Source organism: Chlamydotis macqueenii, chromosome Z, assembly GCF_036417535.1.
Source record: "Chlamydotis macqueenii isolate bChlMac1 chromosome Z, bChlMac1.mat, whole genome shotgun sequence".
Classification (NCBI taxonomy): Eukaryota; Metazoa; Chordata; class Aves; order Otidiformes; family Otididae; genus Chlamydotis; species Chlamydotis macqueenii.
In genome coordinates this window covers 17799341-18025434 of record NC_141593.1, presented here as the reverse complement: position 1 = coordinate 18025434, position 226094 = coordinate 17799341, and the positions used below count along the sequence as shown (strand labels likewise).

Here is a 226094-nt window from a genome sequence, read left to right as displayed (position 1 = left end):
TAAGGTTTTCCTCATAACGGTACCAGGTTCTTTGTTTGGCACCGTGCCTACCTCATTGCACTCTGAGAATCTAGCCCTCCATGTTATGTGGTAACTCTGTGATGCAAACTGAAGTTTCCATTGCATGAGGCTCAAGCAGCTGTAATCATCTGTGCTGATATCATCAAGCTGAAATAAAGATCTTAGGATACATAAGGCGTTAACCCAGCATAGCCTCTAGACATTGCCAAAGCATCAGTAGCCAGGGAAATTCCCAAGAAGGTCCAAGAGCAGTTGTGGACATGCCTGTGTGGTGAAGCTGTGGATGTGTCTGTGGGTGAATACACACAGTCTGAGCAGCGAGACCAAGTAATTACTTTTTCAGTGGGAGCTTTGTGATGAAGAGAAGAAGTTGTACTTCCTAAGGCCAAGGAGAGATGATAGGACTTTTATGTCTGCCTTCTGCCATGATGAGAGAAAGAATTGCCTTCTCCAGATCCGTGCTTGTACTAACCTGATTGCCTTCTCTGTAATAGCCTAGCATCATCTGTTCCAGTTTTTAAATGTTATTGTGGCCCAGATTCTTCCTTTCAGCTTCCAGCAGGCTTCAGAATCTGTCCTGTACTTGTTACCTCTCTGTTTCCTCTTGCTCTTCCAGTCACTCACAGTGGCATCTGTTCCTACAAATCAATTTTTCCTCTTATATCTGGATTAATAATATAATCTTAATGTATTAAATCCTGTAGCTGGAATGATCTGCACAGCAAAAATGAGCATTTGGGATTCAAATGTTGCATCAGGTAAATGGAGCAGCTCAGGGAAGACTTTTTATGTAACATTTCCTTTTTTCTTAAAAGTTCAGCCTTTTGAACTCCACGTACAAAAAAATATGTAAAGACAATGGCATTTGGTTGCAATGCTGAACACTTTGTCACATTGACAGTTTGCCCTCCCAACCTCCAGACTGCCCCCTCCTCCGCTAGGATTCCGCACAACAGTTGGCTTTGGATTACATGATCACGTAACTGTTTTTTTACCATAGAGTGTCAGCTTGAGAGTGCGAAGGTTGCAAGAGCAATTGGTTCCTTGTCATTGCTCAGATGTGGCATCTGTCTCCTAGCTTCAAGCGCTGGACTTTGGGCAAATGATAGTTAACCTGCAAGAATGTGCAGTTAGCCCTAAAGTTGCCTAAAATTCCTTTGTGGCCCATGTCCAACCGTGTCCCTCCTGCATGGCATAATAGCAGAAAGCTGAGAGACAGCAAAAATATAACTGAATGCTGGAGCTGCTGTGGGAAAAAGGAGAGACTTCCCGAAGCAACTGAGACAGTCAAATCTTCAATACGCAGTCTGCATTCTGGGAAGCCAAGAGGCGCCTATGTACAGCCAGACTGATGCTGCAAGGGCCATGTTCTTCAGCAAAATCATAGTAAGGGAGGTGAGAGATATGATGGCCTTTGAAAAAGCATATTTTTGCCTTTCAGGATGTTTTACTCCAGATGACAATTGCACTAAACATCTGTCACAACTATCATGTATGTAAAGGCACTTAAAGAAAAATAATAATGGAAAAAGGATTAGTGCTTGGTAATAGCTGGTACCAGCTGTATCAGCCAAACAGAGTCCCTCCTACCTTCAGTTGTAAGCAGAAATTAATTTCCATGGGTAGATCATGGAATTTGTGGGCTATTCTTCAGTAATGAAAATGGTATTTTAGCAGACCTCTCGGTAACTTCCCAATAGGAAGTGACATATTAATGATATGCAAAGCACTGATATGTTTGGTTTAGCTCGTTGTACCGTGCTTGAGTACAGTGTAAGCTTTTCCCTCTGAGTTGGTATTCTGTGAGGCTGGAGTCACGATCAGCATATTTCATTTCTTCTGCAATTGAGAGCACCATTAACTTTTCTTGGAAAGGAACAGGACTCAACTTGCCAGATCCTCTCTACTTCTTATTCCTGTAATTTCAAATGGTGGAACCAGTGCTACGTAACTTGCTCTGTGGTTTGTATTTCCAAACACTAACTGATCTTAGCAGGGCAGGAGGAGTCTCTTTCTTTTCTTGTAATGTACCTACTTGTGGCTTTTCCCATATACCTCTTTTTTGTAATCTTGAAGTAGATTGAGCTGTCCAGATTAAAATTGTGGCTTTATATAAAACATTTTTGATCCCTTCTTAGTATATTTGTAATGCAGCTTGGCTAAAGTTCATTGAATTATTTCCAGTAGCCCAAAGACTATTTAAAAACTGCTGTCCATGTGTTTCTTTTCATCGTTGTTTGAATGGTCTTTTTTCAATTCCATGGACCTTGTTCACTTCTGACATTTCATTAAACTGTTAGAGGAAGTTGCGATTAGTCAGGTCATTTCAAATCAACACAGCAAAGTCATTCAGCTGCAATTTGGGGGGAGGAGAAATGCCTACACATTGAGTTCCAGGCGAGATACTAAATGCCACACCAAACAGAGACATTGTCCCTGCTGCTCAGCTGGCTTCATCTCTTAGAGCAAAAGGAGACTGTATTAGGAAATTACCACGGGACATTCAAATTACAGGCTGGTTATGAGAGGAGAGGGGAGGCTGTTTTGCATTGAAGCTGTTTGGTTTTTTTTTTTCTTTAATTATTTATTTATCTCCTCAGTTACTACCTATATTTTTTTGCGTATAAGTGTGTAGTAAAAGCCCAGGTCAGGATACTGAGTTAGCGTAAGCAAACTCAGGGACATCCCTTCACCTTCCAGTGTAACAGTTCAAGGGGTCTGGGCTAGTACAGGGTGGGAGAGGCAGTGAAGAAGATTCCTGCTGATTCCTTGGGCTGGCTTTGTGGGTTTGGAATTAGGCAGAGCTTGGCATCTCTTCTGTACGAGCGCAACACTCTACTCAGGGAGGGCTGAATCTCACCTGTCCTGTCTGCAGTCTTTCGGCTTGAGAGGGAGGATTTGCATAACTAAAGCCCTCTGTTATGGAAATCTAGCTGCTGTTTAGGGTGCAGACGGATTGACAGCAATGGGTGAAAGATCATATCCTGCCTCTCTGAAAGTTACCGTGAGCAGTTTACTCTTGCCCGGGAAACTGCTGTCTTCTTCCCGAGAATAGATTTATTCTGCCGTTGAAATCACTTCACATTTCTTTATGGTGCTGCCAACTCCGTAACTATTTTTACAGTGGTGGTTCAGGTTTAAGTGTTACCTTGTCTCTCCTCTTGCTATGTCATACACCAGAGGAGTGAGAAGTTAGGAGTAACCTCTGATAGCCAGACTCCAGCTAGTTGTGAATAATCAGTTGGGATATCGAAGGTGTAAAAAGATTTGCTCTTCTTAATGCTGGGAGGGAGGTTGGATTTTTTTAAACTAACTGAAGCCTGGCCTAAAACAATATTGGTCTATGAAAACAGTGAGTTGTGACTGCATATACTGTTCCTGCTCCTACTGCAACAGCAGAGAACAAGTTTAGTTAAAGAAAAACAGAATATGACAGTCTTTGCCCTCAGAGTGCACTTGTTTGTACCACAGACAGCACTTATTTTCTGCAGGCAGCCAGTTACCCCATCACAGCAACTGCAAACAATGACGGGCTAGAGCTACTCCAGAAATAAACTCTTACCTAAAGGTGCACGGTTTTTAATTTCTTTCCTGTCTGTTTTTATAGATAACTGGGATGCCCCAATAAGCCCTTTTCAGACAGGTTTATTCACCTGATTTGCACCTTGGTAATAAATTGCCATTTAGTGGCATCAAAGGAATATGTACATGACCACAGGCTCCCACGCCTTCCCTGAGAGCTTAGGAGACTGTCCCAGTTCTTTCCACAGTGAAATCTGCCCTCAGTCCCCATCTGCACTGGAATGTCTATACTTATCTTTGAGGCCAAACGGCAAGTAAACTTCAGCCATTGGGTAAACTTGTTAAAAACCTGGCTTCTATGGTTTTATTGTGAGGGCACCGCACAGTTTTCTTTAGCACATGACTGAGTCTTTTACCTTCATCCCATGTGTTTATAGAGGGAAAGTCAGGCCATTGGATGGCAGAATGTTTTAACATTGCATATGCTTCCCAGTGAACCCTGCTAAAGCTGGTCTCTTAAAAATTAATCTGATAAAATGATCTTCTGTGTTGAATCAGGGATAGAAACACAGCAACCCTGCTTTATGCAGTATGTGAAGTGTCTGGGAAAAAAAACCACTGAAAAGTAAGATTCACAAGAAAGACAATTACGAAAAGAGAAGCTTTAAAAGTCATCAGAATGCACATAAACAAAATTTTCTGGCAAGGGCAGCCTAGACCTCTGGCTTACTTGGGCTGGCTGCCATCAATAGGAATCTTTCCCTTTGCTTTCAATGGGCACTGATTCAGGCCTTAGAGAAATTGCTCTTGAAAAGATTTTGGCAGTTGGGGGAAGATTCCATCAGGAACGGCGGGCCTTGGCTTTCCACGCAAGAAGCTGAGTATACTTCAGCAGCTGTTATTCAGGTGTAGTTGGATCTGCATCACAGTTGACCTGCCATATTAGTGAGTCTGATATAACAGATTTACTGTTAAAAACAGTCACTGAAAAGGTAAATACTGAAGTAAACCAGTGAATTATAACTGGGAAGCACAATCTACTTTTTTTTTTTTGTGTAGTGATAACTCATACAAGAGAAAACAGAATACTTCTGAAGTACCCTTAGCTGGCTATTTCATCCCAGGGTGGATCTTGCTTCTCTTTGACTCCTTGAGCAAAAATTTACAACCACTCTGGGAATTGTGTGTAGTTGCCTTGTTGCTCTCCTATGTACTTGTTCTTTGTCTGTTAGTTATTTGTCAGCAGTGTTTCTCTGTGGAGTATTTTATAGCACTCGAACCACACGGAAAGTATGCACCAAGCTGAACCCGCTAAATTTGGTGAATAATCCGTTGTGTGTAGATGCTGTCATGTATTTCTGGGGAAGAAAAAAAACACTAAGGGCACTCTGTCCTCTTCAAAAACACTTGTAAGGAATAGTCCAGGAGCTTTAAAAGATCCTCCCTTTTCTAAGCGCTGTGTGAATTTTCATGCAGTTCACTACCTTCATTACTGACTAGAGCCACAAACCTCAAGCCAGCAGACAGCTGGAGAGGAGCTGTGAAGTTTTTTGACCACATTTATTTTAAAATGTTAAGCCAAAGTATATATAAAGTTATGGAAGACTTGGAACTCAGTTTCCTGCCACGTGCTTCTCCATCAGCCCCACCAGTTGTCCATTGTATCACACTGCTTTTTAGAGTAACTAATCCAGTTTTGCTTAACCTAACTACCAACAGTCCCTGTTCTGGCACCCTCGATGACAGTTCTTCTTCAGCAGATGAATAAATAGTTGCGTAGTCCATTGGGTATCTCTGTGTCAAGTTCTCCTCTGGTGACCAGGCTGTAGAGGAGCCACTGATCTGTGCAGCTCCAGTAGATTAAGTCTCTTTTGGGGACCTGGAGGCCTAAGCACTCACATTCTGATGCTGACCTGTTTAGAGAGGGCACCACTGCATATTGCAAATCATGTGTATTTGTCTGCTGCTGCTTGAATCCCTAAAGTATGTATTGCACCCTTTTGTCATGAAGTTTGCCTGTGCTGGGCTGTGATCAGTTGCATCATGCAGCCACCCTGATATCCAGTCCACCAAGAGGATGTGTGTGTGACAGCAGCCAACTTGACAGCCTGGATCTCAGGAACAACAAAACGTCGTGGCTCTAGCTCTGCGGATTTCATAGAATCATAGAATCATATAATGGTTAGGGTTGGAAGGGACCTTCAAAGGTCATCTAGTCCAACACCCCTGCAAGGAGCAGGGACATCCCTGACTAGGTCAGGTTGCTCAGAGCCTCATCCAGCCTGGCCTTGAACGTTTCCAGGGATGGGGCCTCCACCACCTTTCTGGGCAACCTGTTCCAGTGTTCTATAACCCGCATCGTAAAAACTTTTTTCCTAATTTCTAATCTAAATCTACCCCCCTCTATTTTAAAACCATTACCTCTCGTCCTATTGCAACAGGCCCTACTAAACAGCCTTTCCCCATCTTTCTTGTAAGCCCCCTTGAGGTACTGGAAGACCGCTATCAGGTCTCCCCGGAGCCTCCTCTTCTGCAGGCTGAACAGCCCCAACTCTCTCAGCCTGTCCTCATAAGAGAGGTGCTCCAGCCCTTTTATCATCTTCGTGGCCCTCCTCTGGACCTTCTCCAACTGGTCCATGTCCTTCTTGTGCTGGGGGCTCCAGAACTGGACACAATACTCCAGGTGGGGTCTCACCAGGGCAGAGTAGAGGGGGAGAATCACCTCCCTCGACCTGCTGGCCACGCTTCTCTTGATGCAGCCCAGGATGCGGTTGGCCTTCTGGGCTGCAAGGGCGCATTGCCTGCTCATGTTAAGCTTCTCATCAACCAGCACTCCCAAGTCCTTCTCCTCAGGGCTGCTCTCGATCCTTTCCCCGCCCAGCCTGTATTTGTGCCTGGGATTGCCGTGACCCAGGTGCAGGACCTTGCACTTGGCCTGGTTGAACTTCATGAGGTTGGCATGGGCCCACCTCTCCAGCCTGTCAAGGTCCCTCTGGATGGCATCCCTTCCTTCCAGCGTGTCGACGGCACCACACAACTTGGTGTCGTCGGCGAACTTGCTGAGGGTGCACTCTATCCCACTGTCCATGTCACCGACAAAGATGTTGAACAGGGCCGGGCCCAGCACGGACCCCTGAGGGACGCCACTCGTGACCGGTCTCCACATGGACATTGAGCCGTTGACCACCACTCTCTGAGTGCGGCCATCCAGCCAACTCCTTATCCACCGAGTGGTCCGTCCATCAAATCCATATCTCTCTAGTTTAGAGAGAAGGATGTCGTGCGGGACAGTGTCAAAAGCTTTGCACAAGTCCAGGTAGATGATGTCAATTGCTCGTCCCTTGTCCACCGATGCCGTCACCCCATCATAGAAGGCCACCAAATTGGTCAGGCACGATCTGCCCTTGGTGAAGCCATGTTGGCTGTCACCAACCACCTCCTTGCTCTCCATGTGCCTTAGCATGGTTTCCAGGAGAATCTGCTCCATGACCTTGCCAGGCACAGAGGTGAGGCTGACTGGCCTGTAGTTTTCTGGGTCTTCCTTATTCCCCTTTTTAAAAATTGGGGTTATATTCCCCCTCTTCCAGTCATCGGGGACCTCACCAGACCGCCACGACTTCTCAAATATGATGGCCAGTGGCTTGGCAACTTCATCCGCCAGTTCCCTCAGGACCCGAGGATGGATCTCATCAGGACCCATGGACTTGTGCACCTTCAGGTTCCTTAGATGATCCCGAACCTGCTCTTCGAGTACAATGGGCAGTTCTTCATTTTGTTCTTCATTTTGATCTCTTGTTATGTATTAGCCATGATGGCATGAGTGAGTTCCAGAGGTGTGTTTCCCACTGGCAGTAAAGGGGAGGGAGCAATCGCAGCTGGTACACGCGGCTGCAGCTGCAACAGGCTATATCCAGTTTCCAGCCATTCACACCTGAGGGGGGTGCCCTCCAGCTGCAAATACAACATTGCTGCTAAACTTGGTATAATTCTGCAGACTGCTTTGTTGTTCTTACTTCGGGAACTTTCAAAGGGGATAAAATGACGCCTGACTGAGCACACAAAAGTTGTAGAAGAAGTCACAGGAAGTGAAGAGAGAAATGGCATGTAATGGCAAAAGCTAACTCAGGACATGTGCTGTTCCACCCAGAAACCTAGAGATGCAGAGACTGAGGAAAGCATTGTGTCATTGTTTCCATCTTACCACTTACAAGAGTATTAGTAAGAGACTCCCAAGCTTCACCAAGCTCTCACTTCAGCCAGATATCCCAAAGCACTATGTGCTCCTGTGGAGCCAGGTTAGAGCTATAAAGCTGTAAATGAATTACCTCAGCACAGGAGAGCTGAATTCCTTCAAAAACCTGTGCAAGTGGGGCAGTCAAACATGCAAATCTATCACACTTGTGCTTGTGTAGCTGGTGCAAAAGCCTATGTGGTCTTTTAACATTCCATATTAGACTATAAACCTTATGAGAAAAATGGAGTATGTTACTTATAAAGCTGTAGGCAGTAGGATATGAAAAGTAGGTCTCCTTAATAAATAATATCTATGCTTTTAAAGGTTTGGGTTCTTTACAAGATATATTTTTGTTTGCTAATATTTAATGAATCCCTCTTGGAGGAGATAGATTCTGCTGTCTGGTCCTCCTCAAAACTCTTAAGGCCAACATAGCATTAAATGAACTTAAACAATTTGAACTTTGTGGACTTTTTCTGCTGTAAAACAACTATTATAGAAATGGCAGTTAAGAGTGTGTCTTTTTTTGCCTTGAGGAGTTTTGGAGTAGTCCTCCTTTTTCAGTTTCAAGATGACCAAATAGTTCCAGTAATTTCTGATCTCCCTGCCAGTTTATTATTAGTGTAACTGGCCACAAACCAGCTGACTGATGTCAGTCTCATACTAAAGAATGACAAAGCTAGACAAGGGTCCCATGAGAAACTGAAGAAGGAGGATCAAATACAATTGTAAATCTGTGCAAAAGACTACATGATCTCTGGCAAAAGTTTACTGCTTTTTATAGCACTACTTATTCAACAGGTTTTCTTTCTTTTCTCTTCCTTTCCTGGATGTGTTACATTGCATTGTTCTCTGTTTTGTTGTTTGTTTGTTTGGGGATTTTTAATATATCATGTAGTAGAATACATGAATATTCTTCTTTAATGTGAGTGCATAAATCTTTATTTTACACGACTCAGGAATATATCCCACAAGGTAGAGCATCTCTAATTATTTGCAATGTTGCCAACTGCAGTCTTAGGTTTGCATCTCGCAGTTATATAAATGAATTGTAATTGTGAAGAAAAGCTATGTTTTCCAAGGCTGCAACAGCAATTTTTTCCAGCTATTGTGTACACAGGAATGTGGCTGCACACACCCAGGGATCTCCAGGCATAGTAAAACTTACGGATCCTCTCAGCTGCAGAACCAGAAACTAAGTGTTAGTAAAAAAGCCACCCATGTCCTTCCGTTATCTTTCAGTAGCTCTGTTCTTTCTTGTCTCAGCCTTGTCTGATTTTGCAACTAAATTTTTAAGAGCGGTGCTGTAGAAAAGTCAATGCAAAAAAAACCTGACAATTGCAAGAATTCTATCTGGGTTACTTCAGACAGGACTAAACTAGATTATAATTTGGTTCTCCTGGACTTCTTAGCACTAGGTTAAAAAACATACCAGATTTAGGTTGCTTTTCATTACTGTGTCTAATTTTTACTGCCCTGCCATTCAGGATAGGTTCTTGGAGGGAGAGTTAGATCACCAAGAGTAAGATTTTAGAAACCATCATTGCTAAAAAATGAATTGTGATCTAGTCAGCAAGAATGCTGTAGAGAAGGAAATGCTGTAGGAAATGCTGTAGGGAGTTATTCACCTCAGTCTGAGCTGCAGGGACATGGCATATCACTCTTCTTATTATAGCCAAATAAAGCTGTTGCATTTTCTGTATTTACATCTAAAGTCCATTCAGGGATCAAGCTGCGCTTATCTGAGCTGTCTCTGGGATCCAGTACAATATACTCTGTAAATCAGTACATCTCCATAAAAGACATCTGGACTTCTGCATTAAAAAAAAAAAAAAAAAAAAAAAAAAAGTGTTCTGAAGAAAATTTGAGTCTCAACAACTGTTTTAATCTCATTTTCCATTGCCTGAACTGTATCTTTACTGTCATCTGTGCTACTCTGCTGGTGATAAAAAGTTTCCAACCTTCAGGCGATATGAATATGTAAAGCATTCCAGCAGATTCAAATACCATCTTGCCTCAGTGCAAATCTACAAAGGTGGTTTTCCAGCACACATTAGGCAACACCTAACCTTTGAAAAATTCACTCTTATTTCAGCAGACAGTAATGTGCTCTGGGAAAAATTCAAACTTGACTCCTTCAAGCCAGACTATCAATTCAATTAAATTGCCTTTAGGATACAGTTTCTTATTTCCAGATTTCCACATGGTATGAAACAGCCACATTTACAGAGGGCAAAAGTTTTACTAGGAAGGCACACAAAGCCTCGTGATGCCTTTTGTTCAAGGAAACCACTACTACATTAAAAGGAAAGGAAAACAAAGAAAAGATGCTTTTTGCTATTCTTTCTTCATAATTGTGATGGTATCTAATGATTAGAGAAGGCTCCAAATTTTTTATTGCAGTCTGGTTTCTTAGTTTTTGCAGTTTCAACATTTGGACATGATCATTCCAGTCCAAGCTCAATGCTGCTAATTCTTTATTATTGCCCTTTCCTCTAGTTCATTTACAAACTGCAGTGAAGGTCTCATAGAAAGGTCAAGATTTCCCAAAGGCTGAGATGCCTCTCTTTAGTAGTAAGACCCAGGATAGCAAAAAGAGGGGAACTAAGAGAAACCACCGTGGAGGATTACTCCAGGGATTGTGGAGTAGGCAATTTATCTTGCTCCCTAGCATCAGTGAATCCCTTCACATCTGTGTGGGTAAGGCCAGTACTTGTCGTACTTTCCAGAGCACCTTCCTCCTCACCTTCCCCTGTGGTTTCCTGTGTCCCTGAGAGCTTGTCAAACACACAGCACAAGGAGGATCTACAGGAAAGTTTGTGTAGTGTTAAGACGTATTATCATTGCATTGGGTACCAAAAGAAAGAGAAAACATGTACAGAGTAATTCTCTCTTCCAGCTTCCTATTCTCTTTCCTTAACTTAGGGTCCAGCTCCCCAGAGCTGAATGTTAATCCAACTGAAAACTGTTGTAACCAGCTGGAAGGGCACAGAACTGTAGACAGTAAGGGCCCATCTTTATATATGGTCATCAGGTCAGATATTAATTAGACTCTACCAATCTGTAAGAGGATACTGATGACTACAAGGAATCAGGACATTTGTTTTACATCTGTTTGTAACAACAGAAGCTCCAGCAGCACAGTGGTCGCCTAACTCTGAATTGGGGCAGTGGTTCAATACTGACTCACAGGGAAGTGTGCCAGCAGCACCACTGAATGTGCATTACATATAATACAGCAGGAAATTTGGACAGCAACTTGTTATAACACTGTTTTGGAAATGCATGAGTCACTCTGTTTTTGGAATCTGAACTTTTCTCAGCATGTTTTTGTGCTAGATACCCTGTCATGTCTTTTGAGAAAGCATGAAGGACCAATGCTGAGTTAGTTTATCCAGGGGTTTCATACTGGAATACTCTAATCCATCTCTGTCATTTTTCTTCCTGTTTAAAAAGAAAAAAAAATAAAAAACAAACCCCCCCCCCAAAAAAAAAACCAGAATGCAATCCATTCTTTTCTTCCATTGTGAAATATTATTTAAACCACTTCTGTAATTTAAACTAATCTCCTCCTTTATCAGAGCAACCCACTGAGCCTTTCGCCTCAGCTCTTGCACTCACTGACTTCTCTGATGCTTTCAGATGAGGCTCCCCCACTTCTTACTCCTTCACACCGCTGTGCATGCAGTACTCCTTTGGGGTTCTATTTCGAAATGCTTCTTACAAGACCAAACACTAACAACACTGATAAAATCATGTATGCGCTCTGCTTTAACTAAACGTGCCAGGGGATGCCTCTGCATTTCCCACTGGCAGTTGTCTCTGCCTCCAGAGCTGCACCCCTTTCTCTGCAGGCTTAGGACCCAGGTACCCTGTGAACTGCACTGCTGGCAGAAGGTCCCTCCTTTTTACAAATGTAATTTGTCTGCTACACCTTGGCTTTTTTTTCCTACTTCTTACACTAAAGTATAGTGCTGAACTGAATTGCAATTAAAATAGATTAATTTAATCTGATAAATACAGGTATGCACATGTGCGTGTGTGCACACACACACTTTTAAAGGAGATATTTAACTACAAGTGTATTGCAAATGATCAAAGTGCAAGAAAAATCAATTACATGGTTGTGCCAGAAGCAAGCTGCAGAGAAAATGGAAGTTTCCCATCTTGCAAACAATTACATGTGTTGGATTGAGCATTTGAGCAAACAAGTCTCAGCAAAGATGAGTAAGATTAAAGAAATGCACTTAGGAAGGGTCAGGGCTGAAGACTGACAGTTCTGTGATAGTGTCCTTACTGAGTCAGATTCACAAAGTCTTAGATGTCGAAGAGACTTTTTATCGGCACATAGGCATATTCACAATGTCTGTGACCCAGCCCTGCAGGCATCTACAGTCATCCGTGCAGTCACAAAAGTGCTCAGAGCCTACCTCACAGGTGAGAGAGAGTGAGATGCAAAAACCTGGGGTTCTCCAGTCTTTGTCACCTGCTGATTCTGGTTGAGCAGCAATAGCCAGAGCACACCTAACTGTCCCTTGAAAGACAGCCAGGAAGCAGACAGGTTATGTCCTGCCCATGTCCGGCAGTAAAAGCACTCAGCTGGAAGATGAGAGATTTGGGAAGCTGAGTTACCCCTTCTTTTCCATAACATGTGCGGAGCAGACTTAGAACAAAAGCTACAGCCTCTCAGAGATCTCCTCGTTACCAGCCCTACAGAACCATTTCTCGCAGCTGTCTTTAAATGGGATAAAGTCAAGGGGGTTCTTTACTATATAGAGTTGATGTCTGATTTTTAAACGAGTCTGTGTTTTTTCATTTTATAAAACTAGTTGATTTTTTTTTAAACAAGGATAGTATAAACGACAGAAAATAAATCATGTTGTGCACAGACTTAGCAGATGTAATATTAGAACTGGACTCTATCACACACACGTAACTTTTTAACGGGGTCTAACATGTTCTGTAGACCTGCCTTTATCTGTCTCTACTATGTCCCCTTCCAGTTCTGCTTATAGTTTTCCTCTTAGCATTTATTCTAGAGGCACAGAAGTACAGTGGTGAAACACCACTCAGAATTTATCTGTCACCTATATTGGTTACAACATTTTTTTAATACTACAGGTAACTGGGCAATAAAAAGCATACTCGGTCCTGGGTACCTCTGCCAACCTGCCATGGCTGGTCCAATCTAAGTTAATTTATCACACGCTTCACGGGCTCTTAAGCAAAACAAAGATCAGGGTCATGATGAATGACTGCTGCACATACCCTCTGCCAGCTGCTGAGCCTGGGATGGGATACTCCCCACTTGCCTATTTTTAGGAACTACATGGCCTTTTTATGCCTCTTAATTGCTTTCATCATATAAAGTATGTACACAGTGAGCAGATTTTGCCCTATTGATTTGTGCAAGGGTTCTATGATGACGCTGCTATGCTCTGGTATTTGTTTCCAGAAAATCTATACTGCACAAGATAGCTGTCACACTGGCTTTTTATACTTGCATGGATCTGCATCACTTGTGTGTGGTCTGTAAGATGCTGTGTATAGGAGGAACTATCCCAGCTGTTTATTGCTGATGTTGCTGCACTGGTACCTTAACGGATATACCTAAAGTAGCTTGGGTTTGCATTTGAAAGCTAGCAGCTGTGCTTATCCTAAGTATGACTGAATGAAAACTCCTGTCTAAGACTCAAAATGGGTTATTATTTGTGAATTTTATAATAATAGCACTAGAGAAAGGAACAAACTAGATCTGTGCCCTGAATCTATACCAAGTCTCTTGTCATTTCTGTGATGTTTATCTTCACAGTATCTACCTGCAGTACAGCAGTGCTGTCTTCCCCTCCTGGCAGAAGGGAACAAACAGGGCACACGGTACAGGTTAGCTCATGGCTTGCATTCCCATTCCAGCCCAGGCTCCTTGAAAGCCCACACCACCTGTTTGTTGACTCACACTCTGACGCAAGCTGGTGTGTGCACCAGGAAGGGAAACTTAAAAACACTGCAATGTCTTTTGTGCCTGAAAACAAACCCCTCCTTCCCAGACACCACCACTTAACCCTGTGGCATTGCACATTCAAGTCCTCACTCCTCTGACATGGCTAAAAAAATATGGACCTGGCTGGATGGACATAAGCAATTCGGTGAGGGCTCCCTGGAAGTCTGGGGGAGTGCTCATACCTTCACAACTACACTCTTCCTCGCTTCTGGCTAATACAAAGTACAGCAAAGATCAGTATTATGTTATTCCCTGTTCTTGTATTGGGAGGGTGATGATTTGGGGGCATCATCCCAAGTTTTCTTCTTTTTCTCACAACATCTGGAGGTATGAATTCCTTCAGTATATTTGTGTTCCTTTCTGAACGCTTTCAAAGACTGAAAAGTTAAAATAACATAGAGTGGTTTTAGTGCAGTGCACCACACATTGTTTCTATCATGTGAGAATTGCTTAACTGCAGTACACTTCAGCAGCAGAATTTATTACAAACCTTGGAAGTCATTTCAGGAGCCCAAGGACCTCATGGACCTTGGACCAAGTCTCAGCAAATTGCTCAGATGTGCAGTCACTAGGCAGATGCCTGGAAATGTGTTCTTGCACATTTATCTGCTAATGCAAATGTCCCAGTGCAAGCATTAGCACTCAAAAGCATTATATGGATTTGAAACAATCTCTGGAAGAGCTGGGTCCCATAAAAATTATTCTGACAGATATAATCCTTCTCCTCTCCTTTGCCAAGTGCTTGTTCTGACTACAGGAGCCAGAGCACATCAAGCAAGACTCCGGCCTGCTTCCACTGCTTCTGCTGCTCCAGACACTACAACATCCCTGCCCAGTGCTGACTTCACTCTTATTTTTATTCTTATTATTCTAGTTGGGAAAGAAGCAGCAATGTTGAAGGGAAAGATAAAACAGGAGATAAGAGTATATTCTTATGTTTTTGTCTGCACAGATGACTCATATGGGACAGGTTTATTCCTCGTCTCTCTTGGGATTAATACCTCAAGGAGAACAATGGCAAAATTAAGGCTCTTTTTGCTGCTGTGGAAAATAATACCTTTTTTCTTTCACCCTAGTCTGTGAGGTCTTTGAGTCAATGGCTGTGAGTGTCTACAGCACACAGCACAATTGGCTTCAATCTTACTGGAGCCTCTCAGTATTACTGTAGTAAAAGTAAATGCCAAGGGTCAGGGCTTAATTATAATCTGGACATTCTGTGCTCTGGCGATAGATTACAGGAGCCACTGACTTGTACCTTAAGGCACTGAACCTACTGTTGGCACAAGGGTGAATCCATGTAAAGGGACAGGACAGCAAAGTGATATCCCATGTGTCCTGCTCAGTGTGTAGGACGCAAACAAAGAGGAAGTGATTTCAGTAACTGAACACTCTGTATGTTGGAGCAGCTCCAGCTGTGGCTTTTTGTGTTCAGCTCTGATGACTATTTCAAGGAGTCAAGTACTATTTTGTAGAAGATGGAGAGGCAAAAGCTTTCATTAGACAATGATTGTATTAAGACCCAAATCCTCACATAATTATTTGAAGAGGAATTCTAAATAATTAATGTTGCAATTATCTGCTGATTTATTCTCCTCCACCCTTAATTTTGTTTTGAGCAGGACTTGACCCTGATCGTGCTCTGTGAAGAGTAATTCAGAGATGAAAGAAATAAACATGCTCCACAATCAATACTGAAGTGGGTTTCTTTTTGCCTTCTTTGATTCTGCTAGCCTGAAGGTTTTGGTGACATTTTGCCTATTGTTATTTCTCTTTCAAAGCCCCCTCATCATTTATTTTTGTTGTTGCAATTATTTATGTGCTAGGCTGTTGTAACTGCATTATATCAATGCAATGAAATGTGTCGAAGGTTGAATTTTATCCAATATATTTATAATGTCTTAAGAAAACAACAACAACAAAATGCTATGAATTTGTGAATAAATTCCTTTGGATCTGTGGCACTGAAAAAAAAAACCAACACACATTTGTGGAGCTCAAAGGCAACACTGACAACAGTAACAGCATAATACTGTTACTAAAAATGTTGCAAAAGGCCCCTACAGACATATTTGCGTAGCCATTCTGGTTATATTAGCTTGGCATTAGCTTTGGAGTGGTTTTGGATGAATATGACTTATGAGTATTACAGTAACATCTGGAGGCTCAACTCACTGTGTTAGAAAATGCACATGGTAAGGTACTGTTGGATGTTCTGAAGACTTTTAAACATAAATTAGCAGGACATGTGGAACTGAGGGGGCAGCAGTCAGATGGTTCATCTACCTAGCAGGAGCATAACGGTAAGGCCAGGAAAAAAACCTCAGATCTACCTTCTCGCCAGAACTCTGCCTCTGTCTGCTCCCATGCTGTACTTCTACTGGTACTTCTACCAGTATCCAAGCCATCCTGAAGTGGTACAGGACTGGGAGCTACCTTGCAATGGTTTCCATGTGGATTCCTGCATGTTTAAAGCATAGAGGTCATGGGTGGGACTGTTGCCGCCAAGCAGGGACAAGCAGCAGGAGCTTGTCCTTAGCTGCCACACTCTGGATGCACAGCTTTGATCAGCCAGGGAAGCACATGGAGATGTACCTGAAAGAGGTGCAATGACACACATTTTCCTTCAAGCTTATCTTCTATCTGTTGAAGGGGATATGTGGATATCCAAACATACACAGAACCAGGCACAGGAGGCTGAGTTACTGCTTTAGGTGTGTGATGGGTCAAAACTGGGTGCCCTTGATACATCATTGGCAAATTCTTCACTGCGCAACTGGTTTACCCTGTTGAAGTTAATCTCTTGAGATTCCCACAGCTGCCAGAGCTACCTCTTTTTTGCTAGCTGGTTTGACTGGAAAGCATGACCAAGAAGGGAAGATGAGAGAGGGGAAATAAGAAGCCAGAGGACGCAAATACTGCAGCCCCTAAATCACTCCAACTTGCAATAATTGTAAGACTTTTTTAATAAAAGTTTCACTCAGCCATGAACATTTTGTGAGTGCCCCTGAGACATTCTTTCTTTCAGAATCTATTATTCTTCAGAGTCGTATCTGTAATTGAAACAAATAATAAAATCCAATAAAGACCAAACAGGGTCAGTTTCTTAGCCTTAAGGCCAACTGCTAGAGCATAGCTGATGGCCACACAGCTGCATTTTCTTCCTGTCAAGATAGCATGGCTGCATGCAAAACTGCCATGGGGAATGCTCTCTGGCCTGTGCTAGGTAGTGCTGAACACCACCATTTGTGAGCTCACAGATAAATAGTACAGACAATCATGTGCCAGTACCTGTTTCATGTGTGCTAGCCCCACTTAATTAACTTGTGTAGATGTAGCCTGAAGTGTGTTTTCTAGAAGATACTGTATAATCTTCTGAGGCTGCATGATACATACTATTAAATATATATAAACAAAGCTGTATACTTGGGGTTTAGTGCATCTTCATTAATTATATGGGTATGAATATTAAATTTATGTTAGTTACGCTGTCTCATGATTTCTGCTTGATTCTTTATTTCTGTGGCTAATCTTTAGAAATAACCTGTCTTTTCTACTGGAACAGGTCTCATGGCTGTTGCAGAAATGCTCTTGTAACTTTGACCTAAAACCAAGTTAGCAGAACCCTTCATGGACTCGAACTTGCCCAGGAGCAAAGGAGTGGAGCGTCATAGGTGACAATCTCAAGTCAGCCTGACAGCAGGAGCTTTTTGGTGAATAGGCAGCACAGTTCAATGGAGATGTGGGGGTGAAGTACCCGAACAAGTATCAACTGGATTTAAAGGGAAAAGACTTAAAGGAGAGAAGACAGGAAACTCCTCATGCTTTGTTTATTAGAAATATAAATGTTCTTTATTGCTCACTGCTCCCTTATTAAAAAACCAAACAAACATGAGGTATAGGAGCAAAAGAAAGAAAAAAACTAAATGCCCAGACCAAACAAAAGAAGTGATATGAGGCTAAGATATTTTGGTGGTATCTAAATTCTACAAGGAATTCTGCAGTCAACTGACTTCAGAGGTCCAGATCTCAACACTTACCTGTAGAGGCATGGGTAATTTTGCAGGGCGCAAATCCTATGCCCTGGACAAATGTTATAAGAGAAATTAAAGAAGGCCACCGTGGCAGACTTTCCTCCTTGGTCCTCTTCTGTAGGTCTTACTGCATGAGGGGTTTTGGCAGATAAATTCTAAATAACCACACAAAAGTATTGCAGAGTCTGAATCTGGCAGAACATTACAAACAAGTCTGAACTATTTAATCTCTGCTAATTATTACTAATGTATATTGTGGTGTTACACTATGGCCATTGACTAGCTTTGAACATACGAAGACCTGATTCAGATCAAGTCCATCCAGCCCAATGCTGTGCAGCAGTGCCCAGCAGCAGATGTTTAGGGGGAGTTTAAGAAACAGGCCCTGCGGAATAACCCTTCCCCAGTAGACATTTCTAAATGTGGGCAATCAGAAGTTCTGATTTTTGTTAAACTACTGAGATCCACAGTTTAACAGTGGACCTATCGTCTATGAATTTACCTAGTGTCTTTTGGCTTCTTTCCAATTTTGCGTCCCACAGCCACCCGAGGTGATGAATTCCACAATATTCTCAGGTAAAGGACTCCTGTTGTCTGACACTTTATATAGATTCTCCCTAGTTCTTAACTGATACAAAGTACTTGTTACACATTTAACCTCCACACATTTCATCATTTTATAGATCAGTACTTTATAAAGCCTTTTCCTCTCCCATCATTCCCTTTCCATGTTGAAAAATTCCATTCAACTTCTGTTTCTCTTGCATTTCAGCTGTTGTATACAAGTTCTAATAATCCTTTTTGCCTTCCTTTGAGCTTTTCCTGCCTCTACTTATCCATTTTGATGTGGGATTGCCGGCATTCAGGAATGTGTCATAATGATATTTGACAGATCGCTGTCCATGTCTTTCCTAACAGCCTTCCCAGCGCTCTGGTCGGTGGTGATCTCTCCACTGAGCACCCGGAGGACGGCTTCCCAGAACTGTCTACCCTGTCCCCCTCATTCCTTTCCTGACGGGTAACAGCTCATCCAGAGCCATTGACTCCCACCCCAGATCAAGCTACAGAGAAACAACCCTGGGAAAGTCCCATCATTTACTAAAGCTGCTGATCTATATGAATGTTAATTGCAGTTACGAGTCCTGTTGGGTCAGTACTAATTAATTATCATACAAGTATCACTACAGACTAATAGTAAACTTCCTGCGACTTCAATCCTAGTAGACACAAAACTTTCAAGGAGGATGAGCAAAACAGTTAAGATCACTATCTCTAGAAGAACCAGAAGAAAAGAAGGACATGAACAGGCCTTTAACTTCATCTTGGTGTTCTTTGCTGCTCACTGCCCTCAACTAAACAAACAAAAAGATACAATTTAGGAAAAAAAAAAAAAGGAAAGAAAACAACAAAATAACCATACTCAGCAAGAGAATAGGTGAGAGGGGAAGATATTTAGGACAGTCTAAATTCTAGATAATAGTATTAGACTATTTTAAAATGTAAATTTAATGAAGGGATGAAACATAACTTACAAGCTTTGTCTTTTGCCTTCATTTTACTCAGGTCCCAGTTAAAAAATGTTCTTTAGCACAGACCCTGCTAAGCATATGACTGGATATGACTTGACATCACCAGGTCACTATGGTGGTTCAGAATGGTGGACATCTAAGCGCCTTGCTGCAAGGGACAGATACCAAGCAAAGCCTAGATAGGAAAAATGCCACAAAGTCAGAAGATACTACAAAACTCTAACAATAGCAGGAGAACAATTATTTTTAGAAGCTCTGATATTTGTATTGTATACTTAAAAAACCCCCAAACCTCCAACTGATGCTGAATGTGATTTCTATTTGTGTTTATAATAAAAAATCCTCCATCCCCTCAGGAACGTGCTTCTCCAGATGTCTCTGATCAAGCACCATCAGTTTGCCATTTCTGCTACCTTGGGCATTGTTGCTGCCGCAGATTTTATTATTTGTTAAAGGTGCTTAGGCACGCAGGGTTTTTTTTTTTCTTTTTCTCTTTTCAGTTTTACATCAAAACATCATTTTGTGTGTAAAATAACAACGTATCTGAAGATGCAGTACTTGTACTAACACAGCCCTGAAGTAATGTAGGGTTTTGCTAATCTGAGTGGTAATTCAGGCTGAAAAGTGCTTGGGTTGGCATGCTTCCGTGGTTAATACTTGTTCGCATATGAAGGCCCAGAAAAGCCTGCAGAAAGCCTAGAACAATGCAGTGCTAACCTAATCCCTCAAACGGTGCTCAGCTGGGGGTTTCCAAGACACAGCAAGCAGAGTGGTGGGAACAGGGTTGCAACAGCGAGCCTCACATCCCTTGTGCAATGGAAAGTTTGGAGAGGAACCGGGTGACTGCTTTCTTTCCTGAATTCTGGCAGAAGATTGCAAAGATGCCTCTTCCCTCAGGCAAGCTAGGTCTCAAGGGTGAAACAGAGATGTAGAAACTGCAAGACAATAAAGTGTGATTAATTTCTCTTGTTGGTGACTGCTGTGATGCTGCAGCCCAATTTCCAGGTGTTTTTAAATGTAATCACTATCTTGCTTACATTCTTCTGGGAAGAGATCCATTTAAATTAGCGCAATCTCTTCGGTCTCTAATTTACTGCACAGGGGTGTGGATTAGGGGAGCTATTTGCTGTTTAGCCTGAACAAGATTAACGTGACACTTCTGGGTTGAAGCAAGCAATTACGGCAATTGTGCATGGAATGTTTGCATTGCTTGACTCCTGGTGTTTCTAACCATCTTGCAATTTTGAGGATGTTATCTACTCCTGATTCAAGACCTTGTGAACAATCCCCGCTTTGTGAGGAGCACAGCAGATTGCACATTTTTCTTTCAGCGGCAGTTCTTACAAAGATAAGCCCAGTTTTTCTCATTGCCAGGTTGTGATCCAATCTGTTCCATTACTTTCTGTGCTTCAAGACAATGCTGGAACTTCTACCTCCACGAGACCATCTTAAAATACTTGCACAGGAAGATGCACTGTGTAAATGATACTACAGCGACAGAAATCAAGGGTAGTTCTAATCTCTAGAACTGCCCAGTTTGATTTATAGCTGGGATGCTTCTCAGGCGTTCAGGTGAAATCAGGAACTCCTGTATAGGCTGCTACGTAGAGCTTCTCTATATATTCTATATGTCACTGCTTTATGTACCTTTTTAAGCAGCATGGTTGAAGATATTGCATGTTCAGCCAGGCATTTCCACCTCAAGAACTTGTTTCCCTTGTTGATCTGCCAAACCTGTTGTTCAGCCTTTAGGATATAATGCAAAGTGAAGCTGTTTACAGAATTAGAGGGTGGAATACATGAGAAATAGGCAGAAAAGTTAATGCCTGATGCCTCGAGTGTGGGAAGCTCCACTCATCCCAGCTGCAATTACGTAGGACAAAACACAGATGCACTCCGTGGAGTGAGTGATAACTTTGTGCCCAAGAGCACCAACAGCACTTGTGAATAAAGCTGTCTGCTTTGTGGTAAACGCCGTTAAAAACGCGGTTATGCAGAAAACATTTTATTCGTGTTGGTCACGATTTTCTTTCCAAATAAAAGCTTTTCACACGGAAAAAGATTGGTTTGGCTTGGGCTGAAACTCAGCTTCTCAGCTCTTTTGCAATTTTCCAACACTCTTCCAGAGGTGGGAGCAGCTTTTTTTCTTGTCAAAAAGAAAAAAAAAAAATTAGAAGCGAGTCCCCGCGTTTGCAGCAGAGGCTCCTGGCCAGCCCTGCCCCGGCCGGGGTCGAGCACCTCCGCCGCCCCTCCCGCCCGTGCCTGTCAGCCCCGCAGCCGCGCGGGGGGCCCGGCAGGCCACGCTCCGCCGCCGCGGCCCGCATCGCCTCCGGACAGGGCCGGGCGGGCAGGCGGAGGCACAGCACGGGCGGCCGCCCCGGCAACTCCCTCCCTGCGGGCCCCGCCGTGGGGCCGGGGGGAAGCCGCGCTGAGGGCCGGGTGAGCGGGCGGCGAGGATCAGCCATCGCCCGCGGCGGGCAGGCGGACAGCGGGGCGCGGCCTGAGCGGCGAGGGGCTCCCCTGATGGCGCGGGGCGGGTGCCGCGCCGCGATTGGCCGGCCCGGTCCTGCCGTTGGAGCGCGGCCGCCGGGTGGGGCGTCACGGCGGCGGGCAGAGGCGGGCGGAGCCGCCGCCGCCAGCCCGCCCGCCCCCACCCTCTCGCCCGCCTTAAAGCCCCGGTGGGCGCCGCAGTGGTAGCAGTAGCGCAGTGCGGGTGGCGGAGAGAGAGGAGAAGGAGGTGGCCGCGGCGGTGCGGGATCGCGGGGGGCAGGGGGGCGCCATTGGCTCGGGGCGCAGCGCCTCGTCTCGCCGCGGCTGAGCCCCTCCCTCCCTCCCTCCCTGCCTGCCTGCCGCCTCCCTTCCCGCCCCTCGGGCCGAGGCTGTCACCGCGCCGCGCTGAGGAGGCGCCGCCGCGCCTGACGCCGGGCGCCCGGCGCTGCCAGGATGTTTGACAGGAGGCGGCTGCCCTTCGTGGCGCTGGACGTGGTCTGCGTGGTGCTGGGTAGGTCGGCGGGACGAGGGAAGCCGTCCCCGGCGCGCTCCGCTCCCTGCCCGCACGGCACCGCGCTCATCGCATGCTCCCCCCCTTCTCCCTCCCGCGGCGCCAGGCACCGCCCCGCAGCGGGTCTCCTTCCAGCCTGCGCCTTCGCTCTGCCTGCCGCTTCCACCGCTGCCTGCCGTCCCTTCAGCCCCTCTCCCTCCTCCTGTCCCCTTCCCTTCGCCGCCGGCTCCGCGCTCTCCCGCCTCTCTCCCGGGGGAATCTGGTCACTGCCGGCCCGCCGGGGCTGGGAAGGGAAGAGTCCTGATTTGGTGGTGGGGGGAGTAGCTGCCGCTTACCCACTGACATCGGGGCCTCCCTCTTCTCTCTGGTGTCTTTACTCTTCTTTCCCTAACCTCTTCTGTCGGCTCTACAACCGGTTGTGGCGAAAGCCTGTGCTGGGAGGGCCAGTGTTCTCAGCCTGGGGTGCGCTTGTCGCCCTCGGTGGCCAGGAAGCCGCCCGGACAGGGGTGACAGCCTCGGGGGAAACACGTTGGCCCCGGCGAGCGGCAGAGGTGGTGCGGGAGGCGTTGTGCAGGGAGGAGAGGTGCGCTCCGAGATTTGGGTTATCTGCGCTCTAGGTGCAGCCGGCGCTTGAGGTTGAGGGCTGAGAGTGAGGCGGGGTGTTCGTTAGGACACGCGTGGGCTGCCCCGTCTGTGCACGGAGCGGCGGGGGGCAGGAGCGGTGCCTCGGTGCGGGGGGAGGAACCGTGACCGGCACAGCGCTGCCGCTGCTGCTCTTGGCTGGGCCCGGTAGTGGCACCTTCTTCCTCTGTCTGTCTGTCTTCTGCTTCAGTCTGCACCTCTCTTGAACCTACATCACGGCCTGTCGGTTTGCACTGACTTTCTCCTTTTGTGTAAGGGCGCGGTGTCAAGAGCAAAGGTGTTAGCTATCGATCAGCAGAGGGGAAGTTGTACTCAGCAAGGAGCTGTGGCACCCCTGGGTGTGAAGAGCACGGGAAGTGTCTTCAGTATCTGAAGATGTACTTCTTGGTCAGCCTAGCCAGTGCTCATTTTGAATGTTTGCTTCTTAATCAAATGAGAGCAGTACTTCAGTAATAAATCTAAGCACTTTCTTGTCATGTACAGTGGTGTTCATAGAATCAAAGAATGGTTTGGGTTGGAAGGGACCTTCAAAGGTCGTCTAGTCCAACCCCCCCTACAAGGAATAGGGACATCTCCAACCAGATCAGGTTGCCCAGAGCCCCGTCCAACCTGGCCTTGAATGTTTCCAGGGATGGGGCATCCACCACCTCTCTGGGCAACCTGTTCCAGTGTTCCACCACCCTCAGTGTAAAAAAAAAAAAAACAACAAAAAACAACTTCCTCCTGATGTCTAGTCGAAATCTACCTCCCTCTGTTTTAAAACCATTACCCCTCGTCCTTTCATAATAGGCAGGTCTGGCTCATGAAGCCCCTCTTGGCTGAAGATGTCTCTAGCATCAGTATGAACACAATGAGCAAAATCTTCTCACTAGATGCTGCGAATAGCAATAGTACCTGTAGCTAAATGGCATTAAGGAACAAAATTGCAGTGAATGATGCATTGGTCTGAGTAAGTGTTATATGAGAGAGCTTTTGGAGAATGATAGTGGATCCATGTAGTCCAGTAGGAGCAATCTTTATTCAGATCAGATGTTTATGAAGCTATGCTGTAGCAAGGCTTGAACTTCCATGGTATCTTTATGGCTAGTAAAGCAGTTTTGTCTATCCTGATAACTGTAATTACAAAATCTTTATAATCAGGCAAAAGTTTCCACTATGCATGTAGTTGGGTCAGTTTGAAGCATATTTGCATATGCTAAGTAATCTTGAGTAATCAAGGAAAACAAAACAAAATATGTTAAAACTAAGGGCACAGGAGACGTATGACTGGGAGCTTATCCAGCTGAAAGAATGAGTTTCACCCTGCTCCAAGCTGCTACCTGGAGGGTACATTCTTGACCTTGCCCTGCAGTGTAATATCAATTTACACACTTTCCCCTGCCCCCATGTGGCATTTGGATCACAGATGCCCTAATCTGATGCCTCTGTCTGCTGGAGGGCTGACAGGCTTTTTGTTTTCCCTTGGGCTTGTTTACTTCCTACTAGTAGGGAGAAAAATGCAGGCTGTGCATAACATGAACTGTCTTGACACCTGCAGCTTTAAATGCATTGAGTTACAGGTTTCAGTAAAACTCTATCTGAAATAAAAATATCTAAGTGTAGAAATGGGAAAGGTACTGAATACAGGACCAAATTTTCTTTGTCTTCCCCTTGGCTCCCATATGATTGAGACAGGTCTTTAGAAGAACATCGTTCTTAAGCCTATGTGTCTGAAGGGGGGAATCTGTTTAAATTTTTTTTTTTTCTTTAGTGTAAGAAGAATAGATTGTGGATTTTTATTCTAACTCACTTTTTTCCTGCCCTTCCTCCCCTACAAGCACTTTGATATCTGCTCAAATGACCAAGGTAACTGCCTAGATAAAGTGACATGCAGGTATTGATAACCCGATACCCAGTATCTCCGCTAAAGAGATCATGAAGCCTCTAAGAGAAAACTTCTTTAACTGTGTCATGCTGAAAGTTTAAAGCTATGTAGACCAGCTTCAGTTGAGGACTGAACTCTCAGTCTTGGTGTGGTGGCCTGTTCTACCACAAAAAGAGCTACCAGTAGCATACTCGCAATACCCAAGGTAACTCTTATTGTCACTTGATGCAGAGCTTGCCTTCTTTCTTCTCCCTCTCCTGCCTGCACCTTCCTCATAATAAGTGAAGATGGGGAAGAAAAGTTAATTTTGCTGTCTCAGCAGTGTTGTACAGAAATAACTGCAAGGATATAACATGAAGTTACGGTAACCTGACTTATCCATAAGCTCGCAATGGAAGCAGATGACTCTGGCTGTGTATGTCTGTGACTTACTTGCTCCTATTTTAGTCAAACCATTCTTTGTGAAGGTTCAACTCTCCCAACACAAGTTTTCCAAAATGGAAGGAAGGGAAAAAGAAGTTTACTCTGATTTTTGGTGATTTACATGCGTTTATTTAAAGGTCTGACAAGTGCCCAAGATGGAGCAGAGGTAAGAGACTAAGAAAGAGATGAGGAGACAGCAACATTTCCCCCTTTACGTGGCATTAAGTCTTGAATTCAAGCATTATGTGCTTGAAATGTAAGTCTAATGTTGCTCTTAATTGGCCTTAAGGGAAAAGGAAACTCCTTCCCTCGTCCACCTTTCTGCCCAGTAAGGGAGAGAGGATTCAGAGAAAGCAGCGTTTGGTGCCCTGGGAAAAGAAATGAAAGCTCTTTCTCTCTTATCGGGATGATAATTCTTACCTTCTGAGTGATCCTAGTGTTTCACCGTTAAACTAGTTTCATATTCTGTAATCTAAAAAAAGAACAAGGTGCAGATTTCTGCAGTATCTGTCCTTAAATAGTGCACTGAGGCTGTATCTGCATTCTGTGAGCGTTGCTGATGCTGATCTGCAGTGCTGGGTGTGGGTGTGTGCTGCATGTCTGTATGCAGTTCTGCAGTGCTGCAGGCAGCAGCTCCCTTACTCCCTGTGGGGTCCAGTAGTCCACCACTGGAAAGCATGAATGGCCTGGACTGCAGAGTTCCCTTCTCCTGCGTACTTTTGTTACTTGTCCCTCCTTGGTTTTCTGATGGAGAGACATTTTGTATAGCATAGCACAGATGGTAAATGGAATGGCATTTCTAGACAGTAGTAAAACAATTTTTCACTGATACTGTCACTTGGTTCTTATGGTTTATTACAGTTTAAATTTGTCATGCAAAAAATAATAGCTTATTAAAATAATTTTATTAGTTAGCTTGTGGCTTATGTCTTCATTAGGCACTATATGTGTACACTCTGTGCCACTCTTATAGGTCTGTTGTTTAACAGCAAATCAGGCTCCTTCTTCATTAGGGCAGGTAAACAACACTTGCAGAACAAAGTTGGGAAACCCATGGTAATATTTCTGTAATCAGTGGAAGAACTACTAAATGTATTTACCTTTAGACCAAACTCTCACTGAGACCAAGTCAGATTAAAGTAAGTTCTGCAGAGGTGACTGGAGTGATACGGAAAACATTCTCTGTGATGCTAGACTCTAGGACAGCTTGCATCTGGTCTGTACTTGTTGCAGTTCTTGCCTAACGTTAGTGCAGGGATGCTGTACAACAGAACTGTTTCTTCACTCCCTTGCCTGGCTATACAATCACTGACAAGATATTGTAGGTAATTAAGGAATGTAGTTGTGTATGTGATTGCTGTTGTAATGCAAGAATATGTACAACCCAAGATTAGAAAAACTGCTGTCTTTTAATGATTTTGTCCCTTCACTGTTCTGATCCACTCTTCTGCAGCATATTGGAAATAATAATGAATTACTTGGTTAAATGTAAAACTGCTGTAGAGTCTAGTTTTGTGTGGTGTATGTGTAGGGATTTTTTTTGCTTTTTTTCCCCTCTCCTCTCCATGTTGTACCCTATGCTCATTCAAGGAGCCAAGTGAGAACTTCCCTACTGCCCACCTGTTCTCTAGCAGTGGGGCTGTCTGCCACTTGGGTGTCGAGGCACCCTCAGCTGCCAGCAGTACTCGTGCAGAAAAAGATGGTTGGTAGGTGGCGGGCGGTGGGTAAGGTGAGACTCTGGCAGTCCTGAGTAAAGGAAGGAGAAGTTTCAGTCTTCCAAACAGAAGAACATGTGAACTAAACTCAGGAATACTAAATACTTGTATCAGTCTTTTAAGCTTACTATATAAACACTACAGGAATGGTGTGTGATACAGGGCACTATGCTAAACAGCAGATACCTATGTATAGGACAGATGAACTTGCTTTTGCAGTATGTGAGGTGGCTGGGGCCACTGCACACCTTGTAAAATGTTTTTGCTTTAGGTGCTGTTCTTCCCTTCTGGGAGTGTTGATTCTTGCAGTCACTGAAGGCAGCTGTCTCCCTGACGATTAAAGTATTGCTGTTCGGTCAAGGAAGACCTACTCCTATGTGGGTTAGCACTTCCTGATTGCTCTAGTTCAAGTAAAACCTCCTCCCCTATTACTTGTGACTCAGTGACATATGTGTCACCATCCTAATTTTTCCATGTCATGTGGATGCTAAATCTTTTTTCTAGTGCATGAATGCTCTAAAGCTGTAACAGGTCCATATGAAAGAGCAGCTCGTCTTTAAATGGCACTGTCTACCAGGTACCACAACGTGATACTTGTGAAGTTGACTCTCAGTTCACTAGAAACATGGTTGTCACCTAAAACAGGGAAAGTCTTCCCTTTCTGCTTTCTCAGACACGAGTCTGAGTACTCTGGTTGTGACGTTGTTGCTGTTGTTGGCAAGAGTCACTTTATTTTCCTCCACATAAAGAAATATGCTCTACTCAAAGACTGTCTTGCTAGGAAGCCTACAGAAAAGCTTCAGTCCTAATTCACCTTCTGGTACCTTCCTAAGAGCCACATCTTGAACTCAGCACTGTACTCTTGCCTTTTGGCATAATAGAGGAAGATACTTGTCAGCAGTGGGATTCCTTACCAGCTGCTTGAGTCCTGATGGCTCTTTAACCTTAAACTGACAGAAGGACTCTTGCAGCATGCTTATGTGAAGGTGGTGATCTTGGCTAAAGGGAATGGGAGGGAAGGGGCTTCTGACATTTTATTTAGAAAATGAAGTACCACACTAAAGCTAAATGGTAGAATAGCTCATCCGTCATAGTTGAAGAGGTTCTACCTCACCTTTGTGGCTGCCTAGGTGCTTATTTGAGCCTTCGTTGAGCTGATTCAATGCACTGACCTGATTTTAAAGAGCTGGATAATATGAACTCATATTGACTAAAAGCAGCTTCGTTTGGAACCTGTTGAATCACAGCTCTTGTATGAGAGAGGGTAGAGTTGACTGCTGGTTGCCTGTTACTGCTTAGTTTTATGTAGGAGCACTGTTGGACTGACCCAGATGCTAATGACAGGATGAAGCTGTGATAGTCCTCCATTTGTGACATGTTTGGAGCCAGAGGAGCAGGTAGCACAAAGAGGTGATCGAACTCTGAAGGTACCTGTTGATAAGAGATAGCTCAAGCCTTGTATGTACCCTTCCAAGTGGTTTGGATTTATCCCAGACTGCTGATAGTGTTCTTTCTGGAATCAGTCCAGGAGCATTAGCACAAACTCAACTTGGATGATGGGAAGGGAAAAAAAAGTGCTGAACAGAATTATGTAGAACCTTATTGGCAAAATAATGTTCTCACAGCAAAATAAGGTACTCACAGCAGTGTGGCTTTAGAAGACAGTCTGATTCATTGGTGTGGGCTTGACTATTGCTCAAAGGGGTGGTCATGGTGCTAGGGTTTGGGTCTTCTCTCTATCTCTTGTTCCACAAAGGAAGGTCCTTCTTGGGGTCTAATCAAGTAAAACAGCTGACTGAAGACAACTGAAAAATCCATAAACACTAAAAATTCAGATGATTAGTGAGTAGAAAGTGACTAGTTTTAGCCCAGTTATATGCCAGAAATCAAAGCCATTTAAAGCTATCCTGAAGAAGCAATATTTCCTTAAGATACTTGCTTAGACTGGTTAGTTGCAACAATAGAGTTGCCACTACTTCAGGAAACAAAAATCAGTTGAGCTGTAGCCATCGACCTCTTGGTTCCCACCTGTGAGTAGACCCACAAGCAGTCTTCCAGCCAGAGTGGAAGTAGTTCTGCAGTTTAAAAACTGGAAAAAAACTGTGCCGCTGATATTCGTCATCTTCTGCTCATCTCTTCATGTTTAACGATCAACTGCTAAGGAGTTGACCCACTTTCTGAGAGGAATTTTCCTTTCCAAGTTAGGAGACTGATCTCAGAAGCACAAAACTGAAAACTCTGATCATCAGTCAGGTCCAGCTTTTAAAATCAAGACTGCATGTTCATAGAGAAGGCAAAAATAGACCCAAGTAAGCTTCTTTAGCAAAATATGATACAGAAAAATAATGTTTAAACTCTCTGGTGCACCTATGAAATGCTGTTATCACATCAAGTTTCAGGATTTGAAACAACCACTACAAGAAGCATTAACAGGCTGGTCTTGCTCTGTTACAGACTTTGCTGATTCATCTTTAAAAAGCTGTAACCAAGAAGCAGTCTGACTCAGAAGTATGTTAAGATACTTTGGTTTTATTTATATGGTACTTCAACATAGTTTTGACATCTCCTGTTCATGTGGCATCTTGATCTCTGTCAACAGGAAAATAAAGCTTTTTAAATTAAAAAAGGCAAGTACTCAGGTCAGGGCTCCCAGCTTGGAATGGCTGTAAACCCTGATTCTACTAAACAGAGCCAAATGTATGCAGAAGCTATATCAATACAGCCTTACTTCTGTGATGCTGCTGGTGAAACAATGGATCTTGCTAGGCTTAGCCTAGATTTTAGCATCTCCTCCCCTTCAGCAGCCCAGCTTTTGGTGGGGCCACATGGGGGCTGCTTGATCTTTTAAGGTGGCTTCAAGATGTTAGCTAGCCATCCCTGGTATAGAAGGATTGCAGGTTTTTATGTGATCCCTTTCCTAGGGAGCTGTACCAAGCGGGAGTTTTGATCAGTTTTTGCCTTAAGTGTAGAAGGGATTATGTATCAAACGTCATCATCTTGAGTAGCTTCCACCTCTCTTAAAATGAGGTGGGATTTTTCACTCAAATTAATCTTGGTGCATTTTTGTCCCTTTAACTTTGTTCTGTTGTTGCAGATCTGCAGATTACTGTAAGCCTGTTCTGACTGTGTCTTAGATGACTGAGTCGCTGCAATGTAAGAGTGGGTGCAATATGCTCTGAAATTGGAGTACATCATCCCAGGGTGACAAGCAGCACACGTGTATCTAAGCTGACCTACATTATTTTAAGGTATCCAAAGGGCTATGGCCTGTGCTCACCTTAGGTTGAAGGGGCTGGTTTGGAAGCTAGTGGTAGAGAGGCCTGAGAGAATAGACTTATAACCAGGGAGCTTTCTGATGTACAGCAAGCTAACGAGGACCCCTTAAGGGGTCAAGAGGACATCTAATGCTGAGATATGGAAGGGAGGAAGTGAGATCACACCCTGTCAATTCAGTTCCTCCAGTCAGGAACTGTTGCTCATTACATTCCAAAAATTATCATCTTAGTCAGTGTCTCCTTTTCGTAGTGTTTCTTGAGTGACTTCTGTAGCTTTTGTTAACTTAGGGAAATTAAGGCTGTTTTTCCTTAGGTAAGCCCACACTGCAGTACTAGTGCTCAGTTAAAATACTCCAAACCAGTATGGTGGCTGGGGCAAATGGTAATGGAGATCCTGGGAATGGAAGTAAGGTCACTGTTTCTGCTTGCAGACTCAAGTATCTTGTCATTCTTCCTAGCTCTTACTGAATCTTAAGACCCTAGTCATCAACACTAGAAAATCAAGTATCTAATCATTAATATAGATAAACTAAGATCACAAATCTAATACTGATAATTTCTCCTGAAACTGGAAAGTGACACCTGCTCTACTGTTTGAGTACTGGAAGACTTTCTATGCTGTGTCATTATTCATTATACTCAAGTATCAAGAGCAATGTTGTATAATTATTTTTTACAAATTCTGGTTAAATTAACTTCTCAAGAAGTCTTCTGAATCAGTACAAAACAATTCATAGAATCATATAGTTTGGGTTGGAAGGGACCTTTAAAGGCCATCTAGTCCAACCGCCTGCAAGGAGCAGGGACATCTCCAACCAGACCAGGTTGCTCAGAGCCCCATCCAACCTAGCCCTGAATGTTTCCAGGGATGGGGCATCCACCACCTCTCTGGGCAAGCTGTGCCAGTGTTCCACCACCCTCATTCTAAAAATTTTTTCCTGATGTCTAATCTAAATCTGCCTCCCTCTATTTTGAAACCATTACCCCTTGTCCTATCACAACAGGTCCTACGGAAGAGTTTTTTTCCCTATCTTTCCTGTAGGTCCCCTTTAGGTACTGGAAGGCCACTATAAGGTCTCTCCAGAGCCTCGCCTTCTCCAGGCTGAACAGCCTTAACCAATTGCTCTGATGACCTCTGTATTACACTAGATCTAAATAGAATTTTAAAGGGAAAAATGGGGGAAAGTAAGGGAATACCCTTATATTTCAGAGTTATGTTCTCAAAATGTACTATTAAACACTACAAACTTCAATGTACCATGAAAAAAATATTGTTCTGATCACTAAAAATACTCCTCTTAAACATGGTGGCTTGCAGCAGTGTGTACAGTATAAATTGACATTCTGGTAGTTTATACTGTAGACAATTGTACGGAAATTCTGAGTCACTCTGTAGCACTGCCATTGTAAGGCCTGACTTTGTTAAAGACTGTTTAAATAAAATATTGTTATACTCATAAGACTCATTGGAAAAAGAACATTTACACTCTTAACAACTAACTGCTGGTTGTATTTCTAGAGACTTGAATGGCATTTCAGGTTAGGGTGCATGGATACATGTGAAATACTCTGAAAGCTTTTTGCTGTGCACTCCCACAAAACAAAGATTAAAATGGAAAAGTAGTTATAACTTCTGGAGTTTAAAAGAGCCGTGGTCTTACATGACATTCAGAGTTGGTGTTACCTGCATTTAAAAAAAAAAAAAAAAATCCCTCCCTGCCTTGCCAACAGCTGACGTTGACGGTTGGGGTTTTTGGCTGGCTTGTTCTGCACGCGCGCCCCCCCCCCCCCCCCCCCCCCCCCCCCCGCCCCGTAAGCCCAGTGGATTGTTTGCAGGAGATCTTGATCTTTGGGGCCGTGTACATGGTTTTGTATCTGCAGGCTTTTTAATTCTTTAGACAATACAGTCAAAGCCTTTAACAGCGAACGTAATACTGAGCACATAATGCAAGCAGTGGTTAAATATTTAATTTCCCCTGAACAGGAAGGGTTACAGTGGGAGAAGTCGCTCTTGCTGGCGCTGGCTGCAGCCTGTTGGACCCTTCCCTACCCCATGAGCAGCACAAGGAGCTGCTGACCTCTCCCTTTCCATCCTCCCCCCTGCCTCTACTGTCGCATATGTTTTGCTGTTTGTCTGAGGGTCTTACATATCTCTGTCAGTAATCGGGGTGCTCTGCCTCTGCCCCGCTGGGTGAGCTGCTAATGAGTTCCAGGTGGCTGTGGATGGGCTGGTCTGGCTGCAGCCTCCGCTGCCCCCCCGAGCAGAGCAGAGCCCAGGGCTCAGCCATCGCTTGTGACCAGCAACTGGCTGGCCTGAGCCTTCTGTTTCTCCAGGCTAGGATATACCACTGTCTCGTCTCTCTGCATTTTTTAGTTCTGTATTTGTACCTCTGTAAATGCTCACAGGAGAGACAACTGCATGGGTTTTTAGACTAACAGGTACTTAGTGCTTCTAAAAGTAAATTTTTTTGATTGAAATGTAGGTATAAGGGAGAATACACTAGTCTAAGTGAATATTCTTAAACACAAGTGTTGTGACTTGTTCTGGCGGGTTGGTAATGTGGATTACTGAACGACTGCTCCCATGTAGTCCTAAACTGTTGAATGCAGAGAAGCTGGAGTATGATGTAGTTTTCTGTTAGTAAATGACTGGACTAGAAACTGCACTCCTCTGTGATGAGGCTGGTCCAGCTGAGAGGAAGGGTTCCTTTGCTTCCGGCCTCCACCACCCTTGCTCTGGCTCAACCAAAAGCATAAGGCATGGTGAGGGAGTCATTTAGTTAAACTGTCGTCAGCTGGCTCAGGTTGCTGGTCTGGTTTCTCTGCTACCCAAATCATAGATCAGAAAACAAAGATATAAGTAGTGTATAGTTGCAAGTAGAATAGTAGCAGAGATTAGAACTTAGTTCAGGCTTTTAAATATGCATCTCCAGTTTACTGAAGCCTAGCACAGCTTCTGGCGTTATCAGAACAATCAGTGTGCTGGTAGTAGAAATATTTTGCATTCCTTGGGGTAGGAAAGTGAGATAAAGTCCTTTAAAGTGGCTAGGAGGTGAGTTGTGGGCTAGCCACTCGTCTCAGCTATTGAGAACAAATGATGTATTGATTTTTCTCTTGTACATCCCTCAGCTTTAGGTGTCAAAAGTATAAATGCTTTCTTATTTTTTTTTTAATATCTTCTTCCTCTTAGTAGTTTTCTATATTCCCAGAACCTTCTATCTAAGAGGTGTTGATTCTATCGCAACTTCTTTCTCTTGACTGCTCATGGAAAAAAATTTCACCACATCTGCTTTTCTGCAAAGAGCAGTCTCTTTTACAGATGCTCAGAAACTCTCCAGCAGCATGAGGTTGACCTGTCTCAGTTTCTTTTTAAATCTCTTGCAGAGATTTAAAACTTCCTTAGCCCAGACTGTGTATTGCAAAATGAGCAGAAAGGCTGTTGTCCTGTCTGAAAATAAAAGCAAAAATACATGTGTAAGTGTGGGTGAACTTAAATTCTCTCTTGCTCTCACTAGTGATTACCAGCATATAGATTCAGCTCTGAATGATGGGATTTATCTGTCTGTAGGGTTATTTAACAGCCTCGTTTCTCTAGTAAGAATGTAAACTTTGAAAAATACCTTTTCCTTAAATGACCAGTGTTTAGATGAATAACTGTTCTGTTTGAGGCTGTAATTTGCTGTATTTTACAGAGATTATTTCTCTGATACAGCCAGAATTCCTGTTTGACAACTTCCAACTTAATTATAAATTATAGATTTCTTTATAAAAGGTGAAGCTGAGTTTCTGTCAGCACATCAACCGCAGAATGTACTGATCCTATTTTTCAGAGTAAGTATAGAGAAACATAAAAACTCTTCTCAGTCTTGTGTTAGTCTAGTGCAATTTCTCTTAATTAGCATTTGAGAGCTTAGTACCGCATGAGGAAAAAACCTTGGTTAATAGTCAAGCTAGAATATTTTCATTTGCCGTAGCCTCCCTTAAGGGTAACTGCCTTTCTCTCAGTTTCTAGATATTTATTTGTTTACATGAGAAGAACTTCCTGATTGAGGACCAGGTGGGAGTCCTATGTGTCTTGGAGAACTTGAAACACCAATTCAGCACATGTTTTTAGGATGATACAGAGTCTCAAGTGAAGATTTGGTTGCTTCCACAGATAAGGAGGTCAATTGGGTTAATTAAAGGTTGTTTACCTTGCATTCCTTTGAACTACTTAAAACTGTGGAGGAGAAAGCACCGCTGATCAGGGAACAATTTGAGGTGTTTGAACTGACACTGTGGCCAGTCTGTCCTTGTTCTCCCTTCTTCCACACTCTTGCCTACATATTCCTGTTCTGTCCTTCTTACCAGCTCTAGCAGTCACGGACTCGGCCAGGTGAGCAGGTGCTCCTGAAAAAGCTGAATTGTGCGGGCATGCGCTTTTTCTTTCTTTGAACAGGCTGACAGGAAAAGCTAGTGCCGTGGCAAGGAAGGAGATAGCAGTGAATGGTCAGAGGTTGCAGAAGGACAAGACAGTCTAGGTTGTCTTCTTGCTCTTGAAAGTGTTGTGAGGTTTTGTGAGCACCACACTTCATTCTGAACTGAATGATACACTGTAACTGAAATGGTTAGATACTTCAAGTTTCTTTCCTTTTAGGTATAAAACTTTAAACAGTGTTAAAATGGAAGACCTGTCTAAAACTGTAATAGAATCATAGAATAGTTTGGGTTGGAAGGGACCTCTAAAGGTCATCTAGTCCAATCCCCCTGCAAGGAGCAGGGACATCTTCAGCTAGTCCATAGACTTAATTAGGAAAATGTTCCGAAATTTTAAGTAGAACTCAGTATTTTCAGACCGTGGGGCTACCTTCCGTTAAACAATATTCTCTGCTGGTCTTAAGTATTTACGGTTGTAAAAGAGGCTAATACAGCTATAAATAATACTTTCTTTTTTTCCACTGTTTAGGGAAAAATATCCCATGCAGCTTGCTGACAAAGGCAAATACCTGATACCTGAGTATCAAACTCCAACTCCTGATGCCTCTAAACTTAAGCCTCTAACTCTAAAGTTACAGATGTGATAAATGCCACAAATTGGAATAATATTGCTGTGTTGCACACATTGTAAAAAGATCATAGTTTGGTATGCAGCACTTCCGTTTGTAGGAAAAGTTGTGGAACTTAAATTACTTCTTTATTTTAATCTTTAAAAAATATTTAAAATGTAACAAATTGACATTTTTTCATTAAGCAGGGTTTTTTGTGTGTGTGGTTTTGGTTTTTTTTTTTTTTTTTTCCCCCCTCCTGAAGACTTTACCTCCCCTTTCCCCTGGGTATTGTTTTCTCTTGACATTCTCTTTCTGTGGGTGGAGAACTGTTCTCACAGTCTCCCATCTTCCTCCCTAGTCTCCCACCCTGGACCTTCCCTTCCTTCCTTCCTTTCAGGCTTTTGTGTCATAGGCTGTGTTGTCCAGCCAGATGTGGTTAAAAACAAGTTCCCTAAAGGCTATTGATATTACTCTGAATTATCCATAGATTTTTCAATGGAAACTACAGTAGAACTGGCTTGAACCTACAAATCAGAGTTGTCAGTTCCTTGTGAATTCACCATAGTCCCATGTAACTACTTCAGCTAGCTTAGCGTCACTCTGTACAAATGCACGTTCTTTTAGTTCTGGCAGAAAACTTAAGGCTATTTCTTCCCTGCAACTCCCACTCAGTAATTCAAGTGTCAGTCTTGCCTTTCTTCTCCCTTTCCATTCTGTGTGCTTTTATTCTTCTCTATGTGTACAAAACTTGTTTGTATTTCTTTCATAGGTGAAGGCTTCAAATCTCTGCAGTCCCTTTTCCTCTTCAGCTTTTATACTACAGCTGTTCAGGGTCAGCCAGAGGCTCTCTGTGTGAGCATTACAGGAGAAAAGAAGTGCCTCCCAGTGTTTTATAAAGTCTTGGATGGATGGGCCAGTTCCAGAGCACTTCAGTGATCAGATTGTTTTCCCTGTATAATTAAAGGGAACAGAAACCAGATGAGGGGACTGCCGGCTGTTTCTTGCTATTACCTAGCAAAACAGCCCAAAACCTGCTGGTCACTAGTCCTTGACAAGATCAGCTAAAGAAATTTTAACAGAAAATGGAAACTCCAATTCTGAGTCTGAAGCATGGGGGACTTCAAGGAACAGTCTTTTTTTTACTGCCGAAGGTCATGCTTTAGGGGATATGAAAACGACTGAGCCATGATGATCCCTCAAATTATAAAGTTACATAGGTCAGAAGAGCATCCTCAGAGTTTACTCCTGATACTCGCTAGGTAAAAGGAAGAGGAGGTACCTTGTGAAGAGAACAAGGCATGAGAGCTGATCTACAAGATTGCCTTTTAGCCTTGTAATCTTTCACTAGATCTTGGTCACCCTTTCCTCCAGTTTGTACAAGCTAATGAAACTGAGCATACACACATTCTTCAGTAGTTCAGTGTACAGTCAGCCTGCTTAAAGGTCACAGAGATGCTTGGCACCTCTGTCAATACTGGCCTGTTATGTATATTAGTGGTGTTTTTTATCTTCTAGCAAAAACTTCAGGACCACTTGCTTACATGTAGTAAGTGTTATATTCTCTCCCTGTAATATGAGCAACTGTAAAAAACACTGCTGCTTGTTTGGGGTAGGCTAATAGTCAACTAAACACCGTTTCACAAAGTCTTCTACTCTGCTACTGGAAAGCGATACATCATTTAGATTGCAGTAGGAATTCTAACAGTAATGTAAAAAATGGAAATGGGCAGTTAGTGTAAGATGTGTAACCAACTTCCAGTTTATTGTATTCTTTTACTATGGACTATACAAAAGAATTTTGCAGTAATTTTGAAGCTGTCCTCATCCAACCTCTTTATTTACTGCTTTTCCTTTTCCCCACTTCCTGGAATCTCATAGTTGAAAGTTGCTTAATTCCAATTCTAGATTACATACTTTTTAAAGTACTTTCTAAGTACTGCATAATGTAGTCAAATCGATCTGATTTAACAAAAGGGGTGTCCTTTTCTTTCCGTGAAATACATGTGTAAAGGAACAAATACACAAAGAACTATTTAAATGTATAAGCACCAGAAAAAATTAGGTAACTGCTGGTTGTGTAGAAGTTCTTACAAACTAGTTTTTTAAAACAAATTTCACATAAAGAAGACTAATGGGGAGAAAAGAGCCTAAATTTAATCTTGAGTTCCTTTCCTCTTTGTTTAATGAAAACTGAGTGCATAGCACTTACTGGCAGGAATTCTCCCTAATTAAAAAAATAAAGCCCTCAAGCTTCTGTCTTAACTAGGTTACAGAGTGAGTAATTCTCTCCTGCTGCAGTTACACAACAACAAAAAAAAAACCCCTTCATATTCAAACAGATTGTTTGTTTTGCTCATAGGCTTAAAACATTGTTTGTCAAACTTGAGGTACTTTTTGAATGTACAGTCATATATTGCCTTTTCCAGTTCCTAAAAAAATCTTCTTTGAAAAAAATGCTTATAAACCTGTGTACTTTGGTGGCAAGACATTTTCAATTTTTGAGTTAAGAACTCTGTCGTGTTTGCAAGGCAACTGCTGGAGTGTCTTCTACTTCCTGACTTGGAGCACTTAGGGAACATATTTCAGCAGCTGGTAAAAATGAAATAGCCCATCCTAATGAAGTTAAACCCAGAAGTAAAACCAAAGCAAAGCACCTCAATCTTATTGTGAAAACTGAGCAATATTGGCTAAAAATGGTTGAGCTATAAGGCTGAAAATGTAGTTGGACAAAACAGAAAAATTCTTGCTGTTGAGTTGTAGCAGCTTGTATTGGAAAAAAGAGGTATTTGTCTTGAGTAGTCAACTTCTGCAAAACACAAACTACTGCTTAAATTAACCATGAGGATGTGATATTTCCACATGTGAAAATCTGGTGACCTGTTTGAGAAGATAGGATTGTATCAAATAGGTAATGGCTTTGCCACTCCATCATCCTGACGCTGGGTATGCAATAGGAGAGATAAAGACAGGAAACATGGGCTATGACTTATGTTAGTGGAATCTTGCCATGGCCTTGAGTGCAGCTGAAAATTGGCTCCAGACATGCAAACATACAGCCATATCCTTTCATACAAGAGAACTTTGAGTTGTTCAGTGTGGCTGGCCCCTTTCGTATTGGAAGGGCTGCTATTCTGTTTCGGCTACTTCTGCCATCTGCATTCTGTCAAGCTCTAGCTCTTTTATCTGTCATTAAAGCAGAGGAAGGAACGAGACCTTTGAGATACAGTTGATTCAAAGGTATGTCATCCTACTTAATGAAAAACTTTGTGCTTAAAGTTGAACAAGCATAGTGACATCTGCATTTTTGTTCAGTTTTGCTATATGGATGGTAAGCATCTGCTGGAGTGCTTTGCTACATAAGCATGTCCAGTTGTTAAGGCTAAGTGTGGACCATCCTTAGGATTTCAGATGCTTTGTGGAAAAAAATTCCTCTCTGCTCCGTAGGAGGCTTTAGATTCCTGCAAAACTGCTTCCTGTGACCATAGCAGTTTTCTTAGCAGAGGAGTTGGGAGCTGGGATATTACCAAGCATATACATAACACAGTTTCAGTCCGCACTTCGAGTTTTTGCACTGTGTCTTAGCAGCCCACAGAAGGGCCCAGCATTTATCATTCTGTTCCTATTGTTTCACTCTTAATGTCTTTTCTTCTAATGAAGTATATAGGAATAAGCTTATTTAAACCCCATTTAAGTGAATTATCTGATAGTCACCTTAACAAGCATCACCAGAAATCAAAGCAATCTCTCATCACATGAACTTCTTTGAAACATTTTTTTGTTTTCAGTACAGCAGTTTGTTTATAGAGTAGTCTTTTCTGCTTCCACATAGGGTGTCTGTATGCAGAATTGCATATTACATGGATGTTGCGGAAAATACAAAGTTTCGTTTGCCATTTATTTACCTTGTTTTAAACCAGAAGGTACTTTTTTGTTGTTGTTTGGGAATTTTGCAATTCTTATATCATTGCCTAGTTTGTCCACTGTTGATCTATTACTTGCTCAGGGGACCAAAGGAAAAGGGAGGATGAGAAAGTAGAGTGGAACGACAAACTTGGGTTTCCTGAGGTCATTGCTCCTCAAATATCTATTCCCTAGCTGATTCTTGTCAGAAATAAGTTACAGACCTGAAATTAGTTGTCAGAGGTCTTGATGGCTTCTTCGGCATGACTGCCAGTACAGTGGAAGTGAACTTGTAAGAAAGGGAATAGGTAATATGTCATACAGTGCAAGTGCAGAGAGCTGTGACTTATACTGGAGTCCCAGTTTCTATGTTAATGGATTAGCTGTTTACAGGCAGAAATCTTCTCAAGCGTACAAAAGCTGTGCAAATGCAACTCTTAAAGTGTAAATCTTACTACTTTGAGATGCAGTCCATTCAGGGCGTCTATTTCCTTTTGGTGTCTCTGCAGTTCTCGTGTTCCCCTTTCCTGCATGAAAACTACTTGCATGAAGTCTTTAACTCCCTAACTACAACAAAATCTGTATGTATTTTTTTGTCTTGTTCTCTGTAAACACTGACCAGATTATAATGTATAGAACAAGGCTGGTAGTTCAGATACAAGCCAGTGTTGTGGGGTGGTGGCAAAGGAGGGGGCATAAAAGGCAGCCTGCCCTCAATAACTATTCTGTCATGTGAGTGGCAAATGCTTTTCTCAAGCATAATCTTGGTTCGGTGTGTAGCAAGTTGCCTTACTTATGAAAGGGCTTTGAACTCTGTACTTTCTTAACTTCTATATCTGGTGGGCAACCTCAGAGTCCTTCTGAAGTAGACTTCTAGAGAAGATAAATTTATATAAAAAGGATTTGGTAAGTGTGTGCATTGCATGATACTTAGAAAGTTTGAGTTTTGCATGTTTGGTAGTTTCCTCCATGCATGCTTAAAAATGATTTTTTTTTTTTTAATTTAACCACATGTATTTCTTGTTTTTGTTTTTTGTTTTCCTTCCCCCAACAGCTGGCTTACCTCTTGGTGTTCTAAACTTGGCCAAAATAAAACCGTATCAGAGAGGCTTTTTCTGTAATGATGACAGCATCAAGTATCCGTTCCATGACAGTACCATCACATCCACTGTCCTCTACACAGTGGGGTTCACCCTGCCCATTTTCTCTGTAAGTAGCTAATATATAGGGAGCTTTGGTGATGGGACTAAAATGTGTGCCTTCCAGTTCAGCACTGTGATTATGAGTTAAAGAACAGTCTATATAGGCAAAATCCCCTATATGTATATGCATGTGAAAGGTGCCATTGCTATTTTCTGTTTGCACAGAAAATCTGGAACTAATGTCTAACTGGTAGTATCTCTAATCTCATTTGTTTTAGGAGCAGAAAAATGGAGATAAGGACTTAAACTGTGTTAGTTAGTCTAGGCTTTTGTCATTGGAGAGAAAAACACTACAGGCTTACAAAAATGCTGTGGAATAAATACATCTGTTGCTCAGAATGGGTTAGTGTGGTAACTTAAACTTGTGATGTTAAATCTTGCAGTATAGTGGAGTGCACAAACCTGTAACTAATGACTGTTGCTTCCATATACTTGCTATAGAAATAAGTCTAATTGTGACTCGGTGGGTTTTCTTAGGACTAAAAAAAAAAAGTGATGACTCTTCAAACCTTTCAAAATGGGATACAGAGGCTGAGAAACGTAGTTGCTTGTAGAAAACAGGCTCAGTGTTTTCAGGACCGCATGACTTTAACAAAGTACAATTTAACTCTTCAGTAAGGTTTTCTAGTGTTATTTTAAGCCCAATTGTATCCAAGTTTTTAGTAAGGTTTGAGCTGGTTTAGACAACCAAAATGCAACTATTCAGTACAGTCTTGAAACTGAAATTAGAGCTTGTTTCTGCCTGCAGTGATTGATCAAAACATATTCGAAATGGTCGTAATCTGTAGTCTTCTGATAAACGTATATGCTAAATTAATCGATAAGAAGTATATATTAAACTGGTCTAAGGATGGAAGCAGTCATTTAAAACAAGTAAACAAATCTGTGGAACTTCTACATGTGTTACTCTAGTTTTCACTTAAATGCTTATTTATTAAAGCTTGCATTAGTCCTATGCGGTAAATAGAAGGTAGATACAACAGGTTTTGTTATTAGTATACTTTAACTTTTGAGGAATATAGCCTGAAGTTTGTAATTTTGATATGTATCTCAAGCACAGCTTCAGAAAAACTTATTTTCCAGTGGGGTTCAGGTGTACCTTAATTGATACGTGCACAAGTGATCTAGCAATTGCAGCTCTGTGCAATTTTGGATTTCTGAAGAGGCATTTCAGTTGCAGTCAGATAATTGCTGAATTGATTTTTTTATTTTTAATCTTCCATTTTTAGATTTGAATAAGTCGTTCCTGTAATAGCAAGTCAATTGAGAGTGCAATTTTTTTTTTCTGGCTTTAAAGCAGTGGAGAAATATCTGACTTACTAATTTACTTTAAAGTGTAAAAGTGTAAGGAGTGGTATGGACAGCTGTTGTAACTTTAACCACCAAGGTATCTAAAATTATAACTTAGAATTAGATTTGTCAGTGATTAGTCTATTCTGATATTTTTCTTCTAGGATACTTTTGTAGGATTCTTACCATGAATTTTTATTGCCTGGCTTTGTGCAGAGGATTGGAATATATAATTGGAACAATCACTGCTGGCCTCCACGCTGAGAGAGGTTTAAAAAAAAATTCTAAAGCACTTATAGCTCTGTAACAACAATACAGGCTATCCAGATGAGTTTTCTTCAGTCTGAACATTTTACAAACCTTAAAGTAATGCAGGTTTTCTGGAATCTAGTGAGAAAGTAATCACTGCAGTGTGTATATTACTGCTCTGTGTAGTTAAGATGTTAACCTAACTGGCTTTCTTAGTCTCAGTTTTAGATTTAGGGAGTTCTTTAGCCTCATGCAAGAAGTGAAAAATCATTTATGGCTACTGAGTTAGGATAAGCTGTAGAGCCAGGGAGTATAAGATCTGGGTTATCACAACTTAACTGAGTTGACAGAGGGTTCCAGTTGAATGATTTCTAGCTTCAAGCTTGCCTTTATTCAAAATTGGTGGGGAAAGTTGATTAGTCTGTGAACAGGAGAATCTGCCGTTCAGACTAGTTCTTGTTTTGGACTGACTCAGTGGAGGCTTGAAGCGTTTTCCAATGCAGCTTAAGTTTTTGGAATTAGCATGTTCCAGAGTCAACATCCTCAGCAGGGACACAGCTGGCTCATTAAAACTTATTGGGCAGTAATGCTGATTATCCTACATCTAGTAAAAAATCTTACCCTGACATTAGACTTTCTCCTGAAAGGAACAGGCTTCTACATTTAAGGAATTGATGGTAAAAATTCGGTCTACTACTATGCAAATAAGAGTTGATAAATTGCACTTTTGTGAAAACTTTTCTTCCCTAATCAAAGACTACAATGAACAGGGTAAACTACCTTGATGGAGCGAGTCCAGACGAGGCCATGAAGATGATCAGAGGGCTGAAGCACCTCTCCTGTGAGGACAGGCTGTGAGAGAGTTGGGGCTGTTCAGCCTGGAGAAGAGAAGGCTCCAGGGAGATGTTTCAACATTTGAACAGGGCTTATAAGAAAGACAGGGACAAACTTTTTGCCAGGGCCTGTTCTGATAGGTTATGGGGTAATGGTTTTAAACTAAAAAAAGGGTAGATTTAGATTAGACATAAGGAAGAAATTTTTTACAATGAGGGTGGTGGAACACTGGAACAGGTTCCCCAGAGTGGTGGTAGACGCCCCATCCCTGGAAGCATTCAAGGCCAGGTTGGACGGGGCTCTGAGCCCCTGGTCTGGAGATGTCCCTACTTCCTGCAAGTGGCTGGATTAGATGACCTTTAAAGGTCCCTTCCAATCCAAACCATTCTATGATTCTATTCTATGCTTCTATGATACTTGTTCCTAAGTAGGACTTGTACCTTAGCTTTGTTGCATTGTAGAACAGAAAGAAGAACTTGTAATAGGAAGGTGAGGAAAGCAAAAGGAATCACATGTGCAATGTAAAGAGAGAAATTAATGGTTAATTGAGTAGTAGAGCGGTTATAGCCCTTCCCCTTAGCACGCAACAATGTGAAGGTATTGCTGATTCAGTTACTTAGTCCTTAGTCCCTAAAGCCTTACGAAATGTGAGCAGAAATGCTCAAGTTACTGTTACGCATATGCCCCTTGCTGCACTAACGGTGTGCTTGTCTTCAGAGTGCAGTAAAAAATGGCCTGAACATCTTGCTGTACAATAATGAAAGAACTTGTGTGGTTCAGTTGTTGGGGTAGGCCCATAGTGGAATGAAAAACAACTTCAAAGAAGAAAAAAACCCAACAAAACAAACAACCTACAGTAATGAGTAAGCCCTAGATAGCGATCTCATTGTTAAGAAGTCTTTCTGTGCGTAAAAGAAATTAGGCTGCCTGAATGTTGATTTGCTTTCAGAACATTTTAGGAAGATTTAAAAGTCAGATGTGAAGAGTGTTAGAAACTCTGAGGGATCTTATTTAAAAACCAGAATATTAAAAGAATGCTCTTAGAATTCACAGTTCCATTTATAGTTATAAACCATTCCCATCTTTTATCAGGAAATAAGTATCTGGAGAAGAAACTTATGTTTATTATTTTCCAAGTACTATTTCATAGTATGATACTTCTTGATCCCACCCCCCCAATTATTTTCTGTGTCTGGATGGGAAGCACAATTTTTGTATTGGAATTTTTGGAGACTTGGGGTCAAATAAGCCTTGGTAGTGCTCTGGAAAAAACAAATCTCTTTACATGTCTAGGCCAGTGTCTGAGGCAGCACATATCCACGATGATTGACATTTGAAGAACCCCAGAAGATCTTTCTGATACTTCTATCTTCCTGAATCTTTCTAGATATGTTTAGAAAGTAATTTAGAATAGTCTAAAAGCCATGAGTAGTTAGCAGGTAGTGTCTACGTATTGTAATTCTAGGAATAGTTTGAAATTAATGTCTAAGAAGTTGTACTTGGTCTGGTGTTTTTGATCTGCATAAGAAGGGTTCTTCCAAGTATAAATGACAAATTAATGTCAGTATCTTTCACTTACAGCAAGGTCCAACCATGCCTATTTGCGTGTGTCCTATGCAGTTGGTCTTTTTTGGTGACTTCACCGCCAAATCAATTTTCTCTTCTTCCAGTCATCTTGCTTCTTACAACCACTGCCTTCAGTGTCACTCATACAGCTTCTCTTGGATCTAGGGGTAGGTGCAGTTGGGGGAAAGAGAAGCACAGAGCAAAGGAGGTCTCTCGGAAGCATCCTTCTCACCAAGGCAGCAGAACGGAGAAACTCAAGAGTTGCTGAGTTTCATCTGCTCCCCGTTCTAGGTTATGAGTAGAGTCTCTGTAGTTCCCTGACAAAGCTTTGCCTGGCTGCTCCATGCAGGAGCTGAAGGGAAACAACCCACTGGTGAGTTTCATGAGAGGATAAGAGTCAAGTTCTGACTCAGCCAAAATGCTGCACTGAGTTTTTCAGAGTAATTTGCCACAACTGTTGCTACTAAAACAGGTAATGCAAGTGCTGATGTTCCTGACAAGGGAAGTGTTCAGTAGTAAACAGTTTGAATAAGTCACTTCTCTGGGATGAGGTCTGCTGTTTGGGACTACTTTGGGAGAATAGAATATTATGGGCCTGTAGGACTTAATTTCTCCATCTTGAATACATCCAAAAGATATTTAGGTAGTCAGGTCATGTTGGTTTCTACTTCAAAAAAACAAAACCAAGACATTCTCAGTTTAGTTTGGCAAAGGCCAGTATCTCCAGTATCATGGTGCCTTCCCAAGTGGGACCAACATAGCTTTGTTCCTGTGCGAGCTTTCGCCTGTTAGGTGTTAGGCTTAATGTTTTCAGAAATGTCTCCTTCTACCATGTGTATCAGTATTCTGACTATAACTTTTCCTTCTTCCAGGTTAGCACAGTGATACTTTGGAGGCAATCTACTGATTTCTTTTCTGACAAAAGAAACTAATCTTCTTTTAGGCTCTGTTTTGGAAAGGGATACATTTTTCAGCGAAACTTTTAGTGAAGGCACCTGTTTCATTAACAACATAAGCACTTCCTGGGTGTATGTTTCAAATGTAATTTGTATGTTTTTTGAGTGACAAACGTAGCTACTGCTGTGAAGGAGACTGATAAAGCAGAGGACTGTTGTGAAACCTATTAAAGACTGTTAGATTGATAGTTGTGCACTTCATTTTTTACAGCAGTGTCAAAGCTTTATGGCCTACTGCTGATAGTTTTGCAACTAATTGAAATTAAACTTGGTATTTGGTACTGGAATGGACCTCTGCATCCTTTAATCTTCAGGTTTCTGGTTGTGTATTAATAGTTCGCTGCTATGAAAAAGACTTTGCCTCTTACTTGGTAAATGTTTTGAAAAGGAGAGTAATGTTTTATCTTTGGTTTTTTGACACACTTATGGCACTAGAAACCTTTTTGGGCAATGCTGTTGAACTTCATAATCTAGCATGAGTTGTACTTGATAATAACTGCTTATCTTGTACTACTATAGATTAATATAATCTCTGAATTTAGGATTATTCTGAGGATTAAGCTGCTGATTTGTTTGTTCAAACTCTCTTTAAAGCCAACATAATAATAACAACCCATGTTTATACTAGTGAAGGGTTGATGTGCAGGGTGATGCATGTTAGTTGAACTGATGAGTAATCCCTGGGTGAGGTCAGTGCTGTGGGGGACAGAGGCTGAGAAATGGCAGCTGCTGCACCAAGCTTTGGCCCCACTTCTGCCCCTTTCATGGCAAGGGTGTTCTGGTGGGCTCTGTTTGAAATCAAGTGAGGAAAGACCTGAGGAATACCACTTCCAGTTTGGCATTTGTGCAAATCACTCTTACCAAATGCAGTTCACTTTAAATAAATTGCAGCAACTTGCTTATTAAGACTGTGGGCTTGATGTTGTACTCTTCTCAATCCTTCAAGTATATTTGTTAATATAGTAATGAAGAATGCATACAGTGTATGAAATAGTAGCTGAGTAAAACAGTTACCAGCCTGACAGTGGAAGTAGCTCGAGACAAGTGCTTTTAAAATGCTGACTGAAATGCTGGTCATAACTATCAGAAGACCAAGCAGTCACAGTGGTTTGGAGTTGTTTTTGAAGGTGTTATTTATCAGAGTATATGAAAGGGTGAAATGGAAAAGGGAGAAATGTAGGGAGAGGAGGTTGCAACTTTAAATATTTAAAGTCTTACTATTTAAGAAAAAAACCTCCCCAATCTGTGGCATAGATTTTTCTTTGTCTCAAGTCTCATACCTAGTTACTAATAACTTGCTGTGGACATCCAGCGCTTAGACCAGGGACTCAAGGGAGTGGGGAAAAAGGAAAGAGACTGCATCAGAAACCAGAGATGGGCAATGGGGAAAGTAAGTAAAAGTGAGAAAAAGTTCGCTTTTTGTGCTGCTTCTTCAGTTTCCCTTCCTCTGCCTCACCTCATGGTACCTCTTTCTGTTCTGCCTTGAGCAGTAAAATGCACATGTAGAGTAGAGAGATGGTTTTTGCCATCTTTTCTGGAGAAAGCTGGATGACAAAATGCAGCAGTTGATCTTGGTGAGCTGTGGAGCAGTGGTTTAAGCATATTTCCTCCTAAGTGCCCTCCTGAACTCTAAAGCTCCTTTTAAGAAATGGAAAGTAGCGTTGTTCTGGTACTGACAAGAAGCCAAAGTCTTTAAGTTAATCTGCAGAGAGCTGTGTGGTACCATAGCCAACCCCCAGAGAATGTGAGCAGTTATACGGGGTAATACTCAACTTAAAAGTTTTAACCAAGCTTTCACAAAATATGTGTTTTTCCAGGCAGGATTTCTAGTGTTGTACAAATGAATATTATGAATGTGTTTGCTGATGCAGTTAGTAATGAAATCTCTATGTTGTAATCAGGGGGAATGTTAATTGTGTTTTCTATCCTCATTTTTTTATGTAAGGAGACTTAAAACCTCAAAATACTACTTAGGGTTTTTTTTTTTTTAGTAAGAAGTCTAGGTGTCTCTTCTGGTTTAAAGCTACACTAATGAATTTGGCATTAGATAATAGCATGAAAGTGGTGGTGGCTTTTCTTGAAGTTCTGGGAGAAAAGACAGCAAAATATTTTAAATTGGTTTTGTTTCTGAACTGTGGAGAAAAACTATTGCTCCCACTGCTTAAGCACAGATGTTTAAATAAACCTCATTATTTAGATCCGTACGTTCAAATGATTACTTCACCAAAATCTTAAGAAACTAAGTAGTCATGGGATTAGGTGAAGAGTCCTTAAAGGTATAAGTAATTCATTAAAATGTGAGAAGTGGACAGTAGGATTAAGTGCTCCCTGGCTTCTAGAAGGAAGGAAGATACCAAGTAGAGCTCTCCAGGAGGTTGCCCTGTTCAGTACAGTCATAAGTGCTCTGGAGGAGAGTTTGTGCAGTGAGGCAGCAAAATAGGGTACTCTGAGCAGTAAATACAAAAGATGGCCACTAAGAATTGGAGAGAACTTGATGAGGATGCAGCAGGGCAATAAAGTGGCTGTGAAATATAGCATGGATGAATATAAAGTGATCTCCTTCCTGAGGAGAGTGGGAAGGACAACTTGAGGGTGGCATATAATGTAATATTCTCTCTCCTCACCGGATTGGTAACTATCAGCTTTTAGTTCCTTGGAGGAGATCAACTTTATACTCAGTAACAACTAGGAAACCTAATCAAGATTAGAAACTTGGAAAGAAATAGACCTGTATTATACAGGATATTTATGGAAAAAAACCCAACATAATCAGTCAGAAATGACCTCAGCTCGTGAGGAAATGTAATCCATTAGACTATGAGTTGGATATTGGACAAGCATACTGTAACTGTTGAAAATATTTAGTCTTATCAGTTAAGCTACTTGCGTTTCTACCTCTTGTATTCTAACTGAGAGGCTGTTTCAGAGGCCTGTATGTGTCTGTCACTGTGAATATCTTTAATTGCTAACTGTACTTGTGGCTATTTAATTCTTGATTGTTGTTGGATTAGTATAGCTCTTTATTCTGATACCTACTGCCTATGCAATTAGCTGATTTGCGGCTCTTATGTTCTGCTAAACTACAAAACCCAACTTTTTTAGTTTTGAGATAATGAGGAATGTATCATAGCAGTCCTTCTCTGTCTGCGTTTAAGACAGATGAATTAAAACCAAACATGTTTGTAAATTCTGATTGAGTGCTGTTTCAGGGGAAATTCTTATCGGGTGGCCAAAAGTGTTAATGTCTTTGGAAAGACTTGTCTAATGGCCACGCTGGTATATTGATGTGTAACAACCACAATAAGCAGACATTATTTTCCCTCATATTTTTAACTGACAAGCTCCCAGCTCAAGGTTGTTTAACCTCCAAGTGCATGAGTCTGAACTCATTACTGCACAAATCTCCATCTGTTCTCTTGCTTCAGTCTTTAAGAGTTTTGCAGGCAGAACTGGCTGGCCTTGATCTTCCACTGTATCACAGAATTGCCAGCTCTGTCAGCAGCACATCTACTAGTTATTCATTAATGATGCTGGCAAGTGCACTGCATAACACTAGCTTGTTGGCTTTATTCTTGAGATTACCCTACTGGTAACCTCTTCGCAACTTTATAATTCTTCTTAACATACCTGATGTCATCTTCCCTTTAGGCAATTTCTTCACAGTGTTACCATTGACTTGGGAAATGAAGTATACATCAAGGATGCTTTTTGGTATTGTCGTATGCGAAGTATTCAGTAGAGAGCCTTTAATGACAGTCTGCCATCTGCTTCCTTAAAAACTCCTTAGTTTCTTCTACTTTCATGTAAAACTGAGCCCAACTAATTTTTACTAATTCTCCTTTTTAATGTGACTAGCTCTGCCCTTAGAAACTGTAGCTTGTTTAAGGGGAAAATTGGTATAAAAATTGGTAGAAAAAAAAGAGCCTTTCTTTTAATTTACTGTAGTGACACATGACTATGGCAGATGAGTAAGACTTCTTTTCCTAGTGATCAGCTGTTGAATCTTTGCTACTTTTCCTTGAGAAACTACTGTAGACTTTTATGTGGATAAATCTTCTGGCAAGGAAGTACACCACCTCCTATACTACTATTAAAATCTGTTCTTTGGTTGTATCTGGGAAGTTAAAGATCTCGACACTAATGATCATTGTACCATCATGAAGACAAATACAATTTGGTGTGTTAAGTCATATCCACTCCTCTGTGCTAGGAGGTTTCATACTCAGGGGATTGCTGTTGTGATGCAAAAACTTACTTCTGTCTTCTGGAATTAAGGTATCTTTCAGAGTGAAAAAGGAACAGGTCTATCACAATTGTAGGGAAGACTCTGCTGTTGTACTTGCTATAGTAAGAGCCTTTGCCTCTTTTATCACTTATGTCAGTTCTTCTGCTTGTTTATCCTGCTTGACTAGTGAAAAAGCCAAACTGTAATTTTCCCTATCTTTGTGTTGTCTTCAAGGGAGAGAGACTTGCACTGCAGAGAGTACTTTAGCTGTCTACTTAAAATAACTTTGATTTTTAGAAATAAATGAAACCAAGTTCTGCTGATTAATTTAAAACTGGACAAAACCCCTAAGTATTTTGAGAAATTTTTCTTAGTGGCTTCACATGTCAGAAACAGTAGAAGTGTGTATTTAAAAGAAGTAAATTAAACCTGCTGTATGGAGTGTGTTCTGAGGGAGTAGATATTACTTTAACCAGAAGGACATCAAAAGCCAGCACTGGCATAGTTTTTCAGGCTAATAACTGAGCAAAAGGTAAACTGCAAATGTTGTAGTTCTGTGACTTCAGTTTAACAGTGTTAAGTCAATCTGATCAATCTTACTGTAATCTGGTTTTTAGAAATTAAAACTTATCTCCAGCTTCATGGAGCACGTCTCCTTTCATCACTGATACATACTGAGGACACCAATAAGACAAGAAATGACTAGTGGAATTACTTTTAAAATCTGTTACACAGGTGAGGGAAACTGAAAAAACACTTTTAGTTTAATGTATAAAGTTTTTTAGCAGTATTATATTTCAATGCATAGCTCTTTCAATGCATAGTTGTTACTTCAAATCAAGTGGATACCTAGAACTTTAAAATCTCCTGTATCTTACCTAAATTTTACTGGTTATAGCTTCAGATACTGTTTATAAAGTTTGTTTTCTTAAATAGCAGAGTAGGATTAGTTTCAGATGGAGTAAAGAGGTGGAAATAAATTATGAAAGAGAAGGCATTTTAGTAACTTATTTTAGCTGGTTCTTACTTGCTTAAAAAGCAAAACAAAAATGAACTTTGAGTTGTTTGGTATTTTGCTTGCATCATCTTGATATAGGAAGGTCCTACAAGCAATTACAGACTAATTACATCATAATCTCATAATGCCGAAGAGTGAGCACACACCTCAAGCAGCTTTTCTTTGCCTGAAAAAGCACACCTCGTCATTGCATGAGGGACATCATTCCCATGATCCACGTACTATAGCTTTCCACTTCTAGTTTAGGAGCAGATAGTTTTATTCTTAAAAAGCGCTGCAAAAACACCTGAATAACCCCACCACTCTCAAAATTTCATCTCCCACCTTGAGAAGCTGAAATGTTCAGGTGTGGGTAGGAAGAAATTAAGAGTAACTGACCATGACACCATTATTCATAGAGCAGGTCTTTAAAAAGGACGATGCAGAGCTGGTGATATGATGTAAGTGACAGCACCTAACTATGATCACAAGTATTTGTGGCTGTATGCTGAAGCTGTGATAAGGTTTTTCTAGACTGAACTTAGTTTTGTGAGCAACTGCTTTACCATGATGATTAAAACTCTACCTGCTCTAAAAGAAGTAAACCTGTAGATAATCAATAGACTCTTATTTGTGTATGCCTCATTCTTGGATTCTACACTTTTCTCAAGTGTAGTCTTGAATCTTGGTGTTAGTATGTGTGCAGGCCAAGGGATGAAGTTGTCATTCCATATGTATGTTGTAGAATAAACAGTGTTGGAAACACCATGGCATTCTGTTGACAAGTCCCCTTCCCTCACCATGGTTGCACAGTGCCGCTGCTTCTCCCTTACACAAGTTAACTAAATACTAAACGACTGATGACATATCGTGACATGCTGTCACAATACCAACATGAGGGGAGGGCAGAAATTAGGTCTGGGCTGCAGCATGTTTCAAAACCCTGCTATTCTTGGTATTAGGAGAAAGGGAGAGGGATTTTTTTTCCTGGCAGGAAAGATTATGTTTTTGCACTGTACTGCAGAGTCCAGCTCCAGGGCTCTGTGCTGGCTGGTGTCTGAATGGCTCAGTGTTTTGGCGAGGCTCTGGCTTGGCTCTTAGCCCATCCTGCTGTCCTTCTGCTTTGTTGGTGTGCTTGGACAGCTTCCAGAGCTCCCTCAGTTGTAGTCCTGCTGGTGTGGAACTGGAAACAACCCCTCCTCACAATGACAGTGGGTTTTTTCTGCTACTTTCAGAGGGGAGGTTTTGCATGCTATTGATCTCATGACTGTGTACCAGTCATGATTTTTTTTTTTTGGTGACTGGCTTAGCTGGAGTACACAGGCACTATGGTAAGCCCATAATTTGGTCATGGAACAAAGCTGTATGTCATTCATCAGAGGTCACTTCAAGGAAATTTTTACCTTATGAGCCATTAGTTTGTTCTTCTGTGACTGTTCTCAAGATGAAGCATTTTTAAAAGCAGTTACTTCATAGTGCAAAGAACAAAATCAAGAGCAGATCTTTGGTGAAGCCACAGTATGTCTCATTTGTGATAGGCCCAGGAGTCATGCTCGGTTTGGAGGACTTCATGGGTGGAGGTTAAAGGAGGAAGAGGGTTGAAAAGGATCCTAGGTATTTTTCTTTAAACCCTGACTGTTTAATTTAGTGTTTCTCTTCTCTTCCCTAACAGTTCGCTTACTGCTTGGTTGGTATGCTTTTATCCTTTTGTTTTCTCCTCTTCTTTCCATGTTTACTTTAGTTTGTACACACTGATTTCGGCGTGGCTATGCCTTGACACAGAGGTCCTGAGGAGAGAACTGAGACTACAGTAACGTCCTTCCCTGGCAGGAAGGAAGGAAGGAGGCTATTCTTCATCTTTCTGATCCCTTACTGGCAGATTAGGAGTGTTTCCTCCCAGAAAATTTTTGTTGTCTAACTCTAAATTGGTATGAATTTATGTGCAATACTGCTGAATTTTGAGTACAAAATCAAGAGCTTTTCAAGCACTTTTATGCTGTACTGGGCTGTACATCCCTAGCTTAAATAAGATTATTGTTTTGTTGAACATTCTTGGTAGTTCCCTACTTCTTTTTTCCATACAGCTATTTCTTTCTGAGGGTATTCATCCCTATACACAAACAGGTTGTATAGATACTGTATATATGTTAAGGAGGGAGGATCAGGGTTTAAAAATGTGGTTGTGTTAGTTTGTAGTAATTGGTATCCTATTTTGAGGTCTTTAAAAAAAGTGTTGCTGTTCAAATGACTCGTGTTGGTTAGTGTTGCAGGTTCCTTGAGGTGCAGTAGCATAAAGCATTGTGCACCGTACTCTTGTGTTCAATTGAGCGTCTAGAATGAGCCAAAGGCTTCCTCTTTTGTGGAAGAGAGGGGGATAAAATCTCCATGCCCGGAGTTGTAGGGCTTGTGCAGTGACCACATTGTTCCAGGGAACTGTCCTGTGTGTGTGGAAGTGAGGGGATCGCATGCATGTGCAATTTTTCCTCTTTTCCGTCTCTCTTCCTGAAAACTTGCTCTGCACTTGCACTCCCTGAGGAGCACCCCTTTTCTGCTTTCATGAAATGCAATTTATACTCTTATGACTTGTAAAACTGTCCAGAGAAGGTATAAAGGGGCAACTGTTGCTCACTGGTCTATAAGGAATAGTCAATAATTGTGACCATAGCAGCAGATTGAGCAACTCGGTGGTTGTCACTGAACTGTTTACTCATTCATGCTTTTAGCATGCTTCCATACTTGATATGCCACAAGGTGAGAGAAATCCTATCCTGCTCTCCTTCGCTCAGTAGTCCTTCCTGGGAGCTGCGAAGACCAAGCAGTAGTCATTGTCCAAAGGAAGTGCATAACCTTCTGACTTGCTGCATGTCTGTTCCTCTTTATGCACTTCTCCTTGGAAATGCGGGGGTATAACCATCACCAGAGTTTGTGTTGCTTTTGTAATGTATTTTTTTATTCCTTTTTGCTAGCTGGCTTGCCTTTTGCAATTCTCAATTCAAGACGTATCCCCTTCCAGAGAGGAGTTTTCTGTAGTGATGAATCCATCCGGTATCCATACAAAGAGGACACCATTTCTTATAAGTTGTTAGCAGGAATAATTATTCCTTTCAGTATAATTGTTGTAAGTTAAACTTTTCTTCATTGCATTTGACTTCAATGGGGGTGGGGAAGAGGGGGAGGAGGGGCAATCTGTTAATACAGATTTCTAAAACTGTATTCTGTAAGACATCTTAACTTTAAAATATGTCCTTAGACCAGATGCTAAAGCAGTAGAAGTGGTGTTTTGGCAGGAACAACTAAAAGGTTTTCTTTAATTGAGATCAAACAACTAGAATTGTAAAACAGTAAAGAGAATACCTTAAAAGTGTGGTGGCATATTTTGTTTTATAGGTGACTTATTTCTGTAGTCTGAGAGATTAAAAACTTTCTCCCTTACCATATCAGTTAAGAATATCACTAATGTATTTTAAATGACTGTCTCCAGCTTTTCTATTTTGGGAGCTACCACTTTCAGAATATGGGTTTGCATGACCTGTTAAGTCAGCATTTTTGTCTGACACAGAGTCATTGGAAATATTTTTATGTGTGGAAGTATAAGAACATATACGAAGTTCTTTAAGAGAAAAATATTAGTTTCCAATTAGAACTTAACCAAAACCATAACTTTAGAATGAAAAGAATAAGTAGCCAGAGGGTCTTTCCCTGGGTATTTCTCCTGAAGCTCAGGGCAGAACACAGGGCCCAGTTGTGTTTGGGTTAATGCTAAGGCTCACTGTCATGCTGCACCTAACCTGGATGAAAATGGGGTACTGTTCTCCTCCCCTCCTCTTCACACCAGATCAGTGAGCTAGAGAGATTGCCTCTAACTGCCAGTTCGGGATCACCCTCTTTGACCACAGCTTCCAGCTCAGTCGAACTGGTTTGAGCATATATTGACTCTGTATCCTTAAGATTTATTTACATGGTCTCAGCTGAGCTAACCTCATAGCTTACTATGGAGAAAAGGTGAGGTGCCACTATTGCCCTGTCTTCACCACCTCTGGTGGCTTATCTGAACGAGGATAAGCTAGTAAAATTCCTTAACCTAGCAGAAAATAGCTATGTTCTTTGTGCTGGGTTGAGTGAAAATGGCTCCTGGAAGAGTACAGTGCCAGTGTTAGGGTAAAAGGTGGTAGGAGAGTGAGTGTATCCTAAGTCTCGTGGGACTGCACTTCAGTTCCAACAATGGCCCTTCCACAGGAGTTTCAAGATCCCTGTCCAGACGTGCTAATAGTCTTCAGACTCCACTCCTGGCTCTCTGGGCAACATCCAAGGTCATCAGAGCTACATTTTGAGGAGATTTAATACCTTTTTATGCCAAATAAGGTTTTTAGGTATATAAATATTTATCCAAGTATAGTTTTAGGAATCAAAGCTGGAATATTTAAAAGCTAAATGTGAACCTCAGTATTGGCCAGCTATTTCTTTGGGTTAAAATCAGGAGGGATATGGCAATCTAATTCTTTCTTGCATAAGGACTACATGTATTTTTATCTAGGTTCCAACATGAAGATCAACTTATAGCTTATGTTTGCTCTTGGATGGAATTTTTTTTCATCACTGTAGAAATGTGGAGTTGGGAAGTAAAACTGTAACTTAGTTCTCCTTTTCTTGGAAAAGCAGTTTCAAAAACTTACAGAAATATTTCTGGAGCAAATAAAACTTTTTTTTTTTTTAATCTGTTCAATTAACTAGCAAGTGCTTTATGTTAAAAGATCTTGCCTTTTAAGATAAGACACTTTTTCACCCTGTACTAATATTGGTAGTCTATATTGTCTGAGAGCAGCTGTACTTGGTCACAGCTGAGGTCTGTGTAGCTTGTTACCTCATTTCTAGGATTGGTTAAAACATGAATTAGGAAGAACAAAGAATAGAGCAAAGACTGATGTTTTGCCCTTAGTACTTTGCTACCAGCTGTTTGCAGCTCAGGGACTTCCTGAGTCAGAAAAGGCTTCAGTGAGTATATTAATTTTAAATTGATTTATTTCCTTTGAATTTATCCAATCTCCATATGAGCCTGTATGAACATTTAGCTAATAGTTACCTTTGTAACATCAGGGACCATCTTTTAGTTGTGAAATCAGGCTTTTCTGCCAAGATTGCTTTAAAGTCATATAGTAAAAGCAAACGTTGGTGTCCTTTACTCAATGCTCAGTCAGATTATTGAGGATAGCTGAGTCCAGTGAAGTAGCTGCATTGATGTCACCCAATTTTTTTTTTGTCACCTCAACTAAGACAGGTGACCTTCTTGCAGGTTTTGCAGCAGTGTTCTTTAAAAGGGATTAATTATTTACTAGGCAATATATTGTCATGGCTGTGATATTTCTGCTCAACTGTCTTTTTTTATTAAGAAGTTACTTCTATACAGAATCTACCTATCCCAGAACCTACCAATATCTACTTTACTGAAAACTTTCTCAGCTTTAATCCATGTTGTGGTGTTTCTCTGCTTCAGTCCATGTTCCGGTATAGTGCGGAGTGTAAAACTTCGGTGTCACGCATCTGATGGGATTCTGTTTGCCTTAATGTGCAAAGCTGCTGACAGCTACTTTGTCTGCCCCAATGTAAGAGTGTCTAACAGCTTCATTCACCAAAGCTCTGCTTGCTGGGATCCTGGATGTGTCCCACTCTTAAATGATAGACAGAGCCATCACTTAAATCTTACAGGATTTTTAAAGATCACTTTACAGATATGCATACAGTTCCCCACTCATATAATCACCTGTATGAGGGAAGCCTTTCTGTACGAAATGGGCTGCCTGCTTCAATATCCAGACTGTCTGAGGTGATGTTTTGTACTTGTTTTAAGAAAAAACTCACTTTCTGCAAAAAAATAGAAGCTACAGGAAAAAAAAACAACTAAATCTGCTTTCCTGTCAACATTTAATGTGTACTTGATGCATACACTGTGGGCATGCAAGGTAAAAAAAATCCTTGGAAAGCCCTGAATAATGCCTGTCTCTCCCTACTCTAATTTTTTTTTTTTTCTCCCCATAAGGTTTAATTTTTCTCAGGAATAGGAAATTTCTTTATTTAAAATAACTAGCCTTTCGCATCTGGAAATGAAGTCTTGACGCTCCAGAGTAGTCTCTGGCTTCACAGAGAAATCAACAACTTTATGATTAAATAGAAAATTTTTGCTCAGCAGAAGTTTAGCAGAAGACGATTCAATGTAGAATAAAGTGTACCATTGGAGAAAATGTTTCTAATTAGGGGCGTGTCAAATAATGGATAAATGTTATTTGGAGAAGACTTTGTTTTCAATATTTTGAAAATCAGTAATATGAAGTTCAGCCTGAAGCATGGTAAGGTGAAGGATCTTTTTTCTTTTATATAAAAAAATATTTTTCAAGTTTTGGGAATGGTTACTGTGAACTCTTGGAAAATTTAAATTTGCAGCTTGATATTTTAAAATGTTTGAAACTGTGAGTATTAAAAAACAGTAATTTTTCTGTTCAAGTGATTAACTATTGCCCTTCTTTCTCTTTCAGATAATCCTAGGAGAGACTCTCTCTGTCTTGTATAATCATTTGCACTCAAATTCGTTTGTCAGAAATAACTTCATAGCCACTATTTACAAAGCCATTGGGACCTTCATTTTTGGAGCAGCTGCTAGCCAGTCGTTGACAGACATTGCCAAGTACTCCATAGGTAGACTGCGACCTCACTTTCTCGCTGTGTGCCAGCCCGACTGGGCACGAATCAACTGCAGTCTAGGTTACATTGAGAACTTCTCTTGTCAAGGAGACAAAGCAAAAATCAACGAGGGAAGGTGAGTCCAACTAACCTTGTATACCTGGTGTAAGATGTGTTTCTTAACTTGGGACAATTAGTTTGATATTGCTGCTGCATTTTTTTTTTGTTGTGCTCAAATTGTGCTCAACAAATTTCTTGTAATGGATTTTAAACTGTGAGCCCTGTCTAGACACTAGAATGTTTTTCTAATTTGTGGAGACTTGTTTATTAAGGTACAGAAGAATGCATAAATTACTATGTATTCATTTCTGCTTTTTTACAAAATGTGGGTGACGTTCAGTTTTAATTGGCTTCTCTTTATGTTTCTAAAATGTCTGCGCATCCGAATGAAGATAATAATTAAAAATATCCCTTCAAAATTGCATGTAGAATAGCAAGGAAAACAGCTCAGATTTAGAATGAAAGCAAATAAGACCTGGATGTAATCATATAAAAATATGGAGGACTGTTAAGAATCACTCTACTCAGTTTTCTCATTATTAGATATTTCATTACCTTAAATACTTACCTGCTAGTTCAGTTGCAGAAAGATGACAGGGAAATAAAAATTAAGCATCTCGTATATTGGAGTTTTGCCACTGTTATATGCAACAATGTTTGAATGCTATTGGAAATGTTAAAGTATATTCAGAATAATTTCTGGTATTAGACTGACTTGAGCTCCCTGGAAGCTCAGCTTTAGAGAAACTCCTTGCCATTCTTTTTCCGGAAGACCTATATACTGTCTTAGACCTTTTATCTGTGTGTGTGGCTTTTAAATACATGTGTATAGGTTTTCCTTGCGATCCCCTGTACTCTTCTAGCATGTGTCCCCTATGGATCTTCCAGTAGCATGCATGGTATTCTTTGTCAGCCACAGGACAATGTTGCATATTGGTTTGGTGGGGAACCAAAGCTCCAAGTGATGCACTGCAGCTGTTCAAAGGCACCCAGAACAGTTTGTATTTTGAGTGGCTGTTGGTAGTACAGGATCAAGTGCATACAGCAGTATAGCTGTTGTTGTATATTACATTGTGGCAGGGGTAAAATATTTTGACTTTTTTGCTTCAACTCACTAAAAGTGGCATTACTTTTTTATTCTACTACTATGTGAAAAGATACTTGTCTAAGTTGCAAATGGAATGAGTCTTTAAACAAAATTGCGCATCCTCAGGTGCTTTGTGAAACAGAGTTGCATGGCTTTCAGCATGAAACTAGGAGGTCAAAATTCAACTTGGGCATAGCTTTGAGTCTTCAACTGAACTTCTGCCTGAGTCTAAAAATGCTTCTTAAATGTAAAGAGGGAAAATAAGAAAATTTGAGTTGATTGTAATAACTAAATGGTCCTGAAATAAAATTTTTTGGGGAGTGCTGAAAAATTGAGGTAGCTTATCCTGAAACAGGGAAACAGATTGAGGTGGGGTTTTTTGTTATTGTTGTTTTGTTTTCTTTTCTTCTTGCATGAGAATAACATGGAAGAAGAATGGCAGTGATCACTTGGCTTTTGTTCTTCCCTGTGAAACTCATGCTTTGAAATCTCAGACTTCCATATAGGAAGCAACATTCGTCTGTCATCTCTTAACTGATAAGCTGTTGGGTTTGTATTCCCAGCTACTACTATATTCCCTTTTTCTGTTGTCCCTGTTGCTCTGTAGAAAATTATGTAAGGGGGCTCTCCTATTTGGTCAAAGCTTGCCTTGAAGTGATGACTTCAGTGTGAATTCACCCACTGTCAGCTGAGGCTTTTCTAAGCACGGGAAGCTGTAAACAAAAAGTAAGTTAGTGAGTGGTCAGAGGAGGGTAGACTAAGTGGGACATTCACCTGTACAAGTAAATTTAGTGGATGCAGTGACCCGGTAAATCATTCTGAGTTTCTTATGGAAATTGAGCCCTACATCTGAACAAGTGGTTTCAATGGTCTTTAGTCATACCTCACAGTTAGTAAGCCACTAAGAGAAGGGAATTTGATTGCAGTGAGTTTTACAGCAAGTTGGAGGAGGTCACTAGGCTCTGGAACTGTAACCCGCAAGAGAATTCCGCAAGAGAATTTCTGGATCAGTTGGGTAAAACTGTTAGAGGCAAACTTATTACCATCTACTCTCATTTCTGCAAAATAAATACACAGGTAGAAATACCAGGAAAGAATGAAGACAGGACAATTGTAATGTTGCACGTAAGATCATATGTTCTAAATGGAATCTGTTACTCCTGTGTAGTAATACAATATGAGGTTACTCTTAAATATTTTTAGAGATTCATGCTCAGTTACACAGTCAAAAAGACAGATCTAGTATTTACTATTTCTTAATTCACAGCAGGAGAACAATGCTCCCAATGTAAAAATCCATTGTGTGCTTCCACTATGCATATTGCACTCCTCTGTTTTTTCTCTCCTCCCTTCTCATCCCTAAACCCTATGTATAAAATACTTCTGGTATGCAGCATCCCTGAGTAGATGAGAGATCTTGGCCTGAAATAGAGTAAGTGGGTGTCTCTTGAAGACAGGAGGTAAGATGGAAGCCTCTAAAGGATACTTTAGAAGTGGTATGGAAGTTAGGTAGTGAACAGTTGTTCCCATTTTCTCCTAACAGTGGAACGGGAAGGTCAGACATTTGAAGTAATTTCTTATTGTTTCCCACATGACGATTAAGAAGATAAAGTAAGCTGTGGAACTCTTTGCAATGTGGGGATATGTCAGTTTGTAGGTGAAAAAACTTCTAGAAGAATAAAACCAAGAAAGCACCTATGTTTCTTGAAGCCTATAGGTGCTGGGGCTTCTCATTTGGCTTGCTAGTGCTTACCTTTGCCTGGCTTTGAGTTGGTTGGCCAGACACCCAAGTTCCTCAAAGAGGAGTAGGCAGAGAGGACACAGAAAGGTCAGATGATGACTTCTCCATTCCTTATTGGTAGCTAAGGCATACTTCAGAAACCTGTCTGCTTCAGCCAGTTCATGGTAGGTTGTTTGTGCATCCAGTTTGTTAGCTTTCTTGCATCTGAAGGAGTTAATAGAAACCACAGATGTTCAGCAGCAGGACCTGTGAATGAATATTTTACTGTTCCTCTGGTGAGTGTGCTTTGTTGTAGTTGCTGGCTGTCTGTCTGAAATGAATTTGTAAACAGTAAAGCTTGAATGTCTAGTAGAGTAACAAAGTAGAACATCAGAGCTTCTATTTTCCTCTAGTGTAATTGTGGATTGAGTCTTCAATGCCATCAAAAAAGCCTTTGTTGTTAATGTATCTTAACACTTGACTGGTCTGGAAAACTTTTTTGAGGCTTCTGGTAGAGGGGGGGAAAATAAACTTTAAAAGCAATTTGTTTAGTTACACTTAACTGTATTGTACTGCAGGACTTCAAGATGGTGATGGGGAGTGGCTTCTAACTGTTGTTAGACTGTACTAAGATATTGTGTGGTGATGTTAACTGGTTGCTCCTTGACTCATTTTGGCAGGCAGGAGTTGCCAATTCCACCTTGATGTCCACACAGTCTTGGAGGCTGTGGAGACATTGCTATAATACCTAGCAAGAGTGGCTTAAATACTTCTGGTATGTGGCTGGATGCTTAGGAAGCCTTTGTGTTTATACAAGAGGGAACCTCTTGAGGTCATCTAATCCAACCTCCAGTTTAAAGCGGGGTAACTAGAGTTTTGACAAGCCATATGCATTCTTATTTGTTCAAGGGCTCTGGAGGTGGACATTCCACAGCCTGATGGGAAAATCTGTTCCTTCAGTCCTTCTTGCCCTTTTTCCTAATAATTGGGGGGAAACCTCTACCTCTAAAGAGCCTCACATTGACATGATTTACCTTCTTCAGCACCACTGGATGCAAGCCATCCAGTCTCATGGACTTGCAATTCCAACTTTCATTGTCCTTTACTAGATAGTTCCTCTCTCCTCTAAACTTTAGTACTAGGCATGAAGACCTGGCAGGCTGAAAAGATTTTGTTGGAAAAGACCTCAAAACCTGAGGCAAAGTCTGCATTAAGACCTTTACCTTTTCTATGCTCTTTGTCACAGCATAGCTCTCACCCTGTGGAGTCCTGGGCCAGTGTTACCTTTGTCTTTGTTTTGCCACTGTGTTTGAACACCTACACACTGCCCTTTATATCCCTCACTAGCTCCAGCCTTGGTCTTCCTAATTCCTTCTCTGCATGCTTGGAGGATACTTCAGTATTTGTCCTTGCAGGCGCTCTTTTTCTGCCTCTCATGACTTTTTGTTTCAGAGCTCAGTCAGATGTTGCTCACTGAATCAAGATGCTCTTGTTATTTCTGCATGTTTTCTTCCACAGGGGAAAGGAATAGCCTTGTACTCTAGGGATATTGTCCCCGAAATCCTACCATCTCATGGTTACTGCAGCCAAGACTGCTGCTGACATGTCCAACTAGTTCATCTTTGTTCCTGAGTAACAGATTGCCAGACAGCACTTTGCTGTTAGGTGTATCCCACAGCAGTGTCAAAAAAGAAACCTGTTGAATTGCGTGCACCCTGCCGTGTTGCCCTCTTGGCAGATTCTGAGGCAGTTGAACTTCGCTAGGAGAAACCTTTCTGGATATGAGATGCCTGAGTTCCTGTGCCTACAGCCTCTAGAGATTTTAATCTGTACTTCAGTGTTAGAGATGCCCAGTCTAAATAGTGGGTTCTAACATATCTTGGGGTTGTCCTCTGACTCCTTTTTGTGTACAACATTCTTCAGCCTTGGACAAGATTTAAACCCTGGCCTCCAGACATCAAAGTGAGCTTCCTCCTGGCTGAGCTTCTCTAATGACTCTGCATTTCCTTTTTTTGGCCTTTCCAGCTGTACCTTATGGTGAGTTAAAAGGAGAAGGGTCAACATAAGGTTTAATTTATTGAACTCTTCAATTAACAGACTTTTACTGTAAAGCTTATTTATTGAGCTCTCATTTAAGGTGCATATTTGGAGGTGTTCCAGTCTTCTTGTCTCTTAAAACATCTACCATTAAGGTATTATTAGCTTCTTTCTGTTGTTATATTGAGATACTGTCCTGGTTCTGGCCAGGATAGAGTTAATATTTACCTGAGCTGGGCTCAGTAGGGCTTTTTGAGGGCTTTTTGTCTTGTTTATATACAAGATCTGCTTCAGACTGGATTTTATAATTGTCAAATGTGTCTCTTTGTGATGGATTTTCATTGTCCTCTCAGACTGCAACTGAAAAACCTGGATTGAATTTCAAATCTGGGTAATTTCTGACTCCAGCTTTTGGGTTTTGTGTTTTTTTTTTTTTTTTAAATATTTATAAGTCTTCCTAGATGCAGTTTGAAACTTTCTTTCACATATTTGAAACAAGTATTGCCACTAGTTCGTAACAAAGTGGTTTCAGTGTTGTATAAGGGGACAGGTCAGGTTTCTACGCATGAAAATTGAGTGGGCAGCATTTAACATTGCAGCAAAAAAAAAAAAGCCTATAGCAAACACCTCACCCTCCACTTTTTCCATGTTATTTAAAATTGAGCAAGCAGAGGTATCACACCTGTAGCAATGTTCTATAATCTTCAAGTAAATCAAGCAGCTTTTTTCATTACATGGAGGTAAAGTGCTTAATTATCATGCTGCTGGTATGAGACACGATACAGTTGCTTCCATTTTGCAGATCAGAAGGCGTAAGCATAGCATGTTCTTCCTTGATTAACGTACTGCAAAGCTGGGAGTTTAAAATAGGGATTCAGATCTTTTCAACAGAAGGCCATGAGAATGTAATTCTAAGCAGTCTTCTGTTTAAGGAAACAATTCCCTTTAAGGAAACAATTTTAGCTGTGATAGTGGGTTTCTAACTAACCAGTTAAGAGTGTATGTTTATTATGCATGTGCACACTTACAATGTCTTGCATAACCTCTGTCTCTAAGCAGAAAGAAGGTGGTGCAGGTGAACTGCAAATGAGTACTGACAGTGGATGTACTTAAAGTGGTAGTTGCCTTAATTCTCTTCTATAATATATATTAAAAGGAATTAGCTGTTAAAACTTCTTGTAGCTGAAGCTTAAGTCTCATAAATCTGTTCTGAAGGTGTGCTTTAATTTTTCAGATATTTAGAATAAAATTAGAACAAAATCATTTTTTTTATTATTTTTTTTTCCCAAAAATCCATGTTCCTCTTTAACAGGACAGTTGAATAATTCAAGAGAAAGAACAGAGCAGTGGTATGAGTATTCAGCAGATGAACTGGATACCAGAAGGTTCATTTAAGCTGCTAACGCCCTCCTCTTGTAGTCATGCTAAATCTGGTTGCAGTATGCAGTACAGTTTGCTGATTTATCATATTGTTTAAACTAATTCCTATCAGCACACATTCTCGTACGATGTGAAGTATTATTTTTTTCCCATATGTCCTGGATGTATGCTGGCTCTTAATCTACCTGCTCGGGCTTCCTGAGTTTACTACAGTTTTTTTCTTGAATGCAGTATTTATTGCGTTTTAGCTCATCAGTGCAGGTTTGTAACAATAGTGTAATCGTGGACTTGTAAATATTTTTGTTAGATAGTGTTTTTTAACTTTTTTTTACTGAGTATGGATGTTGGAGCAGGACCTGAAAGTTCAGAGTCCTGGGTTTGGAGGAACACTGAAAACCTGGCTAGGGAGATCCAGGAAGCTATCCTTTCTGTTTTATTCATCAGCTCTCTAAGCACATACGGAAGAGTGAAACCTTTCAACCTGAAGTGGTAAATATTAAGCTGTGTTGTACAAGTCTAGCTACTTCAGAGGCACTCTGTGCAGCCTGAGCTCTGTTAAGCTCCAAAGCAGACTTCTGCAGCTGGCAGGAATGTCTGTATGTGTGCGAAGCACTTTCTCTGAAGTTGAGTTTAACTTTGGATAGTTGAAGGTCTCTAATTTCAGTCTGTCACTTACTTCTGTTTGTGTTAAGAAATAAAACAGTTGTCAAGCTTCATAATTAAAATTTTATTACTAATGTACAGGTTTATATCACAACTCAGATGTCTAAAGGGAAAACCAGTTCCCTGCTTCAGCTGATGTGTTGATCCCATGCTGTCTGCACTTAAAACATGCTGTGTGTAGCCTGCCATTGCGAATTCAAAATGCACTCTTCAATTAAGTCTTTAGGAAATTGGCGCTGACTGTTTGACCTTGATAATTTATTTCAACACAATTGCCAAGGTGGTGCCCTTTAGCAATCATTTGCTGGGAATTTTATGCCAGCATTGTTTAGAGCTCTTTCGTAGGCTGTGCTCATGCATGTCGGTGAGTGCAGTTAAATCACCCAGAGCAGTTCCCAGTAGCTAGGCACCTGGTATGGGGCTAGCCTGTGTAACTTCGTTTTGAAGTTCAGCCAAACTTTTGAAACTTATGTACACCTTCAAAACTGTAACTGTGTTAAAATAAAAAGCCCAACTTCATACATCACTCCACTTGCATTTTACTGAACATTTTTATTTTCCTCTCTTTCACAATTGATTTGCTTTGGCATTTTTAAAGCTAAGCCAAGAGACGGGACATTTGCTTCAAGTTAATCCATCTTTTTTTAAGCAATCATTCCAGTCTCTCCCTCTCCTTCCCCCTCTCCCTGTCTTTCTGTCAGTCCTGGCAGTATTTCTATGATGAAGCATTATTTTGCATTAAAACAACATAGCTTGTATGAAACGTTCCAATAATTTGTTTTGAAACTTCTTAAAGCTTTGTCAAAAGTTTAACTGCACTTAATCATTCAAGCACAAGTAAATGGATTACTTGTCTAATCTGTCAGTTTCTAATAGCATCATGAATCGGAAATGTCTCTAAAGCTGCTACAGAGTTGTTAACTACGTGTTTTCTAGGGGCATACTGGTATGTTGTGTGTAGCATTCTGATTATTTCTCTTAAGGAGCTTTTAACCTGTGAAGTGCTCTACAGTACTGAAACTCCTATATTCAGGAGTTTTCGTCAGAGGCTAAACTACTTGTGTTCACTTACAAAAAGATATAGGCCAAAAAATTCCAAAGGAGCTTGAAAACCAAGGCAATTGAAGGGAATGAACAGAAGGTTGCATATGTGTACTATTATTCAGATGTTGCAACTTTATCCTTAAACACAACTTCTCACCCTTCTGTCTTCACTGTTATTCAAGATGTAACCTAGCTAATTTGGGAACACTTCCGGTCCTAATGAAATTATTCACCATGTCTGAGAGCTGGAGCTTAGTCAGGGCAGCTACACTTAAGTTTATATGGAAGGAAAAAGCTGAAATATGGCAGTGAGTAAGAGTCTTTAAATGTTTAAGCTCTAGAAGCTTCTCGTCTACAGTAGATGATGAAATGAGGCTGTACTTGACCTAGAAGTCTAAAGAGCTGCCTTTGTAATAGAAATTAACTGGCAGTAGGGAGAATCAAATCTGAAAGGTGAACATGCTATAACCAACTGCAGTTCTGCAATCTGGGTCCTGTTTCTGATCTTCTATTTCCTTTGCCTTATGTGAATTGGCCCTTCTCAGTGGTGATGGATAGCAATCGGTGGTCATGGATAGCATTCATTTTGATAACTGAAAATAAAACTCCTTGCCATTTAACAGTTTCCAGAAAAAGCTGCACTTGCAGTTTGTCTGCTATTTCACTAGCTTATCATACTGAAGTTCATTAGAAACCAAAATTTGTAACTTGTGTTCAGTACACCCTGAAAATTATTTGGAAGCTAACTATGGCTAGTCAAGCAGGTAGATGCATCTTATTTGCAAAGTTTATCCAAGTCAATAAAGGGAAAAGTCTCTTAAGGTAAAACTTCAGACGCGTATGACTCAAACAGTACTGTAGGAATGGAAATCCTCTTAATGCTGATGGTTCTCCTGCTGCCTCCCTTGCTTTTTTCTGCTTTGAAGATTACAAAAGTCTTTTGGGTGAAGGATCTCATTCCCTTTTGAGTAAAATGATAATATTGCTGTAAGTCTGAACAGTACTATGTGCATAACTTGTGGAGGCATGGTTAATGGAAGAGAAGCCTGTAATCTGATGCATGGGAGAGCAAACTATCAGTCTTTAGAAAGGTTGGTTTGAGTCACCCTTGCAGCTATTCTGACTTTTACTCTTTTCTGAGAGGGAAGGAGAAGTAAATAAAGTCTTGATTTCCTCCCCTCCCTGGAGGAAACTAACTAGAAGTGTAATGGAAAGTTAAACTTTCCATGTGTTGAGTTAAGTGGAGTGACAAAGTCAAAACTGACAAAGGAGAACTTGCTTTGTGGTGGCTTTGCCATGTGCATGTAGAACGCCACTGCAGCATGCCAGTTGGCTGAACTTTAATATCAGGAGCTCAGAACATAAAAGTTTGTGAGGTATGAATGCCAGGAGTTGGCAACTTCTTGCTCCCTAGAAAAAAACTTCTGGATATTTGGAAGTTCAAGATGCAAGTTGACTGCTGCTCATTTGAAAAGGAAAAAAATAGTAGGGGGATGAGATTTTTTTTCCTTACTGGTTATCTTACAGTAAAGTTTATTCCTCTAGTAGCTGCTACTACAAACTGCTGCAAACAGGTGCAGGATAGCTAGCTAATCAGTCATTGCCCAGTTAGACCATTCCATCAGTGTGTAATACTTAGCTTAAATAAATAAAACTTACATGATGTCTGCCTACTTGTATGTATTGGGAGATATTTCTTCAATTCTCAGAGAGGGAGGGGAAAACTCCAACAAATTATGCCAGCAGAAGTTTTTAAAAACTTCAAAATCTGGTCAGCCTAGCAGTGAAGACAATCCTCGGAGAGCTCATAACTGAGTCAAACCACTTCATGTTGATCCTAAGTTCGGGAAAAAAAGTTATTTTATACCCCTTTCTTGCACTGTCTGCAAGGCTTGTGTCAAGGGTGGTGGTGGGGAATGTGGGTAGAAATTAGAAAAAGACTGCCTATTTCTTCCTAGAACCTGCTAGATCTGTTTTATGTCAGGAGGATAAGCAGGGAGCTTTCACTTGTGTAAGATAAGCATATGGTAAGATAGCCTGTAAAAGCAAAAACATGTAATTAGCTGCCTACAAAAAGCCTCATGTACATGAAGTGTCAGCATCGGCAAAGTTTTCTCACTGTCTCCCACTGCTTAAAGTATAGCTGAGTGGATCTACCCTTCACCCTAAATACGACTAGGGAATGGTGCAAGACACTTACTAATTATTGAATCTCATGTTGAAACACCTTTGTCAATAAAATTGTCAACATGAGGATTACTGACTTGGAAAGAGTCTGGCAGCTTTTTCCGCTCTAAGTGTAAGACTTTGTACTTAAGTATGGATTTAAACTACTGGAAGAGCAGGAAGAAAGTGGTGGAATTCGGTATACTGTCTTTTGAAAATGGGTTTCTGAGTAGTTGCTGATATTGTTAAATATATGAACTGCTTACACATTTACTTAAACTTTTTTTTTTCAGTAATCACAGAAGTGCTTACTTTCAGAGTCCTCAAATGTTTGAACGCCCACTGATCTTGAAAGTTGTACTTGTGCAACTGTAGCACTTGCGAAGAGAGCGGGTTCTGTGAAAACATGTTGATTGCTGAATGCAGAGAAAATGGACTTTAAAGAACATGGTGCTTCAGCTTAGGCACAGGACTAATGCTTTATTAAACCATGCCCTCCTGGCACTGAAATTGTAATAGTATTTCCCTGAGATGCATGTAGAGCTCTCTAGCTTACTCAATACAGACTGTTGAGCTGCAGCTCCATCTGGCACTTATTCCCCTCCAGATCAGTGGAACGGGTAACACAAGTGTCAGTGGAAGCTTTGACTCAGGCTTGGAGAATCCAGAGAACTTGAGGACAGAGACAACTTGCTAGCTAATCCAGTGGGTGGTTTTATTTGCTTTGATGTGGGAGCATGCATAATATTTTGCTGGGCCTCCTGTTTTTCTCTAAGGGATCATTCCATAATTTAATGGTTATATTGGAAAGATTGTCTTATCATTCAGTCTCTGCTGGGTTTATTGTGGCACCACAAGATATGCTTTCTTCTGGTTTATCCCTTTCTGTCACTTCTAACACTTTAATTTATCACCATTTAATGCTCCACTGTGCTGTATGTAGTTAGCTATTTCCTAATCTTGTGTTTCACTAAGGCCACTTGTTTCCCTGTCACACTCCTGTACTTTGCTTAAATGTTTCTGCATGTTCAGGTGTCCTTACAAATGTATTATATGGAGACATGATGTCAAGCTTGTTTACTGGGCTTCAGTGCTCAGTAATTCACTTAAAAAGTAATGCACTTTACAAAATAGTGCCAAGTATAATGTAACTGCTTAAAACATGCTCTTTCTTTCAAGTGACAGGGTAAGACAAATGATTTTTTTTTTTTTTCCTTCCCTGTGTGTTATGTTTCATTTTTCTACTAATTGAAGAAACAGTACCTTTTCTCAGGTGGGCTCTGCTCCTCAGGCTAAGTTGCCTTTGTGCATGGAAAGGAATAGAACAGAATGAAACGGTTGTCACTGTCAAGTCCTTCAAGGCAGTCTGTCTTGGACTTGCTTATCTGGGATTAGAAATCCTGGCTAAAAGTACTGAGTGGTTCAGTTCAATTCTTTCTTGTAGGAATTGTTTATACTTTGATTATTTTTCCGAGTAATCTTTAAAAATACAGACTCATAATAAATAGCAAACTACAGTAATTAATTGTAATTTCTTTACTTTTAAAGAAAGTACAGCATCTTTACTGTTGCCTTTACCATAAATCATGTGACATTTGGGGCAAAACTAAGTTTTAAGAAAGTTAAACAGTCCTCAAATTACCTTAAGACCTTTTTGAGATGTCCAGCTGTACTGTACACATGGGAAACTGAGAGTATACTATAAACCACAGCTGAGACATGAAACTGGTTTCATGTTACTGCTTAAGATATTCTTCTAACTTGGTAGTAATATATTGCCCAAGTGGGAATAATTAAAGCATATGCTTTTTCCTGTTAAAATGAAGCCTTGTTCCTCACATCGTAAGGTATCTGTGAGGTAGGTATTGACAGACTAGAAGGCATGTATCTCTGCAAAGCTGTTCTTTTGATGTCAGACTCTACTGTTTTGGAAAGAATCAAAGCAAAACCTTGCACTTACCAACTCTATTTCATGACATTACAGTTTCACTGAATACTGTTCTATTACTCATTTGAAAAAGATATCCTGAAATCTGATGTGCAAATTCCTACTGGGATAATTTAGCCTTTCCTTCATTAGGAAGGGGTTTTGCAAGTTGTCTGTACCATTTTATTTATGAATGTATTTTCTTCTAATACTTCTGCATTCTTGGCACTAGTAAATAATGGTTGGGTTTTTTTTTTTAATTAAAAATGTTGTGGTTTGTTTTTTTTTTTTTTTTTTTAAACGCTAGCTTGTGGCGAGCCAGCACTTACAGTATTGCTTCTCACAAAGAAGCCTGGGCTGTGCAGCCACTTGGCTGGTTTAATAGACAGGATGTTCTCCTGGCTTTGGGAAGACGTTTTTTTTTTCGCATGCTGAGGAATCATTGGGAAGTATTTCCATTGTCAAACCTAATGTCTGAAAGGAATTTAAGATTTTTTTTTTAATATGCCTGTTTTTTAGAGAAGTCTGGAGACAGCAGTATTGCCAAAGAAATTTCACTGGGTTTGTGCAGTGTACAAGTTGGATCAGTACTTTGTCCCAGTTGTATTTCTGGCAATACTTCATGTGCTAAGCACAACATTTTCAATCATGTATAGCATACTTATCTACCCCTGGTGAGAATGTGTTCAAATTTTATTATCTTCAACATGGAACATGTCATTCTTAATGTTACATTGGGCAAATACATTCCTAAAACCAAGAAGGGCGGTAGTCAACAATGTCTTTAAAATGGTATAGGAATTCCAAAATAAAGAGTTGTATTTATTCCTTCTCTCACTTGTTAGCCTTCTGAATTTGTTCAGTTGGTGATAGGTTGCCTTCAGGAATATTAGGAAATGTCATCGTACGGACAACAGGAATAGCCGCAAAGTTGGTGGATAAAATACTGGCATAAGAGCCAAGAATGTCTCATTCTGTATCTTCTGCTCTGTAGAACAGCATGCTTTGCTTTTGTGGCTGAGATGACATGTTTGTCTGAAAGACAGAGCTCTTCAAAATGCTTATTGTCTTGGCTTTCACAGTGGACTCTTCCCCAGCAATTTTAACAGATGAAGAGTTAGAGTACTCAAGTGGAGAAAGGATGTCTAGCTAAAATGAAATCTTGAAGTTTTTGATTTTTAAACATCTGAAGATAGCACATTGTCAATAGAGTTTTTCTATTTAAGTACCAAATTGAAAAATCTCTGTGGGGGTGTGTGAATAGAATATATATATTAACAAACACAAAAGTATTCTTACTCTTTTCAAGATTGCTTATTTAGTGCCTCTGAAGCTGAAAGCTATTGGCAGTACTTTGAATCAACTAAGACCTGTGGAAGAAATGTGTGTGGTTATTTTCCTGGTGCAGTTTCATAACATTGTACATGCAAGTTAATGCAGGAAGTTTTGCAGTTTCATTTGTGCACAAGCTTGTGTTAATGTTTTCTTTGTGGTATTTGAGTAGTCAATGTTTAACCCCATTATCTCGCTGCACATCAGAGCTGCTTTCATTTCTGCTCTTTGGAGGAGAGTAATGTCTCCTTGACCAGGATTTTCCCTGGTCTCGGGCTCTCTGCCTGACTGAGACACCAAAACGGGGACCTGCTGGATATGGTGGAGAGCAATCTGGAGAACTGTGAAACTTTTCGTTGGCCTTGCTTGTATGCACTAAACTCATAAGTGAGGAGTGCTGTCTTGTGTAGCTAAATGGGACAGAAGCCTGGCTGAGACCTGACTGAAAGCCTGTGAAGCAGTGCTGTTACAAGGCTCTGTGCATAAAACAGGAAAAATAGTTTAAGTACAGTTTACTCTATCTCTCAGCTTGATACTGACTTAGAAATGTCTTTCCATTTTGCCCTCACTTCTTGACAAAGAGGTGGGTGGGAGTTGTTTTACAGCTGTGATACTCCACTCCTTGCAGAAACCGCCTGTGCAGGGGAGGACCTTGCCAAAGGCACCCTGGACTGTCAGCATCAACTGTTGGGTCCCTTCAGTGTGGACCTGCTAGAAGCCTTTAGGAGTTGAAGGCAATGTTGACGCTCTTTAAATGAGATAGCCAAATATGAAGCTATTTCTACAAATGTTAGGTGAGGTGTTGTCTTTTGCAGTTGGTTGGATAATAAACTGCCTTCCTGCCTTTCCCTCTGCCCTTCAATGATAGATGATTGTGTTCTGTACAAATCAGTACACTTAATAAAGGTGTACAAATGTGTATGTGGTATAAACATCTAGATATGAGTTGTTAACTACTGCCTCTTGATGGTGACCACAACTAATTGGTTTGGGGTGACTAATGTGTCATTTGTTTTCATACATATACCGTGACTATCAGATAAGTAATTTCAAAAGTTGATAATATTTACAGTTTTCCAGTATTTATCAAGAAGATGAAACAAATATACTTCTCTAAAGGACACTCAACTTCTGGCTTTGAGGATGTCTTCATTTGCTGTTGAAACTTCAGTCGAAGGGCTCATAGCTACTGCCTGATGATCAACTTAATGCTGGGATAGGATAGCTGCTGAGTAGTGAAGTCTGTGCTGTTTGTCAAAAGCTGTTGTCAGACATGGATGATGACAACCTCCTTGAAGAAAAAGCATGGAGATGTTTGCATTGGCTTCAAGTTGCAGCAGGGGAGGTTTAGTTTGGATATTAGGAAATGCTTCTTTACTGAAAGAGTGATCAGACACTGGAACGGGCTACAGAAGGAAGTGGCGGGGTCACCATCCCTGGAGGTGTTCAAAGAACGTATTGACCACTTTGGGATATGGTTTAGTAGGCATGGTGGTGTTAGGTTGACAGTTGGACTTCATGATCTTGGAGGTCTTCTCCAACCTTAAAGATTCTATTCTATTTAACACTTAACTTGTGTAAGATAAATTAATATCACTGTAGATTGAGTATTGCAAAAGAAAAATAATGAGACGTCTGTTCTTTTATCTTCCAGACTATCATTTTACTCTGGCCATTCTTCATTCTCCATGTACTGCATGCTCTTCCTAGCAGTAAGTATGATCTTTCCATGTAAATAGCAACAAAAAGTCTGTTAGTTATCTAGTACAAAATTTGTAATACTTACTCGGCTGCTTTGCAGAAGGGAGATTGCTTTTATAGGATGCTTGTCTGAGACAGTTGAAGATTTCTCAGTAGAGTTGTAAGAGAATGCCACTGATACTGGGGCAGAAAGTAGAGTTATGTTCAGTATGCTGAAAAATACTTAGTATGGTAGTTGGCTTTTGTGTCTTGTCGAAAGTGAACCTGGTGACAAAGGGGTTGGGAAAATATGCTGCTACTTTAGTTATATTAAAAGTGTTGCAAGTCATGTAAAACATATGCTATGTCAGACTTATGAAACTTACAAAGGCTGTTTAAAGAAAAAAACAAAAAACCTAAACTTAAACCCTGATCAGATGTTACTGGGCCTATAAGGACAAAACAACAGATCAACTTGAGTTTTAAAATTCCTTTTAATTTTGTCATAACTTTTAGGGGCGGGGGGGAGAGTGAGGGAAGCAAGGGGACAGATCTGTCTGTGAAAGTAAATACTAATCATAAGAATAATTCATTAATGCTTCAGTTGGGAGCCTAATAAATTTCAGTTTAAACTGCCCCAAGTCAGCTAGGCAAATTATCTTCTCTCCTAGGGTAAGCCTGATAACACTGAAAGACTGGTTTGGTTCTTTTTCTCCTGCTAATTTGTGACACAGAAGGTATTAGACAACTTTGTGCAGTTTTGTGGTTAATGTAGTGGTAAGATTAAGCTCTAGTCCTGGATATAAATCACTAACATAATACAAACATACCATGATCCTCACAGAGCTCAGATTCAATTTGCCTTCTTATCTTGATTGAGTTTTAAATTTTTTTTCTTTGCTGTCTGTTGGCAATAGTGTAACGTCCACAGCGAGTGACTCTACAACCCCATAAAGAAAAGGGGTGGCTCGTCAGTGTGACATAGGTCTTTTTAAAGTTTGTGTTAAAATAAAGCTTTTTCAGAAGCTAAGTGTTCAATTTGGATCTATTACTGCAGTTTGCTTATGGATAAACCTGTTTTGTTCCTCTCCCCTCTCTTACCTGTCTTTATCTAATGTAAATATAAAGAGTTCATGGAAGTATTATGTCTTGGGCTTGACTAGAATACAGTGCAACTTCCTATCTGTCACATGTTTATTTTTTTAAAAAATGTTTTTACTTGCTCATTATGACTGACAGCCTCCAAAATTATATAGGTCCACTTGTGATACCATTCCAAACCCACTATTTCCATAGTAGAGGAGCGATTACTGCTATGTGTGAACCCGGTACTGATTTGCTCCACTGGGTTCAGCCATACCCTTCTGATCCAACTTCTCCATGCATGTTTTTTTCAAACCTTGCATTTGTTAATTAAAATCTGTCTGTGGCTCAGTTCCTGGCTCCCTGTCCCCCCGCTCTCCATTCTCCCAGCTTGCTGTAATACTGAAGCCATCTTTAGTTGAATGCAGTACAACAGAAAATGTGCTGAACAACTTGGAGTTCAAACCTTGTTTGTGTAACCTACTAGGATTTGAAAAAATGCAGCCTTTGGCAAGAAAGTAAAGAATTCTTTGAAGATAATAACTTCATGTGGCTCGAATAATGCTTTCTGTAGCATGTTTTTTTTGAAGCCATGCAAAGGAGCTTGTGTCAAGACTTCGAAACCTTACCTCTCTTGGGGCTTTATGTGTGTGTGAGCTTCTCTAAGCAACCTTCTGCATCGGGAAGAGATGGGACAATGGAAGTCAAATCCATCCACTCTACGCGTTGAAACACTAAATCCAGAGCTTGTGTCAGTCATGGTTCAACAATAAAATAAAACTTGCTGTGGCTCTGCATGCTGCTACAGAAATGGTCCTTTTGTTCTTTCTATTCTGTAGTAACTGCAAGACAACATGGCTTTACATGACTCCCTCAGACTAGAAGGATACTAATGTCTTTAACAAATGTCATGTTAAGGGAGTTAAACAGGAAGCTTTTTATTGGAGATCACCTTGTTATTCAGTGAAGTTTTCAATAAGCAGACAGAACCCTAGCTGAGGAGAAGTTATTCTTCATCTATTCCTGCACCTCAGTTTCTTGTCTTGTCTCTGACTGAGCTATTGCCCAGTACAAATAAGAGGCTTTGTGGAGATTAGACTTCTACTTTCTTCTGTCCTGTAATAAGATTATTCATCCAGAAACTGTTGGGAGGCCTTCGTAGGGACATCTGCAGAAGGATAATGACTCCTATGCAGGATATTTTTACCTTGCTGATTAACACAGCATTATTACATACCGACTTTTGCATTGAATGTCGTATTTTTATTAAAAAAAAAAAGTTAAAATAAAAAGATGTCTTCAAGCAGACAGCTAGTGCGGGAAGGTGAGGAAAACAGATTTCTCATCCTCCTCCTTGCCCACATGGCAAGCAGAGTCCTGCCACTGGCTCTAAACCAAGCCTGTAGCACTTGATAACCTGTTCATTTGCTGAACTCTGGTGCTGGGTTCATCAGCTCTTTGCACACTTACTCCAGCAGCGGACTGACTCATGAGCAGGACAGAATCTTTAGCACATGGCATTGCGCACAGGCAGCATTAATCATAACCAGACCAAGTTTCTGGAGAGACTGGAGGAGTCTGCTGTGTATGCATACTGCAGAAAGCATACTTCTGAGAATTACTTGCTGAACACATGTACTGTGTCAGGTTGTGCATTTCAAAAATGAGGAGACATTTTGGAAGAATCAAAGGGGAAGTTATCTCTGCCACAGAACAGCACAAACACTGCAACTGTGGAATGAGAGATGCTTGAAGTGGCTTCCAAGCCACCTTGGAAACTGCTAGGCAAAGCAGTGAAATACTTCTGCAGCTTTAGTTACTTAAAGCAGAATTGCTGAATTATGAAGAAGTTAAACTGTAGCTTTTTTCTGTTCTGTGCACTTGCACATGATGAATTAAAAACAAATATGAGGTGGTTCATCAGCATCTTCAAATGTTTTAGATGCTTTAAACCTTTGACATGAGAAATTCTATGCGTCTCAGTGGGAACTGTGAGTTCTGACTGCATGGCTTCAGTGGTACTGGGAGAAAAAAACCCGCAATTTTTAATGTAATCCTGTGCTGCGTGTCCCACCTCATAGTGAGGGCAGTACATGGAAACACCTGACAGCTCAAGCTTTATGTATGTTCAATGTGGAGGAAGCTGTTGACAAAAACTGTAAGCTGTAGCTACTGCTGAGTGGATTTTTTTTTTTTTTTTTTTTAAAGTTCACCTCTTAGGGATGTTGTGACTCAAGGTCTTCATATTCTGGGGGCTTCATAACCCTGGAAGGAGGGATTTTGTCTAGATGGTCTCTCACTTTCTTGCTCCAGGAACATAGAGAAGAAAATGTGTTATGTAGTTCAGAAGAAAGGATAGAAGCTGAAAAGCTGAGAATTCTAAATGGAAAACACGTAACTTGAATTTTTAAAGAGCTAAAGAAACATGGAAGAATATCATGCCACATGAAGTGTTAAAAATGAATAGTCTAAGCAAGCACATATCTGGGAATTTGAAGTATTTCTCCTTAGTTTTGTCTTTTGGTTTGTGGGACAGCATTGGAGAGCAGAACTTAACTTTTAACTTGAGGAATGGAATTACTTACTTGGTATGTAACTTGGGCTCATGTCTTTCTGGGAGGACACAAATAACCATTGTTCCTCAATATTGTTACTTAAAATTGTGTTTCTTTGGTTCCTTTCAGGAGCAGTGTTCATCTTCCATGTATGTGGCAGTCAAGCTTTTTAAGGTTGTCTAAACAAAAGAATGAGCCTGTGATACCGTATCACCGTAGATACTTCCGTAATTGATAGAAGCTCCAGTAAGCTAGTCCCTGCTTAAAGCCTTTTGTTGCAAACTATAATGAATCTACATTTTGTTACCATGTTTGAATTGTCGGTGTGCTCATGTGCAAAATCTGCACGGAACCGGGTCTCCTGTAGCTTGTGGTGTGTGACTGTCTGGCATTAAAACAGAAGGAAGGACTGTGCCTGCTGCCAGTCACTGTGGCACCTGCCATTGAGAAAGGAGGTTTGCTCGCCTGCAGAGTGAGGAGAAGAGTGTATTAGTTCTGTTTCATAACAAGTTCTAAAGGAATTACAATAGGATAGAAATGTGTGGGGATTTTAATAACTTTAGTGAATGTTAAATAGTTTATATCATCTACTATTTAAATAAGCAGGTAGTGCATATCACTCCTCATTCTTACAGCACAGAGATCACTGCCATGTTCTTAGCTGGATGTTATGTTGCCATCTACCTGTAAAAACACTGTGTTTAGCTGGACCCGTTTAAAGCCTGTGTTTTCAGCCTACTTCCAGGTTAGACTTAGTTTCTTCTAGTTTCTAACTCATTGGTATACGGAATGAGTGAAACCATGGGAAAAAAAAAGTGCTTGCAGGCTGTCAGGCCAGGAAATAGTGGTGAAGAATGTATTTTGAGATTCATTTGGCAGAGCTAGGTGAGTCAGTGTGGGTCCAGACGGCAGGAGCCATTATCTCTGGGATGCTTTTGCCAACAACAGCTTCATGTGGAAACTAGGGGTAGTTCGAGTCGCAACAGCATGTGGGAACTCAGTGACCTAATTACATGCTGGATCCCAAATTGTCTCCATCATCCCCTCCCGTTTTATCTTGGCTTGGGGAATGGGAGGGCGAGTGTAGTTGAACACCTCTTCTAGCAGTGTCCATGTGACCAAACCAGCACCCTTTCCCCTCTAGAGTGGGAGAGCTGCAGTTAATCATCAGTTTTTGCTGCTTCAACTTTTTTTAAAAACCCCATATATTTGAGAGCTTTTGTAAATTAAAATGCTAAAGGCTGTCTTCAGCTTGCTATCCTCAGTAGCAAGAATGACCCCACTGCAACTGTTGCTGTTGGCAGAAATTAGTGTGGCCCTGAGGATCAGGTTGCCGTAGCGGAGTCGATCTTGGTTGTAGCTGGCCTGGGCATTTCCCTGCCTGCACATAACCTGGGATGAAGGACAGGGCTGAAGAAACCCAGCCAAGCTGCTGTGCTATTCTGGGGACAGCAACATATTTGTGTTGCTTAGACCTGGGACGAAAGAGGATGATGAACCTGTGCACGATGTAACTTGAGTGGCTCTGAAGCTCTTCTATAGTTCATTGGGAAAGAACATCTTGTGTGTTCAAGGTCACAGGGAATTGGAGATGAGAATGGGAGGGAGACTGCTATTTCAGTGAGCTGGGCTGACAGCCTTCTTTTGCAGAGAGATTGTAGGCTAAACACAAGTGACAGCAGGGTTTAGGCTGCTTTTTGCACTTATGGTCCTAAATGTGCCAGTCAAGCATTGCGCTTGAAATCTCTTACTTTGTTTATGTTAGGATTGGAGGTTGAGTGAAACAGAACCCAAATAAGAGCCTGGGAGCCTTTAACACACAGTATTTTAGGTATGTCCATTTGCATGGCAGTATGTCTTTACTTTCCCTATGTTACCGACCAGAACTACAGAACAGTCCCTAATATGTTCCTGCCCATGTGAAAGTTGAGGACTACCTAGTCTTCAAAAACTAATGAAAAGACATTTATTACTGTTTGGCTGTATCTGTGGATAGTACCAAGCATCTTACTTGAAGCAGAGATGAAAAAATAATGGTTAACTGGCCATGCTGTGAAGCTCAAGTATGGACATGCTTGAGCTTCTGCTTGTATGCACTCCTAGTATTCTTTCAATATTGGTATTTAGACTTTTTAATAGTAAGCAAACAAAGAAAAATGACTTATCTGTAGCTGATTTGGGAGTTATGGCTGTCAGTAGTGATGAGATTGTTGTGAATTGGCTCCTGTAGCACTGGGCTGAAAGCAATACCTTGCAGTGCTTATGTTCTTCTAGCAAAGGTTTCTGTAGCTTGGTAGACACAGAGAAATACTTACCTCAAGTAAAAGGAACACATTTAGATTTTCTTTTTATCAGAAAAGAGTCAACTGTTAGTATTTGCAAGGGAATAAATTGTTATTGTTTATCTTGCTTTATGGTAAAATGATGTCAGTAAACAATTATTTCTGCAATGTAGACCAAGTTGAGGTTGGAAGATTGAAAACCCAAAAAAACATTACGTGTTCAGTGGGAAATGTCTGTACAGAATAGATTGATTGTACTTTTGATATTGAATTGAGAGCTGGGCTATGACTAGTCACAGACAGGATTTTCCCATGGCATAGGAGGCAGCTCTTGCACATTGCCTTTTGACAGTAGCATGCAGCTATCTTAGAGGCCAGATTAGTACATATTCTGCCTTTTCTCCTTAGTCCAGTTTTCCCCCCACATCCCCCCTTAATTCAGCTGTCCAGTGGATGAGTTCCCTTACCAGCTCACTGTAGGGCTATTCAAATGTCAGAGCTGGTGGAGGGGAGTCAGCAGGAATACATGGTTAGAGTAAAAGGGGTAGCCCAGCCCTTTGAACAGCAGCCCAGATACACCTCCACCTTGAAGTAGCTGCAGACCTATATTCTTTTCCATTACTGGAAGAGGAAGAATTAATTCTGAAATGTTGCTTCCTTTTTCTGCCCAATCAAAATAAAACTAAAAAAAGGATAACGTTGCCCATATACCAGGGATAATAAATATGTATTTGTTAAGAAAGGGAGGAGATTCCATTAAAAATGCAAAATAAACTTCAGAGTTTAAATTGGGGTTTTTTGTTTTGTTTTGTTTTTTTAAGAACCCCAGCTCCTGAGTGACTCATAAATTCTTCTGCACCTCTGTCGTGCTTTTATAATAGTTTTCTGTTTGGATGTGAGCCTGTTGTGTTTAAAATTACATGGGATTGGCATTACCCATATGAACGTGAAACAAACTGCACATTGATTTCTGGCTTGCAGGCAGTGTCTTGCTGGCTGATGCCTAGAGCTCTGTGTTTATTCATAGATACAGTGCTTAGATACAGATATAAAACTAGCTGTTGCACTTGCATGCAATACTTGTATAAACGCAAAATTGTATATGACAGGTCATCTCTCAGCAATTTTTAAACTGCAATTTTTAAACTGTTTCTTGGATTTCTTACACTTCCTTGAATTCTAGAGTATGTGCTAGCTGAAATATGAATAACAGCCTTTATACAAAGCTATTTGAATAATGGCTTTTACACAAACAAGCTTTTATACAAAGGAATCTCTAAAGTTTCCTGTAACATGCAAAAAGGGAAGAAACCTTTTTTTTTTTGTAAACCTTCACAGAAGAAGTAGGAAGCTTGGAAGATCTCTGACAGGGGCTTTTTTCTCCCCTGTTCGCTAGTCTGAGCAGGGCAGAAGTATCTTGGTCTGTGCTGCTGGATTGCTGAGTAGGACTGGTACAGGGAGATGGCAGATCATTCATCTGTCTAAATGTTCATTTTCCTGGTGCTTTTTAGCATTATGGAAGAATCCAGGGTGAATGTCTCAGCTCTTCCTTTCTCTTGGAGGATCTTGTTTGAATAACTGCCTGTATCAAAGGTACTCAGGTGCAAGCTGTCTTGTAGAAGTGCGTAGTACTGTGGTTACTGGAGTCCCCTCTCCTCACGGAAAGGCAATGATGCTTATTTACTGTTGGACAGTGGATACTTACTTTGGTGCTCTGTGCATCTACCTACTCAGCTTCCAAATGGAAGACTTCACAGTTTTAGGAGGAGAGGAGGATTGTGTCTTGTAGGGATGTCCTTGAGATATCCATAGAAATGGAATTTTCCTATCCTACAAATGTGCCTGGATTCTCAGCCTTTTTTTCCTAACCCCAGGTCTCGCAGAGGATTTTGCCCCATCTTCTGTTGTATTAATTACTCTGCAGCTGGTTCCTCTGAAGACTTTCAAACACTGCTGCCTCCTGCGCTTTCCCTTCTTCCTTCCACCAATGCCTCATTAACAAAACCACCAAACACAGTACCTCCATATCTCCTCCCTTTACCCCCCAAAATCCCAAAGCCAACCACATACGTGCGTACACACACTTGAGGTGGCTTATGCATTACTGTTTGAGACCTTCTTGTTTTGAGAAGAATCCTCATGGTGGATTTCCACAGCACTGATTACTGTTAGTGGTTCTTCACACTTTTTGGGTCAACAGACTTGCTTTGAAGTATGAACTTTTGTAACTGTAGTCAATAATGCATTGAAATACTAGTTATAACTGCAGTGGGATCTTGTCCCCGTTAAGAGCAGAACAGTAGTGCCATAGGTCTTTTTCTTAATGATCACACAGATCATTAAGAAAATAATCATGAAACCAGTTAAACATGACTAATGGTAAATGCTAAGCTAAGTAAAGTAAATGCCATTTACTTGCTATCTCCCAAAACTTGTATCAACTACTACGATCTCTCAAAGTAGGGCTTATTCCATAAGAAAACTGACTTTCTGCACTTTTGTTTCTCCTCCAGACTCTTACTACTTGTACTCAGACAAAGTGAGCAGTGTTCTCATTTCCCTTTGTCACAGTTTTCTCTCTAGGAAAAGCATACTCTCTCTCTGTTTTGCTGTTTAGTTCATGATGCTGTGAGTATATTACAATTGAGGAGACAAAAACAAGAGGGATAATAGGTACACCCCCAAAGGGTAAGAATCCTAAAATCCTATTGAGGAAAATACTTTTTTTTTTTTTTTTTTTTTTAAATGACAAGGCAAATCAATTGGTACAAGTAAAACTCCTGGGTAAGGCAAAAACCTCCCAAAAACCTCCCAAAATTTCTTCCTTCTGACTCCATTCTTGAAGGAGGACTGAGAGGGCAGGAGAATTTCCCATACCTTAATAGGCAAAACATTTTACAGTACAGAATTTTTGTGTAATGGGATTTTGGAAAAAAGCTGAGAAGATATTGAATGAAAAATGACGAAGGAGTTTTAAGTATTGAAACCAAACATCTGAAATATTGCCTTGGTTAGTGGAGTGAGCAGGTTTTAGTAGATTTAAAAGAAATGTATGCCCTTAGGGTGGAGATGTGGTATGTTAGCTGTTAGGAAATTTTCTTGTGAAGCCACATGGTTACACCTCCGAAAGTCCATCTAGGAAATAAAAGTCACTGTGCTTTAAAATAAGGTAGGCAGGCGTGTGTGTGTGTATATTAATACTGCTTTGATGGAAGAGCAAATACTTGAAAGCTATGCTAGAAACATCAACAGTAGCAAATAATTCTCCAGTTGCAGAGACCCTTCCATTCATGTCTGTGGCTTCTTGCAAGAAGCCACAAAGTGGCTGTGAGTTTCTCTTCATTCCTGTGTGTATTTTTAGAAATGAAGTACTAGACCATAGATTAAGAAGAAACTTGTGCTCAGGATGCATGTGGTGCAGAGAACATACTTTCATTATAGAGTAAGCATTAGCTAGTAGGGGAAAAAAGTTGGAGATGATTTAATTCCATTACAAGAAAGTCTCTATGAAATCTTATTTATGCACTTTAGAAAGAATGAACAAACCAAACATGAGAAACAGCAGGATGGAGGAGTGAAGAGAAGTAGATCCTAGCTGAATGATATTACTGAATGATCAGATGGATGCTCAGAAACAGGATAGCAGGGAAGCCAGCACAGTCAAATAGCTGTCACTGATAGGAGCGCATTGCTACCAAAAGCTCTGGATGCTCCTACTGTGTTCTTAGGCTCATACATTTATTTCTCGGCAATAAGTGAGATGCTGGTAAGGTGCCTTAACAGTGACATTAACAATATGATGTTTCCTAAAGTTCCTGCTGCTCCCCTAGATTACCAGTTTTACTCGTAAACCTTATTCTTTTCTAGCAAAGAGACTTGGGTGGGGAGACAGGCAGATATTTGCTTCTGTTTCTCTTCTTTAAGCCTGTGCTGTAAATGACTTCAAAGAGGAGCAAAAGAACCTGAGGCATGCTGTGCCTGTTGGGAGGGGTTCTGTAAACAGTCTGAAGTAATTGCCCTCTGTTAGTCAACAAGGTCAAAATAGTAGTAAGTGTTAATGCAGTGTAACACCAGGACATCTGTTGTGCATATAGTGCTATATAAGGACTTACACTATATAAAGGACCTTGGCCATACTTCTGGTATCAACCTTGGTTTATATTTAATGGAAATATAAGGCAAAAACTCCTTCCTCCCTTTGGCTGCTTTGTTTTCCTGTGTGATCCTGCTGGCCTGTTTCAGTCCAGACACGTTGCTGTTGTCTTTGTACGAGTGAGTCACAGCGCCATGAAGAATCTTTGTGGCAGAGAACGACTGCCTGACGCTATTAAAAGCAGTGTCAGTTTGAAGTTACCTGCTTAAAAATAACACAGAATTTCCCATTGCAGCAGCTGGTTAATAAACAATTACTCCCAACTGAACACACACACACACACACACACACACACAAAAACAAAACAGAAAAAAACCAATTGTAACCAGAATAACAGCTGCTACTTCTGAAATTACACACAGCAGTCATCAGTCACACTGACACTTATCTGTGGTGTGATTTCCCACCCTTCTCATACCTAGTTTTAGAATAATGGATTTACAAAAAAGGGCTTTGGGCATTTGCTGTACGGCTACTGGAGTTGGAGATGTGAAGAAGCACCTATAATTGATGAAGCCTGTAGCCAACCGCATGTGTTCTGCAGGTGACAAAGCAGCTCGAGATCTTCTCTGTGACTGGAGATTACTCTTAGTATGGAAATTAAGTCTTCACATAGATGTTTGATGCTTTGTAAAGCAGAAACAAAATCTGAATACATGCTGTGTAAGGGAGACTCAATTATTGGTCATTCAGTATTGTGGGCTGGCATCTTTCCAAGTTTGCTTTTTGAGTGGCTTGCCTCATTTTCTTCCTCTGTTCAGAAGTAAACCTGGTTTTTATGCAGTTGCATAACTCTTTTTTTTTTTTTTTTTTTTTTTTTTTTTTTTTCTTTCTAATACAACTATGCATCTTTGCCAACCACCAGAAATGCTTACACGGAAAAAACTTCTATTACAGCAAGGTATTTTTAGCTGTCTTAAGCAGAATTTAATGGGAATAGGGCAAGAAGAAAGAACAGCTGGTATCAAATCATTAGCCAGCTCTTTTTAGGTAGTGTTCTGGTCTACTGTTGGTAAATCCAGAAGTAGTATTAATATAAGACCATTAAAACACCTTTTGTTAAAATAAGTGTGTGAGAGAGAATTTTTGAAGTGGCTAAACAGTATCTTCTGTAGTGGTTAAATTAAGGTCCCCAGAAATACGCAGTGCTCACCACTTGACGGCGAAAAAAATATTTTCCAGTTCAGACTTAGCTGTAGCTTCTTCAGAGTTTGATTTCACTCTGACTGTGCTATTAAAGAAAACCAGTTATGGATAGGGTTGATCTTTTTGGTGTTCCATTTATAGCTGAAAAAGTCAGCATGCCAAAATTATGATGTAAGTTACTCAGAGAAACTAACCAACCATTCCCCAAATGTTTAACTTTGGAAAGTTGCACCTTTGCATCTACAGTGCATGCTCTGTGCCTGTATTTACATTGTAAATGTAATGCTTCTAAAAGGTAGCCATGGCTTTTGAAGTTGGCAGTGGAGGGATTTACCAGAAGTTGAGTGTGCTGTCTTAGTGCCTCAAGCCTGTATTTTAGTTAGCTCCTCTGATTTTGCAAGACTGTCAATTACAGTTCTGTACTCAACCTGACGCTCCTAGATAGTACAGAAAAGATATACTTGAAATGTTAAATATAACTTCCAACTGTATTGTTCTTCTCTGTAAATAAGGTAACTGGTGCCTTTTCTTGGTGACAGGATCAAGTTCCAGAATAAATTCAATGATGTTTACAGGGTGGATTTATAGAAGCTCCTCTTATAGCTGAAATGAGAGGTGTCTGTCCTAGACACACCGGAGAAAGGGGCAAAAGCAGGGTCTTAAACTGGAAAGTTACAGAGTTAAATACTGTGAGTTTGAGACAACACATCAAAAGCATGGATATACACAACATAAATAGAGCTGAGGGGGAGAGTATGGTTAATACACAGCTAAAAAGGACTAGGAACAGATGGAGCTCGGTGAAATACACCAGAGACAAGTGAGGAATGTGACCCTAGATGTTATCAATCATTATATCAAGTTAGTTCTGATGCTTAACTACAGCTGGAATATTATGCTAAAAGTTGGTAATGCTGAAGGTGACTGGAATTGAGAACAAAGTTAAAAACTTGTCAGCTCTATGTATAGTAGTATCGTATATGTAGACTTTACTAAAGATGTAAACTGTTTTCCTGCTCACGGCAACATGGGGCTCCCTATCTTTGGAGGACTGTAAATTTGGATGGTTGGCAACTTTTTTTTTTTAAATAAGGCTTACTTGCAGTTACTGCAGGAGGAGAATAATGGTTTGACTTCCACTGGATTCTTTCTAAGCCTTACGTGGCTCTGGTATTACCAGTACCTTTATCCTTCAAATAGCACTTGGAACATCTGTGGACAGTATCATGTTTCTGAACACAAATTTCAACTCAGCTCTTTGAACAGACCTAACACAATTTCATGTGATCACTGCTTCTCTATTTACTGCATTTTCTAATGATTTTTCTTTTCTTTTCAGCTTTATCTTCAGGCCAGAATGAAAGGAGACTGGGCAAGACTTGTACGTCCTACTCTACAATTTGGTCTTATTGCTGCATCTATCTATGTGGGTCTCTCACGTGTTTCTGACTACAAGCATCACTGGAGTGATGTTTTAACAGGACTCATTCAGGGAGCAGTGGTAGCTGTGCTCATTGTAAGTAATTCCTGCGGTGGGGGGGTGTGTGTGTCTCTCTCTCTCTCTCAACACTTCTATAAACAGCACCTTAGAATTGCAGGCTGTGTTCGGAGGAAAGCAGACCTGTCTTCCTAATGCTCTGAGAATTCCTGGAGAGGGGAAACAACTCCTTGAACTGAGTGTAGCTGTAGTACTTCAGGATGAGGCAGACTCTGGGCCAATGATGAGATAAGCGGCTGTTTTAGCTGTTAGACAACACAAAATTTCCCCTCCCCAAGGGCTTTTCAAATAACCAAGATGGGAAGTGGTCAACTACCAAACTGTGTGGGCCTCTGTATAACCGTACTTTTTGCTTCTAGCCAAACTCTAAATCTAAGTACGGTAGCAGAGAACTGTCTGTAAGGCAAGTAGGGCAAAAAAGGGCCTTTAAGGATAAGAACAGCATGAAAGCATCTGCCTCTGCCAGCTTATACGGCCTGTTTCTTCAGTCTGATAGGAAACTATGACACTCCACCATTTCTTGCATGGATTTTGAGTGCTAAAAGGGTGTTCACAACAGCCAGCCTGTGAGGCGTAGCTGTACTGATGAGTGAAAAGCTATCTCAAGGAACAGACAATCAGATGAACTTTGGGAGCTGCAGGCCTGGTTGACTCAGTGGCAGCAGTGGTGCTGGCTGTCACCAAAGTGCCATGGTTGATTCACCCACGGGCAGGGAAGAGACCAGAGAGACTTCTGGTTCAGAGACATGTGCTAATTGTGGTCACACTGAAGATTCATTTACGAAGAACTGAGGCTCACCTCCAAAATAAACACTTTCTCAGCTGAAAGTCAGAAGGGTATGGTTCATGTCAAGACAAAGCTTTGTTTACTTGTGCAGTCAATCATCAAAACAAATCTCAGAGCAGCTCTGGAAAATGCTACATTAGCTGTTACTAAATGGCTGCATATTGACTAAAACATAATCCTACTCCTCATTTTTGTACAATCTCATTTTCTGAGAAAAGGAGTGTAGGGAATGAGAAACATCCATTGCCTTGTTTTCCTAATAAAAGTGCCTTCAGCACCCTAGTGAAGGGTGTTGGATAATTGAGAGGATATTTTGAGGTGCTTGGTAATACAAGTAGAAGGTGGCATTCCAGTGAACAAGAGCAGCAAGGCAAGGAAACTTTTTTTTTTTTTTTTTTTAAAATAAAACCCCTTAAACCCCTTACCTGAAAGAACTGAGGAGTTCATCTCCAGAAACAGGAGGCTGAAGTAAGAGCATGCTGGGGCAGCAATTGCAAATGGAGCACCAAACTGAGTTGAGTGAATTCAGCATTAAGTGGAAGCTGAAACTCATCTGGTATGCAGCTGAAGCAGCTGCCCTAAACTGTGTTCTGCAGTTCTCAGGTTGGCAGTGGGAAGGGAAGAGGTGATGTAGGAAGGGAAAGAAAGGAATCACGAGAGAAGGCTTCTCATTTATTGCAGTTTTTGCAGCACTGTATCCAGCACATTGTCTAGTGTGACTTGAAGTGGGCAGTGGGAAGACAGCAAGCTGCAGAACTGGATCAGGGCACCTGTCTCATAGTTGGTAGCTGTGAAGGAAGGTGATATGTTCAAAGAAATCCAAGGAAGAATAATGTAGGTAGAGTTGGCCCTACAGCTGCTGGAGCTGTGGCTGAGATACATGTATTGAGAATGGAGCTGCTGTGAATGCTGGCAAGGAGGGGGGGAATCCAAGCTTGGTTTAACCTACTTTTAAAGAAATGCAAGTGAGCGTGACATTCTGGAGCAATATTTATTAACTACTGAACCCTCTTCCTCAGCTAAAGCACAAGCTCTCCTGTCCTGTTCTAAATAAATTTTAGAATAAATTTAACTGTACAGGCAGTGTAGGCCCTCAGCAAGCATATTTTGCTCCTTCATTTAGAGTAGTTCAAACTGTGGCTGTTGTAATGAGGCAGTGCCTGATACAGCAGGTAGAGCACGCAGTTAGCACACAAGCCTTGAATTTGGCTTAAACCATCTGTGGCAAAGGAGTCAATTGGGGGGTGTAATAGCTGGAGAAAAAGGTATTGAAAGAACAGACACTAGAATTCTGAGAGACTTCCTATGTTCTAACGTTTCAATATGTTTAAACTTTTAATTAGTTTTGATGGTGGAACTTACCTTCTGCAAAAGCATTTACCCATTGTTTCAAAGGCTTGCAATGGCCAGAACTTAACACAAATTTATTCATTTAGGTTGTGTATGTGTCTGACTTCTTCAAAGTGAGAGGATGTACATTTCAACCCAAAGAAGACTCCCATACAACCCTACATGAAACTCCAACAAATGGAAATCACTTTGGCAGCAATCATCAGCCATGAAGAATGACCCACCTCACCTGTCTTGCTCTCAGAAAGGAAAAGAATTTCACAAGCCTAACTATGTAATATAAGTAAATGCCTTTAAGAGACTGCTGCTGCTCTTGGATGCTCACTTTACCTGTATATAGTAACATCTACTACAGTTATTGTATATCTAAACTTTACATTTCTGTTGGTTCAAGCTCTTGCTTAAAAGAAAAAAGCTATTAAAATTGTAAATTTTTATTGAAAACATGGTAACAGTTATATTACATACACTGCTGTTTATACATGCCTTGTTGAAACCACTCGTTTAAATACACACCCATTAAAAGAAATAATGACTTGAGATGGAAGTTGATGACTTTGTTCCATAAGGTGAATCTAGTACTGTTGTTAGAAGATACCTGCTGTTACAGGTAAAGGCTTGCAGCAAACACAATATCTCTCTTGATTTTTGTAATCCCTATTAAAAAGGAAAACCATATTAATATCCAGCAGTCATAACTAACACAATCACTATTTTAAGTACAATTAGCAAAGTATTACAAATATTAAGTACAAGTCATTGCGCATCCATCTTCAGACACAACTTGCTTGAACTGTCAGGATGCATTAAAGCACTACCCCTTGAAGTCAAACTTTATAATGTGAATGTTATCTGGAAAAACAGCAATGATGCTGTTTACCATGAAGTCAATACCAGAAGCTTTTATTACCAAATAATTCACTCACAGCCTCTGCTAGCTGGCTTCCTCCCCAGTTTTTCTTCCATGTGCTTTCTAGAATTACTTCTTATACTGTTGAAGTGAAACACATACCCTCTGCAAACTTATTTTCCAACTCTGTGTTTCCAATGGCTTTTGCGGCTTGGCACATTTGCCGAAGCAGTTCTTCTAGCCTTCTCATGCAACGAATTATGCTACCTGTATAAAAAGAATGAGGGAAAAGATTATATCCCCTGCTCCATCATGTCACTGATGATTAATTCACTTGCTTGAGCCCCCTCTGGACCAAAGCAATAGTTCCTTTTCCAACCCACTTCAGTTTACATAAAAGCCATGTGTCATAAGCTTGGTTTCTCCATCAGGCATCTCCTTGAAGCTATCCCCAAATCCTTGCCCTGTTCTTGTTTTCTTCTGCTACCTTGGCAGCCTCTAATATGTAGTCAGGGGACTTTCTGGGCTGTTCAGTAATTCCTAGTGGATTTTCTTTTCTAAGCTTGCTGCTTCAAGAACCACCACACATAGGTTTGAGGGTGAGGGGAAATGGGCTTATTTTTTTTATAGCCCGTAGTTCTTTAAAGTGGTCTACTGTACCACTCCTGTGCTACTAAAGAGTCTGCAGACCACTCTGCCGCTCCATTGCATGCTTACAGTGATACATACAAGCTGAAGGCTTGCTATAGCATCTACACTGCAACCTAATACTCACTGTAGTTTGTTACACATTCATCTCTCTTAACTTACTTCCCAGCTTGGCCCAAAACACTGTAACAGGCAGCTTTCACAAAATTACACTAACACTTGTGCTATTCTAGCAACATGCAAACAGTATGCTGTTTGGTCATTTTCTCCAGCATCATCTCACACTTACAGTCAAAATTACTGTATGCAAAATAAATGTCAGAGGGTAAATATGGGATGAAGGGATTGAGAGCAGCTGGGAGGAGAAGGACTTGGGGATTACTGGTGGATGAAAACCTGGACATGAGCCAACACTGCATTGCAGCCTACAAAGCCAACCTTATGCGTCAAAAAAAAGTGTGGCCAGCAGGTCAAGAGAGGTGATTCTGCCCCTCCACCCTCCTCTTGTGAGAGCTTCCCCCCCCGCCCCTGCAGAGTATTGCATCCAGCTCTGGAGCTCTCAGCACAGGAAAGACATGGACCTGTTAGAACAAGTCCAGGAGGGTCACATAAATGATCAGAGGGCTGGAGCAGCTCCCCTGTGAGGAAAATGGGGGGAGAGAATGTTTCATACCTTATTGCGGCCATTCGGTACGTAAAAGGGTTTATAAGAAAGATGGGGAGAAACTCTAGCAGGGCCTGTTTTGATGGGATGAGAGGGTAATGGTTTTGAACTAAAAGAGGTAGATTTACATTAGACATAAGGAAGAAATTTTTTACAATGAGGGTGGTGGAACACTGGCACAGGTTGCCCAGAGAGGTGGTGGATGCCCCATCCCTGGAAAAATTCAGGGCCAGGCTGGATGGGGCTCTGAGCAACCTGATCTGGTTGGAGATGTCCCTGCTCCTTGCAGGGGGGTTGGACTGGGTGGGCTTTCTATAGCTTAATGAAACACTAGCTCTGGACAGGGCATATTTGGAGAAAAACTATCCATAGGAAAAGACACCAAGCTGTTGTGAAAGTGAGAAGTTAAGAAAAGTAAAATAACACTTTCTTCTAAAAGATATTCACATGGTACCAGTGGGCCATGTCACTTGCGACAGCAAGAACAGTTTGTGTAAGGGCAGCATTCTGTAAACTTACTGCAATGACATGAGGTGAAAAAAAACATGCATGGTCTACTGGACACAAAGCACAAAGCCAAAGTAAGTGAACCACGGGCAGCTACCCTGAGCATGGCCATGTGGTGTTGTGGCAGGCCCTGGCTCAGCTCTCAAAGATCCTACAACCCTGACAGCTGTTCCAGGGAGGTTCATTTACAGGCAGCATAGATGGGCTTGCTGCGGACATAATTTTTGTGCATGAAAAAAATAGCATTTTTTTGAATAAATGACTCTTGTCTATACTTACTGCCACAAAACAAAACAGTCCATCTGCGACTGATTAATAGGATACTTAGCTCAGTTTACCATTCTTCCCTACAGCTTTAAAAAGCTTCTCTAACGTCTTTTTCTTCCCAAAACACAAACTTCAGCTTAATGACAACTCATTTTCATTAGTCAATTAACACTGCTCCAATCTGTGGCACGCATGCTTGCTCTTGGAGCACTCAGGCTTGTGCTGCAACCTGAAAAGGCAGCCATTTACTTACCACAACTGCAAGCTTTCACACTACTCATAACTGCACCCAAAAGGGGTTTCAGACACTTGACCACCAATTTTAATAAAACAGTAGAACACATCTATCTTTAGGCTCGTGACAGTGGAAGCATGCCACTGACTCAAGATTTCTGTCTAGAAAAGTTCTGCTAGTGCTTCTTAGCCTGGATGGCAGCAAAAAACTGAACATCAGGCTCTGTCTTACAAAAAGCAGAGTCCTTCAGAAAGCACTTTTAGTAAGTTGGGTGGGGAAGGGAGAGGTGATGAAAAACTAGTTCTAAAGAAGTAGTGGCTTCCAATGCACTCTCTAATGGCTGGAGAATTATCTGCCTTCCTACTAAAACTGGTGCACAACAGTGAAGTTGGGACTTCCTGTAATAGCAGGAACTCATTATTGCTAATTCCACAAAAGGCAAAGAGGAAAATATACCTCCTTTTAGAGCTTTAATAAACCATCATGCTGTACCCCATGGTAACAATTTCTATCAAAATTAAGACAGGAATCTGTCTTGAAAGACACTAATACCTAAAATGAATATTTGTACTTAAGATCAAAATAAGGACACTGGGGTTTTTGGTCTGGGTTTTGTTGTCTGGTTTAGCAAGGTAAGCATTTAAGGTAAGAGTAACTGACAGTGGATGTCTGAAGTGCTTTCCTTGCTTTTAGACAATGCACAGAAAACCAGCCTTAAGGGAAGAAGCATGCATCAACTCCTCCCACGAGAGCTGAACTTCTCAAAACAGGTCTGTAAGATCTAATTTTGAGGGAGCTAGCATTGTTGAAGACCTCAAAGCTGACTGACTAGCCTTAGCCCAGATACTGTAAAGGGAAAATGTTACTGCCCTGTATATTCTGAACAGTCAAGTGCCAATAGGCTCAGACTTTCATTGCAATAGGACGAATCTGCTGAATGCAGAATGAAAGACTCCTAGGATTCCTGTTGCTCGCAGGCAACCGGCTTTAGAAAATTCCTGAGTCTAAGCATTGGATTACAGAAATGCAAGCACTCCTTTGCTTTAAGGGCTCCCGTTTCCAACTGTGTACGTACAAACAAGAAAACAGCATTTGAGAGAGGCAAGACAATGCTGACAATAACAACTTCAAAAAGGATTTTCAAACAGCAGTCATCACACACAGACTTGTAAGACTGGTGCACCCATTCTACTGTTCTTCACAACTTTCAACATAGCTCATGAAAGATGACATTAGGTTTTTCATTCTGGTTTGACCTGTAGGTGGATGGTTTGTCTTTTTACAATTTATCTGGGCTTTAAGTCATCCTACTTTTAAAATAATGAAAACTAAGTATCCTTCCTCAAAGGCCAGTTTCTAGTACTCTTAATTTTCAGAATTAAATTAACCCAGATTACAGGTTACACTTAGGCTTTTCAAATATCTGCACGGCACTGTGATGAACCATCCAAAACAGAGTCTTGGTTACAACCTCTCCCTTCTGTCATCATTAACACAGCAGGAGGAACCTTCAATTTGCCAAGTAAATAAAACACTTAACTGCAATGAGGACAAGCACAAGAGCTGCATTTCTTAATGGTAAGTGTTTGGAACACGGTATTTTTCTAGGAAAGGTAAGCTTTACTTTTTGTTGCAATACTTAGGATTTCTGAGTTTTACAAAAAGTTTCTAAAATGTAGAGATACCTCTTGTAAAAAGTTTTCTATAGATCCTAAATTATCAACAGTGTAATGATAAATTAACATGTACAGCAAACAATTTTTTTTCCCCACTGAGTTTCAGTCATGTAGATACTTGAGTACTCTGAGTTAATGAATTTTGTGATCTATTATAAGGTTATTCAGAATTACCATTCAATGTTATGGAATTACCATTTCATAGCTCCTAAAGAAGAACCGATTAACATACCTTCAAAGACATCAGTCATTTTGCAGATGTGAGCAAAGTTAGCTCCATTTGCCCATGTATACACAACATCCATTAGGTTTGGTTTGAAAGAATTTAAGTAATTTTCTTCATCAATTTCCAGTTTTGCTTCTGCTGACACCTTGGCGATTCTTTTGGCACACTCCTTAAAAATAAAATATTTTCAGTTTAGAATACCCTTAAACAGATGAAGTGTTTAACCAATAGAAAGGCTTGCATATTATTAGGTACTGCATACAGGATGAGGTTTCCTAGTCAGTGTGAAATTATTCAATCAGAAAGTAAACCACTGTTTACATTAAGTCTGCTTGCATTAACAGCTTACATTGTAGTAAGCAAGCTTATAAAAGTTTTTAAAGGCATGTTCTAAATTAGCATAAAGATTTATTGCAAAACAAGATAACCCATTATTACACACTGCAAAACCACACGCAGTGCCAGTCAAATTCACTGATGATCCAAAATCAAGTCTTCATCATGCGCTCATTATACTTTACTCATACATTTTACTCATGTTAACATTAACCCTGAGCTCTGACAGATGTCTAATGGACAGATTACCTGCATTTGCCGAAGTGGTCCTGCCAACTGCTCGGTCAATTTTGGCATTTCACTGGACTGAAAAAGAAGACATTAAATAATCTCATGAGTTCCCATACATATGCTTGACACCAAATTGCAAAGATAGAAGTTAAATGTGTGCTAGTGCCAGCCTAAATTATTTCAACGACTTCTCAAACCTGTTACCAAACACTAAAATTTACCGAATTCCCCAAGTACTTGTTCCTAAAACTAAATCAGAAAAGGAAATCTTTCTGTACAGTACGCCAACAGTATGGAAAAAAAGCACTTGCTTTCTGAATACTTCCAAAATTTCCTCTATTTAGCTGTTCCATGGTTTTGAACTGCCAAAATGCTGATCATTTATTACTTTAACTGTTACAAAGTTTTCTTTAAGAATATAACAAGCAAATACTTTCAGTAACTTAAACATCAGGGGTTACATATGAGAATATAGCTATTCAAATATAACACCACTTTTATGTCCTGAGTAGTACTGTCGAGTGAGCCACAATATTCTAACTAACAACGGCTTATCTTGGCATCCCTTCTAACAAAAGTAATTCATTAGCATCTGCTGCTAATGGGCTTCCCACATTTAGAATCATACGTCATACGTCTTACTAGCTATCTGCAGTAATATCTCATATGGAAGTTTATTTTTACTGTATTTTCCTGATGATGCTGAAGTTCTATACCACTCGTAGATGGGAAAACAACGGCATCTGGTATTAAATGACCACATTTTTGCATTTAACAACATATGGTCTATTTTTAACAGCTTTTTTGGTATCAGTTCCATGTGGTACTGTCATTTCCATCAAGGTCAAGGGTACTGCCCAAACAAAATAACATGCGCATGTCTCAGAATTAAAGACACCCTCACCTCAGAGTGTAGGAGAAAATACTGTTAAACCTCTTTTCTGAGATAATCATTCTACATTTTAAATTATAAGGCTGTGTTTGTGTATATATACATAAATACAAGCACGTATGTTGAGAATCTATTAATATTGCTTCATTGCATGAGGAGGACATAGCTGTAGGTTAAATTTTACACAACCTTCAGCATGTGACTTCTGAGGAAAGGTATTTTAGCACTGAAGCAGCAATGTTTTTGGTAAGTTCAATGGGAAACACCATAGGAAAGGATAAAAAATATGCAATGGCTCATACTGTTACAACCAATTTCTGGAACTGAAGTATAAAGAGTACTGTTGGTAGACAGGGATGTCTAGAATTCATTAACTGAAAAAGTAACTCACATTCTCTTGAAATACAAAACAGCTTAGTAGTGCAGTTGCCTGTTCTGCAGATAAGTCATTGAAGAGACCATTGAACATCATTTCTGTCAGGAGTAGTTCATCAGCACTAAAATAAAGAGAAAGAGAAGGCAGCTTAGGGAAAGGACTTACTGAAATGTAATTTTAAAATTAAGTACTATGACTCTCTTTTGTGACGCAACTGGATATAGATAATGAAAAACAGCTTCTTAATTTTTCTTATTAGAACACTAAATACTTATGTATTAGCTTTTTAAGGAGGACGCTAATTAGTAAGAGAGTGAGACAGTTATTTTAAAGGAACTAAAAGCTCTTCCTGAACTACAAAGAATCTCTCCTTATCATTTATAAAAGTTGGCATTAACAGTTGCTTTAATCAGTTTTTATCGGATAGGACAGCAAGAGACTGAAAAGAACCGAGTTAGGCAACTTCTGAAAAGGGCTAAAATTGGTATTGCTGCCACTCAAACAGATTCATCTGGATACTTCCAAAATACTGAAAAGAGGAACAAACTTGCTTCAATTTACTTGTAGAACAAAGATTTAATCACAAATTATACAAGGAAGTGCATGCTGCGGATACAAAATCCAAATACACAATTTGGATAAAATAGTAAAGCGTTGATAAGACTACACTATTTTTGGAATTTAACAAACACATAGGATGAGGAAAAAAAAGTTTTTTTACAAATAAAAGTGTACATCATCAGCAAACAATTCCTGAAAGTCAGGAAGTTGATAAAATTCTGATTTAGCTTCCCCATTTGCTATCAAATATTGCATGGGAAAAAAGTTATTAGATATTGAACAAATATAGGTAGCATCTTTCAAACTATCTGTAAGGCAAGGCGTACAGCAGTCACTGTTACTTTTAAAAACACACAATTCTACCAAAACCTCAGTTACACTCTGAAGTACTAAAATCTGATTAATGAGTTCCCATAGAGTCTTTACAATATGTTTCAATATACATGTACCTGCTAAAAGTATTACGGTAAAATGTACTGCTTCCACAGATTTGTTCCAACAGCCCTATGGAAGCAACTAAGCTATATTCCAAACTTGTCAGCAATTTGGCAATTTGGTAATTGCTGACAATCACTGTTACACCCTTATTTGTAAGTGACTCTGTACTAAGAGTCCTGGGGAAGTGGAACCATAGAAACTGAGACCATCCTCTCATGTAACGTACAACATTAAATGAAAACACAAACTATTGCCTGAGCTGTGTAAGAAAATAGCCACTGTTTTGGCATTTTCATGTCCACATTTTAGTTTTAAAATCTATTGTATTTTTTCCTTAAGTTGCTGTCAGTATATTCTCTTTATGACACAGATCACATAGTCTCTGAAGAATCTTTCTTCCAATGGCTTCAGAACTTTAAAATATAAACATGACGTACTAATTTCAGTGAGGACAGTAAAGTGTATATTCATTAAAATAATCACTCCACAAAGAAACTGATTACCTGCTTATTTCACAAGCAACTCGTCCTTTCATCTCAATAACATCTGAAGACGTGGCAAACCCTAGTCTTCTCAAAACACGCTTGCGGCATTTTAGTTCATCCATTTGTAAGACAGTTCTGGCTTTTTTCAGTTCTCGCTTTGCTGTTTTAATATCCACAGCAATCTGGGGGGTCAGACGCAGAGAAATTACATGTTGCTAGTTTAACAGATGCAATTGTTTTAAAGATGTCATTTAATTCACATCAAGGCCTCAGAACAACAGTATACGGACATACTAGTTGACACTGACCCATCTAACTCCACCAAGAGGAAGGTTTAAAACAAATTTTTTAAAAAGAAATCGGTTCCATTTACCCATAGGAAACTCTGACAAGTTTTGAAAGTTAGGCTCCTTACCCAGAGCAAGCAAAAAAACCCAATCAGCCTATACCAAAAAACCAGAGAAGAAATCTTTGGTTGAGAAATGAGCACTCATCTTCTGACACCCGTACTAAGTCTCAGCTAAGCAACTATTCATTCAAATGTAACCCAAAGGCATTATTTTCTGCTGTTAGAGCTTCTCAAGTGTTTTGCAGTTTCTCAGAGTCACTGTCAACATCCTGACAGCAGGGTGTACAGTGTAGACACCCTCACAAAGGGTGGCTTGGTCCATCAGGTCTTACGACATGCAACCTTGTGCTGCCCATACCAGAACTACCTCGCTTCTGTGAAGCAACTCCTGGAGAACCTGTTTTCTGGAGCAGCACAGAAACGAGAGCTGGTTTTGTGTGCAACAAGTTTCAGTCTCGCAGGGTACAGCTCTATACAAAATAAGTAAGTGTTTTGCTTCCAGGCTGGGAGTCAGCTCAGGAAGCAGCAGCACAATGATTTGTGTGATACACTCCCCAAGCTAATAAGCCCCATCAATTTAACTTAGCTCTGCACAAGCATATGAAAAATTATCCATTTCAATTATCTGTGAAGACTTTACTGATACTATATTGTGCTATGTCTATTCCATGAAAAATACTCTAGTGGCACCTCCATAACCTTTTAATCCCTGATAACTTTTTCTGAACAGTTTTCCTTTCAGATGTGCTTCTCACCTGTATCAATCAAGGGCATACCACCAACTCAGCCAGTTTGTTAGCGAGATTCAGTAATTTTACTGTACTTAAAAAGGACTATTTGGGCTTTGCAAATAAAAAGAAAAGCAAGTAAGTAGGGAACTATTAATGTCTCTCTCTTCAGCTAAATACAGATACAGTGGTTTTTACCTGTGCTTTTTTTTCACAAAGTTTGTATACAGTTTCCAAGTTGGGATCATTGTGAAGAGGATGTGAATACATCCTATGTTCAAACGCCTCTACTTTTTGGATTACTTTTTTCAGTCCTTGATCTTTGATGCCCATGTCATCAATAGGGTCTAGTAATGGTACTCCATCGGGAAATCGCTTCTGTACTTCCTAAAAGGTAAAAAAAATAAATAAATAGTTTAGATTTACAAATCAACTGGCACAACCGAAGGAACACAAAAGGCAGTAATTTAAGTTTGTAATGTGACGTTTCAGCAGTTTTAAAAATAAGTTTAAAATGACTGTTGACACAGAGGAACAACTGACATACACCGTGGGTTCCAATCCCTTTTAAGAATAAGGCTGAAGATGTGACCCAAGGTTTAGACAAATTTCTCTAGAACAAGTTTCCTTGGGTCCAAGGGTACCTCACTAATCACAGCAGAGAGCTTACATAGCCTAGTGGAACTTACTTGGATAGATTTTAGCACACTTTGTCTGTTGTCAATAGGCCTCAGGTCTTTTGGTATGTAAAGTCGGACACTGCTGATAGCTGAGAGAAGATGTACCAAAACAGGAACAACCTATCAAAGAGAGCACAGTTACTCATAAATCGGTAAAAGATTTATTTATTATTACTGTTCTGTAGCAAAACTTTACAAAGGAAAAGCAAAACTGAGTACATAAGGACACAGCAGTGGGTAAAGGAACATAACAAAGCACAAAAATGTGGGTAATGAGATAAAGTGTTAAGGAAGAAGAATAGTTTGTCCAAATAGGAAAATTCTGTATTCAGTTAAATCTGGAGAGAGTCTACAAGTGAGAAAAAAAACTTGCCTCTTATCTAGTAGAATACCTCTTACGATCCAAGCTAGACAAATTACTGTCATATACTTAACTAGGAATGCTAACAATGGAAAACATCAAATCAGCAAATACATATTCATAAATATCAAAACCGTGAAGACATCATGAAGAATCAATACTGTCTCTGCAACTTTAAATGGACTTCGTGAAAAAAAAAAAAAAAACCAACAATTAAACAATTGTCTCTGATCTGAAAATTATAATTATTTGTCTTGATATAGGGTTTCAAATTGAAAATTTTAAATGTAAATGCTTTCACAAAAAATTTCACTTTAATCTGAGAATGAGATAGGCTTGTAAAGCTGAAGGAATCTGAAAAAGATAAAGAAATAAAAAAAAAGAATTCTGTTCCCAGAGACAGAAGATACTGCTAAGAAAAGTATCTGCCAAACAAAACTGCTAAAATTTATCACTCAAGGATTACAAAAATTCTAACTAAATTCTCAAACCTAGTAGAACAAATGCGCATTACTCACAAAATCCTGCACAAGTATGAAAAAAAACCCCCAGCTTATAGACACTTGCTTATCTGCAGATTTTTATCACATATGTAGGTAATTTTCATAACTTTGTTTACGTTACTGCTATTGTCTGTCACCTGCTGATTTGAAATACATAACACAGCAGTAACGAAGTTTCAAAGTGCTTCTTATATGGTAACAAATTCACTCAATTTGTTGTTTACACTGGGAAGTTTCCTCTTCAGTGAAATCAGCAACTGTTTAAGAAAGCAGAGTTAAGCGTACAGCTCCTTTCTCTTCCCTAACGCATCAATCCCTCTTTTACCAGAGTTTGCCAATGCTTCAGAAATCAAATCTTTGAGAACAGTTATAAGAAACTATTGAGAATAAACATTTGTAACAAACCTGCATCTCCCCTTTCTCATCAGGTCTGGCTGGCTTTGCAGCCTCAGTAGCAGAATTTTTCAAACTGTCTTTGCTGCAGTGCAGTAGCACTTCAACTACATATAGTGGGTCCAGTTCACCAGAATTTGGCTGTTGAGGGCATAGAAAAAAACAGGTTCATAACAGTTATTTTAAAACACCAGCAGGAATGGAAAGAAAAAGCATAATTTTATTCAATATTATAGAATCATAGAATGGTTTGGGTTGGAAGTGACCTTCAAAGGCCATCTAGTCCAACCCCCTGCAAGGAGCAGGGACATCTCCAACCAGATCAGGTTGCTCAGAGCCCCATCCAACCTGGCCTTGAACGTTTCCAGGGATGGGGCATCCACCACCTCTCTGGGCAACCTGTGCCAGTCAAAGCTATTAAAGGTATGAAATGAGCTACTGCTCTTCACAGAACATCAGCTCAGAGATCCAGTCTATTTTAAAAACTACTGAATCAGTATTGATTGAAAGATTCCTCACATAACAAAAAACACTTGAAAAAAATACCCCCTCCCCATCCTCAATTGCTAGTGTAGCCTAAAGTCTACTTGCAGCTTTAGGTGCTTCTGCTTTTTGAGAAGAAAAAAATGTAGCTCTTTTAAAGTAAAGCAACATTCACTGCTTGAAATAAATTCTTCTGTCTACTGTAATTCTAGATAAAGTGCTATTAGCATTCACAGTTTTGTGGAACACTGCATCGTGAAATTATGCAGGAAAAACATCTAAATGTAACGAACAACGAACATAACTGACAATGACTCACGCTTTTGCTTTCACATTGCAATGAACAAAAATAATTCCTCCGTGAAATACAAACATACTGTAACCCTAAATGTCAATCTTAATTACATATACTCCTCACTAGAAAAAGGATTTGATTAGAAACTATGATACAGTGAACAAAAATTTACAACTAAAGCAAAACTAGTAATACAGATTGAATTTAACATAATTTCTAAAAGCAATCCAAGGAACTGTCACAGCTTGGAAGTGTATGAAGGTTTAAAAACATGGCATAATAGTGACATATTTCCAATACTAACTAAGTATACAACTACATTAAACAGTAATAGGGAAATGTATCTGTATCCCAGGACAAAAATGCATTGAAGAGACACTTTAAAATGGGTGAATAACAGCTTCTTTAAGTCATCTGTTTTGTCTCTGCTTTTATAAACTAGTCTTTCCATACTGATTTTGAAAGTTACATAGCTTTAAGCCTGCTCCATAATTTTAAGCACCTATTGTCATTCTTTCCACATAACTCAAAAGGGAAAATTCAACCCAGCTGCTAGAATGACTTAATGAAAAAAGTGCTGCTGGAGCCACAGCCATCTCCTGCAGAACAGAGCGTAATTTCAAAGCTAACATTCAAACCTAAAGGCTTTACGCACCAGTGAGACATGCCAGATAGGGAAGGTAAATACACATATGTGGATAAAATATGACACAGATAGAAGAAATGCCTCCAGTGATACAGAAGTTGGCAATTTTACATAGAAGGCTGGGAAGAGTGGGAAATCTGTTTTAGTGCTCATGTGGCTCTATGAAAAAAACAGTCTAGAAGCAAAAGTTTAACCAATAGCAGTAACAGTTCAGTATTCCAACTTGAAAAAGAAATGGGACTTTCAAAAGGAAGATGGAAAACCAAAACAAATATCTTTTAATAAGTTCTGTACGCACATATTTTTCTCATTTCCTGTTTAATGAATATATATTAGAGAAGCACCAAAAGGTGCCACAATGTGGAGGTACCACTAGAACACAACAAAGACTACTTCTTATTTAGACCTAGCAATAAATGCCAATGCAGTTCTGCCAACCACAGAAAAATACACTTTAAACTTCAGCTTCAGTTTAGCCAGCAGAGTAGCCTGTCAAAACATTTCTGAAAGGGGAGACCAAAACACCGTATCTGGGGTTATGCGCAGACAGACTATAAAAATAGATTTTCGGAAGGGAAAACACATCTGGATTCTACTGCAACACTGCCCTTTGTATTTTCTTCCACATTTCCCCAAATCCATTTTTATTGTTTTGCTCTCTTTATATTTTAATTTCCAAACTCTCAACTCTACAGCAATGTCTCAGAAGACAAGCAACCCCATGCACTAGCTTAGGACTCAAGACACAACTCCCCAGTTTAAGATAACCTTCTACACAGAGCCAAATGTCAGTCTCCCTACACTCTCAATCCTCACTTACAGCTTCAATAGATTTTCTGAGAATAGATAACATACTCTCTTACTCAAGAATGGCTTAGTGTAGCACTGTTGGGGATGTCTCAGAAACAAGCTAAATAGTTTGAAACGTGTGTAGTGCCAAGTGCACTTTTGAACTACTTATGCCAGACACAAGCACGCATTTCCTCCATAAACAGGTCAAAAGTTAAGAAATGAACACAGGACTTAAGGTTTGTCCCACCTTCCATAGTTTCTTTCTTTATACTTTCACTCCAGGAACGCCTGAGCTTTTTGTAAATTTGGGGTGAAAGGAAAATTTTTTTGTCTTTGACAACTACAAAGAAAATAGGAGTTTTACCTTATTTTCAGAAAAAGCAGTAAAGTACATATTTTTCTAATGAAGAGAATGTGTATTTACCTTAACATTTGATTTCTTAGAGAAATTAACAACCACTCCCCATCCAAAGTCATCACCTTCGTTCTTCACCTGAAAATATTTCAAGATGTTAGAATGTAACTATTGTATAATCAGACCCTAGCAACCATATCTTTCTGTATTTCTGATATTTACAACAGTCATGGACTATTATTCATCATGAAAATAGTACTTCTTTTAATTCATTGTTAAATGTTTAACAAAGAAACTTAACAGAAGTCAAACCTGTTGCTTAGTATGATGCATGTAATTTTTCAAGATGGTAAACCAGTAGACACAAATGAACCCTGCAAATTTCACAAACAGGTAGAACTTTGAAACAAAAACAAAATAAAAGAAAAATCAAGTTACCTTTACCAGTCTTCCTGGCTGCAGAAAGGGCAAGCAGTACTTTGGTTTGTGAATATATTCTTCAATCTCTTTACCCAGTTTTGCAAGTTGCTGTCGGATTTTGTAATATATGACCACATTTTCTTCATTGGGAATTGCTATTTTGTTGTACTGTCCTTCCAAATTATTCACTCCTATAATAAAAAGTAAAATCTCATAGAAATAGGTAGCTTCACAGATTAAGAAATCAGTGTTTCACTTTCAGATTTACGTAACTAGTATTCTGTCACCATTTTTGGTATTCATTTGCTACTTACAATAATCCATTCTCTAGAAAGCTAAAATCTATATATCTGTCCATTAAATTTTATTTACAGGAAGCTAAATACTATTTTTTTAAATAAACAAGCTTGAGAAAATAGAGAAGGCTGGACCTCCAATTGTCCAGGAATCATTGATTTAAGGTTGCACAGAAGTCCGACAAAAACTGACAATGTTTAATACGAGCGTATTCACTGCCTACCAGTACTCTTCTAGCTGCAACTATGAAAATAAGATTGCTCAAAGACATCTTCTAACAAGATGTCTTCCAAAAAGAGGGAAGTTGTTAGAAGATGTTCTTCCTAACCTGTTTTAGACTCTGATTTAATAGGCTGGAAATCAGTGTTTTCTTCCTCCAACAGTTTCACACCTTATTTAGGCAAATCAGTTTTTATTATAAGAAACATGCTTCATCCTCTCCCACTGGTAAGACCACTAGTAAACATAAACACCTGACACATTATAAAGATCTTTTTCCTCTCTACCAAATCACCCTCTTGTACGCTACTTAAATGCATATGGGTGACTCAGAAATCTCACTTTACTGGGACCTGAGAGACAGCACAGTGAAGTGCTCCCTATTTTTAGCTGCCAACTTTTTAAAGAAAAAAGCTAGTAACCAACCTATACTCATGGCATAATTTCCCCCTTGATCTAAACAACCATTTCTCTCCTTTGTGTTTTCAATTGCACCTGAAGTGATTACAAAATTCTAACGCCCAGTATGGTGCCAAGAAAAAAGGGCCAAGAAATATGAAGAGTGTTCTCTATTCTCTACTTGAACAGCAATGCTGGAACGCCAGAATGAAGATCTAGGCATGCCAATTGGAACAGGTAGGTTCTCAGGAAATACATACTGTAACTGACTACTACCATCTTAGATACTGCACCTGCAAACTAAGAGCAACACTGCATGGAGCATCAAACCACCCCTCCCGCATGTCTATCACACACCCCGCCACACACACACCCCCACCCCACCCACACAGACAAACAGTTTCTCTTAATATTCAATCAAGAAATGAACAGACAAACTGCTCATTCATCAGTAGCAAAGAAAGCAGCTACCTCTGTGTTCTTAGGATTCTTCTGGGTTAAGTTTTGAAAGAGGCCTCAATCTGAAACACTGGCTGAGATCTTTGGAAACCGACTTTGGCTCACAAAACCACACTATTTAAAGATCATGGCTCATAGTTACTCAGTGGAGTGCAAATCAAATAATGCCTCAGTGCTCTCTGGATTTTGGTTTGTATTTCAATTAAACATTTTTTCCTTTACTACTCTGAGTGCAGAGTGCCTCAGTTCTTATTAAAGATTGTAATGAGATATTAAAATTGTTTCTTTTAGCTAAGTTCTGCACATCAAAAAGGAATAAGATTTTCTTCTCTGCACCTCTAACAAGCCACAAGAATTTTAAAATTGTTTTTCCTTCTTCCTGTCCTACAGTTTAGCAATGTGACAACCACTCTTATGTGAGTCAAGAGAGGAAAGCTCTCCTCATAGATTAACAGTGCATATCAATATAGGGCCTAAGAACAAGAGGAAATTACTTTTCCTGAAACTATAACATAACAACAAACGGTTCAGTGGCAACTGCTGGCAGGGAAGACAAGAACTGCCCAGGTATAAACTCTTATAAGCGTAATGAAGTCTAACTACCCAGTCTCACAGTGCAGTATCTTTTATACCAATTCTCATGAGTACAACATACAGTAATACTTACTTTCTACTATTTCTGGAATAGTTCTGTAATGTTGGAACTGATAGAAGGATTTTTCTAACATGTATTCCGGGTTAATTTCCTCTACTCGAAGCAAGTTCAATACCATGTTGTACGTCAGGTGGAATGCACTGTTTAAAGGATCAGCTGAACCCTGAAAAATAGGCAAGAACACTGTCCAGTTTAAAAAAAAAAAATTAATTGCAGTATATAAGAACATAAAATAAATCATGACGCAGTGTTCTACGAGGAGCTGCTTTGACAGGTAGTACAACTTGTCTTGAATTTAGATTATGTGTCTCATCAAATCCTAAGCAATTTTATTATGCTAAATACGTAATAATATTTATTGGTCTCACTGTATTACAGTTATACTACAACATAATCAATCAGATCTGAACAAAATTAAAAGTTCAGACGAAAAAATCAGATTTTTCTTATACTCTACTACTTGGATTCCATTATTTTAACGTTAATATTCACATTGGTGTCTTGGGAAGTGTCTTCAAAAATAGGTAGCCTGCAACTTCTTTAATTTCGGTAACGCCTCATTATAAAATTAATTTAATTTGCAGGTTGCCTGAGAGAGGTTGTGGACTCTCCACTTGTGGAAATACCCAAAAGCCATCTGGACAGGGTCCTGGGCAGCCTGCTCTAGATGACCCTGCTTGAGCAGGGGGCTTGGGCAAGATGACCTCCAAAGGTCCCTTACAACCTCAACCACTGTGGGATTCTGTGAAGTTTGATTCTTTTACAAGGTGGTATTTATGTTATTTTGAATAACCTAAGAAGAAAGGATACTGGCAAAGCATTGTGGGTAAACATCACATCACTGCCTTCATTCCTTATTTTTAAAGAGCATCTCTTACTGTCCTCTGTCAAAAAAGGGTACTGGAGTAGGCAGATGCACCTTTGGCCTAATTCACCATGGCTGTTACTATGTTCTTACCCAAGAGGAAGACCTTATTATCCTAAGAAGACCAAACAATTAATTAATATACACTGAAACAACCAGCTGTTCCAAGAATACACAGAAGAGTTAAACAGTATCCAAGGAAGATCTAGAAGATCTCCATGCTACAGCCTCTTCCCAGCAAAGGGCAAATTTAAGAAACTGTCTCTAATCTAAGTGTCAGCACAGACGGCCATCCTAATAAACCAAATAAGAAGTTGCTGCAACCAGACAACAGAGATCCAAAACTCAGAATAACAGAATCATAGAACAGAGCTCACAGAATCATAAAACTTCTGAAGTACGAAATTGCCCAACTGCAGTGCATAACCTTTCATCTTAAGTAGCACTAGTATCAAAGGAACAGGTGCCTGACAGTTCTTCAGAAAGGATCTAAGGGAAATCCAGGAGTTATGAAGCAGAAGATTACTATTTCTGTGCAACAAAAGGAGTGGAAACCAGAAGCAACAGACAGTTGGTTAGAATATAGCAGAACAGCAACATTAAAAGACTTTTTATAAAATCAAATTTGATCTCACAAATCTTTCTGAGCTCTTTGAAGGTGTTAGCAAGTACACAGATTATCATACCTCCCTGACTCCTGAAAATCTTATGAGAACACACTCCGTAGAACCACCAAACTAACGTAATTAAGTCTTTAAGGGATATTTTAAAAAGCCAAACTCTTGTGAATTACTAAACCGAAGAACAGTGTAATTTGGTATTTCTTCAAAACAAAATGTCCCCACGGAGACTCAAAGAGGTCTAGACTTACAAGAAATCTAGAAAAGGAACAGACAGAAAAACAGCAAGGTCTGTGATCTGGTTTGTTTAGTGAGGGGGGGGCTAAGGTGGCAGCTTCTGTAGGAAACTGCTAGAAGTTGCTCCCCTTTGTTCAGTGGACTCGGCTGGGCCTAGGGTGGACCTGCTGCTGGCCAAGGCCGAGCCAATTGGTAGCAGAATGTTCCGTGATAACACCTCTGCGATAACGTATTTAAGAAGGGGAAAACAGGAAAAAAAAGAAGAGAGAAGATGTGAAGCAGCTGAGCCAGGGCAGAGAGGGGGAGGCGCGAGCCTCATGGGCCTTGCAGCCCTCACCCTCTGGCTTCCCACCGGGCAGCCGACTGGGCCCAACTCGGCCCGGCCTGGCTACAAGAAGTGAAAGGAGATGAGATGTGAATGAGATGTAAAATGGATCCTGAGAGGCGTCTGCCAGCCTGTTGTCAGGAATGGCTGCAGACGCCAAGGTCAGTGAAGAAGGAGGGGGAGGAGTAACGCGGCTCCTGGCCAAGATGCCCCTGCAGCCCGTGGTGATAACCATGGTGGAGCAGGTTGTCCCCCTGCAGCCCATGGAGGCCCACGGAGGGGCAGAGATTCACCTGCAGCCCAGGGAGGACCCCACACCAGAGCAGGTGGATGCCTGAAGGAGGCTGTGGCCCGTAGAGGGCTCGCTGGGACAGCTGTTCTGGAGGGACTGCACCCCGTGGAAGAGATAACCCACACTGGAGCAGTTTCACAAAGGACTGTGGCCCGTGTGAGGGACCCCACGATGGAGCAGAGGAGGAATGTGAGGAGTTCTTCCCCCGACAACGAAGTAGCGGCATAAAACAACGTGTGATGAACTGACTGCAACCCCCATTCCCTCTTCCTCCCTGTGCCTCTCATGGGGGGAGGGCAGTAGAAATAATGTTAAGCCCGGGAAGAGGGAGGGGTGGGGGGAGGTTATATTGTTCCCTGTCTCATTGTCCTGCTAGTTTTAGAAATAAATGAATAGTTTTCCCCAAGTCGAGTCTGTTTTGCCCATGACGGTAGTTTTAAGGATTTCTCCCTGTCCTTATCTCAAACCTCAAGCCATTTTCCTTATATCACCTCCTCCTATTCTCTTGGAGGGTGGGGGGACTGAGAGAGAGACTGCGTAGTCTGGTCCCGATCCAGGCTGAACTACGACAGTCTGCTAAAAGATCACTGAAAACACCACCAATACACGGAGTTGCATGATGTGGAATAAAATGGCAAGTTAAATTTAATCTGAAAGTGTATTACAAGAAGATTAAGTGAAACAGTTTGCAACGGTTTAGTATGTACTGCTTATTAAAGAACGACCTAGTAAAAAGAGATTTAGTAAACAAGTGTTATTTCAATATGTCTTATGAGTAAATTCAGTTACGATTAAACATTTCAAATTAATAACATCTAAAACAGGTAACAAGAAAATGAGGACCATTCAAGAGATATTTCTCATGCAACTGTGTGATTGCTGAAAGTTCAACATATTCTAGCAGGCACTTAGAAGCTCAGAGAGGGCTTACACTAGGAAACATACTCCTCTGCACTTTCTTTGAAGCTCAAGGTTTGCTTTACCTTAAACCAACTACACTGTATCCTCTTGCAACTCATTTCTTTGCCTTCTGCTATATAGTGAGGTATCTAGCAAAGATATTCCCCCATCATACACAAAGAAAAAAGTATAGGCTATTAAAAAAACAACTGGTGAGTAGTCTATACACGCAAATACTGAAATTCAGATCAAGTGCTCTCCTAGACCAAGCTAAGTATAATGGATTTTAAATGACATTACCACAATACAGACATTTTTTCTTTCAATTTTAAATGTAGAGTCAGGAATTCTGATACTATATCCCTTGATGCACTGGTGTCAGATTTAATTAGATATAGTATGAATCTAAGACTCCTTCACACGTAGGAGATTTTAGAATACTGTAATCTCATTTGCTTCATGTGAGATATGTATCCTTATGAGATTAGCTTGCAAATACCAGAATCTTACCCACTGCATGATTACTTCATCTCAGAAAAAAACCCATCTGTTACAGAGAAATCATCAGCATATGTTATACTAAGAAAGTACCAACATGAATAAAAATAAAACAAGTTTAAGATAAATCATATAGCCTAATGTTTTGCTTTCCATGGCCAGAGACTTATTCAGCCATTCTAGCTTACACCTGATCTACACCTGAGTAGATCATAAATACACATCTAAGTTTTCACCTCAAGTGCTGCACTACAGAACTGAAATACCCCTTAAATTATATCACAAAACGTGTATTTTAAACACCATCAGTTATGAAATTACCACAAATGGATTTCTACTAACAGAAATGTGTCAATAAGTAGGACATCAACAGCTGAGCTGCAGTGTGTGGAGGAAAGCTCAAGTTTCTACAGATGTCTCTGGTCTGATACACCAAACAAAGATAAGAGAACTTTTGTTGCTGATGCTAACCAACATATAATACAGCATTTTCCTTAGACCTGAGAAAAAGATTATGTACCCAAGTACTTGTCTATTTTTCTAAATATATCAGTTATTCTAGGAAAGAGAAATCATCACTCTCTAAAAAGCCTGCTTCTCTATAACAGAGAATGCCATCTAAAGAATGGCATTTACTGAAGAATGGCACAGTAATTACGCCAGTGTCAGCTAACAGTGGGTCAGATTCTTTCCTACAGCAACATCCACTGCTGTAGCCAGGCATCAACTAAAGCAGCTGGAACACACTCACCAGCTGGCTACAGCCACTGGTGTCTGCGGGCCAGCGGAGATCTGGCAAAATGCTGCTGCAACCGCTCTGATCACATTGTGAACTCCTCTTTCCATTCCTGACAATGTTACATAGCTTTAAGGTATAACTTCACTGTGTGCTTGCAAGATTATCAACAATCTGAAAGAGTAAAATTTTAAGTGTCACACTCTCACTTAAATGCTACCACAAAGTGCAAAAACAATGAACTTTATAGAACCATAATATATGCACAGAACATGCCAAGAAAGACCAAACAATTTCTGCAGATTCACTTTAAAGGCTTTCTTAAAACCAGCACAGTTCAACTGTGAGGAAATAGTGATTTAAGAACAAACTAAAAAGCTCAGCTATTTCAAAGATTATTACATAAAGCAGACTTATTGAAAGGCAGCATTTGAGCCAGTTGCTGATGTGGCAATTTTTATTTTAAACACCTGACTAGAATTTTACAATTTGAAAATAAGATCATTCAATTAAGACAAAGCAGTTAAAATACAAATCCTGTTTTGACAAAAATTGTGAATTGTTCCTGTTCCCTTATCTCATAAACACATCTTCCTCCACGTTTCAGAAATTCCTATTTTCTCAGTGTTGCTCGCTAGGCAATACTACATACAAAATCAAAAGTTATGAGAAGCTTATTTTTCTGAAAACTGGAACTGTTACTTCTCCAAAGCAAATATAACTGTATAACTTCAGCACAGCCAGTGTACTCTGCAGCACACAGAGCTAACAACAGACTCGCATCTAATGGGGAGCAATCACCTGGATGCCCTTGCTTCAACTACCTAAGAGAAACACAAGGATTTTGCAGATGCATTAGAAACCTTATAGCAGTTGTTCTTCTGTACTAAATACACACAAAACATAAGTACACAATCAGCATTTCCTGGCTAATTATAAAGATGGGCACAATTAGTGAAGAGACAATTAGTGGTTACCTGAAGACACTTGTCAGATACATACGGTCAAGGGAAGCAAAGAACATGAGGAGAGGGAAGATGGGATACATTACTGACAGGAAAATTGAAAATGTGGGCTTTCCTTTTCTAACTTTCTCTTGAAAAGCCTATACAGTATAAAGACTTCAACTATCCCGGATTTAGCTTGCTGCTAAGATATAATAAATCACTTTAACATACATTTTCTCCATGATGGTTTGCTCCTCTTGGAATCGCATTTCTCTGCTCAAACCCCGTGCCACCAGCTCACAGATCAATTACTTTTCTTTCTTACCTTCTCAAAAATATTGTGAAGAATGTGCATGATATTTATATCACCCTCTACCATAGATTCTCCCATCACAATTCATCAATGTTCTTGTTGACAAACTAGGGTATGCAGTCAGCTGCCTCAAGTTCTCTCAGCCTCTGAAGAAGCCTCTCCCTTGTTTCCAAAGGAAAAGCTCCATATCAGAGAAAGGAAGAACCATCAACCACTCATGTAGAAGACTGGACAAAAGCCTAATTGATCAGAGCTGCAACAGAAGTTGATCAGAAAGACTGCCTTGAACAGGCATTAAGAAGTCACTTTCAAATACACATTGTGCCCACAACTTTATTGTTGCTGGAGCAGTACCATACCAGTTCTCCACCCTCCTTTCTGCAAGTAATTCTCCTCCTCACTCCTTCAAAGAGGGCAGTCTCCCCATCCCAAATCTTCCACAGACAGTGGAACAGATTTATGAATATTAAAAAATAAACAGAATTATTTTGCAAGCTTTTTTATCCCTGTGGATGAGAACTGTCGGGATACAGGAGAACAGCCTGGATATATTAATTAAAGTTCTCAGAAATTAATGATCTATTTTGTGTACCTGCAACCACTTCACTTCTTGAGAAATTTTAAGCCTAGTTACTAGTAGCACCCTTTCAAGTTTTCCAAGATTTGGTCTGCAAAAGAATGACTGGTTTAAGCTGATAATGTTACAAATCAAGAACATGACCATAAGCAATTCACTACAGAAATAACTTAGTCAAGAACTATCCAAAAATTATAGCTGCTACACACTGTGCCCTGTTTAACTGCCAACAATCTCAGAAAAGAGTCACTTCTTAACACAATCAAATCATCCAGCAGGGCATTCAGCATTTACTAGTCCTAGCATTTCTTGTCCACATAAACCATAAAGATTGGAAAGGAGGAAGATTAGTGTCTGGAATTAATGTTCACAATTTTTTACCACATTTTTTTTTTTATTACTGTTAAGACTTGGAAGCCTTGTCTAACCAGAGATGTGAGAGCTGTCATTGCTGCATTATGGCACATAGTGTTCAGCAAGATATACCTCTGGTAAGGGTTACTCTCTCTGTTCTCTCTTACAGTTGGAGAAAAATATTTACATTTTCAAAACTGTTCCCATGCAGAAAGAGGAACAAATTTTGCACATAACGTCCTTGCTCTCCAGATTCTCACGGAAAACGTGTACAAAGGTTTCACAGGGAATGTAAGATGACAATTCTGCTTGAAACTAGCTCACAGAGACATTACAAGCTAGCAAAGACAAAAGAGGCAAATTGCAAAGCAACAATAAAGTATCTTTCATAACAACACAAATCAGATACACTACAGGAAATATTTTATGCCATTTGGTCCACTGACAGTTTCATTTGCTTATCAGTGTTACCAGAAATAAGCTGAATGAATGAGCTTCCAAAAAGGAAACAAAGAACTGCTTTACAAAAAGAGCAAAGAACAGAACACATTGATGGCATTTAAAAGGTCTCACTTCTGTTCTCACAAGGGGGAAATAAGTACACTTAGCTGTCTGTGACAGTCATTGTTACAAATTTCTATGAAAAACCTCATTAAACAAAATGCAGGTGACTGTTTGATACATCTGTAAGACACAGAAATAACTTTAGTGTGTAGTTAACAGTACACATTTTTTCCAGGTATCAGTGATATAGTTCCACATGAATGACCAGATTTCTCTCAGAAATACCAAAAAAGACTGTAGTTACAATGATAACAGGATTATCCTGAGCTACATTAGCATGACTGCAAAACTGATAAAAATCCCTTCTGCAGGGTTACTTTTAACAGACAACAGTAAGCAGCTACTTTAAAAACAAAATTGTTACTAATCTGGCTTGCTGCTTTCCCCAAAAGCAGTTGCACCAACACAAACAGTAGCCACTGTGGGTGGCAAAAGACTGCTTTAGCAGGCCTTGCCGATCAAAATACCTCAGGCTTAGGTTCCACAAATGCTCCAGTTGTAATAAGAGACTTAAAAGGAAAAAAAAAAAGTATCTCAATTTCTTCCACATGCAACTACCACCATCGGAAGTTAGTTCTGACCGACTGAACTTTTCAGTCATTTACCCTCTCTAATACAGTAGCTCCTACTGCTGTAACTATCCTTAGTTTTACTCCAGGCTGGTATGCTCTTCCTGCAAGCTTTTTGACTTCCTTCTGAACTGAACACAGAAAAATAGACAAAAAACTCTACACACTTGTACTGAGGCATCTGAATTTATGAAAGCAAATTTTTGAACTCTCAAGTAAATATTTAAAACTACAAATATTTTATACAATACAAATATCATATGTTAAATTAACTTTAAAATTTAAAAATTGGCCCTCCTCAAACCAGGATCACAGCACTGCTACATGAATTGCTCTGCACAAAATACAAATGGACAGCAGGGGGAAAGGTAATTTAACATGTGTTCAACATCATACTGTGCAATGACTCTTTTGGATCTGTGCTGGCCTGATAACACTATAACTGTATTTGTACAATACATTTAAGAGAATCATTTTGCTTCTTCTAAGTTGGATGAACTCAAAGAAAGCTGAAGTGGAAAAAAAAAAAAGAAACAGTATCTGTATCTGCACTCAGAAGCCACCTCAGATCCTCAACACTCACTGGTTTCAGATTTGCTGCCACAGGCATCAGGTCAGTGATCCCTCAATTTACAATTTCAGTAAATATGCAGTATGTTTTAACTTAAAGGAAATGCATACCCTAGCAAAGACTATACTTGCACAAAGAGTTAACATAGAACTAAATTCAAAAAAGGAATTTTGTCTTCTGTTCACCTCACATTTGACCTTTTTTTAGTTTTAAAAAAAAAATCTAGAGTAATCAGTCAAAACGCATTTACATTTGTAGCGACAAGTTTACCAAAGTAAAAGAAAATTTGCCAAAAATGTGTCAGGTCATCTTTCCACAGACTGACCTAAAAAAAACTTCAAGTAACTTGTGGTATTAACAAGCAGCAACCACAATTAATAAATAATACCAGTTCGCTTAGTCCTACTGGCTCTAGAAAAGCCTGAGGAAGTTCAAGAGTGACTAACCATTTTACATGCCTTCTAATGCACTTCATCTTCCCACATTTTGCTTGTAAACATCAAGGAGAACTATTTACTGTTTTCTTCTATCTGCTGGCTTGCATAATCATCTACACAACTGTGGACATGTTCATGATGGCATTTGAATATCAGTTTCCCTTCAAACAGCTGAATTCTCTCCATGATGTCACACTAAAATCTTATTGACTTTAAGCAGATTTTAAATTAAGAATTTAAGTACCTTCCTGAATTGAAGCCTGAAAAATTTCTGCAATGCAAGCTTCATAAGAACAAGAAAAGTTTTGCAGTTTACAAAAAAAAATAATTTTAATGTGACATTTTTAATCTAAATTTTGATAAAGTATCCAAAATGTTTGTTTCATTGAGATTCTCATCCAAGCCACAACTTTAGATTAGAAAGAACATTATACTGTCCTCAAACCACTACTGACTGTTTCTTTAGATTTTGCAACGGCTTTTCCAACAATTATTAGTGCCAAGCTCCAGCTGAAGTCTATTTCTCTCCAGACTAAGCTTTGGTAAATTTTTCAGATCCTGAGGCTTTTTTTTTTTTTTCTGTATAAGTAAGCTTTAAGTGAAACCAAAGTACAATAGTATAATTAAGCTGGCATGATAAGCTCATGTTTGCAGAGGGACAGAATGCTGATATAAGACAGTCTCACTAGAAGGCTTCATCTGCTGTCTTGCGCAAAGACCCAACAGCAAGATTAAATGGAAAGGTGTTATTTACTACTCACTCACAAGTTAAGGGAAATTAATTGAAATATCAGTTTGCTTCTCTAGAAACATCCTTAAAGCATTTCATTTGCAAAAAGGACCTCTACTGATGCTCTACTCCCATGCTTGTTGTCTGACCATATAGTAAAAATTCAGTACAGTTTGTAAGAGCAAAAAGAGAACTCAATGTTACAGAATAAATCTTACCACCTGAAAAAAAATTCCCATTCACTGGAAGTTTTCGATATATTAGTCAGAGGAGATAATCTGAACAAAAATACACCAGTAATTTCAAGAGCATGATGTTAATGTATATGGGTATTTTAAAAAGTAACAAAGACTAATTACAGTTTTGGACTGTCCTAAATTTACCTAACAACAACAAAGCACCCAGAAATACAACCACTCAAACAACAGAATCTATACTTTTACATTAGGTAATTTTTGAAGTTTTACTAGTTTTCTACCCAATTCAAGAGCATACACACCCATATTTATTTTAATACAGAAAAACCAACATAGGAGCAGAGCCATGGCCTGGCAGTCAATACAAGACAAGCTAAAAAAGGAACAAGCAACCTTGCAGTCAAAGATTAAGTGAAGTACTTCTGCATAAAACAGTATTTCTTTCCTACACATTAACCGTTGTTTTTCCTGAATTCTGATTTATCATAGCTTTTTATAGTATTACGTAACTACAGCATTTCTCAAGACCTGAGCAAAAGTTTTAGTTGCTTGTTCTGTGTCAGAAATCCACACAACATTACACTGATACCCAAGGCTTATTATTAATTCCTTTTCCAGACAGGTAGCTATGCTTATGCAAAAGTAGTAACTTTCCAAAATTGAATCAGATAGCTCCTGTTCCAGGACCCTCCTCTTCTGGCAACTGAAGCTTCTCATCGCCTCCTCACCATTTCCAATCTTGCATTTATTTCTGATCAGCATAGGTTTACTTATTTTTACGTAAATATTACTTTTCATGTTAAAAAGAATTTTCTTTGTACTTGGAAGCCTGAAAGGAACAGTCGTGTGTGATACATAGTAGATGACTAAAACACAAAATTTCTAATGATGCTGCCTCAATTATAAGGGAACGATGACTTGCTCTTCCAAAAGTAAGAGATTTTCCAACAACTGCACAGTGGTTATATGACAGAGCTGTGCAAACAGGCAGGAAGTCAAAGAGAAAAGTATTAAACTCTGAATTGCCATCTTGTTCATTTGCCTAATACAATAAAACAACCTGAGTCAAAATAAAGTACAAAAACACCAGACAGTTTTCTAACAGCAACATATATGCCAAATAAGCACAGTACTGCCAACTCTATAAATGAAGGCCCTGACAAGGAGCCAGATGGAGCTAGTGGAATACCTCCTTACAGCTTGGCATCACGGCATTTTATGTTCCACACGCAAATGACAAGGAAAGCATAATACTGTGTATTTTGTGTATTTTGTCTGGCTAGATGAATGTTTTCTTTCGATTCTTCAGTCCATCTAACTTCCCCTACGAAGAAATAAGTAGATGCAAAGAACTGATACACTCAAATTCATGGCTCAAAAACATTAGCGTATTTTCTTTCATTATACAATCATTCACTTCCATAATGTAATTAGCTTAAGATTTTTTTGTCTTTTAGAGACATAAGGCATTACCACTGCTCAGTAACACAATTGTCTCTGTAGGAATATATGCTGTTAACACGGCCAAATTCCAACTAGAGAGATTATGCTCTGGTTTCAAAGGCCACCTAGTGTCAAGGAGAAACTTTCCACTTCCTACCTAGACTAATAGAATGCAGCTAAAGATTTTAACGAAGGAAACAAAAAAAAAAAATTCCATCAAATATTTCTTCGTATTATGCAAATATAAAACTATAATTTACTGTCTTCAGAAAGCTATCCAACAGTGTTGTAAGCATTGTTAGATTTGTGCAAGTCATCAGTTTACTAAATATTCAGTGGTCAAACAAATGTTAAGGATAAACAAAAAAAACCTAGTCACACTGCAGAAGACAAATGTAGGTTCCTGAATTTAAGAAATATTTACAAATATCCCTCCTAAGAACTCAATCTAAGATTTGAACTTTGAATTTATGTTTGAAGTACTGTACACAATGTCGCAACGAACAGTGCCACAGCCAAACACCACAGCTGTAGCAATACTGCTGGGACTGAGAAATACTCAAAGCTCGCACTTCACTGACTGCAGTGTTAGGCAGCTGATAAGATTATTCCTACATGGTTTGCTCTAGTATTTAGGAAATTGTTTGGATTGGACATGCATTAGGGTTGAAGAGCTGTGATAAAAATATCCTATATAAATGTCCTATCATTCTCAATACGGCCAATTTACTTCTTCTGAAATCTGCCCTGTAAATCTTTATCTTATCCGGAAGCAAAGCCACAGTACTTGATGTGGCCCTAAAATACTATTGCCAAGACATGACAGTGATCTTACTGCAGACAAACACTGTCAGTCAGTAAGTAGAACCTAACTCAGACACACTTAACAATGATTACAAAATGTGAATACTGAAGAAATGTTAGCCTGTACACATTCTTGGCCTATCTGGACAAGAAGTTTCCTCTAAGTTTTTTGTATTTAAAAACGAAAATAAGAAGTATTTTTCATGTTGTACAGCTCATCTCACAGAAGATTACTTTTACTGCCTTTTCAGCAATTGGCTGAGTAGTTACAGAAGCTACAGAAGTATCAATACCTTCATTATAGACCCTTCTGATGTTTTTCAAAGAAATCTTAAATTCAGTTCTTGCTCACAAGTGATGTAGTGTGAAAAAATAATGAAATACATTGATTTATTTAGATCAGTGGAGAGAATAAACGGAAAACATAGCAAAAATGTTGCCATTATTTCTCCCTTTTGTTTCCTTATAATTCAAAAGGAAAAAAAATTAAAGAGCTTATAGCTTCAATATAGGAAATATTCTTTATTATTTCCTTAAAACCTAGACAAAAATAGATAGCATCAAAAAAAACCCCAGCTGATCTACTATTTCCTTTTTTAATCTTAATTCATGCAGATCGAGTTCTATAGTTCTCAAACTACTGAACTTACAGACTTCAAAAAAACACCTTCCAAATGGTTAAGCTTATAGAGAAATCTCATAAAGTCTGAAGATAAATAACTGAAATACCAATTTTTTTAAGCTATTTACAATTATTTCATATAAATTAACTTTTGGAGGATATTATTTATAAACTACAGATTGCAAGTACACAAAATTAATGCTATTTATAAGGAGGGTTTTTTTCTTCTCTCATTTTGTATCTCCTGCTGTTTAATTTTTCAGCTGTGGCAGTACAAAGGTATAAAGTATTTATTTCAATAAGCATGCCACAAAATTACATCTATTTTTAAAAATAGTCTTAAAACTCACAAAAATGCAGTTAAAATACTTACAAATAAACATATGTCCACTCTACTGAGAAATCAAATCAAGACTAAGAAATTAAAATCCTAATGCTACCATAGAGAAATCAGCTGAAATATTGTAATGTAACATACATAAGTATTCTGACTTTAAGAAAGTAAACACTACCTGTGTATAACAGTGATCCAAGGTACACATTTATTATGAATTACTAGGAAGCATAACAGAGCGAGATACACAACAAATAATCCACATCTGCATAACTAACATACATACATCTATGTATTTTTCCCCTTGTTCTTCATACTGGCATCTGACATTTTTTTTCAACAAATACATGCTTTTTAACAACATACCTGGATCCTGACTTAAGATGAGTCTCACTATTTATACAAACTCTAGTAACACTGTAACTGGTATTTTAACACAAATGACCTGCTTTTTGTATCAAGGCTACAAGCTCCTGAATAGCATGCAGAGTAACTCCCTAAGTTTTCAATTTTAACATGTGTGCACAATTAACTTAAGCAGTCTAAGATAGGTTACACAGACAACAGAATATTATGCTTCATTATGGTGACTTTTGCCATGGAATTTAAATAGAAGTGTAATGAGTGTGACATTTCACATTCAAATTACAAAGCAAGAGGACAGTACTGTAATAATCTGTAACAACTTCCACTACAGTTTGGGGAAGCCCTATAATCTAATACCCATCTCAACCACAAGAGGGTTTTTTTCAACCTCTTGATTTCCAAACCTCAAAGTTTCCTACAAGTACTATCAATTTCTCCATAGTTAATTTTAGCTCACTGACAGCTTATTTATCATACTTACCTCATTTTTGCACAACTTTTCAATGTAACAGACAAACTGGATAAAGTTCATTAACAAAGTTTTATTTCACAACAGAACCAGGCGTTTAATAATTCTTGTGAAAGCTCAACAAACCTTTACTTGTTCAGCAATATCCTTGAACTGACCGTGGTCAGCAAGAAATGAACAGAATACTGCAGTAGTAGTGATATCACTAGAAACTAGGATATAATTCCTGACAGAGATCCCTTTTATACAGACAAGGATGATTCTAGTCTTCAATTTTTGTTTCACAATAGAAACTCCTGCTTTAGTGAGAATTCAGTGAAAGTCCATACTCCTTTTAGGAGCCGTCATCTCCTACCTGCATGATCTACATACTTTTTGTTCTAGGTGTGTAATTTTACAGGTTACATTATTCAAACGAGCACAACCTTAGTGGGGAGGATTTTAAAAAAAAAGTTTACTTCTCTCCTACCTTCAAAAGCTGCTTGCCAATTGTTGGACTCATTTTTTCATCCACCATAAGAATTACTATTCCTCTGTCATCCATACCTCGGCGTCCTGCACGACCTGACATTTGAATGTATTCACCAGAGGATATCTAGGATAAAATAAGACAAATAAAAAAAATTAACAAACATCACAAGAACAGCAGGAATACATACAGTGGTATTTACAGTTATACAGTAAACGACCACAATGTTTAAAAATCAGCAAAGTTGAGTTATCTAAGAGAGGAACTTTTAACAGATTGAACTCATCACTCATAATTAATTGATCACTAAGCTACTAAGATTTAAATTCATGACTACAAATAATGTACGTTGGCAGCGTCAATTAACTAACACTCTCATAGCTACAGTGATTTCCATAACACAGTGCATCATTTTAATAAGCACAAAACCATTTCTACTAATGTCTTACGCAATGGAAGGTTGCTGGGCATGATGGACACTCAAAATACATCACATCTTCAACATACTGATAATGCACCTTCACAATCTTCAAATAATGTATCTTTTAATTCAACTGCTAGCATTAAAATACTCATGCCGAGCAAGAGCAGTATTTCTACGCCTACTATGTGAAATTTAAGAATTTATAAAGAACTGGGACATGGACAAGAGCCAGCTACAAGGGGTTGCCCATGTTTCAGTAAGTTATAAAACAACTTTTTTTTTGCCATCTGTGGAACCTGCATTCCCAACAACTTCCTAAGTTTCATTTTAAGTCAGATCTCAAAAACTACTTAAGGAAACTGTGCTAAGTAATTTTAAAAGCAGGAGTTCCACATACCTGATACCTCAAAGCCAGCTAATTTTTGCATATGTCTTAGGGACATGGAATCAGACTGAATGAATTGTGAAACTGAACAGCCCAAACTAAGACTGAAGAGATGTCTACTTTGTAATGCACATGCCAAGTCACTTGTTCATTTACTACAGTTTCCCATCTATGAAAGATGCACTATGACACTTATTTATAAAGCTCTGCTGTGATTATTTGTACACCCTTACTATTATTTACATCTAAATCACCTACCTGGTTTTAATGTTTAAAAATTTTAAATTATTTGTTTTCCAGCTCTTGAAGAACGTCTCTCCCTCCACACATTTCTGTCTTTCTGTGGGCTACTCAAAACACTCAACACTGTCCTGAAGTAAACAATCTCTTTTCTTTGGTCTGTCTAAATCTAAATTTAGTGATCATTATGATATGATACTGAGCCTACTTGTTCTTCACATTTCTCTGACACAGAAGAAAATACTTGTGGAAGTTGTGCAGAACTCTTAGTCTAATCCAATGTCCACTGCTAACCTGTGCCTGATGCCCTTTTGCTGTATGTATGAAAAGAAATAATCTCATGCATAATCTGAAGAATCTGGTCTTCTGGCATTTTTACACTAATTATAAACAGATCAGTGAACAAAAAAAAGATTTCTGAAAGAACTAAATACTTTCTAGTACACTGAAGTGGATATGCCAAGAGTAAATTTAATCCTAATAATGCAATTCAGTCCTTCTACAGAACCTGTTTTTCACTTACCCATCGGAAATCCTTTCCATCAAATTTGCTTGCACTTGTAAATAGCACAGTCCTGGCTGGCATATTAATTCCCATAGCAAAAGTCTCTGTTGCAAATAAGGCCTAAATAAACAGACTAAAGTTAAGCAAGTAAAAATAAAGGCTCTTAAGCAAATGTGCAAATAGTCAGAGATTGCTACACAAAACGTCTCCAGATTTTACTACTATGTAGAGTCAGTACAGGAACACTGGCACATTCAATATTTAAAAACTGGACCAAAACATTCTTCTATGCTTCCTCCCTTCCCTTATTTCCTCTGGGAAAATATGAAAACTAGTTAGATGTGACCATATGAAAGATTCTAAAAGAAAATACAATGGGGCGCAAATTTTATTAATTAAAAATAATAGTTAATTTCCACTTTCGAAGTTTACCAGAAGAAAATAACAATTAGCTACCCCCAAAAAACCCCCACATCTTTCATCTAAAGTTAAATTTTTCTGAATGTATGTCCCTTAGGGCAACCAACAAACAGCTTGGAAAACAACTACAGTCATTTATGGGAGCAAAATATATCATAAAACAGTCATAGAAAACGTTCAAGTATTTCAGAATAAAATCTGGAACCCTTGAAACTGGAGCTGTAATTGTGCACTAACATAAGACATCTAAGGTAAAGTACTGAAGACCACAAACTCTTCCTTATAGAGAGATTAAAAAACCTAATAGCTTCAAGAATTGTTTTTTTTTTTTCAGATAAAGATGGAGGCATTTATGCAAATATTTGCATTTCTCAAGGGAAGGGAGCTGCAACCAATTAACTTGTGCCACTGGAACAGCTAGAGTTTTCCAGAGTGTGCATTTGTAGAACTCAGTACGTAGATCCACAGAACAAAGCCTTTTCCTTCATGTGCGTGTAACTCTTTTTAAAATTGTGTACTTACTGGTCTGCATAACGTTCAAAAAAAGTTTTTGGTAAGTACTAAGCCTTATGCTTCCTGCATAGAAGCACACTTAAAACAAAAAGCATTTTGTAGTTTAGCATATGCAGTGAGTCTTTCACCTTTTTCAATCAAGTAGCAGAACTCCACTGTAATACTAGCATACATTCTGAGCTAAAAAATATTTCTTGGTTTTTCAGGACTATCGACTGTGTATTCACAACAGAGAAAATCCTAAATATGGACATGAAATAGATACCTTTATTAGGCCCTCAGAGAAAAGAATTTCTATGGTTTCTTTTAAGATAGGAAGGAGACCGCCATGATGGATACCAATTCCTCGCTTCAGAAGAGGAAGTACATGCTCAACCTGAGAAGAAACATAAAGATCAGTAAACAAATTTTAATATTCACTACTAAAAAATAAAACCTGTACAGAAAACCTCAACACTGCCCTTTGTTTTCATGTAATTCACTATTTCCTGATTTTAAATACAATAAATACCCCTTCAATACTATTTTCCAGTTACAACTAGGAATGATATGAAGGGTAAAGCCGGGGCCAATCCTTTCAGCAGCAGAATAGTCTTCAATTGGGTTAGGCCAACCGTGAAGCTATGCCCTAATTTACACATGCAGTTAGTATTTAAACTTGTCTCTATTAAAAAAAATTGCCTTTTTTAAAATCATTTTTTTAAAGAGTAAACATACATGAGATATTTTGTTTTCATTTTAGTTGCAGTAATTTCACTTACTGTTACATCCTGTAAAACAGTGAAGTCACCACCTATGAGAGCCATACAAGGAAATTCAGCCTGTAAATGACTGAATTCATCTCAAACTAAAAAAAACCAAACCATTACACTTCAAACAAATACCTACATAAACTTAGCTTTGTCTCTGTTTTTTCTTTTGAAAACAAAGATTCTCATCAGATTTAGATTAGATATTAGGAAAAAATTTTTTACAATGAGGGTGGTGGAACACTGGAACAGGTTGCCCAGAGAGGTGGTGGATGCCCCATTCTGGAAACATTCAAGGCCAGGTTGGACAAGGCTCTGAGCAATCTGATGTAGTTGAAGATGTCCCTGCTCCTTGCAGGGGGGTTGGACTAGATGACCTTTGAAGGTCCCTTCCAACCCTAACCATTCTATGATTCTATGACTAACAATCTATTAAAACCTGGTTACCACCCCAAGCCTAACTCTGAGAATATGCTTTTGAGACATCATTGTCCACAGACCAAAACAGATTACCTGGATATAATGCCATTGTTATAAGTTTACAAAAAAAAGTACATAGAACCTTATATGCTGGATTCCTATTTTCCGTTTTTCTCCAGCTCACAAATAAAACAGGTATGTTGAATCTGAAGCAAGTAGGCGTGGCCAAAAACTAAATGCTTTTTTTCCTTCCAAGGAGAAATTGCCATGCTCTCAATAAAGATCACTACATCAAGAAATTATTTACACAAATAGTTAAAGAGGGGGGCAGAAAGGAGTTATAGTTTTAGTATTTGTTACAAAAGTACTGACTCCTGCAATATTCTGTACATTTAGAGGCTTGTATTTTTCCACTGTAAAGACAGTTGCTATGCTTAGTCATTAAACAGTAAATTAGAATGCAGGCGTATCAACTGAACTTTTGAAAGGCCCAGCAGTCAATATCTGACAAAGTGCATACTGCATTCTAATTTGAAACATTTCCAGACAGTTTTAATCCACATGTATCACTTTATAAACCCTTACGTTTACTTTAAAACATACTTAGGAAAAAAAAAACAAACCACACAAGGCAGGAACTCCATGGTTAAATTTGGCATATTTCATTTGCTGAACTCACAATTGGAAGAAATCCTAATCACTGAGTCCTATTTCACAATGTCAAGGAGCAATGTAAGAGATAAGAGATGAAGACGAATATCCAGTTTATGATTTCTGTATCTAGTACAAAAGACGCACAGTCTCAAAAGTTACAGAAAAAAGGAGGGCAGCAGCTACCCCTATTCAATCTCCACTCACCTGGGGAAGCTTTTTGTCTTCATCTGAGAGACAATCAATTGCATTATTGAACACTTCTTCAACCATCTTTTTTTCTTCATCTAAGAAGGCAATTTGCAACTTATTACAAAATCTAGAAGGCTAATACTGTATGTAAACAAAGCACTACCACACTGTAATATTTACAAAAGTTTACAGTAAAAATAGCATGGAAGACTGGAGTCTACACAAAACCACCCACACGAGTCAGATGATCAAGACTCAATGTGAGCCTGAAGGAGCCTAACAGTAACCTGAAGTAGATACTCAAGGAAAAGGAAAATAGAACAAACCCAGCAGAATAATCCAAACTTCAGCTATTTCCAAGCTTGAGATTCCTCAGTTTTATGTACTTTCTGTCTATTTCATAAACCTCCTCCATTTCTCTTCTACCAAATAGTCTACCAACTGTCTGCACGGACATGGATTCTCTCTTCCTCTTCCCTGTTAATTCTCAAAGTAGTTAAGTAGTACAAATACCAAGCATATATATTCAAAGGTATGGCTGAAGAAAACATACTAAAATGTATCTCTGCACTTGTGCATATTTTCTGACATTTCTGACATTTTTTTTTTTACAGAAATGGCTGCATTATTTTGCAACACTGAACCAGGACGTGCAAAGATTGGAGCAAGTAAGCAAGCAATAACTCTGAGCAGTTCAAAAACATGAAATGATATGCTGATTTACAACAAATTCCTTATTTTTGTTAGAACTTTTAACATTTACAAGAAGTGATGAACTTATTTTCCAAGCTTGGTCTTAATCCAAAATAAAAAAATCTTCTTTGTTTACCTTTTTGGTTTTTGTTTGTTGAGAAGGAGGAGGAAGGAAAGAAAGAAAACTGTATTAAATAGTTGAGAAAGAACAGTCTAGTGGTTTGTTACACAGCTGTTTCAACTTTGAAAGAATACTCATTTTTCTAATGGACATAACATAAAAATCTTGGGAAATATAGTTGTTATGATTAGTCTTCGCCCATTACAGATAGAATTTTCTATGAACTCTTGTGCTATTATTACAGTGAACAGGATTTTGGCCAAAGAAATAAACTTTAAACAGAGGAACAAGTCAACATTGTGATGACCAAGTACTCTCTGTGCATTAACAGTTTCCTACTGAAAACAGCCTGATGTGCTGGCACAGTAAATGAAAAAGCAGTAGGTATTTTTCATTTCTTTTTACACAAAAAGTCCCAAATGAAATAGAAATATCTAACCACAATAACATTTCACATCAAACTAAAATTCTATATAAAACGATATTTTATTTATCTGTACCTGTATTGAAATCTAACTTTGTCATCTGAAGTGCATAGGCTTCACAGTCTTTCTTACTGAAGCTGAAAATAATCACAGGTTGGAAATTCCTCTCCATGATCATCTTCACAATCTTAAAAACATTTGAAGGACCTGCAAAGAGATTACATTAATTCACATATAATTTTAGCAAAAAAGTATCTTAAGGAATAATTGAGACACAAGAACAATTTGCATAAAACTTTGTTATATTATACAAAAAGGTCCTTTAGAAGCAGATTCAAACTCACCTTTTGTTCCTCCTTTCCTGCCCTTCTGGTCCCCTTTTGCTAAGTCTCCTGCATCTCTAAGCACCTGCATTGCTGTATTAAAATTATCTTCTCTGAAATCTCCCTAGATATGAAACACAACCTTTGTAAGCAATTACTTCTTACATAGCCTACTTAAAAATACTTAGAGCTCTGCATAGCCAGTACCATTACCCAATATCTACAGACAGAAGGACAAAAACAATGCATAAGCTAGCAAGCGAGTTTACTAGATCAGTAGCACAGCTCAGAATTACGCTGCTGTCTCTGAAGTTATTGCTCATCGCGCCATCAACCACACTACACCTGCTGAATGACACACCACCAAAACTGACTTTTAGGAGCGTCTACATGAAACCAAGCTGCCCAATGAAGACCTAGCTTCAAGTGCAGTGCTACTCTTTATGGCATTAGCTGCTGCTGTGCAAGCCAATGATGAATTTTAAACAAGTTGTTACTCCAAAATCACCTACGAAGACAAAAATATTTTGACCCCTCACCTGAAGTAAAATTTAACTGCTACTACATATTATTTTAATGAGTAAGAAACAGAACTAGAAACATCAGCTGCCGTGCACATTTACAGAAAGCAGCATGCACTTTAGAAAACAAAGCAAGGATGAAGGCACTTAAGACATCTCATCAAAGTATTACTCAGCTGACTACATGACATTAGATAACAAAACCAACCTCTTCTGTAAGACTCCAAAAATCTAACAGCAATTCAGAGATCACTGATAACCATTTGTGCTTCATTTTAACACAAACATCCTTTGTATAAGCAATCCAAAGTTTGCAAGAGATCAAGCTCATGACTAATAGGCAAGAAAAAAGATCTTTCAAACAAACTGAATATTCCTTACATTTTCATCAACAACCAGATGGAGTCCATCTCCTCCTGCTGGGAATATATAATGCTGGAGTGGAGTGGGTCGATAGTCTGTGTAAATCACATGGCAAGGCTATAAAGAAAGAACAGCACACACATAAATATTTAATGTTTCTAATTGCATTTTAAAAACATTTGCCTGATGGAAAATCCAATACATTGCTATTAAAATCCATCTTTCTAAAAGCTAGAAAGAAAGCTCACAGAAACAAAGATAATAAATTTTCTTTCCTGAATACAGACCTTGTACTTATTATTTTGTTTAAGAAAATGAGAGTTTGCAAATCCCTTAGAAAAACAAAAATTCTTTCTCATGAACACAGAAAGTAAGGACAGGCAGTATTTCCTTCTGTATTACTACACAGATTCAAAATCCTAACAACTTTTAAAACCAAAGCAAAAACTGTTAATTTCTATTTTCTAAAAAAGACTCCAGTATTTCTTCCACCACCTAAAAAGGCACATAGTAGAATTTTAAAAACATTTAAGGTTTTCACGCATGAAGAAGGCATGTTTAGAAAAAAATAAACAAAACACTTCCTTTAAAACATTAAATATTATGTAAATGTTTTAAAAAACAACCACAGTTCTGCAAAACAAAGTCAAGGGTTTGTGCCAAGCTTAAATAGACATCTCTTATATTACATTCCTTTCATCACAAACAACGTAAGAATCAATCTTTGAAGTATTTTTAAAATCAGACCAACCTCTTGTAAGTATTAGCTTCCCTAATTCTAATTCCCACATTCTTTGCTGCAAAAGTATCTCTCAAAACAAACAGAATAAAATAAACCCAATAGTTACAGGACAGGAGAGATTTCTTACATTCCTCTTTTCTCACTTTGTTTGCATGCCTATATAGTATTTCCTATGGATTTATGATTTACTTCTGATTTCCACATGGCCTTTTTACAGAGCTCTTCAAAAAAATTCTCCAAATAACCTGTTGTCTATCAGCTCTCTGAAAATCATACTATGTTCATCATGTTTTGTAACTCAGAATGTTTGTTGAAATCAAGCTGGTGTTCAAGTAAGTGTGGAAAACAAAGAAACAGCTTTAATGTTGCTATGTAGAACCAACAGCCAGTATAGATGCAAAAGCTAGAAGTACAACCAGAGAAGCCAGAAGTGATCTATACCATCGTTTATAAACAACAAGAACACAACTAAAAAAGATGCCCAAAGGTTCAGTTCTCATCAACCAAAGAGACGCCATTACGCTACAAGACAACAAGGATGGAGGTATAGCACATCAGAAACACTACCTGTTTGTGAAGATGGCAGATCCATTCAGCAAACTGACGGGCATTTGGAATAGTTGCAGAAAGGAACACATAATGAACATTGTCAGGGAGCAAGATGATTGTCTCTTCCCAAACAACACCACGTTCTGAAAATGGAAAAGTCACATGGGAAATTTATGTGATTAATGCCTGTTTTTCAGCTCTGAAGCCAAAATCCACCATGCTTAAAGACAAAAGAAAACAAAAACTGAAAAAAAAAGCCTCCCTACACAAATGAGATCTATCAAATGTCCTCAAAGTGGCTTTTGCCTTAGCAAAGAAAATGTAGATTGCCACACACAATAACTATCTTATATACATTCAGTAGAAAACAAATTCTGAATTATTTATGCACAAAGATGACTGATTTTAAGAGAGAATAAATATTTCATTATTAAAAAAAAATAATTGTTCCTAGGAAAAAAAATATTTATTGAAAACAAAAATTGTATATATAGGGCACCTGAATCTCTCATGTAGTGGATTTCATCAAAAATAACCCATGCGACTTCTCGCATAACCTCAGAACCTCTGTAGAGCATACTTCTCAAAATCTGAAAAAAAGAAAAAAAAAATTGAGATCCATCACATGAAATAACAGTCACAGATACATTCACAGTTACAGAGATGTCAGTAAGAAACTGCTAGAATTTTTGGTTCACATTTATACGGCAATATGAAATCTTATTTTGCACAACACTTAAAAACATTTAAAGACTGGCTGTGAGATGCTTCCCAAGTTTATTCCTATTTAACAAATCTCATTATAGAAGATGAACTGGTTTCCCTGCAAGAACAGTGAAGGAACATGAAAGAAAAAACATTATTTTTCTCTCAGCCTCTATGCGGTAGTATATTTATTATAGGTCTGCACATCTACTTCTGCCAAGCCTTCGTCTTTCCTCATCCTAATAGATAACTTCTCCATGATTAAGAGGAAATCTTTTGTCAGAAATCAAGTAATTCTGTCTCTCCACCCCTATCTTTCCTACCAGAGTTTTTCTGTAAGACTCTACTCCTTTGAGGTAAAGACAGAAAAAGGAAAATTCCAACTCATGTGTGGACAGATTTCTACAACAGAAATATGACAAAACTTTGCCAAAAGTACTTTGTTCCCAAAGGTGAAAAGCTGTATATTCCTGGAGTACTAGCATCTAGTGTGAACCAATCCACTGTCACTCAATGATTTTCATCTCCCCATTTTTTTTTTCCCTAGAACAAAATATTGACCCTACAGCATCAGTAAACTCAGTACTTCACATCTATCCAAAGAAAACTCAGTGTCTTGAGCATTCAGGAAATTAAGTTCTGCTTATCTCCATGTGAGAAAGAAAGTTCCTGACTGATAGTCCTAAAGCATGAATTTACAGAGATTTACCTAATTTTTCCAATAACCAAAAGTTAAAACATGAGAGGGAGGCATAAGGAACTTTATAACATTTTCTACCCTAATTGAGCTTACAATCAGAACTTCCATTTTTTAGTATCAGACCTTCTCAGTTAAAAAAGGGTAGAAGAAAACACAGACAGATCAAAAATTAACATCTGATCTTACCTCAGTTGTCATTACTAGACAAGAAGCTGTAGGATTAATGGTGACATCCCCAGTCATCAAACCTACGTCCTGAAATTCTTCATACATCTCACGGTACTTCTGATTACTCAAAGCTTTAATTGGACTTGTAAATATCACACGCTGTTTCTCCCTCAAAGCCAGGGCAATTGCGTACCTGTATTCGCACATTGTAAATATTAAAGTTGTCAGGAAAACATTCAGAGCATATTACTTTCCTCTAATATTCTTCCTCAAAAAATAAAATAAAATATGCACTTCAGAACACCAGTAGAATGATATGAAGCATTTAATATCTAGATTACTAAATTCAATGCAATCTTAAGTCAATTATGTATGCCTCTTTGGAGAGCAACAACTCATTGACAACAAGTCAACTGATTTTTATGGGCATCAGAGCACATCTAGTTTAATCTAAAAATCCAGCTGTCTCTATCTCATGACAAACTCCTATTAATTGAATCCATGCTCTAATATATCTACATGTACATCTCACTTCTCACCTCAGGACAGCAAAACTACTCCACTGTCAGATCAAACCCTGACAAAAAACCTACACTATCTTTTAAACTTTTTTTTGCCTGATAAACACCAAGTTGCAAATTAAATCAAACCAGTGCTTCTGAGAAACCAAATACACAAGAAACTCCTCATTTGTCATAGCAACGGCTAGAAAACAAAGGTATTTTTTTCTAAATTCATGACAACCTGTATTGCAGAAACTCTCCTTTCAAGCTACATAACATCTCAACAAAATCAGACTGTTCAAAAATAAAAGGTAAGCGTAAACACAAGCCTTTCACTACCCACTAAACAAGATTATAGAATTTTTACATTCAAGAGTAGTCAACTCTGTTGTAATACTGACAGTCCAAACTTTGTATCAAGAAACTGAGACCCAACAGCTACTGATAGCTCAACAAAATGACACAACAAACATCACATCATTCTTTTATGAGAACCTGTCTGAAAATTACTTACTCTGCACAAACAGTTTTACCAGCTGACGTATGAGCTGACACTAACACAGACTGGTTATTATCTACACAAAGAATAGCTTCTCTCTGAAAGGCATCAAGAATAAACGGATATTCCTAAAAAGAAAGAAAGCAGAAACATTAAGTATTTTTAACACAGACTGTTACTTGCATCTAATGAATTCTGTGACTGATCTAGTGTACAAATTACAAGAAGAAATTAAATCCTGTAGATACGTAAAACTTCAACTGATCTTAACCCAGTATTTTGCAATGACTTTGTATTTAATTATTTAATACCATACCTAAGGTATTGTTTATGTCTTGTTGACACACCAAACGAAAGTCTTGCCCTAGTGACTGAATTTTCTCTAATTTACTAATTTAGGAAGAGAAATTACAGTGTATAATTGAAGCCACAGCCTGATGTTCTAAAACAGAATTGAAATCACAACAGCCTATCCACCTCATTCAAATACACCACTTTACTCTACCAAATTTATAATACAGGAACACCAATCTTACAACAGGCCATCCTTTCAAGATACTCTTTTCCAATCCTTTCTGACAGAGAACATAATTTTTCCCTCTACACTCATCTGCTATCTAAAACATATGCAAAAAGAAAAATAAATGTAATTCATCACGTACTTTTGCAGCTTTTCCAGTTCTTGGCTTCAGACCTGTGAAGTCTTCATCTGCTGGAAGTGCAACCTATAAAATACATTTTGAATAAAAACACCTGCACAATTCTTGGTGTCCACTCCAGTGATATAGCAAGCTATGAACAGCTGGGGCAGGAGATGTAAAGTGAATTAAAACTAATTTGAATTTCTATTATCCTGTTACTATAAGCCCATGTGTCAAGGCTTCCTTCCTTCCTCCCAAAGTTTTTCAACCAGTATTTCTACCCTCCTGCCCCAACAATGCTCTTTCTCTCACTTCTCTGATACTCCTTGCTGTCTTGGTGAAATATTTCTGCTTCGCCTACCTTGGAACATTTGGCTTTTCAGGCCAAGACAGAGTCATGGCTTCTGGCTAATGGACATTAGAAGCAGTTACTCAGCTCACACTCATAACACTCTCTTTCCAAGGACAATGTACTTACACAGCTAGAGTTCCTGTTCCTGGCCAATATCTAACATTCATTCATACTAAATATGTAAGCTCTCTTCAGCTACTGAGTTACAAAACTCTACCAGATATCTCAAGACAACGACTGTACAGATGCATTGGCTTTAAAATCCATATCATCAATTGTACACACAATTCCTTTATTACAAAGGTCTAACCATACAGCAACCTTGAAAGTGACTGTAATTAACTTAAGGTAGTTCTGGAAGACAGCACAGAAAAGAAAACAAACATAAAAGAACAAGGAAGTTAAAATTTACATATTTAATTCTCATAGAAACTGTTACAATCATCTTTGGATGAAGGATTATTTTTAAAAAATACCAGCATTAATACTTCTGATTTTTCATATTTTAAATTGTAATTACGGCTATTAAGACAATTTGAAAATTAGTATTTTCATTATTTTGCCTTTACATAAAAAAAAACTTTTTTCCCTTTTTACCAAAATGCAGTCTTCAACAGTAATCAGCCTTACAAGAACGTCTTTCGTTCTTGAATCAGAACAGCAAATATTTCAACACACTGCTGCACACTTAGATTGCATTATGAATACAGATCTGTTTTAACAACCAGTAGGTTTTTCCCCTCAGTAACAGTACTCAGAATGTGCTTGGTACCTTTCAGATACAGAAACCTACGAACATTATCATTGAGTCTTTCACAGTGACTCATTTTATTGCACGTATCATTCAAACTCCTTCTAGTAAGGTATCTTGTTAGTTTTTCAAGTGCATTTTGTGCATGCTCAGTGCCAGATACAGACCTCAAATTCTTCACAAGTCTGTTCTACCTTAAATATAATATGAAATAATATATATGCCTGAGCGTAAAAATATTCTGCAGAGGGATCTGGAAAGGCTGGATCAATGGACCAAGGCCAACTGTATGAGACTCAGCAAGGCCAAGTGCCGGGTCCTGCCCTTGGGTCAGAACAACCCCACACAACGCTACAGGCTTGGGGAAGAGTGACTGGAAAGCTGCCTGGTGGAAAAGAACCTGGGGGCGTTGGTTGACAGCAGGCTGAATATGAGTCAGCAGTGTGCCCAGGTGGCCAGGAAGGCCAATGGCATCCTGGCTTGTATGAGAAACAGTGTGGCCAGCAGGAGTAGGGGAGTGATTGTGCCCCTGTACTCGGCACTGGTGAGGTTGCATCTCTAATACTGTGTGCAGTTTTGTGCCCCTCACTACAAGAAAGACATTGAGGTGCTGCAGTGTGTCCAAAGAAGAGCAATGAAGCTGGTGAACGGCCTGAAGCACAAGTCTTTGCGGGGTAGATTTAGATTGGAAATTAGAAAAAAAATTTTTACGATGTGAGTTATAGAACACTGGAACAGGTTGCCCAGAGAGGTGGTGGATGCCCCCTCCCTGGAAACGTTCAAGGCCAGGCTGGATGAGGCTCTGAGCAACCTGATCGAGTTGGGGAGGGGTTTGGACTAGATGACCTTTGAAGGTCCCTTCCAACCCTAACCATTCTATCATTCTATGATTCTATGATAAGAGTGGCTGAGAGAACTGGGGTTGTTTAGTCTGGAGAGGAGGTTAACGGGAGACCTTATCTCTCTCTACAACTACCTGAAAGGAGGTTGTAGTGATGTGTCTCTTCTCCCAAATACAAGTGATAGGATGAACGCAAATGGCCTCAAGTTCCGCGAGGGGAGGTTGAGATTGGATATTAGGAAAAATGTCTTCAGCAAAAGGGCTGTCAAGCATTGGAACAGGCTGCCCAGGGAGGTGGCCGAGTTACCACCCCCGGAGGTATTTAAAAGACATGTAGATGTGGCACTTAGGGACATGGTTTAGTGGCGGACTTGGCAGTGTTAGGTGTATGATTGGACTCAATGATCTTAAAGGTCTTTTCCAACCTAAATTATTCTATGATGTAAGTACAAACCATTAAAAATATTACTATACTAGCAGTTATACACATAATTCTATAAATAAGTCTATACTTTTCATCTTCATTTTCACTGCACTCACCTCATGTGTACAACCTTCAACAGTTTCCACAGCTTGCACCTTTACTTGAGGCATCAGGTCTGACAGACTAAAAACATATAAGTTAGGATTGCCAAAAAAGGTATCTAAAAATCGTATTTTCTTTATAAATGCAAAAATGTTGAATTTCACCTCTACTTTAACTGCAACATTAAAAAAAAAAAGGACAGACAAATTGAAAACAGACAGTTGGCAGAGACTACTACCAGGACTAAGAATATCTGTAAGTGTCAAAATTTTGCTACTATATAAATCTACTTTAGCTACTACTTTGGGATTTTTAACACCTTAAAAACTTGCATCACAAAACAGCACTTGGATCACATTTGTCCACATGAAGTTGTCAGATTAAATGGGGACTTTTTTCAGTATACAACAAAGCAAAATTCAAGACCTGTATTCCTGCCACCAGTCACAACACTGAATAACTGCAGCCTGAAGCATCCCAAGCAGCTGCCTGAACACAAGACACATCTTTTCTCTATCAGTCCCTTCCCTCATGGCCACAGGAAGGGGCTAGTGTCTCACGGCATAAAACAGTGTTTTTTCCTGACCGTTTTAATATACTTAGTAAGCTACTGTGAGCAAGTATTCGTTGGTCTACTGAGACCACTAACACAGAAACTGACTTAAAATGTTGACCCTGCTTCTGTTTTGCTTCTATACATGTACACCCACCTCTCCATGTCAAATACCTGCCATTTGTGCTCAAATTTAAAAGCTTTTCTGCACTTAAGATTACAAATATTTGCTGCAGTTGTAATCTTACATGTCTCAAAAGCCTTGTTTCTGTCTCCTTGATCAAATTTTTCTTCCTGTATCCCAAGCCAATTATGTCTTTCAGTGGCGTGGTACACAGCAAGTCTGCCTCCTCCCACGTGCCTCACTGCTTATCTCTTGCTATATGCCCGAAACCAACATGATGGCTTTGACCAAGAACCATCAAACCATATCCAGTAACCAGAAATACATGAACATTTCATGCTGCAGTTGCTTATCTGTCTGCAATATTATTTTAAATGTACCCAGTCCTCACCACTGATGAAGCTCTACTACCAGTACATCCTCCCTTATACAGACAAGGGAGAAACAACTTCATATGCAAATTCATCTTTATATTAAAACACTACAAAGCTACTTACATTGACTATTCACAACCAGCCTATAGCTAACCAGCATGTCTTAAAAAGATTTCCTTATACCCTAGGCTAGGCACTTACTTAGTATCTTCTGATGCATCTTCCAATTTTGGCTTCTTTCCCAAAACGGCATCTTCAGTACTATTGACCTCAGCTTCCCTTTTGGGTTTCCCTGTGGCAGCTACTGAAGATTTTTCGTCTGATCGTTTTCTGCAACATAAATAGGAAAAAAAAAATAAAGTTTGCCGATTGTATGTATTTTCAGAAAATAAATCAGGTGTCCCACCAGCAACAGTTACCATGTTGCATTCAGGCCACTACCCCCGAAAACTGCCATGGGATTTCAAACTACTTCCCGGTCCCTGCACTCCCCAATCGCCCACTACGCCCGGGCTGGCTACAGCTTTGGGGCCAGTGATCCCAGGAAAGCACGTCCATTTACGCTCCGCGGTCCCGAAGAGTTTCAGTAGCTCGAATAAGCTGGCAGACGCCGGGCCCAGCAGTGCAGCCCGAGCCTCAGCCGCCAGAGCACCCCCAGCCCTCTACCGCGCCCTCACCCCGGTCTCCTGGCGCCCTCGGCGGCGCCCACTTTGCCCTTCTTGGCACCGGAGGCGGCGGCAGCGGAGTCCTCCTCGAACACGCTGAAGAGCTCGTCCCCGAACGCGTCCGCCATCTTCCCCGCCGGTCCCACAATGCCTCGCGCGGGACAGCCCTCCCGGATCCTTTCTGCCTCTACCCTGGGGCTGGCCCCCGAGGAGAAACAGCGCCCCTCACCGCCCCCGGGCACCCGGAGCCCCGCGCACGGCCGGATCCCGATCCCGATCCCGACCCCCTTCTGCCAGGACTGGGGCACCGTAGGGCCCCCTCCAGCTCACTGCCGCCCCCGCGCCAGCCCTTCCCACAACCCCCCGCGGCCGGCAGTGGCCCTTGTCCCGGAACCTGATTTCCGCCAGCCTGGAGGCAGCGAGGTACGCTCCGTCAGGTGCTGACCAATGGCAGGCGGAGGGCGGTACCAAGCGGGAGTCAGCGACCAATGGGAAGCGGCGCGGGCGGTGCCGAGCGCAGCGCCCGGATATAGGAGGCGGGCCGGTTGCGATACGGACCTGGGGTGTCATGGGCGGCCGCAACAAGAAGCAGCGGGCGGGCAGTGCGGCCCATACCGCCTCCGCCGCCACCGCTGCTGCCCGGGCCCGGGCCGCTGCCGAGGCCAGCGCTGCTGCCGCTGCTGCGGAGGCGGGCACCCGAGGGGCGCCGCCGCGGCCGCCGCTCGCCTCCAAGGAGCCGCGTGTCAAGCAAGGTACTGGGCCCCGCGGCGTGAGGCGGGCCCAGCCAGGGAGCCCCGGAGGAGGAGTGCAGGGCCCAGGCGGCTGGCTGGGAGGGCGCGCTGGGGCAGCTTCGTCAGGGAGCCACCGAGGGCGCGGCCTGCCCCTGCCAGGGGACCTTGGCGTTACGAGGACGGGCCTGCTTGAAAGGCTTGGCGTTACTGAGCGTCGAGACAGGCACCTGAAATCTTTCCAACACAGGGCTGGTCAGGCCTGGCTTCAGCCTGTCTTGGCTCCTGGGGTCCCCCTGAGCAGATGAGCCTTGTTAGCATGGATGTGTGGAGTTAGTTGCAGGAAGTCTGTTATTGGATTATTGTCAGTTCTTGTGGAGCAAGTGTTGGTGTGGCATTTTCCCAGTAATGAGCTTCTTTTGTAGATGTTCATTCCATGTGTGCTCAAAACCAACATAATGTGGATTTTGGATGGGTTTTTTTTTTGTCATGGAGAAAGTCGAGGGCTGGAGGCACTTCAGCAGTGTTGGATGAGCTGAGGGATGACTATTCCAAGTGTAGCCTGAAAAAGTAGTGTTCTGGAGCACTGTGAGATTTCTGTTTTCAATAAACCACCTTTGCTAGAAGTAGCTCAGATACTTTGTAACACCAATAATAGCTTGTGTTGCAGAATGTAAGCAAATCATGCAATTGCCAGGCTATTTGAGTTTCCAACTTGTTAACACAAAGTCTTGCAATCCATTAACTTAAATTTCTTGAACCTATTTAAGTACTGTGCTTTTACACATTTGGGCTCTGCTAAACGTATTTCTTGTGTTTCCCACTCTTCCAGCACCGTGAACAGCAACACCATGGTGCTCAGTCCTTTTCAGAAGCGGTCCTGCTTCTCTCCCAGGTTGTCAGCTGTGGGGAAAAATAAATCATTGGAAGTGTAAAACTAAGTTAGTATAGTCTAAATACTGTGTAGTTGCACAGCCTACCATTAAGTGCCAGTGATTAGCTTGTCAGTGCTAACTGCTCTTTGTAGCTCCTGACCAGAAGTGACCATTCTTTTTCTGAAATGTGGTTACGTATACCTAGTCCTGATCTAAAAATGGGCTCTCCCAGAGAGCAGGTTCAGATGACCTGTCTAGCCTGCTTGCTGGGAGGTAGCTCTGCCTCCTAGGGCACAGCACTGCTACCCCTGGGGTGTGTGCAGCCTTGCAGAATGGTGAAAGCTGTGAGTTTGCTTAGTTTCTTTATACCAGTGCAGTACCAGAAACAGTATGTGTGTTGTGAAAATAATGGAATCCAACAGCAAGCTGTGTGTTGTCATTCTAATGACTGTGAATAGCTTTGTGAATTAGTATTTTTTTTAACAGCTGCTAAATGAAATGTATTTAAGAGTGACCATAGCAGGTCACTCTTAAATCACACAGCAGCTAAAGGACTCTGTAACCAGTGTCCTCCCCTAGAAAGAGGCCAAAAGCAGGTAGGTAAGTAAGAATAGGCTGGACCTGCAGTGATACTGCTGTAGGGTACACTGGTTGGAGGCTTAGCGTCCTCCACCAGTTGTGGCTTAGGGTCTTCCTGAGCCAGATGCAGTGTTTCTTCAATGCCCTCTCAAATTGATTGGTTATTTTTTTTTTCAACTACAAAGCTACCCTGTCTGCGCTTGAACTTCAGTATATGTCCAATATCCACAGCTCTAGTGGCAAAGAATTCTGTTATATAGCTATGGACTTTGTAATAAAAAAGTCTCAATGGTCTTGCGTGTTTTGAACCTGCTGTTAGTGTCCCTATTTGTTCCTCCTTGTTCCAATGTTGAGAGAAGGTGAGAAGTTGATCCTATTTCCTCTCATTGTGCCACTTGGGATTTTGTATTTTGTCTGCTAAGAGTCATAGTCATACTCTTCTTCACTATTCCTTGTTCAAGGGCCTTTCTGCATCGTTGATTTTTCTTAGTGTTATTATGTATCTACATGTTTCTGGCAAGTGAGTGTAATATTTGCTTGCACTAACCTGTTATGTTGTGTCTGCTTTAGCTACTGTAAACAATGTTTTCTGTGTTCTGCTTATATAATTGATGGTTATTTGCCATTTGCAGGTCCAAAAACTTACAGTTTTAGTTCAACAACAGATTCCAGTGCTGCTGCAAATCTAGATAAATCTGTTCTTAAGGTAAGTATCTTCCATAGGTAAAATAACTTTGGTTTTCATAGTACTCTTTTAGCTGAGTACATATTTTTTCAGCTCTTCTTCAGTATTATGTTAAGCAGGTAAAATACTTCCATGTATTGGATATTGACTGCCTTGAGCTTGATATGTTTGGGATTTTGAGTGTGCTTTAAGAAATAAGGGTAAACTTAACAGGGCAAGAGAATGCCTGTATTGCATGTAGGACTACTACGAGTTATCTTTGGGCTTCTGTGCATATGGATTCTTCTTCCTGTCAGAGGAAGGGCTCTGGTGAGACCTCACCTGGAGTACTGTGTCCCGTTCTGGAGTCCCCAGCAAAAGAAGGAGATGGACCTGTTGGATTGGGTCCAGAGGAGGGCCACAAAGATGATCAGAGGGCTGGAGCACCTCTCATAGGAGGACAGGCTGAGAGAGTTGGGGCTGTTCAGCCTGAAGAGCAGGAGGCGCTGGGGAGACTTGACTGCCTATAAGAAAGATGAGGAAAGACTTTTAAACAGGGCCTGTAGCAAAAGGATAAGGGGTGATGGTTTTAAACTAAAAGAGGGTAGATTCAAACTAGACATAAGAAAGTTTTTTATTATGAGTGTTAGAACACTGGCACAGGTTGCCCAGAGAGGTGGTGGATGCCCCATCCCTGGAAACATTCAAGGCCAGGTTGGACGGGGCTCTGAGCAACCTGATCTGGTTGGAGATGTCCCTGCTCCTTGCAGGGGGGTTGGACTAGGTGACCTTTGAAGGTCCCTTCCAACCCTAACCCTTCTATGAATACAGATTTTATACAACAGCTTTGGTAGCAACTAAAGTTTAGTTCATGTTTTAGAAGTGTTAAAAATACAAAAAATTATTATTTTACTAAAATTATTTTTTAAGCCACATGGGAAGTAAAGAGTCACAGGTTGTATCTTGAAGATCAAATTTTATACCAGTTCTTTTAAGCAGAGGAGAAAGGCTTTGTTCTTTCTGGTAGAAATTTTTTTTATTTACTTACAGTGTTTCCCTTGATATCCTAAATTCCCTTGAACATGTAAATGGGACTTCTCTGTAATAAGGAACGAACTCTTCTAATTCAAGTGAAAGCATATAGCTTGCTAAAGTAAAAAGACAGTGTCCCTTTTGTAAGAAACTTAGCGCACTTCTGGAAAGCTGGAGAAGTTGGGATTTGTATGGCAGAGAGATTTCGGCGTTCTTATTTCCTTAGCCATGAAGAGCATTGATATGTCATAAGAAGTTGTGATGTTTTGTTTTGTGTCAACTGATTTTCTCTGTACAGGTAATGATAAATGGTAATTTGGAGAAAAGGATTATTGGTGTAATCAATGACCATAAAAACCAAAATGATGACAAAGGAATTATTTCCAGAAGACTTACTGCTAAAAAACTACAGGTAGAGTTTGAAGTGTTGTTCTCTGACCATTGTGTATTTAGAATAAACAGTTTCTTTCTTGTCATTCGTATGTCAATGGCGTCGACAAGGTATGCTTATTAGGAAAGAGATTTCTTTATGCATTCAGGAACTAAAATCAGAGTCTTCAGATATGTTAGACAAATAGAATTTAATCTGAATGTTTTATATTTCCTACATTTTTCATTCCATATAGCTGGAGAATGGTATATGTACCTTTAACTAGAAAATATTGTTTATTTACACATGCATACATGTTTACCACAAAATACTATATTACAATAAAAATATTGTAAGCTTCGTGTGCAAAACAGGATTTTCTATTCAACCTTCTGATATATTAATTTATACTGTTACCTCCATTTAATACCAGTTATCTGATATGTGGGAAACAGGAGTTTACAAGCCTATATTGGATTGCTAGATTAAATCCTACTATTTTTTGACTTTTTAATTTGTAGGATGTATATATGGCTTTGCAAAGATTCTCTTTTAAGACTGAGCACATTGAAGAAGCAATGAAAAATACACTTTTACATGGTGGCGATCTTCACTCTGCACTTGATTGGCTTTGTTTAAACCTTCCTGATGGTAAGTATGGTGACAGAGAACTGACTGCAATTTTTAACAGAAGATTACTAGGACCTGCTCTGACATGAGAATGCTTCGCAGTAGTAGTTAAATGCAGAGTTTCACTAAAAGCAGTAGTCATCACAGCTTTCTTTCCTAGATGCACTACTGACTGATTCTGGAGCACTTTTTTAGTGTATAAAGTCTTGTAGACCTCTTGTTCCTGCTCTTAGACTTTCATGGAAGTCCAACCAGCAAACTATACCTTATCTAAATGCTAAAGCCTAACTTTATTTCAGACATGCTGGTTTTGTTTTATGTTCTAGTTGGCTCCCAACACACTTTAAAAGATTTTCAGTAATTATTACTGGCGTATTCTGTGACATGGGTTTTCTTTTTTGAAGATGCCTTGCCTGAAGGTTTTAGCCAGCAGTTTGAAGAACAGCAACAGAAACCTAGAGCAAAATTCTGTTCTCCTGTGTCACAACGTGAACCTCCACCTCGCTTAGTAGATAATAAAAAGAAAGAAAATGGCCCTGAAACTAAGGTACTCTGAGAAATTATTTTCTATTTACTGGGGGAAGAGAGGACAAAGTTTTTTAGAATGCAGAATTTGCATTGACTTCCAGCACTGATGTGAAGTACTTCTTAAAATATGGTAAGCTTGATAATTGTCACTCACATTATTTTAACTTCAATGAAATGGTAATTTGAAAATAACAGTTTTTTATGTAAAGACTAGAAGGCTCTTTGTAGTTAATTTTTGTGATAAAGCATAGCTTAATTTTCTCTGGGAGTGGGTTTGTTCTATTTGTTTACAAATAGCACTCTTCATGTACTTGTGTGGGTTTCAGTTTGCCTGTGTACTTGCAGTATTTTTATTTTTGTGGTTATTGAATCTTAAACCTAGAAATCAAAAAGATTTCTTGCAAAGCAATAATTCCCAAATACTGACACAAAAGCATTTGTTTTCTGTTTTCACTTACTGTTATAATTAATTTTAATTTACATTGCTCCTCCTAGGAGCCGAATGTGGGGAAAGATAAAGAAGTGAGTATGAAGGAATGGATTTTGCAATACGCTGAGCAACAGAGTGATGAAGAGAAGAATGAGTCTGTGAAAGAGACAGATGAAGAAAAGTTTGACCCAGTAAGACAGAATAACACTTCATGGAAGTCTTTCAAAAACTGATATGTCTAGTACATCTATAAGTGGTGGATCTATTAGTTAAAAATTCAGAATTTAATAGTTTTTTTTGTTATCTATTTTTACATTTGTGGGCTACTGATGGGGAAATGGGTTGAACCTTCTCCTTTCCTAGGTTGTTTTTCCTTTCCTATATTTTTTTTTTTCACTGGGCTCAAAATAATGAATGCATTGTCCTTGAAAGGAAAAATTCTTGAAACACATCTCAGTGAGGTTAGGAAAGTGACTATCGAATTTGGAGAGGTTTTGACTGTTAGTTATATAAAAGCTAATTGTTTCTCCTTTTGTGTGAGCTGTGTATAAAGGACAACCCCCCCCACACTTTTTTATATGAGGTTCATTAAAAGTGACAAGCATACAATATTCAACTTGTAATTAATGATTGTGTTTGAATTAGAATGAGAGATATATGCATCTGACTGCCAAGCTTTCAGAAGCAAAAGAACAAGCAAGCATCTCCAAGGAAGACAAAGATAAGCAAGGCCAGAAGGTAGCGCAGGAGAAAATAAGAAGAATTCAGCAAGGTACAGCTATGCAAATTACCTGTGTTTTATTTTGTAGCCTGTGTATTTGTTAGGCAAGTAAGCCTCTCAGTCAAATTGAATTGATTGTAACATCTTTGATGCCACTGTGTGAATTGCAGGCTTCCTGAATCTGTCCTTTCCAAGTGGGTCAAATGTGAAAAAGTCAGTCACATTCACTACTTCTGTTTTTGGGTGCTCAGTATATATAAATAGAACTACTATTTTTTTAAGAATAAATGCTCAGCGATTGGTGGGTGTAAGTTGTATTCTCTCTTTGACAGAAATGACAATACTTGAAGAACATCCAGTATTTAATCCGGCTATAAAAATTGCAAGCCAACAACAAAGTGAAAAGAAAAAAACTCCCTCACCTCAGCCTCAAGAAACCACTTTGAATTTGAGCTTGCTTGAAAAACCCGATGGTGCTGCAAAGGAAGAGAAAGGTGTGTTGGAAATGGTTCAGTACAAGCTTTAAGTGTGCTGTGAATTTTCAGTATTAGTTCCTATTTTTCTAGATTGTATTGCAGTGCTGAGTGATCAAGCTCTGATTGTGGGAAAGGCAGGTGGACATCTCACTGACAAATCTGACTTTAAAGGATCTGGTTTTTTTTGTTTTAGCAGATGATGTTGAAAGCTATTTTTATCATACTGTCATGTCTAATATTTTGGTGATGTTTTGTTTGGGTGTTGGGTTGGTTTTTTTTTTTTTGAGATAGTTACTGTTTCCATTGTCACTGTACATAGAATCATAGAATAGAGTTGGAAGGGACCTTCAATGGTCATCTAGTCCAACCCCCCTGCAAGAAGCAGGGACATCCATGACTAGATCAGGTTGCTTTTAAACTATTTTCATTGTAAACCTTCAAACTGTTACATTATTTCCTAATAACCAAGCCTTAGTGAAAGTTCTTAAATTATTGCATGGTCAAAGATGGCAAACAAAACATTGTAATTTCCTACTAGATACCTCTAGGGGAAAAGCAGGGATTTCTGTAATGTATCAGTACCAGTATTTCTGCAAAACACTTCAGAAAATACTGCTCTCCAATAAAAATACATTTGAAGAAAAGGTGAAAACATTCTTGGCTATCAAAGGAATGTAAAATAAATTTTAGGAGACTTGAAATGTGTCTTTCTGCTCTTGTAGTGAAAAAGAAAGAACCACTAGATGTAAGAAACTTTGATTATAGTGCTCGAAGCTGGACTGGTAAATCTCCGAAACAATTTTTGATTGACTGGTGCAGGAAGAATTTTCCCAAGAGCCCAAATCCCTCTTTTGAAAAGGTTGCAGTTGGAAAATATTGGAAATGTAGGTATGTATTTCCTATAGCCTTTACATTCATTTAAAAATATTAATGCTAGCTTCTTCTGTCTTGTCATGTTGATCCAGATTTATATGAATATCATGTGTTTAACCCAAACTCTCTTTCCTAGTCCAGCAAGGAGGTATTTAACTCTGGATAACTCTGCAAAAGTAATGCTTAGACTGGACAGTATCGCAAAAATAATTCTGGTGAATGATCCCATAAAGAAGGGATTAATTTTTAATTCTGTCCTGCTAAATGAAAAGTTCTAAAGCGAACCTGTGAGATAAATTTAGACTATTAACTTCTGGTTCAAAGTAATATGTTAAATCATAGGTTTTGAGCATATGAATACCAAAAACTCTTTGGGGATTGTTTAAAATAAAGTAGAAGTTAGAAGTTTGTATGAAAGCTACTCTAAGTTTGTGACCAAAACAGTGCAGTATTGATGATTTTTAAATTTCTTTTGGAAAATGAGTCTATAACATAGTGGAAGAACCTGTTGTCTTGCTCAAGTTAAAAGCTGCTAATGTACTGTCTCCCTAAGAATACGAGAAATTTGGCTGCTGCTCTGGCTGGCATGTATCTGTTAAACACATGTTTGTGTCTTAGATCATTAGCTGTCATATCAATGTGTGCTGAGTAGTTACAAGCACACAAGCAAATACTTAGCCCTTCTTTGAAAGCAACTAACCTTAATTGTGATCTGTATGTGTATAAATAGTTCTGCTTTGACAAAAATGAAGACATTTGTTAAGATGAAGAAAATACAGATTCACTGCTAGAATCTGCTGCTTAAAACTTTCTGCTATTCAGTCTAACTTTATTGGCTGTTTCTGTTAACAAAATAATATTAAGTTTATTTAACTTCATTTTTTCTATTTGAGTTTCACTCTTATGTCTTAAGCAAAACCATTAACAGATGTGGTATACATATAGGTAAAAAAAAAAATTAAGATAAATGCCTGTATGAAATTTTCTTTAAGGGTCAGGATTATCAAATCATCAGATGATGTAATGGCAATGTGTCCTACAATCGTAACAGAAGATAGTATGCAAGCACAACATCTAGCTGCTACTTTGGCACTCTACCACTTAACCAAAGGACAAGTAAGATTTTCACCAGTATTACTGTTCTTAGCCTGTAATCTGCCTCTGCACTTATTTGTTTTAATATCTGTAGTTAAATTCTAAAAACAGTTTGTGTTTCACATTAAATTATCTGCTTGTATTATATGTTCATTTGCTTTTATCTACATTCACTCATATGTGTTGCTGCATGCAGGGAGGAGATTTTTAATAGTAAAACTGTTCTTTCAATGTCGCAAAGAATGGAAGGCAGTTGAAAATAGAACGTATTCTTCATGTTACTGTTTTCATAGTTTCTGTGTTTAGAAATAGCTCCCTGTTTCCTGTGTTATCATATCTTTTGTCACTCAAGTACACTTACACATAAAATACTAGTGATACTACTAAGTAGTACAAAAAGTAATTTTTTTCCTGCTTTTTCCACTTGAAGTCAGTTCATCAGTTACTGCCTCCTACCTACCGAGATGTCTGGCTAGAATGGAGGGATATTGAAAAGAAAAAGGAAGAAGAAAACAAGATAGAAACCAACAAACCTCGTGATAACTTTATTGCTAGATTATTAAACAAACTTAAACATCAACAACAGCTGCAATCTGAAAACCAACCAAAAGTATCTGAGGGTCCTGAAGATTCCTGGGAAAACTTAGTTTCTGATGAGGACTTCAGCAGTCTCTCCCTTGAGGCCTCAGACACAGATAATTTGGAACCTTCAAGGATTTTGTTCAAAAAGTTGCAAAGTTCTTCCAGATACCAGAGGCTTCTGAAAGAAAGACAAGAATTACCTGTATTTAAGCACAGATACTCGATTGTAGAAACTCTTAAAAAACATCGAGTCGTTGTTGTGGCTGGTGAAACAGGCAGTGGGAAGAGTACCCAGGTGCCCCATTTCTTGTTAGAAGACTTGTTGCTAGATGAAGGATCAAATAAATGTAATATTGTTTGCACACAACCCCGGAGAATCTCAGCAGTGAGTCTGGCAACCAGAGTTTGTGAAGAGCTAGGCTGTGAATCAGGACCGGGAGGAAAAGTAAGATGTGTCTGAATTTCTTTTTCTAGTCTTGATTAGATACATAGAACTGGTTTGCTGGTACGAAGTGAAAACATTACTTATTACACAATCAAATAATTATAAGCTATTTTCTCTTGTAAAGGGCTTTTTACTATGTCAGCTGTTTCTTTCCAAATTGTCACTTCTGAAACTCTGTGTATCCATATATGATTTCTAAAACCTTTAGCAAGTGATTAAGGGCAACAGTGTTTCATAATAGGGACGGTCAAACATTGGAGGAGATACTGTGGCATCTCTGTCATTAGGGATGGAGAAAGCTCACCTGAATAAGGCTCTGAGCAATCCAGTCTGGCCTTAACTGAGACCCTGCTTTGACAGAGGCCCCTTCCAGCTTGCGTTATTTTATTGTTTGAAGAAAACTAAGTCCTGTGTGTTTTATGGTGGCCTATTTGTGCAAAAATATTTTTGTTTGAGGATTGCAAAGAGCCCTGAAAAGAATACTGAGTTTACTGCTTTTTGCTGCTCTGGAGAAACTTAGTTGTAGATTTCAGTGTATTTTCACTTGCTTAACAAAGGAAAGTGCGTGTATGAAAACAGTGTGGTAGTCATTCACCATGCTATTTAACGAGAAACTTGTGCAGTGTCTGAATCTAGCAGTGCTTAAATTTAATTTCATTGTGAATATCTGTACCTTGTGTACTGTTTTAAGTTATTTCTATATTTTTAATGTCTTTTGTAAAGAATTCCCTGTGCGGATATCAAATTCGTATGGAATCAAGAACAGGAGAAGCCACCAGACTGTTATACTGTACAACAGGTGTCCTGCTTCGGAAGCTTCAGGAAGATGGTCTTCTTTCAAGTATATCCCATGTTATTGTAGATGAGGTTCTCAGTTCTTATTGTTCTGCAGAAACTATAGTTATTCTGGGCCTTGACTTGTACTGAAGCCTTAATAGAGATATTTTTTTCTAATTCTAGGTACATGAAAGAAGTGTCCAATCTGATTTCTTGCTAGTTATTCTGAAGGAGATCCTGCATAAGCGTTCAGACCTGTATCTGATTTTAATGAGTGCTACTGTGGACAGTGAGAAGTTTTCCAGCTATTTCTCTCACTGTCCCATTTTAAGGATCTCGGGTAGGAGTTACCCTGTTGAGGTAGGAAAATATTTCTTTGATTATGCAAAATGCTTTCTGTGCATGTATACAGTGTTTGCCTCGTTGGTGTCCATAAGAAATATGTATATCCCTTTTTTTCTTGCTGAAAATACATATCTTAAATATGTTTTTCAAGGACTTGTAACAGGTTTCCTCTTTGAAAATATGAAATAGCTTCAGTGCTTTGAAGTACAGGGCTGTACTATTTTTTCTGATGGATTTATTATTGGTTAAAATCAGTCCATCAGTGACAGTTTGATTTTTCTCTATTCAATCTCTATTCAATTCAACACATAGAAAGGAAAGCATAAGAATTCCCCCTCCATGCCCTATGCAACTTTATCGTTACGTGCTTATGTATGTTTCTTATGCATATTATATAGGCTATGGTAAAGGTAGTGTTAGCAATCATGTGGAGAGGCCCATTGACTCATAGCGGCTCCAAGTTTAGGATTTTAAAGATCATAAAGTTTCAGTTGAAATTTACAAGATCTGTTACAACATTAAAAAAGAAGTATATGCCCTGTTCAGCTTTGTATGTTAGCTTTAAAAAAACTGAAAAGGTGCTGATTAGTCTTTGACATGCCTTGTACTTCTGTGAATTTTCACTAAAGATTTTCCATGTTGAAGATGTAATTGAAGCAACTGGCTATGTTCTGGAGAAGGATTCAGAATATTGTCAGAAGTTCTTGGAGGAGGAAGAGGAAGTAACAATAAATGTTACTAGCAAAGGAGGAGGCACTACAAAGCATCAGGTAAAACAGGCATTTCTAGTTTTAGCTTGGAAACTTTGTTTATTTTTAAATTATTTTATAACTTTCATTCCTCTTAATAAATGTGATTGGATTCTATAATATCAAGTAATCTTTCAGTTGATAAGACAGACACAGTGGCACTCCTACAGTGGAAACCAAATACTTATTAACACTGCACTCTTATGTTTGTCTCTGCAACTCCTTTACGGTCGCCTTGATTTTGCTGTATTTGACATCGAGTTCTCTTGTACAGATTCCCAGCTCTAGATCTATAGGCAGCAGCAGGGGAAAGCATTTAAGTGGATTTTTTTTTTCTCCCAAAGAATTCTAAGTAGTGAACATAAGAACAGAAGAAACAAGACCATATCCTTCTTAGCTGAAAAACTCCCAAGATGCTCCAACCTGGCATGCCAAATGAGATTATTTACATGGGATTATTGTGTAGAGCTTTTTGGTTTAACAGGCTGTTGTTGATCTGGTAGGTACTCTGCAGTAACAGCTCTATGTGCTTTTGGATAAAAATTATTGAAAAGTACACGAATGGTGTCTGACTTAAGGCAACTTAGGCTGTTCATCTCAACTGTATAGGTTTTGCATAGATATCAGTCTGCTCCGAGTTGCTGTGTGAAAATCTCTGCAGGACCATTTAGCTTGGTGTGATCAAACACTAATGCATATGTTGAAAAATATACTCATGTGCTCTACTGATTCCCCCACCCCCCACATGGTAGTTATCCCATACATTACAACAGTATCCTTTAGTTTAAGCCAAAGTGCTCTCCTGAGTGCTCCTCCATCTTTGTGGTTTATTTCTGTTGAGCTATCAGTAGAGAAAGATGTGTGGCTGCAAGCTTCTTTAAGTGCATAGATTAAAAACAAAATAATTTATAATTGTGCTACTTAATGCAGAAGCCTTATGCTAAATATGTATCTGCAAGATGTTTATAAAAAAATAAATGTCCACGTGTTCTACTAACTCTCCCTTTCTACTCCAGAAAAACTGCAGGAGTTGCACCTAATTCATTCTTAACTTTCATTGCAACCATTAGTTGAGAAAGGTAATGTGAGGGAGAGGAGAAAGGGGAGACTAGTTTATTATACCTTAAAATAGGAGTTTTGAAAGAAAAGTAGCCACCTTGTTGTCAGATTTTGAATTGATACCAATTGGATGCCAGATACGGACCTGGGAACTGTTTTCATTTTGTAACAGACTGTATAGTACTGCTTGCACAGACTTCGATTTTACACCTTGTTTTTTTTTAATCTGGGATGTCGTTTAACAGTAGTAGATACCTATACACAGGTTATGTAGGTGGCTGTGATTTAATCTAACTCATACTGATTTTTTGGGAAAGTTAGTCAATTAAATGTCTCCTGTCTTAGCCTCTGTTTTAAGAAACCTAAATTAAGTGAATGACAAATTGACCTTCTGCTCTCTTAGCTTCTAAAACACTGAGAATATGATTTTTATTTTTTCCTGCTCTTTTTTAGGAGTATGTCCCAATCCAGTCTGGATCTGGTATTGATTTGGCTCCTTACTATGCAAAGTATAGCAGTCGTACGCAGCAGGCTATCTTCTATATGAACCCTTACAAGATCAACCTTGAACTTATCTTGGAGTTGCTTGCATACTTAGGTACAGTCTACTTCTTAAGAAGTTTATATGCTTGAGGCTGTCCTGTGGACTTATTTTCCAGTGCTGTCCACTGATAATGAAGTACTTGACTTCATTCTTTTATGAAACATCCTAAAAAGCATTTACCACAGGGCCCAGAATTAGTTACTGTTCTTAAGTGAAGCTGTTTGCAAATGCATATTTATTTTAACTATGTGCCTGTACTGTGTAACTTTCCAGATAGAAGTCCACAGTTCAAGAACATTGAGGGTGCTGTGCTGATCTTTTTACCAGGCCTTGCCCATATCCAACAGCTGTATGATCTCATTTCAACTGACAGAAGATTTAACTTGCGTGACAGGTAATGTAGGTATTTCCTATAAAGTTAATAGTTTAACTTAATGAGTATGTTTGTTGGATTTTAAGGTCTGCTATTCCTAAAAAGGGAAACTGAGAGTTATACCTCTGAGCTGTTTGTGCTAGAAATGTACTTCTGTTATCTGAAAATGATAAAAGCAAAAATGACAGGTGCTCAGGAATGGTACGGTAATAACTCTTTTTTTTTTTTTATTTTTCAATAAACTTACTCACAAAGCACTTGACTACTTTTCCACTACTTGAGGTATGGAAACTGCCATATCTGTGATACAGCTTTTTATGGCTTACTGTTAACATGCAAGTGACTGTTCCTGCCAACAGATCCAGAGACAGTAAATGACATAGGGTTGTAGTGACAGATAGTTTTGAAATTTATTTTGTGGCTAACTAAAAGTTAGCAACATGATGGCGTAAAAAGAACATTAGCAGTCATAGTCTAAAGTTTGGAAGACAGATGAGGTGTCTCTGAGAAGGAAAGTATGAATCTCTGTGGCTGTCTCAACTCTGAAGGCCTTTATTACTTAAGCTGAAAGTTTCATGTGTCTGTAGTTCTGTGCAAAGTTTCAATAATGATCCTTGTCTTGGAAGCCCAGTTTAAAGAACTGAGGTTCATGGACATCTAATTGCCTGTCCTGCTAGGCTATTGATGTAAATTAACCTAGAGTTCTGCAGTAGTAGTATTTTTCCTGTGTTATTACTGAAGAGGAGAGCAGCCCTGTGAGCTAATGGTGTTATCCTTTCTTGATATTGTAATAAAACACTGAAGCAGACTTTCATACCTAATCATACAAAGTTTTACTCTTTTAAGTGTCCATTCTAGTTGCTTTCTCCATATGGTTGTCATTGTTCTGGTCTCTATTTATTGTATCTTAATCTGATAAGTGTATATTGATTAGTGTAATTTCTTGTTGTAGGCACAAGTTGATAGCTTTGCATTCTGTTCTTTCAACTCAAGATCAAGCAGCTGCATTTACAATACCTCCTCTTGGTATTAGAAAGGTATGATATATTTAGAAAGGCAAAGCTAGCATGCTATGAAAACCTTGACAGTAATCAGGCAAATTTTTAAACCTAGTATTTGTCTAAGAGCTGCTTTAATTGTTGCTTGGCTGTATTTTAACTATTTTTAACCAGTAATTAGCTTTTATGTAGGGAAATAGTATTTTACTTACTGTCAAACTATATTTAAAAGTTGACCAATTTTGACAGGTACTAGCGAGTAATTTTGGACTGTAAAACAAAATGTGAATACAAAATTCTCACTTTATTTTTAATTCCTCAGTGACTGGGGAAGATAAAACCATTTTCCAAGTCCTGCAGCTTTTAATGCTTTGTCACGCTATTTAAGGAAACATTTCTGGGTAAAAGACTTTAACCAAACTTATTCTGTAATAATGATTAAAAGGATGAAAACTGTTAGATGGACATTCCATAATTTATGTTATGTTACTACTTTTCAGATTGTTTTGGCAACCAATATAGCAGAGACAGGTATTACGATACCAGATGTTGTCTTTGTAATTGATACTGGAAGAACAAAAGAAAATAGGTGAGAGTTTTTGATTTTCATCAGTCATATTGTGATTACGGTAAATATTTGGAGATTAGTACTGCAAGAATTTTGTAATATCCTTATTAAACTGGAGTTCTAGACAAAAAATTTGCTGAGCTCATTGAACAGCTTCCAGTTCAGGTGCAAGTTTGGGATGAATCTTTGAATTTTCAAATGGTGTGAACAACAGATAGAGAATCATTATTAAGTATTGGTTTAAAAATTAAGTAGATACTTTTTATGCTATCTCAGTTTTTAGAAGTTATTGTCCATTTCACATGTGAAAAGCCCTACAGAATGTGTTAGTACAATTCTGAATTACCAGGGAGATGAAACAATACAGTAGCTCTTTAATTTTCCAATTTTCACACTTTCATTAGTGAGTTGTGTCCAAGGTTCCGTGATGTACAGTTTCCCCCAGGTATGCTTAGTTTTCAAAACTAAATATAATTTTTTCAAACAAATAAGATTTAAATATATTATATGCTGGTGTTTATGTTAAGTATACATCAAGATTTTAATTCTGAAATCTGAATGGGCACTTGCTTTACAATTTTTAAGGTATCGTGAAAGTAGTCAGATGAGTTCCCTGGAGGAGACTTTTGTTAGTAAAGCTAGTGCTCTGCAGCGACAAGGAAGAGCTGGGCGTGTTAGGGATGGATTCTGCTTCCGAATGTACACAAGAGACAGGTACTGTAAACTTAGCAATATTTTATAAATCACATAAATATCTTTATCTCTCTTCTCTGCAAACAGAAGAAGTCTTGTTGACATTAACTTTAATTACTGCAAACTGGAAAGATTAAACTTAAAAAAAACCCTCAGATTTTGGATATTGTATGAATAAAGTGTTAAAATATTCTTTGTTTCACAATTTAAAAATAAGTTAATTTCATTCCATAGTAGCTTGATAATGTAAGTATATGAAGAAAAATTTCATCATTAAAGGAAAAGTGCAGCACCAAGGAATTATAGAAGATCAGGTTTTGACAACAGCTATTGCCCTGTATCAAATATATACAAAATTTACCCCCTGAACTTTAAATTTTTTTATTGGACAAATCTGTAGGTTTCTGAAGTGGTATCTCTATGGATAAGAGATGGGGAAAATATCAAATTACACAACACTGCAGAATTAGTTTTTGTTTCTGCTGTGGAATAGTCTTTTTCCTGCTTGTCTGAAAGTCTGAAGCAATTCTCAGTTCAGAAACAGTTAAAGTCAAAGTATTGTTAAATAACCAATGAAGTGTGCATTTTAGCCACATGCAAGACTTTTCAGTTTGAGCTATACACTGTAAAAATTTGTTTTGAAAATAGGAGTCTTACTGACTTTCCCTTTCACTAAAATTCTTGCTTTCTAAGCTACCACACCCTGTTTAATTCAAAGGATGAACAACTTGCTCATGCATTAAAACACGTGCTAATTGTCCCCCCTATACCCCGCCTCAAAAGAACATCTGCAACAAATGAGCACGTGAAACCTGAGTTTATAAGTTGAATTCAAAGATTAAATTGAATAGCTGTGATTCTGTTTTTATGATGTTGCAGGTTTGAAAGTTTCATGGAATATTCTGTTCCAGAAATATTGCGCGTGCCTTTGGAGGAATTATGCCTTCATATTATGGTATGGTTTTGGTTTTAGAATTACTGACCTTGTTAACTAAAAAGGTTTGCTAGGACAGTCCTAATCCAGTGTAGATAGTGGGGCTTCTCCCCCAGGGCAGAGGGTACCTGTGTGTTAGAAAATCCAGAGCATGCTGATGAGTGAGAATAGCATGTCATACTATTCTAGTTTACCTCAGAGTGAGACCTCAAATTTGGTTAAGTAGCCTTCAAACTGATTTCTGCTTAAGGAAGCAATTCCATTCCCTCTCTCCCCATCCTGAGCAAGTAGGACATGCATGGGAAAACTAGCAACCTGACTAGTTAGTGCCATGTTGAACTGCATCTCACTGGGTTTCAGAGTCTACTGCTCATCTGTGGCCATTGGTAACATGCTTCTCTGATCAGTGGCCATGCCATATGAAGTCCTTCCAAACAATGAAGTTTTGTTAACCTAATATGGGGTGTGTCTGTGTTTGGGGAACCAAGAGAGGCCAGTTTAGTGGGGAGGGAACGTGGGCTTTTGATTGCAAGAACAGCTTTCCAGTTTCCTTTGTAGCTACTATAAAAGTTTGTTAACAGTACATTTTTGTATTGAAATATATGCGCATTTGCTCCATAGAAGTGCAATCTTGGCTCTCCTGAAGATTTCCTTTCCAGAGCATTAGATCCACCACAGCAGCAAGTAATTGGTAATGCAATGAACCTGTTGAAGAAGATTGGGGCTTGTCTGTTAAATGAGCCCAAGCTGACTCCCTTGGGCCAGCACCTTGCAGCCCTTCCTGTCAATGTAAAGATTGGCAAAATGCTTATATTCGGTGCTATATTTGGCTGCTTGGATTCTGTGGTGAGTAAAAAAAAATCTGCATTTGTTAAAAAGTGTAGAAGTGGTTAACTCTTACAATTAATCTGACTTCTTGCAACATAGTATTCTGAAGGGATGATGCAAGAAGTTAAAATGTTTATTTTTAGGTGAGGACACCTAGATGTCATGGAGGGGAAAAATCAGTGTTCTTTATGGTTGGACTTGACGATCTTAAAGGCCTTTTCCAACCTAAGTAATTCTTTGAGTATAAGCTCCTAGGTACTGTTCACAAGCAGATAGTCAGACTTGGTCTCCAGTTCTGTCTCTTACGATCTCAGAGTAGGACACTTAGAGAAAAAGCCCTCCTACGTGTGGGTTAGACCAATACAGATTACCCCATAGTTTGTGGACCAAGAACATGCTCATGTAAAGTTATTGCAAACTGATGTGGTAACTTTATATGAAGACTGTGGCATAATTTACACTTTAATCTAATCCATCTAATTTCCTGCAAAGGAGGAGGAAACGTGGGTATGTTAGTTGCTGAAAACTGACAGTTAAATTTCTTTGTTCTCTTGGAATCTCGTGTTAATGTGGTATAATCTAAAACAGTTGTTTAATCTAACTTCCACTGTATTGTTTTAAGTATTGCTCTATCATTTGACAAACCATTTATTTTGAATCTTGAGATTTAATATTTTACCAGTGTCTGTAAGGCACTGTGTAAGCAATGTCTTTAATATGAGTAAGTTCTGAATTCTATGTAGGAAATTCTTATGGTAATAAATTTTCTTTGAGACTTAATACAAGATAAAGTAAAATATTATTAAATATTACTGTAAAAGAGAACTTAAAGCTATTTGTATGATAAACCTGTAAGCTTATATTAAAATACTCTTAAGTGATGTATACTTTACTAATTGCAGGCAACTCTGGCTGCTGTTATGACAGAAAAATCCCCATTTACTACACCAATTGGTCGAAAAGATGAAGCAGATCTTGCAAAGTCATCTCTAGCAATGGCAGTTTCAGACCATATAACAATCTACAACGCTTATCTGGGGTAAAAGATAATTCTCCTGTGCTTATAGCTAGATGCAGCTAACACTTAAGTATTTTGTATGTGGCATGCTGACCTGAATGTATTGTATTTGAGAAAGTACAAATTTAGATATTATAAAATGACAGGTATTTTTTTCTTTTTAAGATACTATCACTAAGTCTCAAAAACCACATCCAAATTTTACTTCTTTCTGTCTTGACAGTTGAAACATGATTTGTATTTTTGTTAGTATGTGTCAAATTTATGTTACACATGTGTTCTGTGGAGTGCTCTTAGATCAACAGCATTCTCTGGATCACTTTCCAGCAGCATTCCCTGGGGTGCTCTTAGACCAGCAGCATTCATCTTCATCAGTGCCACTTATTTCTAGTTTTGAGTGGAGAATACTGACCACAACATTGCCTTTTAACTTACTACCACTTCCATATTGTTACACTCATTATGTGATTCTTTTTGCTGTAATAAGACAATTTTTTCCTTAGGTGGAAAAGGGCTCGACAAGAAGGGGGGTATCGTGCAGAAATGACTTACTGCAGAAGAAATTTCCTTAATAGGACTTCACTATTAACTCTGGAGGTAAACCAAATAATTATACTCTGCATTCAGAAGTTATTTGTTAAAATTTTCCTCTGAAAACATCATACACTGTTAAAGATGTGATATATATGGTCGTTACTATTTAGATGAGACAGTAACAGGTGGAATGCTATGGACTGATGAAATGCATACACTCAGTCAAGGCAGCAGTGTCTGTGTTTGAGTTTTGATAATGCATACTTTGGTATACATCTGTGCTTCTCCACTGTCGTTGGAGAAGCTAGTCCCTACTTCAGCTAGAGAATCAAAACTTGTGAATTAAAATACTTAGGTTGCGTTATTCTTTATATCAAAGAACAGGTCTCTTAACAGTTAAGTTTGAAAGATCAGCCACAAACTTAGATAAATGGCCTTTTATTTTTGGTGAGAAAATGTTTTACTTGGTCTTTCCTATTTAAGTTTGGGTGACTGAGCTCTCCTAAGCAGAAATGGATCTTTGATGCAAATTTATCTTTTTATTTTAACTACAGGTGAGAGATTTAGGATTTGCAGACTATGTGTAGTACCATATATCTAGTCCTGTATTACAGATAATATTTTTCTTATCGAAACAGCCAGTATTCCAAAGTGATTGCAGAAAATAGTGTTTTTCTAGTAAGATGTTCCCCTGGAGAATGTGAATATTTGGGGTGGAATGTCACTGCCCACTGATGGAGTGGAGTATGCATCTTTTTGAATTTGGAGTTTTACTACTACCTTACTAATTTCAGGATGTGAAGCAAGAACTCATAAGGGTGGTCAGAGCAGCAGGGTTCACAGCACCTGCAACACAACGTGGATGGGATGGAAATGGAGCCACACAATCCCTGTCTCTCCATGAAATAGCTCTTCTTAAAGCTGTGTTGACTGCAGGGCTGTATGACAACATAGGAAAAATAATATATACAAAGTCTGTGGATATTACAGAGAAGCTGGCTTGCGTGGTAGAAACTGCTCAGGGTAAAGCGCAAGTGCATCCCTCCTCTGTAAATCGAGACTTACAGACATATGGATGGCTGCTTTACCAGGAGAAGGTGAGTGGGAAATAGTGAACATAGCTGATAGTTTGTGTAAAGCTGGAGTTACACCTCTAATATTAATTAACATACACCAGTGTAAAGCATATCTGAATGTCTTGTTCATCTTAACAGTCTTTATTATCTAATAATCCTAAAGTCCTTAAAAACTAGTCAACTGAGTGTTGAAGAAAAATAAGTTAAGACTGAACATCATGAAAAAATCTTTTCATGGTCAAAGTGGTAGCTGTAAATGAAAGTACCTTTCTGTGTGTTGTTTAACTTAATAGTATCATTGACTTCTTTAATGAGGTGATGTTGATTGTACTATGATTGCTTTAAGCAGTAATATGTAGTAGTAACACTTCAGAGTGCTTTTCATTTTTTACTGTTCTAAGCAGTCTCTAAGATTTTGAAACTTGTACAGGCCTCGCATATCCCCAGTAATAACTCAAAATGAAATAGCCTGTTCTGTAATTGACTACTGAACTTCCTGAGTGAATTGCATTTCTTTTATGTCACTTTCTTCCCCCTCACGACTGAAAGTTTTGTCATCTATTTGCTAAATTCAAGTGTTTATATTTAGTTACACTTCTGGTACAACAAAACCTTGACAATGTACGACTTTACTGTAGAGAAGCAGGAAGCTATCTTAGCCTTCTTAATGTATATGAAGTGACAGTATTTTTTGGAAAGCTGAAAATATTTCCTGCCCCCAAGAACCTTGCAGTGTAAAGGCAAGATAGCAACTAAAGTAGATAAGTTATTCCATGAACAGTGGAACAAAGCCTGCACCGCTGTTTGAAGATGCACTCTTTTTGTTTTATTTCCTCTCCCTGCAACTCCATCGCATCCCATTGTGTCTTTACCTGAGAGAGTCTCCAAAGCCAGAAGTAGCATGTGTGAGCCCCATAGTTTACTCTGTGTATGTGTCTACACATACGCCCACCGTTATACTTGTATGCGTGTGTGTATATGGATATAGGTAGATTGACAAACCAGCTGCTTCTAAGAAAAAGGTAGGAGAGTTTTACCTGTCTTTTGTGTTATTTAAGTTTATTAATTTTGATGTCTTTTCTGAACAGCACTAGGCCAACATTATCTTTCTGTTTGAATTTTAATAAGAAAATTGTGGCTTTAGCATATAAGCCTGTCACTTACCTAGAGGCCACATGTGGTCTAGGGCAGACAAATTGCCATTGGTGTTGTGTGCAATTACTTATGTTGATTGGATCTTAAAAGGAGAAAGGTGTATTTTTTTTGCTTTTAAAAGTAGCAATCAAATTTGGTGTTACATATTTTATGTGGTTTGGGATTTTTTGTTGTTTCTAATGTTTGTTTGTTTGTTTATATGCAGGTGAGGTACACTAAGGTCTATTTGAGAGAGACTACTTTAATATCCCCATTTCCCATTTTGCTCTTTGGTGGGGATATAGAAGTCCAGCATCGGGAGCGTCTCCTGACAGTTGATGGCTGGATCCATTTCCAGGTGAGCTGGAGTGATAACTACCTTTTGTGATTCCATGGGCTTTTGTACAACAAGCCCATGTACATTAGTTGGTGTACAAGCTTAATTCAGAACGCTGGGGTGAAGACAAGAAGGAAGGAGGAAGGAGACAAAGGAAATCATGGAAAATTTTATATACATGTAATGAAATCTTAGCAAATCACCCTCAAAAGAATAGGCTTCTAATATGCAGCTTGTAACAAATCAGTTCTCTCTCTCTTCATTAGTAATGTCAGTGTTTTTTTCAGAAAAGGTGTTGGAAATTGATATAGTCTACACCTTGTATTATAGAGCTGGTATTGAAAGCAGATGAGTGTGCTGTTTTATATTACCATTTCCTACAATCTTATAATTGTGTAACTACATATTTATCTTTAAAATACTGTATTTTGCTTTATAGCCCAAACAGAATTATTTTTTTGGGGGGAAAAAAAAGTCCAAATGGAAAATACTTGTTTGCTTGGGTTTGGGATGCTAGAAGTGTTTTGTTTTGGGATTTTTTTTTTTCTTTCCAGGTGAAAAAGTTTTATTTGGGAATGGGAAATCTGAGTGCCTTTTCTTAGTGTATTTTTGCAGACAAAATTAGAACAGGTGACATGCCAGAATCCTCTGTAAGTTCTGTTAAATGGCAAACATGGTCTTTTGCTGGCCTGCTAACTGTGCTCCTGTGGGCCCTGCGTTACACTCAAGGAAGACTGGAAGATACAAAAAAGTCTACTTTTTTGTGCTCCACTGGTGCAAGCAAGCAACCGTCTAGTTGAATTCATTGGTTATCTTGAATATGGAATCTTAAAAAGCAGCTCCCTTCTGGGTTTGTTGGACGATTTTTTTTCAGGTCTGTGGGTGGCTACAGGTGCTGCAGTTGCTGGGCTGATTACATCTTGTAGTGTATTTTGGAATTTTTATTTTTCTACTGAGATGCTAAGCAGAATACGTTGGAGTTTTTGCTTTTTCTGTAATAGCACTATCTATTGTACCACATGCAGTACATAAATGAAATGAAGACTGGAGAGAGGGAGGGATAAAATGAAAGGAAAAGGCTTCAGCTTTAGGTACCCAAATTCCTAGTGAGATTTAGGAGAGGCTTGTGATTGCTTTCTCAGGAGGCCAGGCAGACCTCCTGAGAGGGAAACCTGTAGTTATTTCAGTTATAAATTAATTTGTACTTTTATACTTTGGAAAAAAAGCAATTGAGTAAGTAGGATTTTGGTAAATTAATTTTGCTATATGCTGGTTATACATGATATGTGTTGAGTTACCCTTCTGAGCTGTCTTTCTCCAGGCTGTGATGCCACAAACAGGTGCTTAAAGATAAAAGGGCATAATGTAAGCCCAGTCATTTAATGAGTACACTATCCATATGCTTAAAATTATGTACATGCATCATGTTTGCAGGAATCTTGTTATAAAATTCTATTTATATGTAAGGTAATCTTTTAATCTATATTTTGGTATAAATGTCTGAGCAATACAAATGTTTGTCTTCTCTATTCTTTACAGGCTCCTGTAAAGATAGCAGTAATTTTCAAACAGCTGAGAGTTCTCATTGAGTCTGTTTTAAAGAAGAAGCTTGAAAATCCTAAAATGTCACTTGAAGGTAACTGCATTGCTGACATAACTATTTATTTAATGGAACTTGTGGCAAATCTGAGGAAGCATTAGTACACTGCATCCTCACCCGGTATGGTTAGTGTGACTTGATGTTGTAGTTTAGCCCCATTTGGGACCAAGTTACACAGTCTTTCACTCACTTCCCCTGCCCTCCAAGGGAGTAGGGAGAGATAATATGTGGATAAAAGGCTTGAGGTTTCAGATAAGGACAGGGAGAGATCCTTGGAGTTACTGTTATGGGCAAAACAGAATTGACTTGGGGAAAACTGTTTATTTATTTACTTAATAGTAGTAAAACCAAAGCAGGATAATGAGAAAGAGAGAACAAAGTAACTTACCCCCAATTCTCCTTCTTCCCAGACTGTCCTGGCTCTGGCTAGGATAGAGTTAATATTCACCTGAGCGGGGAGGAGGACTGGAGCTGGACGGTGGGGGGAGTGAGAAAGAGACAGTGTATTCTGGTCCTGACCAGAGCTAAACCACAAAACAGACTTAACTTTAATTTCAGTTTTCTCTAACTCCTTCCCTGCTGAGTGGCACAAGGGGGCAATAGGGAATGGGGGTTATGGTCAGTTCATCACTTGTAGCCTTCTGCTGCTCCTTCCTCTTCAGGGGAAGAACTCCTCACATTCCTCCCCTGCTCCATCGTGGGGTCCCTCCCACAGGCTACAGTCCTTCATGAACTGCTCCAGTGTGGGTCGTTTTTCCACGGGGTGCAGTCCCTCAGGAGTAGCTGCCCCAGCACAAGCCCTCCATGGGCCACAGCCTCCTTCAGGCATCCGCCTGCCCCTGCGCGGGGTCTTCCCCGGGCTGCAGGGGGATCTCTGCTCCTCCGTGGGCCTCCATGGGCTGCAGGGGCACAGCCGGCCTCACCACGGGCTGCACCACGGGCTGCAGGGGAATCTCTGCTGGGAGCAGCATTACTGCTCCCCCTCCTTCTGCACTGACCTTGGCGTCTGCAGCCGTTCCTCTCACAAGAAATTCTTCACAGCCAGCTGAGGCAGACGCCTCTCAGGTTCTCTTCACATCTCATCTCCTCTCCACTTCTTGCAGCCAGGCCAGGCGGAGTCAGATCCAGTCAGCTGCCCGGTGGGAGGCCAGAGGGGGATGGCTGCAAGGCCCACAAGGCTTGCGCCTCCCCTTCTCTGCATCTGCTTCAGCTTGTTCACATTTTTTTTCTCACCTGCGCGCCCCCCCGCCCCGCTCTTAAGTATGTTATTGCAGAGGTATTATCAGGGAACATTCTGTAACCAACTGGCTCAGCCCTGGCCAGCAGTGGGTCTGTGCTACACACCCAGCTGAGTCCACCAGAAAAAGGGGAAACTTCTAGCAGCTTCTTGCAGAAGTAATGGTGATGTATTTGTCTCAAAATAGAAGTAGGATTCTGCGTGATGAACCTCAGTCATGGATGCATTTTAAGTATTCTGCAAGTTGTCTCGCAGTTTAGATTATTGATGCAGAACTGCACATTGGCCCCCAAAGTAAGGGACAGAGGAGCACAATCAAACTTTGAAACCAAATGTTCAGAAAAATATTATAGGTGGGGAAGAAGAAAGGGAGGTCCTATGTGCTAATTGTATCTCAGTCTCTTTTGTGAAATATGGAAATGTTTACAACCAGCTCATTGAATAATTTTATAAACTTTCTAGTGGTGCCCTGTGGACATGCTGTTTGCCCTTCTCATTTGCAAATGGGAATCCCTTGTCTCACTTTAATGTTTTAGGCTATGCCAGACTAACATTTTAAGTTGCTGAGAGCTAGACTTTTGATTTTCTTGGGTTTTGGGAATCAGTTTTTAAGCTTGCTCTTTTAGACTCACTGTGTTTTCTTTCCTAGATGACAAGGTCTTACACATCATCAAAGAACTTATAAAAACAGAGAATGCTAACTGAAACCAGAAATCAGTAACAAACCAGAGCTTCAGTGATGCCAGGGGAAATACGCACTCCAGCATTAACTGAAAGTATTTAAATGCTTTGTGTGGTTGATACCAGCGATGATATGAAAAGACTGCATGATTTTACATAGAACTTACATTTCTCTTTATGATTTTTAAAGATAAAGGTTGAATACGTTTAGCCTTTACAATACATTTGGTGCCGTTTGTCTGATTATATGAATAATGGATGGAAGCAGTTTCTTTTCAGTATAAAAATGGCTGTGGCCAATTCCTCTTTTTGTTTGTTTAGTGTACTAATCATACCATCACTGGTGATGCAGACTGCAGTAACTGCTAAAGATTGGGTCTTGAATCTCGGTTGAGTAGAATGCCATTAGATGTGTGCAAACGGAAGACAAGTATTCTTATCTGGGTTTCCTAAGTGGTATTTTTTTAATCTTTGAATTTACAGTATTAAAGCAATACATCTTATAGATGTCCTCATTTTTCTGTATGGTTTACATTAAGAAGTTGCTTTATAAGAAGATAGTATGGACTGCTGTGAACAGGTGCTCAGCTAGACAAGTGTACTGACCACACCTCCCCATCCTCTGCCTCTTCTCACACTTGTGCCTCCCTGCTCACCCTGATCCTTGTCTCTCCCTGCTACTGAAATAAGTCTTGCTGTCCCTTTCATATGTTAAGTTTTGTGCAGTCCTGCATGCCCCCTCAAATTATGATCATGTTTTTCCCCCTTTATTGATCAAAGTTCAGGTTGATCCTCTTCAAGGCTATGTATACCAGAGCAGTTCCTTTAATGTCTTCTGGTATTCATTATTCTGTCTTATCATTTGCTCACAATGTGTATGTGTGTCTTTTTGTGTTCCTTTGTTTCTTACTTATTTTATCCTGAATATTCCTTAACTAGATAACCTAATGTACATTCCACCTATCCACACCATTTACAATTACAAAGTGAAATTTTTAGATCAGCAATGCACCTTTCAAGAATAAGGAATATTTGGGGGAGGGGAAGGGTTTGCCATTACACAATTATAATCTAGAAAATACGGGTTTCAGACAGCAGAGGTTAATAGGACACTGAGGAAAATACTTGAAAATGTGAAATACAGGGAGCTATCCAGTTAGCAGTACCAGTACTGCTGTGATAATCTGTGCTAAGAGAGAAACATAAACTGAAAGTAAACCAGCTTGTGCATGTTGCCTTACACTCAATTCTGGAAGAGTCAAGTTTTCCAGTAGTAGTTGCTAAGAACTCTGAGGGGAAAAATGATCACACCTGTTACCCTTTAATGAATTGTGATAAACTAGTGATAGTCCTGGTTTCCTGAACCAGCCAGGAACTGCCTTCTATTTAATTCCAAGGTAGGGAACAGTCACACAGGAAGCATTTAAACAGTTAAATTTTGTGCTCCTTACTCCCAGAGACATTCTTCTTTTATGTCAGAGGCATAGAAACCTGCAAACCACATTCCTTTAAGATAAAAATTAAATCTACACCCTGAACAACTTCTTAGATTTTGTTCTAGTTGAGGTCTTGTATTTCCAATTTATGTTTCCAAAGAATACGAATGAATTTCAGTAATTCAGCATCTAATGAGCTCTTCTTTCTTCTGGATTTGACGTTTGCATATCAGTTGTTTGCTTTAAATGGCTAAAATGGCTAAATCCTAGTAAAAGTGTTAATTGTCCTTGAGTTCTTCTCCCTTATTTAACTGTGATGGAGAGAGAGTTTTTGTTTCATTTAAGTATGGTAATACTGAAATTCAGAGGCATTCTTTGTGTTCCTCGAGCATGCCCTGCTTTGTTATCTTTTAAGGAAATAGCTTATTTAAGTGGTTATAAAGGGGATATACTGTAATAATTAGGAAATGGCACACTCTCGTGAGTGACCAACAGTTTTCTGTAAAACATGAAACAGGTCATACTGTGGTGTACAGATAAGCAGCTACCTTACAATTAAAACCAAACAAATACTACAGTGGCTTTCTGCTTCTGCAGTGTTCGTGAGCAACTTTTGTGCCTGTACTCTTTTGGGTGGATGCTCTTTTGTTCCATGTATTTAATAAATACCTCTGTTAACACCTCTGTTACTTGTCTGAAAGCATTTGTCAGACACAGACCGGTATCAATGAATCTTTTTCACTGTAGTCGCAACAGGGCTCTTTGGGGTGTACTTTTTTTTTTTTTTTTTTCAAAGGCAGCATGTCCTACTGATCTCTGTGTCCTCTCCTTGGAGAGGATTTCCTGCTCCTGCCATTCAAGCTGCAGCATTCCCAGCTCCTTCTCCTCTCTTGCTGCTGGGGTCATAGGCAGCTTGAAGCTCTCTTTTCATTTTCCCATTGACATCTGCCCCATCACTCAACCTAGGAGAAGTTTTCCTTTTTCCTTCTACAAGTCTTTCCTCATCTGTAGCGGACTTGATCTGATAAAGTAGTCATGTCTGGTCTCAACTCTGCCTCTGTAAACCAGTAGTCCAAGTGCAGGAACATTCTGATTTCTTTCCATTTCGCCATTTAAAATAACATGCTGCTTTCTGTAAATAGTCCATGGATTGAAGTGGAACAGAGAACTGTGTTCCTCATGTCTCCCCTGGTGTATTTTGTGCTATGTTTCCCAGTGACCTCAAGAGAAAGTCGTGCTTATCTGTAGCTGTCAAAACTCACTGGGTTCTGAGTTAAAACGCTCGGACCGGCAGAGACGTTTATTTTGGCAGTGCCAAAACAGAAGATGCAGCATCTCCAGCCAACTCGGTTCAGGCTCTGCCATGCCTGGTTGCTGATCCTTGTCTCTCCCTGCTACTGAAATAAGTTTTGCTGTCCCTTTCATATGTTGTTTTGCACAGTCCCGCATGCTCCCTCAAATGATGATCACGATGATCACGTTTTCTGCCGGCTTTGCTCTCCGCGCCCCTCCGGAGCGAGGGCGCTCTTCCCTGGAGGCCGCAGCCCTACGGCAGTTCCCTCACAGCGGCCTTACCCGGGGATGGCGTTAGGGAACAGCCAGACGTTTCGGTAATTCGGTTCCTTTTTGGGCCGGCTGCCGGTTTTGTTTTGGAGACGCTGCTCTCGGCAATGCCCCGCCGCCGGCGGGGCGGGGGGTGCCGGGGAGGCGGGCAGTGACGGCGGCGGGGCCGCTCCGCCGCTCAAATAGCCAGTGCCCGCCGCCCAGCCGGCAGGGCCGCGCCCGCCATGGTGACAGCGGCAAGCGGGCAGCGCGGCGGCTTCCCCCGGCGGCGGGGGCCCGGCCGCTCCCCCGGGCCCTGCCCGCGCCGCCCGGCACGGCGGCGCCGCCCGGCGGCAGGGACGGGGACAGAGACTGGGGAGAGCCGGCGGGAGCTGCAGGAGCGGCAGGAGCTGCAGGCTTTCCGCGACTACGGGGAGAGCTGGTACCGCTCCCGCAAGGGGCTGGAGAGCCGCTTCCAGCCGCGGGAGCCGCTGGCCCGGCAGCCGCAGGTGGGGACAGCAGCGGCGGCGGAGGCCAGGCGGGGCCAGCCCGGCACCGACCCCGCCTGACCCCTGCTGCCGGTGCCGCAGGTGACGGCGGAGGCTCGGTGCAAGCTGGTCAGCTGGCTCATCCCCGTGCACCGGCACTTCGGCCTCTCCTTCGAGGCGCTCTGCCTGGCCGTCAACATCCTCGACCGCTTCCTCGCCACCACCCCCGTGGCCGCCGACTGCTTCCAGCTCCTGGGGGTGACGGCGCTGCTCATCGCCTGCAAGCAGGTAGGGCGGCCCTGGGGCCAGGGCTCTGCAGCCCTCCTCGACCACCCCGAGGGGCTCCGGCACCCGGTCGGCCTCAGACGGGCCGGGCTGGGCCCGGCCCCCCTTCTCTCCGTCAGCCCCACCGCTCTCTGTGTGTGTCCCCCGCCTCGCAGGTGGAGGTGCACCCCCCCAGCGTCAAGGAGCTTCTGGCCCTCTGCTGCGGCGCCTTCACCCGGCAGCAGCTCCGCAACCTGGAGTGCATCGTCCTGCACCGGCTGGGTTTCGACCTGGCGGCCCCCACCGTCAGCTTCTTCCTGGAGCACTTCAGCCGGGTGCGGCTGGAGGCGCGGGGGGCCGACGCGGAGGAGGCGGCGGACGCCAGGAGCCTGGCCGGGGCGGTGGCGGAGCTCAGCCTGGCCGACTACGCCTTCACCAAATACAGCCCCTCGCTGCTGGCCGCCGGCAGCCTGGGGCTGGCGGACCGGCTGCTGCGGCATCGCAGCCCGCTGGACCTGCGGGTGAGCGGCTACCCGGAGGGGCTGCTGCGGGACTGCATGGACCAGCTCCAGCTCCTGGTCTCTCTCAACGAGCGCTCCCTGCCGCTCCTCCTGCCCCCGCACCTGGCCCAGAAGTGCCCCTGGCTGCGGGGCGGCTCCTGACCCGCGCGGGGCCGCCAGTGCCTCGCCGCCTGCCCCCTAGCCCCGACGGCGGCCCGGAGCGGGTGAAGGGCCGGGCGGTGGCAGCGCGGGGGCTCCGGCGGTCGAGCCGCGTTTGGCTCACGGTGCCCGTCGGTTGCACCGTCGCTTCGCTGCCCTTTACGGTCCAGCGTGTAAATAAAAGGCAGGATCTCCCGTCCTGGGGTATTTATTTGAAGGGGGGTCCCTCAAGGTTACGGTGGAAGGGGCCAAATGAATGTCGAATAAACACCTTTCCACTTGTCACCTGTGCTCGTTTATGTGCTGGCGGTGTGCGTACGCGGCTGGGGGAGGAAACACACGGGCACCACACGGGTACACCCCAACCGTTTACTCCAGTCCCCGCAAAATAACGATGCCTGGTGGCGTCGTTCCCCATTTCAAACTCACGCATGCCGGCTTGGTCACGGCTCGGGGTAAAAACAAATTGGATGCACTGACCTAAGTGTAGGGAAACAAAACGTTAAATTATAAAACAGCTGGGTATTACTTTTCCAGCAGGGCTGTAGTCCGGGTGCGTACTCCCAAACAGGTGGGCACGGTAGCAAGGGAAAACATCCGAGGGAAGAAAACAGCCATAATGGTGTAAAAGATTCTATTTTCTCCATTTTACTGCCTTTGCATCTGTGGTGTTAAAAGGGTACGCGCACACACACACACACCTGAAGCTGCCCCTGGGGGTGTTCGCCCCTCGGGGCGGCGGGAAGGGCTGAACGGCGCGCCGGTCTGCCCCCGACGCCCGGCTCCGCGCCCCGCACCCCGCCCGCGGAGCGAGCGGAACCGCTCCGCGCTGCTGCGGCGGGAAATCCCAGCGGGCAGAGCCTGGGGGTTCAGTTGTACCCCGCCGGGCTCGATGTGGCAGCGGCGGGGGTCCCTCTCCTGTGTGGGGGTCCCTTTCCGGTGGGCGGGGGGGGCGCAGTGTAGTCCAGATGGCGCGAGCTGATTTTTTGGTTTGGTTTTTTTTTTCGCTCTGCCCCCACCCGACGGTTTCAAAGGCTGCGGCTTGCCAGCCCTCGCTTTCGGTAAACGTCCTCACAAAACCCAGCCCAGCCTGCAAGCTGACGCCGGCGGGGAGTTGAGGGACACACACACACCCCTCCCCTCGGGTTTCCCTCGGGGCAGCCCCCTCGGCCCGCCCCGGCTCCGCGGGCGCGGGGAAGGGCTCCGCGGGCGCGGGAGCGGCCGGCGCGGCCCGAGGAGGTGGCGGGAGGTTTCCGCGCCCCAGCAGAGAGAGGGCGGGCGGCCCCCGACATGGCTCCGGCCCCGGGACCCCGCACCCCTGCCCGCGGGGCGGTGCCGAGCGGGGCGGAGGGCGCCCGCCAGGACCGGGACTGGGGCCGGGGCCGGGGCTGGGGCAGCAGCATGGAGCAGGGCGGCCGCCGCCGGGCCTTCGGCAGCATCTGCCCCAACAGGGTCCAGGGCCCGCCAGCCCGCCTTGCCAAGAAGCCGTCCCGGCCTGGCGGGGGGGCGGCGGGGACCCCCCCAGCCGCCCCGAGCCCCCGGCCGCCCCCGCCCCGCCCGCGCCGCAGTGGTGCCCCGCCGGCCCCCGCCGCGCCCTCCCTCGGTGAGTCTGTCCGCGGCGGAGACCCTGGACCCCTGGCCGTGTCCCCTGCCCTGTGCACGCCGCCGTGCTCCCCAGCCCTGCGTCACCCTCCCGTGACACCCCCACCATGCCTTCTATCGTGCCCCTCTCTCTATGTCACCGTCTCTGTGCCCTCTGCTGTGTCCCCCCTCGTGCCCCCCACCGTGCTCCCCAGCCCTGGATCCCCTGGCCTGGCACCTCAAGGATGTCTCCGGCCATGCTTCCCACCTCACCGCGCCCCTCTGGCTGTGCATATCACTGACAGGGCTCCTGACTGCTGTCTCTCGCTGTTCCCAGCGCTCACCACCATCGACTGGCAGGATTTGGCAGCCTGTGCCCCCATCCTTCCCACCACCCCGGCCAGCCCCGTGACCCTGCAGCAGGTAACCCCCCAGCTGGGGCAGTCTCGGCTGCCTCTGGCATAGGGCATCCACATGGGTGGCCCCCTCAAGCCAGTGGGTGGCGGCAGCTCCCCACTCAGCCTCAAGCTTCCCACCTGTGAAATGGGCACAGTGGAGGACAGCGTCGTGTCCCATATGTTAGAGAGGTTAGCGGCAAGGACAGAGGCCGTAGGAAGGTGCTGAGGCAGAAGTCGGTGTCGGAGCAGCATGAGCAGCAGTGGGCAGCATGGGCAGGTCTGAGCCCTGGGGTCTGTTCACCAGCACCTTCCCTTCACTACTCCCAGGGTCCCTGCTTCCAGGATGGGCCGGAGTTTGATTTCCAGGAGTTCAGAGATGCTGTCGATAATTTTATATCAGGCAAGTAGATATTTTTCCTTACCTGAGCCAAACACGCCTGCTTGTGCATGTCAGCAGTCATGCTGCGTTTGGTCTCCTCATTTTTTGCTTTGTTTTTGGGTTTCTGGATGCCTGCTCACTGCCCACTCATCCCACCCTGGGACAGTCTGTAAGGCAGTGCGTCCCTTGCACCCCCCCTCAGAGGGGCCTTCCCCTTGGGAGGCAGAAATTAAATCCAAACAGGTTTGCAGGTGCACAGCTGCCGGAGCAGAGTAAAAGCACGTTGGGACATCCTGGAGGGATGCTCATAAGCGAGATGGTGTGCTGGGTTTGGGGAAAGAGAGGACATGAAAACCTCCTCTGTCCTAATACCTGTGACATTTCCTTCCAGATGCATCCACCTCGATGCCCCCACCGCTGGACTGCACTGACTTTGACTTCTCACTCGGTGAGGAGGTGGCCTTCAGCCCCTGCACCCTGCAGCCGGAGAGCAGCGCGCTGGCGCAGGTGCCCTCACAGCACCTGCCTTCCCCCGAGGTGTGCTGGAGGGACCTGGCTGACCAGCACCAGAAAGCACTGGGAGAGGCCCTGGAGGCAAACAGCCAGGTAGGGACCCCGAGCCCTCTCCAGGGCCTGCGCTGTGTTTCTGTCCCTCGCCTTGCGCTGAGGTGGCTGTGTGGGCCTGGAGTGCAGCATTCGCTGGCTCCTGGGTGGTGGGGCTGTCCCGACCGCCCCGGAGGTCCCCACTTCTCTTTGGCAGCTGCAGGAGACCCTCACGCAGAGGCAGGAGGTGTTGGTGACTCTGCAGGAGAGCAACGTGCAGCTCAAGGAGCTGGCGAGCCAGGCCAGGCAGCTGGCCGCCGTCCTCGACGTGAGTGCTGCCGCCCCACATGGCCCGGCTGCCCCACGGCCCAGCTGGTCCCTGGGGGACAGTGCCGTGGGGGGGCTGCGGGGTGGGACAGGGCGTAGGGTGAGGCTGAGCAGCGTGGAGTGCGACAGGACCGTGAGGAAGTGTGGGGCGGGATGGGGTGGTGCAGGATGGGGTGGTGTGGGACCGGGCAGGGCAGTGGCAGGACGGATCAGTGTGGGGTGGGCTCGACGTTTCGGAGTAGGGCAGCGGGGTATGGTTCAGGGTTGGGCGGTGCGGGATGGGGCAATGCGGGTATGTGTGGTGCGGGACAGCCCGCGGAAGTCGCGCTCTCTCCCCTCGGCAGACGCTGATGGTCCCGCAGTGCGCCGACGGGGCGGCCCTTCCTCCTCCTCCTCCTCTTCATCCTCCCTCTCCTGCTGCCGGCGCCGCCCCGGTCGGGATGTTGGGCGGGCGCGGGCGGCCGTATCCGCGGGAGGAGGCGGCGGGCGTGGATGCCATGCTGCGGGCGGTGTCCGACAAGTGCCGGGCCGCCCTGCGCAGCCTGGGGGGCAGCTCGGGGGGCAGCCCGGGGGGCAGCCCCACCGCCAAGCGCCCGCGGCCGGCCCCGCGCCTGCACGGAGCCTTCCGCGGGCTGCGCACCGCCCGCCCCTTCGCGCACCCGGCGGGCGGGGGTCCGGAGGAGGGCGGCAGCCTGCGGGCCGCCCTGGGGCAGGAGGGCAGCATCCGCACCCTGGCCTTCCCGCAGGGCAACGCCTTCACCCTCCGCACCGCCGCCGGCGGGTACCGCTTCCGCTGGGTGCCGCGCTGAGACCCTACGGACCCCCGCGACCCCCGGCCACGCGTGTCCCGGGCGAGGCGGAGCGCGGCCGGCCGCAGCGGGAGGCGGGCCAGGCACCCCCGCCAGGCCGCTGCACTTCCCTCTTGGCTCTTTGGAAACGGGGGCGAGGGGTGTTTGGGCTTATCCCCCCCCCCCGCTGCCGGAGGCCGGAGGAGAGAGGGGACAAGGGCTGCGGGCACTGCCGCTGCGGCCCCTGCCAGGCCTGACAGCGAGCTGGGGATTTTTGCCCGGCAGCGCACCCGCAGAGGCTTGCCATGGGTGTGATGAGTGTAGGCATGAAACGAAGCTCTGCCCGGTTGAGCAGGAAAGCGTGGCTGGCAGGGCAGCGGCTGCCACTGGCCGGCCTGGAAGCGGACAGACCGTCCCAGGAGGTTCGCACACAAGACACCTTCGCCATCACGGAGTGCGACGTCCACGAGGTTTACAAATTGCACTTGCATCGTTCATGTGTGCAGCTGTAGGTGTATACTTGCACTTGGTGTGATGATTAAACAGTGCTTAAAATTGCCATTTATTTGTAGTGATTTAATGTAAAGACAGTGTTTTGCATCAGGCATGCATACCTGCTTCCGTTGGAGCAAAGATAACAGAAAGCTGAGCACCTACACAAAGCTTACTTTGCTTGATGTGCTCAGGCAGAGAAATTTTAGAATAAAAGATGCTGCTGTTCACATTCAGGGAGGTTGTCTCCAGTGAAAAGAAGTGTGAGTAACGCTAACCCGTTGTGAACGGACACGTTTCACTTGCACCCGCTGGTTTGGTGTGAAAGGTGTGTGAAAGCTCTGGTTCTGCAGCAGGAACGAGCGACAAAACCTGCCCGGCTGCACTGCATTCAGCAGGGAATAAACTGATTACGAAAGGCAGCTTGTATAGGTATCTATAGTTCTTCTCCACATGTTTTACAAAATTAAACACAAAACGTACAGTGTGTACAGCGCTGTAATGCTCATAGGCACATTAATTCCTCAGAAATAAAGTGACGCGTTGAAACTGTAGACTTCTCGTAGCATGCAACAATAAAGTAATCACCCTGTTGGATTTTCACTAGTGTTGTTCTTGGTGCTACTTCAAGTCTTTTGGGAATTATAAATACATGTTCATCCACTCACTTTTGCAGTTAACCTGCTACAGAGTTTCCACTGATTACTTTTTTTACTCATAGTGTTTCTATGTTAAAAGTATCATTGATTAATTTGGAGTTGTGATCTAAAACTAGTAGAAAATGATCAGAGATGTCTTTTTAAAATTTATATAATTTAAATCCCTGTTAATTGGAAAGGCTGAAAATTGTCTAGTCAGACCAAGATGCTTCTCACTGAGACTCACAGGAGCATCATTAGACACACAGACACATGACTGGTGAAAGGAAAAGGTGTTCGGTATGCAACAGGATATGTTCATAGCGATACACTATAAACACAGCTACCTAGTTAGAGTGGTGCACTATAAACATCTCCTCTAAACTATAAAGGTGTATTTTAAATGCACGCTTATCCATCCACTTCCATGCAGGAACTTAATAAAAAGCGGACAATTCTCTTGCACAAATTAAACCAGCCCAGTGACTGCTTTCAACAACAATAACTTAAAAGGGCTGCCAGCACCCTTTGTCTTTCTCACAGGCAGGAGCTGGTGTGATCACAGGGGATGAAGTCTGGCCCCTTGACACACACTCATGCTTCATGGTGGTTCCACCACAAGCTGATCCCTGGAGAAGCTGAAAGTCCACCACTGCCAAACCTCATGTCCAAACAGATCCAGGTTTACACTGAGTGTCTGGGGCAGGATATTTGCCACAGGGCATGGGGCAGAGCCCCCGGGTGTGCAGGTGTGATGGACAGATGAACACGTTGGCCTGTGGTTTATCTTCACTGCTGTTTTCTCTCCCTGGTTGTGCGTGGTCCATGCAATGGATGAAGGGAGCTGGCTGAGCCCCCAGCAGAAATAAAAAGCAGATGCAATGATATTTCATGAGCTGTGATCCTGCTCATAAGTAAGTGTCCTCTGCCTTTCCCTCGCCTGCTGACGCTAGGCCATGGGATGCGTGGCTGTGGATGTGTGGTGGTGCAGAACTGTCGACAACTGGGACACTTTGAGGTGAAACAGAAAAATACTTTTTAATTTGGGAGGGAGGGCGGTGCACACCAAGGGAAGGGTTTGGTGATCATATTTTGAATACAAGCACCTCAATTCCACATAAGCCTTGTTCTGGGCATATGGGTTTTTCATCATACAAAATCTTCTAGATGTTAATTAAAAAAATGACACCAGACCTCGAGGTACAGCTTGATTAAAAAGAAATACTAGAAAGAGGAACTACCTTTTAGTAAACAGGTGCATATAAAGTCAGTAATTTTAGGTCTCTTCAAGATGGCAAGGGCAAAAAGGACCTGGATGGGGATGTTTAGAAATGGCATAGGGCTTTTAGTATAGTTAAAACTTGTGAAAGTATTTTTTTTAATCAGCAATATTGCGCATTCCCTGGTCTAAAGGCAATAACCAAGGCTAGATGTCGGCATGGCATTTTCCTGTGGGGATTGCCAAGGTGGTTAAATGGGTCACAAGCAGAAAACATTGCCTGTTCATGAATCTGGGCTACTCTCCACGTGCTTGTAATAGAAATACCCTTGCTTCGGTATTCACATAAACTTGTACACAAACACGGGGACACATATGGTGTCATCTAATGGGCCTGGCTACCATTTTTGAAGCACACAGGTTCCTTTAACTCTCATTCAGATGAAGCTAACATCCATGAGAAAGATGCAGCTGGTTCTCCCGCTGGTTTGCCACAGACCGTGGATGGTGGCTGGCAGGCCTCGAGCTGGTTCTGACGCCTGGTAGTCATGAGGAGACCAGGCCGTAACGTGGCTACAGTGCTGTAGCAGCAGTACTAAACTGCTCCTCTTGGTTTTGTCTCTTCTGTTCAGTGATTGCAGAGAAATGGAATTTCACTGACTTTTCTCCCCTTGTTTTCCTGAGTATTTTTCTGCAGAAAATTGCCCCTATGTCCAACTTCAGGGAAAAGACAAGCACTTTGCAGTCAGTTTTGTATGACAGCAGCAGCCCTCTTCATCTTTTCTAAGCATTGACTGACTTCTGGTCAGCAGCCATTATTTACATTTTGCATTGCAGAGTCTTAAGGAACAACTAAAGCTAACAAGGTCAAAAGAGGCTGTAGTTTGCTTTGGCACAGCTATTTCATAGGTGTACCAGAAACAGTCTTAAAGTCTGCCTGGCATCTAGCACCTGATAGCAAGTGGCTATTTATGTTCAATATTTACTTTATACTCTTCAACAAAATACTATGAAAACCCAAACATTAATAGGTGTCTTCAAGGTTATTCACATGTTGTGATCACTTTTGGTAAAGTCTCTGGATTTCTTGGATGAGTAATGCAGTTACAGTTAAAACTCACTTGTTAAAATTGGGTAGCTGAAAATTTGGAAGTTTATTCTATTTTTCATCCAGCAAAATTGTTGTTGCAACATAAGTCTCTCTGTCACAGGCTGACAGACACCAAGCATGCAGAAGATGGTTACATTTTGTGCTTCGACCTCTTCTGTGGCACAAGTCTTAGGATTTCAGGCAGTGACTCCTGTATTGAATCTCATAGTGCTGTTTCCATAAAGCTCACCTCAGCTGATGCTTTACAGTTTCAAACAGCTTTGGGCTATGTAGGAGGGATCTCCCTGAATCCCTCTGGGTGGGCTGCTCTGGCTTTCAGAGGGGCCAAAACCGGTGGCACATGGACTCATCAGAGAACCTCCCCACCCTGCAGGAATTGCTGGGAAATGTCAGCCCACATTTGGGTTCACTCAGATGGCTGACCGCATTTGCAGACATTTAATGTAAATAAATATTAACAATTCCAACCCTCCCTTCTATATTCTTGAACAGTAGAAATGTCCTCTCCTTTAAGCCTTTCCATAGTGATATGTACAACTGGTTTCGTACCTTGAAACGCAGCCCTTTTTTATCACTTTGCAAGGTGAATGATTACTAGTTACAGCTTGGGGATTTGTGGTGACAGCTGTATTGTCCCAGATGTCAGGTGAGCTCCCATTTATGACAGTGCTGAGGGAGCAGAGATGGAGACCTGCTAGAGACACTTATCTCCTCTAACCTAAGGGATTGCCATTCTTTTAATTTGGGCTGCAATAGCGGACAGAGGCCATGGTGCCCTGCATGTGCACATAGTAAAAGACAGCCTGGAGACTCCCTGGTTCCAAAAAGATAGGTGTGATATAAAAGGGAGCGTCTTATACCCTGGTTACAGTTGGGAACCTGAGGCACAGAGGTGTAACATTATTTGGCACAGGCCACTACGAGTGTCTGTGACAAAATAAGAGACAGGATCCTGATCTCCTGTGACCTGCTGAGGTTGTTCTTCATAACCACGTATTGTCTCTTCCCTGTGTCCTGAAACCACCTGCGTCTTGGAGGACTCTAGCTACCTGATACTGGAGCTAGGGGTAAGGAGAGGTGCCTGTGGAAGAGAAGTAGGAAAGCAAGCATGTTGCAAGCCAAACTGTACATTTTGTGGCATTTTTTTGTTGTTATTGAGAAGGCTTAAAAAGTTGATAATGATCCGCACATTAAAAACATAATTCAAATCACTGAACTCTTCCAGAAAAATGCATTTTTGTTGATGACTCTGTCCAGTTCTCTAGTCAAAAATAAGGAATCCCTTGCATTTTTGTTTTGTTTTTTAAGTTTTTGTTGTGTTATACTCCAAACTGGTTAGTGGTGACCTTTGGGTTTGTAGCACTCTGAATAATAAATTTTTAACAGAGTAATTTTCAGAAAGAAAGATAGCAGACAGCTGATTTACACTGTCACTAAAAGAATTCACAATGTACTTTGTTTGCCAAGCATCATGGAAATTTGTAAGAAAGCTTTTCCCTTTATTTCTAGGCTTTCAGTTTCTTTGTGCTAGCAGTTAATCTCAGGCAGCCTACTCTGCCCATTCCTTGGTCTTCCCATTGTGTTGTGTCCTTACACTACGGCACAGAACAGACCCAGAACTGACAGGTCAGACACTGCAGCCCCATGTTCAGCTCCTGCCCTCACCCTCCAAATCTTACAACTCCTGCATGATGGTAGAGTCAACTGTTGTAAAAAAGAAAAAAAAAAACAAAAAAAAACAAAAAAAACCCCACCAAAAAACAAATAACCAAAAACTCAACAAAAGAGGGAAATTAAAATATGGCTGAAATATCTGTGAACTGTAAAGCTTTCTAGTGTTTTCAGTATGGATTGTATGCTGTTAAAACTGAGGCACTATACAATTCAGTGTTAGTTGTAGCCCCTGAAGTTCAATGCTGTCTTTTGAAACGATTAAATAGAGTGATATGTCCAATTCTTCACATAACATGGAAAATCCCTTTTAAATTTGAACAAAACTCAGAGCGGGTGGAATCAAGATCTGTAGCTACGTATTTGTTTTACAGTAAATACTTGCCATTAGTAGAATTCCCTGTCAGCAATGGATTAAACATCCTCAAAATTAAGTCTTCTTACTTCTCATTTTGGGGTATTGGGTTAAGGCCAAAATCAACACATACAAGAACTACAAACTTGCAGAAAGTATTTATAAATACCATGCTGTTACTTTTGTATGAACTCTTACGCAACCTTGATTTAGGAATAAAAAGGTTGAACATATGAACAAGTAATGAGAAAAAAAGTTGTCTGAAATAATATGTTAATTTTTGTAAATGCCCAGAACTAAAAGGTTTATCATCATTTATATTTACTTGTTTAGCAGGTGCTCTGACATATCCTAGCCTCTGTATGTCTGATTACTTTCCACTGGATGTTATCCAAGCAATTCTACCTTGAATCATGGCTCCTTTCAAAATTTTTTTTATCTTTGCAGATGCTCAGTTGTCTACTATTCTGGCAATAAATGCAACACAAATTAGCAAATTTGCTCCCTGTGATTTACTTTCTTTTAGCCCAGGTAGGGCAGACATGGGAAACTGAAGTAAATTTCAACTACTGTCATAATACTTTAAGTGGTTGCAACAGACGACTGAGGTGTAGTTTCATGTGGTCAAAGATCTGCTAAGGGATATTAATAATCATTAAGGTTATGTAAGGTGATTTTTTTACTGTAAGAAAATATATTTGACATGTTAAAACTAAACCTCAATACAAACATATTCTTTACAATTTATTGAACAGTATACAGCTGTTTAAATAAAGCGATAAAACATTATCTTTCTATGTTAATGAAAGATTTAGCCAGAGTAACCTGTTTAATGTACAAAAGACACACCTCAGTATATTGTTACTCTATTTTCAGTCGACAGTTACAACACAGACCCTGAGAGCTTAGGAACCCATTTGAACAAGTGTCCAACAAAAGACGGACACTAAAAGTTATGAAGTTTAAATTGCAGCTTCTAGCATGTGTGGAGGTATCAAATAGGTAAAGTTAATCTCACTCGTGCATGGTTTTCTTCCTGGATGAAATATAAGCACTTCAAAAAATGCAAAGGCTGGACTCAAATTAGAATTGCTCTGTTTCGTTTTGATTTGTACCACCAAAATTTTGCAAAATGAAAACCATGAAAACTTCAAAAGCATGGACTTAGTCTCTGATAGGGGATAAAAATGTTAGAAAAATGGATCAACCACAGACTCATCCATGTACAGTTTCTCCCTTCTGTACCTTAGGCTGGGCTGCAGTCCTGAGATCAGACGGATTACAAACCGCCCAAAGTCCGATGGGCCTTTCAGCAAAGCTCCAGAACAACCGCTCCTCACTGCACATCTGGTATCTGGCCCTGTATTTGTAACCTCAGTCTCATTTACTGCAATTTTGAAAATTATTCACCTTGACCAGAAAACAACCACCAAATCTCCCAGAACAGTATCTCTCTGCACAGGATTTCTATTGAACCTCACTCATTTTCTTGTTCCTCATTGTCGTAGCTCAGCCCCGATCGGGACCAGACTATGCAGTCTCTCTCTCACTCCCCCCACCCTCTGAGAGAATAGGGGGAGATAATATAAGATAAAACAGCTCAAGGTTTGAGATAAAGACGGGGAGAAATCCTTAAAATTACCGTTACAGGCAAAATAGACTCGACTTGGGGAAAACTATTCATTTATTTCTAAAACTAGCGGGAGAATGAGACAGGGAACAAAATAACCTCCCCCCACCCCTCCCTCTTCCCGGGCTTAACATTATCTCTACTATGTCCCCTCCCGGCACAGGGAGGAAGAAGGAATGGGGGTTGCAGTCAGTTCATCACACGTTGTTTTACGCCGCTGTGTCATCGTCGGGGGAAGAACTCCTTGCATTTCTCCTCTGCTCCAGCGTGGGGTCCCTCCCATGGGCCACAGTCCTTTGTGAAACTGCTCCGATGTGGGTCATCTCTTCCACGGGTGCAGTCCCTCCAGAACAGCTGTCCCAGCGGGTCCTCCATGGGCCACAGCCTCCTTCAGGCATCCACCTGCCCCAGCCTGAGGTCCTCCACAGGCTGCAGGTGGATCTCTGCTCCTCCGTGGGCCTCCATGGGCTGCAGGGGGACAACCTGCTCCACCATGGTTATCACCACGGGCTGCAGGGGCATCTTGGCCAGGAGCCGCATTACTCCTCCCCCTCCTTCTTCACTGACCTTGGCGTCTGCAGCCGTTCCTCACAACAGGCTGGCAGACGCCTCTCAGGATCCTTTTTACATCTTATCCACTTTTCATCTCCTCTCCACTTCTTGCAGCCAGGCCGGGCCGAGTTGGGCCCAGTCGGCTGCCTGGCAGGAGGCCAGAGGGTGAGGGCTGCAAGGCCCACAAGGCTCGCGCCTCCCCCTCTCTGCCCTGGCTCAACTGCTTCACATCTACTCTTCTTTTTTTTTTTTTTTTTCTGTTTTCCCCTTCTTAAATATGTTATCGCAAAGGCGTTATCACGGGATGTTTTGCTTGGCCTTGGTCCGCCCTAGGCCCGGCCGAGTCCACTGAACAAAGGGGAGCGACTTCTAGCAGTTTGCTACAGAAGCTGCCACCTTAGGCCTCCCCTCACTAAACAAAACCAGAACACTCATTTAGAAAGCCTGATTAGAAACCATCTTCAGTACCCAAGATAATATTTCTCTGTCTGCAACTCTAGTTTCCCAGGAAAGCAGCTTTCCAGAGGAAGAAGGAAACTGTCAGCTCACCGATGGAGGATCCATGAGAACAAAACCATTAATGGAGGTCACAGATTTATGCACTAAAAGAAAAAAAAAAGTAGTAAAAGAATGTAGTAAAATAAAGTTTGTAGTAAAAGAAAGAAAAAAGCACAAGCTTTGCCCGTGTGACTTTCAGAACTAAGTGTGGAACCTATCTTTTTATTCAGGCTTGCTCCCAGCTGTGTTCTAACAGGGATAATGGCCATAAATCTGTTTCTTTTCAACAAGAAGGGAGGAGTTAGGAAGGTAAATATCATTTTTTAAGAGTTCTTAGATTATGATGATGATGGGTACCTACATGGTAGTTCAGATAGAGAGATGCAGCTTTACGTACTCACATTGAATTAGAGGTGACCACAATCCTACCAGCTAAACTTTAATTTGGTTTATTAAATCCCCAGTAGCAAAATACATGAAACAGTGTTACTGTCAGTCAGTGCATACATTAAGTGCAAATTAAACTACACAAAAATATGTTTGGTAATGTATTTATCCTTCCCTTCTTAAAGCCTGCCTGTTTAGCTGCCTCGTACTATGTTGGTAATTCAAAATTGCCCAGAGACATGAAAGCAGAGTCCTGTTGTGTTGCGTGCTCTGTAAACTCAGTCTCTGTCCAAAGACACTTTTTGAAAGTGTGCATCCTTTTGGTTAATCTTGCGTGGCTCTTTCAGTAGTAGAAAACGCACAAATTTTCACACTCAAATATTTAAAGGAGGAAAAGAAGATATTTTAATGCAGCTAACTGTATTAAACATTTTCTTCTTAGTGCATTCTTTCCTTTTTAAACAGTTTTAAAGCATTTTTCTCAATTTTTTTTCCTAGTATTTGATCAACATCTCTGAACATGTTTAGAACCTCTAACACGGCTAAGAAGTCAGTGCCAGGAGCACTGATCCCAACCAAACTCTCACAGAAGAGTTTAACAAAAAACTGGGCCAGAAGAATTAGAGATGTGGATATTTGGAAAGGTTTTCACAATTACTGTGCAATCAAGCAAGTTCTGATCTACTACACAAATTCTTTAACACACTTTAGTACACATTGAGCACCTGAGGTTAAGCCTGAAGATTATGAAATAATTAATGTCTCAATTGTTTATTTCCTAATTAGTTACTAAGATATTATCTTGGAAATCTCCATGGTCCAGTTGAATTTCTTTGGAAGTTCTCTAGTATTCTTTCTGGATTGTTCATATTTGCCACAGCCCCTTCAAAACAATAAAAGGGACTGTCACTCCCTTCTGTGGGCTTTGAATCAGGCTATGCAAGATGGAAAGGCTGTTTTCTCAAGTACACCAGGCTGTTTTCCTTGGTTATACTAATTCAACAACTTTCTATGAGTTCTTGGAGACAACTACAGTGGGCATTTATTTCTTGTCATTTTGATCTTATTTTTTTCTTTTTTTTTTTTTTTTTTTTTTCTGGGAGTGACTATCAAAATCACTTAGGGCAATAAAATAAAACTTATGGGAGAGATTCTCTGTTGACTTTGGCTCTAGTTTATTGAAGTGTATGGAGGAAGTGGTGGGTCCTTATTCATTGACACTCAGTAGTTTTTCTGCATGAAGGCCTAATTTGCCCAAGTAGAAAATCAGGAATAAAGCTGGACTTTGTTTTGCCTCCTCTGCTGTCTCCTCTGTTTCACTGTGCAGGGTAGCTATGTGGGGAAGACAGGGAGCTGTGCAGGAGATGGCATCTCAAAAGCTCTTCACTGACAGTATTCAGCTGTGCAAGGGCTACAGCAACATTATAACTGTAGTCCAGATGAAGAATGTGTCTTTGAAGCAAGTTTCATGCTTGATCCCATCAACCCCACCTTCATTTTGTATTGCATAGTAGTCTTGAAGCTTGTCACCTAGATTCCTTTCAGATTAAATTAAACCAAAGATGCCCTCCAGGAGCTCATCTAATTTACCTCCACTGCTAATGGGCACTTAGTCCAGGCAACTGGGCTAGAGCCAGTTCTCAGTTACTCTCCTCTCAAGCATCTACAAAGCGGACCCTGGATCTTAACATCAGCTGTTTCACTTCCCAAGTTGACTCATGCCAGTACTCACTCCTTACTACTGCAGACACAGGTAAAGTCACACTATGTAACCTGGAGCACGCCTTGTAGAAACCTGAGGAATCTCATATATTGTGTCTAACTTCTATTGGTCATAGTAGTACAGTTGTGAAAACAAAACAAGATCATAGCTATTGCACTGGTGATGTATCTCCCAGGAAAGTGTCAAACAATATCAGAACAGCCACCACGATGTTTTCAGGAATGAAAATAACCAAATACATGAGTGACAGAACTCTGTAGCACATGAAGCTGCAAGGAACTGGAAAATGAAGATTAATCTCAGACAGTTTGAACATTTGTGTAGACCTTCCTTCTCTTCTGCATACACACTCACAAACCCAACAAGCAAGCAAACACATTTGTCTGACTTATTTTAATAAAATAAACAAAGGCCAGCTACCAGATATCAGGCCTGAATTTTTGCCGCTAACTAGGAGATCCATCTAAGGAGGAACTAGAAATGGCCTCTAGTCCTGAATTTTGTCTGCTTGTTGGCCTAAGTCCTCACTCATCTGCTATTACAGAAAGAGTCTGTCAACATGTGAAACTCTTATCGGCATCTGTGGAATTGCCTATTTACTTGTTCCAGATCAACAAGTCAGGTACTCTGTTCCATAGGATGCTGCTTCTTCTAAGCCTCAAGCAATGTATGGAAAGAGCCAGTGAACCAAACTAGTACCAGGGGTGTCTGACGCTTCTGAAAACTGCCCCATAATCTAATCAAATTCCTTTGTTTAAACAGAACACTTCCAGGTATGCTTTATCACAAAACAAATATACCTGTGTAACCAAGGGGGCATTTTACAAGCATTCAGTACAGTGCAAATTAGCAAGTAGATCATAATTTCAAGATAATGAATATTTGTCAACTATGTTTACATTTCAGTAAATACACAGGGTCTAGATTTAGAAGTGATTTTGACAGCAAGGAAAACTTCTTCAGTGAGAATCAAAAGTGAAACAAACTAGGATGTGGAGAAAAGTACTGAGGGATCTGCACTGGCTTTTAATGCTCACATTAAAGATTTTTCAATAAGAAAATATTAAAATTGTGGGACAAAAAATAAGTAGCTGAAAGACATGACAAATAAGCAAGGAACACAGCAGTAGTATTTACAGTCAAGGCAAAAAAGGTGAAGGCAGAAGTGAGAGGCAAATGAGAAGGCAATCAGTATCACACAAGGTTGTATTTCCAATATAATATATAGAGGCAGTAACTGCTCACAACTGCTCTCACAGCTCCACTGAGAAAGAGATCTGATCATAGCAATCCATGCTCCAAAACACAACCACACATCTGACAACCAGCGTCCAAGTGTCAAAGTTACATGGGGAGGTAACAATCTGGTGGGGCTTGAGGCATTGAAACACCTTAGTCTGGGACACAGGACTCCTGGACCTACCACTTTGTGGGGAAGTGCTTTAATTATGAGGCCTGTGTCTAAAAGGAAGGTAATGGAAAGCAGCACCAACTTTGACTTTGCTAAAACAGGACATAGCAAGTGTTTCTCAGCTTTTTCAAGGAACAGATGTAGGAGACCTGAGGGAAGGCTCTTGATCCTTTTCCTGTGTATTTAGAGGTGGCTGTTTCAGCATGGGTGCTGTGGCGCTGGGACAGCCCTCCTGTGCTTAACACACCCTACAGTCAGCTTAGAATGGAGGTTTTCTTGGCTTTGTACCTCCTCTGAGACGTCGCTCTTTCTCCCTGCCCTGGCTCTGTGTAGGCAATCTGAATGTGTAATGTTGTGTGTACTCAGCAAGGGGCAGAAAGTCAAGCACTGGTTCCACCTGTGCTCTGAGCTGGCAGGAGTGGTCTGTGGCTGTTCAGATGGTTGGTGTACGTACAGCTGTTCACTACTGGCAGGTCCTCCCAACAGCATCCTGGGTCAGGCGGTGAAAGGGGTGCTGCTCCAGGTGTGGGTAGAACAGCATGTGACTGCCAGTGCATGGAGGCACCTCTTCTTTCCAGTTTTTAGATTCCTTTCTCAGAGTTGAAGGGCATTACCAAAACACTGCATTTGACTCATACACTTGTCTCTATTAGTGTTTTTTTTTTTTTGCCAAAGGCATGTATCCAGATCCAGCATCCAGTGCAAATGTGTTTGCTTGCATCCCTCCCGGAATTTTAGGTGTTTAAACCTTTCACTGAAGCCTGTCCCAGCTGTCATGGACAATAGCTGAGCTACTGTTGAGGTACATATGGGAGGACTCTATGGCCTGAGGTCTGTAAACACCAGTACATCCACCTAACCTTAAGTATGCAAACTCGCCTAGGGACTTCAGCAGGACCACTTCACTTAGCTAATCATGCAATATATGTGATGGCTCTGGCTGTATGGTTTGTGTAGTAAGGTGTGGATCTCACAGGATTTAAGGATATGTTGTGTTTTCAAATATTTGAATAGGGAGGTTTAAGAGAACAGAGTGCTTTTTAAAAAGCAAGATTGCCAGAGATCATGATTCTACTGTTCTGCATTTCAGTACTTCATGGCTGTATGAAGTAGCAACCATGTGGGATGCAGTAAAACCAATTATATCACTTGTGTAAAAACGCCCCCGTTGCTTAAAATCAGCAGATCAGTTCTCTGCTTCAAGTGTTGGAGCTTCTAATATTAAATTAATCCTGCGGAGAGTTAATAGGACAATTTGTTAGCACAGATTGATGCTGAATGTCTGAAAAGATTACGTGACTGTAAAGCCTCTTAAAGGCAGTCTATATTATTATGTTCTCATGGGGCAAAATGGCCTTCACTGTCCATCAACAAAGAAGTAGCTTTGTAATTCCCTAACTCAGGTTGATCTCAGGTGGAAATAAACAGATAAAGGAGGCTTCCTAACACATTTCAATTTTGCTTCCTACAGTTGTTTGCATCTTTGGGACATTTTGCACAATTTTTTTTTCTGGTGAGAGGTAAAGAGTGCTACAAAGTCACTATTTAACCTGCGATGCACCACTGCTCAGCCCTAATTCAGTTCTCTCTTTTCTTAGGATACTCCTACATGTTATTTCCTTTGTAATTGGTTGGTTTTCTAGGGGTGACTGCAGAGCTGATAAGAGGTAGGTACCCAGCACCTGTATAAAGTATGCTTCAGAAATCTAATTAGAGCTATCAAATATGCCTTCACATTATCACAGTAATAGGCACCACATACTGGAGGATGTTCTGGAATATGTAATGCAGAACAAGTGCATTTCAACAAAATGAAGAGGAAAAGAAGACATAAGGCTAAAGATAACAGGTGAATCTCTTACACTGGGTTATTTATGTGAAAGGGTTTTAGAAGCTTAAAAAGGTGGAAGAGTTGAAAAAGATGAATATCTGCTATGGAGTTAGGCACAGACTGTATCTTCAACACATTAAGTTTTTAAAGTGCTTAACAGTAAGAACACTGTCTTAGGATATGAATTAACCTATGTCATTTAGAAACGACATAACTAAACCACTAGTTTGCTGAATTCAGTATCTCAATAGTGAGTAATATTATCTGATTTTAACTATTGACCTGTTTTCAAAGAGTGTCGTACCCAACAGAAAACAAAAAAAAAACTAAACCAAAACCAAAATACATTTTAATTCAAAACTTAGTTTACAATCTCAGCTGAACTGAAAATATAGTCTGACTTAATTCCCTGAATATTATTTTTTGAAGTGAAACCAGAGACTTGTTTCCAAGGAAAATGGTATGGAGATGCAAAAGAATTTTAGGAACTCACACTTGATGGAGCTGAACCTGTCAGCAATTACTTGATTGAGACATATTTGCAAAGAGAGATGACAATTGCTTTTTAAGGTGTACATTTAATGGCCCTTATCGAGGAAAGAATGTTAGAAACCTTGCCTTGTCTCCCAGACCATGTGAGAGGAATTAACTGCAACAGGTGCCTGAAGCCTTGGACATAGTTACAATTCACATTTATTTGAAGCATTACTTTTTGCATAATTACTTTTTTGCATAACTTAATTTTACAATAACTTATAGCAGTTTAGTACTAGTAATGCAGTAGTAAGTACTGTGCTAACAACAAAAGTTGCTAGAGAAGCTTTGGAAAGAACCACATCTGTGTGGCATTTTGGCAGTTTCTTAATCCAGACTCATGAGATTCCAGGATGAAATATTATTTAGGCACCCAGTTGGCAGCTGGCAATGAACCCAGAGGTTTTGGTTTTGGGTTGGAGTTTAGCCAAGGTAAGCAAAATGTAGTTGTACATTGTGTGCAGTCCCCAAAGCCAGCATGGGATTCCAGCATCTTGGAAGCCTTAACTGAGACAGTCTTTGTAGCAGTGGCACGCCGAAATAGATTCTTAATGTGCACAGAAAAACGGAGTACATGCAGAAGAGAGAAACTTAGCAGAAAGACTTGGGATGGATGACCTAGCAGGACAGCTCTTGATCTGCCGCTGACCAGCAAAACCAGGCAATTACTACAGTGTGCTGCTGAATAAATGGATTGTGAATTGTGTTGTTTTATGAAAGCTAAAGGTCACATTAAAACTGACAATCCTGGGAGTCAAGAGTTTGTTACATGAAAAACTATATAATTTATTAAAATGCATTTATCCCTTGACATATTTGTTTTCTTGGTTTTTTTTCCCCTCTGTTTTAAACCAATAAAATCTTCTGCAAGCCAGAAACTGACAGGTAACACAAGGTTATCCTTAGCCTACTTATGCACACCTGCCTGTCCAGGGTCATCATTATTGCTAAATTGCTAAATTTTATTGGAAATAAAAGAAAGGCAAGTACTGGGGAAGGTGTGGTACAAATTGACAAAAGCTAGAAAAATACAAAGATGGTACTCCATCTTTTGTGTGTCAGTCTATCCAGAAAATGCAGCATACTTGCAGCAACAGAATGTAGCAACATTAGGAACAGGTTAACAATTAAAAAAAAACCAACATCTTGCTTGTTTCCCTAGGAGATGTGATTTTCCTTACTTTCTGAGGTCTTGAGGTTCATTTGAGGAGGAATAGTGGACAGTCATTTCCAGAGCTCACTCTCCACATGTCCATGACCACTTTTACTGTGCTGGTAAAGAAAAACAAAATAGGAGATGTCTGATGAGCAGATTGCTGGACTGAGATGTTAGGTGTAGGCTTAAGGTAAACCCCAGCAAAGAATCAGGAACTTTTGTCCTCCCTTCTCCTCTGAAGGACATCTTGATAACCCATGCTCTGTACAGCTAAAATGAAGCTGTGGGTTAACTGCCTGATCAACAATATTTCATACTGGAGTTTAAACAATGGTTGCTCGTTGCAGTCTGAAATGATGTGAAGAGAAGAGCAAGGTGAACTGAGTCCCTTCACTTTCCTAATTTCTTCCTTCCTCATCCCTTCTCTGCTTCCCACTGCAGTTAGAAACACTTCAGGGTCAAAACTCTCTTTTATAAACGGGAACCACTATCTACAACTATTGTCATTCACTTAGAGAGGCCCCATGGTTTGCACTGTGTCACTGTGAGAACTGTTCTTCTAACTCACTCAGAAGCATCCAAGTACTGATAGGACCGAGCAAGCAAGAAGGTTGTGATTTTTCTGGGATACTGACTGAAAAGCTAGAGAGAATAGTGAAGAAATACAGGCAGAAAAATTAAGATGTTTCCATACCTCAAGATCTTACCTAACCTCCTCTCTAGCAGGAGGTTAGAGGCCTCACTTCCCAGAAAACTCTAATCACTTTGCAACTGCAAAATGGAAAAAAAAAAAATCATCAAAATATGTTCAACAGTTTTTTCCAACCCATTTCAAATAGCAACTCAAAACTGTGGTACATCTTATTCAGACCCCTCACATTTCCAAAAGGGTAATTATTTTCTTAACATAATTTGTTACACCTTTCTTATTTTATCCAACTGGGTATCGGAGAAAGCGACTATACCCTCTCCGGAAAACTAACCAGTATGCCCTCAATGTTCAGGCCTCTGTGCTCCTTAGCCAGAAAGGCTTCTCTAACCAGGGTTTTGGTTTAAGCAAGAGTTTCCTGTTGGTAATCTAGAAACTTATCTAAAGAGCAGTTTTGTTCACCTCTCTATGTCACTGAAATGGAGACAACCGGTGAGACTTGCTATTGATGTCCAAATCTCACCTTCAAACTATAAACTCATATTTTATCTCTATAAATCCTGAAGTCTGCTAATGACGACAAATTAAAAAAGGCCTTAAGGAAAATGGCTGAGGAAAAAGGGGACAGAGAACCTGCATACTCGCTTTCAAGAATGTACTGAGCAGCAACGTATCAGCACCATCTGCTGCCAGCGGGGACAAACCCCATAGTTTCTACATGCTGGCTTCAGAATATTTTTAGTGAGCCTCAAAAATTCACCCACGTTCCTTGCACATAAGTGAAATAATTGAGCAATTGGCTGCATAGGTTCCATAATGAGGAGCCTAAAATAAATTCACAGTGAGAAAGAAATGAAGATGCTAAATCAAGATGACCTTTTCGTTTAACCTTGAAGACGTGTTGGTGAGATGCTGGAAGCGTTTCAGAAGCGATAGACTCAGCTGTGGACAGCTTTTCTAAAACAGAACTCCTTTGTTTAAAATTCAGTCACAATTTCTATGTGACAACAGAGCTTCTATCTACCACATTATTTCCAAAATACCAGCCGGTTCAAGTGAAGAAGAGAGTTCTAAGGATATCCTTGATGTTATAATACTTGCCTAACAATCCAACGCACCCTTCTTAACAAACACAAAGCAATTCAGGCTCCCCCACGGCACTTCTGCTTATTTCTGGATTTTATTTACCACTGGCTTAATTTCAAGATCTAGTTATTTAAGGCTACTAGCAAACATAATATCTTGGTATTTCTTCCGCTTGCTAATCAGTATTCGGAAGGAGTTTTAGAGAAAAGCCTCCAAATTGTTTCTCATAACTAGTTTGCGGTACATGCATACAAGAGCTGAAGATTCATGAGCAGGAGTCACTGCTTATAACAACAATTGCAGTGGGTCGTATTCTTTAATGCCTTGCTCTGCATTAATTAATCCTAACTTTAATTCACTCAAACAAGATCTTCTTGACTTAGGAAGACTTTTGGCTTTTATTCTAGTTTACAACCATATAGCTCTCAGATTGTGACCTCTTTCCTCTCACTATCAAAAAAATTGCATGGTTATAGGTTTGTTCATCTGAAAGAAACTTTTTTTCAGAGCAAGCAAAAGCTTTGTTAGAGGCCCCAACACTGGTCTGATAGGTAACAGTTCAATACATTTCACCTGAGTCTTCCCGATTCATTGAGTATTAAAGTGAGTTGCTTTGCAGTGCCTGCCAGTGCCTGTTGTTAGGCAGGGTAATGTGAGTTGGCCAGTCTTGTAGGAAAAGCTCACATTCAGTTAAACGAACAACTGAAGCGTTGCAAGCAATCTTTTGTGGCAGTACTCTAGCAATGCCTTGTATATTGTTTGTTTTAAACAAAGCAGTAAAATAGTGTTGAGCGACTCAGCCACTTTGTATCCCAGGTGTGCTTAGCTGTGTCCTTACCAATACAAAGTGAGATAATAAAATGGCACTTTTAAAATACTTTCACTTTGGTTTAGCGAAACAGCTCTATCTTCTGATATTTAAGTATTGCTTGTAATGTAGATATCAATAAAAATGTTCTCCTCTATTGCCTTGCTTACATTATGTCTTTTTGCACATGTGATGTGCAGATACAGAAATAGAATTGAGTGGGAAATGGGACTTTACCCGAGAAGATTTTTGCAGGAGAATTTTTTTTTTGTTCAAATTATACTTTTCCAACTGAAAATTTAGAATAATCTCTCCTGTTTTCCTAGGGGAAAAAAGTGAAACTGTAAGAAAATGAAGAAAATTTGAGCACGCTTTTAAAAGTGGCACTCTGTTTCTTGTTCTTAGAAAATAACACTCTCAGTGTTGATTCTCAGAGTCAAAAGCTCGAAAGAGGAAAAATGGACTCTTTTACATCCTGTGTGTCTCTCAGCTTTTCTTGCTTGAAAACCCAAGTGGTGTCACTCCAGATTTTGAAACTATTAACAAGGGCTGAAAAAGGACTGTATTGATTTTGAAAAAAATACAGAAGATATATCTAGTGGTAGCTCTTCTTTTCCCTTTCTATCTTGGATTTAACTAAAACCTATCTTCCAACAAAAACATGTTTGACTTCTTTCCTACTAAATCTGTGCTCAAGGTTTCTCAGGTGAAGTGAGTGCCTAAGGGCACGTACAATCCCCCTGTCACTTGCACGCCACAAAACACCTCCACAAGCAACTCATCTGCTGGGATAAAATGATTTTTCACGCTTACTCCTACAACTTCTGCCTTTGCTTGTCACATTAAAGCAAACGATCGCAGGTGGTTTCTCTGACTCTGTTCACATTGGTGGTCACGTTTTGCTCACTTTTGGTTTTGGGGACCTTAGCTGGAGGACAGGCCACCGCACAGAGCACAAAGGTGTGATGCTGTATGTTAGGTCTCTGCCCCAGCTCTCAGTTTCGGACAGCCGGACCCCAACACCTCAGCAAGCCGTTGCTCCCCAGGCCTCGCTCCGAGGCCGCTGCTGCGTGGCTGTGCCCAACTCACAGCGGGCAAAAGCACGGTGAGAAACGAACCGATGTGAGGGTTTTTGTGTGTGGAGCGTGCTGAAGTGTACCCCTTGCTCCATTCCCCGGGCAGGGGCCGAGGTGGCAGCACCCCAAGACCGCGGCAAGGCCGCTGGGGCAGCCCCACAGCACACGGCCCAGGGGAGCCGGCCTACCGGCCCCGGCGGGGGCAGGTAGCGGCCGGCGGGGCTGACGGCCTCGGGGCCTGCCCGGCCGCGGGGAGTAGCCAGGGAGGCTTGGCACCGGCCGCTGCCCGTCCCTCCGCCTCCCCCGCCATCCCTTGCGGGGCCGCGGGACCCGCCGCGCCGCGCTCCTTTGCCGCCGCCGCTCCTTGGCGCCACCGTGCAGCCCGGGCGCGCCGCGTCCCGCCGGCGGGCCCGACCGGACCGGGCCGCGCCGCGCCAACGCCCGCAGGTTCCCGCCTCGCCGGCCGCGCCTGAGGGCTGCTTAAAGGGCGCCGGGGAGCGGTGCGGGGTTGCGCGGCAGAGGCGCTGGCACCGCCTCCCCTGCAGCGGGAACCGGCGCCCCGAGGGCTGGCTGGGCTGTAAGTTGTCTTCCCTCTAGGTTACCGTGCGTGCCGGCTGCCTTCCCCGCACCTGCCCCGCCCGCCCATCTACCTTCTTGTGAGCTGCTTCACCCGCAAGGACCCACCGCCAGGTCGGGTCCCCTGGCCTGAGGTGGCAGCGGGTTCAGGTGCAGCCGGCCTCGGCGGAGATGGAGTGAAAACTAGAAGAACCCACCTGGAGGATGAACAGGAGGCATGAGGATTTGCTATGGGTAACGTTGCCCTGTGGGAACGTGGGGGGCTGTCGGTGATTTTGAGAGGGTTGCGGCGAGGAGCTCGCCTGGCTGACACCCAGTCTGTCCGGTGGCCTTGCCTCAGCCCAGGGTTTGTGGCTCCCAGTGAAGCCTTGCCAGCAGCAAGGCTGGGCAAAGGGTGATTTAGGGTGAAGAAACTGTGAGCCATCCGTTTATTAAGTGTTGTGCCTCTGTGTTTTCTTCAAGGAGAAAGTGATGAAAACACTCGGAAAAGACCTGAAATGGAGCAGAGAGCAAAGCCTACAGAAAGCAGCTAAGGTAAGGGCAGGCACAGACATCCACACTCCTCTGTATGCACTGCACTGGAGAGTTCTCTTTACATTTCTGGGGAAGGGAGAAGAGGAAACTGTCAAAAATAAGTGATTCAGAAAAAAATCTGAAAATCCTTTTCACACTTTCTTAACTGTAGATTCTGAAATGCCAGAAAAACCCAAGTTATGGTAACATCAAATCTGTTGAGGGGAGGAATCAAAACCACCTGTGGGCTTCTCTCTTTTGGCACTAGAGGGACTGCTTGCTGTTTAAAAGCAAAAGTCACTTCACCCAGTTGAAAGGGTTGTATGGATGTACAGAGCTGTCTTTATTGGCACTGGAAACTGACTTGTCCACATTTAGAGGGTGGTAAAGATAAAAGGGACAATGAAGGACTCACGTATACACTAGGAACACAGGTGGAAAACCTATTAACCACCAACAATATGCTTGACAGTAAGCAAGAGGCAAAATACAGGCAGCTTATGCCTCAAGGAGTTGACATGGATCACAAAACCTAGTGGGACTGCAATACGCAAACTGGTGGAGTGGGAGGTGAAGATGTAAAAGGAATTGACCACGCTGAAAGTACTAAAGCAGGAGATGAGCAGTGTGCCCTTACATACGATGACAGTACAGAAATGCAGCCACCAGCATGCTGAGAATGTTGCTCCAACATAAATATTTTATGTAAGTGACCCCATTGGAAAAGCCATGTTGTTAAAGTGAGCAATGACTGGGCTGTAGGAGAAGAAAATTCACTCCGGGTGTGAGGAGGAGCTACTGCCCGAAACTCAACAGAATGTAACAGTCTGGCAGTGCCTGTTAGCTGGCTGTTGTCTATGATGTGTCAACAGCTGCTAACTGCACTCCACATTGTTTCATTCAAAAGCATCATGAAAAACTCAAAGGTAACCTCCTTGTGCTGCAGAAGTCAATTAGCTAATGCTTTTATGCGGCTACCAGCAGCAGTGCTCAGGCAAGTAAGTGTTTTGGTGTTTTATTTTGAGTGATTTAAGACCAGTTTTTAAGAAGCGAAAGGCAGGCTTCAAATTAAGTATTCATTGACATATATACAGACTGTCTAACACAGTGGCTGCTTTCCAGCATGACTTCAAAGGGCTTTTCATCAAAATAGATGTTGTAGGTAAAATTTTACCTCCATCCAGCCTAAATCCATAAGCTTGAATCTTGTGATCCTTATGTATGCTCCATTCATTATGTGGCTGTAAATAGAGGTACAGTGTGGCTCATCACCTAAAGTTAAGTTGCCTGAACAATAATTTTAATTTCAAAATAATGTGAATTTGACTACAGTGAGTTAGACTCTGGACTCATCTAGACTAAGGGTTCTGATGGTGACCAGAAATGGATGCCCAAGGGAGAAAAGGACTGAAATAAGTCTGTATGATACTAATTCACTTGCAAAGGTAACATATGATACTGGTGCTTGTACAACTATGGCAAGAAACTGCAACACTATCCAGTTCCTTTTGGACAGTCTGAGCTCTGATTCTAGTAATACTCCATATAGGTTTTATACTATTACTTTAATTCATGTCTTGCTGAATCAGAAACTTACCTGTGCCATTTACTTCATGACAGTTTTACTGCTTGAACTTGTATATATACATATATGAAACATGAACCTCAAAACAAGTATGCAATGCTGAATTTAGGTAGAATGTAACAGATGTTTCCAGGCATGTTATTTCATGAGGCATCTCTCTCTGTGTCTGGTAGGCAGTGCACTGCTAGCTGTCTGCTGTATCTGAATGTAGCAGTCACTACTGCACTGCCACCTGCTGCAGGGCCAGCTCATTGCTGTTTAAAGGCGGTTCCTTTGGAAAGCGGTAGGGTTCCAACTTCCCGGTGGTGCATCTATGTGCGATGGGCTGGCAGTGTATGTTAGCTGGTTAAAATTCTGACATCAGCTAACGTGCAGGTGCTATCCTTTTCCACATACCTTGATCATCAAAATGGAGAGCTACTATTTTGAATAAGGAATCTTTTGGGTCCACCTGATTATTGCTTTTTTTTTTGACTGTCAGGGTAATTTTTTTTTTTTGGTATTATAGCAATATCTTGTATTTCTGTTATTCACCTTTATCCAAATAATTGTGAGAAATTTTTGTTGATTTAGACTCTGGTCTTCATCTGTTTTTAGATACCAAGGTAAAAGGAAGTTTATAAATACTTTAAACAGGTAAATAATTCAAACATTTCAAACAATTTTAAGCTCTTGAAGTTTTCTTAGTGCAAATGAAGCACAGTTAAAAACTTCACATGAGTTTTAAAGTTGGATTTTAAATTTTTATAATGATATTTGGCAAATAGAAGTTGGCTGATTTTTTTAGTTGTTTTTTTTTATGGAGTAATTAGATGCTGGAAAGGCTTAAAATCTCTTTCACTAACTGTATGAATGATAGATCTGAAAAATTATTACCTTTCCATTCTCTTAAAAAAAGAGAAGTCAGCTTTAGAGTTTTCTTCTCCCCTTGCTTCTCAGAATAACTCAATTTGCAAACAGCAATACATTGAAAAAACTACACATAGTCTCACCAACCAGGAGACACAACTGGAATAGGACATGTTATAGTTCAGAAGAATAAAGGCTAGAAGCACATTGATCCTTTTGATTCATGTTATGCTGAAAGCTTCTATCAACCATACGGCCACAGGCAACAGAGTAGTACCTCTGTCCTCATCCTGGCACTTCAGGCACTTACAGAATGCAAAAGAAACTCTTTCTTATTACTTGCTTTATCTGCTATATGGGCCTTGCAAAGTGAATGTCTCCTAGGAAGAGAAATAGCATCAATGTTTGTGAAGGTCTGCAGAATTAGGGTGATCCGAGTGTTGTGTGTGGTGATTAGGCAGTGTATTGTTAGTTAGCTGTTCTCCACACAGCAGCAACTGACTACACTGCCACATTAGCACATCACTGATGCGACAGCAATATAAACACTGCTGTTATAAATGTCTCTTTGGACCCTTAGCTGGTGTGGGGCCCAGTGCCTGCCTAGTTCCACTGACTGAAAGGAGCTGTGCTGAGTTACGCAAACTGAGTGAAGGTAGGATATAAAACTAAGTGTAACTCTGTTTGACACACTTAGACAGCTAATCCACTGGTTTCTAAAAAAATTACTAAATTATATAAGTATTAAGTAAGACTTTCAGGTTTGGGCCTTATGTGAACATGTTTCTCTTACACCACTGAATGTTTACTGGAGCATTGATGTGTGGGCTCAGCAAACAAATATGTTCTGGTAATACTCGAACTAACAGGCACACGTTCAGCCGGTGACTGAAATTAATTTAGAGTATTTGCACTCCCAGGCAATATTTTTTCAAGGAGGAGCTGACAGTGAAACAGTACCTGTTGGAGAGAATGAGGATATGTCAGACCTGAGGAGGGAGGGAAGCGTGAGATAGGAATGAAGGAAGTGTTAGGATGAAGGATGCAATAGGTTATGCTCAAATGGAGTTGAAGAAACTTGTTAACACTCATGGACCGAACTCTGTTAACCTTCTTAAGACGGCAGTTTTATCTTAAATTGGTGGGATTATTTAAGAATCCAGTAAAAAAGTTTTAATCTGTTTATAGTGTTTATAGTTTAGTATTTTTTCTATATCCTACATAAACTGTAAGTGGATATTTATACAAATATGTATTCGTATTACTTTGTTCGCTTTTGGCCATCTGTGCTTTTATAACCGTGTTCTAACTTTCATTTTATTTATTTGCCTTTCCAAGTTTGTGTAGATTTGGCAGTTAAAGATGCTTTATTTTTACCCTGGATAACTGGTAACTTGGTTTTAAGAAAGAAGTAATTAGTTTATCAATGATGTGCCCTAAATGTTACATTGGAAGAGCTGGCATGTTTCATGAAGAATAAGTAAAAAAACATACTGAATTGTTTTTAGGAATGTTAATTAAACTTTGAAAAACTTAAACTCTGTGTAGATTCAGGACTGAATGGTACCTATATTCAAATTTCTACAGAAGGTAGTTGTAGTGGATTGTGACAAAATGGTGAAATAAGAAATTCAAGGTCTTTTTTCTCAGGCAAACCCTTCTTTTTCTAGGAATCCGAAGTAATTCAGGAAGCAGTGCATTAAATAATTCTGTCCACTCATTTGCTAATATCCCATGCTATTTCTGAATACCAGGAAAGATATTTGATCTTAATGCTGACATTGAGTTTTTAAGATTACAGCGTATCCTGTGAAAAAACTGAGTATGAGCTTTAGTGAGTGAATCACAAGCAAGGTGTGCACATTCCCTTCCCTTGTGATCTCTTCCAAACTAGAAGATGATACTGTGCTGTTTATCTTTCACAGAGTGAGAAAAGAACTTGAGTGAAATAGCTCACATGCTCAGTAACTCTCCGGCAATACCAGGACTAACATGGATGTTCTTTCAGGTGTTCCACAAACGTTTCTTTATACCTGCCCTTTTTTATTCAGTGATAGGAAAAGTGGTGAGCTATAGCAGTGCACATGAATGGACATGCATGTTTTAGTCACGTGCATTTTTAAGTAAAGATACCATCCACCATTTATGGGAAAAACATTGTGCCCTGCCACTTAGTTCTGTGGAATCTAGACTGCCCCCAGCAAGGAGAGAGGATCCCTATCTCAGTTCCCTTTCTGCTCTATCAAAGCAGCAGAGGTATGACACAAAAATCACCTGACATGTTACTAAATGTTCACAAGGCTGGAACTATACCTGCATGAGGAGACTGGAGTAAAACATAGGACCTCAGCACAAGAACGGGAACTCTCTTGATGGATTGGATGTGGAATCTTGTGGGCTAATGGCAAACAGCTCGGAGGCTGGTCTAAACCACCAGCAGTAGGCACATTTGGACTAACTAGACCCTTACATAGGCCTTAATTGATCTCTGAAAGTTAGAGTGGCTAAAGCTGTCGCGCCTAAGGTTTGACTTCCCTTCCAAAATGATGGAAGGTAAGGTAAGGGCAAATGGTGGTTGTCATTATTGAGGGTGACTTTGTTTAATCTTCCACGTCAGTATCACTACTCAATCTTTTAAAATTTTTTTATGTCCTTATCCTTTGGGGGTTTTCTGTGAAATTCTCAATGAATTCCACAGATGAATGAAAAAAATACTTATCTTTTTTTTTTTTTTAAATTGCTTTAGAATTTATCACCTTTTTAATACAAATAAGTGGCTATCTTTACTGGAAAATATTTTGAAGCACTTCAGGTATTTTCAGTCACTGTTAGTCTTACAAGAGAAAAGCACTACTGCTACCAGTCCTTTTTCATATAGAAAACTCTTCTGAGACACAGGTTTCTCTCGTTTCTATTCTCTCAGCCCTTCTTTAAGACTTGGACAGCTAGAATGAGGTTCCTTATTCCAATTTGCTGTCTCCCTTCATCAAACAGATAGATCAAAACACTTGGCAGTTTGAAATGGAACAGTGGAACAGAACTGGAAATAGATCTGCAGTTGAATGCAGGACTGGGGAGACTGCAACGTGAGAAGAGTGGAGCTTGAGGCATGAACCTTCATCCCCTTCTTCTACCTTTACTTGAAGACTGTTGTTTTATTACAAAGGTGTGAGGTAGATGAGCCAGGGAGCTCTGTCTCAGAAAGATGCCTGTTAAGAGTGCCAGGCTGTTGATTTTTGTTGCCCCTTGAATCCTGCTGTAAGCAACTATGTATATTCACACAGGCCCTGCCTTCATCCAGGTCAGATGATTGTGAATCCAGTGGAAGATGAGCTCACAGCTGAGGCACTGTACTGCCGTGCAAATGTATGGAGAAGGCTAAAGAGGTTAAAGGTGTTGCTGTAAAGGTGAAATGTAAAATTAATCACAATACAAAGCAGGCAAGGCAACATTTTTGCTATTTTTTCTTTGAATAATTTTATTTTCTATGTACAGTTTTTTACAACTAAGCTGACAGTTTCACAATTCAGTAATCTTCCTCAGGAAGATACTGCAAAGCTGGTATCTTCAGTTGCATTTGTCTCTAAAAACCCTGGTATGATGCCTCTGGGCCCCATGTCGTTCCGTCAGGGCAATTATGGAATACCAAAATCTATTTGCTACTGGCAGATGGGAAACAAAACTCTTCTGTGCAAATACTGAGTAATTTATCCACAAATCCTTTTCTTTTTAGCTATCTCCCTGCTGGTGACAATTGTAATTAGCTATTATCAGCAATTTAAAGAAATATTCAGAAACTTCATGCAAACTGAAGGTCCATCCCTGCAAGGTACTGAGCACCTTGCCGTTCTCAGTAACCTCAGTGGTTCTCAAGGCTGTTGCAGGACCAGTCCAACATTAACAGACATAGTGTAGCTGAAAATACAAATGCCAAAGAGAAGTAAAATCACCTGATGGTTCAGCTTCTAGCAGCATTTCCCAGGAAAGTAGTAAGGCTGTGTACCCATGCTGTTGAATGGAATCACAGCATGAATGGCTTTTTCAGAGGTCTTCTCTTTTTTTCATTATAATCTGCCTGATTAACGATGCTACTTCTGGCTTGATACTTTCTATGGGCTCTTCAGGTCTCCAGAATTTCACAACTTTACCCTCAGGGCTGACAAGGTACTTCCAGAAATTCCATCGAGGCTCTTTCTTTGAAGAATCTGTAAGAATGGCATCAGATCACTTCAGTGACTTACACTTGTAGTTGTTTCGTTACTCCGCAGTGATTTTTCAACTATTTATACTGAAGTAATCCCGGTAGTCTGGGCATGGATTTACTGGTTGGTGTTAATAACCTGAAAAGTGGGAAGCCAATGATGCTCACCCCTTCTTGTGAAACTGTTTTGGACTTCCTACTTTTACTACACTCTGCTTCCTAGGGAGGAGGATATGAGAGCTGCACTGCTGGGGAATCCTCAGTTTTATGTTGGTTTAAGAGGAAGTGAAAAGGGATCAGGAAGTCATACTGGTGATGGCTTAATTAATCTCCTTTAATCCCAAGAGGCAAAACCTTACCTGTATCTTTGCTCTCATGAATACCTGGCAAGACAATTTCTGAGCTTAAGGGGCTATCAGGCAACTATGTGGCTCCTAGAGGAGGCAGAAACAGTTTCTTGACTCTGGCTTTCTCCTTGGAGAGTCTCATAGATTGAGAGGGAAATCTCTTTTTGAAAGAAAAATCTCCAGGAGATTTTGACTGGGGAACAGGTGTACAGTGGGGAACAGTGCTGAAGCCTACACTGATTCTTGTGAGCAATGGGCTGAATTTTGTCATTGGCTTACATTTGTAATGTTATGACTCTCAGGGAACACCATGGCAAGCAGATGGGGATGGTAAAGCTCATGGCACGGAGGCTCTGTCCCAGCTGGTAATTTCATCTTTGCTGAGTTGTATCTAGGATCAGTCTTCAAGGGACATAATCCCATCTCTGAATATTCTTCCAGTGTTCATTAATGTGTATGAATAACTCATAGAAAGTACAAACGCACAGGAAGCTTGACATTATTTGAGGAAAGGTGAGGCCACAAGCCTTACACTGGCCCAACAAAATGCCTTACTGCTATGAAAGCAACAAGAAGCAGTTGTGTAAAGGCCTTTGCACCATGTTTATGCTACCAGTGGATTCTTTTTGCTCTGGACATTTTTGACAATGCTGGACAAATTATAGCTAGCAGTCACAGTCACAAGAGTGTGTAGCATGAAGATATTCAACCTGATTGTCAAGACACCTACATGAAGAAAACAGGTGCTTCTTTAATTGAAGATGCACAGTAATTTCATGTGAAGCAGAGGAATTCAGGAAAAGAAAGACCTTATTTCCAAGTATTTAAGTACCAGAGGATCTTTCTCCTTCTTGTGAGTGAACAGCATGTCAAATAAGAACCAACAGAGTGAATATGGCTGTTCTCTTTCTGTATAAGTATTAATATCTGATATTGATTGCACTGGTAGTTAGAATCTGGATTCATCCCACCCAGCTGGTACCTATGTGCTCTAGTCTCCTCTATAATGAACTGAGAGGCACCTCCAGAGTGCATTCAGTAATTCCACCAGACATCAGGCAACTCAGACCAATGAGGCTTTACCTGAGGTCTTTGGTGACATGCCTAAGGGGAGGTAAGAAGAAACACAGTTAGAGTGACAACAGTGACAACTGAAATGACTCCTAAATGATAATTTTCAAGTACATAAGAGGTATTGCAGAGGATATGGCAAGAAGCAACAGACTTAAGTGATGCAAGGAAGATTTCCTTTAGATGTTGAAATAGCTTTCTGACAGGAGGAGCTGTGAATAACTGGAATAGAATGGGAGGTTTTGGAATCTCTCATACTGTAATAGTCTGGAGAAGCATGTGTAGTATTGATTTGGGTAAATGTGATCCTATCTTGGGGCAGGGAAATGGAATCCAGATTTTGGCCTTCTCCTACCTTATTTTCTAGTTAAAATGATGTGATAGAGAAGGGTTATGTTCTAATTATTCTTTCTTTCTTATATCAGTGTTTAGTATAGGTCAAAGACCTGTACAAAGCTCAGAAAAATTCAGAGAGGTTTTTAAAGTTGGCTTTGGGTTGGTGGGCTCTTTGGTCAACTGAAGAGTCTTTCATTTTGCCTGTGAGCATATGAGGCTTTATGTCAGTAAATGCTTACTGTAACAGAAGTATTTGTGTGAGTGCATTTTGCAGGCTGGGCCCTGAAGTTCACAAGACCAATGAATGCAAATCAGTGGCCACAGATAACTACAGTATATATAATCCTGCTGTACAATGCAGTTTACATAAAGGTCGACATATGACTGCTAAAACAGGAATCCTCTCATGTGTTTATGTAACATCTTCCAGTAATTTTAAGACCACCTGTAGTTATATTTTTGTACATAAGAAAAGTTGTTTTTCAACAAAAGTCAAATATTTTGAAATGGAATTTTGTAGGCAGGAGTCTTTGCACTCAAATTTATACATCCATCAAATGGGTGTTTCTAGCTGGGCTGGTCACAGTAGTCTGTCTTTATAATCAAACAGTGGGAAGAAACAGATACTTTCAGAGTACAAGGTTTCTGACCAGATTTTTGATATCCACATTGAAACGAGATTAAGTGTATGCTGAGTGCCTGTTTCTCCCGATAGACTATAAAGACAACAATGTTTCCTGATAAATAAATTCAAGACCAGAATTTAGGGAGAATACCGTGGTTACAGGCAGCTTGATATATAAAATAAAACAGTTACCTATTAGAAATTTGAAGGCAGGCTCTGCTTCTGATCCTAGAATCTTGATTTTGTGGAAAACAGGGAAGGTTACTCCATAGTTCCCTTTGGCAAAAGATTCTATTTCCTGGCTTGAATTAGGCTCTGATTCTCCGAACTGGTTGCAGGGAAAAGCCAGCACAGTGAAATGGGAGGGGCCAAACTCTCTGTGTAGTTCTTGCAGCGCGATGTAATTTTTGTCTGTGTGTTGGCAGTAACTAGCCACGTTTACAACCAAAGTTGCCTTCAGAAAAATAAAGTTTTAATAGTAAGAAAAAAAACCCTAGAGGTGATGTAAAGATTATAATTAAGTCTTAAAATGGCATCTCCCACTACGGCAATTATTCCTGTCTGAAGACTAAATTTAATCTGTCTGATCACAAATTCATTAAACAGATAAGGATGGCAGCGTATGATATTTACTTTTAGACAGCCTGTTTTAAAAATCCAATAAATGGACTTAAACATACAGCTTTGTTTAAATATAAGCAGGTAAAAAAGCAGATATTTACGACAGGCACTAAAATAATATTTACTAGATCAACTTTCAGAATTCAGCACAACATGCTACCATTCTTAACTAAGATTAAACTGCACAAATGGTATTGTTAGGCTATATTGATTTATAATAAAGAATATGAAAAAACATTTTTCTTGGTTTATTAGATCTAATACTTAATTCCTGGAACAGGCCTAGATAAAATAAATGTCTCTCTAGCTTACTGTTTGAAGAACAGGAATTTAGCTGAAATCTCTGCTGAAAATTGCCATAACCACACTTTTTGTTAACCTACAAATGGGGATCAGTTTTTCAGTAAAGGTTCAAGACAAAGAGATAATGAAATTGTAACTTACTTTTCCTCTGTACTTCTCCAAGGAAATGATCCTTCCTCGTGAATCCTTGACTTCGAAAGAATAAAAATCTTTGATTTTAGGTTTAAAAAATCTGAGTTGCAGCAGGCAGAGAATGGCGGTACACAAAACCATCGACAGAAAGACAACAAAGACCCTGGCTTTGGGCACTGAGTATTTCAGAGGATAAGTAGTTGTGAGAGGCTCCATTTTCGAAATCTTTGGAGAGGAGCCTGGGCAGGCCTGGAATGTGAAGGAGGAGCTGAAATATGAAACTCACAGCTTGGACTGGAAAGAACAAGCTGCTGCTTTTGTTCCCATTGCAGAAATGGCTGTTGTGTTTCACAGTGCTTCTGCTGAGCTTCAGCGTGCTTGTGTAAAGTATAAAAATCTCTCTGGCTGGGAAAAAAAAAAGAAATGCATGAAAAGCGTGTTCCCATCACCTAAGGATGCTGATCGCTCTCTTTAACTGACCTGTGTTTGCACATTATCTTGAGAAGGGCCTCTTTTTTCCGTCTGTAGTGCAGCTCTAGCACATCTCCTGGGCCCCTCAGGTATGCATGGTGGAGTTGTTCAGCAGCAGGCATCTATGCTATCAGACAGACCTGGAGAAGCAGTTTTGGGCCAGCTATTTAGGTAGAAGGACGACAATATGGCAGAAGCCACCCAGTTTACAGCCTCTGTCCTAGCTTTCGCCAGCTGCTGTGGGATCACTGCAGCTTTGTTTGTAAACAACATTTTTACAGCACACGGGGCTAAGAAAAACTCCTTGTTTATAGGCTGGCATAAGGGAAGAAAATTATTTTTTTATTTTTTTTTTAATGAGAGAGGTGGCTGATGATGGCAAATAGGTTGCTATTTTTATTGCTACTGGCTAACTGGCAACTAGCTGTGCTGTGATGAGAAGATGGAAGGTTTGTATGAGAGGAGAATGAGTTAGCCGAGACTCTCAGATCTAAGCCAGGCAGCTCCAGTGGTGTTTTGCTGAGGCAGTTGTGAAAAACATTCTGAACTTTAGAGTCACACAAGTTTGGTCTCTTATCTGTCTTTGTTTTATTGTTTTATATTTTAAATATGTTTGCCTGTTGCTCTTGGTTTCTGAAGGTACATCAGCATGTAGTGGTTACAACTCAGTTATGAAAAAAACAAAATTTTCTCTGTCTGTTTTCATGTCTTCCCTTCCTCAGTTCTTCCCTCTTTCTTTCTGTCCATTTGCTCTTCCCCCTCTTCCTTTCAGCTTTCAGGATTTTGTTTTGTTCTCACATTTCTGTTCTTGGGCTTTTCTAAACTATTACTTGTGTTTCAGCTCGTGTTGCTTGTCAGTGTCTGCTAACTTTCTTCTCCTCCCAGTCTAAACCATCATTGAAGAGTGACTTCTGTCTCAGTTGTTTTTCTTATCACTCTGATTTTTTTTTTTGCGGCACTTACAGGCTACATTTTAAGGGATGAAAATAGAACAGGCTTTTCTTACTGTAAAGCCTGAAATCTAGGGGTCTATTGCTTTTCACTGACTTTGATATCATCTCAACTATCTCTGATTTGTACAATATCATAGTGGTATGTCCAACCATTTCTGTACTGTTCTTTAATAGCTAAGGTCCATGTTAATTTTTTTTTTTTAACAAGACTATATAGAAAGTTTCACACAGTTCTGTGTAACAGAGAGATGCTTGGGAAATACTGTGAAATTTCAGTATTTGTATGGGTGTTTCCTGTGATCTGAGGACACATGAGGCTTGATCACATCACTGCCTGGCACTGAGGCCTGTGCATGTGGTGTTTCAGTGGTGGGGACAGAAAAGGCACAGACTTCTGTGCTGAAATGAACAAAGCTGTACTCCACAGGCAAACACAGGTGACTAATGCTGACTTTAAAAGCATGTTTGAATGTGTTTTATTTCATAGAATCATAGAATCATAGAATGGTTAGGGTTGGAAGGGACCTTCAAAGGTCATCTAGTCCAACCCCCCTGCAAGGAGCAGGGACATCCCCGACTAGATCAGGTTGCTCAGAGCCTCATCCAGCCTGGCCTTGAATGTTTCCACGAATGGGGCTTCCACCACGTCTCTGGGCAACCTGTTCCAGTGTTCTACAACCCGCATTGTAAAAAATTTTTTCCTAATATCTTATCTAAATCTATCTCCCTCTATTTTAAAACTATTATTCCTCGTCCTATCGCAACAGGCCCTACTGAACAGCCTTTCCACATCTTTCTTGTAGGCCCCCTTGAGATACTGGCAGACCGCTATCAGGTCTCCCCAGAGCCTCCTCTTCTCCAGGCTGAACAGCCCCAACTCTCTCAGCCTGTCCTCGTAAGAGAGGTGCTCCAGCCCTCTTATCATCTTCGTGGCCCTCCTCTGGACCTTCTCCAACTGGTCCATGTCCTTCTTGTGCTGGGGGCTCCAGAACTGGACACAGTACTCCAGGTGGGGTCTCACCAGGGCAGAGTAGAGGGGGAGAATCACGTTCCTCGACCTGCTGGCTATGCTCCTCTTGATGCAGCCCAGGATGCGGTTGGCCTTCTGGGCCACAAGAGCACATTGCCTGCTCATGTTGAGCTTCTCATCCACCAGCACTCCCAAGTCCTTCTCCTCAGGGCTGCTCTCAATCCATTCCCCGTCCAGCCTGTATTTGTGCCTGCGATTGCCACGACCCAGGTGCAGGACCTTGCACTTGGCCTGGTTGAACTTCATGAGGCTGGCATGGGCCCACCTCTCCAGCCTGTCAAGGTCCCTCTGGATGGCATCCCTCCCTTCCAGCGTGTCGACAGCACCACACAGCTTGGTGTTGTCAGCAAACTTGGTGAGGGTGCACTCTATCCCACTGTCCATGTCGCCGACAAAGATGTTGAACAGGGCTGGGCCCAGCACGGACCCCTGAGGGACTCCACTCATGACCAGTCTCCACATGGACATCGAGGCATTAACCACCACTCTCTGAGTGTGGCCGTCCAGCTAACTCCTTATCCACCCAGTGGTCCGTCCATCAAACCCATGTCTCTCTAGTTTAGAGAGAAGGATGTCGTGCGGGACAGTGTCAAAAGCTTTGCACAAGTCCAGGTAGATGATGTCTGTTGCTTGTCCCTTGTCCACCGATGCTGTCACCCCGTCATAGAAGGCCACCAAATTGGTCAGGCACGATCTGCCCTTGGTGAAGCCATGTTGGCTGTCACCAACCACCTCCTTGCTCTCCATGTGCCTTAGCATGGTTTCCAGGAGAATCTGCTCTGTGACCTTGCCAGGCACAGAGGTGAGGTTGACCGGCCTGTAGTTACCCGGGTCTTCCTTGTTCCCCTTTTTAAAAATTGGGGTTATGTTCCCTCTCTTCCAGTCATCGGGGACCTCACCAGACCGCCACGATTTCTCAAATATGACGGCCAGTGGCTTGGCAACTTCATCCACAAGTTCCCTCAGGACCCGTGGATGGATCTCATCAGGTCCCATGGACTTGTGCACCTTCAGGTTCCTCATATGATCCCGAACCTGCTCTTCGAGTACAGTGGGCAGTTCTTCATCCTCGCAGTCCCTGCTTGTGCCTTCCACAGCTTGGGTGGTGGGACAAGAGCTCTTATCGGTGAAGACTGAGGCAAAAATGTCATTGAGTACCTCAGCCTTCTCCATGTCCTGGGTAACCAGGACACCAGTTCCCTTCCGGAGGGGGCCTACATTCTCCTTGGACTTTCTTTTGTCCCCTACATACCTATAGAAGCTCTTCTTGTTGCATTTTATATCCCTGGCCAGATTCAGTTCTGTCAGGGCTTTGGCCTTCCTCACCTGATCCCTGGCCACTCGCGCAGCCTCTTTGTAGTCCTCCCAGGCTACCTGTCTCCGTTTCCACCCTCTATAGGCCTCCTTCTTTACTTTCTGTTGGTCCAGGAGCTCCTTGCTCATCCACGCCGGCCTCCTGGCCTTTTTGTCTGACTTGTTCTTCATCGGGATGCACCTCTGCTTAGCTTGGAGGAGGTGCTCCTTGAATATAGACCTTGAATATAGACAATCATGCAAAATCTTGGCATCTGAGTTACATCTTAACAGCTTGTAATTTGCATCTACTATTATTTCAGAAATTAAAAAAAAAAACAAACCCAAGACTTAATATGTTAACAATATTTACTGGAGGACCTAATAATTATCCAGAAGCCTATTATACTTGCTGTACTTCCTTAGTGTTGTTGCTTTCACTGTTTTCCCTAAAACACTGGTTTAAAACTGTCTGAAAACCAAAATCTTGTATTCAGTATTATATAGGTTCTTACATTTCAAATTTGGTTACATTATTATGGTTTATATTTTTCTGACACAAATTCCTCTATGAATGAATTTGAAAGTAAGAAATACAGATCTGTCATTAATCTTTATTTACTATACCTTAATGTATTAAGGAGTGTAAGGGGCCATACAAAATAATAACATGAGCAAGTCACAGTAAGTGGTGAGAAGATTCAGAAACCAGAAGTGAGCGAAGTTCATCTTTGGGTGAAGATCAGAAAACCAACCTGGTTCCAGACAGCCAACACAAGGGTTTGCCCAAATGTTCATCTCTGAAGAAAGACCAGACCTGCGATCGTACGCTAAATATCTGAAGATACCTTGGGTCTTTCAAAGGCCAGTGCAGCAGCCTAGTGCATGAATAACACTGATTTAGTTTTCTTCTCTGCCATAGGCTTTCTGTGTGACAGTTGATTCAGAGGTACTTATCTGAACAGAAGCATTTGTTTCTTTCTGTTTTTCCCCTCCCCTCACTATTTCTCTGCCCAGGTGACTGCTGGAGCCATCCTGAGCCCAGCAGCCATTTCCATGGCCTGGTGCTGTGGGGCGGACTGAGCCCATGCGGCCTGGCAGAGGAAAACTTGAAATAGCGTGAAGAGGCAGAATGATGTTAAGTCATGACTGACTGTGGGGTTTTGTCTCCTTTCACTTGTGCAGGGCCCAGGCTCAGAAAGGACCACGTACTCCGGGTTTAAGAGCTCCATTAAGAGGAAGCAGGCGGCAGGGGCCCCGGTAGCGAGCAGCCCTATTGTCACAAGATGGCAGCAGCCGCACGCGGGAGGCGGCGCAGAGGAGGCGCGCAGGGCCGGCAGCGGGACCCATCTTGGTGCCTGCGGGGGGGCCCAGCGCCCCAGCACGCCCGCGAAGTCTGCAGGTCAGGCAGGACGCTAAGCAGCATTTTTGTATAGAGGATGCCGTCATGCAGGCACTTCTGAAATAACCTGGACTGGGAAATAAGTGCACGGTGTGGGTTGGTGTCCCCCCAGTGTCCCAGTGGCAGGGGCTCTAGGTGCGGCAGCATGCAGCAGTGGCCTGTGCAGACCTTCCCAGGCAGAGCAAGCTCAGGGCCACCGTGCTCTCAGCAGTACACTGCTGTCCTGAGGGGAAAGCTGGGCCCGAGGTTCCTGTTACCCCTGTGCAACAGCCTGGAACAGCAGGCTGTACAGACAGCTGATATGAGGGAGGAGTGGAAAGAAGAGCGAAAAAGGAAGGCTCATCCCCAGCCAAGCAATGCTTATTGCAAACCGGTCTTTTTTTCCTCTGTGATGGGGCCTGTATTGATCTGGATTTAAGTTGCACTGGGCTGTGACAGTGCACAGGGTTTGTTGCTGCACTGTCATATCTGGAATAGTTAAGAGTAACTGACAGGAGAACAGTAGAATTCATACAGGCTTCTCACCTTCCCTTCCTCCTCTAAGCCTTTGCCTTACACGCAGCTACTGCAGTCTGGCCGTAACTGCAGAACTTGGACCAGTCTGCATGCCTGGATGTGGTATAGCTTACTAAAGGAGAAGCTTGCCCTGTGTTATTGTCTCTCCGCCATTGTGCAAGGCATCAGGTATTGACAAAGGGACAGTGGCCGAAGGACACTCAACACTCACCTCACCTTAGGGAGAGACTTATCTGAGAGCTATTCAGAGCACAGATCAAACTTTCAGTACTCTGGCCACATCTGGAGAAGAACTGACTCTAGATGAGGCTGTTTCTCTCCATCAACAAGAGAGGAAGCTGAGGAACTGTTAAATAAGCCTTTGAACTCACTGACTTCTACTTCCAGCCATGCTAGGGGAACATGGGGAAGGGTTTACATGTTGCATGGACAAGATCTTCCTAGAAGATCTAAGAAACTAAACAAGGCTCATTTCTTGGTTAAGAATTGAAATCTTTAGCGAGCAAATAAATGCTGTTATTTAACTGTTCAGAATGCGTTCCTATAATGCCATGACTGTTGGTCAGAGAGTGCAATTCTGTCTTCTACTAAGCAGAATATGAGACCCGTTCAATAATAAATTCTCAGCTCTAGGAAACTCAGGTTGTAAAACAAGTTGAAGTCTTCCCTACTTCGGTTTCTAGAACAGAAAGTCCTGCATGCTGTGTCTACAAGCAATGGTGAAAGCCTGTATGGTTCTGGGAAATCAGATCTTGATTTCCTATGGAGTAGGATCCTGTGTAACCAGTCAATAAATCTAAGGCTGGATATGAGCTGCAGTAATAAACAGGCACTCTTTATAAAGGGAATGATCAATCTGACCTTTTTTAGACATATACTTTTAGGTTAAGATGAATAGTGCTGTAGAAAGTCTTCTTTGTTTTTACTGACAAGCGGAAAGCAGGTTGACTGGTTCAAATGTCATTATTTGCATTGTCCCACTTAGTGTATAAAATCTGCTTTTAGAGTATTGCTACTACGAAATCAGTGCTATTCTGAAAAGTACTTGACAAATATCTCTGTGTATGATTTAAAAAAATATTGTTTCCATTAAAGTTGTTTTTCCAGTGACATCTCAGGTACCTAAGAAACTCTCTGTCATGAAAACAGTTGTGACTCTACCTAGCAGTCATGCTGCAGCAGGATTGGAAGGGAGGAATAACCGGAGAACTGAAATGGAAAAGAAACAGGTGAGTGATGCAACATTCAAATGCACAAGAAGGGTATTTGCTTTCCTGGTGTGGTTTTTTACTTTGTGTTTGGCCTGGAATCTGTTCTGTGGATACTACCTTATTGACATGGAGAACAGTAACAAGAGGAGGTCCATTTAGGAAATGTCTGCTAGAGAAATGTCAGGAGCAATTGCTTCATCATTTATTTGATTCAAGTTCTTTCCCCTTCCTCCAGGCTATCATCCTGCAAACTAAAATCGAAACCAAACTCATGAAGCCCTCAAGATATGTTGATAACCTCTGAGGGAAAATGTTTATTGTAAAAAATACACATGAAAAGCATTAATGACTCAGTTTTCCACTTGCTTTGATAACCACTATGTGTGAAGAAGATAATTTCTTCGAATCTGCAGGATGTAGCTCTTCATTTTATCACGTAAACAGAATGAGGTGCTATGAAAAATTTGTTAAAGAGTGGCTTTCTGAGAAGAATTTTTTTGTCATGACAATAGAATGTCAGATTTTTGGCCAAGGATGAAAGAACACATGGAATCTGCCTAACATGTGAAACAAAGACTTCAGATCACTTCCCAGTTAGGTGGTGTTTTCTATTGCTGTACACTTTATCCCTGGAAACTGGCACACCATTTTTCTTTTATTTTTAGTCATTGTCCATTTCTTTTTGGTCATCTTAAATAAACTGTGCTCCAGCCACTGACCTGTTTTTGTTCACTAACTTCTTGAAAATTGACTTATTGTGTGAAGCATGGTGATACTTGTGTGTATTAGTAAAAGTTATTACCATAACATTACACTCAAAACCACCTCTCTATTTTAGTGCTATGTAATTGTGACTGTTCATATATTAAGTTGTAAACTTTTAGTCAGTGATGGTGCCTTTTCTTGTCCTCTCCTTTCCTTGGTTGCACCAGTTGCAAGGTCAGTACTGAAGGTGCTGATGGCTATTTTCATGTGATTACTTTTTTGACCATAGCTGTTGAGTAAGGATGCTTCAGAGATATATACTCAATGTCCTTGCTTATAAGGATTTGCAATCCTTAATTAATATTACTGAGAAGTTTCTGTAACGGTATCAAGTTTGACTTCTAAGAAAAAGAGATAGTGTCAGGACAGGTAGGCTAACAGGCTTGATGACTGATATCTTGTAATAATTGTACTTTTGAAGGTCATTGGATGTTGGAAAAAGATCATGCTTTTACATCATTCTGAGAAACCTGGTCCTAGGGGCAATCATTTTCCTTTCTAAATTAGCAAAATAGTCTGGAAGATCCTCCTTTCAGGAACAGTGCTTTCTTCCTTCCTGCAATGGTTTGACTGGTGGATCTGTGAATTTTAGAACTGTTAAAATACACAACTGAATTGGTTTAGTAATCTTAGTTGAATCTACCCTACAGAGAAATTTAATAAAACTTTTTTTGTCAGAGGAAAGAACTTTCTATGAAGAAATGTATGTAAAACTTTTTTCCTTTCTTAAAATGTAATGTCTTTTAAAAGATGAGTGCGTATCATTGTCTTCACTTCTAGTCATACAGTCATAGAATGGTTAGGGTTGGAATGGACCTTCAAAAGTCATCTAGTCCAACCCCCCTGCAAGGAGCAGGGACATCTCCAACCAGATCAGGTTGCTCAGAGCCTCATCCAGCCTGGCCTTGAATGTTTCCAGGGATGGGGCATCCACCACCTCTCTGGGCAATCCGGTATTTCACCACTCTAATTCTAAAAAATTTCTTCCTTATGTCCAGTTTGAATCTACCCGTTTGTAGTTTAAAACCATTATCCCTTGTCCTACTGCAACAGGCCCTGCTTAAAAGCCTGTCTCATTCTTTCTTATAAGCGCCTTTAGGTACTATAAGGCCACAATAAGGTTTACCTGGAGCCTTCTCTTCTCCAGGCTGAACAACCCTAGCTCTCTCAGCCTGTTCTCATAGGAGAGGTGCTCCAGCCCTCTGATAAATTTTATGGCCCTTCTCTGGGCCTGCTCCAACAGGCCCATGTCTTTCTTGTACTGAGGACTCCAGAGCTGGACGCAGTTCTCAATATGGGGGTCTCACCAGAGCAGAGTGGAGGGGCAGAATCAGCTCCTTCGACCCTCTGGCTATGCTTCTTTTGATGCAGCCCAGGATACACTTGGCTTTCTGGGCTGCAAGCACACATTGACAGCTCGTGTCCAGCTTTTCATCCACCAGTATTTTTAAGTCCTGGGCAGGGCTCCTCTCAATCCTTTCATCCCCCAGCCTGTACTGATACCAGGGACTGTTGTGACCCAGATGCAGGACCTGGCACTTGGCCTTGTTGAACCTCATGAGGTTCACATGGGCCCACTTCTCGAGCTTGTCCAGGACCTCTGGCTGTCATCCCTTCCCTCCAGCCTGTGAACCACACCACTAAGCTTGGTGTCATCTGCAAACTTGCTAAGGGTGGAACCAATTTCAGTGTCTATGTAATTGATGAAGATATTAAGCTGTACTGATCCCAATATGAACTATGTGTCAGTCTTTCATCTCAACAGTGAAGTCACTTACCTAGAATTACACTTTTACAAGCAGGAGTTGAGTTAGAACTAAGATACTCAGAGTTCTACATTAAGGACCACAGTCATTTCCTAAAAGTGTGATGTGGGGGTCTTTGAGGTAACATTGTAGGATGACCAAAACCCAAGTTCTTCCTAAAACCATTTGGAAGTCAATGTTGGCTAAAACCATAGGGAAATCTATCAATCTGCTTAGATATAGTAATTAATGACTTTAATTTGTGCTGCCTGATAACATGGAGGGAAAGGATTCATTGAAAATAAAATCTCACATTCCAGTGAACATGTGTGGTCTCTTTGTGGGCCAAAAGATTACTTCCTTGTGTACACAATCAGTTTTCCACAGAAATGTCTGCACTTATTTTAGAGGGACACAGATCCAAGCAATCTGATTAGCTTTCTGCCAAGTTGTCTATATAAATAATACAGAAAGTGCCTCTCTAAGCTGAAGGCCTGTGGTAGATCAGCTGATATGTAAAGGAGGAACACTTTTTTTCCAGCTATGTTTTTATAAGACATTTCTTACCACAATTGCTACAGGGTTTTGAAGAAGAGTAACAGTAAGTATGCTTGGAAGGATAAATTTCAGACATTGGAGGAAGAACATACTAATCTTGAGTGGCTGGTAAAAACATCAGCTGCATTTCTACCTGACTGTAAATAAAGAATTACAGACCAAACAGACAACTGTTATCAGAGTACTCAATTCAGTGAACATTGTGAAGAAAGGCATATTACTAGGGATTGGTGAAGAGATTCATATCCTCTGTGAGCTGATCTGAGCTTTTACCTGAATCTTGGCTGAAGGCCTAAGCTAATTTTTTTTTTTTTTAAAAAAGTTCCAATAAGAATTCAGATCACCCTTTTCTTATCTTTGCTGCATCGTCTATTTCTTTGACACCCAATGAAATGATAATGTAATTAAAAAAATCTTAACCCTCTGAGACACTTTGTATACATTTTCAGTTCATATTGTAATGCTAGTTTAAGGAATGGGATCATGGACTCCAGGTTCTGATACCCTGGTTTGATAGAGGACTCTGACATCCAGTAGGTCTCATGCTGGGATCAATGGCCCAGCAGTGTATACACCACAAAACTCATCTTCCCTCATAGAGTCAGCCTGAGGCATGAGATTTACTGTCTGCATGCAGAAAAGATGGCATGCAGAAAAGATGGTGTGCTGGTAAAATTATCCTAAATGCCAATTTGGAAGAGGACAAGAGGGTGCTAAGATTTGGCAGGTGACCTGTGGTAGTAGCTACAGATGTACAGGGCCTAGGACCTCTTCTGCTGGTAAGATGCCCTTGTTCAAACAACTTTGTTAAAGTTTGTGTGATCATTAGCTGTGAATTGGTGTTTTATGGAAGGAAAGATGGTAGCTCAAGTTAGAGCACGTGATTGGGACACTGGTATTCTGCATGTGTTACTGATCTCCTGTCCAAGAGACAAGCTGTTTCGAAGCTTTTATGTAATGAGTGTTGAGCCTTTTGAAGGGAGTTGTGTTATCCATGATGCTTAAATACATTTTTAGATGAATTTCTTCATTCAGTCATGATTTTACTTCAATGTATTGGCAGAAATGTCCTTCTTGGCTTCCAGTGGTCCGGGAGATTGGATATAGTATTGCAGAAAGTAGTGACGTGAAGGTCTGTGAAAATACCAATTGCATCTGGAAAGGTATGTTCCAATACAGCAAATACTCTTATGCACACTGAACAGAAAGGTGTAACAGGCTGCATCTATACTGGAAAAGCAAGTGCATCTACGTGTTTCAGCAAGTGTTACAGAATAATACAAAGTGACTGAGGTGTACTCTGCTTGAGGCTACTTCTAGAGTTCACACTGCCTGTGAAGAGATAGTGTTCCTCTTCCAGTGTGGTTAACCCCTAGTATTTTACCTGATTCTTCTTTGGGCCCCAGCTGGCACATTGGTGGCCCTAAAACATTAATTTCCTTTCAGCTTTTCACTTTCAGAACCCTACAAATAATGTGGGGTTATGCTGCAGAATGGGCACAGAACATATATCATATGGACTGTTTGGTACATGTGAGTGCAAGACATGCTGAGATGGTGAGGTCTTGTTGCTCCTACCTTAGGGAAAGGTAACTGGAGCAAACTGTCCCTAACACTACCTCTGGTTTCATCTGCGGGGGAGTTTTTAAATTTGCTTCAAAAGATATAGGAATGAATAAGGAAGTGTGAATGATCAGGTGACTGGAAAAAAAGTGAGATATGAGAAGCTAACTTGTGAAATAATACAGATATTCCCAGAATTATTTGAGTATGATGTAGTTCATTAAATATCGTACTAATATTTGATTATATTTTGTTTTTTACAGATGATTTGTTTTGGGGATCTGGCTATTTCGGTGTATGATAGGTTCTCTCCCGTCGAGGCCTGGTTCATGCTTATGCAGAAACAATGAGAAACAGCTTCTTTATGAATCTGGAGTTCAGCTCTTGCAGAAGAAGTTGAGGGCTATGTGATAGATTTATATATTCATTTGTTGCTGTTCTCCATGCAAATAAGACTAATTTTGGAGCAGTAAATAGTTATGTTATAGGGATTAGTCACAGTGGTTTTTTTTTCGTTGATGCCAGTGAATACAGGTATCAGGAATACTGCGTTTTATTCCACTCACCTAACCCACTTTTTGATCAAGTGGTCTGGTGTGACAGTGCTGACTACTTACCACTTTCTGAGTCTCATTTTGAGAAGTGACACAAGCATGTGAGAGCTGAAATCCTATAAAAAAATCAGTGATACCTGCTAGTACCCAAGCAAAATAGCACAAAATGGTGTAATGAAGCTTAATTTTCACTAATTAAAGAGCCTATTGTGCACATTCAAGTGTCTATGAAGTACATGAATAGAGCTGAAAGTTATCAGTATGAATTTTGGGTGGATGAATTACTCATGAGAGAAGAGAAATCTGAAATGAGTTATAGAGATTATTTCATCCTTTATATCTCAGCTGCCAAGGTTAAAGAAGAAAAACATTTTCAGAGTGTTTCAGAAGTGCTGCTATTTGTCCAATGTTACAGTCAAAGTAACTTGGTTTTCCTGAAGTATCTTACTTGGATGGGTTTGGAAATGTTTGGGAAAGTTTAAAAAAATAATCCAAAATATAGATATTAGAAATACAGATTTTTTTTTTTATATACTGAGAAATCTCATTTTGATGATATTAGACCTTTTTAGGGTTAAAATATGGTGTTACATATCCCATTGGGCAGGTCTGAAAAGGTTGTTCCTGAAAGGCTGCTTGATTGTTTAACTCCACTAAATTTTAGATACAGAAGAAAATCACTGTGGCCTGCTTCTTGTTCATCTTCAGTCTTTATTTGGAGAGAGAGGAGGTACTATAGCTGAGAATGGAAACATTTATTCTCTGGCAGAAATGAATTTTGGATTTGGGGAGAAGATTTGGGATAGAGTAGTGAAGGACTGTGTGAAGTAAGTTCTCCACAATTTGTCATTGGATTTCAATATAGCATGTTTATGTGTGTATTTAAGATAGAGTACTTTGCAGTCTTGAATTTTTTTTTTTTGACAGAGAAGGTTAGTTGTAGAGATAAGGAATTTCTTCTGCCTCTGAAAATTTTGGTATTCATTCTAAATACTCCTCTCTGGAGAATAATCAAAAAAGGAAGTCAGAACACAGAGAAAAGCACAGAAGTGTGAATCTCCAGCTTTCTGCTCTGCATGTTACAGCAAGATTATTTCTTACACATAAAAATTTAGCATTAAATTGTTCATAGTGCTAATGAACTGTCTTTTTTTTCTGTGATATTTAGGAGTCCTTGTAGCATAATGTAGACAGTCACCACAAGGGATGACTATTCTGCTTGCTCATACCTGTATTTGCTTTTGTTTCTCGCTTATGTATTGTCACTAGCTTAGTGTGCTGTGATCAAAGTGCGTGTGCTTTAAAAACCTTTTCCTGTGGTTAGGTATTTATAGGGGAGACCTTTTGGTGGGAAATTAACACCAGAAAGCAAAAAAGTTAATTGCTGTATGAGAGCGTTGTGAAGTGGGAGAGCACATATGAAACATTCTGCTAATAACAACTTTTGACAGAAAAATAAGGTGAAAAATACAAGCACCCCCATGTTCTATATTGAGCTGTGGTACAATTTAAACATAATATAGAGTCACAGAATCATTTAGGTTGGGAAGGACCTTTAAGATCATCAAGTCCAACCATTGACCTTGCGCTGCCACTAAACCATATCACAAGCACCACATCTACACATGTTTTTAATATTGAAAATACATGTAGCAGACCCTGTTCTCTGTTCTAGCTGACTAAATCCATGGAGGTTTGAAAAAGATGGTAGAAGATGACTTTCACCTAGTTTAGTGTGTTTAATATTTTGAGCCTACTCAGGATAACTTAGACCCTTTTGGCCTCCTCTGGATGATGGAGAGACAAATATAGTGACCATGTGAAAGGCTTAGGCCTGAGAAAAACTGGTGGTATTTTGCGTTGCTGATCTGTGTGTGATAAATCTTCAAACACAGGGTGCGGAGAGAGGACCCAGAATGAGTTTAGAGCTGTTACCATTGTGAAGTCTTCCATACCATTGGACCCAGAAGTGAGGCTTCATATTACTGGCTTGCGCAATGATTACTGTAAGTTAATTTCTCCTATGTGATGGTTTTTGCAGAGATTGGGAATTCTTATGTACGTTTCAAGAAAGATGGTAAAGGTATGTCCCCTTCACATATAGTGGAAACTACAGGACATACGTGTGACGTAGTTTTTCTTGTAAGGCTGTATCTTTGAAAACTGCCTGTACCAGGATGGAAACATGACCAATCAAGCCCTAGAATCATAGAATTATAGAATCATAGAATGGTTAGGTTGGAAGGGACCTTCAAAGGTCATGTAGTCCAACCCCCCTGCAAGGAGCAGGGACATCCCCAACTCGATCAGGTTGCTCAGAGCCTCGTCCAACTTGGCTCCACCACCTCACTGGGCATCCAGCACGTCACTGGGCAACCTGTTCCAATGTTCTACCACCCTCATTCTAAAAAATTGTTTCCTAATATCTAATCTAAATCTATCTCCCTCTATTTTAAAACCATTACCCCTTGTCCTGTCACAACAGGCCCTACTGAAGAGTCTCTCCTCGTCTTTCCTGTAGGCCCCCTTGAGGTACTGGCAGACTGCTATCAGGTCTCCCTGAAGCCTCCTCTTCTCCAGGCTGAACAGCCCCAGCTCTTTCAGCCTGTCCTCATAGCAGAGGTGCTGCAGCTCTCTTATCTTTGTGGCCCTCCTCTGGACCCTCTCTGACTGGTCCACGTCTTATGTTGGGGGCTCCAGAACTGGACGCAGTACCCCAGCTGAGGTTTCACCAGAGCAGTGTAGAGGGAGAGAATCACCTCCCTCAACCTGCTGGCCACGCTCCTCTTGATGCAGCCCAGGATGTGGTTGGCCTTCTGGGCTGCAAGCATGCATCGAGCTTCTTATCTACCAGCACTCCCAAGTCCTTCTCCTCAGGGCTGCTCTCGATCCATTCTCTGCCCAGCCTGGGCAAAAGAATTTGTGCCTGGGATTGCCGTGACCCCTATGCAGAACCTTGCACTTGGTCTGGCTGAACTTCATGAGGTTTGCACGGGCCCACCTCTCCAGCCTGTCAAGGTCAATCAATAACCACTTAACTCTCATGAAGTTTCCTTCAGTTGTAGATTTCAATACAACTTTCAAATGAAACCAGTATGCTTACCTCTGCTTAATCAAGTTAAACATTTCAGCTATCAGCCTTGGCTATCTAGCAGCCAGTCAACACAGCAGCAACTTTATTGAGCAGACTTTGAAATCTCTTATTTTGGGAAACATCAGTGACATTGTTTATGATTTGGATGGTAGATACCTTCTGAACGAAATTCTCATATCTTTGGTGGTGCACAGGCCAAAATTAAACATGCACAAGTTGCACATGAACACACGTGGATCTCTGGTCTACAGCAGCAAATGCATGTTTTAACACTTCATAAGATCTAATCTACAACTCTGTGCAAGTGTTTGTAATTGTTCCTGTGGAGGTTTTTTCAACATATCCTTGCAAGTGTTCATGTATATCCATGAACAAGACAAAGGTTTGCTTGTATGATGTGCACTGATTGTGCACATAGTATGTCCCAAGACTAACGGCACTGACAGAAATCTTTGGAAGTGATTTCTTAATACTTATTTCTGGCTGCAACAACTAGGACTGTAGTCATACAGCTGACTGATGGATTCAGCTGTTCTTTGGAATGATTTTAGTTACCAAAACATGATGTCAGACCTTGGCCTATTGTAACAATTTTGGTTCTTCAGGGGTCGTGCAAAATGACTTTTAAGCTGCCCTAAATGGACAGCTGAGGATTTCTCTTGACGTGGGAAAATGTTCTGGATTGTTTTAAATGTTGTATACCAACTTCTGGCCTGGCTGACATAGCAGGCTGTTCTGAGGCTAATTGCTGTAGTGACTTGCTTTGCCAGGACCTGCAAGTGCAATGCACCCAGCATCAGGGGCAGTGGAAACAGTATTTCCATCATATGCTTGCTGAGCAAACTCTGAAGATGAGGAGCAGAATTTCCCTAATTCCTTTCTGCATTTTCTTTTCGTGTCATGTGCAGAGTAAGTGTTTTCATTAACCCAAGGACATAGGACAGGCTGTAGCATGTAGACTGTCTTCTATGTTTTTTTTTCAATAACAAGAATTACCTTGGAACAAGGATGTTTTTGGAACTGTAGCTGTTGGTGGAGAAGCCTCATTTCTGGTGGCAGAAATCAGAGTGAGTGATGTGGTGATCCAAAATGCAGGGTGATTGAATAAAAAAATTCTAGTGGGAAAGCTGTAAGTCAGATCCTACTGTGCAACAAACCAGTTTGTGGAGATTAGCCTTATGAAGACCTTGGCTTTTTGGAGATACTCTCCTTCAGGTAGGAGAAATACTGGCTAGTAATGGTTTCATAGAAGCATTCTCTTGAAGTTTTTCCATAGCTGTTAAAAAACCAAAAGCCTCTCTCCCCCAAACCGTGCTCCTCCTCGCCCCATCCTATCACCTACAACTTTTTTTTCAGTAATTTTCAGAAGCTTTCTTCTAGATCTAAACATACTGGACTGGAGCCTTGAAAATCTCATTGCTGTTGCTGTAGGACCTACTGCACACATCTGGAATGGAGGAACTCTTCAAGCCATTGAAAGCATTTATTTGAATTCCAGTTCCAAATACATTTCATCTCTGGCTTGGATAAAAGAAGGAACTTGCCTTGCTGTTGGCACCAGTGATGGAGAAGTGCAAGTACTAGATAATTTACTTTTTCAGTTGTTCTCCATTTTTAGCTAAAGTGACCACAAGACAATTTGATACTGATTTTTTTTTTTTAAGGAAACAAATGAAAAGGATTGGCTAAACTACAGACAGCTCTGCTGGAGACAATATATAGCACTTCCCTGTATCGTGCTGCACCTTACTGAATGACTTAGTGACATCCAGTGTTATCTATATGTAATGGAGCCTCTGAAGCCACTAAAAAGCTGATGACTGAATTAATGTTTCAGTTGATCAGAGACAATAAGATTTCTTTTTTCACTAGTAAGAGGAACTCTTTCATGAAATTATTTTACTCAGCACAGGCTATTTTGTCTTGTATCTCTCAAGAGAGAGATACATTGATCACTGTAGTGATCAATGCCTTGACTACTCAAGCTGAAGGTCTTGTTACAGGTTCACACATGAGAATTTGACTTCAGTCTGATTATACACATACCTCTCAGCCTGCTGTTATAGGACAGTGCTATTATGTAAAGATTTTTGTGGGACTTTTACTGAGATGCTAGATAATATAGAGACCTATCAGCTGCAGTCCTGAGTCAGCAATCTGAAGGTACTGAAGGCCAGCGCTTTCAAGTATGGACTTCCAAATACTGCAATGTAAATAAATAGCTTGAAAATCAGAGATGTGCATTCCCTTCAATCCTATAGATGCCAAAATTTGGAAATACTCCTTTTCTTACCTGTGAAATAAATGAGCTTGAGGTTGCTCATATGTCAAATCAGAACCGGGCAGTGACTTAAATGCAAACAAATGAAGTGAAAAAATATTTTTTCTTTTTGTTGTTAAAATTCTATTTATTGTTTGTTTTGGATTGGCAGCTGTGGGACATTGAAACCAAAAAGAGGTTGAGAAATATGTTTGGTCACCTGTCTGTAGTTGGAGCTCTGAGCTGGAATCACTATATTCTGAGCAGGTGAGTGGTATATGATATTCCCAGAAAGAGTCCTGCTGCTTTTACTTAGACAAATGTCCCATTCATTCTAGCTATTTTCATTGGTTTTGCTCAGAGGTGATTTATCCTCTCTCTCTACTTATTGGCCATCTCAGAAATCACATATAAATTTACTGTGTGTCAGGAAGGCAGCCAAAGAGGATTTAGCTTGCCTTTTTAGTCTCTCTTTCTTACTCTCCTTCCAGAAAGCTCTCATTGCTTACAGAATTTCACTAGGATGTGGAGGCTGTTGCTCTGGTTTTGTGCAAAGCCTGAGCTTGAAATGATCTTGCCTGCAGTGGGTCTGGACTCCAGAAATCATAGCCTGCCCAGTGCTAGGAAGGGGGCATGTAGTTTAGACTGCCTCTTCATTGATAGCAAGCTTGCATCTGTCTTTTCAGATACACAATGAAACACAGAGGTTAGAGTTGCAGATGTCTCTAGCTGCGTATCTACAAGTGAAGGCCAGCTCTTTGTTATCCACAGCCCAAAGTGGACAGAAGCGGTTGACCTCTGCTTTGCCAAGGGAGATTTTTACACTAGCTAGTGAATGTTATGTATTTAGGAATCCTTCAATATGAGGACTCAGATCAGAAAGATCAGGTGTACTCTTTTGTTATTTTTTTCCTCCCATTTTCTGTTTCTGATCTTTGTCTTAAACTTGAAGGGGCTGAGGGGAGACTTGTTTGTGGTGGATGCTTCTATGATTTTAAAATCATGTGATAAGTCTTCTGTTTTACTTAAATGAAGAAATAATACCAAGAGTAGACTGATTTTATTGTTAAACTCAAAATGAAACTAGTATCTCTATACAGGAACACTAGAAGTGGTTTTATTTTGATTTCACAAGATGCTCTGGCATCTGGATTGTGTTAGATCTGCTGGGTGGAGTAAGATAGAAGGCTGCCAGCTGAACAACCAGTTAATAAAGTGCTGTTGCTGTAGTAGGTGTGCTGGGTGGGTTAAGTTACAAGGATGCAGCTAGAACATCCTGACAATGCTAAGTGGCATAACCTTGTAACAGTAAGCGTTAGTTTCAGTTTGTACTTCAGCTTGGCCAAATGAGTGAAAACAACAGAAACTTAAATTACGGATCTCTCTGAGTAGAAATTGATGGTAAAATTCAGCATGAGACTGTAAACTACAGTTTATGGCTGACGGATTAGTTTGAGATAACATTTATTTCTCTTGCTAGGTATGAAACTAATCAGTTCATTCTAACATTAGGGCAGAGTTAAAATATCTATGTAAGTAGAAAAAAATACTTGGAGTTAATATTCATTGTTACTAAAATAAGAGCAGCATTCTTACAGTAAACTTCACTGTGGACAATTGATACTTTGGGATTATGTACTGATTTCTGTGGTAAAAATAATCCAACCACACATTATCATGATCCTGTAAATAAATTTCAGTACTATAAATTAACCTGCCACAAAAATTTTGTTGGCTTCTCTTTGTCTTCAGCAAAACAGGTGCCATTTCTGTGTCAAAAGCAAATATTTCTGATTTCTTTTTATGCCAAGTAGAAAAATGTCGTTTCTGCTGAGATCCTCAGGATCCCAGTTCCTTCCCACTCATACCACTAGAATTACTGAAAACCTTAAAATGGCAAACACTGGAAATTCAATTCTATTTCTCTTGGTTAGTTTTTCTGCTTATTATTTAGAAGGAAAAATCAGGAGGCAAGTGATGATGCCTTTGCATATAGTGGACATATTTCCATGTATCTTCATAGTTTTGCATAAAGATGTGCTTAATATTCACTGGAGCACTGCTTGGTTGGAATCTTTCTCGCTTTTGTGAACTTCAAGAGCTTGGCAAGTCCATAATGCAAGACAATAGAATGATGTTTATTGCAATCGGTCAGTCTTGTGTGTGCATTTTTAGAGATTCCAAATCACTTGCCTTGCATCTGAAAATGAGAGAGAACCAGTGTGGGAAAGTCTTCAGTCACTATTGCCTTAAATTAATCTATTGCAGTAATGTCTGATACCGGTTTCTCAGATATCCAGAAAGATGGTACTGAACTTGCTGATTTTTTCCTGTATCATCAGAATAGTTGGAAGTGTGAATTTCCAGCAGGAAGCTCTTCTGTGTTGTTGTAGCTTTAGTGTAGGTAATATCCTTAGAAAGGCAGGAAAAGAAAATACACTGCAAGGTATTTTCAATATTTTCAATTCAGCTCTACTATTGATTTGTAAAACCCATATCCAGGAGCTAAGCTGTAACAGTAGCTGTGCTTCCAGGCAGGATATTTCTTCTATGAAATGACCCATCATCTATTTCCTAACAGGCAATTAGTGCAACCATGTCAGGCTGTGCAGATTTTCTTTAAGCCTGGAAGTGGGAGGGAGAAGGAGAACAAGGGAAGGGACAGAACTAAAGAACACACTGTTACTCGCTAGTGAGCCCTTTCCCAGAGCAATGCAGTTTTACACTGCCTCTTTGTTGGGCATTGAGTCATAGCCGACATTTGCAAAAATCATAAAATCATAGAAGCATAGCAGAGCTTGAGTTGGAAGGGACCTTCAAAAGTCATCCAGTCCAACTCCCCTGCAAGGAGCAGGGACATCTTCAACCAGATCAGGTTGCCCAGAGCCCCGTCCAACCTGGCCTTGAATGTTTCCAGGGATGGGGCATCCACCACCTCTCTGGGCAACCTGTTCCAGTGTTCCACCACCCTCATTGTAAAAAATTTCTTCCTTATGTCTCGTCTGAATCTTCCCATTTTTAGTTTAAAACCATTACCCCTTATCCTGTTGCTACAGGCCCTGTTAAAAAGTCTGTCCTCATCTTTCTTATAGACCCCCTTGAGGTACTGGAAGGCAGCAATAACGTCTTCCTGGAGCCTCCTCTTCTCCAGGCTGAACAACCCCAACTCTCTCAGCCTGTCCTCGCAGGAGAGGTGCTCCAGCCCTCTGGTCATCTTCATGGCCTCTTCTGGACTCTCTCCAACAGGTTCATGTCCTTATGTGCGGGGCTCCAGACCTGGATTCAGTACTCCAGGTGAGGTCTCACCAGAGCAGAGTAGAGGGGCAGAATCACCTCCCTAGAGCCGCTGGCCATGCTGCTTTTGATGCAGCCCAGGATGCAGTTGGCTTTCTGGGCTGCAAGTGCACGTTCCTGGCTCATGTTGAGCTGCTCATCCACCAGCAGCCCCAAGTCCTTCTGCTCAGAGCTGCTCTCAATCCATTCTCATCTTGCAAAACTTTTTCATGAAGAATAGGAACAAATTTACATTAAATGTCTTGACAGTAGAACACGGTGCAGATTAGTGGCATACAATGCAATATATCTTCAGGGAAAAGAAAACCATAAGAGAGAGAACAAGTATTCTGCCTGGCTTGAACTGAGCAACTGCTTGAGTCCTTTCTGTTGTCAGCCACCTCTACAGTCAGGGTGTGCTTTTGATAGTTGGTTTGTGTTTCCTTGTACTGAAATACTGTTGTTAGGCAGACACATTTCACTCTGATGTGGTTTCCTTCTGAAACCACTGAAGGAACGTCAGTGTGATGATGTAGCTTGTCTTGTTTAACATTAAACCATGCTGTCTTTTTTCATCTACAGTGGTTCACGACTAGGATTTATTCATCACCATGATGTTCGGGTTGCTCAGCACCATGTTGGGACTCTTTGCCAAAACAAACAGAGCATTTGCAGCCTGAAATGGTCACTAACCAACCAGTTGCTGGCAAGTGGGTCTAGTGATGGTATATTGAATATCTGGGCTAGTGACCCTGGTGTGAAATTGCAGTCACAGCCACTGAAAACCATACCTCATTGCTCAGCAGTTAAGGTATATGGAGATTGAATGTCTGCTTTTCTGTATTTGCTCTCATGAAATCACATTGTTCATGTGGACAGTTAAGGAATTTTTCAAATTATGTCACTGATTTCTATTAGTTTCTTCTCCCCTGACTGTGATGCTGTTAATTTTAGGACCAGTTCTCCTAATTCCAAGACACAGATAAGTTTGCTAGGACCTTGATCAGGAAATTGTACTGGATTAGTAGGCCTTTGTAAATATAATGACAAATAAAAATAAAATTTACAGCCTTCTCCTCTGTTTTGCACAGAAAACTTTGGTGATGCATTACTTACAAGTTAACAAACAAGGTCTTTCAGTTTTTGGAGTTTTGGAAAATTCTCTGTGCTGAAATTATTTTAAAGATGAGATTTCTTCTGCTCATATTTTTGTGTCATTGCTGGTAGCAAAGAATCCAAAGTAAGATATTGGAACTGAGACAACTTAGATTTTTCATCTTTATGAAGTCCCAGTCTATGTGGGAGAGAGGACACGTATCAGCAATAATAGGCAGGGGTGTCTAGCATTTTTATAAGCTCTTTATCCTCCCAGAAAAATCTGGTGCTGGCTTGAAGCACTGGTGTTATCGGATCAGAGGAGGTTATTGAAATAGGTGGAATTCAGTTCTTAGTAGCTTTTCTTCAGGTAGAGTCTAGGCTTTAGGCATGTCCTGGAAGTATCTCAGAAGAAACCAAGTCTTTTGTAAGCCTTGTAAGTCACATTGCTTAGGCTACTGTGATGGTTTGGCTTAGACAGTAAGACTGGATCCTTCTGGATTCTTCTGCTGCTGAGGTGTGAATCTGTGGCCTGTGAAGGGTAAGCAGAGAAACTGGAGTTTTATGAACATATGTGGGGCAGTGTAGGCTACTGTGAAGCATGGCAAAGGAAGCAGCATATGGAGTTTTGGGATTCTACATTGCTGTGTGTGTATGGAGAATGGCATGGTGTAGGGTGAAACAAGACAAAGAAACTTCTGGGTGCTTGTTGCAGTTCACTTTTCCAACTAAGGTTTTAAGCAAAATCTACTCTGTTTTTTCAGCTAACCTCCTAGTCTGTTCTGGCATCTGTTTTCTTTTTTTTTTAGGCAGTGAACTGGTGTCCTTGGCAGTCCAAAGTCCTTGCTACAGGAGGTGGAATGAAAGATGGGATTTTGCGTGTCTGGGACATAAATCATGAGAAAATAATCCAAAGTGCAGCTACAGATTCTCAGGTGAAATGATGAAATGTCTGCATGCTTAGGCTATGCTCTTCTTGGGTAGCTGTGCTCATTTGGCAGACTCCCACTGACTTTGAGGGCGTTTCTGCAGTCAGAGGAACAGCAGGATTTTCTCTTGATGTGCAATTGTGCTACATTCAGCACTGCAGTGTGTGGTTGGACTCAGCAGCAGTTTGTTGTTTCTCGTTCACCACTTCTGTCTTCACACAGAAGTGATTGAAGAGGAGGTGGTCTCGCAGCCAGACACTTCTCATCATCTTTTCCTTATAGGCAATAATTGTTTTGGCCAAAACTCTTGATGTGGAGAGAATGTTGAGGGGGAGGGAGAATTCCCAGAGTGCTGGGGTGAGAAGAGGTGTAAGAGTCAGAGTGCAAACATCCATCTCTGGAGTTTGAATATTAGGAGACAGAGGAAGAGAGTCTCAGCTGGAGACTGTAGAGCAGCGTAACTGTTGATTTTTCTGGAGCTGTTACAACTTAGCTGAAGATGTATTTGAAGGGCTTTGGTTTTATACTGATAGGCTGTTACCACATTTAGATAGGACAATAAGGCTACTGTACTTTGAAGTGTTGTAAGGAATAAAATAATCCTTCTAAATAAGTAAATATTCTGCTGGGATTGTTTCTCAGTAACTTGTTTAAACATTGTAGATAACATTTCAAATCTACTGAATGGTGCATGTTGACCCTGTCTGAAAACTAAAGCAGAATTTTAAATTGCAATAGATTTGTTCTTTGCTCTGGTTACCCAAAACCAGCGAACTGATGACTGGACAAGGCCTTCCTGGAAATCAGATGAAAATATGGAAGTATCCCATGCTTATCAATTCATCACAGCTCTATGGCAAGTTATTTCATTTAATAGTCTGAACTATTTCAGTTAACTATCTGTCTAATCTGTGTGTTTTCGCAAGTGCAGACCTTAATAATTTGCATAAAATAGAGTTAAAAGGGCAATCACCTACACATCCTCCCTCTGCCTGCACACATGCATTCATATGCATAATCCTGATGCATGGGACTGTAAAATTGACTTACTAGCATAATAGTATAAATTGCTTCTGTAAAATTCCTTACTTTTAATGATGAGATTCTCTCCTATAATTTCTAAGGCCATCCCAGATGCAGGATGTGGATTTCCACTTCTACCTGAGGCTTGCTAGGTGTGGACTGAGTGCTTCCAATATATTCTAAGCTGGTGGCCTTCTAGATAACTCAAACTAGATGTGGCTCTTCAGTTTTGCAGCTCATCATGGAACGATACTGAACGTGCTTCCTAATGATGTTTGAAATAAACCTCCCAAGTGTTATTTAGAGCTGCCTGGGTTTTAATTTTTAGCTGTGAAGCAATGCAGTGCAGCATATTTTCCTTGTGCCATGCTGACAGCTAGAGGAAGTGGAGTTTCAGTGCAGCTCTGTATTTGCCCATGGAGCTGCAGAGCTACACTACACATGAAAGTTGTTCCTTGCTATTAAGCCTTCTTATTTCTGGTGCTTGCTGTCACTCCTGTCCATTAAGTTTTACTTGTTTCAGTATTAACTGAAGTGATTCAATGGAAGCATCTGAAGTTAAAAGGAAAACCAAATTATTTGCACACTGGCTGCATTTTCATAAGTATGGTTGTTTCTTCACACTCACTGACAAGATATGGTCAAAGAAGCTTTAGATTTTTAACAGCTGATATTTAGAAATACTTTTTGTACTCTTCTTTTTGTACTTCGGATTTCTACATTTGAAGGTATTTATTAAATTCCTGGTTTTTTTAAATCCCAGCTATATTGGGATGCTGTCCTTGGACTTGGGTGGAACCAGGGACTTGGTTTCAACAGTAAAAACAAAGCTAGACAGAAGAGAGAGGGCAGTAGGGGCATATATGGATCTGATTACACATTATTCCTGTGTAATGCTGCTTGTCTGTGCTGCTTTTCCTTCCTTATCCATACTCATTTGTGCATAGCTGTTAAGGTCATGTCCTCTGATGTTCTGAGAAATGATCTGGAAAGTGACATGACCATTAGTCTTAGCTACTGTAGCTTCAGGTTTCTCAATTCTTTTTAAGTCCTGAATATACTATTTGAAATGAAACCTCTTACCTTTGAGGCTAGCGTGTGGTGTAAAACATTTACAATGTATGTCAAATGCATTGGTAGTTTGGTGAAGCTAGAGGCTTACTTATCATCCTGTTTCCTATTCAGTCTGCAAGATAAACTAATTTTCGTGAACAAAAAAGACCAAGTAATTGTTACACAGATATATTCTTGCTTATGAAGACTCTTGTTCCTTTACTGTAAGCAATTGAATACTGGAGGAAATTGTCAATGTATCAAAATATGTTCAGAAAAAATTCTGTGATGGATGATTGTGAAATGGTTCTAAATCAGCCTCGGACACCCTTAACCACATGAGTTTTACACCGGAAGAAATGAACAGATAAATCGTAACTGAATCTCATTGTTTAATCCTCCTCCAAAATGCTAAAGACCTCAGCTAACAATGAAGTACCATCAGCTACTGTTGACTACTTTAGTAACTGAGGTTGCCTATTACTGGGTAATTATTATTCAGAACAGAATAACAGCCGAAAGACAGTAACATTTTTGTAGCACTGAGTCCATTTTTATATACTTCTGCTAGAACTATTAGAGTAATTTACTAGGAAAAAAGATTCATTTTGGATGTAAATACCCTTCCCTTAGAAAAATTGTTGTAGGTCAAAGAAAACATACAGGCAAACAAAATATGTAATTGCTTTGAAAAGTGTGTGAATGTGATCTTGAAAAAATGAAATAGAACCCCAGCTTTCTCCACTCAGAAAACGTGGAAATTAATAATTTCAACTTTTCTGATTTCTCCCTATCCAACTTCATATCATTTTGACTGAAACTATTAATCAGATTTCAGTTAGTGTTGTGGATAGTTTTGGATACCTCCAGAGACTACATCTCCACCTCTTCCTTCAGAGTTGGTAGAGACACTGAATGGAGACAGGGTAAAGAATTCGCTGAGTTGTAAACTCATAGTCTTAAATATTGACAAAGATCATGTACACTTCAATAACTTGAGAAGAACCAGAGCCTGAAAATTAATCTCTACTGAAATAATTCAGTGGTGTCATCAAAATTCTAGTCACCAAGTTTAGGTGAGACCCACGTTGTTCAGCACGAGGACAGCAGTGCTTTTAGTCACAGTGGCTCCTGAGAGCCATTGCAGCAGCTTTACAAAGTTGGGGCAGACTGTCCATCTGCAACAATCCTATGGATCTTCATCAGGTACCATTGTGATAAGTACCACATTTTTTGTTCCTCATTATGTTTATCCTTGTAATATTGTTTTGAGCTAGAGAAGTGCTACCCCATTGTGTTCATGGAGACCTCAAGTATAGATGGTAGGAGAACATAGTTCACCTACATTCATTCAAGCTGGTCACCCAACACTTCTTTCATAGCTTCACACTTCCTTTTAGCATATAGTTCATCTGGTCTGTTCTAGGTGAGATACAATATGTCTCAGAAGCCTTTTTTCCCCTGCGGTGACTAGCTCAGCTATATGATTATCAGTAACTCACCCAACCAGAGAAGCAATGGCTGGTAACTTAAGAGTGAAAAGGCTTCTGATTTCTCATACCCATGTGTGCCTGAAAACCACATAGGTTTGCTTAGCATTGACATTGTGCTAGATGATAAAGGACAACAGAGGTGAATACAGGGGTCAACAGTCTCAGTTTAATACCAGACTCTTTCTGCCTTCAGTTCAAATTCGTTTGCTTCTACTAAGGGAGATAACTTGTATAACCAGATTAATGAGTTTTCTATATTCTTTGTGCTGCTAGACTAGGGTAGCTTCTGGCCTTCAGTGTCTGGCTCCCACAGTTTACTACAACTGCAGACAAACTCCATATACAAGTCCAATAAATTATTCAGTGGGGTCACTGTTAAAAGAGCTCCTTAATGGTAATAACTGAGCAACTGGAGACACTATCTCATGATTGTTGGATCGGCTGCAAACTGTCTGCGGGGCATGTCCAGCTATATGGGGAAGCTCAGCAGTGAGACACATTACCAAGCACAGATGGGACTGATGTTGTAAATGCAGTGGAGAATCAAGAGTTCAGCTTTGATGTTCTCCTTTTACAGGAATGTCTTCTCAATGTGGTGCAATCCTGGCAGTTAAAGCCCGATGCCTAATAAGAAAATACTGCCTTCAGCTCTTTTATTAATGTGAAGATGTTCTATAGATAATGCTGGCTCCCCACATCCTATGCAGCATTTTGAGCTGCTACAGTAAAAGTGGAACAAGCCGTGCTGTGGGTGGGGTGTGGTGAGAGACTGGCATAATCCATTTAGAATTATGAGGTATCTTTACATTTTTTTATATGTATTTTATTTTACAGGTCACAAAGGGAGAGTCTTGCATATAGCCCTGAGTCCAGATCAGAGCAAGCTCTTTTCTGTTGCAGCTGATGGGATAGCTTGTCTGTGGAAATGCCACGAGTCTGGGGAGAGCAAGCACATCAGCAAGGCTTTTTCTAATGGTTGTCTGAACACGTTCTTCTGACTTCTTTTCCTTGAAAGCAAGTGATTAAGTGTTCTTAGCCCATTCAATAATTCAAAATATGTGTGTTCCTTCCAATGGAAACATGGCAAAAGATAGCTTTTTTTTTTTCGCTATTAGTCCATCATGTGAAATGTTAGTAGCTTGTCTTACTTACCCTAGAGGAAAAATATTCTAACTCTGAAGAATAGCACCATATTTATTTTAATTAAACTAGCAAGCATGGATGGAATCCACCTTGTATCAAGTGCATAAAGTCTTAGGGCTTGATCTTAGCTATGATTCTAGTAAGTAACTTTACATCATCTTAGTGTCCCCATTGGGAACCACATGCCAGTTAGTGTAAATTGCCTTGAATCATTCAAAGGCTAGGATCAGCAGAGATCAGTCCAGGGGATTGTATTGTTCTGTATATCACATAGATAAGGTACAGAATCTGTCTAAATATTTATAGAGCTCTAGTTTAAATATATAACTGTAACAAAATATAAATGGTTTCCTGGGAATTCTTTATTGTTTTTGTAGTGGTAATGGTAACTAGCTTAATTAGAAAACTGTCTTTATTGGGGTTTGAATGTTTTCCTTTCCTTAAACCCACCTACTATGTTTGACAATGATTGAAAATATAAATAATTGCATAATAATTCTGTTATTATGCATAATTATGTAATCAACTGGTCAGTAGGCCAGATGGATATGGTCAAAGAAGCATGCTGTTTGGATCAAACACAACAGTTAGTTAATTAATTCCATAAGGGTACCAGTTTAATTCTGGGTGTCAGCAAACCCGTCAGCTGTCACCCTCTTACAAATTTTATTTACTACTCAAAAGGACCAAACCTGTTGGACTTTAACAGAAGTTTGCCTGTGTAAGACTTGTACAGTGTCAATGGCTAAGTAAGGTTGTCAGAATTGGTCTTCAGATGCTATTCAGATGTAACTCAGTAGGGATGTTCAAAACATACTCTATCCACAGACATCTTTGGAGCTTTGCTTTCATTATTAGGAATGAAGAGAGGCAGGAGATAAGGATTCAAAAAGCCCCTTGAGCTCAGAAACTCATATTGTTTGAATTTTTTTTTTTTTCTGATGGAAATTTATTTGGAATTTTTTCGTATGGAAGAAGGGAAGAATGGGAGATTAGGGGAGTAGAGCAATGTCAGCCTGTATAAAATTAATCTGTGATCAAATGCATCAAAGAGATACACAAAGGTAACAAGGGCATAAGTATCTCTGGAAATGAATGTGAAACTGTCCTGTCTTTAGTTCTCATCATTGTTAAAACCTCATCTTCTGCTGTTCATAAATCACGTGGTTGCTAAATTTAGGTCTGAAAGCTTGAGACCACTCATGTTTTTTTACCTACTAAGGTGTTAATTTTCAATAAATCTGCTACTAAACTGCTCTTTCTGATGTGGTCTTCAAAACAGGTTAGAAAATGGGACTGTTAATTATCAATTGAGAAGTGACTACCAAGAATCTTGT

The 226094-nt window shown here is 40.7% G+C and overlaps 7 protein-coding genes across 11 annotated transcripts; 5 read left to right on the top strand and 2 right to left on the bottom strand.

Annotated features, from left to right (window-relative positions):
• The first annotated feature begins 22035 nt into the window (after positions 1-22035).
• Positions 22036-87666, top strand: PLPP1 (phospholipid phosphatase 1). 2 transcript variants are annotated; one of them, XM_086769810.1, is made up of 6 exons: positions 22036-22339; positions 53471-53622; positions 57032-57312; positions 72247-72304; positions 84831-85007; positions 87213-87666. In XM_086769810.1, the coding sequence occupies exons 1-6, from the start codon at positions 22282-22284 to the stop codon at positions 87336-87338; spliced, it is 852 nt and encodes a 283-aa protein (XP_086625936.1). In that variant the 5' UTR covers positions 22036-22281; the 3' UTR covers positions 87339-87666. The 2 variants fall into 2 exon arrangements, with proteins under 2 accessions (XP_086625936.1, XP_086625935.1); XM_086769809.1 differs by lacking the exon at positions 53471-53622 and adding an exon at positions 40240-40394 and having other exon boundaries at positions 22037-22339.
• Positions 87545-133623, bottom strand: MTREX (Mtr4 exosome RNA helicase). The gene is made up of 27 exons (XM_086769808.1): positions 133442-133623; positions 132966-133094; positions 131728-131794; positions 129265-129327; positions 128618-128730; positions 127619-127793; positions 126527-126617; positions 126046-126170; positions 124755-124853; positions 123874-123976; positions 123605-123736; positions 122306-122385; positions 120544-120654; positions 119364-119465; positions 117792-117917; positions 103565-103715; positions 101542-101714; positions 101173-101241; positions 98545-98673; positions 97285-97395; positions 96794-96982; positions 95537-95700; positions 94050-94155; positions 92785-92841; positions 92206-92368; positions 88139-88243; positions 87545-87783 (listed from the first exon to the last, which is right to left on the bottom strand). Exons 1-27 carry the CDS (start codon positions 133555-133557, stop codon positions 87731-87733), a joined length of 3102 nt encoding a protein of 1033 aa, XP_086625934.1. The 5' UTR covers positions 133558-133623; the 3' UTR covers positions 87545-87730.
• A 374-nt stretch (positions 133624-133997) lies between these two features.
• On the top strand, positions 133998-161062 carry DHX29 (DExH-box helicase 29). Of its 3 annotated transcripts, XM_086770148.1 has the most exons (27): positions 133998-134181; positions 136244-136317; positions 137606-137719; positions 138199-138328; positions 138712-138854; positions 139331-139456; positions 139911-140037; positions 140319-140480; positions 141185-141350; positions 142328-142451; positions 142861-143457; positions 144181-144324; positions 144418-144594; positions 145209-145349; positions 146841-146985; positions 147205-147325; positions 148257-148341; positions 148803-148891; positions 149456-149584; positions 150443-150518; positions 151119-151343; positions 152228-152364; positions 152847-152940; positions 153672-153974; positions 155314-155445; positions 156964-157060; positions 158911-161062. In XM_086770148.1, the coding sequence occupies exons 1-27, from the start codon at positions 133998-134000 to the stop codon at positions 158964-158966; spliced, it is 4098 nt and encodes a 1365-aa protein (XP_086626274.1). In that variant the 3' UTR covers positions 158967-161062. The 3 variants fall into 3 exon arrangements, with proteins under 3 accessions (XP_086626274.1, XP_086626275.1, XP_086626276.1); XM_086770149.1 differs by lacking the exon at positions 144181-144324; XM_086770150.1 differs by lacking the exon at positions 151119-151343.
• A 1103-nt stretch (positions 161063-162165) lies between these two features.
• On the top strand, positions 162166-163334 carry CCNO (cyclin O). The gene is made up of 3 exons (XM_086770578.1): positions 162166-162429; positions 162511-162696; positions 162849-163334. Exons 1-3 carry the CDS (start codon positions 162166-162168, stop codon positions 163332-163334), a joined length of 936 nt encoding a protein of 311 aa, XP_086626704.1.
• Positions 163335-166094: 2760 nt separating this feature from the next.
• MCIDAS (multiciliate differentiation and DNA synthesis associated cell cycle protein) lies at positions 166095-167368 on the top strand. The gene is made up of 3 exons (XM_086769877.1): positions 166095-166295; positions 166450-166560; positions 166904-167368. Exons 1-3 carry the CDS (start codon positions 166095-166097, stop codon positions 167366-167368), a joined length of 777 nt encoding a protein of 258 aa, XP_086626003.1.
• A 25780-nt stretch (positions 167369-193148) lies between these two features.
• Positions 193149-197549, bottom strand: GPX8 (glutathione peroxidase 8 (putative)). 2 transcript variants are annotated; one of them, XM_010128866.2, is made up of 3 exons: positions 197343-197549; positions 196470-196731; positions 193149-193902 (listed from the first exon to the last, which is right to left on the bottom strand). In XM_010128866.2, the coding sequence occupies exons 1-3, from the start codon at positions 197547-197549 to the stop codon at positions 193739-193741; spliced, it is 633 nt and encodes a 210-aa protein (XP_010127168.1). In that variant the 3' UTR covers positions 193149-193738. The 2 variants fall into 2 exon arrangements, with proteins under 2 accessions (XP_010127168.1, XP_086626800.1); XM_086770674.1 differs by lacking the exon at positions 196470-196731.
• A 442-nt stretch (positions 197550-197991) lies between these two features.
• CDC20B (cell division cycle 20B) lies at positions 197992-224612 on the top strand. Its single transcript, XM_086770576.1, has 11 exons — positions 197992-198066; positions 202266-202482; positions 204106-204227; positions 208341-208440; positions 211290-211400; positions 213869-214065; positions 214921-215015; positions 218604-218832; positions 219926-220051; positions 220784-220901; positions 224449-224612. Exons 1-11 carry the CDS (start codon positions 197992-197994, stop codon positions 224610-224612), a joined length of 1554 nt encoding a protein of 517 aa, XP_086626702.1.
• Positions 224613-226094: the final 1482 nt, after the last annotated feature.

Coding starts and splice junctions, on each gene's coding strand:
- MCIDAS (XM_086769877.1), top strand. CDS start 166,095: ATGCCCCCACCGCTGGACTGCACTGACTTTGACTTCTCACTCGGTGAG. Junction 166,296..166,449: donor CCCTGGAGGCAAACAGCCAG/GTAGGGACCCCG, acceptor TCTCTTTGGCAG/CTGCAGGAGACCCTCACGCA. Junction 166,561..166,903: donor AGCTGGCCGCCGTCCTCGAC/GTGAGTGCTGCC, acceptor TCCCCTCGGCAG/ACGCTGATGGTCCCGCAGTG.
- PLPP1 (XM_086769809.1), top strand. CDS start 22,282: ATGTTTGACAGGAGGCGGCTGCCCTTCGTGGCGCTGGACGTGGTCTGC. Junction 22,340..40,239: donor CGTGGTCTGCGTGGTGCTGG/GTAGGTCGGCGG, acceptor TTCCCCCAACAG/CTGGCTTACCTCTTGGTGTT. Junction 40,395..57,031: donor TCACCCTGCCCATTTTCTCT/GTAAGTAGCTAA, acceptor TTTCTCTTTCAG/ATAATCCTAGGAGAGACTCT.
- CDC20B (XM_086770576.1), top strand. CDS start 197,992: ATGGCAGAAGCCACCCAGTTTACAGCCTCTGTCCTAGCTTTCGCCAGC. Junction 198,067..202,265: donor GGATCACTGCAGCTTTGTTT/GTAAACAACATT, acceptor TCACTTGTGCAG/GGCCCAGGCTCAGAAAGGAC. Junction 218,833..219,925: donor CTCATTGCTCAGCAGTTAAG/GTATATGGAGAT, acceptor TTTTTTTTTTAG/GCAGTGAACTGGTGTCCTTG.
- CCNO (XM_086770578.1), top strand. CDS start 162,166: ATGGTGACAGCGGCAAGCGGGCAGCGCGGCGGCTTCCCCCGGCGGCGG. Junction 162,430..162,510: donor CGCTGGCCCGGCAGCCGCAG/GTGGGGACAGCA, acceptor CCGGTGCCGCAG/GTGACGGCGGAGGCTCGGTG. Junction 162,697..162,848: donor TGCTCATCGCCTGCAAGCAG/GTAGGGCGGCCC, acceptor CCCGCCTCGCAG/GTGGAGGTGCACCCCCCCAG.
- MTREX (XM_086769808.1), bottom strand. CDS start 133,557: ATGGCGGACGCGTTCGGGGACGAGCTCTTCAGCGTGTTCGAGGAGGAC. Junction 98,674..101,172: donor CTAAGAAATCAAATGTTAAG/GTAAATACACAT, acceptor TGCCCTCAACAG/CCAAATTCTGGTGAACTGGA. Junction 97,396..98,544: donor ATGAGAAAGGGGAGATGCAG/GTTTGTTACAAA, acceptor TCTCTTTGATAG/GTTGTTCCTGTTTTGGTACA.
- DHX29 (XM_086770148.1), top strand. CDS start 133,998: ATGGGCGGCCGCAACAAGAAGCAGCGGGCGGGCAGTGCGGCCCATACC. Junction 143,458..144,180: donor AATCAGGACCGGGAGGAAAA/GTAAGATGTGTC, acceptor TCTTTTGTAAAG/AATTCCCTGTGCGGATATCA. Junction 144,325..144,417: donor CCCATGTTATTGTAGATGAG/GTTCTCAGTTCT, acceptor TTCTAATTCTAG/GTACATGAAAGAAGTGTCCA.
- GPX8 (XM_010128866.2), bottom strand. CDS start 197,549: ATGGAGCCTCTCACAACTACTTATCCTCTGAAATACTCAGTGCCCAAA. Junction 196,732..197,342: donor TGGAGAAGTACAGAGGAAAA/GTAAGTTACAAT, acceptor ATTTTTCTGAAG/GCAACTTTGGTTGTAAACGT. Junction 193,903..196,469: donor TGCCTTCAAATTTCTAATAG/GTAACTGTTTTA, acceptor CCATTCTTACAG/ATTCTTCAAAGAAAGAGCCT.